General features: G+C 46.1%; 24 protein-coding genes, 4 long non-coding RNA genes and 1 other non-coding gene across 66 annotated transcripts in view; 13 read left to right on the top strand and 16 right to left on the bottom strand.

The window, feature by feature from the left end:
- Nucleotides 1-8068, bottom strand: part of gmeb1 (glucocorticoid modulatory element binding protein 1) — an 11217-nt gene extending 3149 nt beyond the window's left edge. The window contains exons 1-6 of one of the 3 annotated variants that reach the window (XM_064348825.1): nt 7943-8068; nt 4662-4808; nt 3701-3759; nt 2923-3041; nt 1819-1922; nt 309-457 (exon numbers count right to left, since the gene is read on the bottom strand). In XM_064348825.1, the coding sequence (XP_064204895.1) occupies nt 309-457; nt 1819-1922; nt 2923-3041; nt 3701-3759; nt 4662-4789 (559 nt within the window). In that variant the 5' untranslated portion in view covers nt 4790-4808; nt 7943-8068. Of the gene's footprint in view, nt 1-308; nt 458-1818; nt 1923-2922; nt 3042-3700; nt 3760-4661; nt 4809-7664; nt 7919-7942 lie in introns of those variants that run through there. The other 2 variants (XM_064348826.1, XM_064348827.1) reach the window with 2 other exon arrangements.
- Nucleotides 8069-9286: 1218 nt separating this feature from the next.
- LOC135262298 (U11 spliceosomal RNA) lies at nt 9287-9423 on the bottom strand. The gene has a single exon (XR_010332178.1). It is a non-coding gene; the product is annotated as a U11 spliceosomal RNA (small nuclear RNA).
- A 3215-nt stretch (nt 9424-12638) lies between these two features.
- rab42a (RAB42, member RAS oncogene family a) lies at nt 12639-16624 on the bottom strand. Its single transcript, XM_064348824.1, has 2 exons — nt 16267-16624; nt 12639-14273 (listed from the first exon to the last, which is right to left on the bottom strand). Exons 1-2 carry the CDS (start codon nt 16479-16481, stop codon nt 13832-13834), a joined length of 657 nt encoding a protein of 218 aa, XP_064204894.1. The 5' UTR covers nt 16482-16624; the 3' UTR covers nt 12639-13831.
- Nucleotides 16625-30092: 13468 nt separating this feature from the next.
- LOC135262040 (cbp/p300-interacting transactivator 3-like) lies at nt 30093-35605 on the top strand. 2 transcript variants are annotated; one of them, XM_064348822.1, is made up of 3 exons: nt 30093-31080; nt 32699-33089; nt 33153-35605. In XM_064348822.1, exons 2-3 carry the CDS (start codon nt 32718-32720, stop codon nt 33531-33533), a joined length of 753 nt encoding a protein of 250 aa, XP_064204892.1. In that variant the 5' UTR covers nt 30093-31080; nt 32699-32717; the 3' UTR covers nt 33534-35605. The 2 variants fall into 2 exon arrangements, with proteins under 2 accessions (XP_064204892.1, XP_064204891.1); XM_064348821.1 differs by having other exon boundaries at nt 30102-31080; nt 32699-35605.
- A 3088-nt stretch (nt 35606-38693) lies between these two features.
- Nucleotides 38694-45172, bottom strand: stpg1 (sperm-tail PG-rich repeat containing 1). The gene is made up of 9 exons (XM_064348820.1): nt 44812-45172; nt 44347-44414; nt 44090-44211; nt 43656-43754; nt 42803-42982; nt 42224-42335; nt 40705-40873; nt 40198-40388; nt 38694-40097 (listed from the first exon to the last, which is right to left on the bottom strand). Exons 1-9 carry the CDS (start codon nt 44838-44840, stop codon nt 40024-40026), a joined length of 1044 nt encoding a protein of 347 aa, XP_064204890.1. The 5' UTR covers nt 44841-45172; the 3' UTR covers nt 38694-40023.
- Nucleotides 45173-46914: 1742 nt separating this feature from the next.
- LOC135262038 (four and a half LIM domains protein 3-like) lies at nt 46915-56577 on the bottom strand. 4 transcript variants are annotated; one of them, XM_064348818.1, is made up of 6 exons: nt 56446-56577; nt 51618-51788; nt 49749-49923; nt 48958-49127; nt 47804-47990; nt 46915-47383 (listed from the first exon to the last, which is right to left on the bottom strand). In XM_064348818.1, exons 2-6 carry the CDS (start codon nt 51774-51776, stop codon nt 47232-47234), a joined length of 843 nt encoding a protein of 280 aa, XP_064204888.1. In that variant the 5' UTR covers nt 51777-51788; nt 56446-56577; the 3' UTR covers nt 46915-47231. The 4 variants fall into 4 exon arrangements, with proteins under 4 accessions (XP_064204888.1, XP_064204887.1, XP_064204886.1 ...); XM_064348817.1 differs by having other exon boundaries at nt 51618-51895; nt 56390-56568; XM_064348816.1 differs by having other exon boundaries at nt 56390-56566.
- A 3935-nt stretch (nt 56578-60512) lies between these two features.
- Nucleotides 60513-66864, bottom strand: LOC135262036 (ras-related GTP-binding protein C-like). Of its 8 annotated transcripts, none has more exons than XM_064348805.1 (9): nt 66189-66864; nt 65029-65232; nt 64671-64870; nt 64436-64550; nt 63531-63673; nt 62918-63066; nt 61504-62775; nt 61044-61452; nt 60513-61004 (listed from the first exon to the last, which is right to left on the bottom strand). In XM_064348805.1, the coding sequence occupies exons 1-7, from the start codon at nt 66348-66350 to the stop codon at nt 62624-62626; spliced, it is 1125 nt and encodes a 374-aa protein (XP_064204875.1). In that variant the 5' UTR covers nt 66351-66864; the 3' UTR covers nt 60513-61004; nt 61044-61452; nt 61504-62623. The 8 variants fall into 8 exon arrangements, with proteins under 8 accessions (XP_064204875.1, XP_064204876.1, XP_064204877.1 ...); XM_064348806.1 differs by having other exon boundaries at nt 60513-60957; nt 61049-61452; XM_064348807.1 differs by having other exon boundaries at nt 61072-61452.
- A 66-nt stretch (nt 66865-66930) lies between these two features.
- LOC135262037 (c-Myc-binding protein-like) lies at nt 66931-68579 on the top strand. Of its 2 annotated transcripts, none has more exons than XM_064348813.1 (5): nt 66931-67169; nt 67553-67625; nt 67743-67791; nt 68128-68263; nt 68354-68579. In XM_064348813.1, the coding sequence occupies exons 1-5, from the start codon at nt 67155-67157 to the stop codon at nt 68393-68395; spliced, it is 315 nt and encodes a 104-aa protein (XP_064204883.1). In that variant the 5' UTR covers nt 66931-67154; the 3' UTR covers nt 68396-68579. The 2 variants fall into 2 exon arrangements, with proteins under 2 accessions (XP_064204883.1, XP_064204885.1); XM_064348815.1 differs by having other exon boundaries at nt 66951-67169; nt 68134-68263.
- Nucleotides 68367-72420, bottom strand: LOC135262035 (gap junction alpha-9 protein-like). The gene is made up of 2 exons (XM_064348803.1): nt 70897-72420; nt 68367-69303 (listed from the first exon to the last, which is right to left on the bottom strand). Exon 1 carries the CDS (start codon nt 72411-72413, stop codon nt 70899-70901), a length of 1515 nt encoding a protein of 504 aa, XP_064204873.1. The 5' UTR covers nt 72414-72420; the 3' UTR covers nt 68367-69303; nt 70897-70898.
- Nucleotides 72421-76769: 4349 nt separating this feature from the next.
- On the top strand, nt 76770-80369 carry LOC135262033 (calcium-responsive transcription factor-like). 3 transcript variants are annotated; one of them, XM_064348801.1, is made up of 4 exons: nt 76770-77012; nt 77562-78585; nt 78853-78947; nt 79247-80369. In XM_064348801.1, exons 2-4 carry the CDS (start codon nt 77563-77565, stop codon nt 79368-79370), a joined length of 1242 nt encoding a protein of 413 aa, XP_064204871.1. In that variant the 5' UTR covers nt 76770-77012; nt 77562; the 3' UTR covers nt 79371-80369. The 3 variants fall into 3 exon arrangements, with proteins under 3 accessions (XP_064204871.1, XP_064204869.1, XP_064204870.1); XM_064348799.1 differs by lacking the exon at nt 78853-78947; XM_064348800.1 differs by lacking the exons at nt 76770-77012; nt 78853-78947 and adding an exon at nt 77075-77344.
- Nucleotides 80370-80806: 437 nt separating this feature from the next.
- LOC135262034 (serine/arginine-rich splicing factor 10-like) lies at nt 80807-86763 on the bottom strand. The gene is made up of 6 exons (XM_064348802.1): nt 86572-86763; nt 84927-85031; nt 83788-83891; nt 83304-83475; nt 82476-82532; nt 80807-82167 (listed from the first exon to the last, which is right to left on the bottom strand). Exons 1-6 carry the CDS (start codon nt 86634-86636, stop codon nt 81879-81881), a joined length of 792 nt encoding a protein of 263 aa, XP_064204872.1. The 5' UTR covers nt 86637-86763; the 3' UTR covers nt 80807-81878.
- An 801-nt stretch (nt 86764-87564) lies between these two features.
- Nucleotides 87565-96079, bottom strand: LOC135262031 (Na(+)/H(+) exchanger beta-like). Of its 6 annotated transcripts, none has more exons than XM_064348795.1 (12): nt 95833-96079; nt 93816-94276; nt 92933-93183; nt 92141-92358; nt 91505-91707; nt 91283-91372; nt 90890-90960; nt 90493-90669; nt 89937-90051; nt 89000-89098; nt 88499-88571; nt 87565-88119 (listed from the first exon to the last, which is right to left on the bottom strand). In XM_064348795.1, the coding sequence occupies exons 1-12, from the start codon at nt 96077-96079 to the stop codon at nt 88073-88075; spliced, it is 2052 nt and encodes a 683-aa protein (XP_064204865.1). In that variant the 3' UTR covers nt 87565-88072. The 6 variants fall into 6 exon arrangements, 2 of the variants coding, with proteins under 2 accessions (XP_064204865.1, XP_064204864.1); XM_064348794.1 differs by having other exon boundaries at nt 87565-88102; XR_010332084.1 differs by lacking the exon at nt 87565-88119 and adding an exon at nt 89553-89604.
- An 87-nt stretch (nt 96080-96166) lies between these two features.
- On the top strand, nt 96167-103704 carry tekt2 (tektin 2 (testicular)). 2 transcript variants are annotated; one of them, XM_064348797.1, is made up of 11 exons: nt 96171-96290; nt 97761-97831; nt 98771-98952; nt 99274-99399; nt 99532-99737; nt 100002-100145; nt 100540-100654; nt 100967-101074; nt 102150-102293; nt 102580-102659; nt 103006-103704. In XM_064348797.1, exons 1-11 carry the CDS (start codon nt 96262-96264, stop codon nt 103202-103204), a joined length of 1404 nt encoding a protein of 467 aa, XP_064204867.1. In that variant the 5' UTR covers nt 96171-96261; the 3' UTR covers nt 103205-103704. The 2 variants fall into 2 exon arrangements, with proteins under 2 accessions (XP_064204868.1, XP_064204867.1); XM_064348798.1 differs by lacking the exon at nt 97761-97831 and having other exon boundaries at nt 96167-96290.
- Nucleotides 103705-107773: 4069 nt separating this feature from the next.
- On the top strand, nt 107774-108694 carry si:dkey-211g8.9 (free fatty acid receptor 1). Its single transcript, XM_064345633.1, has one exon. The coding sequence runs from the start codon at nt 107774-107776 to the stop codon at nt 108692-108694; it is 921 nt and encodes a 306-aa protein (XP_064201703.1).
- A 3657-nt stretch (nt 108695-112351) lies between these two features.
- Nucleotides 112352-113329, top strand: LOC135260418 (free fatty acid receptor 2-like). The gene has a single exon (XM_064345632.1). The coding sequence runs from the start codon at nt 112352-112354 to the stop codon at nt 113327-113329; it is 978 nt and encodes a 325-aa protein (XP_064201702.1).
- Nucleotides 113330-115788: 2459 nt separating this feature from the next.
- Nucleotides 115789-117784, bottom strand: LOC135262030 (uncharacterized). Its single transcript, XR_010332082.1, has 2 exons — nt 116978-117784; nt 115789-116895 (listed from the first exon to the last, which is right to left on the bottom strand). It is a non-coding gene; the product is annotated as an uncharacterized LOC135262030 (long non-coding RNA).
- A 1093-nt stretch (nt 117785-118877) lies between these two features.
- On the bottom strand, nt 118878-126890 carry usf2 (upstream transcription factor 2, c-fos interacting). The gene is made up of 9 exons (XM_064348793.1): nt 126219-126890; nt 124386-124423; nt 123973-124091; nt 122411-122527; nt 121259-121415; nt 120896-120983; nt 120720-120778; nt 119429-119523; nt 118878-119063 (listed from the first exon to the last, which is right to left on the bottom strand). Exons 1-9 carry the CDS (start codon nt 126254-126256, stop codon nt 118893-118895), a joined length of 882 nt encoding a protein of 293 aa, XP_064204863.1. The 5' UTR covers nt 126257-126890; the 3' UTR covers nt 118878-118892.
- A 2955-nt stretch (nt 126891-129845) lies between these two features.
- lim2.4 (lens intrinsic membrane protein 2.4) lies at nt 129846-134592 on the top strand. The gene is made up of 5 exons (XM_064348792.1): nt 129846-130003; nt 131412-131623; nt 131933-132082; nt 133391-133525; nt 134197-134592. Exons 2-5 carry the CDS (start codon nt 131449-131451, stop codon nt 134256-134258), a joined length of 522 nt encoding a protein of 173 aa, XP_064204862.1. The 5' UTR covers nt 129846-130003; nt 131412-131448; the 3' UTR covers nt 134259-134592.
- Nucleotides 134593-143710: 9118 nt separating this feature from the next.
- LOC135262027 (formyl peptide receptor 2-like) lies at nt 143711-148182 on the bottom strand. Of its 2 annotated transcripts, none has more exons than XM_064348791.1 (3): nt 147708-148182; nt 146901-147103; nt 143711-145441 (listed from the first exon to the last, which is right to left on the bottom strand). In XM_064348791.1, exon 3 carries the CDS (start codon nt 145351-145353, stop codon nt 144298-144300), a length of 1056 nt encoding a protein of 351 aa, XP_064204861.1. In that variant the 5' UTR covers nt 145354-145441; nt 146901-147103; nt 147708-148182; the 3' UTR covers nt 143711-144297. The 2 variants fall into 2 exon arrangements, with proteins under 2 accessions (XP_064204861.1, XP_064204860.1); XM_064348790.1 differs by having other exon boundaries at nt 143711-145465; nt 147708-148181.
- A 671-nt stretch (nt 148183-148853) lies between these two features.
- Nucleotides 148854-200864, top strand: LOC135262026 (fibrocystin-L-like). Of its 2 annotated transcripts, none has more exons than XM_064348788.1 (78): nt 148854-148981; nt 150872-150992; nt 151528-151605; nt 151694-151838; nt 151921-152029; nt 152664-152721; nt 152944-153037; nt 153807-153860; nt 153976-154049; nt 154245-154287; nt 154385-154455; nt 154549-154659; nt 155783-155872; nt 156990-157255; nt 157816-157907; nt 158133-158292; nt 158429-158564; nt 159047-159190; nt 160331-160485; nt 160959-161069; nt 161516-161668; nt 162654-162775; nt 163087-163250; nt 163710-163882; nt 164461-164593; nt 165003-165157; nt 165792-165914; nt 166422-166527; nt 166689-166796; nt 167640-167804; nt 168285-168406; nt 168509-168641; nt 169295-169487; nt 169776-169918; nt 170169-170273; nt 170715-170903; nt 171421-171591; nt 172213-172433; nt 172749-173733; nt 174563-174811; nt 175546-175695; nt 176075-176249; nt 176620-176779; nt 177083-177239; nt 177601-177680; nt 177792-177921; nt 178559-178688; nt 179050-179291; nt 179773-179909; nt 180359-181388; nt 181962-182153; nt 182661-182812; nt 183678-183837; nt 184687-184858; nt 185713-185801; nt 185916-186079; nt 186500-186638; nt 186919-187037; nt 187573-187702; nt 188076-188249; nt 188699-188802; nt 189031-189157; nt 189356-189477; nt 189880-189970; nt 190209-190357; nt 190461-190583; nt 190703-190814; nt 190976-191092; nt 191295-191460; nt 191686-191918; nt 192600-192767; nt 193157-193314; nt 194773-194908; nt 195848-196192; nt 197140-197288; nt 198296-198442; nt 199000-199153; nt 200067-200864. In XM_064348788.1, exons 2-78 carry the CDS (start codon nt 150926-150928, stop codon nt 200330-200332), a joined length of 12720 nt encoding a protein of 4239 aa, XP_064204858.1. In that variant the 5' UTR covers nt 148854-148981; nt 150872-150925; the 3' UTR covers nt 200333-200864. The 2 variants fall into 2 exon arrangements, with proteins under 2 accessions (XP_064204858.1, XP_064204857.1); XM_064348787.1 differs by having other exon boundaries at nt 184687-184888.
- A 1311-nt stretch (nt 200865-202175) lies between these two features.
- Nucleotides 202176-211614, top strand: LOC135262024 (uncharacterized). 6 transcript variants are annotated; one of them, XR_010332080.1, is made up of 4 exons: nt 202176-202599; nt 203304-205444; nt 208432-208537; nt 210937-211614. It is a non-coding gene; the product is annotated as an uncharacterized LOC135262024 (long non-coding RNA). The 6 variants fall into 6 exon arrangements; XR_010332081.1 differs by lacking the exon at nt 210937-211614 and adding an exon at nt 208788-209205; XR_010332076.1 differs by having other exon boundaries at nt 202177-202599; nt 208435-208537.
- On the bottom strand, nt 202766-222828 carry LOC135262023 (sodium/hydrogen exchanger 3-like). Of its 3 annotated transcripts, none has more exons than XM_064348785.1 (16): nt 222294-222828; nt 211668-211970; nt 210952-211112; nt 210521-210599; nt 209985-210162; nt 209464-209684; nt 208351-208553; nt 207848-207937; nt 207633-207703; nt 206991-207120; nt 206011-206168; nt 205627-205756; nt 205268-205438; nt 204491-204545; nt 204161-204262; nt 202766-203614 (listed from the first exon to the last, which is right to left on the bottom strand). In XM_064348785.1, the coding sequence occupies exons 1-16, from the start codon at nt 222577-222579 to the stop codon at nt 203325-203327; spliced, it is 2628 nt and encodes an 875-aa protein (XP_064204855.1). In that variant the 5' UTR covers nt 222580-222828; the 3' UTR covers nt 202766-203324. The 3 variants fall into 3 exon arrangements, with proteins under 3 accessions (XP_064204855.1, XP_064204854.1, XP_064204856.1); XM_064348784.1 differs by lacking the exon at nt 222294-222828 and adding an exon at nt 216043-216358; XM_064348786.1 differs by lacking the exons at nt 204161-204262; nt 222294-222828 and adding an exon at nt 216043-216358.
- A 4979-nt stretch (nt 222829-227807) lies between these two features.
- Nucleotides 227808-233761, bottom strand: olah (oleoyl-ACP hydrolase). Of its 3 annotated transcripts, none has more exons than XM_064348782.1 (7): nt 233622-233761; nt 232746-232876; nt 231125-231263; nt 230575-230674; nt 229105-229274; nt 228498-228580; nt 227808-228168 (listed from the first exon to the last, which is right to left on the bottom strand). In XM_064348782.1, the coding sequence occupies exons 2-7, from the start codon at nt 232873-232875 to the stop codon at nt 228026-228028; spliced, it is 765 nt and encodes a 254-aa protein (XP_064204852.1). In that variant the 5' UTR covers nt 232876; nt 233622-233761; the 3' UTR covers nt 227808-228025. The 3 variants fall into 3 exon arrangements, with proteins under 3 accessions (XP_064204852.1, XP_064204853.1, XP_064204851.1); XM_064348783.1 differs by lacking the exon at nt 233622-233761 and adding an exon at nt 233425-233615; XM_064348781.1 differs by lacking the exon at nt 233622-233761 and having other exon boundaries at nt 232746-232908.
- On the top strand, nt 233624-243987 carry LOC135262021 (uncharacterized). Its single transcript, XR_010332074.1, has 4 exons — nt 233624-233760; nt 234003-234075; nt 238121-238290; nt 243850-243987. It is a non-coding gene; the product is annotated as an uncharacterized LOC135262021 (long non-coding RNA).
- LOC135262019 (cilia- and flagella-associated protein 69-like) lies at nt 234401-245036 on the bottom strand. Its single transcript, XM_064348779.1, has 18 exons — nt 244919-245036; nt 244331-244483; nt 243791-243968; nt 242135-242258; nt 241960-242008; nt 241713-241834; nt 241157-241373; nt 240378-240533; nt 240053-240168; nt 239631-239749; nt 239453-239534; nt 238632-238824; nt 238210-238335; nt 237573-237649; nt 236975-237172; nt 236350-236436; nt 235900-236004; nt 234401-234980 (listed from the first exon to the last, which is right to left on the bottom strand). The coding sequence occupies exons 1-18, from the start codon at nt 245034-245036 to the stop codon at nt 234801-234803; spliced, it is 2400 nt and encodes a 799-aa protein (XP_064204849.1). The 3' UTR covers nt 234401-234800.
- A 1719-nt stretch (nt 245037-246755) lies between these two features.
- On the bottom strand, nt 246756-248566 carry LOC135262022 (uncharacterized). Its single transcript, XR_010332075.1, has 3 exons — nt 248390-248566; nt 248184-248252; nt 246756-246821 (listed from the first exon to the last, which is right to left on the bottom strand). It is a non-coding gene; the product is annotated as an uncharacterized LOC135262022 (long non-coding RNA).
- Nucleotides 248567-252319: 3753 nt separating this feature from the next.
- LOC135262018 (protein lin-28 homolog A-like) lies at nt 252320-264975 on the top strand. Of its 2 annotated transcripts, none has more exons than XM_064348778.1 (4): nt 252320-252539; nt 253992-254167; nt 257724-257902; nt 260222-264975. In XM_064348778.1, the coding sequence occupies exons 1-4, from the start codon at nt 252530-252532 to the stop codon at nt 260427-260429; spliced, it is 573 nt and encodes a 190-aa protein (XP_064204848.1). In that variant the 5' UTR covers nt 252320-252529; the 3' UTR covers nt 260430-264975. The 2 variants fall into 2 exon arrangements, with proteins under 2 accessions (XP_064204848.1, XP_064204847.1); XM_064348777.1 differs by lacking the exon at nt 252320-252539 and adding an exon at nt 252706-252894.
- A 739-nt stretch (nt 264976-265714) lies between these two features.
- On the top strand, nt 265715-273693 carry LOC135262017 (serine/threonine-protein kinase pdik1l). Its single transcript, XM_064348776.1, has 3 exons — nt 265715-266173; nt 268967-269262; nt 270403-273693. The coding sequence occupies exons 2-3, from the start codon at nt 268978-268980 to the stop codon at nt 271156-271158; spliced, it is 1041 nt and encodes a 346-aa protein (XP_064204846.1). The 5' UTR covers nt 265715-266173; nt 268967-268977; the 3' UTR covers nt 271159-273693.
- A 2303-nt stretch (nt 273694-275996) lies between these two features.
- Nucleotides 275997-278328, top strand: part of LOC135262016 (nuclear inhibitor of protein phosphatase 1-like) — a 9751-nt gene continuing 7419 nt past the window's right edge. For 2 of the 4 annotated variants that reach the window (XM_064348773.1, XM_064348772.1), the window contains exons 1-3: nt 275997-276122; nt 276734-276794; nt 277430-277583. In XM_064348773.1, the coding sequence (XP_064204843.1) occupies nt 276073-276122; nt 276734-276794; nt 277430-277583 (265 nt within the window). In that variant the 5' untranslated portion in view covers nt 275997-276072. Of the gene's footprint in view, nt 276123-276719; nt 276795-277429; nt 277584-277777; nt 277879-278328 lie in introns of those variants that run through there. The other 2 variants (XM_064348774.1, XM_064348775.1) reach the window with 2 other exon arrangements.

The raw sequence follows: 278328 nt of genomic DNA, 5'->3' as shown, positions 1-278328 counted from the left end.
TCTCACCTTACAGGGGTGTTAGGGGGTGTGGCCTGTCTCACCTTACAGGGGTGTTAGGGGGTGTGGCCTGTCTCACCTTACAGGGGTGTTAGGGGGTGTGGCCTGTCTCACCTTACAGGGGTGTAAGGGGGTGTGGCCTGTCTCACCTTACAGGGGTGTTAGGGGTGTGGCCTGTCTCACCTTGGGGGGTGTTGCGGGTGTGGCCTGTCTCACCTCATTACGGTGTTCGGGGGCGTGGCCTGTCTCACCTTGGGGGGTGGCGGGTGGGCCTGTCTCACCTTGGGGGGTGTGGGGTGTGGCTGGCTCACCTTGGGGGGTGGCGGGTGTGGCTGGCTCGCTGCCCTGCAGGGGGAGCCGCGTGTTGCTGATCAGCAGGTCAAACTTGGTGCTGCGGCAGGTGTTGGTGCACACCGTGTCATGCTGGTAAAAGTCAATCTGCCTCGAGTCCATCATTTTCCTTCAGCAGAGAGAGAGAGGGGGGGGGAGAGAGAGGAGAGAGGGGGGGGAGAGAGACAGAGAGAGAGAGAGAAGAGAGAGGGGGGGAAGAGAGAGAGAGAGAGAGAGGGGAAGAGAGGGGGGGGGAGAGAGAGACAGAGAGAGCGAGAGATTCACCTTAAATTTCCCTCAGCCATATAAATGAATGTAAAAAGTAAAAATGCGGGGTTTGTGAGCCAGCCAAGAACTGGACCCGCGACTCCGAACTCATCCCAAGGGCTCGCCCCAGCTGGCCGGCCTTTCATTCCAGGCTAATTATAAATAAAGTTTCCGTCCAAACGTTACGCAAATGTTAAACGCAAATCACAGGGAAATGCAAATCTTTTGTCTTTCTATCCGCTATCGTTATGAGAATGTTCCGAAGGGGGGGTGGCAAGATTACGCAGCCAAAACAACGCTGGCAGAGCAGTTCCGGAGAGTTCGCGAGACGGAAGAGTGTTCGGAAGAGCGATCGTACCTTCTCTCTCTCTCCGTATCGCACGCAGCCCAGAGACGTCGAGGAGGGCACGCAGCGGTCTATTTAATGACACTTTTTGGGCTTCGAGCGGACGCGTGTGGCCAAGCGTAAACATGTCTGTGTTTTTGTGTTTTTTTATCTACTAATGTCTGTGTTTTTGACTGTTTTTAAGAGCTGCACTGAGGCAAATTCCTATCAACTGTGTTGACATGGCAATAAAGTATTGATTTGAATTGAACTGAAAAACTTTTTGTACGATATTTCGGCAATTTTATTTTCATTTTATGTTTATTTTATTATTATTTTATTCCACTCGAGTTTACATTACATTACAGGCATTTAGCAGACACTTATCCAGAGCGACTGACACAACATTATACATACAGTAGCATTTACGTTGCATCCATTTATACAGCTGGACGTACCTTGCTCAAGGGTACAACGACAGTGTCCTACCTGGGAATCGAACCTCTGACCTTTAGGTTACAAGACCAGCTCCTTACCCATTATACTACACCGCCGCCATTAAATTATGCACAAATTCAAAATTCGCACAAAAAACAGTTGGATGGAAACTACAGTGAAAATTTAAATTGTTTCTCAGTAATTCAGAGGAAAGGTAAAATAAGTCTGTTTTTCTACTTTCCTCCTCAATCATTTGAACAGCTGGACTTTGGTAAATGTATGAGGACAGATATTTTATTTGGCAACAGTAAAAAATGATGTGGGAGGTTTTGTTCCAATGGGAGGCAGGGATTTTTATGACCCCGTCTAACAAACTGTCGCTCAAACGTAACGAACCCTGTGCAGTCGCGCCCCTCGGACGAACCCTGCCCCTTTACCTGAGCATGACCCCGCCCCTTTACCTGAGCATGACCCCGCCCAGCCGGATGGCCCTCTTCCAGTCCTTCAGGGTCGCTTTCCCCGCCAGGTGGACAAACTGCTTGGGGCTGATCAGCTGGTCGTCGTACTGCAGGGGGCGACAGAGAGTCAAAACAGGTTATTTTGACAGCGCACGTGCAACACGGCAGTGAACTTCAAGGTTTGGTGCAATAGTTCATACGCTCTTTCCAACGGTGTAGATTTCACATTGGACCACAGAATTGTCACGTGGAATGCTCTTGGTATAATATACAAATATCTGCAGATAATCAAAACGTTATTTTCGGAAATAAGCTGAAGTACTGGGTTTCCATCCATCCATCCATCCATTATCTATACCTGCTTATCCTGAGCAGTGTCCATCCATCATCTATACCCGCTTATCCTGAGCAGGGTCCATCCATTATCTATACCCGCTTATCCTGAGCAGTGTCCATCCATCATCTATACCCGCTTATCCTGAGCAGGGTCCATCCATTATCTATACCCCCCCTTATCAGGAGCAGGGTCCATCCATCATCTATACCCGCTTATCCTGAGCAGGGTCCATCCATCATCTATACCCGCTTATCCTGAGCAGGGTCCATCCATTATCTATACCCGCTTATCCTGAGCAGGGTCGCAGGGGGTGTTGGAGCCTATCCCAGCGTGCATTGGGTGAGAGGCAGGAATACACCCTGGACAGGCCGCCAATCTATCGTAGGGGCACACGCACCATTCACTCACGCCTATGGGCAATTTAGAGTCTCCAACTAGCCTACCTGCATGTCTTTGAGTGTGGGAGGAAACCGGAGTACCCAGAGGAAACCCACGCGAACACAGGGAGAACATATAGACTCCACACAGAAAAGCCCCAAGCTGAGATTCGAACTCACAACCTTCCGGCTTAGGCGACAGTGCTACCCACTGCCCCACCACGCCACTGATATTTCTGTCTATTTATTATTATTGATGTTTTATGTTTCGGTCTGGGCTTCTTGGTTTCTCCACTTCTTTATGTCATTGCAGAGTGCTGTTAATGCCTCTATTTTTTATTGAACAAAAAGACAACAAAAGCAGTGGGGAAACAAAGACTAGACGTGGCTCACCTTCACACATTTCACATTGATGCCAGGGCAGACAAACTTCTTGAACAGCAGCACTGCTTTGCTCTCGCCACAAGTGATGGGATAGCCAAACTCCACCTCCTCCCCGTCGGCAATCATCTCTGTCAGGACATACACGCATGCGCACGCACGCACGCACGCACGCACGCACATACGTACAAATACACACGCACAAATACACAAGCGCACACGCACACAAATACACAATCGCACACACACACACACATATACGCATGCACGCACATACATACATATACACACACACACACACACAAACGCACACACACACACACACACACACACACACACACACACACACACACACACACACACACACACACATGTACGCACACACACACGCCCACATATACATGCACACACAAAAAACACAAACTGTTAGAAACGTTCTCTTGGTCTGACCTCTTGACACCATTGCATGCAGATGCCGAAACTTGCAACATAAAAGTATTGCACAAACTTAAGGAATCCACCAGCAAATGTGGGAAAAGTTTAAAGACAGAAAAAGGACTGTGGAAAGACAAAGTTTGCACATTAGCTCAGATTCCGCATTAGTATATGTATACGTAGTATGGTAAGCACTTTTGTACGTCGCTTTGGATAAAAGTGTTTGCTAAATAAATGTAATATAATGCAATGCAATGTAATGCAATGCAATGTCGTGTAATGCAATGCAATGCAATGCAATGCAATGCAATGCAGTGCAATGCAAATGCAATGTAATGCAATGTGGCCTACTCACCCTGGTGTGCATCCACGGCTGTAAGGGCAGCATTAGCCTCTGCACACTCCTCTCCAATCCTGCAGAGGGGAGTACAGCCGACCGTTACCATGCAAACGCGACAGAGGATGTACTGCTGGGTAACCCCGGGAGACTGGTACCACACCAGCAGTACCAGCACCGGGGCTGTATCTGGGCCCGTGTCAAAGCGGTTTGACGGTAGCCTTGTATTTGGGAAGTAACACAAACAGCTAAAGGTCACCACTGGTGCCAAACACTCAGTACAGGGGTTCCCAAATTGTGGGTCATGACCCCATGTGGGGTCACCTGAAAATTTTGGGGGGAAAAAGTATATATATATATATATATATATATATATATATATATATATAAATTTATTTTTAAAGTTTTTTTTTTCTCTGGAAAATATCTGAATGTAGGCTACCCAACGTTAATAAAGCAATGAGGCACGAGGGGTCATGGCATATCACCAATAAAGACATGGCTAAAGGGGTGTGGTTAGGCACGAGGCGTGTGGTGGGCGGGGTGTTTGGGTCGCGCAAATTTGTGAACGTTCATTTGGGGTCGCATCAGAAAAAAGTTTGGGAACCCCTGAATTAGTTAAATCGTTAAAAGACAAACATCCAAAACACAGGCAAAGTTTCAGTCAAACAGCTGCTTTAAGGTACGGATGACAGGTTGAAATGCTCTGTGTACAGTGAGCCCAAAAATAGCACTTCAGGGACAGCCGTGTATTCCACATCTTTCTCTCAATAACAGCATTGACCGTACTCGAAATCGTGTTGTAATGGTCCAAATACAAACGCAGTCAATAGTGCATTTACAGCATGTGGGAATAGAGAGTCTAGGAGAAAAAACACCCAATAATATGGATATGGAGTATCACTGGCCCTTGTCCTATGCTGCTGGACACTGTGTGTCTTACGCTGGCCCCCCTGCACGCTATCGTTGGGGCGCTTACCCCTGTGTGATTGGCTGGAGCTGCAGGATGACCTGCGTCTTCGAGACGTCGTCGGGGTCACCGTCCTCCCCGGTGGCGTTGACCACCACCACGTCCCCCATGGACATCGTGACCTCCGCGTCCGCCATCGGCTTCTAGTAGGGCATTCTGGGAGGAACCACGGATATATTGCAGTTACAGGCAGCCCAGATGGGGGATTTATAGCCTCGCAAATAACCCCATTCATTTAGGGATTCTGAAGGGGAAATATTAATATTTCAGTGCCTATATTATTGGATGATGTAGACATGACAGTAAAGGCTGGTTATTAATTCCAACATTATTTATTTATGAGCAGGTCAGAGGGGGATAACCATCGTGCTGCATCAGACCTACTCCTGATGAAGAAGCAAGAACTGCTTGCCTGCAAGAAAGTTCTGGAAACGTGTGACACTACTCCTACTTTCAAAACAAATGTTCCGGGAAAGGTTCAAGCCAAAGATTTAAGTTGTTTGAAGCACATTTTATCGCAGTAGGCTGATGACCCATTTGATAAGAATGTCCAAATGCAAATCAGTCTTATCCTGGTTTGCCTTTTTTTTCCCCAACTGGGCTGGTACCAGGGCCTGGGTCAGGACACAGTCCAACCCTGCTCGAATGTTGCGAACACAGTGTGATCTCAGTGTGATCTCTCCTAAGCAATTTGTTTCAGGCACCTAAGCTGGTCTTTAGAATGGCACAAGCAGAAGGTGTAGACGGGCCAAGGATAGAGTTTGTGCACCACTGCTAGAGAGTCTATATTAAAATGACAAAGATTATAAGACAGTGTTCTAAAACTCCACTGATTTCAATTACCAGTCCTGATCGCTACATCAGCATTAGAATGTCCAGTTATGAACATTCTATTCTCATATTTGGAATCTTAAAGGGTTAAGTAAACCATTTGATTTGTTCATGGACTGACGGTGTGTAATCATACATCTGGAAACAGGGGGCAAATTAAGTCACTCGACAAATGACTGTAATTTAACACTGTGTGCACAGCACAGCAAGGAGCGAGATCACCATGCGTATAGTAATTGTCTAAAATCGTTTAAATTAGTATTGTTGAAGCTCTCAACAATAGCTACAGAATGCTTTTTGTTCAACAAGTATTCAACAGATTAACTTAAGCAGGTGCATTTGCATAGTCTGAATTTAGGCTGAGTTTATGAGGAGTTCTTAAGAACAAATAAGCTATAAATGTTCCAGTGTCCTATGCCAAGACTAAAGATTGAAGTGCTTCCATTTTCAATCACTTTGTTTCAATAGTAAACATGCTAAATGCCAGCTAGCACCATTTTCCATGCAAGCCATTTATCAACGCTTTTCACAAGCCGTATACTAACAGCTAAATAGTTCTACCTCAAGTTATTTCTGTAGAATTGACAATCCATACTGTACCCATCTGACAACTAATTGTGAATCCAATAACGTTTCCCCAACTTTTCAGTATAAATAATGAACAGATAACTATTTGGATATATCTGAATCCATAAACATAAATCGCAACTGTAGACCATAGGCGACTGCCATACAGTGTATGGGTTCACAGAATAGCAAACCAATCACCGAGTTAATACGATTTTGGAGGTCTGAAGGTTCAATGCAAAGACGGTCTCTGACTAGTCGTTAGTCCACCGGACATTAGATAACGGAATATTCTGGCGAGGCAAACTAGCAGCTGCTTTAACTCCTTGTGAAAAAGCGTAGCCGCGGAAATGGTTCTGATCTTTGAGGTCACAAGCTAATACTAATTATGACATGTTTACTTTGTCTTAGTTCCTGCTGCGAATAAGTGAGAATGTGTTTTTGTCTTGACTTCGTTGAAATTCTGCAGACGTGTGCTCACAGAATGCCCCCTCTAACCAAGAATTGATTCAGACTCCCAGGTCTTTTTGGGAAACTGATAACCCCAAAATCTAGTTTATTGATGTGTCAATGCATGGAAAATAAAACTATTAAAACTTATTTATGACCTGTTCTACAGCATGGTTTTGTTGTGTAGCAGGCGCCAGTCAGGCACTACAGTCGGGATTGTGGTGACAGCTTATCAGGCAACGTAATGCTCCGTTGCGTGACAAGGATATTACCCTGTCGGGTTAAATTTACCGCCGGGCAGGCCTGTTGCCGTGCGCAGTCACATTTATTTCATTTATTGTATGTTCGCCGGAGTTTGCGAACATCAATACACACCATCCATTCGTTTAGGTATGATTTTAAATGTATCATATTATGCGGTAATTTATTTGGCCTGCCGGCGTCTCTAAAGTTGAACGAAGGGAGACGAGATCACGACCACGAAAGCTGAACAATTCCACGTGAATTGTAGCCTCCTGGGGTGGGAGGCAGGTAACCCATCCAAGTCACCAGTTGGCAGGATACAAACCCATGTTGCAAGTTACGTTTCAGCCAACTTCTTGTCTAAAGCCACTGACTAGCTTAATGCTAATTGTGAAGAGTAACGTAACCAAAGTATGACGCCGAGTGAAATCCTGGACGGGGTGATCAAATTCAAACTGCAGGAAAGGGCGCCTTTTTGCAACAGGCTAACTCAATGGGTCAACCCGCAGGTTACTAGCAAACTGCATCAACAGGGCAACAACAAACAATACTCATACATACTGCTTTGTAATAATGGAAGCAAGTCTGCTGGCGAAATTTTATTTGGAAAATGTCATACATGGCTGGAATTACTTTCTAACATTAGCTAGCTAGCTAGCTAACGTTATGCAAGTTGGTTAATGTCGGGCTTCTTTTCTTATTTACCCGGATATTGGACGTTGATGTTAAGCCCAGCTGAGCTCGAGCTTTCATTTCGGAGCCGTATCTTGTCAGCTAGGGAGCTAGCTATCTTAGCTGCAACCGTATAATAAACCATAACCAAGTACAAATACATCCAGATAAAGCAGTATGGTGTGTTTCCACTTGTACGGCTACTGCTCCTACAACTGAGCGTAACATCAACAAAAGTTTATAACGTACGACGCACTGCTCGTCTCAGCCGCCGACGTGCCTCCGTCTTCCCCTTTTCCCTTCCTCGCTCCCCCTCAAAATGACGTCTCCCTGTGCGGCAGCACGTACACTCACAACAGCGCGCGGCGTTGCCCCGCACAAAACGGGTGCGTACGCTACTCCGGGGTGTTTACCCCTTACAACACCCCCTGGCACTCACGAGGAAGGCCATTGCCCAGTTTTCGTCCCTACGAACAGCAACAAATCGTTACGTTAGTTAAATTCAAGGATTGGTGTTTTTTCCTTACCGTTTTACAGCGTCGCACACATTCTTGGATTCCACAGAGGTTTCGCACATGCGCAGTACAACCTCACCAAACTTCCTGCTGAAGGTTGGGCTGTTTCTGGCGCTGGATTGAACACAGACTTTTCGTGCCTCGGAATTAATTCGTGTTAATTTGCGATCTGTACCAAAAAAAAACATTGCGAACACCTAAATAAGTACTAACCAGGGTAATTTAATGGAGATTTAATGAATTAATTCTCAAGATAATATGACAATTCACTCCAGTGTGGCCCGAAGCAGGCATAGCTAGTATGGCCTAGCACGGCTCAAGGTTTTATCTAAAGGTGAAAAGGTAGCTACCATTGAAAATAATTGTTTGTTTAATGAATGCAAACATTTTGCCAACACACTTTGCAGTAACTAGGACCTGTATTAATTTGCAAAGTGAATAATTCATTTCCCTGTAATTTTTCTTAACTAGGTGCTTTTCACGTCTAGATGGATTATGTACCCTCTTAAACCACATTATGTCAGAAATAGGTATGCGTGTCATGAATTAAATTGTCATGTTCATACAGTGCTGACTGCTGTATAGCAAATGGATAGGTTTGGTTTGGATTTGGATCAAATGAAAGACAGGTTAATCAAAGGACTGTTAATTAGGTGAACACGTTTCATTTCTTTAATCATTTTTTCCCTTAAACTTATTGACACAATTCAGATTTGGCTCCTTATCATTTACTTTGTCTTTGAATTATTAATTATCTTTCAGATGGTTGGTTTTATTGATCAGGTATCCACACTTTCACCAGTTAAGAGCCTATTGCTTCACCTCAGTCTTCAATTTGATTGGTTAAAAAAAAAACCTTTTTATATAATTGTTTCCAATGTAGTACAATAAGAAAAATATTAACAATGGAATTTTATTCTTCATGCGGCTACCTTTGCATAGAGGTATAAACCTTGTAGCGTGAACAATTAGAAAATTAACACCTTAAACTCTGGATTGTTTAGAGGCATGACATGGTGTGTGTGTGGGGCTAACTTTAGTATCTCTATTTAAATTTACAACCTGATTACCTTGCATAATACACAATACGATCAATATGTGATAGTTTATTTTGCCTGTATTGACTATTGCATCGTAAAATGCTAACCCTTTTTTACAAAGATCACAAATTTGTTATTTGTCAACATATTCAATTATTATAGATACACTAATATAGACCCAACAACCACAAATCGGTAATCGTCCTGAATCACAGATTTTGAAAGCATCCTTAACAACCCGAGAGATTTTATGTTATGTATGCAAGAGCAGTGAAACCTCCCCCCACAAGTTTTTCTTTCTTAATTACCATTGAATAGGGGCGCCAAGATACACGATCATCGGCAGCCCGAGTGCACAAAAATTGTGCGCCCGAAATCTCTTGATATAGATTCCGCAGAGAGGAAGCAGTTTCCCACCCCTTCCCTGTACCAGTCACGGTACACGCCCTTTTTATCGTAGAAATGCACCCGGGAAAACGCCGTATTCCGACATACAATCTACATTCGTGGTGGCTTATTCTCATAGGTTTCTGTTTCATTCTAGTTGTAAACATACAAAATTTAATCATTATTATGAATACAAAATCCAATTTAAACTTTTTTATGTATATTATTGTAGAACAAAAAACGTAAACTACATGAAGCGCCGCTACTAGAGCATGATGGGATCTGTGAGCATTTCAAATTCTATTGGTCAAAGGAGAATCGTCTGAGCCTATACGAATTGAACGTGTTGCGTTCGCTTATAAAATGGGTAAAACATAGGAAAGAGACGCGAGAGAAACTGGAGGCGACGCATAGATTAAATAGCTGTAATTGCTGGATATAGGCTACATTTTGTGGCGATGTCGGGGTATCGATAGAGGCTATTACAGGGATGCACGGAATCACGCCAGTATGACATTTTGCATTTACCTAGCTATGTGTTTACAATCAGACGAAAGACATTGAACGCGAGGTTGGTCATAGCTTGCTAACCTTCGCCACCTCGATTAAAAATATTTTAAGCGTATTTCTTTTACTTCTGCGTGCCACCGTGCAACATTAGCCTAGTTTGGCTAAATCGAACCTGTACGTTAAAAATAGATGAGTTTGCCCTGTTTCAAGCACCAAATTGTTTTTTCTTATAACTCAGTCTGGATAAAAGTGTCTGCCAAGTTAATTTAATGTAGGCTAATGTTTGTTGATCTAAACAATACTAGGCTAAATCGGTGAAAGTTGTTGTTTCATTTTCAGATGAAACTTCACCATTTCAGTCCTAGCTGTATCATCCAGGGTAGAAACCATCCATAATGAGTGTTATACGTATGCACCGATTTTACCAAAATGTGAGTTGCCCATTTGTCTAAACCTTACAAACCACACATATGAGCATGCATGTAAAAGTCATGTGCTTCGAGTTTGTGGAAATAACATTTATTTTTGATTTACACCACAAATCAACCCACAACGCAAATATCTAGACATTTTTTTAACAAGGTCCAAAATATTAATACACCGTTGAAATGAGACTGCGTTACAAAGTGACTTCAGTAATTTCATTCCCTACTTTTAGCACAGACTGTGACCATTTATCTATCAGATGAGCTGTTATTTGTCCAGGAGCTCTAATCACTGATGGGGTGGGTCTGTGGGTACTTTAAGTGTTTGAACTTGTATTGTTAGTATTTGGTTCATGTTTTCAAGTGATAATTGTAACAAAGAGCTCTTATTAGTTTGACAGTGAATATGAAATATACACAAGCTCAAATACATAGTGTAGGCATGGTGAAGTGATAAAGCATATATCAACAGCAGTGACAGTACTGTTAGTCTTCCACTAGAGGGAGACAAACTGTAGCCACAACGAGCAACAGTAAACGCTGAGAAATCCTACAGCCATTGTAGATGGGCACGGTTGAGACACATTAATGTTCACTTACATTTTAAATATAACTGTCACGGGAAGTGTATTTTTGAAGTTCTTTCAGTGAAATGTAAATAAAATAAAATAAAATAATTTAACAACTCAAAATAATTTATTTTGTGTTGTGCTGGACACGACACTGACACCACCAATTGGGTCATTCTGGAGTTCATAACAAAAAATTGCAATTGCTTGAAAGTTTATCATAAGTGAAATTCTTCATTTCAATTAATGAAAATCATAAGTCCCATAATTTATCAATAGTAGTGTTTAAAGTATTTGTTATAAAATGCATGACAGTTCCGGTGTATTGTTGATCTCATTGCCCTAGTTTTCTGTGGGGTTTTGTTTTGCATCCTTTAAATAGTTGTCAACAGGCAATACTTCTATATTTTTGGTTTTTCAAGCATCCAACATGTCCAGAGTCAAGCTTACTTGCCCTATGAGTTTTTATTTTATTTTTTAAATGCATGACTAACCAGTACTTCAACAATATAAGCATACTCTTCCTGACAGAAACCTACTGAGGCAGAATATCTGGGGTTGTGTTCATCACTAAACACAGTCACACAAAATGTAGTACAAGGAAGGCCCCGGTTTCAATGATGCCATGCTCCACCAATCAGATACAGGTGATACAGAACATAGAGCCACTATATATTTTAAAGGGCACAAAACAAGCCTCTGTGTGTGTGTGCGTGCGTGCGTGTGTGTGTTTTTGGAAAATGTATATATAAAAAGTTTCCATTATTAATGTCCATGGCTGATGTCACCATGGTAACAGGGAATGGGGACAGATTGCATGGCCATGGTAACTGCTCAGCGGAATTCTTTGTGATTACTTCAGGACTCGGAACCTCTAGATATGTTTCACACCCAACTGCCAGAGCACTACACTCCCATTTAACATCCAGGTGAAGCACATTGCTCGGTAATGCAACACGCCTGCTCTGCCAAGCGTTTTACATTCAACCCTCCGAACACAAGTTCAGGTCCCCTAGACCTAACGGACAGCACAGATGGTAATACTAGTCCTAGCACTCTGAACCACATTCTGATTACTGCTCGTAAAATATAGCATTCTAATAAGACCGTTGAACTTTCATGCCTCCCCCTTTCATCCGATTTCAGTTTCAGTAGAGATGGTTTCACTGTTATATCAGAGGCTGTTTTTTTCACATGGCCATACATGCTTCATTGAGCTACTGGGACCCTAAGACCCAGGCTGTTATACAGCTCCAGGGAAAGAGGCATCGTTCTGCTGCTCCGACGCTCGTGAACACTAAAACCCACTCTCCTCTGGCGTGTGCACGCAGGATGGTCACACTTTCTTTATCAACAGTCTGGAAAAAAGAACCTTGAGGGACCTGAGAGCCAATCAGAATCCAGGAGAGTAAAATAACAGAGGGTGGGTCGTCGATATGCAATTGGGCATGAGGGAGAGCTCAACACTGACCCCTCTGGCAGATGGGGGGAACTGCAAGTCTGCACACACCTCCTGCCTCGGCTGCGGGTTCCAGTGCGGTAGCTGCAGCATCTGCTGGTCATGTGCAGAGCACGAGGGCGGACAGTTCCCCAAAAAAGTCTGCACCCTTCCAAACGGGCGGAGAATGCCGCGGTCACGAGACAAACCCACAGTCTGGAATTAGACGTTCCAAATATGAAAACCAAATCAACACACAAAAAAAAATAAAAAATGTGAGCCCTATGATTCCCTTAGCCAGAAACTATTCCAATTGGCCCTGCTAGACTTTTAAAACCCTGGGAAACACTGAAAACACTGCTGGCTTTGCACAATGAAGGCCTAGTTCCACAAAGAATCAGAAGATAAACCACAATTCATAATAATCATCTACTTATCCCTACCAGTCACACCTGATATTTCTGACACGTCAAATAGTCAATCAATTGTCACTCACTTCCCAGTAATTTAAGTACCCTGTCACCACCATATCTGCATATTTTAAATAGCGCTGGTCTATTATATAAATTTCACAATTTCATCACTGTTTATATAGTTATAATTGTAGTGTGACCCACAGCATTCATTGCATCTTGAGTTATTTACATATTTTTTTGTATCTTCAGTTCATCTTTTATCACTTTCAGGTTTCAGGAAGGCAGGTGTTTAAGGGAATTTTTTAGCTGCAAATTTAAGGGGAACAACAGCATGGACTGCACTGTAGGACTCCATTTTAGTGCATCATTAGAGATGACATTAATGCAAAAAGAAAAATGTATTGCAGATGATTCATTCATAAGTAAAATATGTACAGTGTAGGAATCGTCCTCAAATATACATACATACTCTACGATAGCATGAGATTTAAAGCAAACAACATTTTGGCACATATGTTGCTGGTACACCACTTTGGTAGTGGTTGTGCGGGCGGGGAGGGGGGGTGGGGGGTTAAATGAGGTGTTTATTTTACATCTTGTTTGCCAGTCCTGTCTGAGAAATGTTCCACCTCTCACGAGAGACTGATCTAATGCCTATAAGCACAGCCTTTCTCTGCTGGGGAAAAGGTACAGCAGCTCCAACTGTCCCAACGGGGGAAACTGGAAGAAACGGGGGGGGTGGGGGGGGGACCATGGCAACTAGCTCCAAAGTGCAACATCTCGAGGGAGGGGGGAAAAGAAAGGGCTGCCAGCTTGCAGTTCCGAGAAGACGGGCGGATCCTCTGAGGGGGGAGAGCCAGGCGCCTCCTGAACCTGAACCCGACGGCACTCTGCACGAGCACAGCCGCTAACCGCACGCGCGCGCAGGTCAGAGGTGCGGCAGGGCAGGCGCAGCGCTTCCTCAGCGAAAGGCCGTCCAACGCGTGAGGGGCGATGATGTCACAGGGGGAGCTAAGTCCTGCCACCTCACCGAGGGTGGACCGAAGGGGGGAAAAGAGTGGCTGGAAGGAGATTTTTGTCAGGGGGGGGCAAATGGGGTCGGAGGTCAAAGGTCAGTCAGCAGTTGCAGCTCTTCTCCCGCTGGGCCGCCGCCTCCTCCTCCTCCTGCTCGGCGGGGTAGAGCGCCTTGGCGCTCAGGCCGCTCTTGACGCCGTCCCAGCCCTCGCGGGTGCTGATCTCGCCCATCTTCATCAGCTCGTAGACGTCCCGGGTGAGCAGCTCGAAGGCCCGGTCCACGTTGCTGTTGCACTTGGCCGAGGTCTCCACGTAGCGCACGCCCAGCGCCGCCGCCAGGTCCTCCGCCTCCTCCCGCCTCACCTTGCGGTCGCGGCCCAGGTCGCTCTTGTGCCCGACCAGGATGTAGACCATGTGGTGCGGCAGCACGTGCTCGCTCACCTCCCGGTGCCACTCCCTCACGTGCTCGAACGTCTTGCGATTGGTCAGGTCGAACACCAGCAGCCCGCCCACCGAGTTGCGGTAGTAGGAGGTGGTGATTGACCTGGAGAACGGGTAGGGGAGAGAGAGAGAGAGAGAGAGGGGGGGGAGAGGGAGGGAAGATAGAGAGTGAGCGAGAAAGACAGAGAGAGAGACAGCAAGAGAGAGAGAGAGAGAGAGAGTCTACAACCACTTCATTTAGCAAGTAATGCGAACTGACCACACATTTGGCTCATGCACCCAACATATTGTCACTAACTTAGCTAATTAGCCTTTGTTTAGCTAACAAAGCATCACACAGATTGAATATGATTGCCAACCAATTATCAGTTTGGGTAACGTGACCTAACCCTTTGCTTTGTTGATACTGCATTAAATGTCCAGTGGAGTTTATACTAACGAAGCAACAATCTTTTCTCATTTGTTTATGTAGCAGTTACAGACACTGCTACAGGCCCAGGTCATAACTTGTCTCTGACACAGTGGTCCACAGCGCATTATAACGGCTAGCAAACTGGGCCGGTGGCTCCAAGGTGGTGGTTCAACTCCCAAGTCGGACACTTGAATTAGCATAACTGCTTCAGTACATGTCCCAGCATCCCAGCTGTATGAATGGATTTAATGTTAAAAATAATAATAATAATAATCTGTCAGTCACTCTGTATGCTAAATGGCTAAGTGAGTGAGCTGAAAAGAACACAGTGTCCCGCAGGGCAGCCTCTTAACGCTGGAAAAGCACAGGGCCCAACAAGACAATCACGAGTAAGGTGTCTGTAATTTGTGTTCCTGTGCAGAGAACCGCTGTATCCCTGTGCTTATTGCGGCCGCACGTGCGGCTCACGCACCTTCGTCAAGACGGCATGGAGACAGACTGAAATACAGCTTACGCTGAAAGACCGATGCGTTCGAAAAAGCGGCGCGTCCAGTTCAAATGGTAATGACCGGTGCCAGACTCCACTCAAGCAGAGGAAGACGACAATGATCTTTGACAGATTAGATTTACCCTGACAAACGCTGGAATGGCCAGTGACAGATTCATTCACACAGAGAGAGACAGAAATAGAAAGTGACAGATTCCATTCAGATCGAGACTTAAATAGCCATATGCAGATGAGTTCACTACTACATAGAGTGAAATGAAAGCATAGACTTCGACATTTAAGTGATTTTTTAAAAGTGTCCCTTCCACCTGTTTATGATAGGAACGTTACAAGTCTCGACATAATTCGCTGATGGATAAATTAAATCCAGAAGTTGTCTTTTTCACTTAATATTAGTTAGAGACTGTGCTTTCGTGGGGGGTATAATTTTTAAAGCCACATGCATTCCTCTTGCGCGTGACTGATACCTACTGACAAAATACCACGTCAGACTCGCGATAACGGTTTCCTTCAGGCTATGGAATCTAGACAAGCAACAAACTGCGTGCACGTGTAGGCTATTTCATTGTAGCCAATACAGCAGCAATGATGATTATGTGTGAGAGATGTTAAATGGGCAGGGTAATTGCTGCAACGAATTGGGCGTTTTAGGTTTTCCTGTAGCCACAAACTTCCAAAAATATTATCCTTATGTGTTTTCATTGTCACTAGCCTCAAAGCGTGTTCCCCTTTCACTATCAGGATTGTAGGCTACTGCCGTTTGCAGAACCACAAAAAGACTATGAGTCGGCGGTATCATTTTTGATTAATGTTATAAGGCAAATGGCGTATTCTGCCTTTACCCTTGTATATAGGCGTTCAACACATATTTATGTAACGCGACAACTGAATCCAAAGGGGGCGGTATTTATCAAGTAATACATTGATGTACCCAAATTTACGATGAATGCTTGTGATGAAAGGATGATTTTGAATCCTGAAGTGAACGTGACCAATGTGACCTAAATCTCCTTTGGCAGAATTATGTAATTTCTGCATTGTTCCCTGGTCGCAAAATACATTCATATCTCACCCCTTATATTTCTAGATATAATGATTTATTGATGAATGAACATGCAACAAAATATGAACGAGCTATTTGCGGAAATATCATATTAAACACGCAATATCACGCACCTAAACCGCTCCTGTCCAGCCGTATCCCAAAGCTGCAGTTTGATTTTCACCCCCGGTTCAATTTCCAGCGACCGGGCATAGAAATCGACACCGACTGTCGGATCCGCCACATCGCTGTAGATTCCGTCCGTGAAGCGCTTAAGCAAAGACGATTTCCCCACAGTTGAGTCCCCTAGCAGAATGATTCTGAATTGGTATTGCCATAAAATATCCATCGCATGGCTGGAGCGAGACGCAACCCCGGAGATGCGGTAACAAAGCGAAGCTACACTCTGTTTACATCAAGCCAGCGAAAGCCTGCTGCCCAGTCATGAAGTGTGTACGTGCGCGCGCAGAAGGGCTGCAGTCATGTGGTAGCAATTTGTGCGAAGGTAGCCAAATACTGCCCCTGTTTCAGGAACTGAAAATGCACTGCTTTCACCAAGCGGGAATCATTTCTTTGTCAAATGCACGCTTTTTATGGCACAAATATGGTCCCGGCAAGTTACGTTGGCGTGGGCAAAAAGAAACACAGTTGCTCTTGGTGCGTGTGTTTGAACGTTGTAGTTTCTGATAATTATGTACTGGTTTCATGAATTCATTGATTGATGGGAGTCGTTTAAACATATATGGACTTGAAAATGATTATTCACGTAGGCCTATTGATCCTATGATGACCTATTTCGCATCGAGTGGCAAATCTGATATCCCCAAACAATGCCGTCCTTTCCCCTCTTTCAGAGTTATGCAATTGAAATACAACTTAGTGCAGATCAATTGATATGCTTAAGCACAGGGATGAACGTTTCACGCGTCGATATTCCAATACAACCAGGGTCCCGCTTGTTTGCGCGCCAGCGCGATCAACGCTGTCCTTGGTACTGAAAGAACGCAAGCGACGTAGGTAGCTATTGACAAAGCTGTAGAAAGGGAGAGTTGCGTCAATGGAGGTTGGAAACGCTAGACGGTCACGTGGTTCGGTGTAGGCTTCAGATGGTTCCAAACGGATTCTAGCAGCAGATTTGAACGCGCAATTTCCGAACGGAGTATATAGCGCTCTCAGCGATTTATGGTAACTAGAAAACAATTGATGGACAACATTGATTTACAAATACAGTAAATAAACTGCAAGCCGACATATATTGGATGTGTGTGTAGATACATTGCTATGGTAAAGTATAATCAAAGAATTACCTCGAAGTAGAGGATTTGTACAAACTTCCATCATATCACCATTTTGCTATCTACAGTACACCCATAGCCACATATAAGCTACTGACGAAATTACTCTCATTAGTACATGATCTTGTAATTACATGTGTATTTTTGTGTCTTCTGTAGTAGCTTCACTGCACAAATCGAAGTCAAGTACTATCATTAATTACATCTAATAACTACTTAAGAATCTCACCCAGATACTGTAAGCCTACGTACCAGGGACATTTGGTTATATATGTAGAACAGCGCGGTACGAACTGTTTACTGAAAACATTACGCTCATGCTTGCAGTAGAATGGTTGTGCGAATTGAGGCAACTGACCACGATCCGCGATTGCTCTAAAAAGAATTGACCCATTGGAGTGAACGGAGTTGATGCAACTCTCTCTTTCTAGGGGCAATCCGAGTTCACGCCTCCTAGCGCCAACCAGATGAGATGTTACAACTATCTATGGAATTTAATTATTCTTAATTCTTCATCTAAACCATCGACAATTGTTCATATATGGACCAAATACTTTATTATTCATTAAAAATGAAAGTGGTCATAGGTCACTGTTTGTAACAGCTGGGGTGTTCTTTCCGTTGTTATTACCAGTGATCTGGTGATCTGTTTCTTTCATGTACTCTGATTCTGCTTAGAGCCGCACATATGTATAGCATGAAATTGATCCTTAATCTTGCATCCCTTACTCATTGTAGCATGTAGCGGTTGTGAGATGTGGCTGCCAAACGATTTGTACACGGAAACAGGATGCATCTACTCTGTTCATAATGTGTTTTGGAATTAAATCCCTTCAGGTAGAAATATTTGTGCTTTGCCTATAAGAAACGGTATGTGCAATGGAAAATTGTATATGAAGAATGTTGGCTGGACAACATATACAATTTACTTCAGTCCCAATTCTTGGATGGGTAAACAAGCGGCAGCAGTTAGTATTTTTTAAAAATTGATTCCCTCGGTATTTTAGTTGGTCCATTTCTCAATTTACACCAGCAGGGGGCATGTGAACCAAATTTTACAGATGAACAATTTAATGCATTGGACTGTTCTCGCCTGCAGATGGCGCTAATAGAGTTTCTCTTTTGACGGGGTCCTGCTCTTTGTGAGATGAGGGAAGGCAGTAGATGGTAAGTGAAAGGGCACGAAGAAGAGCACATTTCCTCATTGTAAATAGTAAAATTCCAGGAAACCAGGGATTGACAATCTCCCTGGAGTTCACAAACTTCAGGTGGTTATCGGATGTAGGTGCCAAAAAAACAAATTTCCCCATAGAAGTCCATTCAAAACTATGAATTTACCCTGGCCATATTATACTATTTTGGACTGCAATTTTAAATGTAAATGTTTTTTTTTCTTAGCCCCACAGAGGAAGATGATATTTTTTGGAATCATGGAATCAGTAAGCGGAAGCTGACTCCATTTCTTATATATCTCAATGGTAAAGTCCTATGTTAAAATCTGAGAGTAAAATTCTGTTGCCAGATTCAAACACAAAACCCAACCCAGTCAGTGGTGATCTTGGCAACCAGCACTCACGTTTTAATTGGCTGTGAATGAAGAGTAGGTGCAACGAAAGGAAATAGCACAGTGCTTAGGAAACCATTGCATTAGTGGAGATTGCTGGTTCAAATCCCAAATGGAACATAGGTAATCTTATATGTTGGAACTATACAATAATAATTTGAATCTGTTCTAATAGTCATATGCAATTTTTATCATTTTCTAATGAATTACTATATGATAATATTATACTCTTTGTTTTCATAAATAAATTACAAGTTTTAAAGATGTTTCTGTAATAATCTTTTACATTACATTCATTATTTTAATGTCACTATAATGTTGAAAAGTGCATACATACAACACACAAACTGGAATAAAAGAAAACAGAATTAGACACACACGCAAACAGATTTATTTTTATACGCTTTAATAATGCAATGAACATAGCATACATATGAGATCAGGATTTACAGCAGATAAGCAAGACTCTATCTGACGCGAGCTGGGTGTGGAGAGCTTTGTCATGAAGACGGCAATGTGTGTCATGCGTGTGCGTGTGTGATGTGTGTCGTGTGTGTGTGTGTGTGTGTGTTGTCCATGTGGGTTGGGGGTGGGTGTATGTGTGTATGTGTTTGCATGATTGTATTTGTGTTTTTGTCTGTGTGGGGTGAGTGTATGTCTGTGTGGGGTGTGTGTGCGTGTTTGTCTGTGTGGGGTGTGTGTGTGTCTGTGTGGGGTGTTTGTCTGTATGGGGTGTGTGTGTGTGTGTGTGTGCGTGTTTGTCTGTGTGCGGTGGGCGTGCTGTTTTCCTTCCTCAGTGACGTCACACTGTTCCCCGTAATGTGGAAGCACAGACTGCACCTGTGAGCTGGAGTGGAAATCCCTTAATGGAGGGAGTTGTTTGCCTCCTGGTGAATCAGCACAGCTGTCGCTGTGGGCTTAAGGTGGACTCGCCCGCGCACTGGAACTGCCGCTTACGTGTCCTATGTTCTCGGTGCAGCGTCTCTCAGACAAACAAAAAAAAACACAGTGGCCAGGGCTCGGCTCTCCAGGGACAACGCGGAGTTCGTCTTTCCGCATTGACCTCGTTCCGAACAAAAACCTTGTTCCTGTTTGCTCGCCCCAGCTGGACTGTTCGCCGTGCGAATCCAGCGGTAACGCGCGGGGGCGTGCGGCTGGCCCTGCGGCTTCGCAGAAATGACCTGTTTCAGGTGTTTGTTGTTTGCTCGTTTTCTGGAACCGGTGACTCATTCTGTTCGGTGACAAACGTGTTTGTACACATCTCTCTGCGCGTTTGTAAATGTGTATTAGGTCTGTATGTAACAGATTGTGTGTGGTGTGTGTGTGAGAGCTGTGTGTATGTGTCTGTGTGTCTGTGTGTCTGTGTGCGTGAGTGAGTGTGTGTGTGTGTGTGTGAGAGCTGTGTGTGTGCGTGTGTGTGTGTGTACGTGTGTGTGAGCTGTGTGTGCATGTGTGTAGTGTGTGTGTGTGTGTGTGTGAGTGTGAGTGTGGCCGTGTGTGTGTGTTTGTGTGAGTGTGTCCGTGTGTGTGTGTTTGTAATAAATATTGCAATATTATTTGTGTCTAAAAGCTGTTAGGAAGAGACAGGCACGTTCTGGCTGAAGCAGTTAGCTGCTCCTGCAGTTAAACAGACACAGCATTAAAAATGAATGTCGGTTCTGGACTATTAAACCTAAAACAAAATAGATGAGCAATATAACCCAGACACACAGGTGCACATTCAGCTGGTGTACCCTTGGTTTTGTCCTCGCCCTATGAACAACACTTTGAGTTTTTTTGTTATTCGTTCATTTACTTATTTATTTATTTATTCATTTATGCTTCATCAAACGCATGCCTGGGCCGCGACTAACCGGCGATGACCCCCTCACCCCCCCCCCCCCCCCCCCACCCCTTAGGCCGGGCCTGTGTACGCCCGGTCAGGCAGATGGAATTCTGGGAATGCTGCATCTCGCGAGCGGGGCGGAAGAGGCGTGGATGTGTAGTGTGAGGGGTGGGGGGGGGTTGTAGTTGGTGGGGGGGGGTGAGTGGGTGCCACAGGCTGGTTTTGTCTCATTCCAGGGAAGCACACGCTGATCGGGCGTGCGCTGCAGAATCAAGCACACAGTGTCCTGCTCTTCCATAACAGCCTGATAAGGGTTAGGCCCTCTGTGAGAGTGCTCATCTTTCACATTCTTGGCCACTGATCCTCCCCACAAACATACACACAAACACACACGCACAGAAACACAGCAACACTCCCCCACCACCAGTGCACCACAGGCATACGGCTCAGATTGCTTATATTATTAATTAAGTGCGGCTCCGACCACTTCAAAAACGCGTCTGCAGTCCAAGCGCAGCGTGTGTGTGTGTGAGTGTGTGTGTGTGTGCGTGTGCGTGTGCGTGTGCGTGTGCGTGTGAGTGTGTGTGTGTGTGTGTGTGTGTGTGTGCGTGTGCATGTGAGTGTGTGCGCAGCATGTGTGTGTGTGTGTGTGTGTGCGTGTGTGTGTGTGTGTGCGCAGCGTGTGTGTGTGTGTGTGTGTGTGCGCAGCGGGACGGGTAAGAGCTGCAGCCAGCCTAATTCCCTTTCTCCACTTTTCCTCTTTCATCCCAGATGCCTTGAATTTGGAGTGAATGAAGTACACTTACCCACAGGCTGGTGTGTGTGTGTGTGTGAGTGTGTGTGTGTGACAGAGAGACAGGCTGACACGCTGCGCTTTAAATAGAACTAATCCCCCTGATCGCCTGCACTGTCCTGTCCCCCCCTGTCCCCCCCCCTTAAGCCTCTGACTGAGCACGCTCAGGAACCACTCGGCTCAGGTCCACACCTTTTCCATCGGTGGGGCGGGGGGGGGGGGAGGGCGCAGCCCAGATACCGAGAGGTAAGCAGGAGGCAGGACGGGTGCGGGTCTGATGGAGACAGCCAGACTGGGCCCGGTACACACATACCGGGGCGTCCGAACCGCGGGGCAATTGCTGTTGTTGCCTGACGGGTTCCCAGCCGTCTGGTCCCGCCTGTCGTTTGACGATTGCTACCCCCTGACAACCGAGGTCACGATAAACATATCGTTAAATCACGTGTGTGTGATTGCTGACAATTCTGCGTATGCTGGCGCTACTGTTTCTGTGATTTTGACAAATAATAAACAAACACGCGCACATGCATACACACACACACACACATACAAACACACATGCATACACACACACACACACACACACACATACAAACACACATGCATACACACACACACATACAAACACACATGCATACACACACACACACACACGCATGCACATTGAGTGCCATGACCACAACCGATCGCCAATCTCGTTCAGGCACTGTCCGGACACCCCCCGGGGTCCTCGCGGTCTGCCTACAATCTGTTCACTTTAGTGGCAGGAGTGCTCACGTGGAGGCCTGGCAGTGATAACAGGCCATCCCGCTCGCAAACCCCCCCCCCCCGGCCCGCCCCCACCCTCCACATCTGCCCCCTCCCTCAGAATAAACGGGATCTTTGTTTTTGGGAAAATGAGATGTGATGAAACAGGCAGACTTTGTCCAGCTCCCCCATCTAGTTTCCCTCGACCCCCCTCAACCCCCCGGCAGATGGCTAATGATTTATGAACCGGAGAGGAGCCGAAAGTAAAAGCGTGGCTGTGTGAGAGACACAGCCCAGCAGGACTTCAGACTGTGCTGCAGACACAGCCACACGCAGAACAGCCCAGCAGGACTACAGACTGTGCTGCAGACACAGCCACACGCAGAACAGCCCAGCAGGACTACAGACTGTGCTGCAGACACAGCCACACGCAGAACAGCCCAGCAGGACTACAGACTGTGCTGCAGACACAGCCACACGCAGAACAGCCCAGCAGGACTACAGACTGTGCTGCAGACACAGCCACACGCAGAACAGCCCAGCAGGACTACAGACTGTGCTGCAGACACAGCCACACGCAGAACAGCCCAGCAGGACTACAGACTGTGCTGCAGACACAGCCACACGCAGAAACCCAGCAGCACTACAGACTGTGCTGCAGACACAGCCACACGCAGAACAGCCCAGCAGGACTTCAGACTGTGCTGCAGACACAGCCACCCGCAGAACGCCCAGCAGGACTACAGACTGTGCTGCAGACACAGCCACACGCAGAACCAGCCCAGCAGGACTTCAGACTGTGCTGCAGACACAGCCACACGCAGAACAGCCCAGCAGGACTACAGACTGTGCTGCAGACACAGCCACACGCAGAACAGCCCAGCAGGACTACAGACTGTGCTGCAGACACAGCCACACGCAGAACAGCCCAGCAGGACTTCAGACTGTGCTGCAGACACAGCCACACGCAGAACAGCCCAGCAGGACTACAGACTGTGCTGCAGACACAGCCACACGCAGAACAGCCCAGCAGGACTACAGACTGTGCTGCAGACACAGCCTCACGCAGAACAGCCCAGCAGGACTACAGACTGTGCTGCAGACACAGCCACACGCAGAACAGCCCAGCAGGACTACAGACTGTGCTGCAGACACAGCCACACGCAGAACAGCCCAGCAGGACTACAGACTGTGCTGCAGACACAGCCACACGCAGAACAGCCCAGCAGGACTTCAGACTGTGCTGCAGACACAGCCACACGCAGAACAGCCCAGCAGGACTACAGACTGTGCTGCAGACACAGCCAGACACATAACAGCCCAGCAGGACTATAGACCTTGCTGTAGACACAGAACAGCTCAGGAGGACTACAGACTGTGCTGCAGACACAGAACAGCCCAGCAGGACTACAAACTGTGCTGCAGACACAAACACAGCCCAACAGGACTACAGACTGTGCTGCAGCCACAGAACAGCCCAACAGGACTACAGACTGTGCTGCAGACACAGCAGAACAGGACACAGCCCAGCAGGACTACGGACTGTGTTGCAGACACAGCAGAACAGGACAGAGCAGGACTAAAGATTCCAACCCCTGCTGCCAACAAATTCAAATTCATATTTAAACTGTGCATCATTGCTGTGACTTCACAATCTAAGAATATATATAACATATATAATATATATAATATATATATACAATGTATACGGTTGTTAAGACTGTATAAGATCTAAATGATTATTTTGATTGTTTGAAATGTGTGTGCTTGTGTGTGTGTGTTCAGCTCATCATGTTACTAATCCTCTCAGTATCCCCCCCACCCCCATTAAGAGGAAGGATGTGGGGGCTGCATTTCTCAGTACATGTGGAACCACAAAACAAAGCATAGACCACAGCGTTGGAGGGGGCATGAACTTTGAATCAACCAATCAATCACTCAGTCAGCCTATCAATCAACCAAGGTTATTACACTTTCATTGCCGTCATTACAGTGCAAGAGAATGGCTGCAGATCTGTTTGTATCGACAACAAAACAAAGAACACGCCACAAAAGACAGAGAGAAGAGGGCAAGGGGTGTGTGACACAGACTAAAAGAACAACTGCGTTTCAAACGGCAGCCTCACGACCGAAAAAAACAGGCTCTGAGTCAGGGCGCGAATCATAACCAGGTGGCGCAGACGCGCTGACAGATTTTTTAAAAGGCGCCGTCTAAAAAAAACACCGCCAAGAGCCGACGAAGCAATCAGTCGCTCGACGGCGTGGAACAATTTTCCTTTCAAAAAGACCAATCAGGAGGCAAACACTGCTGTGGAAAAACACCTTTGAAATGAAAAAAAAGGGGGGAAACGATTGTAAACTCACTTATGATGTCAGGGATTCACACACAGAGCGGCGCGTCGAGGCGCCAGCCCGCCTTGCGCCCCATTGTGCCACCAGAGGCCTATAAATTATTCAGTGTCACTCAAATATTGATATGGAAATTACCACTGGGAGGACCCGGGAGGGGCCAGACAGAGGGAGAGAGAGAGCCAAGAACCCTCGCTCTCTTTCACTCTCTTTCTCTTTCTCATTCATTAACTGTCCTCTTGCAACAGAAGGTTTTCTGCAGCAAGAGATAATACTGTCAGCGCTCAAAGAGCTTCTCCTGGGCAGATCACGAGATAATTTAAAACGCATACAAGTGTGTGTGTTTTTATATTTATATATATATATATATAAATACACACAGCCCCCACAGCCCCCCTCCTTCCCACCTCTTCCAAAATTTCAGGCAAATAAATCCACAGCTGTACAAATGGGTCAAAAAAAGCAGTGTAAGGTTTCACGCCCACTGCACTTTTTCACAGGGCTGGCGCAGGTCCCGCGTCTGCAGTTTACGGACGAGGACACAAACAGCGGCCGTAAAACTTCAAACCAGCTCGCCATCAAAGCCACTCTCCTCCTCCTCCTCCTCCTCTTCCTCCTCGTGGAGCTGGAAAAGAAGACAGCGGCCCGCTGTATTAGGCACCACCTGCCCCCCCTCACCGCCTCCATCCCCCATCTACCCAAGCGCACAGTACAACTGTGCTTCCCAATAACGGCACCATAGACAACTACTATAATTCTAGTCGTATGCACGTCATATACACATTTTCCATTTAAAATATTCACACCGTGTGTTCTAGGGCGGCAGTGTAGTATAATGGGTAAGGAGCTGGTCTTGTAACCTGAAGGTCACAGGCTTGATTCCCAGGTAGGACACTGCCATTGTACCCTTGAGCAAGGCACCTAACCTGCAATGCTTCACTATATATCCAGCCGTATAAATCGATGCAATGTAAAATGCTGTGTAAAAAAAAGCTGTGTAAGTCGCTCTGGATAAGAGCGTCTGCTGAATGCCTGTGATGTAACGTAGGCATGTGTGTAAGAGAAGAGGGCTGCTTACAGCCCTTTTGGGCTAGGAAAGCCTCACTGGCCCTCCCTCCTGCCCCCCCCCTCCGTCCACCCTCCCCCCCGCCCCCTCTGCCCCCCCCCCCGCTGGACCAGCACATCCCGTCCTGCGTGTACCCGCCGGTGTGCCCATCCACGGGCACAGGATGCGCGATTCACGCTGACCCATTCCTGCCAGTCCAAAAGCACAGCGCGTCCCCGTCGGTTCCCGTGAACCGTCCTCCGTTTCCGCTCGCCGTACAACCGGCCCATCCGGACACGGGAAACCGTCCCGAGGACGACCCGCTCACGTCAGTCCCCCTCGCCCCTCACGGACGCCATCACTGTTCAGGGACGACGTCACTGCTCACTGCTCACCGTCCACACGGCTTCTCATATTAGCTTCGGCCAAACTGGTTATTGGCTGCAAAACTACGTGCCAAAATTTCACATATAAAGTGTATCCTATCCCTGTCTCCCCATGCAGGCTTTTTTAATGTTAAATTCTATATATGCCCCCCCCCCCCACTATCTCTTCTCTCTCCATCTCTCTCACTGACATCCCACAAACAACCCCCCCCCCCCCACCGCCATTCACCTCCACCCCCAACCCCCCGCATTGATTCCGTGTTCAAATGAATCGTAAAGAAAAGCATCTGTATTTTTCTCTCTTTCGTTCTCCACTTCCTGGGAGGGGGGTCGGGGGGGGAGTGACTCCTCTCCGTGGGAAAGAGAGCGGTTTTGAAAACAGGAAGCGGGGGGGGTGGGGGTGGGGGCGGGGGCAGTGGTGGGCAGAGGCACCGCCAGCACTTTTGCGCTCGCCATCCTCCTCTGGCGGGTCACCTGACCGCCGGCGAGCGGCCTCCGCCGTTCTCCCACACAGGAAGTCGTCTCCACCGCCGCGCATCACTTCCTGTTTTCCGCGGGACGGGCGGGCGGGCATTAGCCCCCTGTGACGTGTCCGGCGGGGGTCACGGGAGTAGCATGTGCCCCTGGGTCCTTTTTTTTTTTCCCCTCAAAGGGGGGCTTTGTTTCCAAAAAAACACATGATGCGTAAATAAGAAAATGTGTGTTGAGTGAATCAGCCTTCTCACGTCCCCACGACATGTGTGTTCTGTGTTACGCTTGCTTTCGAAACGACCCTGGACAACAGCTTAGCGGCGTTAGCGTCCCTCTCTTTAGCTCTCTGAGCTCGACACGTCACCCAATTAGCGAGAACCGTTTGCTGCATGTTCGCAGTTTCACACAATAATCACCCCTTTGTTGGACGAGGGCTGCATCTGGTTGACGTGGTTGTCCTCGACAACCACGTACGATGTTTAAGACTCCGTGGTGAAACAGTTCTTGTCATTGGTTTGTTTTCTGTGGAATTCCCTTCACCTTTGGACCGTGTTCTCTGCGGCGTGTGCGCGCTGTCTGTCGAGCGTCCTTCCCTACGGAGCGTTTTCTCCATACAGTGTGCTTTCCGTGGATAAGATAGGCCTTGTCGTCCTTAGAGAGCTGAATTGTTTTGAAGGACACCCCCGTAGAGCTGCACGCGGTGCACACGAACAGCGATTTAAGCGAGAATAAAACAGCATCGCGCACACAGCAGTCAAGAGTTACACACAGAGAAGCTTGCTTCCTGCGGCGATCTGATTGCTGAGTGGTCCAGTTTCTCAGCTCTACCCACCGTCTCTTTGTCATGCTCTCCCTCCCAGTCCTTTTGTGGGCTAAGCTCCGGTGAGATCTCATTCAGGGCCCTGAAATGTCTTTATTATTTTGCACAGCCTGGTTCAGGTGTAGGGCTAAGTCATGCCCAACCGCTGAGCGGTCCATGCAGGACATATAGTACTGGGGCCCTGTATTGAGTGGTGTCAGCCAGTACCTTAGAGTAGGGGGCATGTGTGCACTTAGAGTAGGGGGCATGAGTGCCCTTAGAGTAGGGGGCATGTGTGCACTTAGAGTAGGGGGCATGTGTGCCCTTTGAGTAGGGGGCATGTGTGCACTTAGAGTAGGGGGCATGTGTGCCCTTTGAGTAGGGGGCATGTGTTCTCTTAGAGTAGGGGGCATGTGTGCCCTTTGAGTAGGGGGCATGTGTGCCCTTTGAGTAGGGGGTATGTGTGCACTTAGAGTAGGGGGCATGTGTGCTCTTAGAGTAGGGGGCATGTGTGCTCTTAGAGTAGAAGGCATGAGTGCAGATTCTGCATGCATCTGTGTGTATTATATATTTGAACATAATAACATGTATCAGGTTGACATTGAGGTACATGTTTGTGTCACACATCTATGGCACCAGACACCCACCAAACGTCCAGACACACAGTAAAAGCTTGTGAGTGCCTGGTGGTGTAAAACACTAACGGGACGGTCTCCTCAACTCAAACAGATAATTTGATTGATGACACCCATTACCCAAAGACACTGCCCACTGGACAGGGGTTTCCAGGAGCTTGTGCTGCCAGGGAGTCTTGAGTTGGAATGTTTGCAGTTCCAATAAACGACAAATTCCCTGTGCCCCTCCCCCACCCTCCCCCTCCCTCTGCCAAACCATTTCGTTCTGCCATCTCATCTAGGTGTGAAATGAGGCCTTACGTTCATTTGGTTTCACTTCGGATTAAAACATATTTGTTTCATGCTACCAGGCATAGCTGCAACTGAAACCGAACTGCAGTGAAGAGGGAAGACTGCTTTCCCCAGTCTGTGTCTTTACAGACTTCATTTACGGCTGGATTTGTTTGCAAACCCACCTGAGCTATGCATGCGTCTCGCAATAACCCCAGCTGCTAATGGAATCATAAGAGTCTACTGTGTGCACTTGTCGGGTACAACATTTGAAAGCATTTTCTCTGGGAGTCAGAGAATATTAAGCCATTTCTCTCTCTCTTTGTCTCTCTCTCTCTCTCTCTCTCTCCATTGTCTTTCTTCTCTCCATTCTCTCTCCTCATTGCTTGTACTCTCACACAGTCCTCTTCCTGAAGAGATGGAAAAAATCTCTGTATGCAGCCTTGCCTTCCACCCAACACCCATCCTCTGTTTTTTGCATTCTTATTCTAATGAGACCTTTGTGCGTTTTCACAAAACAATTCCTTGACATTCGCACACTCATCGGCAAGGCAATGAATGTCAAACTGGGACACACAAGGCAAACTGAGAACAGGCAGTTTAAAAAACAAAAAACTCTTACACATGCCTCTGTGCTGATAGGATAGGCTGGAGTTCAAATGTTTTTGGTTTTTTTAACTAAAACAAAATATACAGTGCATATATTATTTATATAATCAATTAATGACACATAGCAGTGTTTTTAAGGAATGCGTGAGCACAGTATTTCAGTCGGAAAAACAATTAGATAAGATAACATAGTGCAAGGCTATACATATCAACATATAGCTGAACACAAAAATAGTTCTGAAAGGAAGATTTATCATGTAAAAAAAACTCTTTGTTTTGGCAGAAGTCTGGCTATGGTGGGAGTCTTGTACCTGGTGCCAAATGACATTTCTGCTCACCGGCTCACAGTTCTATTTAAAAATGGTTCTGGAAATGAGCAGATCGTTCATTTTGAGAGGGTAGCAATCCAGAAACGAGGAACGTTTTTATTATTGCTTTCCACGTCTCTCTTTGGCCAAGTGCACATACAAGTAGACAGTTCACAGTGCTCTGCTATCCCAGGATTCCTTTCATCTGACGTCTCGGAGTTTGTCCGTTACTGAGGCACCGGTGCAGTAAGTACACAGCAGTGAAGCGCCAGGCCAATAAGCAAAAAAAGGCTCGTAAAACGAGAAGACATTGCTTACAAGCTTCTGATAACGACCGAGCAAATTGTAAGAGAAAGGAAGGGTGGGTTTGTTTAACTACTGGCCATGCATTGTATAATATACAAGCAGCTGCAATTAAACCGTGTGAGCTTGTCAGCACAGTGCCATTTGAAAGCCTCCCGCTAACATTTAATAGAGCCTGTCAGGCTTCAACCAAATTGTCATTTTTCATAGACGTGGCACCCGGGAGAGCTTTGAACTGGTCAGGCACGGCATCGGCAGCGGTGGTTTCTCTCCTTCTTTTCTCCTCCCAAACGCCACAATCCTCAGCCGGTCCAGACCGCAAAGTGGGTTATGTTATGTGCGGGGTGACCTTCCGCTTGCTGCAGGTAACACGGAGGGTCTCGTGCGGAAAGCATATAGCCTTTGCAGCAAGAGCCAGTTAATTTGCTTAAACAGCTTTCAGACTGTAGAACAGTTGTGCTTTTATTTAACTTGCCTCCATTTCCAATTTATTATTATTATTATTATCATTATTATTATTATTTGCACACATAGAGACCATATGTTCCCATAAACTTATCTAATTTCCATAAGTGAGAATATGGTCTGTATATCCCTAGAGGAAAGCAGGGTGGACCTGTGTACTTGCGAGATTAGGTCATGTGGAACAGGCGACATTCTTTACTACAAAGGAGTCGTGGGTAAACAGAAGCGACAAAAGACGTCGATTTTCCATTGTTCTCTACAACGGGTCTGGCGGGGAGCCTGTGCCTGCCGCTGGTTAAATGTCAACAGTGACCTCTCAATCATTCCAGAGAAAATCGGTTGCCATTTGGTGTCTGCAACACGCGAAAATGCTCAGATACTTCACGTACACACGCGTCACTGTATAAGGGCGAAAAAGACAGGAAACGAACCCCAGAACTCTGTCCCCATCTCCCTTATAGCCTCCCTGTTGGAAAACAGATCTCTTGTAAATACTGTCGTATTACTTATTCAGTTTAATGTGAATGTAGAGTTAAATAGTGTCTGAACACTATTCTGGATAGTTATACAGATTAATCACGAACGGATCAGAGTTAAACCTTTTGTACAAACTAATTCCAAACGTTCAAATTTGGGTGCTGAAATGACGTGTTGCTTGTTATGGCTTGTATTTCTGTAGCGCATTATTTGGATCCGTGCATTACCTGAAGTCTAAGAAAGACAGAGTCGACTTTTTCCCAAATTACTAAAAAAAGATAGAATAAATAACGTGTGAGTAATTGGCTACTGACGTTCTCCAAAACCCATAGTTGTATTGTTTTCTTTGAGCAGTGATTAAAGTAGTAGGACCAATCAAAACAAAGGATCCGGAGAGAGTAAAAGCTCCACCTCTCCCCCTCTGCCTTTTGCACATGTATATAATCCCTCAATTGACCCAGAAAATAAGATCTGTTTCAGGAAACGAAGTGGAAGGGCATGAGGCTAGCTCCCTGGAATATTTCCGCAATCCCGTGATCATCGCATGAAGAAACAAGAGTGATACAAAACTGACTATTAACTTTGAAACAAGACCACAAAGCTACTGGTATGTATTTTTTTACTGAGGATATATTTGTGGGACTTCATATCTATGCGCGTGCATTTTTACGCCAGCAATTGGAATGTATTCTTTTCTGGCGTGGGCCCCCGATAAAATGTAAAATAGTTTGGTGAAGCTATTTGAATCCATGTCGGTGAAATCGGCTTTATATGTACATCCCTAGATTAGAAAGTATCTTTCTTTGCCTAGTGAAGTCAGCCACCAGCACACATGGATTAGGCTACGTTATTTATACTCACGGGTTTGCCTTTCAGATTGAAATAGCCTATAACAGGATCTGTGCATCGATTACATTTATTATATAGATTTTTATTTATTTATTTCTTGTCCCGCGTATTTGACTAGATGCCCATAATGACGCATTTTAAAGAGCGCAGTACTGAGCCCTTTATTGACGGAAGCACAATGAACTGAAATCGAGACGGCAGCGTGAATAGCACGAACACTGGGAGCCCCGGTTGTCTTTGTCTGCGATTGATGGAGGTGGTGAAATGCCACAAAACTTACTGACTTGTGCAGAAAAGTGCGGCGTTGAAAGGGATTAAGCCCAGCGTGTTGCCGCGCACTAACATTTGAAGTGTTTAATTAAACACGACAGGATACGAGCTTAACTGTGTTGTAATAGTGTGTGGAGAGTAAGCTATAAATGTAGTGTTGGTTTTTGGATACAGGATAGAATTCGCATTAAGCTAAGGTAACTGCCACAAGTGAATTACAAGATAAATAACCGGTGTTGGTACACAACCTGTGCGCGTAAAATAAATTCTTTCGTTTATTGAAGTATCATCATATTGTTGCTGTTAATTCCCTGGGTGCGTTTGTTTGTGAAGTGCCAGTTCAGCAAGGAGACTGGACTGGGCTCAAGAATCGAGGTTTTGTCAAACAAGCTTCAGAATACTAAAACCACACACCACCCTGCTGAAAATTCCAGCTAAGACCAGCTGGGATTCTAAACCGGTTTTAAGATGGTTTAAACTGTTTTTGGTACTGGTCATAGGTGGTCTGTGGTTGGTCAAAGCTGGTATCTAGCAGGACAAAGCTGGTCAAAGCTAGTTAAGCTGGTGGTCAAACTGGCGGACGAGCTGACTATATGGGCTGGTCAGCTGGTGAACAGCTGGTCGACCTGCTAGAAGTGTCAAAAACACAGCTTAAACCTGCTTGACCAGCATAGGCTGGTGTAAAATGGAATTTTCAGCAAGGCACCTCCTGTTACACTCTCTGCTGGGCACCTCCTGTTGCACTCTTTGTGGTGCTTTACCGTCTGAATCCACCCCAGGGGTGGGCTTTCCCCGTAAAGCTGTTGTTCACAGCTGTTTTTACCTGCTCGTGTTCCCACGCCCGGGCCTGTCCAGTCCAGTCCAGGACGCAGACGGAGAGACATGGCCGACTCGCATTTCTTTGCCAATAACTGAAAAAAAACGTTCATCAGTTAAACTTGCGCGGCACCTTTTATCCGTTGTGTATTTTTCGCACGCTGTGGGGAAACTCCCCTTGAACGCTCGTCCTTTTCCCGCGATTAGAAGAGGTGAAGATAGGCGGTGTCTGTGCTGCCCGTAGCATCTTTTCCCATGAAGTTAATCGACTTCGACGTTTTCTCCTGCAGAAAAAAACCGCGGAAGGAAATGGCCGACCAGCTGATGTTGCCCGCGGGTCACGGCCCCGCCGGCGGGGGCCTGCACAGGCTCAGGATGGGCGCGCCCCCCCCGCAGGCCGGGCTCCGCGGCCCCCCCGGTGGCCAGGCGCCGCGCTACGGCCCGGGACCCCAGAGCCATGCGGACGGGCCGATGATGAGGCAGTGCCCCGCCCCCGTCCCGGCTTTGGGCAGGCGGACTGGGCACCCTCACCAGTTGCCGGGCAACGTGATGTACGGGAGCCAGAACCCGCAGCAGCAGCAGCAGCAGCAGAACCACGCGTATCCACTCCAGCAGGCCCAGAACCACGCCCGTGTGCAGCCACAGCAGAACCTCCCGCAGCAGCAGCAGCAGCAGAACCACGTGTATCCACTCCAGCAGGCCCAGAACCACGCCCGCGTGCAGCCACAGAACCTCCCACACCAGCACCAGCACCAGCACCAGCAGCAGTACCTACCCGAGGGCCTCTCCTCCCAGCCTCTCATGGCCAGCATGCACCTCCAGAAACTGAACACCCAGTACCACGGGCACCCGCTCCTGCCCCTGGGCGCCGGTCACGTGGGCGGCGGCGCCCCCTACAGGTTGGGCTCGGCGCAGCGGGTCGGCGTGCAGCTCGCGGCCGGGCCGGCGCTGGGCCTGAGCGTCACGGACACGGACCTGGTGGACGAGGAGGTGCTGACCTCCCTGGTGAAGGAGCTGGGCCTGGACCGCGTGCAGGAGCTGCCGGAGCTCTTCCTGGGACACAACGAGTTCGACTTCGTCCCGGACTTTGCGGGGAAACAGCAGCCGGGCGCGGTGAGCTGCTGAGGGTTCGAGACAGTGTTGGGGGGGTGGGGGGGGGGACACTGCGAGCGACGTCCGCGTTCGGAGCGCAGCGACCGGCGACGGTCTTTGCGTCCCGCTTGAACGCTTGCGTCCCGCACACGTCAACCTCGGTCAAACGGTCGAATGTGTGGACCGGGAATGCCGGACCCAATGTGGCTTCACCCTGCCGGACTACGAACAGACATCGCCATTCGCTTTCTCTCCTCTCGAACTTTCCAACTCTATTTATTCCTACCGTGAGCTTGTGTGCTCGGAAAACAAAATGGCGACCATTTGGAGCCTCCGCCACCTGGAATTGCTACTGGTTTTGGTAGTGGCTGAAAAGGGGTGTGTGTGTGTGTGTGTTGTGGAGGGGGGGGGGCTGTATGTATTTTGAGTGTGTTGGTGAGTCAGGTTGGGTTTGTGTTTGCTCTTAAAAACTGGTATAGATTCATCAATCCCACGTAAGAAATCTACGGTTTGGTTTTTAGAAGGGACTCGAGCTAGAACAGCAAGTTCATTGGTTGGATCCTTGCAAAAGTGCATTTTCACCCCCTAGTGGTGAAACATATATACGCTGCTATTTTTGGGGAGCTGGACCATCCCTGGGACAGTGAGTTAATAATGGACACTGAATTAGTCATGCATAAAATTGTTTTTATTAGATTTTGTCTCATGAAATTGTCAGTTTTTTTTTTCAGAATAATGCAGTTGGTGGGAGAGACTGGTGGATGTTTAGAGTTTATTTTCATTTATTTATTTTTAGTTTCTGCCATTGTTTCCCCCCTGGATTGTTTACCTGAACTCTCCTGGGCCTTTTACCTTATCCATCTTAATCATCAGCCCTGCAATCAAGCTGGAACACAGGAGAAGCCTTCTGAAGAACGGGAATAACTGATCTCCTGTGACGCAAGTGTGTGTGTGTGTGTGTGTGTGGGGAATGTGGTGTGTAGGGTGCAGGGTGGGGGGGACACAGGAGCAGACACATTTGATAAAGGGGGAGTGTCCTGAAAAAACATTCATAAACAGAGCTTCAAAAGATTTAGAAATCCTGCTTCTAAATTTTAAGCACCCAAACTACACAGTGGGTTGCTGGTAGGGTAGTTGGGTGCATGTAGGTCAAACCTTGTTGAGTGACTTGCCTACCTACCTCCTCTTGGCATTCGGGTTGGGTTCAGAGTCCAGAAGGCTGATTGGAGTCTGGAATGGCTCCTCTGATTCTTTTGTTTGCATTTGGGCATAACGTCTTTTTCGAAGTACCAGAACTCGGTATTCTGTGAGTGCAGCTCGCTGTAGAAGTTGTAACAGACTTAAGTGCAGACCCAGTCTGGTGAAGTCAGCACTTTGTTCTACTTGGCCCAAAATGTGCCACAATGTTTCAAACTGTTTTGTGAAAACAGTTCTGCATGTGGTCTGTATATGCATTTTGGTGCTGCCCAAACTGGTTTTGTTTTTGGTCTTCATTCCAGCCTGTGTCCAAATGGCTTCGACAAACTGCCGACATTTTATGAATTTTGGCAAAAATGAAATCCATAGAACGTTGTCCTGCGGCATTGTACCCTGTAATGTGCATATTAATCTGTTTCTGTTTTCATACAAATTCTGAATGTGTTAATTTACTGAACTGGGAGTGTCTGCATGAATATACATGAAACACATTTAACAGCGCATAAAAGAATGTGTGAATGTTGCAGTAATGAGTACTACGAAATATGCTACAGTTGGCATATTGAGAAAATGGGTCTCTCTTCTTTAATGCCATGTTTCAACAAAGAGGGAATTTGTGCTATTTAATCTTACTGACTGCCCTGAGGACCAGGGGGTCTAAGAGCACTCCCTCTTCATCTGTTATGTCCTCTTAGTTTCACCCCCCCAGCTTCAAAAGAACCCGATCTGCCATGAGCACTATTGGAGCCATTATTATTTTGTTTTTGTATCCTGGAAATAGTTTGAATGTGCGATTTCACCCTCTGGCCCAGAACCCCACCTCCACACTTTTTCGACCTTATCGTTTCTGTCGAAAGAACATGTATTTATTTTGATCGATGATGTCAAATAAAATATTTATTTTTAGAGTACGGAGTCTGTGCTTCCTTCGTATGTGAACTGTGTGCGAAAATTGGGGGATTTGAAATGGTAACTGCAGAATTGGTTGCTAAACAAATACGCAATTCTAGGTATTTTCTTTGAGAGAACATTATTGGTTGGTACCTCCATGGATTCAGTAGGAACTATTTGTGTGTGTGTGTGTGTGTGTGTGTTGCCATGAATTTAAAAGCAAAGCGTAGTGCCTCATCTACAACATGAATTGAGTGTTATTTGTCCTTCTTAGACAAAATGGCAGTTCTCCATCCAGGCTCTGAGACTGCGAGTCTGCTGTGGTAGCGTGTGGAGGCCCAGGCCACAATCGCACACTGCAGACGCCCCAAACACGTCCTCCTCCACGAGACTCCAGGCTGGCGGGTAATTTGGGCGTGACCCTGGCAGGGCGGCACGGAGCAACGACATCACCCCCAACGAGAGCAGAATCCTTTTGCCCGTCCCAGCATCCTCTGTTTTAAACCCAAAAAGGGCTGGTAGGAGTCCTAAGACTTCCTGGTTCCAGGAGGCCATTGTGTTTGACTTTAGGCAGACCCTGAGACAGCCACATGTTGTGAAATTTGACTCGAGCTCAGGAGATTTGGGGTGGGGTGGGGTGGGGTGGGGCCCGTGTCTGTCCAGCCTGGTAGCTGAAGGTGGGGCGCATGGGGTGTGTGTGGGAGGGGGAGGGGCTGTCAATCTGCTTCAACGGGAGGAGAGAGTGGGCCACATGAGGTGCCTGTTGATACCTGATCACCATCCCAACTGGCGCTTCTTTAGATGGTAGTCTCCAGGGTGTTCAGTCACATGATCCCTTAGTAGTCAAATGCTCACTTTGTGTTCCTGGTACGGCCAGGTGTGGCTCGGTCGGGGGGGGGCTGGGGGTGGGGTGCGGTCTCTCCTGCACCTTTGTTTCGGAGTTCCTTTCTTTGCACTCAGGCCCAGCTGGCGCTCCCTGTGCACTTCCTGCAGTCTGTCGCCTGTCAATCAGCCCTGATAATCCGGCGATAGAGAGAGAGTAGGCTGAAAATGTGAACGGACGGGAAACCAGGGCGCTGAAAACGGATCGAAAGGGCTCGCGTAACATTTTCGCCATTTTTATTAAGTCGCTCGGCGAGAATCGGTTAACAATGGTGTTTTTCCAGAGAACGTTTTCTGCTGTTCCAAACAAACCACCTGATTATTTCTGAGACCAGAGTACAGTTTTCTAAAGTTAAAAAAAAAAAAAAAAACACTGAAAGGTGTTGTGTAACTTCACTTGGCTGTTTCATAACATGACGTAAGACGAGAACAGGCCATTCAGCCCAACACCGCTCGTCTATTCCTACCGCTAAACTGTACTTAATGCTTAGTTTACCTAAACGCTAGATAGTATCTAAAGCCGCGTTTCCACCACCACCACGGCCAGATCGCTGGGGGGTGTGGGAGAGGGAGTAGGAGGATGAGAGGGCAGCAGGAGTGGCAGAGTTGTCTGGTGTGATCCAGGTCTCTGTGAGGGCAAGGAACTGGAGGGATAGGAGGGAGGCATAGGCGGAGATGAAGTCTGCCTTGCGCGTAGCAGACTGGCAGTTCCATAGCCCCCCTGTGACCGTGAAGTTCTCACAGGGGGTCAGCGGGGGGTAGCAGAGGTTAGAGGGGTTCCGTTGTCGAGGGGGGCCACATCGCTGGAAGCACCTTCTGAGGGGGAGACCACAGACTGGAATGGGGAGCTGGCTCATAAACTAGGAGGGAGTACCTAATTAGCAACTGAAAACCTGAGTCGAATAACGCGCTGATTACACAGGTTCACAGTCTGTAATAGTGCAATAATCGCAATCTATCAATTCTAAGAATCAAAGTGGTAGATAGAAGCCTAACACAACCTAAAAACAAAGAACAGTTACCACACAGGGAAAGGTTTAAAATCTAACGCGGTATGTAATTAGCAAATGAACGCAGATACTTATCCAACTCTAGCAGGACGGATTTCGGCAGTTCTACGCACCTGGACGAATTATACACTTACTGTTCCTGCTTCCTTGCCCCGGGAGTCTTGCAGAACAGGAAGTTCCGCTGAAAAAAACCAACAGAGCATTTACTAATTGGTGTGTGACACTTCAAAAAAGACCACCATTGAAATGCGGTCTGAAAGTTAAGTTAAGAATTGAGCCAGAATATCTGTATATAATTGTGTACTGTGTGTGTGTCTGTGAGTGTAAACTCACCTGTGTATAATTACATTAACTGCAATATTATTAAATTGTCCCTTCTATGTTTTAGCATACAGCTAGAGTACAGTCTCTATGAAAGTAGTTGCTAAACCTCATTTAAATTGTCATAGTACCATGCGTCCATTGCATACCACCTCAGTTTGACCTTGCAGTTCTTCACATGATCAATATCACATAAAAGAAAGGGGAAACAGAAGACAAAAGCTGGCACATTTCGTCCTGTGAGAAAATAAATGTTTCATTTTCGCAGAAGGATTCGATATTCCGAGTTCCTCTTGCACATGCAGAGAGCACAGAGATATGACCAGGCGAGCCCTTCATGCACACACTCACATCCACGGACACGAGCGTGCACAAACACACACACGCACGCGCGTGCACCAGCACGTACAGGCACATTCATACACCCGCCTGCCTTCTGGAATAAAGTGCACCTTGTTTTTCAGTTTTATTCACAGGGTTTCCTTAGGTTTTGTGAAACATGAACTTTCTTGTCTACAGGAAACCTTAAGAGGTTCTTCAGTTTGCTGTCATTTTTTACTTTAGAGATGAGTCATAAGGTTGACCAGTAACTGGGCCCCAGGGGCTTCTGCACACACAGATCCTTCCTTTATTTTTCAAAGGTGAAAAACAGGCAAATAAAGGGACCTTTTGTGGAGGCATGACCACCAAACAGCGTCTCGTGTCCCGAGATTTTTTAAAGTCACAGAGATAAAAATCTGGCATTGACCAAATGAGCAATAAACAAAATTATAACTGAACACAAAAACAATATTAACAGCAAAAAAACAAACAAACAAAAAAAAAACCCCCACAAATTTACAAGAAGGTTAAAACAATATGGAAAACAACAAAGCAGGGCTGCACTTAATACAATTTAAAAAAAAACTTGAAACACCTTTTAATTCCAATCACAGTCCTAGAGGGCTGAGGAATTCTGGTTTTCCACCCTCCCTTTACCTGGGAGTCAGGTGTGGAGACAGTCTGGCCAATCAGAAGCACCAACTGTTCAGTCAATTACCGGGCAGAAAAGAAAACCTGGGCCGGATTTGGAATCGAGGGCCGGACTTGAGTAATAATATTATTATAATATTAATATTATTAGAGCTGTAATACAGTGCTGTTGTTAAGGGTGCAATACACAAGACACCCAGAGGGGGGCAGTAAGGCACAGGAATGGTATGATTCTCCATACGTTGCAGCCAGCTGCATTAACAGAAGTAATGAAAATAAAAAGCCACAGACCACCAATATTTTCCAGTATCACTGCATGGCTCTCCTTGGTGCAGTGACAGCAGCTTACAGTAACAGTGGTGACTGCTTTTCTTAGCATTGTGGTTAAGGCGCACATTAGCAGGCACACATGGCTCCTGCTGACTTATAGAACACTAAAGTGATGCGGTCACCTGTTCACAGAGGGCCAGCTTGAGCCAAGATGGCGGCGCCACACCTCAGAACCTCATTCTTTTCGGTTAGTGGCGGTCGCCCGCTCAAAATAGAAACGACAGTAGTCGAACAGGCGAGTTTTTTTTTTTTTTTTAACACAAATTTTGGAAAACAAAATCCGGGAGGGGGAGTGAGGGGGGAGTCGGTCTGAACGAATCTGCAGCCGTTAGGGCTTGGGTGAGGGACTTCGAGCTCAGAACAGGGAACGCCTGGATTTTCACAGAGGAAATCCTCCATCGTATTACGAAGGTGTCCAGTGTCGCGAATAAATCAAATCACGCACTCCTGATTCAGCTCAAACGGTCCGAAAGCCGGTCATTCTGTACTGAAGTCACACATTTGACGTTTCTGCACTGTGACACTTGAGGCAGCGGGTCCTGATGGAACTCCACGCCGAATTTCTCAGATCCGGGCACCAGCCACACCCCCCCACACCCCTGTGCACTCCGGCAGCTGTTGTGCAGTTGGTAACGTTCCTCAAGTAATGATTTATAACATTACGATGTAGGATACAGCAAGCACATCTTTATTACTAAACATCTATAAGAAAAAGGTCTGATGACAGGTCTGATAAAGTCATATTTGGCAGGCATATAATTTCCTACATAAACTGTAGTTAAATTAATCAGGCGTGAATGCTTTTCCTTTGTGTGTTTTCTCTCTCTCTCTCTCTCTCACGCACACACACGCACACACCACACACACACACACACACACACTCACGCACGCGGTGGGCCGCACTTCTGCTCTTCAGGACCTCACGCCGGAACCCACTTCTTGAACTGATTGTAGAGGAAGGACTGCTTCTCTGGCCTGGCCGGGTCATAGTAACCTGCAGGCAGAAGAGTTGTGATTTAGCTCTGGTGTCAGACTCTCCGGGCCTAAGGCCCGTTAATCAGAGCTCAGCTCCCAAAATCCAGGGGCCGCTCCACCTGGGCCTGGGTAACTCCCTCCTGTGGCAGCGCTGACCCATCTGCCCGTCCCGGACATGAACACGGCCCCGGGCGCGAGCTGCTTGGGAGGGGCATCGCATCTGCCGATGTCGTATTGGCCGGGGCCAGGGAGGGGCGCGGCCTTCGGGGGCGGGACAGCAGGAGCGGACAGACACAAGTAGTGCCCCCTCCTGGACATAGAGAGAGAACACAGGAAACAGTACACAAACACAACCTTAACACCATAAACAAACAAACCCTTCCCACAAATCCAAATCAGCGTACTTGCCTACTATTGAGTACACAAGTTACATCCAACTCGTGTACAACTTGTATACTCAATAGTAAGCAAGTGCGCTGATTTGGACACGACCACAGTGTCTCCCCTGTGATTTAAATCCTCAATTGGATAAGACGTTTAGGGCTTTAGTGTTGGTGTAAGCAGGGCCTTAGCGTTGGTGTAAGCAGGGTCCTCATTGGTCCACACTATATGCGAGAGCAGCTCACGGTAGGGTAGCCCCCCTGAGAATTTTGGGGGGCTCGTGGGGGCTGTAGGTCCCAGGGCCCGGCACCCGGCTGGTCTCCCGGCAGGGGATCCGGGCGGAGCTGGACTTGAAGCAGGAGAACGGCACCCTGGGATCGGGCCTGGTGAGGGTGTCGGTCACGCTGTACTCGCCTGTCGTCAAGGACACGGTCACCACGGCAATGGATGAGCAGAAACATGGCACCCGGAGGAACATCACAGATAAGGGTTTTCATATAGTGGCGGTGTAGTGTCATGGGTAGGGAACCAGGCTGGTAACTCAAAGGTTCCTGGTCCTGCCCAGGTAGGACACTGCTGTTGTACCCTTAAGCAAGCTACTTCAACTGAATTGCTTTAGTAAATATCCAGCTGTGGAAATTAGTATGTAGAAAAAACTTAAAAGTCGGTATGAATTAGAGTGTCTGCTAAATGCCTGTAATGTAATGCTATGAATGATAATAAATGACCAGTGAAAGGGTCTATATACATAATCTCACAGCGCTCCACCTGCTGTACTTAGGATAGCATAGTAGCGTGTGCGGCGTTCTTATATGGGGATGGCCAATCTGAAACGTTAGCTGTACTTAGCATAGCATAGTAGCGTGCACGGCGTTCTTATATAAGGATGGCCAATCTGAAACGTTAGCTGTACATAGCGTAGCATAGTAGCTTGTGTGGCGTTCTTATATGGGGATGGCCAATCTGAAACGTTAGCTGTACATAGCGTAGCTTAGTAGCTTGTGTGGCGTTCTTACATGGGGATGGCCAATCTGAAACGTTAGCTGTACTTAGCATAGCATAGTAGCGTGTGTGGCGCTCTTACATGGGGATGGCCAATCTGAAACGTTAGCTGTACTTAGCATAGCATAGTAGCATGTGAGGCGATCTTACATGGGGATGGCCAATCTAAAACCTTAGCTGTACTTAGCGTAGCATAGTAGCGTGTGAGGCGCTCTTATATGGGGATGGCCAATCTGAAACGTTAGCTGTACATAGCGTAGCATAGTAGCTTGTGTGGCATTCTTACATGGGGATGGCCAATCTGAAACCTTAGCTGTACTTAGCGTAGCATAGTAGCGTGTGTGGCGCTCTTACATGGGGATGGCCAATCTAAAACCTTAGCTGTACTTAGCGTAGCATAGTAGCGTGTGAGGCGCTCTTATATGGGGATGGCCAATCTGAAACGTTAGCTGCACTTAGCGTAGCATAGTAGCATGTGAGGCGCTCTTACATGGGGACGGCCAATCTGAAACGTTAGCTGTACTTAGCATAGCATAGTAGCGTGTGTGGCGCTCTTATATGGGGATGGCCAATCTGAAACCTTAGCTGTACTTAGCATAGCATAGTAGCGTGTGTGGCGCTCTTATATGGGGATGGCCAATCTGAAACGTTAGCTGTACTTAGCGTAGCATAGTAGCGTGTGCGATGCTCTTATATGGGGATGGCCAATCTGAAATGTTAGCTTCACTTAGCGTAGCATAGTAGCATGTGAGGCACTCTTACATGGGGACGGCCAATCTGAAACGTTAGAGTATGGGTTACTTCGTCCTGTTCTGGACAGAAACACAGACTTTGCGGAAACCGCAGTGTGTCTCTCGACCCCCCTGAAGGACACCTACAAAACCAACAGGAAGCGTCTAAAAATCAGCAGGAAGCGTTATAATGGCGACAGGAAGTGTCCCAGTAGCAACAGGAAGTAGCATGTGGTAACATGTGTGTCACACTGAATTACACCCACTATATATCACAAGGAAAATTTAACAATTCCATGTCTGAAAAGAAAAAGACATTATCTAAGCAAAAATTCAACACAGACTACAAAAACTACAGCCAAACTTAAAACATGGCTGATGGTTCAGCATTTGTTGACCCCAAGCATTAATGTTTTGCCATTTTACACAATTTCAAACTGTACATAAATATTCTTAATATTCATAATATGCCAGACCAAACAAATCAATGCAACCCTATGCAGTATTTAGCCAAATGATACACAATCATCATTAAGCTGGCTGCACTGGTCTGAGTAAGGGCAGGTTGACTGCTGCTGTTCACTGCTGTTCACCGTGAACCCGTCAGCACCTGATACTGGTTGGGGGCGGGGGTTGCGTTCCGGAAGCTCTCCGTCGTCACGGCGATGGGCGGCTGGAAGGCGCTGGTCCCGACCTGGCTGAAGCTGTTGTTCAGGATGAGGGAGGACCGCAGGTTGTAGGTGTTGGGCGCGGGGGTGTGCTGCCGGCGCGGGGGCGGGAGTCGAGCAGCCTGTGGGGAGGAGGTACTTATTTTAAAAAAACAATTTTCATCCATCTTTCTCCTCGTTTTGGAATGCCAGGTTATATTATGTAGGCCCGTCTGCAGCCCATAAGCTCGGCTGCGCAGTCATCAGCGGACCATAAGCCGAGCTGCGCAGTCACTCTGCATCCCAAAACGTGAGCTGCGCAGTCACTCTGCAGCCCATAAGCTCAGCTGCGCAGTCACTCTGCAGCCCATAAGCTGAGCTGCGCAGTCACTCTGCAGCCCATAAGCTCAGCTGCGCAGTCACTCTGCAGCCCATAAGCTCAGCTGCGCAGTCACTCTGCAGCCCATAAGCTCAGCTGCGCAGTCACTCTGCAGCCCATAAGCTCAGCTGCGCAGTCACTCTGCAGCCCATAAGCTGAGCTGCGCAGTCACTCTGCAGCCCATAAACTCAGCTGCGCAGTCACTCTGCAGCCCATAAGCTCAGCTGCGCAGTCACTCTGCAGCCCATAAGCTGAGCTGCGCAGTCACTCTGCAGCCCATAAGCTCAGCTGCGCAGTCACTGCTGTAGAGGACCGTTCACGCAGGCAGACAGTAGACGAGTCAGGACGCGACCTGCAGCGACTGTAATACACGGGTCCACACAGAGCGCTCGGCCTAGCGACAGGCTGTGGCAACAGGCCTAGTCTGGGCTCCTCACCTGAGAAGCCAGTCCACCTGTGCCTCTCTTCGAGTAGGAGGGGCTGATGACATCAGCAGAACAGTGAGACATATAAGCACCAGGTCCCGGGTTTCCATTCTGGAACAAAGACGCATTTTTTTCCGTCAAAGATACTATCACACACAGAATTAAAAACGTGCTTCATTTATCGGTAAGAATCAGCTTTTCTTCACATCAACAACTCTGTTTTGTCTTTTTTTCAGAGCCACCCCATACAAATGACTGCGTAGACAGAGCTTTATATTAATTTGTGTATATCACAAACACTTCCAAGTATTGTCACTAAGTACATTAGTGGTCAATAAGGGTAATTCTTTCTCCATGACTGGTAGGTGGTGCTTTAATTGAAGGGAGCAATCAAATGAAAGTGACCGACAAAAGATTCATTGACAATGTTTTCTTTTTTTTTTTACCTGACTGTTTTCAGCATTGAATCTCCTGGCCTGTACAGAGAACCCTTTTCTCCCAGCTTTCCGATTGGCTTTGGTCTGGTGCTTTGTAGGGATGGAAGAGGTATTCAAGGGAAGTCCGGAACCTGAATAAGAATACAGCAGATGCCAAAGTCTAAGGAAACTAAATTCATCAAAAAATATTTTTATTGAAAATATAGAAAAACAGCACCTCTCTCAAATCACTGAATTTCTGTTTGAGGTACAGCTGAAAAACTCACTCTTTTTCATGTAGAGTTTGCCGGATGCAACATGACGGCTTTCTGCGCGGTCTGAATATGGCTCAACACTATCGTGTGAGTGAAGGAGAAATATTTTTAATGCTTACAATTAATTGCAAGAAAATACATGAAACCTCAGCTCTAGTTACACAGGCTACACAGCCAATAGTCTTAAACTGTCAACTGTCATTAAATCTAGAGCAAAAAATGTTTTAAAAATTTGTTGGTGAGATATTTTGCTCATTCGTATTTCCATTGCTATCATTACTCTGGCCTTTGTTGCTCTGCGAAAAGCTATTTCTGAACCTACGTTTTCACACCAAACACAACAACTTAGTAAAAAATCATTTAGCAACTTGGCTGCTATCTTGTCAATATTCAATTGGATCACAAAGGATCTGTTCGCATTAATGAACAGCTGCAGAACAACACTGAAAAACAGAGACAAAATGAAAAGTTTCTCACCTCAACACTTTAGAATCTCCTTCTTCCATTATTCCCTGTATTTACACGTTACCATGACAGGCGGGGGACGGCACTGGAGGCCTGCAATCATGCCGTCACTGCAAGCGCGTCGCTGGTGCTCAAGTCACACAGCACCCCCTGTAGGATCGTTCATGTCCTGCAAATGACTCTGTGCAGTTTTCAGCATTTTAAACAATATCGAGTGCAATACTAAAGCCAATCGCTAGAGGGCGCCACGTGACGATAATCCTCGAAGAGCACGCGAGTTGAGCGTCTCTCAGCGTTCAGGCCAATTCAGACCAGCAATGCACCCTGTTCAGTGAGTCACGAGGTTCTCTCTTTAAGTGAACAGACTCCTGTATCATTGTTAAAATGCCTGCTTCCTTATCTCCTAAATCATCATCAAGAACGTAATCATATGCAAAGCAAAGCCCGGACAAAGCCCATAATTAAAAATTGAATTTAACTGGCCCTCCACAAGTCTTAAAACAGACAATGCAGTTTTCAGTATTATTCATCCTGAACCAAGCTTCTTTCGGGAATATTCCAGAACATTCCAGTTTCCAGACTGCTAGGGGAAGGCTCCTGTAGCCGAAATGCCAAACCTGATTTGTCAGAGGACACGTACTGGCATCCTGCCAGCATGTCATCATGTGTCACTGTGTATTCAGACATGCATCAAAACGAAAACATTCGTTATGGATTGCGTAAGAACGGAATTGTTTTACGAGTTCTTGGCGGCAGTACGTGTTTTCTTTTTTCCGTTTTTCTTTTTTGTCGGCAGGAGGTATTTGCTGACTCAGACAGTCACATTACCCATTCCAATTACCCACGTCTGTCGGACGGGTGACGACTCAACGCTAGGAAATGTGGGATTGGAAACAAAAAAAAAATGCCTCATATGACTATCCGCTAAAACAAGGCCTTCACTCTAAAAGTGGAAAGTCAGCATCTTCGCTTGGGGGTTGGAAAAAGGAAGAAACGTCTCAGGGGGATGTGAACTTTGACCTCAGAGGACTGCTGCGTTCTCTTTGTGCTGTTCTGAGTATAGCGCTCCCTGCGCCTTCTCACTGGCTTTCTGGTGTATTCTGTCATGGGACAACAGGTCAATATTTTTCCTCGCGGGGCTGTGTTATTGACAGTGCGATGCTAAATTGAAATGTCCCTTCGAAGCAACGAGCACTGCACGTGGAACTGTCAGCTGCATCCGCGTGGGCTGACCGTGCTGCATCTGGGAATGGGAGAATCAGCGTGGGACTGCACAGTCCACACTGTCGCTGATGCGTGTTACTGGGTTGAACTGTTGCCCGGGGGGAAACTCAGGCCGCGTCAAAATTCTGACAGGAGCCTCCTCCGGAATTTTGAGCGAAGCCTTGGGACGCATTCCGCGGCCGAACGCTGCTCTCCGCCATACCATTTTACTGCCACGTTCCGACTCGGAACGTTCCTGATAAAGAGGCTCTCTCTTCTCCTTCTTTCATACCGCCCTCTGCGTTTTCCCCATCCTTCGTTTTCCGTTGTCTAAAGCACGTGACACTGTGATTTTCTCCAAACAGCCTTTTTTTCCCCTTGTTAACAATGTGACATGTACATATTTCACAAAGGGATCATTTTGCTGAGCGACTGCACACGGACGACCGGCTTGATAAAACCCTCCATCGCCGTTGCCTGAATGAGTCCTGCGCAGAAGCTGTTCACGGCATTTCGTTTGACTTTTTAGCGACAGAGAGAAAATGAATGAGCGTGCGAAACTCACCGGCCATTAATGTCTGCGTGCCGGACATCTGTGTGTGCGCGCGCGTGTGTGTGAATCTGTGTTTGCCCTCCGATGAGATGTGTCAACATCTCTCTGCGACATTCCTCCTGTGCAATGCTACTGAGCAGGCTGGTGCTGGTCATCTGGGGAATCCTACCGCGTCCTTCCCCTCCCCCCATTTTTCTGTCGCTCTACCTCTTCATCCCTCTCTTTTGCCACCCCCACCGCCGTTCCAGCGCAGCGAGAGCTGTTATTTACCGCTATTAAGTCCCATTTCCCCCTTCCTTGCCTGCCTGCTTGACTGCTTACATGCGGAATGCGCACAGAAGGCACGTGACAAAAACCGATGTCTTTTCTCTATACATTTATTTGTATCTTTCAAAAACATCATTTAAGGAAACATTTGAAACAGGTTGTTTATTTTTTTTTACATAATTTAGTCCTGCGCCAATGTGGAGAGCTCTGACGTCAGCTCAGATCTGTGCACTGCCTGCACACATAGCGTTAGGACAGAAACCGTGATCAGAAACATGAACGACAAGTCTGGGTGAAGTTACACACACAACACAGCCAAGGAGATGAGGGCAGTTTAAATGAAGGGAGACAGGGTGAACGAGACTGCCGGTGCCCGATTGGCCGGTTTGAGGCAGGGGGTGGGCGTGGCCTAAGACAGGGTGCTGCAATCACGGCACAGAATCCGGTCGTCCTCCGGGAAGAAGCCGACGCCCAACAGGGACGCTGAGCAGCGGGAACAGGCGAAACAGGTCTGGTGCCAGTGGCGCTCCTCGAAGGAGACGAACTTCCCCTCCCCAAAACCTGCAGCGGGAGAGGAGAGGAGAGGAGAGGAGAGGGAGAGGAGAAGAGGGGTGAGGAGAGGGAGACAGAGGAGAGAATGGAAGAAAATGGAATGGAATGAAAACTGGCACCATACGAACCATTATAGATATATCAGAAACTGAATTCGGTAAACCAGAGGCCACTTCATTGGCTATTTCAGGTCAAATCTACACTCCCGTTTTTCTCCCTGGCAGGCTGCACACAGAAGCATTGATACTGGAGCCAGAGTCACACCAGGGCCTGGAACAGGCCAACTGTGACATCACAGTTGAATCCCGAGCAGGTGACCGCGATGCTGACCTGTGATTGGCTCACTGCAGCCAGAATCACATCAGGGCCTGGAACAGGCCAACTGTGACGTCACTGTAGAATCCCTGAGCAGGTGACCGCGATGCTGACCTGTGACTGGCTCGCTGCACCCCTCGCACTTGCGGGCATAGGTGTTGGTGAAGCACTGAACGCAGTAGGGACTGTCCTCCTCGGTGGTGAACTGCTTCCCGGCCAGCTCGACCCCGCAGCCCGCGCACACGAAACAGTGCCTGTGCCACGCCTCGTCGCGATAGGTCACGCCCCCTGTCACCAACACCTGAGAGGGAGAGAGGGAGAGAGGGAGGGACGGAGGGAGGGAGGGGGGAACTTGAAGTCAGAAGACACAGCATTTTGTTTTGTTTTTCCTCTACACGTATTAAAATGAGTTGTATAAAGCAGTGGTTCCCAAACCTCTTCTTGGGTACCCCAATCCAGATCCAGGTTTTTGAGGTGTTCCGTTTCAAGCACACCTGATAACAACTAATTAAGGGCTTCATTAGGCATCAGGTGTGTTTGAGGCAAAGACATCAAATACCTGGATCTGGCTCAAAGTGCTATAAAACTATCAAAATAATAAAAACTTAAATTATAAAGAACCAATAAAGTATATGTTAAAAAAATAATTAATAACACTGACTGTTTTAAATAGTGTTTTCTGACATGGACGCTTTGGATTGTGTTCAAAGTATTGACTTATTTCTCCAGATTGTTATTATTTTGTACTAAGTGATAATTAAATAAATTAATGCTATTACAGTACATAGCCATAAATAACCCTAACACCACAAAGAGTGGATGGGCTTGTGAGACTCGTGATCCACACTTTTCCTAAACTTTAACGGACACCACATACAAATGTTTACCTTTTTTTCCACAAATGTAGTCTGGCAAATTCATCGGTCACAAAAGTGTGTGTATGCAGCAAACCTGGGTCAAATACGCATTTGTTTTGGATTCAAATACTTTCCTGTGCTCTGTTGATCTTGCCTGGTGTAATTGAGCCTGCCAATATGACCAGAAGGTGGGGTTTTGCACTTTTTGAGAGTAGTTCATTAGTTCCAATGCACCAGACAAGATCGGTAAAGCGTAGAAAAGTATTTGAATCCAAAACAAATACGCATTTGACCCAGGTCTGGTATGAAGGAAAAAACTGTATTTGTCTGTTGGTCGGTTCGGTTCCATGGAGGACTACAGCTGACTGAGCGCCCGCGGACGCCAGTAAGGGGGCGGGCCTTGCAGGTCACCTGTTTGCAGCGGGTGCAGCGCGGGGCGAACTTGTTCTCGTAGCAGGGGCCGCAGTAGTGCCCGTCGTCGTCCGGCACGAAGGCCTTGCCGCCGATCGGCTGCTGGCAGCCGAGGCAGACGAAGCAGGCCTCGTGCCAGGTCCTGCCCTGGTACTCCAGCTTCCTGGAGCCTGGAGGAAAGGGGCGGGGCCAGAGGCAGGGGTTAGAGAAAGGGGCGGGGCCAGAGGCGGAGTTAGAGAAAGAGGAGGGGGGGGGGGGGTGGGTGGAGAAGCAGGGTGTCAACATGACCCTGCAGGCACCATCGGCAGTGGGGACACCGTGTACACACAGGAACTAGAAAGGCCTGCGGGCATGCTCATAACGTGTGATTATCAGCATAAACATAACCAGCAGACTCAAGTTCACATCAGTCACTGTGTTGTGCATAATGTGTAGAACAGAAATGAGCAGGAGGCTTTTATGCCAGTTATACTCCCCCCCTGGGCACAACAGTACCCTAATGAGAAACCAGCTGGCTTCATCTTTAATTCTGAACCTCTGGGGCCGATTGCTCAACCACACAGATCCCAGATCAGTTCTGCCCTGTTCCTCATACCTACTGACCCCAGCTCAGTTCTGCCCTGTTCCTCATACCTACTGACCCCAGGTCAGTTCTGCCCTGTTCCTCATACCTACTGACCCCAGGTCAGTTCTGCCCTGTTCCTCATACCTACTGACCCCAGATCAGTTCCTCCCCACTGACCCACAGAAGGGTGTGTCCTGGCGTGTGCACGGTGGGGGGGGGGGGTTACCTGGCTGGATGGTCTTGCTGCAGGCCACGCAGGTGGAGGAGAACTCGCTGCAGAAGCAGGCGTTGCAGAGCAGCGCCGTCCCGTGGCGGGTGAAGCGCTCGTCCGCCAGCGAGCGGCCGCAGCGGGAGCAGCGCAGGCACTGCTCGTGGTAGTGCCGGTCGTCATAACACAGCTCCTGCAGGGGGGCGGGGCCAGGACAGTCGCTCATCAGATTACAAACACCCCCAGATTATCAACATTTTGGGTCAATAGCAGTGTGTTACCTGGATGCCACATTATACTGATTAAGCTTTACACACTGTTATCTATTGAGTGCCACAGGATTTGTAGATAGAAACCATCTACATCAGTATAAAGAGGTATTGGTATCGTGAACATAGTGAGGGGCAGAGAGAGAGACAGAGAGAGAGAGAGACAGACAGACAGAGTGAGTTTAAACCTCCAGAGCACAGGACTACATATTAATTGGAGCGGCTGTCCAAAGCGGTGGAATAAGGATGAGCTGTTCCAGTTTAAATGCAGTCCTGTGGTCTAGAGGTTTAAAGTTCAGCTAAGTACACTGCAATTGACCCTTTGACCCTATGTTCTGTCTCCCTGGAAGCATTCAAAACATTCCATTTTGATGCATCATAAGAATATTCATTAAGGGGGCGTGGCCAGGGATAATATAGTAATGGCGGGTGTTCTGTGCTGACAAACAGCACCGGAAACCCCTATTACCCTAAAAACCTTGCGTTGTTCGAAGAGAAAACGAACGTAACGAATGCAGCAGTTGACAATCTAGTCAGGCCTATTGGCATATATGCTTTAATTAAATTTAAACCAACAATATTCTTACCGATATTCTTTGAACAAAGAGGACTATTGGCAGTGCTTCTGTGAGTTCACCGCGATCAGTAAGCGGATGAGATGTTTGGTTTTGTAGTGACTGAGCCTGTGTCCATGGTTACGTCACTACGCCGGAAATGCTTGTTCACGAACGGCCAGAAAAAAGTTCATTACTTTTACCTGAAGGCTTCACGGTTAGGCGTCTTTCCTGAGTCATGTGACACACACCCTGCTCCACCGTAATAAAAGCAGACATTGTCTGGCCGGTGGAAGCAGTTGTTGCCTCTTGTTACAGACGAGTTCAGAGTGCAGAAGGACACACATCTGGGTTCAAGGGCTTCCACGTTAAACAGCGAAATGGGGTTTAATGAGTTTGAGTGTTTTTTTTGGGGGGGGGAGGGGTTAGTGCTTCAGACAGTGTTGTGTTCATTTCCTGGGGGGGGGGCAAGCGAGACTTATTTACAGGCCGTGCCTGTGGGGGAAGCTCACTGACACACCAGTCACAAGTGTGACAGAGGGACGCCAGGGCAGGGGGCGTGGCCTGCCTGCATTCCACGAAGGGCAGCCCAGCTTCGCTCGCTTCAGACGTCTGAAGGAAATTACAGTCGGCACGGCGACCAGCGAGAGAGAGAAGGACGGATCCACACAAACAATATCCGCCGAGTCCCAATGGGCATTTCATAAGTTTAACAGACTTCCTGTGGTTAGAGCTCTGGTATGAGAAACCAGAGATGTTCACACACACACACACACCTACACACACACATACTTATGCACACACAGACACACACTTACATACATACACACGCACATGCACATTCACACACACACACACACACACACACACACACATACACTCTTACGCACACACAGACACACATATACATATACACGCACACACACTTACATACACACACACATTCACATATAGACACACACACACACACACACACACATTCTCAAACATAGTTTTCTCTCTCTCTCTCTCTCTCTCTTCCTCTCTCTCTCTCTCTCTCTTCCTCTCTCTCTCTCTCGACTCACCCGGGCGTTGTGCTGGATGAGCTCCTTGCACTCTGCGCAGGCGTGGGTGAACGCCTTGTTGTAGCAGGGGATGCAGTGGGGGGCGCCGTCCTCTGCCTGGATGAACTTGCGCCCGTACAGGGACTCCTTGCACCCCGCGCAGTCAAACCGCTCGCTCATACCGACCCGGTCCTGCGACACACACAACACAGCCGCTCTCACAAACTCTCCTCGGGTCCTCAGGTCCACCCCAGGAGCCCGTGCGTGGCTCCACACCGGTCTTACACGTGCTTGTGACTCTGGAGGAGAACAAGTCACGGATATATATATACACTAACCCAGACCTGGGTCAGATACGTATCTGTTCTGGATTCACATCCTTTTCTGTGCTCTGTTGATCTTGCCTGGCGTAATCGAGCCTGCCAATATGGCCTGAAGGCAGGGTTTGCACTTTTTCGAGAGTAATTAATTGGTTCCAATACACCAGACAATATCAGTAAAGTGTAGAAAAGTATTTGACCCAGGTCTGACACTATCTATGATCACCGTGGATACAGTTACCAGAATAAATGTAAAAATACAACATAGCCTGGATTCAATCAACATTTGTCCTTATCTTCGCCTTCCATATTGTTGCCACAGGAACAAGTGCTTTGCTCTCGGGAATTCCAAACTCACCGGTGTTTGTGAAGAAAAAAAGTGAAAACCCTGGACAAAACATCCCACAATACCGCTCGCTGCTGCTCGCTGTTGTATTGCATAATCTCACAGAGATTATTTATGTAGCTGTTTTTTGTGGAAAAGTGCTGTTTTATCTCAAGTTAAGGCAAGGCAAGTTTATTTGTACAGCACCTTTCATACACAAAGGCAATTCAAAGTGCTTCTCATAGATACAGAATAAGACACAGAATAAGAACACAATAGAGTAAAATAGAAATAGGGTTTAGTAAATTCCCTATTAAGAAGAGCCACTAATAAAGTGTCAGAGCAAACATAAGTGTGGGATTAACTCTGTGCACTCTGAAGCAGAAAAGAGAGGCATTACAGTGATCTGTTTCTCTCTCTTTATCTATCTCTCCTTTTCTTACCATGCCCCTTCTCTCACCAACATCTGCCTCGAGCGGAGATGTAGGTAAACTGGACAACAGTGTCTGCTCTGACAGCAGCACGCCGGCGCTACAGGTGGAACAACCGGGGGTCAAGGGTCAAACACCGCCCGAGGGTCACTGACGTCGCAGAGAAAGAAAAGGCTTCAAGCGGAGAGTCATTTCCTGTGCCGTGTCAGGTTCCCGTGCGGCGGCGGAGGCCCGGTGCGAGCCGTTCGGCAGGTTTATCGCGAACGTGAGAAGTCAACCCCGCTTCCACCCGACACCCAGCGCGTCAAAGAACCCGAATATCGTGCTCACAGCAACCGCACGGAGGACAATGGCTTGCCTCCCAAACCACCGTCCTCTCCAGATCCTGCCAGCTATTGTGTCCCTTTTTTAGCCCACAGGAGGGCCTATTAATAGCAGCCCGGCGACGGCCTCTACTGCGGTCTGCCGCGCCAGATGTTTTTTTCCAAAGAGGCAAGAAAACGCCGCTCGCGAAAACAGCCGCGGAGAACCGCGGTAACCCGACCCGGCGCAGGCGCCCGCGAGGATTCGGACGGGACGGGACGGCGAGGGGGAAGCGAGCGGTCCGAGCCTGAACCCGGCGGGGCCGATGACGTCACCGCGAGCGTCGGAGTTCCCGGTCACATGAGCCCGCGGCAGGCAGCCGTGTAATTACAGCCGTCTAGACAACGAACCCCTTCAGCGCTCACGGTCACAGAAGCCGGCCCGAAAGGGCTCTCTGTCACGCTCTTTCTGCGCAGGACTCAAACCCAAAACCTACTGGATGTAGCTCCGCACGACTGGTGAAGGACAGAATCTGACCCATGTCTGACCAAAAGCAGGCTGAAGAAATCACCAGCAGGTTCAAAAGACTATGTTATTATTATTGGCTACAGACTACAGTCTTAGCGTACAGTGAGCTTGGTGCACCCTATCAGGTCTTAAGTCGTAAGCTCAGCAAACATCGTACACAATCCACCCTTAAAGTCAAGCACATGACGGCCGTGGTCGTTACACCCCCGCACGTGTTCCCACGGTAACTATTCAAATCATTCGGATTCATCTTATCAGATGAGATCGATGTTCACAGAAAAGTGATTAGGCTGCTACCGGGGAAGCCGGTCCGACCGCGGGGAGACACCTGCCCACACACAAAGTGAGGACATTCTAGTGGCAAGCAAAGACTCAGGTATGTTTACATTCCTGTCACGCAAAGCAGTCAGAGGGACTACAAAAATAGGGACTGCACTTTTACCGAGGGAGAAGAACTAGAAAGGATCGTCCGACAGTCAGCCATCTCGTGGCTCCCAGACACAAAGCTTGCCGCACGTTTCACACACGTTTGCTCCGTTTACTCCGTCTCTTGCCCTGCTGCTCTGTAAAGTGTCTTTGCGACAGTTCTCTGGAAAAAGTGCCATACAAATAAAATTGAATTGAATTTCGTCTGAAAATATGAACCTCGTCTTCCCCATTTCCTTCCTGTACACAGAGAGTGAACTACTGGGAGGAAGACTGCAATGAGACACACACACATACAGACAAGTACACACAAATCAGTATAATTTGGATGCCATTTGTATTTAAAGCTTTATACACTGTTATCTATTGAGTGCCACAGGATTTGCAGATGGAAACCTTCTTCATCAGTATAAAGAGGTATTGGTATCTTGAACATAGTGAGGGGCAGAGAGAGAGACAGAGAGAGAGAGAGAGAGACAGACAGAGTGAGACATAGCGACAGAGAGAGAGATAGACAGAAGAGAGAGAGAGAGAGACAGACAGAGAGACAGAGCGAGACAGAACCCTCACAAACAGAAACTGAGGAGTACAATGAACCACACCGGGGGCGAAGACAGGAAATGTGATCCCATTGCCCACAATGCAGCATTGCAAACAGACAGGCAGCCCATTCGGAGAGCTGGGGGAGAAGGTGTGCTCCTCACAGTGACTGGCACTGACGTGCTGTCAGATAACGAGTCTTCCTGATACCACAGGACCCCACGACCTGGTTGAGCCCGCCCACCAACCCACACTGCACATGAATGAAGTAATGAATTAATGCTAGGCGGAACTGTAGTATAATGCTAAGGAGTTGGTCTTGCAACCTAAAGGTCACAGGTTCGATTCCCCGGTAGGACACTGCCGTTGTACCCTTGAGCAAGTTACTTAACCTGCATTGCTCCAGTATATATCCAGCTGTATAATTGGATACAATGTAAGTCGCTCTGGATAAGAGCGTCTGCTAAATGCCTGTAAATTAAACTAAACTAATGCAATGCCAAATAACCTTGCTCAGTAACACAGGGAAAACCAGCAGCTGTAGTCTCCCTCACCTTACATAAAAATGGAGCAACAAATATCCCTTTCTCATGCTTGTGCCATACACAGGGTCAAGACTTTGCCGTGTTTAAGTGAAAACAACTTTTACGTGAACAGAGCTGTAAGTCAGGCAGACAGAGGCAGATTTTCTGTGGTTCGGTGAAGAATGATAATGACCCGTGACATCATTCATAAGACTTTCAACAAGTCTACTACGAGGAACAAGCACAATTACAAGAAAAAGAGAGAGAGAGAGAGAGAGAGAGGGAGGGAGGGGGGAAGAGAGAGAGAGGGAGGGGGAAAGAGAGATGCAGGGAAGAAGGAGTCTGCACATTCCTTGCGTCTAGAATTGTACTATCCAGAGAAAAAGCGCATGACTACCGTTCATTAAATGGTGGTTAGAAAAGCTTCGCGCGATCAGAACGGTGTGGGGGACCTCTCCGCTCCCCGTGTGTCCTGCTGAAAGGCCTGCTCAAAATCGCTCTGTTTGCGAGGGTGATTACAATGTGTTTTATAAATAGAGACAGAGGACAGTGGGGGGGGGGGGGTACTGTGGGGGTCCCTGGCATACATTGATTATATACAGACTGGGTAAAATATTTATAAATATAAAACTTATTTTTATATAGCCCGTTTTTACTTTTTATTGTGGTCCCTGGATGCCTTTTAAACAGGGTACCTGGATTAATTGATAACATTTAGGGTTTCTGACCTGAAAAATAATTGACTTCTGATGAAAAGTGTATCGCAACTAGAATCATAAACATTTCCTGTACGCAAATTCAACACGTTCTAAAATTTTACAATCATAAATTTTTACAATCTTAATTTTACATTTTTATCAAACTTTACAAAAAAAAAACATTCAAAACAGTGTGAGAAATGACACCGTGTGGAAAACACAGCTTTTGAAATGGCATTACATGGTCTCGACAGGTCCGTCCATTATGTTAAAAAAAAAAAGAAAAAAGAAAACATACATTCCAGCAGACTTGTATTATTCTACACAGAAATCATTTACACAGACAAGTCGAGTTCGATGGCTAGCTCTAAAGTCCAACCTAAGTACCCCCAGCACTGCAGGGCATCTAGCCTATAACCTCGAAGTTACAAACTAAGTTCCCTGACCATCATGCACGGATATGCGCGTAGTATAATTTTAAACACCTCCGAGGAACTAAGAAAATTCATATTACCTTTCCTAGCAAATCTGTACCTCTTGAAGCGTCGGTTATGGACAACACAGCGCTTCCGCAGTCTAAAAGCTGTCTTTCAACAGTTTTCGGAGTGTTCAAGAGTCGTCAATTCACCGAAGAGCTGCTAGATTCTAAATCGTTATCACCCCAAAAACACAATCAGAAACACTGAATACGTTCTCACCAAGAGGAACGTCTGGCAGCTCAACCTTCTACTCCGTCGCCAATCCAGATACGCACCCTTTCTCTCGTTCACCGTATCAGCTGTGCGCGTCTCAAACACAAATCGTTAGTCAAGATATTATGCAGCCTGTATGCAGACGCGAACGCGCCTGCCCCTTTCTCTAAGCCACAATGACGAATAGTAATACTCGACCCCGTGTGTGACACAACCAAGTAAAGGCTGAAGTTATTAGATCCCGCCCTGTTCTCTCGCCCCCTCTCTCGACGCGTAAATGATAAGTTCCAGCACCAAGTTTCAACATTCCATTCATCTTTCCGAGTTGAAGATGACTTTGAGTCAGGTAAGGCGTGGAACGAGGATCACATCTACACTGACAGCACTCTGCAATACCTGGGAAAGTTACGTGACAAAAATTATCCAATGGTTTTGTGCTGAAAACACGGTGCAATATCACTGCTCTGCAAAGTTGCAGTAAGTTGGACATTGGCTTCATTGCCTTCTGCATGTTTTATGGTCATACCAAATTGTTATAGAATGATCATAAGAACATCACTTTGGTCTGTGCGTTATGGAGTGGAATGAAAATTACCTAAAAGTCTGAAGGAAATGCACAGGAACCCCCAGATGATTTCTCATTTGGCCCTTGCAGGTGAAACTGTGTCTTGGACTGCATTTTTATATGGCGCTTTTATCCAAAGCGCTTTACAATTGATGCCTCTCATTCACCCATTCACACAGACACTCACACACGGACTGTGAAAGGCTGCCATGCAAGGTACCAGTCAGCTCATTGGGAGCAGTTAGAGGTTAGGTGTCTTGCTCAGGGACACTTCGACATGCCCAGGGCGGTTGATCGAACTGGCAACCCTCTGACTGCCAGACAACCGTTCTTACATCCTGAGCTGTGTCGCACCTATGTCTTATACATTTGTGTGCACGGGAGAGAGCAAATGCTCCCATTCTCAAAAAGCATTGCCTCTTTCGTCTAATTTCTCATTCCCTTCTTCATCTTCGACACCTGTGTCCAGTGCTGCTGCTTTATTGCTGATGCAGTTTCATAATTTAGATATTTCAAGTTTCAAAGCTGCAAAGCCAAGACTCTTCACCCAGCTGAGCATCTCCAGGTCAGACCTGCTCTAGGTGTGCTGCTCCAGGTCAGACCTGCTCTAGCTGTGCTGCTCCAGGTCAGACCAGCTCTAGGTGTGCTGCTCCAGGTCAGACCTGCTCTAGGTGTGCTGCTCCAGGTCAGACCTGCTCTAGGTGTGCTGCTCCAGGTCAGACCTGCTCTAGGTGTGCTGCTCCAGGTCAGACTGCTTAGTGTGCTGCTCCAGGTCAGACCTGCTCTAGTGTGCTGCCCAGGTCAGACCTGCTCTAGGTGTGCTGCTCTCAGGTGTGTGCTGCTCCAGGTCAGACCTGCTCTAGGTGTGCTGCTCCAGGTCAGACCTGCTCTAGGTGTGCTGCTCCAGGTCAGACCAGCTCTAGGTGTGCTGCTCCAGGTCAGACCGCCTAGCTGGCTGCTCCAGGTCAGGTCACGTCTCGTCGACGTCATGGCTGCCAGCACCAGCCTGCGCGAACACTGCAAGAGGAGCACAAAGAGTCGGCAGGGGAACAGGGGACGCTCAGAGGAAGGCACGAGAACCAAAACCGGGTGTGGGAAAGAGAGGGGTCGGTGGACGCGTTTTGTTTATTATTCTTAGGGAGGACACAATGTGCTCTTTATCCAGCCCCGCAACAGAGGCAGTGCTGTAATGCAGTCGCTGTAAAAAGAACAGAACGCATATGTGCTTGTGCGGAGTGGGGGGATGGGGGATGGGGGGTGGGGGGGGGGGGTGATGGGGGGGATTGGTTCCTGTGCATTTTTGTCAAACAAAGACTCTTTTATGTCCTCATCCTGTTGCACTGATTTAGGGAAACCTGGGGAACGTTGCTGTTTCTCTCCCATAATGCTTCTGTTCTGTTTCCCATAAGGCCATTCTGTGCCCTGTATTCCGCAGTGCCAGCACAGGGGAATCGCTGCATTTGTTAACACTGCACAGCTGGGATGGTGTGGTCCCTGCTGCGAACCACTGCGGCCTGCATATATAATTCATGTGGCACGACTTTATCATTTCGCTTTTAATTATTTAAATAGCTGGGTTACTTTAGTGCCCGGCGTTTCCCTGGGACTCCCTGATTGGACACAGCTGCAGCACAGAATAACATTTTTAGAAAATAAAAGCTTCATATGTTTGAAAATTAATTACTGGTTGTCGCGCTGTCTCCCTGCATTTCTAAGCCAACACAGAATCTTTCCAGTGTCTCTATGACAACTCGTACCCTTCCTTATGTCTCTAAAATGGCAACAGTTCTTCCCTGTGTCTCTGTCACAATGCATAACCTTTTCAGTCTCCATGCCAACCGATTCTTCCCTGTGTCTCTGTAACAACACGTCCTTTCTTATGTCTCCAAGAAGACAACAGTTCTCTGTGTTCCAATGCAACACATAACCGTCAATATATTCTGTAACAAAACTCATTTTACACTTAACTCTGCAGAAGATCGTAAGAAGCATCTTCAGTCGTTACTGTGTTTTGCAGAACTCAGAATGACGTGGGAGATTCAAGACCAGTCAACCAGTCCCCTCCCTAGAGACCAATACTGTGTAAATCTTCCAAAACCGATAACGCTACCTTCACTTTATGTGTTGGTATTGTAGTGGTTTAACATATGTAATTGTTCAGGTAGGTTTTATCTCTAATTGCCTGAATGTATACAGGTAATTGTTCGGGTTAGTTTAGTCTATAATTACCTTTTATGATGACTACTTTCCTAAATGTTTGATTCGCTACCAAGAGAACCAGTGTATTTCACAATGTGCAGTGCCAACTCATTTTTGCATAGAAGTTTTTTGGTGTCTAAATACCTTTAGGAGTCTTAATGTGTTGCCAGACCATTGCCATTTGCAGCACAAGGTCGTCCACTTTATTTATAACATCAATATGTTATTTGTAATTATTTGTAATTTTGTACAAGCGCTATACCTATAAACATGTACACTCGCTGGTCTGGGAATGTTGTTATCCAGAACGGACACTTAGGCACATTATTCAGGTGAATGCGCTTATGTTATGGTTAAGTTGCCCTGGATACGCATATCCTCTAAACCAATGTAATTCAAAATGATCTTGCCTGCAAGCAAACCAAGACAATGCAGTTTGCTAGCAAGTTAAAACGGTCCCATAGCCAGTTGCACACTGTAGGCTACAGAAGTTTGTTTTATGTTCCCCGCCATTGATGCAGTTGCATAACTAACTTGCTGGTTGTACAGCCATCTGAATGGAAAACTAACTACAGCAAACACATGACAGGCTACAATGCTATTGGTTTACTTCGCAAGCTAGCACAGAAACCCCCATCGTATCATGTGCACATGCAGTGTAAATGATAAATGGTAAATGGACTGCATTTATATAGCTCTTTTATCCAAAGCGCTTTACAATTGATTCCTCTCATTCGCCAGAGCAGTTAGGGGTTAGGTGTCTTGCTCAAGGACACTTCGACACAGCCAGGGCGGGGTTTGAACCGGCAACCCTCCAACTGCCAGACAATCGGTCTTACCTCCTGAGCTATGTCGCCCCCAGTGTCTGGGTCACGAGAGAGCACGGTTCTAAAAATAATGCTGTATTACAGTGTGGGCAATTAGCATATCCGCAGCGACGTACAATGAGTGCAAATGAAGAAAAGGCCCAGATTCAAAAATCACCAACATCCTGCTAGCGATTCATGAGAGCACTGGTCGGACCATGACACCCCGGTGACAGGTGATCAATCTGTTTTCCCTCGAATGAACAGGAAAAAGGGAAGGTAGAGAGAGGATCTTTTTGGGACAGGGGAATATAAGGTAGACGGGGAAAATGTGGAAGATGGGAAGTGGAATCAGGGTGGAGAAAAAGAAGGGGGGGAGGGGTTGCCATGATCACAGTCATACCCTTCCTGTCTGGATGAGTTTCCACCATATAAATAACAACCCTTCACTCAGGAGCAGCACGGGCGTCTCTCTGAAAATGTCCCGTCGCCTGATTCTGCGCCGCTGATGTGTGTATCGTGCGAAACGGACAGAAAATGACAAACGGCAAACGAAATGAACACTTAAATGCAAAAATAACTTTTAATAACTCAGCACAGTTTTCCAACAAAATAAGTGAAAGAGGCAGTGTTTGGTTATCTCCGCTGAAACTGATATCTTCCCTTTCGCTGACTTGCGCCGTGTGACCTGCGGGATACCGGTAAGGCAGAATTGTTGAGGTTTTGTGGACGGGCTGAAGACCGCGTGGACAGCGACCCCGCCTTCAGCCCTGAGCCCGTTAGCTGTGCGCTAGCAGGCCATGACAGCTTCTCTCTACCTCAGACGAAAAAGGTTATTAGATTGGTTTAGTCGGAAGAATAATGTTAATGTTAATCATCGTCCAAAAAAAAACAGCACAGGTGAGAAGACCCTGAATGGACAGGTAAGAAGGAAACAAGACTATCCACAAAATTCAGGAAAAGGTTCCTCAGGACACACACAAGCACACACACACACACACAACCTCACGCTGACTCTCCCTCCTGTACACAGACAGACACACACACATACCTCACACTGACTTTCCCTCCCGTACACACACACACACACACAACCTCACACTGACTCCCTCCTGTACACAGACAGACACACACACACACAACCTCACACTGACTTTCCCTCCCGTACACAGACACACGCACACACACAACCTCACACTGACTTTCCCTCCCGTACACAGACACACGCACACACACAACCTCACACTGACTTTGCCTCCCATACACAGACACACGCGCACACACAACCTCACACTGACTTTGCCTCCCGTACACAGACAGACACACACACACAACCTCACACTGACTTTCCCTCCCGTACAGACAGACACACACACACACACACACAACCTCACACTGACTCTCCCTCCCGTACACAGACAGACACACACACACAACCTCACACTGACTCTCCCTCCTGTACACACAGACACACACACACACACACACACACACACAACCTCACACCGACTCTCCCTCCTGTACACAGACAGACACACACACACACACACAACCTCACACTGAGGCTCTCCCTCCGTACACACACACACACACACACACACACACACAAACACACACACGCACGCACACACACGCACGCACACACACACACACACAGGTATTAAGACCCGTGAACGGGGTCGTCCTCGCTCAGTCGAGTCACAGTGCCACACTTTTGTAAACAGTTCACCGGGATGCCCTTAGACCGAGCGTCACCTCATCACCCAAGCCCCTCGAAGAGATACGCTGCAGCGAATCCCCATCAGGATGCCCCGTTACTCATTTCAACCCACATGCACACTCAACCATGCAGAAAATCGACCGGCTTTGGACCCAGTTACTCCCAAAGTTGTGCTTCCTCGGGGGTCTGTCCCGCCTACCCGCGCGCTTTGGGGTACACGTGCCTAGGTGTGTCAGAGAACGGTAAACGACGGTAGACTGTATGTACAGATGGGGGGGGGGGTGTCTGTTGTGTACATCTTTCAATATCCCCAATATGAGGGGGGTAGGAGTGGAAAAAAGGATAAATCTACAAAAAAACCCACAGTCCTGCCAGGACTAAGCAAACCGATCTCCCCCCCCACCCCACCCCCACCCCCACCCAAGTTGAAGGTACACCCCCCCCCCCTCCCCTCCCAGTGAGATATAGGGAGTGGTTTTACATTAATGCAAAGCATTTCACAACTTTTCTGGCTAACCAACTCAAGAATGGGTTTAAAATCAGTGTGCAGGGATCCCACCCCCGGCAATATGCAAACAAACAGGGTGGATCCTGAGGAGATTTGGGAAGGGGGGGGGAGAGGGAGGTGGAGGCGGAGGGGGAGGGGGACGGTGGGGGCTGTTCTTTACAGTGCTGTAGCTCCCCCTACTGGCTGACGGGGTCCCTTTTACTTGTATTTAGTGATTTGTAAAATGATTCTTTTTTTTTTTTTTTTTTTGCTCCAGGTTTTCCCGTCTGTGTCCCACACAGGTCCCGGGACAGGGCAGGCTGCTTCCCCCAGGTCCCCCCGTCCCGCTCACAGACAGTGCCTATGGCTTCTTTTTTCGTCGCATGCAAAAGGGACCGAGGGTACAGCCCCCTTCTCTCTCTCTCTCTCTCTCTCTCGCTCGCTCGATCTCCGGTTTCCGCGGCTACATGGCGCTCCTCGGGGCCCCGTTCTGGGCGATGGCCTTGGGGCTGGGGGTCCCGAGCTGCGGCAGGCCCGTCCTCTGGGCGGACATCCCCACCTCAAACACCTCCTGTATGGCCTTGCGAAAGCAGTGGAAGTTGTAGTCTATAAGACCTGCGGCCAAAGACAGCGGAGAAACGGCGTGAGCACCGCGGCGTCGTTCACCCTTTCAGACTCTTAACATAATCCCCATCAGCCAATCAGAACTGAGCACCCCCTCCGGCCCGGCCAATCCCGTGCTTGCTCGCTCGCTCACCCTTCCGCTCGAAGCTCTCCTCTCGGAGGATGCACACCAGGGCCAGGAACTTGGTCACCTCCTTCAGGTAGAGCACCGTGGTGTTGTTGAGTTTGATGATGGCCAGCGATTCCTTATCGTAGGCACTGCCGCTGCCATCTTCCCTCAAGCTGGAACACATGACCACACGGGGACGGCCAATCACAACACAGAAATACCCACCACAGCCAAGAATGTTCTTAACCGCAGTAAAACTGGAGCATGTTGGGGAACTTTGCTGGTTGTGTAACACACACACACAAAAGGTGCAATGTTTTAAACCTGGTAAGGGACAAAAAATACCCAGCAATAACAGCACAATGACCATTCTTCACATCTCACCGTGTCACTGGACCGGAGATGCTTATAAAATTTCCGAAGTGTTTTCATAACTCATCCGAAAAATGCGCTGCTGAACACAAAGCAAATTGGGCTTCCTCGTGCAGGACCGGGGAAGGGCCCGGGAAGGAACAAGGGAAGGAACCGGGAAGGAACAGGGAAGGAACCGGGAAGGACCTGGGAGCTGAGGGCGTGTCCAGCGTACGTCGCAGGAAGTACATCACAGGAAGTGCACGCAAAGCGCCCCGCTGCTCACCCGTAGATGCAGGACACGTCGATGACCACGTCGATCATGTCACAGCACAGCTCGTAGGACTGCATGTCCACCGGCAGGCTGTCAGTGGCGATGTAGATCTTGCTCACCACGTCGAACAGGAAGGCCTTCTCTATCCCCGAATTCTGCCGGAGACAGAGACAGAGACGGGTATTACACTGTACCTGTGGCCGGGTTGGCTGATGCAGTTCATTTATTAAATCAAAACGTCCTGCTTGACCTGACCTACTCACTATGTGCACACCTGTGATACATTCCACACAGAGAGCAGTTATATTAAGCGTCCTAAAGTAACAACAGCGCAAAACAAAAAGATCAGGCTCTAAAATACCACCTAGTTTGGCAGAAAGAGCCTTTGAGCCACTTCAACAAGTAAGAGCGAACAGATCCAGGGAAATCTAAATGCTGCATGAAGTTCCCAACTGCTAATACATCTGAAAAGCTACCTATCAGTTCTAGAAACAATTTTAATTGTAATACAATTTAACTGTCATAATATGAGGCTGCCAATGGGAAGTCCTGTCACGGTTTCCATGTGCAGTTTTATGACTGTCTAAGTGGGGAGGTTCTTTTCAGTTGGAATCACTTCCAAGATGGCGGACATATAAGGCCAATTGCAGAGGGGGGGGGGAGATATGATATCACAAAGAGTGGCCAAATCAAAACACTTCACCCTGTTAACTGTGCAAATCCCCATAGCCCCAAGGACTTCCGGCACAGGAGCAGACAAACAGTGACATTGGGTGGGGGGGCGGGGGGGGTGGCAGGGCCCTGAAATCTGTGCTTCCTGACACAGATTCCACCACTAGGGGGCAGACAGTGCATGCTCACTCCAGTGGGCGGGAACTGCCAGGACACGGGTCACCTGATTGACGGGCGGGACTCACAGATATGAAGATGTTCAGGAGGTTTTCCAGAGTTGGGAGCTGAGGGAGGAGCTTCTGGACGACTTTACTGAAAGCCTCAAATATCGAATGGTCGTAGATGCTCGTCAGGTACAGGCTGAAACACACAAAGTTAGACAGGACATTTATCCCTCTGAAGAGTAGGTTTTGTGTGTAAATATATGTAGGCAAGATACAGGGTAAGGTAAGGGCGCTGGATTCAGCCTACGAAACTGACCTGAGGTGCAGCTTGTCCAGGCTGGCATCCGCTAGGTCATCGTTGGCCCTCTGGTGGATGTCTCTCTGGGTCTCGATCTTGTGGTCGTCAGACAAGCCGTCCACTTTGTGGATGAAGACCTCAAAGTTAATCTCAGGATTGACCCGGTAGGCTCTGGACACTGTGAGGTGGAGTCTTCCCAGCGCCTCCACGTAATCGTCCTGTGCACACACACACACACGACCACACACGCACAAACACACACAAATTTATGCTGCAAATTGTACTCTCAACCCAGAATGCAATGGCTCCCCCAGTGGGATGAATAAAGGCATACTGTTACAATACTATGTCGTCCCAACCCAACAGATGAGCTCACCTGGGCATCGATAACAAAGATCAAAGCACCGGTCCCTCTGAAGATCATCTCATAGTCGAAGGCAGGGTCAAAGAAGTCCACCTGACCAGGAAAGTCCCAGATCTGGAAGTTGACGAAGGAGGTGCTGGAGACATCGTCCTTGTAGATCTTGTTGGTGCTCTCCAAGAAGAGCGTCTCATTGGGGGACATCTTGTGGAACACCACCTGCCAGAGAGAGTCAGTTCAGCCAGCCCACCTCAAGCATCCCCGTGCCCTCAATCTGACAGGGGTGGAGGGTGGGAGAGAAGCTAGCCGCAGTCATAGCTGTGAGCTCCCTATCTCTCTTCAGGCAGGTGCTGAAGTTCTGCCTCTGCAGACATTTCTCTCCACCTAGACCCCCTTAAAGCCCTGAAACAAGTTTTGAATTACAGCCACAGTTGGAGCACTTTCTCCTCTGGCAAGCACCCATTTCGTTAAAGCTCATTCTGTTCTATTGTAAGTACGGTATTTGTGCGTGTAATATCTCGTTTCTTTTCACTCTTGTTGTGGCCGAGACTTATCAGCTTAAATGGCATTCAATATGTACAGTGTTGCTGTCCTTTGGTGCTTGTAGTTAGCCTTGATGTTATTTATACCTCAGGTCGTTTGCCTAATAATGGTGTTAAATAACTTTGAACAAAACGAGCCTGCCAAATGAGGAAATATATTCGTACAGGCTTATGCAGGCAGCTTACGTACGCAGTGTGCATATTCACGCAATCTACGGGATCTCATCGACAGCACGACAAAAACGTTTAGTAAAATTTGGCAACCCCTTCTCCGAAGAACACAGAATAACTAGGGCTATATTTTTTACTGAACATCACGGGTACTTTTGTGTTTAAATGAGATATATTTATTATTAATAAAGGTCTATAATCACTGGCCTGTTGACTCCACAGACAGTCTCGCAAGCTGAAGAATAATTTCGCCGAAGTTCAGTGAAGCATGCAGAGATTCTGAACACAGAAGTATCCAACAGCTAACCGGACTAGCCCGATGACAAATGTCAGCACATGCTGGCATACAGTTAACTAACCCCCATGGGACAAAGCAGGTGCCTAAAACAAGATACCAGGGCACACGCTATTATAATGACGTGTAAGGTTATTCTAGTTAACTCGTGTTTCTATCCAGGCTACCTTCTGTATTGACGATTTGCCGCTTCGTCGTAATCCCATCAACAGTATCCTTGGTTTGCTGTCGGAAGATGTCGAACCCTCCTCGATATCGGTCTCCTCCACTCCATACCCAAAGTCTTTAGGGAATGAGTCCACCCTGAAACTATCGGACTCATTCGACATTTTGACCCGACGCAAAGCTTGTTTCCCCGATCCTCGGACCTCGATCCCACTTTCGATTAGTTGTACTCCTGAATTCCCCCCAAACCAGAAACCATAACCCTATTAACTACTACCATAACAAGCATTAGAAATGGCCAATAGCCATAATAAAAATGAAAGCGAGAGCGATAATAAACAATGAAAAAACTCCCTATCTTCTTGAAATATTTAGTGTTCCTGTTTCTTGCCCAGCAATTTTGCGCTTACTTCCACCTCCTCTTCTCCGATTGGTCACTTTTCTGAAAGTTTGATAAGTTGATTGGCTTGTGACCACGTCAATCCGGAAAACCATATCATGGGGTCGTTCATCCCGTGTCATATGTTTGCAGTCACATGACTGAACCACCTAGCCGTGTAGTGGGGCGTGTTTCTGAGGCAAATGATAATGAACTGAAGTTCTCCCTTCATCGTAAAGCGCGACTGGTCCGAGTAGTTTTCACAGCTAGTGGCTTTTACCACAAACAGCAGGTGATTCCACTAATTTGGCAAGCGGGTAGTTCTTATAACAATGTTAATAATGTAGCTTCGCGCCTTTATCGCATGCCTGCCTGATTTACAGTCGAAATATATGCTATTGTGAGGGGAACCATCAAATCAGTTAACACATTTTATTTCCATTTGTCCATTTCCCGTAGTTACCGCTTGTTAATTTTGCACAGCCGAGCGATGAGTCGTTAAAAAGCGGCGCGTGCTCACTTGTAGACTTATCTTCAGCTGATTATGTCGATAGTTAGCACCGGTGCTGAAACTGCCTGATTTATCGACATGGCGCATTATAGAGTAAGTGCAGTACTTTGTTTATAAATATTTTGAGGAACTATTTCGCATTTACTCGCTATAATTCCCGTCTGTTCGCAATGCCCACGCTTGCGGACAAACTCAGTTTCCTGAGTTTGAAATTTATTTGTTCTACTAATTGGAGTGATAAGTTGGCTTGTTAGGCTATGCAAGCATACGTCTTACGTTATTTGCATTTGTGTGCCTTGCATTTCGTTGTAGTTGTTCTCCAGGTTATAAGGCTAACGTGTAAAATTGAAGGCATAATCGACATTCTATTCAATAGGCGTAGCCTAATATATCAGTCTATAAATATGAAATGCATTCTCTCTGCGGCTCGTGTCCACTGAACAATTTTATCTTAAGGAAATGGCCGTTTCTTGCAGGCTTCTGAATCCAGACGGGAACAGTTCCGAAGGTACCTGGAAAAGGCTGGTGTCCTTGACAGCCTGACCAGTGGTAGGATCCATTGGAAAATTCCATAATAATGCAACATTGGCAATGATGTTCGTTGTCGTGCTACAATTTGCTATGGCCTTGAAAAAAGCAGTGTTTTCACTTATCCGTTACTTGCAGTGTTGGTAGCGCTGTACGAAGAAAATGATAAACCCATCAACGCTTCGGAGTATCCTTTGATAAACTCGTAAAAACTGAGTGACAGGTTTTTATACTTTTTTTTTTTTTTTTTTTAAAGAAAGCTTGCCTCCCGAACATCGCCCTTGATTTGCATTCAATTCATTGAGTTATCGATTAGAAAGGGCCACAGAATTAAACAGACTTTTTGTCAGCCACAGGATGCGGCTGCTTGTGACCTTTCATTAAACAGTTTTTTTCCACTAACCTCTCAGAATTGAATAGAAACCTCATGTAGGACTCTCACACACAGTTTGACAAGTTTTTTTTATTATTAGCAAAAACAAGTGAAAATGAGTTTTCGGGTGAACCCTATCCTTAACACGAGTGCTAGTTTCTTGAAGCGGCACCTCGGGTTGTCCGGCCCCGCGCCAGCAGAGGCGGAGAAGCTTCGCTCGGAGATGATGGAGGTCCAGCAGCAATACGAGCGTCTCCTGGAGGAGAACAGAGGACTGAAAAATAGGGTGTGCTTCTGTTTTAGAAGGCTTGATGGCTCGCGCATATTGTTCTGATGAACACCGTTAACCTGTTCTTTCCTCTGTCCTTCTCTTTAGCTTTTGCAGTATGAACCAGCACAAGAAGGAGCGACTCTGTAGTGCCGATTAGCTCCGAGAACGCTCACTGTTAACATGGGACACCACTGGAAATAAAGGATACACTTTTTTTTATTTGTGTTAAGTGTTCATTTGAGGATTTTGGGTTCTGTCTGGAATGTCCTTTGGAGTGTACAAGTACTTTTTTCAAGTAATGTTTATCTGAATTAAACACATTTGCACAAAATGGTTGTCAAACCCTCAAATCATTTGCTAAAGATCTTTAGCAGTGCAGTTCCTTTTGGATGGTAATTTCTCAGTTTAGAAGCACATAAAAATTGTGGTCACCTGCTTTCTGACTGTTTGCAACAAGGCATGCCTACTGCTGTTGTCAACATCTCGTATGTTAATTTAGGTTATATCGACTTAGTGGCATACCCCACTGCAAATGTGTTCTCAGTATGGAGGCACATGGGCCTACTTGCACATCAGTATGAGTTCGCTATCGATGCAAATCAATCTCCTGCTGCATACCGCTCCTGATGCAGCGTACAGCTGGCTTTTCGGTGCGTCTCGTGTTTGCCCATGTGACCGATTATGTAATGTTCGATCGATGAATGCGATTTAATCAGATCCCTGTCAATCACTGAGTTTGCTATCTGATTCTCCAAGAGGAACTGCATAGACGAGTGAAATGTACAGATGGGGAGAATGTTATTTAACATTAGTTATATGCTGGCTTCATTCATGTTTTTTAAAAAAAAATGATTATAAAGAAAATGAGTATTTAATAGCAGGTGAGTACTTGTTTCCCAGCCCCACAAATTTATACTGTGTATAATGCACAGTACCGTAGTATTCAGTGTATAAAACCCCCCAGCCCTCTCGTTTACAGCATATAATAAAACTCAGTTTTCAGTTCTGCTACTTCAGTGCTTTTTCAGGATGGAAGACATCTGCAGCACAGTGACCTGAAAGAGAACAGAACAAGTTGAATGTATTTATGTTGCGGTCTGGCACTATGCCTTGGAGAGAGAGGGGGGAAAAAAAAGTTAGGTTAAAGCCAGACCTGGGTCAAATGCGTATTTGTTTTGGATTCAAATACTTTTCTACACTTCTTACTGATCTTGTCTGGTGTATTTGAACCAATGAAATGCTCTCAAAAAGCGCAAACCCCGCCTTCTGGTCATATTGGCAGGCTCAGTTTACGCCAGGCAAGACCAATAGAGCACAGAAAAGTATTTGACTCCAAAACAAATGCGTATTTGACCCAGGTCTGGTTAAAGAGCTTGTATAAGAGTGTATATAAAGTGTGTGGGGGCTTAGCTTTTGTGTGCTGTTTTTTTTTCTCTACTGTTTAGGTTTATGCCTCTACTAAATTTATAAATTCTAAACCTCAGTGTATTGTACTGAGAAGTGTGTATACATGGGAAAAAACCTGAATTGCTATAACTTATTGTTTTGTTAATGTAATCAGTTGATCCCAAATGCTTCAATGCACTGAAAATGCAACACTGTATCCCATGGATCGAAGTGTTCTTTCTTAAAGGTCCTAAAAGGATAATAAAGCAGACCAGATCTACAGCAAAAAAATAAATAAAAATCAATGGTAGGACCATTTTTTAGGACCACATTTTCATTTTTCGTTTGTATTTAGCAGTTGGACAGAATCTTATTTCTTCCACCACCCTTTTTGTTTTAACAGACAGGTCCGCAGCAATCACTGCATTACTTAGCGCGTCATTACGAGCAGCAGGCGAAAGCATTTTCAAATTCATGGAGCCAAACTACTTGAGCGTTGTCGGAGTGAGACTGACATGTCGTGCTCGCTGCCGGAAATTCCCCCACCGTGACGATGTCAGAACCATGATGTCACATTTCAGGGACGTGCCCAAATCCAAGGGTGTGTCCCGTTACTTTTCCCTCCTCACCTCCTTTCCTCCACGCCCCCCTCTACCACGCGTCTCCAACCGGGATGTATGTGGAGGAAGGGAGGGGAGGAGACGGGTTTCGAGGCTGCTTTGCCAACACAGTTCTCTTTGCCCATCTCTGCCAATTATTGGGACAGAGGAGGGAGGAAGGGACACCGAGATCAGTTTCTGGGGCACGGAGGAGACAAGGTGGTAGTAGAGGAAAGGAGGATACCTTTTTTGAGTATTAGGACGCACCCAATTTGTCCATAAAGACACCGATGGATTTTGTGACCCCCCTACTATCCCTACTCTTAGGCCAGGGGTGCACAACACCACTCCTGCAGGGTCTGTGGGTACGCTGCTTTTTTTCCAGCCCGATTTTCAAAATGGCTGAACGCGTCAGTGCCAGGTTCACTCCAATATTGTACCAAAGTCAAAGGCTTTCACCAAGAACATTTCTGCAGCCTACTGCCGCAGTTCGTCATGACTGCATCAAAAACATTTCAGATCAAATAAACCAGCCGATTAAATAAGAGCAGTAGTCGACGTCACATCCCCGAAAACAGAACGAGTCTGGTTGTGCACCCCTGACCAGCCCCCCCACCCCCCCCCTCGTGAGCTGTGGATGATGAGATGAGGTGTGGCACTAACGCTCAGATCTGCAGGTCGCTGGGGGCTCGCCTGCTGCTGCCGCTACTTGCCAATGACATTCGGCGGTTTGGAGGGAAGGGCTGCGGGCTGCTGTCGCCGTCGTGACTGGGCCTAGACTCGGAGCTGAGGCCCCCGATCGAGTCCGGGCTCTGGGGCCGGCTCAGCCGCTTGAGGTCGGGCTTCGAGGCGGCCCGCGCCCGCCCCGCGGCGAAGCCGCAGCGGGTCGCCAGGGCGCCGGCGCCGCCGAAGCCCTCGCCGTCGGAGCTGTTGCTCTCCTCCACCGTGGAGCAGTTCCAGGGGGCGCTGACCCGCCGCGGCCTCCGGCCCACGCTGAGGAGGAGCGTGGGGCAGGAGGAGGAGGAGGAGTCCGCCGGGAGGGCGGAGCGCCCCGGGACGCCCCCGGGCTCCTCCCGCGGCTCGCTGCCGGGGTGCTCCTCCGAGTCGCCCTGCTTGTCGGTGGGCGGCGACCGCGTCTCGCTGCTGCTGGTGTTGGTTTTGGAGGCGCCGTTGGGCTCGGCGGGGCCGGGCGACGCCTCCTTGAGGAGGACGACGTCCAGGCCCGTCTTGCAGGCGGCGGGGTCGCCCGGGATGGGGACGAAGGTGGAGGAGGTCTCCAGGACGGGGTAGGTGGGTCCGTTGCCCTGCCTCTCCAGCAGGAGGGTGTAGCCGCTGGGCGCGGTGGGGATGGTGGCCTTTCGGCCCGCGCACACCTGGTGCACCACCGAGTTCTTCTTGGACCGGCTGACGCAGTAGTCGTCCAGGTCGTCCCGCAGGTGCGGGTAGTAGTCCAGCAGGCCCTTCTTCAGCCTCTTGTAGCCCAGGTGCAGGATCTCCAGGATGTTGAGGAAGAGGGAGACGGCGGCGATGCACTGCATGAACACCATGAAGACGCTCTTCTCCGTGGGGCGGGACACGAAGCAGTCGACGGCGTTGGGGCAGGGCTCGCGCTCGCACTTGTAGAGCGGCTCCAGGCGGAAGCCGTAGAGCAGGTACTGGCCCAGCATGAAGCCCACCTCCACGGCGGAGCGGGTCAGGATGTGCGCCACGTAGGTGCGCAGGAGCGAGCCGCGCAGCGGCGCCTTGTTCAGCCGGCCCTGCTCCAGCTGCCGCAGCTCCCTCTCCAGCCGCCGCCGCGCCTCCGCGGGCTCCGCCTCCGCCGCCTCCAGCTCCCGCCGGAGCTGCGCCTTCCGCCGCTGCCGCTCCTTCTCCAGGGCGCGCAGCTGGTACAGGGCGTGGCCCATGTAGACCAGCGAGGGCGAGGACACGAAGATGACCTGCAGCACCCAGTAGCGGATGAGCGAGACGGGGAAGGCGCGGTCGTAGCACACGTTGCGGCAGCCCGGCTGCTCCGTGTTGCAGACGAAGTGCGACTGCTCGTCGTTCCACACGTCCTCCGCCGCCACGCCCAGCACCAGCATGCGGAAGACGAAGAGGATGGTCAGCCAGATCTTGCCCACCATGGTGGAGTGGATGTGCACCTCCTCCAAGATCCCGCCCAGGAAGTTCCAGTCCCCCATCGTCACACCGCTGGGGCTGCTGGGGAAAACGGAGGGAACAACGACGAAAGGAAAGAATTGAGGACACTGAAAGTAGGACGGAACAAAAACGATAGTAGGGTCGACAATATAAAACTTCTGAAAAATTCCTTCACCAGGGACTGCAGATTCCCTCATAAAACATTAATTTCAGACCTCTTTCAGAGTACTGGAATTGAGGTAATATTCCTAGACAGAATTTAAGGCCACGATGTTTAACTACAAATTCATTGTCCTCTCCAAACTGGGGATCGTGGGTCCATATACCACAGTAGTATACATTTAAATAAGTCAAAGCATTTAACTCAATTTCCAGAGCAGATAGCTTGTAATAATAAATTAGGTTTGAATCCAGATGCCTTGCCTACTGTTATCCTGGGAACACAACAGTAAGAATCGCCTATTTGCATATTTATAGATTCTGCCATTCTCAATGAGGGTAAAGGTGTAGAAATACTACTAAGCCATTTTCAGTAGTTCATTGAACTTTTTTTGGTGAAAAACAACATATTAAACAGATGATTATTCAGTATAGAATATTTTTAAAGGTTTTTAAATATATCTGGATGGTTACTTTAATAAATAAAGTTGTAAACAGTTACTTGTGCATGAACACAAACTGTTTTCTATATTGTATTAGATGTGAATTGTTTGTGCGCCTATGTGTTACAGTAAGAGGATAATGTCATTGGCTAAATTCAAGTACAAATGGAAACGCTGCAAATCTTAACAGCAAAATCAACAATGAACTCAACTGTTTCAGTATAACAGAACAACCAGTTCCAAGTCGTTCAACTGAATGGTGGCAGAATTCACTCCAGATTTTAATTCTGCTAAATATATAAATGCTTTAAATAGTAAATTACAGATCACAAAAGAGATAAAAAACCATCTTTCTCTGAAAATACGAAAACGCGTGTAGGCTATTGATTTATAAACCATACGCAGATAGACCTACTATACATTTAAATAGTTACCTTTTCAAATACTGAGAGACATTTTTATTTCTAATAAATATATGCTGCCTTTCATGGCCTGAGATGTCAGTTTAATGGTCGATTAAAGTGTGAAAATAACATCTTCCCTCGAATTAAAATTCTTGCATATTTTGTTTTTACAAACTTTCAATTGACAGTTATTTCAGATTCACAGCACATTCGTGCACATTTCCACTCTTAAAATACAGACTTAGCACATGCTTAGATTGAAACAGCTGCATGACAGCAAAAACGTACCTTTCATTTGTGAAATAGAATGTATATATACAGACATTTCGTATCTGGACACCTCTTGAGGTAATTTAATCCAAGGCACGCCATCCTAAAATTGTTACGAAGAAAAGTGGCCAGAAATAACACCTCCTTACGGAAGGATGACTCCCGGGGAATGTGATTTGAGGATTCCATCAAAATGAAGAGGTCTGTCACGTTGCGTGAGAACTTATAAACAACCAGCAGAAATCAATGTGCAAATCGTTGCCACTTAACTTGCAGCGGTATGAACCGAGAGCGGGGTGCTACAAACCCCCGCGGGCTATGTAGGCGAAACCGGGCCGCCAAAATATTCAAAATCGTTGTTTCCCATCTGTAGTTCGGTACTGGGATTTCGTTAGATCAGCCGAACTGCGGTGCCCCCCCATCTCTGTCCAGAGGCATAGAAGGGGGGGGGGGGTGCTGGACTGAGGGGCGAGCGACCAAAATTCCTAACCACCCTTGCAGTTATTTCACATAAGTAGTGGTACACCAGTAATTATGAATCTTTTTTTTTTTTTCGGAGACAGTATAAATAAATCCAACTCAAAGCTGATAGGCACATTTGAATGAAAAGGAGTCTATAGAAATAACGCGAGGGACGCTATTTACGTTATTTCCTGACAAATGACAAATGGCCTGAAGTCTGCCAGCTAGACCTGTTGTAGCTGAACTCTCTGAGGTAAGAAACAGTCATCAAACACCATCTCAGCTGTTACACAGGATGGGAGCCACTGGCATAATCTGCTTATTCCGTTATTTAGTCATTCTAAAGTTAAAATTTAGGCTGAACCACACCCCCCACACCTACAGCTCGGTGTACTGTAGGATGCTATAGTACTTTCTGCATCCCGAAGTGGTTTTGGACCTAAAGCAAGAGCCTACACAGCTGATGTGGGAAGTCCCATCGTGGAGAGGAAGAGGCTCACGGTTAACTTACCCAGAAGCCCCTCCTCAGGAGAAGTCAGCTGCCGATGTCCATCACTTCTTGTCCAGTCAGCACAGGCCTCTCCTCCGGCCTCTGTGACCCGGGGTTTTCTGAAACCGTTCAGCAGTTTCGTGCTGCATTTGAAAGACTGAGTTTAGACGCAGGGGTGCACAACAAGGGCCAATCCATTTCAGGATTTTGTGCCAACGTTTCCCAACATTTATTGAATTGGCCCAATCATATCTTTGTCTGACATGTGTATAGGCAACAGCTAGAGTCACAGTCTGCAAGTGCATCCTAGAGATTTCACTGTGCTCAAGCACAGGAGTGAAGCAGCGTAGTTTATAGAGCTGTAAGAAATGGTAATCGGTTGGAACAAAAACCAGCACGCAGATCAGCCCTCCAGGACCGGAGTTGCACACCCCTGGTTTAGAGGTTGGAGATTTTGAGTACAATAAGTGGTGTTTACATGTTTGCACACACACACATGCACACACATGCACACGTTTGCACACGTGAAGCCCCTGAATTTTCCACAACCGCACTGTTCTTTTAGATCAATGAATTGCCCCTGCCGGCCAATCAATCGGTCACGTCCCATTTCACACTTGGATGGGTCCCTCCGAAAGTAATTAAATTAAAAGTTCTTCCCAGCAGCGGCGATCTGTTTTTTTTTTTTTTTTGTTGCTCCACTTAGAGGAAATCGATGTCCCAGCCTTGTTCAAATTGCTAATTGTACTGGTCCTCCTGGACCGAGCGCCCAACCCAGTCTCTGCATCTGTTCTATTGCTGGGGCCCCATAGTCCCGGACACGCCATTTTGTTCTTTTGAAAAGGGACGAGCCAACCTCTTACATAACATGTCGGCTCAATGTATTATACAGTGAGCGCCATAACGTTTAGGACACAAAGACATACTTTTTTCTTGCTTTGGCTCTGTACTCCACCATTTTAGATTTGCAATTACAGAATTCACATGTGGTTAATGTGCAGATTCTTGGCTTTTATTAAAGGCTATATTTGTACATTTTGGTTCCATCATTTAGAAATGGTTCACTATGTACAGAACTTTTTTTACATAGTACTCCTATTTCAGGGTACCATAATATTTGGGACAAATGGCTGCACAGGTGTTTCTGATAAGTCAGGTGTCTTCAATTGCTCCTTAGTGCAGGTATAAGACAGTTTTTAGTATCTAGACTTAATTGTAGGTTTTTGATTGCCTTTGGAGTCTGTTGCAGGCATTTGTCAACACGAGGACCAGAGTTGTGCCAATAAAAGTCAAGGAAGCCATTATGAGGCTGAGCAATAAGAAAATAATACAGTCAGTGACATTGGCCAAAATCAACTGTTTGGAACATCAGTAAAAAGAAAGAGGGCACTGATGAGCTCTGTAATTGCAAGTGGTCTTATGTAAAAATATAAAAAGTGTGCTAATTTCTACATGGTGAAATACCCTTAAATGAAAGCTGAGAATGCACTTTAATCACATGTGAAGTATTACTGATATCCCTCATGTATAATGCTGACTGGGGTCTTCCACACCGTCTCCCATATGTGAGATGTATTCTCTGCCACAAGAATAGGCAGGGTGCTGCAGTATTACTGATATACCTGGTGTTATTATAATGGTGTGGGAGTATTACTGATATCCCTGGTGTTTAGTTACTAATGTTGTGTGTGGCGAAGTTTAAGGGCTGATTTTCCCTGAGTGTGTATTAGTATTGGTGTTGGGAGTTTCGATATCCTGTATAGATGTGTTGCGATTCGCATCCTGGTTTATGGTTATTATGGATTGGTGTTGCAGTATTAACTGGAACTGATTCCCTGGAGTGTTTCATTATAACTGGGTTTTAAGGGTGTGCAGTATTACTGACATCCCTGGTGATATTACAAAGTTTTTATGGATCCCTATGATTTAACATCTTAGATGTAACATTTAACCTGCAAGATTTAAAATTCAATTCAAGATTCAAGATAAATAAATTACAACAAATAATTTTTTTTACTTCCTCTGCCATTTATTGGCTCTTTAGATTGCACTTAACTTGCATGTTTCCTCTTACAATATTTGCCAATTACAACAGAAACCGCAGAAATCTTAGAGTTAAGGAGATAATCTGGCCCAGAGCCTGGCCCAGAGACTGTAAAAAATAGCCTGGCCTATGAAGTATTTATCTGTTCAATTACAGCCGCTAGAGGACGATACACAGCTATAGTTGGTTTTCGCCCATTCAATAAATGAACCGAAGAAAAAAAAGGAGGACGCGAGAGCTTCCGCGTTGTTTCGCGATGCTTTCACTGCTTCCAGTCTCCGGCAAGGTGGTAATGGTAGAAGCCTTATCAGTACTGAATTAATTTACCCTATATACAACGAACGGGTTTTAATCGCAGACAAGAGCCGGTAAGACTTTAAACATCCGTAACGTGTATTACGGTACATTCGAAGGGGTTGTTAAGGCTGATGTTACACCATGTTAAGGTTTCCTTTTATGTTATGACGGGGTACTACGAATTAGCTTGTCAGGTACTCAAAGTCATGTTTAACTGGCCAGCATGCTCCTAACTAAATGACGAAATGCATACACATCATACACGACGCAACACTCCCGAAACAATTCACCTCTTTGGAGACTAGTCAATCGGTCAGTCAGATGTAGCGGCGTACGGCCCTTTGGAGTTGGCTGGCTTACTCCTGTCTACAGGTTTCAGCGGAACAAGTTGCCACTTTGCGAAGTTAGTTAACAGATTGGTCACTGAAGTTGCGATTGGTTGACGGAGGATGTTAAACGCACTCTTTTAAGATACAGATTAAGACTTCATTTTTGCGTAATGCCTTATGTAATTAATACATAGTATGAGTTAGTAATATATAGAAAATGTATCATGGTCAGAAGTGCAGTGATATCAAATGATGGCAAAAGCGAAGAATAACTGTATTTTTTTTCTCCAGAATGGACGAGTCCACTGATAATCTTGTTAAATTGGAAACCTTGCTGGAAGGATTTTACAGTGATGGCAACTACATGCACGGCTATGTGACAGACGAGACAAGTGTCCACCAAGCAGTAGAAATCTTCCGACGCATCACTGCCACAACGTTCAGTGTCAGGACGTCAACTCCTCTTAATTTTGAACCCAGCAAAGTGGAAAAGGGGAAGTTTACAACTCGTTCAATCAAGTTCACCAAGTCCAGCTGCCCAAACCTTAACGAAGACGGGGTGCCCTTCATGCACGGTGGAAGGAAAATTCTGGAATGTCAGTTCGGGCCTAAAAGGGAACACGAAAAAAAGATGGAGAAGGACGGCGGCGCCGCCGCGATGCCCGGGCTGCAGACCTTGGAAGAGATGGAGCACGACTACACTCCGGCCTGCGGACCCGCGGCCAAAAGGAGGCGGCCGAACACGCGGGGCACGAGGAAGAAGGGGTGCCAGGCGAGGATCTCCATCGTGCAGGTGTGCCGGTTCCCCGAGTACGCGGTGATCGGCAAGAAGTGCGTCAGCATTCAGCAGATCCAGCTGAAGGAGAGGCTGCTGCAGGACCTGCAGGACGAGAGAGACGTGAAGGTCGAGAACAGGTTCTACATCGACCTGCCGCTCGACAGCGCCCATTCCAAACACCCTCCGACGGCTCTGTCCGGCATGGTGCAGACCGTGCACCCGCAGATCATACAGTGGATCGACCAGCTGGTCGGGGAGGGCGTGACAAAGGCCACGGAGATGCAGGGTAAACTGAGGCACCTGGTGAACACCAGGATGTCGGACACGGCCGCCCCCAATTCGCAAGACCGGGGATATTACCCGAAACTGCAAGACATTAAGAACCACATCTACAGGGCAAAAGTAAGGCGGCGCATGACAAATCCGGGTAGCGAGGGCATTGCAGAGCTGGACCAAGACGACGATATCAAGGAACCTCAGTGTGAGCCAGACGACTGTGACGATATCTACGCGGAGGTATTAGTACTAAGACAGCAGGTAAGCGGTCCTTTTTTCAGCTAGGGCATGCAAGAGTGCATGAGCACAGGACGCCATTTAAAGTTCACTGTGCTTCAGTGGGTTGGCACGGTGGTGCAGTGGGTAGCACTGTCGCCTCAGCAAGAAGGTCGTATGGCTTGCAGCATTTCTATGTGGAGTTTGCTCCCACAGTCCAAAGTCCAAAGACATGCAGGTAGGCTAATTGGAGACTCTAGATTGCCCATAGGTATGAGTGTGTGAGTGAATGGTGTGTGGGCCCCGTGATAGATTGGCGACCTGTCCAGGGTGTATTCCTGCCTCTCGCCCAATGCTTGCTGGGATAGGCTCCAGCACCCCCCAGTGACCCTGACCAGGACAAACAGGTATAGACAATGGATGGATGTTTCAGTGGGAGTAATAATGAACACAATGCTCCTACATGACTTGTAATAATCAGTGCAATTGTGAAAATACAACATACAATTTGGTTTCATGCAGTGAGTCGATTTGAAAACTTACTGTCAAGAAGCAAACAGCCTATATGGGCATACATAAGATAACGGATGCATACACGTTGGTCAGCACAGAAACATGCAGGCAGTGCCTGCCAGCGGCGCATGGCATGGCAGCGTGGAAACTGCTCTCCGGCAAACTGTGGAAAATGCGGTCCTGTCGCCTGCAGAGCGCGGGTCGTCCCGACGACGATGGGGCCCTCGGGAGGCAGAGGGAGGAGCTGCTCCTGGAGCTGGAGGTTCTCCGGGACATGGTGCACCAGTGCACCAGCCTGCCCGTGCTGCAGAGGCTGACGGAGGACGCGAGGGCCATGCAGGAGAGAGCCCAGCACTTCCTGGACGTGCCACCGGGGGGCGCTGCTGCTGCCGCCCCCACCTTCGGACTGACCTGAGCTATCAGGCTGTGAACCGCAGGCCCGTCTGCAGCCTCGGGGGACGGGGTGCGCTGAACAAGCGGACTGGCGTTGGGAGAGGGGCAGACTGGCGTTGGGAGAGGGACGGACTGGCAGGTGGGCACAAGGTCGTTGGCCCCAGGGAGGAACTACGTCAGGGGTCCTCAATCTTATCCAAAAAGGGCCGGTGTGGGTGCCGGCTTTTGTTCCAACTGAGCAGTTACACACCTGATTCTACTAATCAACCACTAGCGTAGTCTTTGCGAAGGACCTTGATTAGTAGAATCAGGTGTCTCACTGCTTGGCTGGAACAAAAGCCTGCACCCACACCGGCCCTTTCTGGATGAGATTGAGGACCTCTGAACTACGTGGACCTCTGAACACACAACCTATTCCAGTGGTTCCCACACCTGTTCCACCGGATCTGCCATCCTGTAGGCTTTTGTTTCAACCCTAATTTGGCACACCTGATTCTACTAATTAGCAGCACAATGCAATCTCTAGCTGTTGAATGAGATGTGCTAGGGTTGGAGTGAAAACCTGTAATACGGTAAATCTCCAGGAACAGGGTTGGGGACCATGGACCAACCCTGCTGGGACACTAAAATGCATGGGTGCAAAACAGGAGCTGATCCGTTTCAGGATCTTCTGCTCTTAATTAAATTAGCTCAATCATAACTTGATTTTACATTTGTACATGCACCAGCCAGACTGCAAGTGTTTTTACTGTGTTCAAGTACAGGAGTGAACCAGAATAGTTTATACTGCTATTTGAAAACGCAGATCATTGTGTCAGTTCATTTGATGGAAGATTTGAATGTTTTACACGTGTATAGTCAAGATTGTGACTCAGTTTTTTATGTAAAAAAAAAAATGTATATATATTTATATATAAAATGCATCTTCGGATTTAAGTTCTGATTCCTTCTTAAGCTGCAAAGCCAAACTTTAAACTGTGCCTTTTTTGGCAAAGACATGGTGCTACATGCAAAATCTGTTGATCATGAGGTTCATGGCACACGAGTTCATAACGAAATGCTGAGATTTAGGACTAACTGGATCTACACGTGTAGTCTGGTGAATTGTGGTGATAACTACTGCAGCTTCATTGTCAAAGACACATTGGAGTTTTCCTGGCTTAGAGCAGCAAACTTACCTACATTTTCGCAATTTGAATCTTCAAACTTGCCTTTGACATGACTGTTGACTTTGCGGGTGACTGCTTACCATTATATTTGAACCTTGGTGCCAAAAGTCCTGCAGTGTTATTTAGCTGTATTTGTTAAACCCAGCTGTGTGCAGACTTGTTTCGGCAGACAATCATACATCCACAAAGCATTTTTACTAACCCATACCCACTTTAATGAAAGGTTTTAGAGGGAGGGGGTGCATTTATGAACCATACAAACTCTTCCATCTGGTCATATACAAGGGAATATGGAATATGGGGGTGTAATGTAAAAACAGAGTCATCCAATAAACAAAATGAGCAATACCACAATGACACTACATCCACATGTTAAAACCTACAGTAGTCCTACAAGGGGAAGCTTTGAATCAGTAATGACTTTTGTTTTTGCACAACTTCCCTTTCCACTGTCAATGCTATTGCCAAACTATCCCAAATATTGCTTTCGATGAGATTATATATACACACAGAAACAACTTGAACTGAATTAAAAGCACACCAGAATATTTGCTTCAAACTGCCACATTTTACAAAAAACAAACAAGCGGAAGACCATGAGTTTGAAAATTCATGTGAAAACCTTACTTCCTTTAGAAACAAAAATACCACTGTAGGCTTCTTCCCCACAGGAGATGCAAGTTTACAAATGGTTTACATTCACACACCAGGAACAGATGCCAGTATATTTGAGATTATATTCTGATATTCCTAAAGTGATTTGGAAATCCATTCCTGGGGGAGGATGGGAGTGGGGGTAATGTTATTTCAACTGACAAATCCTCCGGCTTCTGTAGAAAATTATGCAACTGAAATGTTGAGCATTAACACTTGCGCAGAGTCGCATTTGCCACATAGCAAACCTTGAGCACAATGGCAAAACACTGAACACATTTTTACAAAAGGAAGGGGGGGTGAAAAAAAAAGCTGCCATGTTGGGTCTGCAAAGGGGACCGATCCATTTGCGTCAGAACCGCCACGCTCACATCTTTAAATAACAAGAAAGAAAAAATAAAAAATCAAGAAAAAAAGGCAAACTAGAACTGTTCCTGAATTTAAACCCAGAGCAGCTGTTGCCTTTACCTAAACCAACAACCCAGGAGTGTGCGTTAACTGACCGAACACACTGCATACCAACGCGTTCCCCTTTGCCAAACAGGCGTGTTGAGCACAGAGGAGAGGAGAGGAGCGAGCGTCTGGGGGGGGAACGGAGGGGGGCTGAGTTTAATGTCCCCCAGACTTGCGCCCTGCCCAGGACCGGGACCGGGAGCGGGAGCGGGACCGGGACGGGGAGCGCGAGCGGGAGGGGGAGCGCGCGTGGGAGCCGTGCGACTCTCGCGAGTCGGGGGGCGGGTGGAAGTCCTCGGGGGGCGGGGTCAGGGACTTGGAGCGGGAGCGGGACGCGCCCCGGGGCTCCTTTCTGGGCCCGGGCCGGGACCTGGGGCGGGGCGACGGGGAGTTGGATCGGCTGTGGGGGTGCGGCTGGTGGTGCTCCCGCTGCGGCGGCCTGTGCCTACGGGAAAGAACGGGGAGACATTAACCAGTGACATCACTGTTCACTACATCACAGGCATTTAGCAGACGCTCTTATCCAGTGATTTGCACAACATTTACACTGTATCCATTTATACAGCTGGATATATACTGAAGCAATGCAAGGGTACAACGGCAGTGCCTTACACAAGTTCTCCTACACAAACACTCAACAGCTCCAACACTGTTCAGACAATAAGAGTGTGCCTGCAGCTGCACAGACCATATTTGGAAAAGGGGAGGGGGTGGGGTGTAGAGGAACGTTCCAGAAGAACGGCGTGGCCTTACCGGTCACTCTCCCGGCTCCGGCTGTGCCCCTGCCGCGCGTACGGCCGTCCCCGGGACCTGCGGGACCCAAAGGGCTCCGTCACCAAACCGAAACGCACGTTCCTCCCAACGCCAGTCATACAGGTACCCTACAACCCAAACCTCCAACCCAACCCTGCAGTGCTCCCCGTCTCCCACGGCTAGGAAATCTTGGCCATTCATATCACAACCAGTGTTCCCACTCGTTTTTAGGAAATCATTTTCCAGGACTTTAAGGACAATTTCCATGACTTAGACTTACAGACATGAAACATGGACAATGGTAGCCCAAAGCCGGTGGTGGACAGGGGGCAATGTGCAAGTACCATAACCATTCAAAACTTTGTGCTGCCGTGTAATCTCAGCAGCTAATAAAAATGAGAAAAGCGGAGAAAAATACAGAAAAATATGCAATCTCAGCTCTAAATATACTGTTTAATAGCTTGACTTATAGCCTACCCTACAATTTTCCAGGACCTCACAAATATTTCCAGGACATTTTGTAAATGTTCTCATTTTCCAGGTGTTTTCCATGACATGGAAAACTAGTCAAGTAAATTTCCAGGTTTTCAAGGTTTTCCAGGACGAGTGAGAACCCTGACAACATTTCATCGTTTTACCACCAAGTTAGCTTTGCTCACAGGACATATCAGGTGTTTAATCCATTGCAGAGTAAAAGGGGTCCAACCTATATTTTAACAGTAAGTCCTCTAACTAGGTTCTGGAGATACTGGTCAGTTTAAACAGTTAAACGGTAGAGAGTGTGTTTTTTGGGGGGGGGGGGGCGCTGTCGGCGGGCGTGGCCCTTACTCTCGGGGGCTGTCGGAGCGGCGCGGGCGGCGCTCGTAGGAGGGGCTCCGGGACCGGCGGCGCTCGTAGCTCCGGCTGCGGGACCGCCGGCGACGCCCGTCCCGCTCGCAGTCGTCGTACCGCGAGAAGCTCCGTGGCGAGTGCCTCTCCTTCACCTTCATCTGATTGGGCGCTGGAGGGGGAGGAGAGAGAGAGAATGTTCCGGAAGGAACGCAACCGCACTGCCATGGATCGCCTCTGCCCAACACGGCTCGGGCCAATTCGGTTCCAATTCAGAAAACTCAGGTACGGAAATCTCCCCCCCTACTCAAAACATTAACTGGATATCAATCCACTTCTTGAACTGAAAATAAATTTACCCGAACCAGATCGAACACCAAAAGGCCAGGCGAGTTAGCAAGAAAATTATCCTTAAATTAATAAAAAGCAGACTCCAGTTACTCGTATGCCACACTTGGAAAGGAAAGATGAGGAAACGTCTTACTCTTTCTGTCCCCCTGGGCAAACTGGATCTCGATCTGTCGTCCGCACACCCACTTCCTGTCCAGGTTGTGAAGGGCGTCCTCCGCGTCACGCACGTCCTCGAACGTGGACCGGCGGGTCAAGGATTTAACGGCGTTTCCACAGCAACACAGACACAGTCCCCCCCCCCCCATCCCCCCATCCCCCCGCCCAATTACAAGTACAGACGCGACGTGGCCGCAGCAGCCAAACGTGGGGTGTCGGAAATTTACGATACGGCAAAAAAAAAAAAAAGAAGTGCTTTCACTTCTACATTGCAATCATTCAAGAGATTAAATATGGCTATTAAATCACGTCGCAATTACAATTTTGTACATCTTAGGATTGTGATCCGTTATCAAACAGTTCACGCCTCGGGGCACAACAGGCACGGGCCGAGGCGGACTCTTAAAAAAAAAAAAGAAGTGCATGTCAACTGCAGACACCTGTGGTAGGATACGGACTCAGATTGGTTACCTTTAAAAATGCTTGACTTTGACCTTGGTCTTGACCTTGACCTTTAAAGCTCTTTAAGGGCTCTGCAGAGGAACGTGGTTGTCTCGACCGTCTGGCCCCCATAATCTTTATCCTCTCCCTTTTTTCGGAGACATATCCAAGCCTCGATGCCCAACTTGACGCCTTTCTTTTCCTCTTTGTTTCTTCAAGCTTTACATTTCTTTATTTCCACCCTTTCCCTCTCTTTCTTGCGGCCTGACATCCTTTAGGGTCTGTGTCGTCACATAATCTTGAATCTACTCTATATGGCACTGAATAACTCTGAAGGGCTCCGCAATTGTGCACCTTTATATTCTCTGGGGCAACAACAGAAGAAATTTAGGTTAGGAGACAGAATTTGTCTATTAATAACATTTTTTTTTTCTTTCTTTTTTTTAAACCACTAAATAATTATCCATAGTATAAATGTTTGTTTTGCACTATGGACCACCCACATACCCAATTACCAATCTAATACCACTATCAAATTATTAAGCAAATTCAAACATGGGTGACCACAAACCCACACTGAAAAACAGAGCATTTCATATTTGCATTACAAAATGTCAGTTACACAAACAAAAGTACAGGAATTAAGACATTGCCCATCTTGTGAAGAAAGGATATTGAATGTATGCAAATCCTCTTGATCGTCGAGTATAGAAGTCAACTGGAATGTAGACATCTACTATTGGTCCATAACGACCAAACTCACGACGCAAATCCTCCGGCCTGAAGTATCGTAAAATGATACAAGTTTCACTGGACTGAGTAGAGAAACCCTCCAAACTCACACGTGCCCAATACAGAGAGCGCAAGAGAGCAATTTAAACCAAATAAACTGCATGTGTAATAACAGAACATTTCTTCATTAAGTAGCTACCTATGTTCTGCTAAAACAGGTCTGGATATGACGACTGAGATCTGATCATGTGACTTAATGAGTAGTCAGGTTTCGCATAAATTTCTATTTTGGAAAATGGCCAGTGTTAACAATGGACAAATTAAATGCAAGTACCACCTTCTCAGGAGTACTCAGTTCATAACTTTAGACTAGTTAGGTCTTGCGGACAGTCGTTCAATGCCCACTGTAACTTACCTGCATCAGGAACGACCACATAAATATTTGATTTCAACTGTAAAGACGTTTTTAAATCATACAAAATACTTAGTTTACATGATGTTAAACAACCCTAATACTGTAACTTCACTTTCACCAACGTGTGAAACGTATTAAACCGTTGTGCGCTTCAAACATGTTTAAGCAGTTGACTTAACTAACTTACACATTTAAAAATGACAAAAAATCCAACTAGACTAATTTAGCTCGGTCACCAGCTTCAGTCAGGAAATAACGTTTCGTATGGCGCCTCATTTAGTTACCATTAGACAGCGTTAAGTTACTAACTATACCTGCCTAACTAACTTTAACTTTGATTCGACTAAATAAACGGTGTGAATGAATGATTCCTATGTAGGGGAATGTTAACAAATGTAGCTGATGTAGCAAGCTAGATGTATCAAAATATAGACAATTATTTTCACGTGTAAACTTGTGTCCCGCTCTAAAGCAGCTAGGTCTAGTCAACTTAAGCTAAATTTAGCCCGGACACTACAGCGAAAACCATGACCAAATAAAGCCGAACTCCGCGTTAGAGACACTCCCCCAGTACAATTGCCTACGGTAGGATAACTAGCAGCAGATAACCTTAGCTATCTTAACGCAAAACATTTACAGGCAGTTGTTACGCTAGCTAGGTAGCTGGCTAAGAAAGACGAAACCAGTAAACCACTTGCAAGGTAGCTATACTAATTTAGCTAGTTAGTCAGTTAACTAGAGTATATTTTGGAAATACAAATTAAGGCATAACTTTCTACAAATTACAAATGCCAACAAACCGAGCGTTATTATATATATATATAGTCTTCAAGAATAGGTCGTCTCAGCTCGTCTGCCACGCATGCACGCTCGCGGGTTACGGCGTGCTTACACCTAGCTGAAACGAGCAACATGCAGCCAATTTTGCATGCTACAGAAGGCATTCTACCCTATTTAGGCACCTACCTGCTCATAAATACACAAACCATCTAAAAATTGCCAACTTAGTTTAACTATCTATAAGCATGTTGAAGGTCTGGGCCACAGCGATGTAGCTAGCTACAGCAAACGTTTAGCTCGCTAGCAACAAGAGGCCCGATTTCAGTTTCAATTACAGGCCAACAACGTATTTGCGGGGATGATACGATTTTATAGCACAACACGGCTTCTTACCTAGACTCGTCAGATATATTCCTGATGAACAGGGAAGTGTTCGGAGGTCGCAAATATCTGGCCATGATTTACTGTTATATTTAATCCCTTTAAAACTAACAACCGTGAACGACGCTAGCTGTACCCCGACAGAATCCAGCAACTCTTCAGGTAGCGCGAACCTCTTGCGCAGCCTCAGTTCGTTTTTACATAGTGCGCGTGCCCGTATTTTTCCACTTCCGGTTGTTTTCTTAGCTATTTAAAACGAAATATCGCCACCTACTGTACAGGAGTATGTGACACATAAGCTCAGCCGCAAGATGGTAGACAGCCACAACAGACTGCATTACCCAGACCTCATTCATTCTACATCAGTGGTGTCAAACTCGTTGCCATGGAGGGCCGTGTGTATGCAGGTTTTCATTCCAGCCTCAGATCTTGATTATATAATTAGTTAAATTATTTGCTGAATTAGGGATGCAGGTTTGTGCACAATGGTGACCCGATGTCTATGGTGACCCGCATTGTCTAAATAAAAATTTTCTTATATTCTGTGCTTCAATGCAGTTAAATGCATATGGCTGAATGAGTAATTGGACTCAATTAATGCAGCATTAATTGGTTGGAATGAAAACCTGCATACACACGGCCCTCCATGGCAACAAGTTTGACACCACTGTTCTACATGATACTTGTTGATACAGCTGCAAAATATTCGGAAGTAAACCAGGTTAAAGACACTGCTCAGTAGAACAAAGCACTCCTCTTCCCTTATACAAAACAAGGACCACAACCGGGAGACAAACTGGTTGAACACGCCCGGTTCCTTCACCACAGCACAACACTGCTCTCAGTGTGAATGTTGATGCGTTGCCAGGGACCTCTTTCCATGTTCCTTGCATATAACAGGAAGCTGAGAGTGAATGCATTTTTCAGTCCACTGTTTCTACTGTATAACAAAAACTCTTTTAAAAAAACATTGTATCATGAGACAATGAGACAGCAATGGCAAAATAAGCTGCCTGGTATTTTCTTTAAGGAAAAAATCATACAGAACACCAAATTACATTTAACATAAGATGTAGGTTTGATTAAAAACATACAAAAAAATGCACATGCTTAACACAAAAAAAGTTTAACACTCAATATGTTTAAATAAAAACATGATATTTTGAAAGAACTTTTTCTTTACATTTTTCATCATAACATAACATAACAACAAGAACAGGCCATTCAGCCGAACGATGCTCGCCATTTTCTTGACGTGTCCCTTGCATGATTTTATAGAACATCTGAGTCTTGAAGGTACTTGGGCAGCTCCTCTGTTCTGCTACCTGAAGCCCAGCAGGTGACTGACTTCCCACGTCATATACTTTTCGGACACAGCACACTGTGTTTGTCTGCAGACTTATGTGGTCTTTTGTCCTTTGCTTCTCCTAGTTGGGGGGGAGACTTAGGGGAGACCGGACTGAAGGAAGACCATGGGGCTAAGGAATCACCAGGTCTTCCCGGATGGCCGAGCTCATGGGTCTGGACCTGTTGGCCTGGGGGGCTGAGAGAAGAAAGAAGCTGTGGAAGTTATAACATGCTATTCAGGATTTGAATCCATTTTCAGGATGAGGCAAGTAACTGAGATCCTCGCTCACTGTCACCATTGAAGATCTAATGGCACCTATTGGTAAGAGCTGAGGGTTTAATATTCCCTGACTCAACCTAACCATTTGTATACCCCCAGGTGAACTGATATACACCCCTCCATCTCAGGTGATCGCTATGGTATAAAATGTCTGCCATAAATCACACAAGTGGGTGCTACACGTTTGGTTGAGCTGAGTTTCCCTCCCTTGACTGTAAAGAGCTTTCAGAATCCGAGGTGAAAGATTCCACATAAATGCAATCCACTATTAGTGAAAACCAGGCACCACCAATGACACGCAGCTGTGCTCACCTTCCTGTTGTCTGCTGCGGGTTCTGGAGGGAGAGTCCTGCTGACTCGGCAATTCCAACAGGAAGGCACTCATCTACAGACATAGTGTAGTATAATGGGTAAGGAGTTGGTCTTGTAACCTGAAGGTCATAGGTTAGATTCCCTGGTAGGAAACCTGCCGTTGTACCCTTGAGCAAGGTACTTAACCTGAATTGCTCCAGTATATATCCAGCTGTATAAATGGACGTAGTGTAAATGCTATGTTAAAAGTTGTGTAAGTTGCTCTGGATAAGACCGTCTGCTAAATGCCTGTAATGACAATAATTTATTATTTCTGCGATGTAATGGTGTTCTGGGGTACTCAGGTCGGGTCTACACGTGTCACACAGCACTACGGCTATGTCCACATGCCGTGGAGAAACCAGTGCGATGCTTCTTGGGAGGCAGTTCTGGAAGTTGGCAGTTCTGGTGGTTGGCAGTTCTGGTGGTGGGCACAGTTGGCACTCACTAGGTCACACTCACCCGCCTGCCCAGCTTTGCCCTCCGCCTCTCACGGAGCTGCTCCTGGAAGTCGTCCTCGAAGGGGTTGCCCACCAGCGTGGGCCTTCTATTGGAATAAAACTGCAACATCGGAAAGACGAATATCAAATTATTCAGCATTCAGAAATATTTTAGACACTGACAGTGCCGTGAAAAAGTATTTGACCCCTTCCTGATTTCCTCTATAATTAAGGTTCAGGTTCAGGTTACTTTATTTGTACCCGTAGGTAGATTTGGCTTGCAGTAGACGAGTTCTGAATTGAACATTTGTCACACTGAATGTTTTCAAATCTTTAGACAAAATGTAATATTAGACAAAGGGAACCTGAGTAAACGGAAAACTTTTTTTTTTCTTCTTCTTCTTTCGGCTGTTCCCGTTCAGGGTCGGCACAGCGGATCATCCTGATCCGCATATTTAATTTGGCATATGTTTTATGCCGGATGCCCTTCCTGACGCAACCCTCCCATTTATCTGGGCTTGGGACCGGCACTACGAATGCACTGACTTGCACATGGCATTGGCTGAGATACGAACCCGGCCCACCGGCATGGCAGGAAGGAGCTCTACGACTGGGCCACCAATGCCCCTTGAGTGAACAGAAAACACATTTTAATAATTATTATTTAATTTAATGTAAAAAGTTAACAAACACCCGTATCACCCTTGCAAAAAAGTAATTTCCTCTTTAAATTTAGTTACTGGTTGCACCTCCTTTAGCAACTGCAATGAAATGCTTGCCTACAATTTGATATCAGCAATATAAGCCCACTCTTCTTTGCAGAACTACTTTAGTTCAGACAAAATTGGTAGGTTTCTGAGCCTGAACCTCTCGTTTCAGGTCCTGCCACAGCATCATCAACGCAGCCTGTTCCCCTCACACTACCACCAGGCCAACCCTGCCCCCTCCAACTTCCCAACCTTCTGTTCGGCCTTCTGCAGTTTCCTCCTCAGAATTGTCAAGATCTCGGCTTGCTGATCCACGGAGACCTTGGGCAGTCTCCGGTCCCTTGCTGGCTCCTGGGACTGGACGCTCCTTGAGGGAAGAGGAAAAGATAAGAGGAATTCCGAATTTCAACATCTGATTACAACCACACCTCCAGAATCACATCAGGATTACAGTATCTGATACAATCACTGTCAAAGTCACAGTATCAGATATATTCAGTGTCAGTGACTGACACCGGTGTCATAGCAACACATGGTATCACACTGTCAGAGTCACTCACAGTCAGACATCACTTGGAGACATTTATACAACTCCAATGCTGCTAGGAAACATGCTACATCCAATCAAATAAACGTACACCACAGGGACTCTACAGCAGGACTGTTTCTAGTGCAGGTGTGCAAGGGAACAAAAGAGGAACTGAAATGACAGGTATTGGGTATAGGGCATAGGGTACACACTACAGAGGTTGGAGGGAAAGAGTGAGTGTTGGGATGTCCCGGGACAGATGGAGAGTGGGATACGCACTGAATGGATGCGGAGGAGTCCACAGTTCTAAGGGGCCTGGCCTCGCCCCCACTCTGCACCAGCTCAATAGCCTGCTTCATCTCCATCTTGTTGTAGAAGGCCAGGAGCTGCGGCTCCCTGGAGCCTTCCTCCGCTACCAGACAGGGCTGTATGTAGCGCCTGTTAAAGCGGCTCAGTCTGTGGAGAGAGAGAGAGAGAAAGAGACAAAGAGAGAGAGAGAAAGAGAGAGAGACAGAGCGAGAGAGTAAGAGGGAGAGAGAGAGCTTTTTCAGGTTGTTTTGCATTCCAGTTACCTACTGAGTTTCTGAATGAATACATGCATTCATATCTATGTTTGTATATGAAAACTGTGTATTTGAATCATGTTCTGCTCTCTTTATGGGGTCCAGTCACATACTTGTCTTTCCAAAGATGATGCCCATAATATCCACAGACGCTGTCAATACCAGCCAGGAGATGGTCCATGAACTGAGGAAAAAGAATGACTATGTTTCAGACAGGAGATGGTTCCGGAACATCCATGTCCTCTTGGCCTCAGCATATGTAAGAGTGGGGAAAAAAAACCATTAGCCTCGCATGTCAGACTCATAACCTTTATGTACTACAATCCTGGCCAGGTTGATGCTTTGATGTGAGATACGTCTCCTCAACTAAGCCAGCTAGTGTGCCCGTGCACAAGTGAGTGTGAGTGAGGTGTACGGTGATCTGTGGATTTCCACAGTGAGCGTACACAATTATCTTGCGTGTGCGAGAGAGTGTAAACTAGTGTGCGGTGACCTGTGTGTGGTACCATTGTGTGGATCTCCTCATTGATGGACCCTTTTCCCTCTCGCTTCCTCTTCACGGCCAGTAGCTCCACCAGCGGCTGGATTGTCATGCCCTAAAACCACAACCAATCGAAAAACACTCACATCAGACGGTCACATGAGAACAACTGTCTCACACGTGTCAGAGGAATCGTGGGTATTCTTTTTGGGAAATCTTTGTAAACCTGATAGCGGCTCACACTCACCTGCACGAATACGGTGAAGAAGACGATGGTGATGATGGAGGTGAGGAACATATTCCTCATGGGAAAGTGCTGTGGTTTCAGCAGGAAACCCAGTGAGAAGGCGATTGCCCCTCTCAGGCCACCGTAGGCCAAAATGAATTGATCCGTTGGGGTGAGCTTGGCCATGCGAAACTTATTGACGATGTAAGTCAGACCAACCACTCCTGAAATTAACATGTGGACCATGTTTTGTCACAGACTTTTGATTTTGAAATCACTATTCACTTTACCAACCAGTTAAAGTAATAGTAATAAACAACTTAAGTTCATTAGGTGAAATTCAGTTTGAAAAAAATCCTTGACAGAAAGACGACTCTTTAGTTGACCTACTGGCACTATCGCACACCATGGCTTCACGCCATCCTTTCTCTCTGGCTACTCTGGGGAAGGGAATATGCTTTGTGTGTTTACCGAGTACTGAGTGTGAATGTGTTTAGTGTATTATGTGTTTAGTGCATTCCCTGATGAGTGCATGAGTGTATTTCCCATAATCTCTCCCTTTTATGTAGGTACATTTTGTTGTTAATACCCTCTGGCGTGTGAGTTCCTCTGGCACTTTGCTGGAGTTACTGATTAACAGATGATTGAACAGCTCACCCAGCACACGGGAGACGAGGCTCAGGATGACAGAGACCGTGACGAAGGTCCAGTTCCAGTCGTGGGGTCCAGCGACGGTGGAGACTCCGAGGAAGATGAAGATGAGCGTCTCGCTCACGCTGCTCCACATCTTCAGGAAGTACTTGATTGTGGTGTAGGACTTGTGGGACATGTTGGCCTCCACGTATGGGCGCATGACCACGCCGCAGGCGATGAGGCTGTGTGCAGAGACACGCGTTAGGCCACCGATGTGAATGATCCCCTACAGTCCTGGACAGCTGGCATGTTCTCCTGCCTTTATTGACAGGGCTGGGGCTCGATATCCTTTTAAGAGAACAATGAGTTATGAGGACAGTGGCCTGTCAGGCTAGACTGCTATACAGCCCAAGGTCAACAGCAGAGACAGCTGTGAGTACTGTACTCATCCAGGTAATCCTAGAGGTTGGGAATATGCAGCCAAATACTACTAATTTTTGACTGATTAGCCTTTTATTACGGCTAAGGTGAAATTGGAACACGGTCAGGGTTGGGCTATCAGGGAGGCCATGAAGAAGTTGCAAAAAGTTGTGGTGAGGCAATGGTTCAAAGTGGAGGTTACAGAGTTCAAAGTTAAACAGGGAGTGGTTATATTGAGGTGAGGGTGAGGCTGGCTTGAGAGAGGGAGAGTTTTGGGTGAGACTGGCAGGAGGTTGTGATAAGGCTAGGGTGAGTTCAGGGTGAGGTCATGGGGAGTTTGTGATGATGGTGTTGGTTGGGTGAGTGGGCATGCAGCAGGCAGATGCCGGTTCTCACCTCATGATGCCGGACAGGTGGAAGACCTCGGCAGACAGGTACGCCATGTAGCTGTAGACGAAGACGAGAAGCGGCTCAATGACGCGGAGGTTGGTGGTGAAGCGGGAGGTCAGAGCCACCAGGATGCCATAGGTGGCTCCAACGAGGACCCCGCCCAGCGAAACCACGAGGAAGCAGAGCACTGCCAGGACCACGTCCAGCGCGCTGAATGAGGTCACACCCACATACTCCTCAAACAGGTGGTACAGCACCTGCATGCATCGGGTTTGGATCGAGTACACGGATCAGGTCCAAGTAGCACAACATTACCATGTCTCGTTCAGAACAATAATGTGCCCTTCTCTAAACTGAAGATAACAACACGGTGAAAATTATGGTCAAAAAGCTGAACTCTGCCATTTGGTATGGTATACTTTTGGTATACTTTTCACATTCACAGTTCACATGCTTTTGTACTTGCAAAAAGAAGCAGTTTTCGATATAGTAATTTCGCTGCTAACTAGTTCAGTTCACTGTGGCTTTCTCAAGGATCAGCCCAGTTTGCTCCACTCAAACCACAGACAGTTGCAGAAGAAAATCTTTCACATTCCTCCTGATTACAAATAACATAATTGAAACTATACCTGATTGCATCCAGATGCATCCGGATTGTAAACCCTGGACAACCATAACACTGCACATAACCGGTAAACACTCAACACATCTTAACCATAAACTGCAACTAATATCCTGCATCCAAACCGCAAATTAATTATGCTCCAGATCCTGACCACAAACTCTAACCACAAACCACACCCTGACCATAGACTGCTACCATGCACCACGTCCTAAATGCCGAACATGGCCACTGTTGCCCCCCCGGGGAGCAATTCCCGCCCCTCACCACGGTGACGGCGTCGTTGAGCAGCGACTCCCCGAACACCAGCACGTGCAGCAGCTCGTTGATGTTGATCTCCTCGAAGACGGCCAGCACGGCCACGGGGTCGACGGCGGAGACGATGGCGCTGAAGATCATGCAGGCCAGCAGGTCCACGCCCCCCAGGCGAGAGGCCTCCAGCTGGGCCACCGCGTACAGCGTGCCCCCCAGGAACAGCACGTTCCAGAGGGTCCCCGCCACGGCGAAGGTCAGGATGGTGCCGATGTTCTCGGCGAACGGGCGGATGGGCAGGAAGTAGCCGGCGTCCAGGATGATTGGCGGCAGCAGGCACAGGAAGAAGAGCTCGGAGTCTAGCACGGGCAGTTCCTCCCCGCTGGCCTTGATGAGACCCCCCACCAGGAGCCCCATCACGATCAGCAGGCAGGACTCTGGGACCACACTGGACAGCCCAGGGAGCAGGTGGAACCCTGGAGGGGAGGGGGGATGGGGGGGGGAATGGGGGACACAAGAGACGGCCTTAGCTCTCGGGTGACATAACATGGCCATCCTCTACGTCTTAGCACTGCAGCACACATCTCAGCCAACCTCTGGGCCTACAATAGGAAGAGCCAACCAACTGTGTCAGCATGCTTCCACGCAGAAGAATGTAGGGGGCACCATGGGATGAACTATGACAGACATATATATTTTGCTGTAATTTCAAGATTTGACAAGACTGGGAGTTCATCAGGATCTGAAATATAGCTCCATAGCCCATAGCAGGGGTCCCCAGCCCTGGTCCTGGAGAGCATCAAGGTGTGCTGGTTGAGGTTAGCTAGAGCTTAAAGCAGCTGATTACACAGTTCAACTCACCTCACCTGGTTTCTTTGGTCAGATTTTAAGGTGAAAACCAGTGGTCATCCAGGACCGGGGTTTGGTGACCCCCTACTGTGAAGGGTGTGTGAAGTACTTTGTGTCCAAAATGTATTCACTGCAAAACTTTTCCACCATTTTCTATTTCCAGCAGGGTGAGAGCACTCATATGATTGGCTGGGGTTTTGCCTCAGCCCCAGTGACACTGCTCTGAGTGCAAACGGAGGGGACGTTGGAATGGCGTTGGTGTGAATGCCTGCAACAGGTCTCTTATCCTCCAGCACAGCAGGGCCGGGCTCCGGCACCAGGGGCGGGACTTTGCAGCTGCCCCAGCTGATAATGCCAAGATGGAGTTCTCCACTGGCTGTTGTGGGACCCCGCCAAGAAACCGTGTTTTGGCAGATCCTGCATTTTTTCAGATTGTTCTGAAAGCTAATACATATTGTACATTTATACAGTTCAGGCAAATATCTATCGTATATCACCCATCATTTTGAGATTAAATAGTTAAAAAGAAAAAATAGCACTTATATTTTCAGAATTTTGTACCTTCTTAGGCCTCCTCTAGCATCACAATGTTACTCACATGACACAGACAGTTCTGTTGTTTACTCAAACTTTCACTGACATACATAAGAAACACAGAGAACGGTCACGTCGGCCCCCACTCCCAGGCCTGTAGCATCTATATCCGAATGCATCAACTGCCACTCTTACTCACTGCTATAAAAGCCTGTCTCATTAATCATGAAGGGCAACAATTTTGAAAAAAAATCCATGTTTTTTGTTGAAAAGCTGAAATTGTACAGTCCCTCCCAAACACACATTTTTATAAGATCGGCTAATCTTCCTTTATAATTAATAGGAATCATATAGCAACAGTGAAAGGGGTAAAGTTCCGAGGTGAAAGAAACAACAACGAGCTAACAGTCTAACAGTACAGCACTGAGGTGAATTTCGGACTTTTCACCTTCATTCAAATCTTATTGTGTCTACAGGAGCGTGTGCGCGTTAAGAAAGGCGAGACTGATTAGGATGTAACCGTGACAACGTTCAGTTCTAGGTCTATTGGGCAGTGTGAAGGGGAGGGAAGTGAACCATTCCTGAAAGGGTATATCAATCGATGATAACAATAAGTTTCAATAAATTAAACTAAATATAGCCAATTTACCCAGTTTCATCAAAGATGCCAGTAGAATCCAGAGCGAGATCTCAAACGGTATTCGCACATGTTCATAGTTGAAGCGGAGAACTGGGAAGGATCTCTTGGTATGATTGTTGACACCGGCTGGTTCCTCTGTGTCTGAACTGTTCGTGGCGTTGCGAGAACTTTTCTCAACGAGGGTCAATGCGGTCTCCATAAGAAAAATTAACATTAACAGCAACGAAATCCATCGGCCTCGGACGCAACTTCTCATGACTCCGGTGACTAGTGTAAACTCAGGATACGTTGTTTTCTCAGCCTGATGAATGGAATTTGACAGTGTCGGGCTAGCGCGTGTGTTCCAGCCAACGGAGTCTTTAGCGGGTATTAGATGCGTAACGTAAACCCCGCCCCCCATTAAAAAAAACTTTCTAACTGGCTTTGTAGATATTCGGAATGACCAAACCACTCGAAGAATACAAAAAGTAAGTCTAGGTTTTGCATGCAATAACTGTCCGTGCTGCATCTTATGATGCTCCAGATGGGTCATCGCATAATGCTTTACAATAGATATGTTAACTTCCAACACTGCAAGATAAAATCAGTAAAAAACTAGAGTTGTTCCAAATCTCATACTGACCTTACTTAAAAATATTTTTAAAAAGGTGGCGTGGATGTATAGTGGCCTGAGCATGCTGTTAACCCCTAATTTTATCATTTGACCAAATCTCATTTCATCATTTGCCCGTATCCCTGATGACAAAACTTCAAATTCACTTTGCAGTGGATGAGAGTCATTAATACTTTCACTTCTTCTCTATATTCAAATTCTTAAATCACACAACAATGTTAAAGAATGCTTTCAGTAAGACTTTTATACACCAAGATTTGGATCACTTCAAAATTATTGAGCTTACAGGGAAGATGGAGATGTTGTGAACATTTCAAATGAAGCCAGTATTTGCCGTTAAAGAGAGAACAGATGTGTGCTCAGATAGGCTACTTAAAAACATCAACTGTCTCAACAATTTGGTCATTGATCATTAGTGGCTGCATCAGATCATTACTATCCTGAATGACAAGCTCTTGTTTGGGGCTGGCTGCATAGGGGTCTCGTTACCAAGTATAGGGCCTACACATCAGTTTTCAAACATATCCGTACCATGACATTTGCCAGGCATTTTTGTCTTGAGTGAATGGCCAAAATCTGAAATTTATTTTTGACTATATACAATGTTATATTTTCAAACATGGCTTCCATGTGATTCACTAATATCATCAGCTAGAAGTATCCACTGGTCATGAAAAAGGGTTAAATTAAAAAAAAAAAAAAAATCCTACAGACCTCTACCCCGCTAATAATAAATGCTGCAGCTAAGAATAAATTTGTACCCCTAGCCATGGGTTTAATCTTTCATTTGTAACTTTTTTTGTGCATAAAAATGATTTCATTGTACACTCTCAGGGTACATTTTGGAGATTTTACATTACATTACAGGCATAACAGATGTGCTTATCCAGAGTGGACTTACACAACTTGTTACACATCATTTACATGTAAAGTGTAAAGTGCAGGTTAAGTACCTTCCTCCAGGGTACAAGGTGCCTCAAGGGTACTTTTATTTGTGAGAGTGAAGGCTAATGCAATGAGAGAGGCACTTGCTTTATGATGTAATGGTTTTGAGTTGAATTCTTCATAACTGTACATTTTGAAGAAAAAGTTTAATACACACAACTTTCCAAATTAGTGAAATAGCTTCTGAACATCTACAAGGAAGCCTTTTAAACTGAATTTAGAGTGCAATCACATTTCACAAATCATTAGCTTAGCGAAATTTAATTGGGGAACTGGCCTTAGCAAAGAAGCAATACGATGCCATAGACTGTATGTGCGATACACTAGCCAACTAACTATGTGTTTAATGTTGCCATGGTGTTTTTGACTGTGTCCATAGCGTTACCTGGCAACGGACCGCTTGGTTAGTTGATCAGACAAGAGCAGACGTACTGAGTCAGTTCCGACAAGGTAGGCATTCGACAACTTTACTATAACACCGAAATTTCATTTTTTGGAGCTGAAGTTATTAGGACATATAACTTTAGCAAGTCGTCTAACGACTTACCAAGTTGGTTATATTGTGCATTTAAAACATTCGCTTGGCATTCTAGCTAACTTAGCTAACGTGAAACAAATTGGTGAGATGCAACGTTATTTGGAACTAGCTAACGTTAAGTTAATGGAGTGTTAAAAAGCCAGAAAATGATATTAGCTACCTTGCATTTGCAATGCACTTCGTCTGCATTTGTTGCACGAAGTATAGTTACAACGAATGTTGTTGCTGCTGTTCATTGCAAGGGATTCTATGGACTCTGACCAAAACCCTGGATGTTTCCGGCTGGTTCCTATTTAGTCCAAGTTCTTGAAGTGCAGCTTGTTGTTATGTTAGAGCACAGTCTGGGCTGGTGTTAGCTATCTTTTTTACTGTGTTCTCAACAGTGGAAAGGAAAGAAAAGGTAGCCAGTAGGACAGTTAGTGGTCGATGTAGTTTTGGAAACACAGTAGTAAAAAGTCTCATATTTAAGACTTGATTTATTTTACAGAGGAAGCATTTCTGTTGTGACCATGGCAGTAGTGAGACAGAGGCAATTGTGCTGATTAAAATGACAGTCACAATGAAAACTATTCATGGGGTGCTCAGCTGTTCGTCCTGCTTAAACTTTGGGTTTCAGACAGTGTAGTAGTGAGCCATCTGCAGTCCTACCTATGCTAGCACAGCCATCAGCTCCATACGGTGGCACACAACAGGCTGCTACTTCACCCCAAGAGGGTGAGGTCTGAGTCAGAAAGATTGTCTTTCTCTTAATGTCTCGTGAGTGTCTTTCTGATGATGCCATAGCCGGCCTGCTCCAGGAGGTGTCGGGATTCCAATCGATCTCATTGGTCTGGTTTCATGTTTCGGCCCAGGCGATAGCCCGTCAGTCACAGTTAAGATGGCCACCCTTAGCATCAAGCCGGGGCACCGCTACAGCGTGCCCGACTGGGAGACCAGCAACAGGCAAATAGCGGACACCGCAGGCGACAAGCGGAACGTATCGCACGAGGTCCGCCAGGAGGCCCGGACTCTACGCAATGAGACCTCCAATAAGGTGTGAATGGAGGGGGGGGGGGGATACTCTGGGCAGAAGACCAAAAATCTCCCCCTCTCTCCTTGTCTCTGTTCCCCCTTTCTATTTACACACTCCTTTCTTCTCTTCCTCTCTTTCACCCCCCTTTTAAAATGATTGTGATAAACGGGTAAGAAATGTAATTTGATGTTCTCTTTCTACGTGCATTAATGTCCCACATTCTATCTCGCCATTTCGTTTTATGTGTCTTGGCACTTGACTTATTTCTGCTTAGTTTGTGAGGTCATTACATATGATGTGAAAGTGTTCTCTCTCCCTCACTCACTCCTGCGCCTTTCTCAGACTTTCTGGGACAAGAGCGACAACTCTCGCAGGCTGAGGGACCGAATCACGGACCTATCGCGCTGGAAGGAGAACTTGGCGGCCTGCGCGCGGGAGGTGGACGCCGAGATGGAAGCCCTCACGCTGGTGATGCTGCCCGTTCTGTCCGCTGCAGCTTCCTCTCGAACCTTTGCCCTCTGTAGACTCGCTGTCCTATGGGGTCTTGCGATGTTGGGTGTATTGGGAGTCGGCGTCCAATCACACGCGCCCTTCTTTCAGACCAAGGAGGAGTTGGAGAGGACGCTGGCTGCCACGGCTCTCCCCCTCGAGGTGGCGGTCGAGTGCCTCACCCTGAGGGAGCGTCGCCGCGGGACCGAGCTGGTCAACGATCCCGTGGAGGCGGAGCTTAAAAAAGAGGTGGAGGTGATCGGCGGGATCCAGAGGACGCTGCAGCACCGAATCAGCAAAGCTTTCGAGCAGATCTGGTGAGCGTTTCACAGAGAAAGAAGAGAAAACGGAGGCGGAGTGGTGGAGATAGAGAGATGTTGTTTTTAATACTGTTGTTGATAATCATATTCCTGTGGCCTCAGTTTCACAATGTAGAATGCATTCTCTTGTATATAGGCAAGGTATGTCTCCAGAACATTGATCTTTTTGTGTCTGTAATATTTTTTGCATTGCCTCTGTGAATTGGACAGACAGAGTGCAATGCACAGATTTTTAATGATGTGTCTGATGGGTATTTCGAGTTTGCTGCAGGAGGCGAGACACCAGCTGACCTGTGACATCCAAAACAAGATGGACGCCCTAGACGTGGACGGCACCTCTCTGCTGCTCACTGAGACCTCTCGAGATATCTCTCTGAAGCCCAACCCCATGCGCATGCTCCCGGGGTAGGAAACATCTCCGGTCTGTTTTGGTGAATCATCCGGTCTGTACTGATGAACCATCCGGTCTGTACTGGTGAACCATCCGGTCTGTTCTGGTGGGCCATCCGGTCTGTTCTGGTGAACCGTCTGGTCTGTTCTGGTGAACCATCCGGTCTGTGCTGGTGAACCATCTGGTCTGTTCTGGTGAACCATCCGGTCTGTACTGGTGAACCATCCTCTCTGGCTTAGTGATGCAGTAATGCAAATCATCATTTTAGGCAAGATAACTATTTTCAAGATTAAGAGCTGCACTGCACTTAAATGCCCTCGCAGCTGTGGTGCATTAGCGTCAGTGCTGTCACAGTCTGCACACAGAACGCCGTGTGGATGACCCTGTCTGTGTGTGTGCGTGCTGCAGTTTCACTAGTCCCCAGCAGTGGGAGCTGTTCAGCCGGTCCAATGTGAGCCGGGCCCGGGAGGAGATGCAGGCTTCACAGCAGCTGAGGGGAGACATGAAGCTGACCAAGGCTCAGGTGTGTCTGGGGAGGCGGGGTCAGGCTTGGCTGGGAAGGCGGGGTCATGTGTGTCTAGGAAGGCGGGGTCAGGTGTGTCTGGGAAGGCAGGGTCGGGTGTGTCTGGGGAGGCGGGGTCGGGTGTGTCTGGGGAGGCGGGGTCAGCTTGACTGGGGCGGGTGTGTCTGGGGAGGCGGGGTCAGGCTTGACTGGAGGGGACAGGGGTTCAGGGGTGGAGGGGACAGACCCAGGCGTGACGGAGCCAGCTTTGAAAAGTTGATTAAATCTGATTAAAGACGAGACCCCCCCCCCCCCCACCCCCACCCCTCCCAGGTCCTGATTGAGCTGCAGGCCCAGCACATGGCCACGGACTTCGCCCTCCGAAAACGTGCCCACCAGCTGGAGCGGGCATGCGACGAGATGGCCTGGCAGCTGAAGCAAGTGAGTGCGCTAGGGCCTCTTCCTCCTCCTCCTCCTCCTCCTCCTCCTCCTTCTGCACTTCCACTTTAGAAATCCTCCTTTTTATTCGCTTTCACTGTGGCGTTCCAACACCTCGCCCTCTTTCTTTCACTCCCTACCCTCATACTTCACTCCATTTCCAGAGCAGAAAGCACACTGGACACTGAGAGCTGAACTGTGTGAATGAGTATGAGTGGTGTAGCATTACCATGTGTGGTGTGTGGCTTTGACCATGAGAGAGTACTTGAGTCCTTTTCGGTTTTCGAAAACTAGAAATCGTTTTGAAGTTCTCCGCTCCCCTACCTCACCGTCGCTCGCCTCCATGGCCTCATCGTCTTCTATACCGCCGTCTCTGACGAACACGGTAGTAACGGCAGATTCCGTCGTTCGCTGCCTAAATGCTGCTCGTGGTTTTAAGGATTTTAATTTGCACTGCTTTCCTGCTGCGAGAGTAGGTGACATAAAACATGACGCTCTTGCAATCATTAGAAAACACTCCAGCAAAGCTGTAATCATTCACACAAATGAACACCAGGTTGAGAGAATCGGATGCTTTATAGAAAGATTTAATTTAATTTTATAACAGTTTCACATCCACTTATGAGCTTGCGATCTCAGGCCCACTTCCTGTTTGAAACCGTGGCTGTGAGAAATTCAGCTGTCTAAATGTCTGGCTGAAGAAAGAGTGCACGTTAAATAACATGTAATTCGTTGATAACTGGGAATCTTTCTGGGAAAGACATGTTCTTTTCTAATGTAATTGTAATGCCTTGTTTACTTGTCTGAATCTTGAAATGTTGGCCCAAGTTCAAGTTCTAGAAAATTCAGCTGCAAGACTGCTGATCAGGACAAAATGGAGATCCCATATCACTCCAATTTTAGAATTTTATTTAGAAGGATTTTTTGTCAGATTCTTTTAACCTTTTCCATTTTTATTCTTTAATGTTTTTATTACATTTCTTTTTTAAATCTGTGTGTAAAGCACTTAATGCTGTATTGCTTGAAAGGTGCTATATGAAGAAAGTTGACTCTGTGCTCGTCTGCCCGTGTCTGTCAGACTAAAGATGAGATGACAGAGCTGGAGCAGGACATCCGTGGGCTGGAGGAGGACCTTGTGGCCAAAACCGCTCCCCTGAAGCTGGTCCACACCCGCCTGGAGAACAGAACCATGAGGCCGGGGGCGGACCTGTGCCGAGATGAGGTACCGACGGGTTTTGGGTCTGTTCTGAGGGCCGTTTCCCACTGGAGAGCCCTTAGTTTACCCTCGCGACATATGATCCTTGCTGCTTTCATTAAGACATTGTCGCATTATTCTGCCACGATGACGCGCCACTGGTGCTCCTCAGAGCGGCTCGTCTCTGATTGGTGCAGAGCGACTGCGGAGGAGTCTCTGATTAGCCGCGTGCGTCAGCTGGGCTGTCCGTGTTGTTTCTGATTGGCTCTGTCGTCCGTGACTTGGCCTGTGATTGGGCGCCTGTGTTGCTCAGGTGCATTTTGGCCTGGTGGAGGAGGCGCAGCAGCTGGAGGCCACCATTAGGGCCCTGAAGGAGAAACTGGCCCAAGCACAGTGAGTATCTCTTCCTCTTCCAGAAGCGTCTTTCTGTACCCCTATCCCACTCTACCTTTGACCCCTAACCCCTATCCCACACTACCATTGACCCCTAACCCCTATCCTACTCTACCTTTGACCCCTAATCCCTATCCCACACTACCATTGACCCCTAACCCCTATCTCACAATACCTTTTATTCCTTCTCCCCTACCCCATATTTCCTTTCCACTGTCCCTCTCACAGCTGGAAAGTCAGAGGTCAGAAAGTTAAAAGTTCTGGCGTGTGTTTCTTCCATCCATTAGCTCAGCCAGCTGATTGCACTAATTAGTTCTACCTCCTACACCCCCCGCCTCCCTCTCAGGCATTCGCTCCAGGCCCTGCAGCAGCACCAGGCCTGCATGGGGGAGGACCTGTCCCGCAAGCAGGACGCCCTCACCCTGGAGCAGCGCAGCCTGGAGACCCGCCAGCGCCTCGTGGCCACCGCCCAAACCGAGCTGACCCCCAGCGCCGTCGTCCCGCTCGCCAACTCCAGCGGGAGGCACGCCCTGGACCTGCTTTAACCCTGCCCGAAGTTATAACCCCGCCCCCAACGCACTGCACCCTGGTCTCTACACACCCCTCCCATCCTGTTAAATCGCTGCACTGTTTTTTTGAGAGTTTGTGTTCTTTGAGTCCGCATGTGTTCTTGTGCTCTTGTACTTGGTTCAATTTAGTTAGGATGTGTGTTTCTTCTGTAGGAAAACTGACATTTCTCACTGTGTTGTATTGCTGCTGTATATCCAATTATATACATTCAATTGTAATATGTTATATAATGTCTTATAGTCTATATTACATTGCATATGTATTATTAGGATTTAATGATTTTGAGTGTCTGCAAGTGTATGCCACAGTGCACTTATTGTATTAACAGAAAGACCAGTAAAGCAGTGACATTGCATGCATTTCTGTGCTTTCCCTTTGGTATGAATCTTGGAAAGACTAGAGTTAGAAATCAGCTCTCTTTGTCTCTAGTCAGTAGCTCCAGAGGAGATCAGATTGAGGTCAAAGGTCGGTCATGGGGAGTGTATGGGTGTGCACTCATAATTAAATTTCTCAGTAACGCAGATGGATTGATACTCTTCTGTTCCTCTGGCGTTTGTATCGGTGTATCAGATTGACTAATTGAGTTATTTTTCCTCTGGGTATTCTGTGAGAAGGATCTTTCAGATCAGCGTTGATCTGATTGGTGGACAGAAGTGGGAGGAGCGGTTTTGTTCATGACATCACATCAGGCCACCGGTGTAAACAGGCTGGGTGTGGACCAGCTCTCCAGCTTCACAGGGGACTCACGTGAACTTGCTTCTTGACACCTGACCCAGCTCATCACTCCACCTTTATTTGACAAAGCGGCGCATGCAACATACAGTTAGCATAAGGAAGCAAGAGCCGCCACAGTGCAATGCTGCAGACAGTCGAACCCGTGTGAACATGCGTGTATTATATATACAGGTTCTTTCACTGTTCAATTACCATTATTTGCATTGTTTTTTTGCCACACTGCCAGTTTAATGTGGGCTATTAAGCAGAGGGAAAATATTTTTCTGCACAATAGACAGATTTACGAGGACATGCACTTTGTCGTGTAATGTGGAAAGAGATAAGGAACTGTAAACACTCCGGGGAGGGTTTTTTATCCATAATAAAAGCGTTAAGCCGCCCAACTGATGGCTTTAATGTCTTTATAATGCATCCTTGCGGGAGAAAAAAAATAGCCTTTCTCAGAAATGTTTTTGGATTTGCTCATGTTTTGTGTTGCTCATCTGTTGACTCCATCAGTGGCTGCTTAATCCTGTAATGGCCGAGCTGAAGCAACAACGATGTCACAGATGCTCAAGAAGTTTGGCATGTAACAAAAGTTTATCTTGTGGCTAATGCAGTAAATAATTTTGGAAAGCTTTTTAGAAAGAAACCACTGTACATAAATATGAACATTCTTTCTTGTAGCATTATTGTAACATGTAGCAATGTAATATTCTTAGTCATATTCAGTGTAACAGTCTTACTGTTTGGGTCCATCATGAAGGGTTATGCAAGCTAATGTTCCAAATTTCCTAGCGGATTTAGCCCTTACTGAAGTCTCTTCTTACGGTGAGCAAAATTGTCAGGACCATACAGTGCCACGAAAAAGTATTTGCTACCTTCCTGCTTGCCTCTATTATTTGTCACGTCACACTGAATGTTTCAGAACGTTAGAGAAAAAGTTATATTAATTAAAGGGAAACTGAGTAAACAAAAAATACATTTTTTTAAAAACTATTTCATTTATTCAGTGAAAAAAGTTATCATTATATTCAGATGATTGAATACAGCCCTGTTGAATCTTAACCTCACTCATATAGAACCTTACCATCAGAGAGAAGTAGTCACCACAAAGATTCTACAAACACACTATACCACTATATCAAAGGAAATTCCAAAAGGGGTGTAAAAAAAAGAGTTGTTGACATACATCAGTCTGGAAAGGGTCACAAAGCCATTTCTAAGGCTCTGGGATTACACTGAACCACAGTGAGAACCAATATCTCCAAACAGAGAACTCTTGGAACAGTGGTGAATCTTCTGTCCTGCCAAAATTTCTCCAAAAGTGCAGCAACAATTGATCCAGGAAGTCGCAAAAGGTCCCTGAACTGCAGGAGTATCTAGCCTCAGGTGAGGCCGGTGTCCATAACTCCACAATAAGAATAATAAAGAAACTGGGCAAAAGTGGGATTCATGGGAGAGGAGCAAGGCGGAAACCACTGCTAACCAAGAGAAACATTAATGCTCGTCTCACATCTGCAAAAAAAGCACCTGGCTGAGCCCCAAGCCTGTTGAAATAATGTTCTATGGGCAGATGAGTCATAAGTGGAACTTCTTGGAACACATGGGTCCCATTATGTCTGATGTAAAGCAAGTACTGTACAAGTACTATTTCACAGTAAGAACATCATACCAATGCACCATGGTGGTGGTAGTAGGATGGTGTGGGGAAGCTTTGCTGCCTTGAGTTCTGGATGACTTGCCATTATTGAAGGAAGCATTAATTCTGCTCTGTACCAGAAGATCTTTAAGGAGAATGTCCAGCCGTCAGTCCATGAGCTTGGATTGACAGTGATGTTACAATTTCAAAGCATTATTTGTTGAGATCTTAGGGGGATAAAAAGGAATGGGATAAAAAAATACCTGTGCCTCAGCTCTCCTCTTTTCCCAAATTCAGTGTTCTGTTTCTGAATCTTTCAGCATGACAGATAAGACTAAAATAATCAGATCACGTTGTTTGACAAACATTTATTGCATTAAGTGGGGAATTGCGTTTTTTTTTTTTTTGGATCAATGCTGAGTAGGCTGATCAATGCTGAGCAGGCTGGTAGATTCCCTGATCTTTAAAACACATGGATAGCTACACTTCTACTCACCATCATCATGTCTGCCAATCCACATGCTGTTAAGGTCCACAAAGTTACACAGCATCGATCGGAAACTGAATTAAAGTGCTTTTCCTGTTGACCACATAATTGACTAAAACAGTTTATCCACAATGAGGTCTCAGCACTAAGATTTAGGTAAAAGACAATGTCAGGTTGCTGAAGAGTGATTTAGGTTTGGAATAAATAACATACTCCCCTACCCTCTGTTTTTACGGCTAAACCCAAGCATGGGGGCAGAACTCTGAAGCAAACAAATTGCACAGGCAAAAAACAACAGTAGTTAAAGGCACTGCTTGTTGGTGGGGAAGTCTCGTTTGTCCTTATCTCCCTCTGAGTAGGCCTCCTCCACCAGGAGCCATTATGGTTTTATTGACCCCGGCCCCTTCATCCAGACAAGCCGGGCCTGGATTCAATGGGCATCGTTTCCTGAAAAGGCACAATTACTCATGAATCATTTCACTAAACGGGCGCAGATGCCGCTGCCAGGCGCCGCGCACGCGGGCGGCCATTAAGGCACTGCCTGCACCTCATCCCTCACTGCCAGGTGTGCCCTAAATGCCATCCCGGCTCGATTACTTCTGCCTGAGCAATTCCTCAACGTCAGGCCACCGGCGCTCCATCCCCCCTCTCCTCTCTCCCCTCTCCCCTCGCTCTCAGTCCATCTCCAGGGCACTGAGGGAGCACCTGATGTGTGTGTGTGTGTGTGAGAGAGAGAGACTGAGAGAGAGAGAGAGTGACAGACTGAGAGAGAGAGACAGAGAGAGAGACTGAGAGAGAGAGAGGAGACAGAAGAGAGAGACTGAGAGAGACTGAGAGAGAGAGAGAGAGAGAAGAGAGGAGAGAGAGACTGAGAGAGAGAGGGACAGAGAGAGAAGAGAGAGAGAGAACGTTATATTGATCACAGCTGAAGGAGCTTCTATCAGAGCATGTGCCAGAGAGAGACCTTTTACACGAGGGACAGCTAAAGGAACGTGTCACACAGTGTGCGAGAAATTCAGAGCAAGTGTGGAAGCGAGGTCTTTTTGACTTCTGAAGCCACGTTTATCGAACGGCGTCGGAAACCCATTGGCTGGTTGTGAGGGGTAAAGGAGCTCTCGCCCTCTCACGCAACCTCAGAGAGAGACTGCTGTCCTGACTGCTGGAAGACCAACGCGACATCCACCATGAGAGAGATGGACTAGTCACGGACCGTGAGAGCAAGCGCTGGACTAACATACCGACTGCTACAGACTAACCTCACGCACCACGAGAGACCGATGGACTAACAAACCAACTGCCGCAGACCAAATCCACACACCACGAGAGACTGATGGACTAACAAACCAACTGCCGCAGACCGAATCCGCACACCACGAGAGACTGATGGACTAACAAACCAACTGCCGCAGACCGAATCCGCACACCGCGAGAGACTGATGGACTGTCACATCAATGACTGGTGAAGAGATGGTCGATGGAAACAGTCACCGGAGGTAAGACCGAGTGTTCTTTGCGGCGTGCGATCTTTTCCCGGAGGAGTCAGCGTCAGCGGTAACCGGGACGATATTCACTCGCGTTTGTTTGTGCGATGTTTGCCGAAGCCGTCGTCTCCGGACCCGTATCCGAGCTAGAGGCGGAGCCGGGCGCTCCGCAGCGCCGGCGGACCTGAGCAGACTCGCCCACCCGCGGCGGGGCGGGGGCATGGAGAGCGAGCAGGGGAGGGCCGCGGTGGACATCATCTCCCTGGCCGTCTACTCCTTCACCTTCCTGCTGGGCCTGCCCTCCAACCTGCTGGTGCTGGCCGTGTACCTGCGCAAGGCCCGGAAGCGGGGGGCCACGCCCTGCGTGGTCTACGCCCTCAACCTGTGCGTCGCCAACCTGGCGCTGGTGGCCTGGCTGCCCGTCATGGCCCTGGAGACGGCGGCGCGGGGCTGGGCCCTCCCCCTGCCCGTCTGCCTGGCCTACAGCTTCTTCCTGGTGGCCTCGCTCTACGGCAGCTGCCTGTTCCTGGCGGTGACGGCGGTGGGGCGCTACCTGGGCGCCGCCTACCCCATCAGCTACAAGCTGTACCGCAGCGGCCGGCTCTCCTGCGGCGTCAGCGCGGGCCTGTGGGCTCTGGTGCTGCTCCACCTGGGGCCCGGCCTGGCGGCGGAGGGCGGGGCCTACTTCACCCACCCGGCGCCGCTGGGCAACGGCTCCACCTGCTTCCAGGACTTCACCGCGGAGCAGCACCGCGTGCTGCTGCCGCTGCGCCTGGAGATGGCGCTGCTGCTCTTCCTGCTGCCGCTGGCGGCCACCGCCTTCTGCACGCTGCGCTGCGTGGCGCTGGTCCGCCGCTCCTGCCTGCCCGCGGGCCGCAAGCGGAGGGCGGCGGCGGTGGCGTGCGCCACGCTGGCCGTGTTCGTGGTCTGCTACGGGCCCTACAACGCCTCGCACGTGGTTGGGTTCGTGGCGGGAGGCACGGTCGGCTGGAGGAAGGAGGCCATGCTGACCAGCGCCTGCAACGTCTTCCTGGAGCCCGCCGTGATGCTGCTGCTCTCGCCCCCCAATCGCCTGCCGGGATTGGCTGGGAGGCTGTGCGGGAGGGCGGGGCATGGGAAGACTGTCACAAACAGACACTGAACCGCGCAGGATACGCTCGGCTTACACTGACCTCTTACTGCACGCAGACTGACTTTGACTGTTTCTGAATAAGAACTACACATCTGATCTGGGACAGGAAGCTGGAGATACGTGTTTCCTGTGATGAACTTCAATTTCTGCCAAAAATATTCTCTTGGCTGGCTGAGGAGGGAGGACTCTTGAATGCCGTTCATCTTTGGTCCCCATATATGATGTGAATTTATCGTACTGGATCTAAAGCCTGAATGTCATTGTGATGCCATCTGTGATGATGTCGTCCACCATGTCGTCGATGATGTCGTCTCTGCTAGATAAGAGCTGAACAACAGACAGGGAAACTAGAGATACACGTGTGGATGGATCGCACGACGTTCTCTGTAGAACATGAAATGGCTGATCAAAAATGTTTACTGCAAGAAAGAACACAGAAAATGTACTACTGTTGTGTACTGACAGAAAATAGCAAGATACCAAAATGACTTTGGAAGAGCAGCACCTCCTTCTTCACGGTGGTCAGTGTGAAGCGCTACCTGGGTGTGGCCTTCCCCATCATGCCTTACTACAACCCGGCCAACACCGGCATCCACAGCGCCCCCTATTGGCTATTACCGGGTATTCTCTCCAGAGCAGCTGTGGGCAGGAGTTCTCAATGTTTGAATTTTAGAAATGATCACTGAACTGTAATTCATAACAATATATTTGATTTTGTGTCTCAGTGCCCATATAATTGCCGTACCATTTGTTTTCATTTTTAACTGGAATTTTATTTCAAACTTATGGAAGGCAGCTCAGGCTAGCCTCTATATAAAGGTGATGGTACCAGCGATCTAATCCGTTATTGTCAAATTTCAAAATGTCCCCGTTCGACCAGAGTCTTAGAACCTTTAGCCAACTCTCAGCTTTGGGCCTTTTTAGAGATGAAAGCATTTTACAACCACAATAATCAGGTTTTAGGCCAGGTCATAGCACGATAATGGCAGAAAATCTTGTTTTAAATTATATTGTCAACCCTCTGGATAATAAACAGCTCTGTGCTGCACTTATCATTGACATATCAAAGGCTTTTGACACCAGTGACCATAATATATTATTGAAAAAGTTATCCGCCATTGGATTGTATGAACCTTTTCATGAACTGGTTTTATGCATAACTCTTGTGAAGAAGTCAAACTATTGTTGCTGATCGTATTAAATCAAGCTTGAATCTCTTGCAATTAGTAAACGTTTTCCACAAGGGTCTATTCTTGGTCCACGTTTATTCACATTCTCTATAAATAGCATAGCATTCTCAACACCGCATTGTAATGTCCATTTTTATGCTAATGATACAATCTTGTGTGCCACTGGCTCCACACTTAACCTGGTCGTTACTAACTTACAGTCTGCATTGATTAAACAAAATGTATTGATTTTCAAGAAATAAATTGGGGAATGCGTCTAATATCTGCATTCATACAATTCAGGGTACCTAAATTGAAACTGTAGAATCTTATAAATATTTAGGAATTTGGCTGGATGGTAGATTGTCCTTTAAGACTTGCAGGGAACATTGGCCTCAGAAGCTAAAAGCTAAGATTGGATTCTTATACAGAAACAAAGCATGTTTATCTTTTGTGAATAGGAAAAATACATGAACCCTTCAGTATTTGATTATGGAGACATTTGTATATCAGATCAGTATTTGAATTATGGACACTTTTGACAGCTTCCTGTATTATATACCTGCTGCCTGTTCTGCTTTAAAGTCTTTTGATTCAGTGTATTACAGGTGATGCATTTCTGCCCCATCATTGTGTCTTTTGTGGAAAAGCAGGGTGGTACTCGTTTAGTGAACTGCACTGCATTTTGTTTAAGTACAAGGCTCGACTTCCAAGACACTTCCCCACAGTCTCCAGTCCAGTAACTATGATACCAGGTGTCAGGACTTTTTAACCTTACGCACACCCCATGTAAACACTGAGCCAGGCAAAACATGTTTTCAGTACTGTGCTCCTCACAGGTGGAATGAATTGCATGATCTCTTGTTCCCTTAAAAAAATTTGAAAGTATTATACATGGATTTTCTTAATGCTGAGTGTACTTGCTTCCGTTGTAATATTCTTGTATGACGTTTGACTGCTGAATGTTAACATGTGACTGAATTGTAACTGCCTGTTTAAAATTTTTATGTTTGTTTTATTTGTTCGTAGGTCTCAAGAGATCGTGATCTCACTGAGACTAACTGTAGAAAAACAAGGATTAATAAAAATATGTTTTAAAAAAGGGAAACAAATGGCCAGTACCAGCTGTTATTGGCAATTAATTTCATTTAAACTGTAAATTAAACGGAAATGCAGCTAGCTCCCTTTGTCATGGGACTTGCTCATAAACACTACAAATCACCCTGCCCCCCCCCTGCAGCCATTTTATAGGTGACCATTAGATAACTGCAGACAGGAAATTTCAGTCGTTGAGGATTTCCCTAATTATCTCCTTCGTGCCCCGCCCACAGATGGGTCGGAAACAGCCAACGTGGTGTGTCCTCTGCATGTAACCATCCATGACCGGCACAATATCCTCATATATCCACCTGAATGCACACGATTAACAGGAAATCCTTTATTTGAAAAGCTGGGATGACAGATAACTGCCTTATTAATTTTCTTTATCTACGCCGCATGTTGTATAAGCTGTGATATAACTGGCTGCCCGATGAGAGTGCTCAGCTTAGCGATTGGCTGAGAGCTCGAGCGAGCAGGGTCAGTAATGTGATTGGCCGCATATTGAGTGTGGTGGTCAGCAGCGTGATTGGCGGTATGACCAGAGCAATCAGAGGTTTGATTGGCTGTGTGTTTTCCCTCGTGATGTGACTGGATGATGCCTGTTGAGAGTGGCTACTGTTGATTAGTGCAGTTTGGAATTCAGTCAGAAAGGCGGAAAGCAGTCAGGGGGAACTTTATTCATCTAATGAGCTGAGGTGAGTCATTCCTGAAAGATGAACGTTATGTTTCTGACCACTGCAAACAACGTAAATAGCAATGTGAATTATTTTATGTGAATAACTGCAGAATAAAAACATTTAAGAATAACTGATGACTATTCTGTCGTTAAAACTCAGAGCTCTTGGGGTAATTAACATTTAACAATTTAGCAAAATTCACTGAGAGGATGATCACACGGCACGTGAAATGGTAATGTTTTATCCTATTAAAACGCAACACTTCAGCACCTTTTGGATCCAGCTGTGCAACACTTGTGTGGGGAATGGTAGTAGCTGTGATTGGCAGGTCCAGACAGTGATTGATAAACAGCTGAATGCTAATGCAGGGGGAACCATAGCGAAATAAAGCAGGAGAGACTCACACGTTAAACCAGTGCAGTGAGCTGCATGTACGGACCTACGGCACAAACATTGGGGCTGGGCAAGAGTATCCTAAACAATAATATGGGACAGAGCTGCCCAACCCTTTCCCATTTCACTTCCTGGACCTTTAATGTATTTTGCCAAAAAATATTCAAATTTTTTAGACTTTGTTTCTGCTGGGTTTCAGGGGGGCACAGGTAGGCTATATAATATCGCTCATGCTTATCGTCATTTTACCTGCTCTGTGCCGTGAGGTTCCGGAGCTCTGTACCTCCTTTCTCAGACTCGGGTTCCCATGATCCACAGCCGCCACCATGCTGTCAAGCCACGCCCAGCTGGGCCTGTCTGTTTCCGTCATTACCTTCCTGATTGGCCTGCCGGCCAATGCTCTGGCGTTCTACACCTTCAGCCGGAAGCTCCGGCAGAAGCCCGCGCCCATCGACGTCCTGCTGCTCAACCTCACCGTCTCCGACCTCGTCTTCCTCGTCTTCCTCCCCTTCAAGATGAAGGAGGCGGCGGACGACATGATGTGGAACATGCCCCACTTCCTGTGCCCGCTGACGGTGTTCGTCTTCTACTCCACCATCTACAACAGCACCTTCATCCTGACGGCGGTGAGCGTGGAGCGCTACCTGGGCGTGGCCTTCCCCATCCGGTACAAGCTGAACCGCCGGCCCCTGTACGCCGTGGCGGTGAGCGTCTTCTTCTGGGTCCTGTCCTCCTTCAACCTGAGCTTCGTGTACAGCATACTATACTACAACCCGGCCAACGCCAGCGACCACAGCGCCCCCTCTGGCTGCTACCGGGACTTCTCGTCGGAGCAGCTGCGGGTGCTCCTGCCCGTCCGGCTGGAGCTCTGCCTCCTGCTGTTCGGCGTCCCCTTCCTGGTCTCCTGCTTCTGCTACGTCAACTTCATCCGCATCCTGTCCCGGCGGCCCCGCATCGGCCGGCGGCGGCGCCTGCGGGCCATCGGCCTGGCGCTGGGCACGCTGCTGGTCTTCGCCCTCTGCTTCGGGCCCTACAACGCCTCGCACCTGGCGGGCTTCGCGGCGGGTGCTAGCCCGCCCTGGCGCCACATCGCCCTGCAGTTCAGCACCTTCAACGCCTGCCTGGACCCCCTCATCTTCTACTTCTCCTCCTCCGCCGTTAGGAGCCTGTTCAACCGCTGCCTGACCGGGCTGCTGGGGAGGCTCCGCCTCCCGCCCTGTGGCAGGCCTCGCTGCTGCTGCCCCCTGCTGGAGCCCTCCGGTACTGACATATGCAAAGACCCAAGCCCCAATGAGGGGGAATGAGCCGTGTGTGGGAGATGCTAATGCGAGCGCTACCCCCCTACGTGCGCACTGTGCTCTCTGTCTGATGTCACGTAGCGCATCACAACTGTGTTGTCAGAAAGTGGAACCATGGGACAGTTCTGTTAGCACCAGGTCCATGTTTTGGCAGCATTGCAGATACAACTTTGTGATGATTATAGATGTGGTAGCAGTGGGTGAATTTGTGATACAGCTCTTTAGGTGTGTGTATTTAATATATTTTTTTATGGGTTTTTTTTGGGGGGGGATTATTTGCTTCAAATTGTGCTTTTCAAAAAACATTTATTGGATACATCTTCTCCTTGGGGGCATTGTGCGCTTTCTATAAGCATTACCATATTGCTGCGGACCAGCTATATTTCCTGTTTGTCCAGTGCAAATCACAATGTTTAACATACAGTATATTATGCTAACATAATCTTTACAAATGCTTTATTAATAATGACATGAAATTAAATAATTTTATGCTCTTTACTTACTTTACTTCAATCCAAATATGGAAATGCCATGTTTAGGAAACTTATATACATAAATATAAACTATCAAAAAACATAAATGAACATAAAGAACAAAAATTTTAAAAATCAAATGACAGCCCTCATGATTTCCCAACAACTGCAACAGAGGGAATGTCGTTAATTCAAACACCGTTTCCAGCAAGACTTTGACATTGTATTGAAAATGTTTCATTGGATTCAGTTGCTCAACCACGATTCGATTACTGAAACGGTTCATCGAGTCGAATCGTTGCGTTCTCCAGCTCCAGAGAGGTGTGAGCCGTGCTGAAAACCCGGGTTCCCCGAGCAGCAGGCGGGTCAGCAGAACAGCGGTGTTCACTGATCCGCAGTGACACTGGCGACGTCCGGCATTTCAGCGATGATCAGCGACGTTCGGTTCCGCTCGCCGACAGTTAGTGACGTTCAGCGATTCATAGTGACGTTCGGTGATTCATAGTGACGTTCGGTGATTCATAGTGACGTTCGGTGATTCATAGTGACGTTCGGTGATTCATAGTGATGTTCAGCGATTCATAGCGACGTTTGGTGAAGCTCGGTGACTTTCAGTGATTCATAGTGACGCTTAGTGATGTTCAGCGATGCCGCTGATGCTTAAAGTTGATGTAATGAATCTCAGAAGCACCAGGGAGGTTGAATCGCTCCCAAAAGCATCCCTGAATGGCAAAGATGACGACCTCCGCCCTAACACACACTTCCATGCCGTTCTGTAGCGTAGCGTTAGCATCGTGACCCTCCAGCCTGTTCCAATCAACCGCATGATGTCAAAAGCAAACAAGGTGCTGTCAGTCATTTACTTGCCAAATATGTACACAAGGAAATTGGCACAGGATGGATGACCATGGTGTTCGAGCTCAGCCAATCACAGGGCAGCGTTGTGGTGGAAGGGGAAACTGTATTAATCACTACCTGCCCAGTAGGTATAAGCTTTTTATATACCAGACATGCATAACAATAAATAAGCTCTAAAAAATAATGGGGATTATGAAACTGCAGGAATAGGATCTGTTGTGAATCAGTTGTTTTAATGAAATTGCTAGTTCAGTGAAGCAGACTAAATGGGTAAGAAGCTTTTTATGATGGTTATGTTTCTATTATAACACGTATAATGTGTATAGATTTTATACATTGATCCAGAAACTGTAGAAAATTGGCTTTATTGCTTTTTAAATAAAATACTGGCACAGAAGTTGGCCAAAGCTCACTAGTGGTCATTGATGCACCAGACCTCTTACTCCAAACAGGAAGAATTAGATCTTACTGCAAACTCACAGGTAGGAGGAGGGATTAGATCTCACCCCAAACTCACAGGTAGGAGGGATTAGATCTGACTCCAAACTCACAGTGAGGAGGAGGTATCAGATATCATGCCAAACTCACAGGTAGGAGGAGGGATTAGATCTCACCCCAAACTTACAGTGAGGGGGGATCAGATCTTGCTCCAAACTCACAGGGAGACGGGACATCAGATCTCACCCCAAACTCACAGTGAGGAAGAGGGATCAGATCTCACCCCAAACTCACAGTGAGGAGGAGGGATCAGATCTCACCCCAAACTCACAGTGAGGAGGAGGGATTAGATCTCACCCCAAACTCACAGTGAGGAGGAGGGATCAGATCTCACCCCAAACTCACATTGAGGAGGAGGGATCAGATCTCACCCCAAACTCACAGTGAGGAGGAGGAATCAGATATGCCAAACTCACAGGTAGAAGGAGAGATTAGATCTCACCCCAAACTCACAGGCAGACAAACACATGCTGAGGGAGGGAGGGACATTACTCTGAGCATGTCTACAGAGGGAAGTGGATGTGAAACAGGGAACTCCCTACAGACAAATGGCCAGAAGCCCTTACGGCTCTTACAAAGGGGGAGGGCAAATAATAATCAGGTCAAGACGCAAAGGACAGACCACATTCAGACAAATCATTCAGCAAGTCTTTATTTTTTTTTTCCTTGTTATTTATAAAAGTCCCATCTTTGCCAGTCTATAAACATGCTACAGGTGAGATTAGTTCACAGAAAGGGACCTCCCATTGGTCCATTGCTGTTGCTTATCTGGTGGCTGTATTTATTCAACATTAAAAAAGATACAAATAAATATCTTTGTTTTCTTGTTTTTTTTTTTTTTTTTTAAAACAAAAAATTGTCTTTTTTTATGGTTTCCTCCAGCCTACACTAACTGGTAAATAAAACAAATTAACGCTAATTAGATTTAGAAAATCTACCAAAATTCTAAATCTAGAAATTCAGACTGTGGTACACCAAAATATGGATTTACATTAAAAGACCAGAATTTAGCGGCTAGGTTATCAAATCTTTCATTTTTTTTCTGGAACTGTCACACAAATCACTTCTTTCCCAATAAAGCAGTCAATATTGCAGAACTTGGGACAGGCTGTTTGTAGACAGTGCAGTGAAGTCTCTCGGGCCAGGAGGTGAAAGATCGGAAACGCACGCAGAAGAACGTCAATTATTGGCCACTCAGTTGAGCCTCTTCTGGCCTCAAACAACGAATCATTCAGAAACCTCATAACCTCATGAAGGTCACTCGAAGGGGGAAAAAATAAAAAAATAAAAAAGCTAAAACCAAAATAATGTGTACATTTAACAGTTAATCAAATCCCTAAATGAAATACCCTTCTATGTACATTTTTTCGCAGGTACAGGCAAAAGCGTTTGCATCTTAATTAGGCCGAAAAAAGGCTCAGTGCTGTGATTCCTCTTCTCCGAACACGATGCGCGGTGCGCGGAACGACGAACTAGCATAATGATCAACTAGCAGATAAACACACGCCCACCACAGAAACACACCAGACACGCGTGCGCGGACACGTGAACGCTAACACACACACACACACCTACATACACACACACGTCCCCGAGGCAGAAACACACCAGACACGCGTGCGCGGACACGTGAACGCTAACACACACACACACACCTACATATACACACACACACACACCCCCGCCACAGAACCACACCAGACACGCGTGCGCGGACACGTGAACGCTAACACACACACACACCTACATACACACACACATCCCCGAGGCAGAAACACACCAGACACGCGTGCGTGAACATGTGAACGCGAACACACACACGCACATTTATTAACTGAAAAATTATTCATGCACCAGTGACTCTCAAATATACTCCTATCAACTAATATAGATTCAGACTCACGCAACAGACACACATGCATATGTGCTTGCGCGCACACACACACACACACACACAGACACACACTCACTCACTAGACACAGATATTGGCAAACTCCCATACACACATCCACAGGCTACAGTCGCAACGATCCCCGCACACAAGAACGAACAAGGTGCAGAACTTTTGTCCGTCATCCTGAAGCTTCTTACATCCTCACCTCACCTCTGCCACCGCACGCCGTCCGCACAGCGTCAGGGGGATAACACGCACGCTGTCATATAAAAAAAAAAAAAAGCACGGCAATTATTCAATCGTCTACAAAAATCGGTGATCCGAACAGCGGGCTGTACTGTCAACTGTGAGAAAGCGGTGTGCTGTGACGAGGGGGGCCAAACAGAGCCGAGCCGAGCCGAGCCGAGCCGAGCCGAGTCGAGCCGAGCCGGGCCGAGCCAGGCCGAGCCGAGCCAGGCCGAGCCAGGCCGAGCCAGGCCGAGCCAGGCCGGGCCGGGCCGAGACAGGCCATCCTGTCTGATCCTGTACAGCCCTGCAAAACCAACCGCAACCTCGCGTTTCCCTCAGCTCACCTCCGCAACTCGCATCGCACAACGCAGACGTATCAGAACTGCCAACAAGCTACAATGAAGGACAAAAATGTTTTTAAAACTTAAAACAAAAAAATTTAACAACTAAAAACAACCGGAAATATGCTGAGAATAGACCAAAAAGGTGATAATGCGTATGGAAGATTGACCTTGTTAAATGTGGACAGGAGGAAAAGCATCATGTGCGTGGGCACAACAGGTCAGACGTGGCAGAGGGAAGAAGAATCACAGAGGGCACTTCGGGGTGGTCCCTTGCCGCTCACGTGTCCGCGTGACGCAGGAGAAGCATCACAGGGACACTCTCCTCGGTTCATTCCGTGCTCCAGCTGCCCGCAGGAGCGTCACCCACAGCTCCTCGTCTGTAGCTGGGACAACCCTTTCCCCCGTCGTACCTCCGTATCACGGCCCTGTCTCAGCTGGAGCCCCCGCAGCAGGGCCTTTCACCCTCAGCTTCCTCCTGTAGCAGAGAGAGCCCTTTACCCACAGCTAGCGTTAGCCTCCCTGTAGCACAGAGAGTCCCTTTACCCACAGCTAGCGTTAGCCTCCCTGTAGCACAGAGAGCCCTTTACCCACAGCTAGCGTTAGCCTCCCTGTAGCACAGAGAGCCCTTTACCCACAGCTAGCGTTAGCCTCCCTGTAGCACAGAGAGCCCTTTACCCACAGCTAGCGTTAGCCTCCCTGTAGCACAGAGAGCCCTTTACCCACAGCTAGCGTTAGCCTCCTGTAGCACAGAGAGCCCTTTACCCACAGCTAGCGTTAGCCTCCTTGTAGCACAGAGAGCCCTTTACCCACAGCTAGCGTTAGCCTCCCTGCAGCACAGAGAGCCCTTTACCCACAGCTAGCGTTAGCCTCCCTTAGCACAGAGAGCCCTTTACCCACAGCTAGCGTTAGCCTCCTTGTAGCACAGAGAGCCCTTTACCCACAGCTAGCGTTAGCCTCCCTGCAGCACAGAGAGCCCTTTACCCACAGCTAGCGTTAGCCTCCCTGTAGCACAGAGAGCCCTTTACCCACAGCTAGCGTTAGCCTCCCTGTAGCACAGAGAGCCCTTTACCCACAGCTAGCGTTAGCCTCCCTGTAGCACAGAGAGCCCTTTACCCACAGCTAGCGTTAGCCTCCCTGTAGCACAGAGCCTTACCACAGAGCCTAGCCTCCCTGTAGCACGAAGAGCTTTACCACAGCCTCGTTAGCCTCCCTGTAGCACAGAGAGCCCTTTACCCACAGCTAGCGTTAGCCTCCCTGTAGCACAGAGAGCACTTTACCCACAGCCAGCGCTAGCTCCCCGTAGCAGTACGCGTACCTGCTGTCGAAGCAGCTCGTTGTCCACCTGCACTCTCTCCACATCCTTGAAGCTGTCCTGCAGCCGCTGGTTGTTCTGCCGGAGCTCCTGGATGTAGTCGCAGGCCTTGGACAGAATCCCGCCTTTGCTCTGAGCGAATAGGGAGAGAGTGAAAAATATGCAAACACACACACACACACACACACACAGTACCACACACACACAATACCACACACACAGTACCACACACACACACACACACAATACCACACACACACACACACACACACACAGTGCCACACACACACACACACACACACACAGTGCCACACGCACACACACAGTGCCACAAACACACACACATCCGGCCACAGAGCACAAAGGCTGCAGGTCCCCTTCTATAGCCCAGTTTGAGCCGTTCATCTGAACACACAGATGTGCACATGCCACACACACACACACACACACAGGCATGCAGACACAGACAAACACACACACACACAGGGGTAACTTACTGCGCCAGTCTTGGTGCTGTCAATGGTGCAGTCGGGGATCATCTTGGACAGGGTGACGATCCAGTTGTTGATCTTGTCCCTTCTCCGTCTCTCCACTGCAATAATACACGAGAGCTTTACAGCCAAATTTATCGCTCGCACCCGCTGTGTCCGTCCAGCGCGGTGGTTCCCAACCCTGTTCCAGGAGATCGACTGTCCCGTAGGTTTTCACTCCAACCCGAGAAAAGCACACCTCATTCAACAGCTAGAGATCTCCTTGAGCTGCCAATTAGTAGAGTCAGGTGTGCCAAATCAGGGTTGAAAAGAAAACCTACAGGACGGTAGAGCTCCAGGAACAGGGTTGAGGACCAGCATAACGTACAGGAAGTACACAGATATAATGTATACTGCAATCATTTAGTAAAAGTTATTTAGAAATATTTTGCTTTTAAAATTTGCTGCATATATTATAATTCACACATTAGTAATACTATGTTTGGTTTTTATATTAATTATGCTTGTTAGTTTAAAAAAAGCTACCATAAGGTATATATAACACCTTAATTACCAGGGCATAATATCCTTATAAATTTCCGATAACAAACTGAGGAATTTTACTCATGAGAAGTGACTTTTAGTCAAGTAACGTTCGCTTTTGAGAATATCCAGGTGTAAGTTTTAATTCAGGAGTACACCAGTGTTTGACCCAGGTACTTTAGATTTATTAATGCGCTGAGGACGAAAATAATAACGTAGAGACATATAACGTTTAGCATTGACCTGGTATAAATACCTCCTCACCTTTTCTGTCCTACAACAATGTGAAATTCTGGAATTCGTTCAAAGGGGGGAATTTTGTCTATAAGAAAGGCCAACACATTTGACAATGTCTACGGGAAGCGCTACACCCAAACTGAATTTTTGTGTTCATATGTGAAAGTACAGCTTAGCAATGCCCTCTGGTGGAGGAAGTCGCTGCAAATTTTTTCCTCAGTCAAACGAACCTAAAGATTTTCAACTGAGAAGCAAATTTAAGCAGAAATTGTAGGTTTTTCCAATGAAACATCTTTCTCAGCGGACATACCAATAGAAAAAGCAGACAGCGCCACCATCAGGAGAGAATCGTTGTGCATCTGAACGAGTTATAAGCGCCTTTTTTGGGTGACTGTGCTGGTCTTATGAGCCACATAAGAAGCACAATCCATTAGCGAATCGGCCTCATCTCTGAATTAGCCACAGCCTGAATGTGTCTATACACGAGAGTGTTCTAGGGCACTGATCCATCCGTGGGATCGTGGGAAATGTAGTTCACCTTCATTGTGCTGTGCCCTCCTCCTATCGTCTCTTGGCACCCGAGGCCCATCCAGCTTCCTGCAGAGAGAGACAAGAGAGCGGGTTGCACACATGCACACGCGCGCTTATCCCGGTACAGGACGTCCCGTCAGGGTGAGCGGGGTGGGACGGGCAGCGGGGAGAGGGGGCGCTCACGTGGTGTACGGGTGCGTGCGGGGGGCGATGGTCCGAGGCGCTACGGTCTGCAGCACGTCAGGGGTGTTCATCATCACGTACAGCTGGCCTGAGGGCAGGGAGGGAGGGACAGAGACGTCATTCGCTCGCTATTCTGCAAACCTGAGGAACGTGTTAATCGAAACACGCTCTGTGATACACACGGGAATTCATTACTGCTCCCTCTGGTACCCAATTTAAAATGGGGGTGTGTATGCATGTGTGTGTGTGAGTGTGTGTGTGACTGTGTGTGTGTATAAGTGTGTGAGTGTGAGCTTGTGTGTGTGTGTGTGAGTGTGTGAGTGCATGTGCGTGCGCGTGTGTGTGTTCTCAGGGTGCTCTCACCTCCGGCCTGAGTCAGGCTGGGATCAGCGGTCGCCTGTACGGACACAGCGCCAGTCCCATCGCTAACGGCGGTAGCGGGGAAGTAGAACCGCGTCTCCCCCGACACAGAGTCCCCGGCGGGGCTCCCGCCGTTACTGAAGGGGTTCTGGATCACGGCCTACGGACAACGGGCCACAGAAAAGCAGCACACACACAGTCACAAATTTTCATTCAGTATGAGCGAGGTTAAGATTCAACAGGGCTGGCTGCAATCAAGCCTGGCTGTCTTCAATCAGCTGAATCTAATTATCATTTGAATTTGTTTAATTTGTTGATTGAGTAACAAGGGGGGGTAAATCTTGTTTCAAATGGGTGATACGGATCTTTGATGTTTCACTAAATAAATGAAATAATATTTTTTAAATTGTGTTTTGTTTAGACTCAGTTTCACTTTGACTAATAGTACATTGTGTATAAAGATCTGAAACCATTCATTGTGAAAATGAAATTATAATCAGGAAGGGGGCAAATACTTTTTCATGGCACTGTACATGTGTATTCACACATAAAAGCTTGTACACACACGCAGACACACACGCAGACACGCACACACACACACACACACGCACATGTACCCACACACACTCAAACACACACACGCGCACACACAGCCACATACACACACGCGTACACACAGACACACACACACACGCACACACACACACACACGCACACACTCACACGCACACGCACACACAGGCACACACACACACACTCACACACACACAGGCACACACACACACACACACACTCACACACTCACACACACTCACACACACACGCACACACACACACGCACGTACATCACACACACACACACCACACACGCACGCACACACGCACACACACACGCACACACTCACACGCACACACACACAGGCACACACACACAGGCACACACACACACACTCACACACAGGCACACACTCACACACAGACACATACACACACGCGTACACACAGACACACACGCACACGCACACACACACGCACACACACACACGCACACACACACAGGCACACACACACAGGCACACACAGGCACACTCACACACAGGCACACACACACACACTCACACACACGCACACACACACACTCACACACACGCGTACCTGTGCGACCGCTTGCGCCCCTGAGAAGGCGGCAGCAGAGACCACGCTGACGGCCCCGCCCCCATCGCCTCCCGCCTCTATCTGGTCGTCCGTCAGCTGGACCACGCGGTACGTCACCTGGAGGAGGACAGACGGTCGTTCACTCCGGGCCACGCTGAGCGCGGCCGCCCGCGGAGACAGGGCCTCTGTTCACGAGGACGTGAGCCGGCCTGCCCCTGACCCCTGACCCCCATTAATCACATGATAAAGGTGCGTCTGTACATAAGTGACCTCTGACCCCCTCATCAATCACCGGATGAAGGCGTGACTGCATGTCCACGACCTCGGAGGTCTGTGCACCAGCTAGCACACATGCCTCAGGGCTGTGCTGGGCGATTCACCTTCATTCCAACCCAAATTTTTATTCCCATTTTCTTTATTCCCCTGTTTCCCAGCTGTACACTAAACTGCCACCATTCCTGATGAACCGGCGATTGTGGTAAGAACTGCTGAGGCAGGGAACGCCCGACAAACTGCAGCCTTCCCTGGGTGACAACATGGCCACAGTGTGCACTGCCCCACAGGCCTCTGAGCCACAGTGAGCACCGCCCCACAGGCCTCTGAGCCACAGTGAGCACTGCCCCACAGGCCTCTGAGCCACAGTACTGCCCCACAGGCCTCTGAGCCACAGTGAGCACCGCCCCACAGGCCTCTGAGCCACAGTGTGCACTGCCCCACAGGCCTCTGAGCCACAGTACCGCCCCACAGGCTTCTGAGCCACAGTACTGCCACACAGGCCTCTGAGCCACAGAGAGCACCGCCCCACAGGCCTCTGAGCCACAGTGAGCACCGCCCCACAGGCCTCTGAGCCACAGTACTGCCACACAGGCCTCTGAGCCACAGTGAGCACCGCCCCACAGGCCTCTGAGCCACAGTACTACCCCACAGGCCTCTGAGCCACAGAGAGCACCGCCCCACAGGCCTCTGAGCCACAGTACTGCCACACAGGCCTCTGAGCCACAGTGAGCACCGCCCCACAGGCCTCTGAGCCACAGTGTGCACTGCCCCACAGGCCTCTGAGCCACAGTGAGCACCGCCCCACAGGCCTCTGAGCCACAGTGAGCACCGCCCCACAGGTCTCTGAGCCACAGTACTGCCCCACAGGCCTCTGAGCCACAGTACTGCCCCACAGGCCTCTGAGCCACAGTACTGCCCCACAGGCCTCTGAGCCACAGAGAGCACCGCCCACAGGCCTCTGAGCCACAGAGAGCACCGCCCCACAGGCCTCTGAGCCACAGTGTGCACTGCCCCACAGGCCTCTGAGCCACAGCACTGCCCCACAGGCCTCTGAGCCACAGTACTGCCCCACAGGCCTCTGACCATTACAATACACTGCCGCCCCAGCCGATGCAGACACACTGGAGAGACAATGTTTGAGTTTCCATTTCCATCTGCTCAGAAACGGTCTATTAGGAATTCAGCGTCGGAAGTACGACCAATAGCCCGTACACAGTTTACACAGTCAGCACCATGCGTTCAATGCGTGACCGAATCAGGGCCGTCTCGTCTCAGGCAGGGCTCACCTGTCCACCACTGTTCTCTGTGCGGAACTGGTACTGGACATTGTGATCGGTGAAGGTGCCCGTTTCCTGAATGTTCGCTATGGCGATCGTGGAGTGCTTCTCCCTGCCGTGAACGTCCTCTGAGAATTTACAAAAAATCAGGTGAGGGTACTCAACAAGGCTAATCATCACTGCATGACAACTCACTGCCGAATCGGAGCTATGGTACGGTATATAGCAGGGGTCTGCAACACTGGTCCTGGAGAGTATTTAGGTAAAAGCTAAATCAAACAATATAACTGTGGTGTGACAAAAAGTGGTCTTGCAATCAATGCTTTCTCTATTCTAATTTGCATTTATGTACATATGTGCAAAATTCGATTCCTTCCCTCTTAATTTGGAACATTGCATATCCGGGACATTGCGAGACCTACCTTCCTGCAGAGCTTCCCCCGTTTCCTGTTTCTCGTGACTGTGAGAAATGGAGAGATCGTTCGGTCAATGCTGCATTTGCAAATGTTAATTCAATTGCACATTTCCGTCATCAATTATAAGGGGATGGAAGACAACATATGTTCTGAGCACGCGACGTCAGCTAGCTGCAAATTATGTAGGCCTACGCCTAAACCCGAAGCACGTCTTTATCATTGTTTTCCAGCCCTACTAGTCAGAAGATTTAGAGGGAGCACTAAATAAAAATATAACGACAAAAACGTAATCGTTCTATTGTCCTAAAAATGTCAAGCATCATTCTTTGTTTTGAAATCTGAAAAGCAGGCCCTTTCTGCAGTTATCTTCCACTGAAGAAATGTAAGAGTCTCTCCCTGTAGTGTACTGCCCGCCTTCAAAGAGGGAAGACACAATTAAAACGTCGGCATAAAACAAGATGCACAACACTGACTGGAGAACAGTGATTTATTTCCTTGGCAGCTTGCCTATCAACTGTTTCTGAAAGGCATTTATGTTCTTGTCTGTAATTTTAAATGTTAAAAATAATAATTAGTCTTCCATTTAATTTAATTTACACCCATCGGCTCTTTTTAACGATTTGATTTTGATTGTAAAAGGCTCTCCCGAAAACGAGAGCCTGGGAGCCTGATTTTCCCACATATGTGTGTGTGTGTGTGTGTGTGTGTAAATAAATAAATAAACATTTGATACTTCAGATGAAAAAATAATATCTTCAAAAGTGCTTGCCCTTATTACTTGAATACATCTATCACGTAAGGCAGAAGCTTCACAGAAAAATGAATAAACACAAATAAAACAAACACAAATGTAGTGTCAGTGACATTAACACATCACAAGATAGGCCAAGATACAATTGTTTTTTTCTTTCTAAAAATACAACTTCCTATTCTGATTGTATCGTTGCAGAAACTGTCAAACAAAGATCACGGAGAGAACCCAATTGAGAACCATAAAGTAACTACAAAGAAAACAATATCAACTTTATTAGAATATGAATATCGATATAAAAAGACCTCCCACCAGTCATGGAGGGATTCTGTGCACCCCCTGCTCTACAGGCACGCAGAGCGAACACAAAGGCGTGTGTTTGACCGGTTCTCGACTGAATAATTGACAGCTAACCATCTACTACATATGCTAATAAGCTAGCTCCAAATTACAACGTTATCCATATGTGATCGTATAGTAAAACGGAACATTGTACAACAAAATATTAATCTTGTTAACTGGCTGACTGCTGCGTGCTTAATTAACTATGTAGCCAGATAACTCACAAAGAATCTAGCTTCCACTATCCCTGTAAATTCTGAGAATTAGCTAGCTATTGCTACGGGCACAACTAGCACTAACTAGCCAAGTCACATAGCCCCAACTAATTATGTCACCTGTCTAATTCATAATAGAGAAGTTGGTTACAGTATATGATAGTTTGCAGCTAAGTGGCGAACTTCATCGCTAACGTTACAGTAAGCTATCAAACTGCAAGCATATTTAATGTTAGTCTAATCATGTTTACATGTTGCTAGCCTTACGGTAGTTAGCCAATGCAATGTCCGCAATAGTGCCAGTCGATAAATGCGTAAAGTTTATGCTACGGTTACAAGAGGAATCTTGCTACCCAGCTATCTTGCTAGCCGCTAAAAAACTTCTTGATAACGTTAACATTGTATCAGTTCGGTAACTGACAAGCTAGCTAGCTAACTTAATTTATATTTTAACGGGGCTAGTAAGCTACCAAGGCTAGAAAAGGACAGTGGGCCGCGGAAGCCATGCGATTAGAAAAGACGACTTCTTACCTCGTAGTGGTGTCCAAACCCTGTTCTAGCATATCCATGGGGGTTAAAAATTAAAACGTGATATTCAGGGACACAGACAGATGGAGATGGAAGTGTTGATCACGGGGACAAACACACCGGTCATGTGAGAAAGACAGTCCAGAACACGTGAGGTACAAACGGGCTTGGAATTAAAATGGAGACGGCTGCTGGGTTCGAGTTTCGTGTCGCTGTGCTGTGTTTTTTCCTGCGTTAAAGCGGAAAGGCCGTATGCGTACGTGGATAGCCCGATAGTTTAAGCAGGGGTGCGACCAAGACTATGTTTTCAGATTTGTGGGTTTTTAAATGGTTCCTTTCATTTTAATTCCAGTTTTAATAATTCTTTCCGTTTTTACTCGAACCAGATTAACGTTACTTGCTATGGTACAATTGCGCTGAATTGTCTGTTTCAGTCCGTAAATTTGAGGCTGGTGTTGCTGGTAATAAAATATGAAGTGGATTCTAACTGGGTTCTCCCGTGTTGTTTCTCCAAATCTTGTTTTTGTATTTTGATCTCTCATTAGCTAAGGAGTAGTCATCTGGAAGGCACTCTCACTTGCATTTTGCTTTTTTGTGAAAGGAAAATGTTTCAGCCATATTGCTTGAGATTGTGATAATATACATTTGTAAGTGATAGCTTTGCTGCTTTGGGTAGGCTACCTAACGAGGCTGGATTAATTACTACGTAGAACATCACTCGGTACGTCTTTAAAAAGAGATGATATTTTTCCCTTTTGAAAAACCAAAGTAATTCCATTAATTTGGTTTACAAAGAAATGGACACACCATGGTTGTTATTAAACCTACTCTACTAGTTTCTTTGCGCAAAATTCCAATTTATCACCAATGATTAACCACAGTTTTATCATTATAGCGGCGAAGACAGCGCAATCAGGATTAAAGGTCACATTTGGCTCCAGTTTGTTGACGTTACAATCCGACCCATGTTTTCGGTCAAACCAGTGACGTGGCTGAGACTTGGTGGGGGTTGGTTGGGCGGATAACATTGTGGTATATTCATTTTATATCCATTATACTTTCATTCTTGAGGCCGCTGCCTTTGCCACAGATAGTGATAGGCCGTGATTATTTACGTTATCCAGTGGGGCGGCGGGTGTTGTTATGTAGCTATATCTCGTATCGCGCTTTAAATCTGGTTATTGCAGGGCCGTATTTATACCCAGGTTAATCTAGACACCCCAATACAGTGTTTGAAATAGCAAATCACTTACCCCTTATCAGATAGGCTACCAACCAGAAATAAATTAGTTACCTGATACAGTTTATTCGGTATTTAAAATTTTTTTCTCACAGTCCCATTGGTTGCCTTTGTTTTATTCTTCTTTCACACAACAGCCATTGAAGTCGCGTAGCTATGTCACATCAGAGTGTCAAAAGGCAATCGTTTATAGTGGGAATAATCTCCCTGTATAATTTTAGCTGTGTTACACCATTCATTTATTTGTTATTTTTTAAATGACTACAGAATGTTTGAGCGATTTCCTGCACCCAGTGCTTTGGGTGTATGAAAAACACATCTTGAATAAAATGCATGAATAAAATAGTTTTGTCAATAACATTCTGTTCAGAAATACAATATTTTATTATTTTACATTGTAGGAGAAATTATACTATTGTACTTATTTGGTGAAACTTTATGTGACCATCAAGCCTATAGTACATTATTGGGCAAATGTATCTCTGGATAGGTTTGTAATATTCAATATTTATTTCATAACCCTAAATAGTGCAAATTCTTATATATATTTATTTACCCCCCGCCCTTCTGTCGTGTGAATGATTGAATGTTTGTTGGTATAAATGTCTGTTTGTAAATCTGAATATTATGCTGTATGCTGCTAGAAGAATGTAGTCATGGGTATAATAAAGTATTCTATGTATGTATGTGCAGAAGCAGTGAAACAATAGAAATGCCACAGCGGTCAGCTTTTTAAAGTTAAAAAAAAAATCTGTATATCTGATGTCATATGCATTTAACATCCTGATATAATTTGAATGTCAGTATTGCATAAGGGAATGAAGTTATAAACACCTAATTAGTTAAATGGCTGTGAATGGCTTTGCAATAAGAAGATGTTATTTAATGGTGTCATTTGCTTGTGCTTTTACACAAGGCAGGCCAGTAAGCACATTTCAGCTCCAGTTTTATTCTATATGGCCTGGCTAGAAAACTTTCACATTGCAACCAAATCTAGCCAGTTAACCGTGCGTGTAGATTGTAGGCTATGTCATAATAGTCTATGTCATAGTCTGTATTTGACTAGATTTGGTTATTAAGACTGGCTAGATTTGGTCCAGGAGAATTATACAGTTGCAAAGCAATAGTTTAAAAGTTATTATTATTAATAACGACCATTATTCGTTAGCATAAGAAATTAAAGCTTTGGCTGAGCCTTATGTGGGATTCGATCCTTTACCTCAACGGTCCGAAAGCAAGGACATTACCAGTGAGCCACCAACGAAGTAGCCACAATGTGTGTATGTGAGGTTTTGATTGGCTAGTGTAGCTGAATGTCCGATGGGGAGACATTGTTTGTGAGCTTGGAGCATTTGTAATGATGTAATCAGGCAGGAAAAAGATGAAGGAAAAAAACGCAAAATCTCCTAAATTTGGGCCTTTATTGTGCGGACCTGTGAAGTTGTTAGTGAATTCTGTCAGTTGACATGACCAAACAATTTGACTCTAAACTAAAATTCATTAAAATGCATTGTACAGTAGGCTGGCATTCTTTGTTGCTTATAACTGTTTTTTAATTTCCATAGGTCAATGCACTAACAGTTTTTAAACCTTCTAACTATTTTTGTTTCATACTACTTGCCCCCGAATTGGAGACTTTGACCTGTTATATATACAGATTTCAGGATTATGATTTTCCATGCAAATGGTAAAGGAATAGAAAAAAATAAAATGTATTATTATTATTATTATTATTGTTATGTGTGATTGTGTTCTGCCATCAGTGAGTGTTCCTGTTTTTCTTACATAACATGATATGTGTGTCTGACACAGATTAATGTGGGATGTGTGTTACAGAGAGATGATCCAGTGAGCCTTGAGATTGGTTAATTACCTTTTTGAGTTTTTGGCCTCATGTGTATGTGTGAGAGAAACACAATGTGCGTTTGTGTCAGAGTGTGTGCGTTTGTGCTAGAGCAGAGGAGAGAGAGAGGAGTCATGGGTGGGGTTGGGTTGGTGGGGGGGCGGGGGGGTTTGGGGGGGATGGTGGGGGCAATGTGATGTCTGTGCATGACTCTGTATGTAGAGCTCCTGACAGCTGGACTCCCGTGAAAGAAAGTGTGGCTTCAGCATGTTGCTTTGACCATCACATCAGTACTGCAGACCTCTGCACATCCCTGCTTCCAGAACACGCCAAACAAAAAAAAAACAAAAAAACAGTGGTCAGTCCCCTATCCCGTGCCCTATCCCCCTGCCTACCGCCACCCTAACCTGCCCTCCCCCCCCACGCCCCCACACCCCCACACCCCCACGCCCCGTGAGGCTGAATGGAACACAGTCACGTGCATACCGCACTGCTACGGTCAAGTGCATTTGTTCTGGGGCGATTGTGTTCGTGCATTTTTGCCTCCATCGACAGAAAAGCGGAGGGGATAACTTTTTGGAATTCGGCGCCCGAGGGTTCTCTCCGACTCTCTCCCAGTCCAGGCTCGTAGGGGTCCTCCTGCTCTCCTCCTCTCCCGAAAAGCAGACCTTTAAGAGGGTGTTTTCTCCCCCCCCAAATACTCAGGTAAGAGGCCTCTTTGGGTCAGCTACAGTCGCCGTCATCTCTGGTCTCCCATTGGACGACAGACTGTTGTAATACGGCTATCAGTCTTCTAATTATATAATTATAGTTGTGCTATAATTGGCATAAAATTAAAATAGATTCAGTGTTGAGGACTGCCTTAAAGCCTGAAAATAGTTAATAATTTTAAAAAATGGAACGTGCAAAAAATATCACAATAGTAATAATAAAGACAAGCGCGTAAATCGTACTTCAGGGTTTAATGTGGTCATCGTTTTATGTTTACTGTGGATCAGGGAAGGAAACAAACAATATTGACTGCTATAATGGTGATTACAACACAACACACACAATATAAATCACACGCAAATATTGTCCACTGATATCACCTCAATTGTATGACCTGTGGATAAGAGAAATTGTATTTTTGCATTAATTGAAAAAAATGTGACCTAAATATGGCATATCATTATTTCTGGTAAGAAACAATGTGTGGCAAAAATGTGTTTCAGATGAAGTTATTTAGTACTTCAGAATAACTGATCGCAGCATTGCAAGTGTACAACAAACAGATTATAATTTGTGTTGCAAAATTACACATAGCTTTGGTCGCTATCTTGGGATGAGAAGTGATGTATTGTGTGTTCGTATATTTGTGTATGAGAATGAGAGTCTAGCCAAAGGCTGATGCTATGTTGCATTATGATAGCAGGTGCACAACTTGAGCCTTGGTTATTTAAAGTGAGAGTTGCTGCCTACGTCTATGAAATCAGTAACACTGTCACATATGCTATGCTATGTTATGAAAATGGATGCACACTGTACAGTATGCCAGTGATAGCGATTGCATGTGAAGATAGTGGTTCTGATGGCACTGAGCTCGGCGATTTGCGTTAGACTGCTTTGCATTCATCACATGTGCCATCTACAGTACCTCAACCTTGCGTGATTGTTTTAGGGATCAGCGTTGCACACTGATTCACTGATCTTTATCGGACGTGCATTACCGCTATTCACAAAGTCTGACGTGTGAACTCGTGTAGAGATGCTGAATGCAAGGAACGGTGAATCTGCAGAATCTGGCACAACGGCACAAAAAAAGGTCTGCCGGTTGCTGACTGCGTCGCCTGCGTGTCCGCAGTGTTAGGGTTAGGGTTAGGGTTAGGGTTAGGTCTGCCGGTTGCTGACTGCGTCGCCTGCGTGTCCGCAGTGTTAGGGTTAGGGTTAGGGTTAGGTCTGCCGGTTGCTGACTGCGTCGCCTGCGTGTCCGCAGTGTTAGGGTTAGGGTTAGGGTTAGGGTTAGGTCTGCCGGTTGCTGACTGCGTCGCCTGCGTGTCCGCAGTGTTAGGGTTAGGGTTAGGGTTAGGGTTAGGTCTGCCGGTTGCTGACTGCGTCGCCTGCGTGTCCGCAGTGTTCCGCGTCGTGCAGCCGCCGCGGTGTCGCTCAGGATGTACAGCTTCATGGGCGGGGGCCTCTTCTGCGCCATCGTGGGGAACATCCTGCTGGTCGTCTCCACGGCCACGGACTACTGGATGCAGTACCGCCTCTCCGGCAGCTTCGCCCACCAGGGGCTGTGGAGGTACTGCATGTCCGGCAAGTGCTACATGCAGACGGACAGCATCGGTGAGTGACGCGCGGCCTGCACGCGACATCGCGGACGCCACTGTGACATCACAGTGACACCGTAGTGACGTCACCGGGGTGACAGTAACGGTACAACACAGACACTTACTGTGACCTCACAGAAGCATTTACTACACGGTGCTGTGACATCACAGTAACAGAGCCACGCTAACGTAGATGGGACGTCAAGGTAAAAAAAAAAGAAAGAAAATCAGACATTTTTACAGACTGAATTTTCCCGACTGCTTTGTTTAAGTGATGGATTCCCTTCCACAAGCGGTCCCATCATTCCCCGGTTTCTCTCCGCAGCCTATTGGAACGCGACGCGCGCGTTCATGATCCTCTCAGCGATGTCCTGCTTTGCCGGCATCATCGCCGGGATCCTCTCCTTCGCCCACTTCTCTGCGTTCGAGAGATTCAACCGCTCCTTCGCTGCAGGGGTCATGTTTTTCATCTCCAGTAAGACACGGCGGACACGCACGCTCATTCTAACATGTCTCCAACATACAATGGGTGTACACGCATATCGTACAACAAGCATACAGCACCTATACCACTGGTGCCCAGTCGTGTGCAGTGAAGGACAGAGAATATGCAGGCTTTCCTTCCAACCTGCTGATTTCTGTAATTAACACACCTTCGACCAGAGAGCAGGGAACTAATTAGTGAGATCAGCAGGTGCAGCAATTGTTTGGAATTGTTTGGGCGCTACTGATCTGTATCATTAACCTACTGCTGATATACAACACGTAAACATGTACCTTAGTACCGCCAAGTACCACATGCACACGTTATGGATGCGTAGCTATGTTCATGCACAGATGTCATGTTACCTGCATGTAACACACAGGTATGGCTGATGTAACACACAGGTATGGCTCGTGTAACACACAGGTATGGCTGATGTAACACACAGGTATGGCTCGTGTAACACACAGGTATGGCTGATGTAACACACAGGTAGGGCTTGTGTAACACACAGGTATGGCTGATGTAACACACAGGTATGGCTGATGTAACACACAGGTATGGCTCGTGTAACACACAGGTATGGCTGATGTAACACACAGGTAGGGCTCGTGTAACACACAGGTAGGGCTTGTGTAACACACAGGTATGGCTGATGTAACACACAGGTATGGCTCGTGTAACACACAGGTATGGCTGATGTAACACACAGGTAGGGCTTGTGTAACACACAGGTATGGCTGATGTAACACACAGGTATGGCTCGTGTAACACACAGGTATGGCTGATGTAACACACAGGTAGGGCTTGTGTAACACACAGGTATGGCGATGTAACACACAGGTATGGCTCGTGTAACACACAGGTATGGCTGATGTAACACACAGGTAGGGCTTGTGTAACACACAGGTATGGCTGATGTAACACACAGGTATGGTTCGTGTAACACACAGGTATGGCTGATGTAACACACAGGTAGGGCTCGTGTAACACACAGGTAGGGCTTGTGTAACACACAGGTAGGGCTTGTGTAACACACAGGTATGGCTGATGTAACACACAGGTATGGCTTGTGTAACACACAGGTAGGGCTTGTGTAACACACAGGTAGGGTTCGTGTAACACACAGGTAAGGCTGATGTAACACACAGGTATGGCTCGTGTAACACACAGGTATGGCTGATGTAACGCACAGGTGTGGCTCGTGTAACACACAGGTATGGCTGATGTAACACACAGGTGTGGCTCATGGTACACGTGTAGCATACCTCTCGCTCCTCCTCTCCCCTCCCGCTGCAGCTCTCTTCGTTCTGCTGGCGATGGCCATCTACACTGGGGTGACGGTCAATTTCCTGGGGAAGCGTTTCGGCGACTGGCGCTTCTCCTGGTCCTACATCCTGGGATGGGTGGCCCTGCTCATGACCTTCTTTGCAGGTGAGAGGTCACGACCTTGACAGGTGCACAGCGAGTTTTCAAAGGGCGCACACACACCGCCTGTTCGATTGAACCGTCCATTCCCAGTCGCACTGTCTGTCTGTCTATCCACTGTAGACTTGTGGTGACTTTTGGGGAAAAGCCTGTACATTGTCTCTACAAGTCAGTTCCAAGCCAAGGCAAAGGTTCAGCCTGGCTCTTGTAATCGGTTCTTTCAAATGAAGAAATCAAGACTTGGCTGTTCTTTTGTGCCAGTTCTTCTGTGTTCTGCTTCTGATTCAGATCTTGGTTTGAATCACCCCAAAAAGCACCCTGGGATGCTTACTGTACACGGGGAAGATTGCAGAAGGGCTTTTTATATTTATTGTATTGTGCAATTACTGCAAATGCTTACATGATCTATCAGTTTTCTATTTAACCCAACATGGACACTTCAATAAGCTTGATAAACCTAACCTGGACCTTCAATAAGCTTGATAACAAGCACGGAACCGTCCAGACCCCTGCACGCCGTGGGAAAAAGGCTTGTGAATTCGGCTAAACGTGAACAAAACAATGCTCAATAAATCTTTTAATTTTTATCGGAGTGACTGCACGATGCCGTGCTGCGGTGTGAAATCTAAGAGCGCGTGTGTGTTTTTGTGTTTTTGTGTTTTTTTTGCGTCTCGCAGGGATATTTTACATGTGCGCCTACAGAATGCACGAGTGCAGAAGAGTGGCGGGCCCTCGTTAAGCGAAGAAGAGCGAAGAAGAGGAAAGAAGACGCGGGACGATTCAGTCCTTCGGGGAGAACCCCATGGCGCAAGGAGAAAGAAAGAAAGGGGGGAAAAAAGGATAGATGTGATCTTCGTTCTGGTTGCCTTTCTCAAACCTCTTCCAATAAAAATGAAATAAAGAAAAAAAAAACCCGGAGGAAAGAGGCAGATTTCACACACACAAGTGTCAATGCATTTGCACACACAGCGAAAGGAAAGCGGATGTATGCGGATTGTTTTTTTGTTTTTTTTTTGTTTTTTTCTCACACTGCCCCCCCCCAGCTTTTTCAATAAAGTTCCTCATCAAATAGATCTTGCTTACTGCAACTTGAGTGGATAAGCCAGCGCTGTTTGTCTATATTAACTTTCTGCTAGTAACAGCTGATTTGCATGTACACATATCTGTATATTATTATTATTATTATTATTATTATTATTATTATTGCATGTTACATATATATATCGGGGTACTTAAGCATTTTTTTTTTACTGGAGAAAACAGTGCCATTGGAAGTGTGTTTATTGAAGTATTGGGGGTACAGACTGATTCCGTGCCGCTCCTGTGGTCTCCCATAAAGAGCGGAGAACGGGGCCCGGGTTCGAGCCGCATGCGCGCGCTCAGAAGCGCGATGGCTCGCGGCTCAAAGGCGGACGCGGGAAAATAAACTCTCAGAGCGTTACCAGAAACCCTGGACTGACTTCATTTTGCTCTTTGATTGAACTGTCCCTTCTGTATGTTTCCGTCGTCCTTTCCCCTTACAGGGTTAACACACACGTTCCACATTATGCTGCATTTGGTGGACCCGGCTGTGTCTAATATGTAATACCGTCTTGCTCAGCTTTCTGATTGCGTCTGTCGTGTGGGATGAATGGAGCACATCGGCGAGAAAGCTCCAAGGGGAGCTCCAAGGTGAGGAGCACTCAAACCTGCAGGACCTCCACGGTGGAGGAGGTGGGGGGAGGGGAGAGAGAACAGGTTTTGTACAGCTGTGGGCTCTCTGTGATGAGACAGACACAGAGAACACATTGACAAAATGGTGCAAGAGAGCAGAAGTACATGCAATAAGTACTGACAAGCAGGGGCTTGTGGAAGGTGAGTTGTGAGTCGTGAGCGTGGGATTGTCCAGCTTCAAAAAGCAGCCTATCGTAGGCGCCTCATTATGTTCATCTGACACAGCTTCACAAAAGGAATTCTGGGAAATCTTGGACCAGTGGGGGGGAAAAAAACTGTATAATCATCAAACCACTGCTGAAAACAAAACCATGTGATCTATATTGAAATATAACAGCATGTAAATGTAAATATAATTCTGAAAACAAATTGTTATTATTCTGTCACCACTGGATGGAGCCAAGATAAAAGGGAATGAAACTGTTGAGCTTATTCAGTGCGCTCACATTATGCGGTTGCCCTAGCGATACTGACCACAGAAGTTTGAAAAGTGGAGCTCAGAGAACCAGAGAATCCAGCTGAGGAACTGACTCGTGGTTTTGATGATCTCACGGGCACTAGCCCTGACTCGTGGTTGACATCATTGCTCAAGTGGGCACAGTGTCACCAGGGAGGGGTGCTCGCCATGACCGCTGGTTCGTTGGAATTGCAGAACTGATTTGATGTCCTTGGTGGTGCCATGGTGGAAAAAACAAGGGGAGAAAAGAAAAGGGTAAAAAAAAAAACCCACAATTAAACAGTAACGTTGACAAACAAATACATATACTGCGATCTTACATAAAGTTATCATTTTTTGTGAGGCTTACTAGTGGTTTGTATCTTGCGGTGAGCCCTCTGAGGTTATGCTGGAGTAGTCTTCTTTGTACGGCTGTCTTTGAAACATCTATGCCCACATCATGCAGAGTGTTCTTGATATTTTGATGGTTGAAAAAGGGTTTTTCTTCACAACTGAAAGACTGCTGTGGCCACCCACTACAGTGGCCTTCCAAGGTCTTCCAGGTTGTTTGCTATTACTGAGGTAACCAATATTCTTGCCTCTTAACAATATACCAAACAGTTGATTTTGACAGACCAAATATTTTGGCCAATTTATCCAGATTTCTCAGCCTCGTGATGGTTTTCTTTACTGGGATTGGCATTTCTTTAGTCCTCATGTAGAGAGGCAACAGCCTGTAAATGCAAATGTCAAACATAGAATCAACAAAAGACTTTTGTCACTTAGTGCCATAAAAAAAAAAATAGTTTGCCCCCTTCCTGATTTCCCCTGTTATTGCATATTTGTGGTATTTCATGGTTTCAGATCTTTTGACCAATTGTAATACAAGACAAAGGGGAAACCGGAAGAAAACATAAAAAAACATTGGTAAAATTATTATTTAATTTATTTACCAAAAAGTTATCAGACACATGAAAAAGTAATTGGTCCCTTAAACTCAATAATTGGTTGCACTACCTTTAGCAGTAATAACTGCAACCAATCGCTTCCTATAATTTGATATCAGTCATTCACATTGCTGTGGGGGAATTTTAGCTCACTCTTCTCAGCAGAACTGCTACTTCAGACAAATTGGTAGTTTTTTTATTTTTATTTTTATTTTTTTATAGCATAAATTGCTCATTTCAAGTCCTGCCGCAGCACCCCTATTAGGTTAAACTCAGGATTTTGACTAGGCCACTTCCAAACATTCATTTAGTTTCTTTTCAGCCATTCCAGCAAAGCATCCCCGTACCATCACGCTGCCACCACCACGTTTGGCTGTTGGCATGATGTTCCTCCTGTAAAATGCTGTATTTGCATTATGCTATCATGGGACTCATGTCGTCCAAAAAATTCCACTTTTGACTCCTCTGACCGTAATAAACGATCTCACAGCTATTTGTGTGTGGATCAGATTGCGTGGGAGAAGTCTCAAAATAAAATGAAATAAATAAATAAAGAAACAGAAAAGAACCAGACACTTACGTCACTGAATGCACGCGTCTCTTGATTCAGCAATTCACAAGCCAATTTTACATTTGAGAATTTTTTGTTACAAAAAAATACACACGGAAATTGGAAACATATTTTTGGTTTTCATATACGAAGTAGGATGAATTTGTGCGAAAGGGGAAATATATGCATTCACAAATATGAATGCGTCTATACAAATAAGTGGAAGTTATTGTGTGGATTGTGTGGATAGTAAAACACGTTTGGGACTTGTCTCTTAGTTATGGATTATGATACATACATTTTTCCATTAATATTGAGACTAACCTCTCTCCATGTTCTACTATTAAAGAAGGCTATTTGCTGTCCGATTGTAGGGGAGGGCGCGGTCGGCCGCACCAAATTTCGTCTTTTACGTGATTGCTAAGACGCCGCCTGCTCACTAATGACAGCATTTTCAAATTAACAACATTTAATTAACAACACATTTTGACTTCAAACAGATGTTCAAAGGAACAACAGCTCCTCATGGTCACTTGTACCGTTAGGTGGTGTCAGTTTTGCCCCTTGCCTTAAAGTACTAAACAGAGAGACTCAATAAGTGATTTAGTACCATTTTAAAATCATTGCACACGTTAATAGAGGTATTCTTCGTCCATTTGCCAGTAAAAACCGTTGAATATAAAATCTTTCCTGTCTTTCGCTTGTTACTGGCGTCTGTCTCTTGTCTGCACACATCTTTGTAGGTCTCTCCCTTGAAAAAAAAACAAATTTCTACACATACATTTATTAAAAAAACAAAACAACAATTGTTTATTTAAATAATTGTTCATTTCCACTAATTGATAAACGAATAACTAGATGCTGACAAGAGGGACACGACAACGGGCAATTTATTTATAATAAATATTTTAAATAAATAAAAAACAACCTTACGGTATACTTTTTGCAGTGCGGAGATAGGTGAGATTCAGTATAAATGTAGGCTAACAGATTTTGGATTTTGCTCATTTACTCTGGAAATATTTAGCCTAGTACTGTGAAATGTTACAGGTCAGTCGCCATTATCCGTTTCAATTACGTACATGACTTAATTGAGTCGGATACGTTATACTGAAAATTTACTAAATTTGGCCACTGTAAATTACAGTAGGCTACATCAAAACTTCCACTTAGCCTACTGCTGGAAAGTCTGCAAAATGACATGAGGACAATGTTGTGACCTGTGAATTAAGTTATGCTTATTATTCTACAGTATTGCAAATGAGGCATTTATCGCAGACCATTGCATTTCGAACAATATAAGGCCATCTTACATGAAATAAATAAAAAGTTCAATTAATTTGGCCATAACATATTTATACATTAAATACAAACACAAAACTGGATGGATGGATGAATGGATGGATGGAAATAGCCTATACTGATCAATCTGGTGCGTGCTTATTATAAATGCATTTGACCAAGTGGCTGTTTCTTTTCCATTAATCATTTGGTAGCAGACTGAATTGCGTGTGTAAAATCCTGAAATAGATACTGTAGTATGGAGGTATTTTTTAGCAAAAGTCACAACACATGCGTGTTCGAAAACTTTATTTTCGTAAAATAAATGAAATAACAATTTTAAAAAGGTATTTTATGTCTATTCAGTCTCCCTTTGCCTATTATTGCACATTTTCTAAAGATCTGAAATCTGATCATTCAGCGCATCAAATATGCAGTAATAGAGGAAATCAGGAAGACGCCGGGCACTGTGGCGCTCCTTCGTCACGAGATACCCCTGTTGTCCACTAGAGGCCGACTGTTTTCCTTTTTTCCTTGTGTTTCGTGTCACATTTTAGTTAATTGTTATTATGAGATTATTATCATGGTTGTTTCAGCAACTCACTGCCTGTTCTCTTGCATATTTATCATCTTATTAATCTTCCATCCATCCATCTGTTATCTATACCCGCTTATCCTGAGCAGGGTCGCTGGAGCCTATCCCAGCGTGCATTGGGTGAGAGGCAAGAATACACCCAGGACAGGCCGCCAATCTATTGCAGGGCACACACACCATTCGCACAAATTCATGCCTATGGAGGAAACCAGAGTACCCGAAGGAAACCCAAGTGGACACGGGGAGAACATGCGAACTTCACACAGAAAAGCCCCAAGCCGAGATTCAAACCCACGACCTTCTTGCTGTGAGGCGACAGTGCTACCCACTGCACCACCGTGCCGTCCCTTACTCATTTTATTGATCTTATTTTCTTTCCATTTACTTATCTTTCTGCATACTTATGAAAAGTATCGGAATGCCATACTGGTGTTTTATTTTTTATCTAAACCTCTATGCAATGAGTGCAACTTTGAAACTCCCTTACATGCTGTACACAATGGGACTGGGTCTACTGTCACCTGCAGTTTGTGCAACAGCGGCATTGTTCCAACTGCTTGGCATCTTGTCTTTTCTGCATTAAATTAAAAAATTTCCGTGTGGAGTTTGCATGTTCTCCCCGTGTCTCCCTGGGTTTCCTCTGGGTACTCCGGTTTCTTCCCACAGTCCAAAGACATGCACGTAGGCTAATTGGAGACTCTAAATTGCGCATGGGTATATGCGTGTGAGTGAAAGATGTGTGTGCCCTGCAATAGATTGGCAGTCTGTCCAGGATGTATTCCTGTATTCCTCTCGCCCATTGCATGCTGGGATAGGCTCCAGCACCCCCCACGACCCTGACCAGGACAAGCGGGTGTAGATAATGGATGGATGGATGGATGGACTTACTGGACTGAATTATGCAGCAGACAAGCATGGCTCCTAATTGTTAAGACAAAACAATTTATTGACACAGCATAAATATTGAGAGGGGTTCTATTGCTATGCTCGATTCATTCATAGGCTCCATTTGGTGCTTTCAAAGACCATCCCGGAATAATTATTTTTAGTTATTTTCCTTTCGTTAGTTTCTTTCCAGGAAACTGCAGTCCACTTGAAACTCTGAGTGGGTGGAACTAACCCAGTTCATCTTTTTCCATGTCTGGCAGATGACATCATAACACAGTACCTTCCCCCCAAATTTGTTTTCACCAGCTGACGTACCCTCGCCAGTGGCCCTGAAATGGGTTTTGTGCAACACTGCAGAACAGAACATTTGAGCTTGAGCCTTAAAAAAAAAAAAAAAAATCCATCCCCCCCTCTTCTGTCACCACGGTGGGGAGAAATGTCTGCTTTTCAGTTCCTCTTCTTAGTCGAGCACTCCTCGAGAGGAAGCAGAAGAGGCTGCTTGGATCTTTGTGTTCTCCTTTTTAATTTTCAGTCTTACATTTCTCAGGATACTCAGAAATGCATTTCTGCCCCCCCCACCCCCCCCGGTTTGTTGATATGCTGTCCTAATTTTGTCGCTAGGACAAGTCTTGGAGTCATAAAGATAAATTAAATTAAGACACCTTAGATACATTTTTGTCTGACATGTTTTCTGGCAAACTATTTCAGGACATTATGAGTCAGAGTTATGTAATCAAGTCAACATTGAAAAATCGAGCTAAATGCATGCATATGCAAAAACGCATTAGAGGGGCGATAGAGAAGGGAAAAAAGGAAGCGTATTTCCTAGCTGGCTAAACTCCACCAAAATATGTGACTGCGTGAACAACAGACTTGCAGGAGTGCCACTGTTCAAACATATTCCTGAACAATGGTAATAATTAGAACAGTGGTTGCCTAACCCTGTTCCTGGCGATCTTCTGTCCGGTTGGTTTTCAGTTCAACTCTAATTTGGCGCACCAGAATTCACTAAATGGAGGCTCAACAAGATCTCCAGCTGTTGAATGAGACGTGCTTTGTTAGGGTTGGAGTGAAAGCGTACAGGATGGCCGGGCTCCAGGAACAGGTGTTGGTAAACAACCGCATTACAATAAATGATCGATGACTAATGAAACAGCATTTTCAGGCAGAGGGTAGCATCGCTAGGGCACACGTGGTCAGTCGCAACATTGTCTGCGTCATTCTTGTCTTCACCCAAAGGAGCCCACTGCAGATAAGCATGCAGATAAGCTAGCGCCAGATGTCATTTGAACCGCTTAGCTGCTGCAAGGTTGTGAAAGTCTGTGGTGAATAGCAGTAGGTAGCACTTTCCACTCACAGCAAGAAGGTCCTGGCCTGACATCCGGCCCGGGCCTTTTTGTGGGCAGGCGTAGGTTTCCTCTGGAGTGCACCCTGCGATAGATTGGCGGCCTGCTCAGGGCATGTTCCTGCCCAGCATAAGCGGGTATAGACAATGGATGGATGGATGGAGATGAACCATTTGAAGATACAAGCAACATCTGATCTAGGCCTGTGTACATGCACAGCTTTCTGTAATTATACAGTCCTGGTGAATAAAACTAAACATGGAGGAATCGTTAGGAGTCATTATCAGTTGCACAAGGCACACACACACACAAACCCACGCACACACACACACACACACACACACACGCACACACACACACACACACACACACACACACACACACAAACCCACGCACACACACACACACACACACACACACACAAACCCACGCACACGCACACACACGCACACACACACGCACACACACACACACACACACACAAACCCACGCACACACACACACACACACACACACACACACAAACCCAGGCACACACACACACACGCACACACACACGCACACACACACACACACACACACACACACAAACCCACGCACACACACACACACACACACACACACACAAACCCACGCACACACACACACACACACACATGCAAGCACATATATACACACACACATGCATGCATAGTACTGGGAATTGGGTGTCTTTTAACAGTCGAGAATATGTCGTCAAAAGCGTAATGTTGATTCAGCATTTTCACACACTTCCACACACAATCATCATCATTCATTTTATTTTCATTTTTTCAACACAACAAAGGAGAAGATATCTGGTTCAAATGCAGTCATATTTTCATGTCATATTTTCATGACAGCTAAGATTACTAAGGAACAGTCGTTTGATTGAACACCTTCATGTTTCACTGGAACTACAACCACAGATTTCTTAGAACATCAGAAGCAGTAGAATAGCATCACAAGCTCAAAATTCTTACTCTTACCATGGAAAGACATTACAATGACCATCATGAAACGATGCTGTGGCCTTCTGGAGCAAGCAACATCTGATCTAGGCCTGTGTACATGCACAGCTTTCTGTAATTATACAGTCCTGGTGAATAAAACTAAACATGGAGGAATCGTTAGGAGTCATTATCAGTTGCACGAGGCACACACACACACACACACGCAAGCACATACACACACACACGCAAGCACATATATACACACACACATGCATGCATAGTATTGGGAAGTAGGCATCTTTTCACACACACAAAGACCACAGTTCCCCTGAAAAGTGTATGCTGTTGTGGGTTGCAGGTAGTGAGCTGGTTTTCTTGTTTTTAGGTGGTTAGGCCAGAGCAGGAAGATGTTCTCTGACTCACATTCTTTACTTTGCGTTGGTAGTGAGGTGTAAAACTGTGCTTCCTTTTGGAAGAAGAGTAGCCTGGTCTATTTTCTGCCTGAACCATAACCTACACATGGTAATGTGTTCTGTTTTGTCTTGCTGGTTTGTAATAAATCTTATATTTTTGTTATTGTCTGTATATTTGGACTTCCTTTGTTTTGTTTGTGACATTTGTTGTGTTACTGTCCATTGTTGTCCTCGGTTATTGGAACTTGGGTTGACGTTTTGGGACGTAGCAGACAAAATAAATGGAAGATAATAATGCAATGACTAAAAATGGCCCCTTCTCTGACTAAACCAATGTAGACGCAAACTTCACACTTCCCCATCCAGACATGCTGCTCACCACCTTATGACTGTCTCCCCGATTATTTTTTTGCTTTCTTTTGCTAAGTGCTTTTTCGGGAAGCACTCCCAGTCAGAGGTCAACTTGCAAAACTTGCTAGCCTTCTTGCAAAACAATAACAAAAGTTAGTTGACAACAATGAAGATTTTGTTTACAACCTTGGTATTAACTGCATTGTTTAAATAACGTGATATCGGTACTGGCAAAGAAGGGGAGAAACCCCAGGAGTGCTGTGAATGGACGTGTTGTAATTAAGCAGTTTGTTGAGCGGGAACCGACACATGACAACCACGCATGTTTGCACTTCCAGTCACTGTTAAGCCAATCAAATCCCCATGTATAATAAACAACAAGACTAAAGCTACCATGGGAACAAGGTGCCGATGATGATGAGGATGAGGAAGAACGAGGAGCAGGTGCAACTGGAAGACTAACAGCCCCGAAAAGAAAAAAAATATCCATACACAATGTCTCTCCTAATGCACATAAACTACTTTTGCTCGCACTTGAGATCCAGTTATTATGTAAAAACAGATCCAGTCTGCAATTGTTCATCTAATTTCTCCTGATTTAATTATTTAATTATAATTAATTATTTAATAATTTCTCCAGATTTATTGAATTAGTCAAAATATCGTGGGACAAAAACAAAAATGAAAGTGCCCTTAGAGGTCAAATAAATCAATCAATCATTTTATTTTCATTTTTTCAACACAACAAAAGAGAAGATATCTGGTTCAAATGCAGTCATATTTTCATGTCATATTTTCATGACAGCTAAGATTACTAAGGAACTGTCGTTTGATTGAACACCTTCATGTTTCACTGGAACTACAACCACAGATTTCTTAGAACATCAGAAGCAGTAGAATAGCATCACGAGCTCAAAATTCTTACTCTTACCATGGAAAGACATTACAATGACCATCATGAAATGATGCTGTGGCCTTCTGGAGTTGATTGAATAAAATAAACATACATACTAGGCCGTGCCTCCTGTGCCTCCGATATCACTTTCAACATACCCAAATAACACTGTATACGGCAGTATAAAACAATATTACGTACGGCACAGTTTAACGGTTCACGAAAAAAGTTAATAAAAATATATATCAATACAATTGTTACAGAAGGTTGCATCGGTTCTGGACATGTAGGCATTTGCCAGGGACTTGTGATAGGAAGACAATATTTTCCAGCTACACCGTCACGCACTTAACGGTACACGACTACGTGACATTTTCGTCCATTTTAAGCTATCATAAAACGGCCACGCTTGCCTTGGAGATGTCTCCCACCGCCCTGGCCTGCGTGGCGGGGGCGGAGCTCTCCGCGGGCCCCTCGTCTGATTGGCCGGTGGGGCCCTCCCCCTCGGCCAGGGCTCTCCTGTACACCTCGGCCAGGCTCTGCCGGAAGCGCTTGCGCAGGTCCAGGCCCATGAAGAAGTAGAGCAGCGGGTTGACGCTGCTGTTGAAGTAGGCCAGCCCCTTGGCCAGCGGGAGGCCTATCTTCACCACCCGGTTCTTGCTGTTCACCATCTTGGCCAGCAGGAGGCAGTGGTAGGGCGCCCAGCACAGGAAGAAGGCGATGACGAGGCAGGCCAGGATCTTGAGGGGCTTGGACTTCCGGGACAGCCTGGTGCGCCGTATGCCCAGGGCGGCTAGCGTGTAGCAGCACAGGATCACCAGGAAGGGGAGGAGGAAGCCGCACAGGAAACGCAGGACGTACAAGGCCGTCATGGCCGACGCTTCGCCTCCCCTCTCCTTCCCTTCCATGGAGCACTTGGGGAGGTTGTCCTTGTTGGGGTAGGTGGTTCGGTAGTAGAAGTAGGGGGCGCTGAGAGTCACGGACAGCACCCAGACCGCCACGCTGACCAGGCGGGCGACGTGCAGGGTGCGGCGCTTTTTGATGAGCACGGGCCGCCACACGCACAGCGCCCGGTCCACGCTGATGGTGCTGAGGAGGAAGACGCTGCAGAACATGTTGGCGTACTTGAAGAAGCCGTTGAACTTGCAGAGGAAGACGCCGAAGGGCCAGTAGTCAAAGAAGAGCTTCTTGACCAGCGAGATGATGCGGGTCAGGCAGAAGATCAGGTCGGCCACCGCCAGGTTGACCAGCCACACGTTGGTGACCGTCTGCGGCAGGCGGAAGCCGCCCATCCAGACGACCACCGCGTTGCCCGTGACGCCCAGGATGATGGTGAACGTGTACAGCACGATCGACACTTTGTCCATGGCGTCATCGACCGTGTCCAAGGAAGACTTTACCAGCTGGGCTTCCGGGAGGGGCGAGGGAAGGGAGCTGCTGGTAGCCATCTGTGGGTGTGTGTGTGTGTGAGAGAGTGTGTGTGTGTGTGTGTCTGTGTGTGTGTGTGTGTGAGAGAGAGAGAGTGTGTGTGAGTGTCTGTGTGTTTGTGTGAGAGTGTGTCTGTATGTGTGCATGTGTGAGAGTGTGTGTGTGTGTGTGTGTGTGTGTGTGTGTGTGTGTGAGAGAGAGAGAGTTTATGTGTATGTGTGATGTGTGTGTGAGAGAGTGTGTGTGTGCGCGCATGCGTGTGTGTGTGTGTGTATATGTGTGTATGTGTGTGTATGTGTGTGTGAGAGAGATAGAGCAAGAGAGAGAGAGAGAAAGAGAAGTGGGAGATTTGTAATTCATCTAAATCTTTTCTCTCTTCACGGTAATTCTTTTCATTTGGCAACACTTGATAACTAAGGTTTGTCATAACATCATGTCAAACACCACGGAATACTGCAAATACAGTTGTCATGGTGGGGGAAAATGTATGATAATTATGGTATTGTGGCATATATTACCATTAAACTTATGGGGTGCCGTATTGGCTATTACAATTTTTTGCACCAATTTCTCTCCACACTTGGCTATGCTAAATATGTATAAATTGAACAAGGTTTCAGAGTTTGCAACTTTTTTTATTTTTATTTTTTTACAAACGGCACCCCACATAAACTTGTATACTGTGTCACAATTTACACTCAAAGTATCTTACAACTTTGCAAATCTTAAAAAAAAAAATTATTTTCAAATCAGTCTTACATGTGCAAAGAATGTTGTATTCATTCTGTTCAAATCAATTATGCTTTAGCAAATTGGTCTTTGCAGCCTAAGGCATCATACATAGCTGCAAAGCTTGTTTCTGCATGCATATGCAACTTTGATAGCAAAGCTCCTTTTGACAGGGAATCCAAATCCGAGGTTCTTCAACGTGATCGGGTCTCGTCCAGGAAATACTTTCGACATACAGCGACCCTCTCCCAAAGAGTGTCCCAGAAGGCATTGCAGGCTGAACGTTTTCGAGGGAAAGCAAACCAGCTGAACAAAGGTTTTCTCCCCATCTCAGCTTAGGGGCTCCGATCAAAACCAATCAAGCCTTTTTTCTTCTTAAAACAGGAATAAAACCAACAGATTTCGGTCCAAAAATCCCTTTCCCTGCCTAATTTTCTTGTGGTCATCTGTGCTTTTATTTTATATTGCATAATTTTATTCCCCTTAGCAAGAAGTAACATTTATTTTTTTTTAAATCATGATATTTGGCATCATTAAATCATATCTCATTGTGCACAATAACCAACAATATTTCTGAAGAATTGGTTATCCATAGCTATTGTAGTAGTCCACATTTTGCATTCTGTATATATCAAATCTGTACTGTTATTTTGTAGTATATACTGCACATATGTAGTGCCTTCTCCAGAAACTATAGCTACACAAAACACTTCGCAATTAATTCCTTCCATTCACCCATTAACGCATATGCACACCAGTTGCAAGGTTCCTACCAGCTCTAGTGTCTAATTATCAAGGTCTATGGGATTAAAAATACAGTGAAATTTTGCATGCTTACCTTTCCTATATCAGTTTGAAGCCAATGAAACCTGGATCCACATAGCCTCTTCAAAGATATATTCAAATTTTAGCGTGGCTAGACGTATGCTTGCGCTCCTGTGAAGTGTGCCGCTGTTCGCTGGTCTTCGTGTTGTTGAGTTAGCCTGAGCGCGTGCAGTCTAAAAGAGCGAGTGTTCCCATAATGTCACTCGCTGTTTGCAGCTTAAAAAAAAAAAAAAAAAAAAAAAAGAAGAAAAACCGCCGTGTTCACACCACAGGAAACCACAGGACTGTTCACTGCGTCAATGGGCAAAACAAAGAAAATAAATAAATAAGTGAAACACAAATAATTTGAAGCGGAAAGGCCTCAGATAGAAGTTCGGTTCTGCGGAAACTGCAGCTCATACTATGCTACGTATAACACTGACACTCAGCGGTGTGGTGTGTGTTAAACTGTTATTTTATTGGGTCCACGTGCTCGTGTTCGCATTTGAGCGTCTGCGGATAAATAAAGCTCCCCGCCATTTTGTATATTAAATTCAGACAGTGCGGGCTGGGTCAAAAACCATTTTTGCCACTTTTGTAAAAAACAGCTGAATTAAACTCCATCGTGCAACTGAGGTCCCAGGGCTCAAAACAACATACAATCGGAAGCCACAATCAATTTGTACAGTAGGCCAGAAGAATCTAGCCACCGGTAGTCAACCTAGTTTGGTCAGGCATGTGGTTCATACAAAAAAGGCCATCTTTCTCAACCACACCTCATTAGTATTTTGCAAAAGAAAGGTATACACTGTGCTTACACAATGACCACAGTTAGAAATACCTTTTTTGGCTTCAATGACAGTCCACAGTAATGCTGCAAGAACTGAACTGAGGTGATTTACCCGATGACGTCGGATGTTAGGATCAACGAGTGTGTTTACGGTGTTCTTAAGCAACGATCGTTCTCCCGCAAAATGGGTTTCCCAAACACAATCGTTAGATAGACTGTTAAGAGGAACTTATAGTACTTCTTTGCAAAGGGCGTTCTCCCTACAGAAGGAGTAGTTGACAAACCAATATACAGATACTTCCCACACTTCTGACTGCCGACACATTTGAATGTGGACTGAAACCGTGTTTCTGGTAGAGTGAAATAAGACACACTGAGGAGATTTATACACCTAGTTCGTTTGCTAAAGTCCGCCCACAGTTCGGCTAATAGTTACATTGTATATTTTGTTTATTTAATCTGGTTTGTTTCACATCGCAACGATTCAAGCACACCAATTTGTAAATAAGGCGATTCGTGCGTCCAACTTTATCCAACTCCAATAAGAACACACGCGCTATGACGCAGTCTGCGTTCAGCATCGCGACTAGATTTGTTCCAAATACGATCAGTCCGGTAAATGCCATCTGTTTATCGCATGATAGGAAGCCAGGAAGGGGTGGGGCACCACTGAAATCCAGATGAGCTAATCTGTTCAATTAAATTAAGTTTTAATGTGGCATTGTTCGTAGGTTTTATCGAATCCCCTCGCGCTCAACTTCTGACTAAATATCATAAATGTATCCTATCTGTATTTTTATGGGTTTTCCCCCATCTGCTCCCTTGTGTAGGCTAATTGTCAGCCCATATTTTTGAAGACACTTGGTCTTGTCCCCGCTCCAAACATGCGAGCGCGACTCGTTGCTCCAGTTTGGCACAGATAAACCTGAGCTCAGTATGTTTTTCTTCCGTACTTTCTTAAGTTTAAAATAGGGGACATCTGTTAACACTGAATGACGAGTGGGTGCCTGTCCCGAACATCCACATCCTTTGATGATAAGACACTGATTGAGAGAAAAATCTTTGTCTTACGTTTGATGCCTTTTTGGTTGTTGTCTGATAGCCTATCAGATATTTTGTTCGCCATCAGATATCACATGTAATGCTGTCAGACAAAAGATGAATTTTTTTTTTTTTTTTACAATGCATGCAATGCATCTTATTACAGTAACCTACCCACACACGCACATGGTTACAATGCAAAACATCCGTGTTCCGTTCCTCCCACATGATATACGAGAGAGAGCCCGATGGTTTCTGGACAGACAGACTTGACCTTCTAACAGGTAAGTACCATTTTAGAAATATTGTGCTTGTGTGATCCTAATGTGTGCTTGAGTGTTAGGTTTGTACAATTGATCGTAACACATTGCACACGATCTGTAACAGAACGGTCCGGCAGTAGGCATTCTCATCACTGACTTCAGTATTTTAGGGATGAAACGTTCATAAACACTCAGAACGATTCAAGGTAATTAAAATAAAAAGTAGACTAACAAAAATAGGCTATATGCAAAATTAGAATGAAAAATCACGACTATTTGTCATTTCACGACTACGTAATTGGTTTTTGATTGTATTTTAAGGCAGCAATAATCTTTTAAAACTTAAATTTCTTTGCGTTCTCTCATGGAGTTTAGAACTGTTTTTAATGAATTTATATGTTGTGTAAATAACATATACATTTTACACACGCCAAAAAAAAAAACAAATAAATTAAAAACAGTTCTAAACTCCATGAGAGAAAGTAAAGAAGTTTTAAAAGATTATTGCTACATTAAAATATAATTAAACACCAATTTGGTGTTACGTAGTCGTGAAATGACGGTGATAATGGACCTGAAGGTTCATGGTAACAGATTTTTATTTATTTTGTGATTTTTCTGTAGCCTAGCTATATTTTCAGTTTTCAGGTAAAAATGGAAACTAGGCTATTGCATTTATTTGTCACTGCAATTATAAAAGGCAAAAGGCAATTTCATTTTTATAGATATCATGGGATATTCATACCTCAGCGATTTCACAAATTTTAAATCACTGTCTAGTCTAGCATGTAAAAAAGCACCATCCATTCTAGCATCATTTACACACGTTTTAAAAATGTAAAGGCTGTTTTTCAGTCATAAATGGAACAAGGATTGTTTGCTGCGGCCAAAATATTATATTTGCATGAGCTATCATGCATTTGCATATGAAGCCTACGTATGTCTGCAAGAAGGTTACTATATTTATGAAATAAATAAATAAATAAATAAATAAATAAATAAATAAATAAATAAATGTTATCCCGTTCACCGGGCATGTAAGTAACCATCTAATATATTCTTTAAAATTTAAGCCTACGCAGTAAATTATCCAATGTTAATTCCACTGTAATAGTGTTAATTCAATTCTTAATAGATAACGTTTGGTCCCATTCCGGATTGTGGAATGTGCATTTGCTTATTGATGATTTAGGAAAGACAATTCAATGACTGTCAGTGATTACGCATCAAAGTGACCGAATTAGGCGGGACTGGCGTCTTGCTGCTGACTGTTTCATGGTCATAATGATGATTAAGCAAGTAATAAAACCTGACATCCGAAAACGCAGTTATTATGAAATGATTTTAACACGTTAACGTCACCACCAAGCGAATTGCATAATCCGACACTTCGCGGCCCGCGTCTCAAGGCTCTTCAGTGCAATTGTTTAATTGTTTTCTCTTTGCTTCTGTTTCACGGCCCACAAGTAATTGCAACAAATACAGTGTTACCGCAGTATTAGGCATTCGGCGAGTGCGAACATGCGTGTCTACTCTGGCGGGCCAGACAATTCATCACAGAAAAGTTTTCAGCTAGAGTTACCATGACAATGTAGGAGGCTAAACGGAGTATTATGCCCACCGCTGTTTTTCCCATTCAGGTGCTACTTGACTTGGGACGTAATTAACGGGTAGGTCGATATGTACTCCGTACTACGAGCTAGAAATGCAAACAGTCCCTTTGTTTACGTCTGTGTGGCTATTTAATGCATACGCGTTGAAAAGTGGATTTCATAATACTGTTGTTTCATAGATTGTTTGACCTCTTTTTCCAAACATTACAACAAGCTTTAGATTCCCGTGGAGTATTCAGAATTAGTTATTCGTACTTTTACCGTTTTATTAATGAGTTTTGTTGTGTGTTGCATTTAGATTGAACCATATTGTCGTCTAATGTTCGGCCAACATTGAAGCGCGTAGTAGCGGATGATGGATTGGCTGCGAAAGCCTGAGTTCTTGTCGCTGGCAATCCTTTGCCTTTGCAGCCTGTCAGGTAAGAGCCCCATTTTATACCTCCTTACTTCTTAACATAATATTTCATTCGATCAAATTCATTTTTATGTTGTATTTCACAATCTTAACACTTTATTGTACATTATTAAAAAAACTACTAATTCAAAGGCTGCATTGGGGACACAGGATTTGATGGACTTAATTACCACGTAACTTAACCTGATTAACTATGTATAATAATGTTTCTAATAACTATTTATTTGACAGCTTTCAAACTTACCTGTGACACAAAAAATTAAATGTTAATAAAACAGGCATTTATCATATACAAATAACTTAATATACCCCCTCCTTAAATTAATATGTGAGTTTCTTTCTTTACAAAGAAAAGAAAAAAATATACGGGTGCTTTCTGAGCCCATGAAAATCTGTTTGTGCAAACAAGCCATGTACTGTAGGTCCGAGTTTGGGCATATTGAGTCCAGCCATTCAGGAACAGTAGCCAGGAATCTTAAAACAGTCATTGCACCGTATTCTAATCTGCATTCGCACTTCATGGACTTTGTGCGCCTCAGGTGCCCAACGAGTCGACAGACTGCTCCCGAAAACGGGAAGTTTGAATGGAGCAACGAGACTGACCATCGGAGGGGAAGGTATGATCTGAGATCCGCGGTTCACTGGCCCCGGGGTACAGAACCAGGACTCTGCCCGTCTAACCACTTTTGTGTGATTCGTGAATAGGCTTCGCCCAGGAGAACCAGTTCACCCTCAACGCCCAGGACAAGGACTTCGGGAACAAGGTATACCTGGTGTCAGACACACTGTCTATCCCCTGTGACGTGGAGAGGGACTCCACCCACGGCAACCAGATAATGTGCTACACCAGGTAAGTCCCTCGCGGTGTTTCATGTGCGCGTACGCGTCTCCTGCGCCGTTTCGTACTTACGAGTGCGATGTGACGTCCCCAGGCCCATGCCCTACGGCACCTACGAGGTGCGGGTGAGCGTGGACGGGGTCCCCATCCCCAAAAGCCAGATCTGTGGTGGAGCTGAGAGCCCCTACTGGTGCAGCTACTATGTGAGTAAATGTCCTTTTCCTCAACCCTTCACTGTGCTAAGTCACGAGTATAGCATTTGAATGTCCTGAACATTCTAATGCTGATGTCACAATCACTGCTGGTAATCGAAAGGGATGGAGTTCTAGAACACAGACTTTTGAATTTTGAATTTTGAAAAAAAAAAAAAACGTTTCAAAAAACCTTCTCTTTAAAGCGTTAATACTAACCCTTCACCCTTAGCTCCAAAATTCAAAATGTCCTCCTACAGTATGTATAGCGCCACTCATTGCTTAAACCTCAGCTGTTGAATTCAGAGCGCAAGCAAGCGCGCTCTTTGAAGCATGCGAAGTCGCGGCTGCTTCTGGTCGCACCGTAGTTGGCAGATTAGGACGGCGGTCCGTGGGGCCTGTCCGCGCCCTAGAACGGTGCTCGTCAGGATGAGCCTCCCAGAAGCCCTGTGAGCCAGCATCACGGTTTCACGCAAATCCGCGCCCGTGTGTACATTGCCTCTCTTCGGCTTCGTTTCTAAACGGGCACTTTCCTTTACAAAGATCTCCTGATGTTTTATTGACTAATTGATTGAAAAGTATTGTCCCAAATATCAAAATATACAGGTATATATCTTCTGAGTTTTCTTCGTCAATTTCTTTTCAGCCACGAAACTACCGCTCTCCCACAATCAGCAGCATTACACCTACCACTGGTTTGCCAGGTATGGTCTTCAAAACACACACATACACACACACACACACACACACACACACACACACACACACACACACACACACCAGTGTCTTTATGCTACGCTTTAAAGGCTGAAGAATTTTGTTTATGCTTTTCTGCTTTGTCTTTTTTTCTTTTGGACAAATCTTCTTCACGCATTCTTGGCATCGGCGAAACCCGTAAAGTGTGACCGTTTTCTTCAAATGCGCAGGATCCCTGGTGACAGTCTGGGGGCGGATCTTCACCGACGTCTACGGCAGCAACACCGACAAGAGCACCAACGGGCTAAACGTCAGGGTGCTGAGGTAGAGTCGCGATGCCAGCGGTGAACGAGTCCCTGTCCATAATGCCTGAAAGCTTTAGATGGGGTAACCCACCGTTTTGGGGTCCCCTTTGGGGGTCAACATTGACAAACACCACTGCATCACAGGGGGTTTTGACAATCGATGACCAGAAATCTGAAATCACATGTGAAAATCAGTCCTGTATACTTCACGTGTCAATATTTAGAAATTCTCTTTGAATTATTTGTGTTGATATGATTATGTTATTTTCATAATAATGTTATCGTATGATATATTATCACGTGCAATATGCTGATGAAGTGTGATTATTATATGTCCAGGTTTTACACCAAATGCACTGCATAACAAAACTATTGTGAATGTTGAGAGCTGGGGATTGTGCTCCAATCACAGTGAAGGAAGCCCTTGTGTTCTCTGGATAAGAGCGTCTGCTCAGTGGATGTAATGTAATGCTCAGTGAATGTAACATAATGCTTTTCAATGTCCCACGCATTACAGTCTGCTGAGTGGATGTAACATAATGCTTTTCAATGCCCTGTGCGTTACAGTCTGCTGAGTGGATGTAATGTAATGCTTTTCAATGTCCTGTTCATTACAGTATGCTGAGTGGATGTAATGTAACACTTTTCAATGCCCTGTGCGTTACAGTCTGCTGAGTGGATGTAATCTAATGCTTTTGAATGTTCTGCACATTACAGTCTGCTCAGTGGATGTAACGTAATGCTCAGTGGATGTAACTTAATGCTTTTCAATGTCCCGCGCGTTACAGGACCTACATGGGCGGGATGCCGTGTGAGCTTCTGAAGCCGAACTCTGATGTCCTGTAAGCGCCCCCCCCCCCAGCCCCCAACCCCCATTTCATTTCTCCAGCGCAGTCATTACAAATGGCGTCACAGCACTAACTCTTAAATTAATTTCTGTGCTTCCACTTTTTTCAGCTACGGTCTCACGTTAGAACACGAGAGTAGTTACTTTGGAACAATGACTTGCAAAATGACCGGGACATATATTGGTAAGAATCTGTATTCTGTATACCGTATCTAACTGTCAAAGTTATCACATAAGTTATCTGTCCCATATATAAAAATAAATTAAAAAAGTATTTTTGACCCTACATCCTTTTTGACTACAACAATGTTTTTGACCATCTGGTGTGGTAGATATTTATGCTTGATTAAAGTATAATGAATATTGGTTTTTTTTTCAGGGCATCACAATCTGAGTTACATCCTGGACGACCAGTACGGAAGGTGGGTGTGACCGGGTCGTTTACCCTTTGGTAGCTGTAAGTTTGCGCGGACGTTTATTGATCGCGACGTTTAACCGAGCGGATGCTTTCTGTTACAGGAGTCTACCGGACGCTGCCGTGTTGACCGTGTCATCTCTGGACAAGCTGGCCATGTTCCAGACCTACGCCGGTACAGGAAAAAAAAAGCGTTAATTAACGCGCGGTCACTGCATGAACCTTTTGGGGCGATAAATCCTTACTTCATCTTTTTGTCTTTTTTTAGAGGTGAACAGAGTTTCTCCCCCAGCGGGGAGCTTAGAAGGTGGAACGATCCTCACCATCGAGGGGCGCTACTTCGACGAAACCGATCGCCCAGCAACCGTTCTAGTCGGAGGTAATATTTTAACGTGAATATAGATTAATGATTTTAAAAGTCTACATTTACTTTTCACCCATTGCCAATTTAACAATTCAGCCGTGTGACAGACACATTCAGTGCAGTCCCACCAGCTGCTTTTCCTTATTGCAGTTATTTACAGTACATTACAGGCATTTAACAGATGACCAGAGCAACTTACGCAACCTTTACATAGTATTTACACTGCATCCATTTATACAGCTGGATATATACTGAAGCAATGCGGGTTAAGTACCTTGCTCAAGGGTACAACAACAGCGACCTCCCCGGGAATCAAACCTGTGACCTTTCGGTTACAAGGCCAGTTCCTTACCCACTATACTACGCTGCCACCACAATTATTCGTAGCAAAGCTTTGTTGAGCAACAACACGCATCGCACCGGCAAACAGGATGTTCAGGGAATGTTCTCACTGCCTCCAGAGAGAATCAGAGACGGTAATCAGGTATCAGCATGTGACGGAAACTCCTCAGATTGCGGCAGCTGGTCTTTGATGTTTGAGAAGGCCCAACTATTCAAGACATGTTTGCGAGTGAACAACACAGTTTAACACCGAAGCATTTCTACCTGCATAGTCTGTCTGTTGGACAGGAAGTGTCTGCTTTAAGGATTTTGAGGATGTATGTTTTTTTTCATTGTCACAATATTAGAAAACCTGCCAATGTCTTTCTATGTGAATGGCTGGTTTCAACACCTGATTTTTGGTTACGTAAAAATAAGGTAAAAACTATCGATAAAACTTACTGTAATTATAACATGTAATATTTTTACATCTCAATACCAATTAAGTAAAGTCATTGTTTTACGGGGCTTATGTTGATAAATTAGTGCAAGCAAAAAATAACATCAAAATAAATGATCCATGAAGGTGCTGTATGTTTTTGAGTCTGGACTTTGCTTCACATGAAATCATCAGAATAAGCCTGAATTTAGCTGTCAGTTTGGTTAAAACGCAAATAAATAGTTTGGGGGGGATGTCAACAACAACTCTGTACATTTTCTTTGATTCGATAAAAACCTTGGCGGAGCAAAACTGATAATTCCGGGCGCAAGTCACCTGACAGTGGCCATCGCGGTGCGGCGTTTGCTTCTATTTTAGGCCAAGATTGCCTGATCCTGAGCTTATCTGATGAGAGACTCACGTGCGTCACCCCCAAGCACCAGATAAACAACATGACAGTTTTCCCAGGTGAGATTCATTTCGATCAGTCAGGTCACGGTTTTATGTAACTCCTTTGTTTTTTTGTTGTTTTTTTTTTTTTGGCTTTTGCGTCACTCAGAATTTCACGTCACAGAAGGAGTGGAATTTTAGGCATCCAAGGGCGTTTAGGGACGTGAGCGTGTACGTTTGAGATGTTGTCGCCGATGTTATCTTTTCAACAAACCATGAATCCTTTGTGAGAGCTGATAGCCGATAGTATTATCAGGATGAAAATATGTACAGATGTGAATCTGCACCAAAGATCATAGGGTGTCAGAGCAGGCTTTATTCTCAAAGGAGCATGTTGTGATTTAATGGAGATCCTGATACTGTCCTGTATGTGCTGAATGATGAACTGTAGTAGCTGTCTGTTTTTAGTCATTAGCTCTATAGGTAGCTAATTACTTTCTGTTCTGCTTAAATTCAGAGAGACAGGGATAGTAACATGTAATGTGAAATTAGATAATGTACTTATATCTCTGTGCATCTGAACATTTAAAGTGTCCAGTTAGCTTGTTTCATTACTCAATGAACAAATAATATATAAGGGCCTCTCCATGTGGTTACCATGGTCACAAATGTGAAGCACAACATGTGCCTTTCAGTGCAGCTTCCAGTTACACTTTATCAAGCCTTAAAAAAGTGTCTATTTCATGATGCACTTGGGACAGCTCCAGCAGGAAGTTATTGTGAGCGAGCAGTGCTGCATTGCATTGTGGTATTGCGGTGAGCTGCCCAACAGAACATTTGTTTTGCATTGTGCAGGACGGGGAACGCTGCCACATTGTAGAGTTGCGCTTCTTGGACCGGAGAACCCTGGAGCGTTGCGGCTTCAAATTCACGCTGTGTGCTGATAACATGCAATTCAAGGCTGTGATTTGGACATTAGCAGATGCAAATCTGGGGCGACTTACAGAACATTTTAAATAGCGTTTTTACATTGTATCCTATTAAACAGCTGAAGTGGATATGTATACTAAAGCAATTAAGTGCCTTGCTCAAGGGCGCAACGACAGTGTCCTGGCAGGGAATCGAACCTGCGACCTTTAGGTTACAAGCCCAACTCCTTATCCGTTACGCTACACTAACCCCCCCCCCCACGCAGGTGGCCGGGGTCTGAAGATGGAGGTGTGGAACAACAGCAGGCCCGGGAGCCTGGACGAAGCTCTGGGCTACAATGAGACCAGGTCGGGCTACTCCGTGCGCTGGGTGGACTCGCTGTCCTACACCTGGCCTCAGGAGCTGGACAACTTCGTGGCTCGGCTGAGCGGTTTCTTCGTTCCCACGGAAACGGACAACTACACCTTCTACATCAAAGGCGACGATCGCTGCGCCCTCTACTTCAGCCTCACCGGCCTCCCGCGAGACAAGGTGCGGAACTGCACCGTTTTATAAAATCGTTTTACGAGCGACAAACCATCGTTTCCCCACTGTGGGGATCAGGGATGCAGATTTCATTCTGTTTTTGTACAGTAACCCGAAGGCAGTTTCCTTTCTCCAATCCCTAAAACTCAGAAATAATCGCAGAACTGGTCACTGGTAATGGAGTTTCTGGATGTACAAGACATAACGCGGATGTCTTCTGAGGCACTTATAGCTATATACGAACAAGAAATTGAAAAAAAAAGAATATTTGATTGGATCTACACTTTAATTAAACCATTCAGAATCGTTTAAGAATTATACATGCAAGTTTTATAGAAAAGGAAAACACTTTAGACACTTTATATGACAGGCTTTATTATGTTAGCATGTTTTTTTGTTAACATGAGCAAACAAAAAAAATATATATATATATACAGTGAGATGTTTATACAGGACATACTATTTCTTGATTTGGCTCTGTACTCAGTTTTTAAAGATTTGTAATCAAACAATTCACATGTGGTTAAAGTGCAGTGTTTTGCCGGTTTGTCTCACACCCATTTTAGGTTAAGATTGCCTACCAGAATGGGTTAACTTCTGACTACTTCAGAACCAGAGAACAGCGGTCTACAACGATGCTTCTGGAGAAAGGGAAACCGTAAGCAACCGTACTAATTGCCGTGACGATGAACACATTTTATTATTACAATCTTTTCTCGTTGCGTACATTATTCAATGCGTTATTGTATTTATGTTTTAGCCAGCAGAAAGTCTCATCTAGACTGACTTCCAAAGTGCAAACGCAAGTGTTGACGTTAGAAATATAAATAGCCGAAATGTGACGCCTAAATTAATGATATTTTTTTGTCGTCGTTGTGACCAGGTACTACATAGAGGTTTTGGTGCAGGACTATCAAATAGTTGGCTATGTAGACGTTGGCTTTTTCAAAGAAAAGAGCCCGTTCACCGCGCAGCAGTCTGCAGAGAGCACCAATGAAATACAGACGATCAGGTCCGCCTATGACGTACTCCCGGAGAAACAGGTGGGTGGCACTTTGCTTTGGTGGGGGCGTTCGCTTCCGAGCGAGCAGATGGCCGAGATCCATTTGACTCGCTGCCGCCGGTGTTTATTTTTTTGTTTTCCCTCTCTGCCAATCCGAATATTCCCTCTCGCCCAAGGTGCTGAGCTTCGGGAACTGGACTCCCGTGGAGCCGGTCAAAGAGGTGCAGGTGGTGACGGTCAACAGCAGCTGCCTCGCCCTGGACACCTGTGACTACACCTTCTACAGCCTGAAATACAACTCCCACAGCACCGGTACTGCTCTGCACTGCTCACTAAGGGCTGCTGTGTATGATCAAAGCTGTAAAAGAAAGACTTAAGAGAGTCTTTACTTCCTGTTTCTGCTTCCCTACCACCTGGAGCTAGAATTCAATCTTTTTAAAGATTCTGGTGACAGGTCCTAGTGCTACAAGTTTTAAGGCATCGCATCTTGGTAATTGTCGATAAGCAGGTTGGGTCCTTCGCACTGCTCTGAATAATAATGATTGCCAACGGTTATACAGGAAGTCATTAGTATTTTATGAATTGAATTCTAATGTTGGGCTCCAGAAATGGTCACTCGCAGCCAGGGGGCGCTGTAGTGGGGTTGAACAGTGGGACTGACTACCCGGGGCCCTAGAGTGGGGTGCGAAAAAGGCGGGACGGAAAGTTTTGCTGTGGGACAAGGGCCCAGAATTTCGTGCCACGCCCCCTACCCCCACTCCACCCCCCCTGCTCATAACGTCTCCTTCCCCCAGGCCCCATCCCCGTGAGCGCCTCTGCAGAGGACGTGCAGAACGCCCTCAACTCCCTCTGGTCCATAAAACCGGACACGGTCCAAGTGACCAGAGCGGACCTCAGCACGGGAGCTGAGTACACCGTGGTGTTTGACTCCAGAAGAGGTAAAACTGACCGACTAAACTAACCTGAGCGAATGGTAAATGGACTGCATTTATGTAGCGCTTTTATCCAAAGCGCTTTACAACCGATGCCTCTCATTCACCCATTCACACACACACACTCACACACCAACGGTGAAAGGCTGCCATGCAAGGTACCAGTCAGCTCGTTGGGAGCAATTAGGGGTTAGGTGTCTTGCTCAGGGACACTTCGACACGCCCAGGGCGGGGGGATCGAACTGGCAGCCCTCCGACTGCCAGACAACCTCCCTTACCTCCTGAGCTATGTCGTCCCCAATAGGTAAACTAACCTGAGTGCATAGGTATGTGCCTGTGCATAGGCACCTGTCTTCAGATCAAGTAGAGTGGCAAAGAAATATTAGTTATAAATAAATATGAACATACATGAATACATTTAATTAACTAGGAGTGCTGCACTATGTGGCACAATGCTTTTCAACTTGAATACACAAAGCGTAAAAAAATGTAATTATTTATTTTTTATTAGTTTTCTTTAATGCAGATTCATGCACAAGCGTTTCGGCACGTTGCCTTCTTCAGTGTGCAGGCAATTTTCTTTTCAATTGACGATATTTCTTTGGTTTCTACGCACCAAACAAATTAAAATGGGTGAGCGCGGTGATTTCTCTTGTTAGGAACTTGAATACACAGCAACATTCTCTTTGCTAAATTTGTTTTATGAGTCTAATAGGGGCTGTGTGTACTTAAAGTACTCTATCAGAGTTGTTTTGAATAGTCAATGATGACTCTGTTTTTTTATTAATTTAGTTTTGTTTTTCATTCATTAGTAATTATGAAGGGCTTTGCTCTTGATTCTAGGTGACTATCAGACTGTGTGTACTCTATCAAGTGCTCTATCTGAGTTGATTTTGAATTAAAGATTTTGTGTATGATTACTTCATTAATTTTTGAATATAATAGTTAAGAGAAGATAAGATAATAGTCAATGATGATTATGTTTTTCACTGATTTAGTTTTGTTTTTCATTCATTAGTAATTATGCTAGCGGTTTATAGTTATTAGCTTTAGCTATTAGCTTTACAGATATCTAATTACTTTCCCCTCTGCTTAAATCCAGAGAGATGGGGATGGTAACATGAAGGGCTTCACTCTCTATTCTAGGTGACTATCAGGCTCTCCAGTACGAGACCGCGGCGGACGACGCGAACATCACGGTCACGGAGCTCACCAAGGGGAAGCCCAGCTTGGAGACGTTCACCCTGGAGTGGGGCGGCACTTACTCCAAGCCCATGCGATTCGACGCCAATGAGTCGGAGGTGCGAGACGCCGTTCCTCTCTCGCTTAGAGCTCGGCCGAGCTTCGCACACCTGGAGAACTCACGCCTGGAGCAGGCCTGGGTCAAATACGTGCTTGTTTTGGACGCAAATACTTTTCTGTGCTCTGTTGATCTTGCCTGGTGTAATTGAGCCTGCCAATATGACAAGAAGGCGGGGTTTTGCACTTTTTGAGAGTATTTAATTGGTTCCAGTACACCAGACAAGATCAGTAAAGCGTAGAAAAGTACTTGAATCCAAAACAAACACGTATTTGACCCAGGCCTGACCTGGAGCCACAGGTGCTTTGATATCGATATTGAAGCGGAAATCAAAAGAACCTCGTTCAGAGCTGAAGAGGCTGCATCAGCTTTTTATTTGTTTCTGCGCTAACTGTGTGTTTTTTGGGCCGTTAGGGTTAGCAGCAGCAGAAAGAAATGGAAATCATCTAAACCCCCCCCCACCCCCCCAAACAGGTGCAGTCAGCGCTGAAGCTCATGCTTAGCGCGGAGTGTCCCGGCGAGGTCGTCGTCACGGAAACCAGGGACGTGAAGTACTTCCAGGACTACGAGGACGGCCAGCCTTTCGTAAGTGCGGAACGATCACAGTGCGATGCAGAGTCAACCCGGCTGGGCTGGATAGGCAAAGTGGACACACCATAGTTTGGTAAAATGAATGTCTGTTGGCTGAACAGAGTGAAAAGGTGAACGGGAGGGTCTTTAGTTACCGACTACAGTGCTCTACCTATAGCATTGTAGCATTTTTAGCCGTTCCTTAGATGTTGGGCATAGTGATCTGTCAGCTGGGGAAGAGCTTCACCGCTGTGCTCATTTCTCATTTGGAATTGTGTAGACTGCTGGGTCAAAGACCGAAGGAATGGAAAAATAATTTTCATCATTATTCTGTTTGCGTTGTTTCCCAGGGGGTGTATAAGGGAAAAGACAAATAAGATACGATCGCGACAAAATAAAAAGCCGATGATTTTTAAATTTTTTTGCAAAAAGAACCGTCCCGTCCGTTTCTCTTCCCGTAGGTTACCGGCGGCTACCGCGGGACGCGGGTTTCGGACGCGGAGGCGTTCTGCGGCCGGGGGTCCCTCCTGAACCCAGAGGTCCTCTACCAGATCACGGACCCGCGGAGCTCCGGGACCGCCTACGGGCCCGTGCCACTGCAGCAGTACGGCACGGTGAGCCGGCCCGCGAAACCGAAACCGCGGACCCTCGCCCCGTCTCTCGCCCGTCCCGCCCATCACATCACTGGCATTCAGCAGACGCTCTTATCCAGAGAGACTTACACAGCTTTTTACGCTGCACCCTTTTATACAGCTGGATATATACTGAAGCACTGCAGGTTAAGTGTCTTTGCTCAAGGGTACAACGGCAGTGTCCTACTGGGGAATCGAACCTGCGACCTTTCGGTTGCGAGCCCAGTTCCTTACCCACTGCGCTACACTGCCGCCAACCCCTAGCCCCTGCTTAGCCACGCAGTGGACACGTTCAGTTTATTCAGTCTATTCAGTCAGCTGCTCTGTTCATCTAGGAGCTAGGAAGCAGAATGATTGGTCAGAGTGACAGTAGCTTGGAACGTGTAGCTTCTTTACATTACGTTAACAGGCATTTAGCAGACGCGCTTATCCAGAGCGACTTACATTGTATCCATTTATACAGCTGGATACATACTGATGCAATGCAGGTTAAGTACCTTGCTCAAGGGTACAACGGCAGTGTCCTACTGGGGAATCGAACCTGCGACGTTTAGGTTACAAGACCAGCTCCTTAGCCGTTATACTACCCTGCCGCAGCTTCTGTACGTGCTGTGAGTAGAGAAGTCTGACACTGTGGTGTTATTCTTCTAATAAGAGGCCCAACACTCAGCTGTACTCTCTCAAGCTTTATTAACAGTCACTTAACAGGCTCCGACAGTTCGTGCTCTCAAATCTCTCTAGCTCAACTGCCCCCATGTGCTTATCCCCCCCACATACCTTAACTACGTCATTCACCCAAGACGCACCCGCAGGCTATATCAATCGATCACAGAGACGTTAACCATTGCACTGAAAGCTAGGGACACATATACACCACAGGCACGTCGGTCGTTATTCGGGTCAGTAATACGAGCGTCGACAGCCCTCTGATGTAAATTAACATCCTCTCCTGAACTCTGTTTAACAGCTCTGCTTCGCCTACAAAGGATATCTGCGGAATGAGATAGGGGTTGTATTTTCATACCAAAGCAGAGCAGTGGTCAGGACTGCAGAATTCAGAATCCCGGTGATATTAAACCGGGGATACAAGTAAGTTTCCTCACTCCAACAGCAGTGAACAGTAAAGGAATCAAGCCTTTGATTCAATCAACATTTTTTCCATTTTCAATTTGATCACAATAAAATGTAAAAAAACAAAAAAAACTGTTTGGGAAGAAAAGAACTAGCACTTTTATTTGTGAGTGAAAGTTAAGGATAGGGAATTATTGAATCCATACCTAAAAGTACATCATCATTTCAGTTTGAAGTTAAAGTTAATGTTTATGCTTACCTAATTTATAATGTGTGCGTGTGTGTATAAGTAGCAAAACAGCAACTGATTTTAATCATTTTCATTACAGTTGGAATTACGTTTGTGTGGACCTGTTGACTCCACTACAGACAGAATATTCTGGGTGTTGCTACAATCTGTTGCAATTCAACCTGTACAGAGAGACATCCACTCTAGATTTCTACGTGGATGCTGTTTATCTGGGGAAAAGGCCTACCACGATCAATGTCAATGGTATACTGATGTTTTTTTTTTTTTTTTTTTGTGAGTTCTGATTGGTTACAGCCAGTTCTCAAACCTTTCTGTGTCACCTGGGGAACTAGTTCACATGAGGCCGTAAGGTAAAAAATGTTTAATTATGAAAATGGTAAAACAGCTAGGTTCTATTCCCGATTTAGTGATTGTTTGTCTTTAACTTTTTCTTATATGATTATGTGCAGGGGTGTAACCAGGACCTAAAATATACAGAGGTCAAGGGGGTGAGGTAGGGGGGGTTAGGCCAGGGTGTGCTATTTTTGCCCTTCCATTTTGACATTTCATTGAGGATGCGTTTTAGGGTGTAAATACAATACCTACACCTCTAGATTACTTATAAATAGCAGTAGCTGGCCTTTCTCTACACATTGTAATTTCATGGTAACACTGTTTTTGTGTCCGTTTTTTTTATTTTATTTTATTTTTTTTTAAACACAGCTGTTGTCCAGGCACGGAAGCCCCCGGCCCTCGTCCGCTGGGGCCTTTACGTTCAGGACGTCGCGGTGCGGAAGATCGCGCAGAAAGACGCCGCGCGCGCGAGTTACGAGATCACCGCCAGCCCCTACAACTGCGGCCACGACTTCCCCCTCCTGTCCGTCGCCTTCCTCCAGGTGAACAAAATGGAGGAAAACCGTCATGGTGCCTGGAATTAATGAAACAGCAGGATATATATCGTTGAATATAGATACTATATATATATATATATATATATATACCAAGCCTGGGTCACAAATGTATTTGTTTTGGATTCAAATACTTTTCTGTGCTCTATTGATCTTGCCTGGTGTAATTGAGCCTGCCAATATCGCCACAGGGCGGGGCTTGCACTTTTTGAGAGTATTTCATTGGTTCCAATACACCAGACAAGATCAACAGAGCAGAGAGAAGTATTTGAATCCGAAACAAACACGTATTTGACCCAGGTCTGATATATAATATATACCGTATGCATGTAATGTATTTATTTTATGTTGTGTGTGTGTGTGTGTGTGTTTATGGGTAATCCATCAGAGGCCAATACTGCAGAGTAGTGCATTGTGGCGCTGTGCAGTCTTGCTTTGCGTTGCTCTCCTGCGTATTTGCATTATGGCTCATGGTGTGCCGCAGAATGGCAGTTGACACTAGGTCTCTCTCTCTCCCTCTCTCTCTCTCTCCCTCTCTCTCTCTCTCTCTCTCGTTGTCCTCCCAGGTTTCCAACCGCAGTCAGGACACAGCGCTGTTCCGTGAGGGTGGGGCGGACGTCACGGTAACCAGAGCCCAGAGGGCCAGCCCCCCCCTGTCCGGAACGTTTGACGCTGAGATTTATGGCGAACGCGTCGAGGGTAAATATGTTCAGAAGGACTACTGAGGAACAATAGCAGGAATGCTAAATTCTGTAGCTTTCAGTATTACCATACTCATGCAGCAAGAAATTTTTCTTTGGAACTGGTATTTTCTTGAATGTCTGTCTTGAAATGGATGTCATATTGAATTTTGGATGTCTTTTTTTTAAGCGATTTTAAATGACAACATGCCCTCTTTTTGCTGCTTTTGAAAAACATGGAGTCACAGTTCTAGATGGCCCTGCTCTGTAGTATTACTCACTGGATTTCAGACCCAGTGTTTTGCATCCCATTTTGGGTGAACCAGTGTTGTCATAGAGCTGTCTGTAAGTATCTGCTGTGTTGACAGGTTTGCTGTCCTTACAGTGTGTGTGTGCGTGCGCGTGTGTGTGTGTGTGTTACCCTGCAGGCCTGTCTGTGGACATCAGTCCTGAGGACCTCCAGTACGCCCTGCAGGGGATCCCAGAGATGGGGCTGGTCCAGGTGACCCGGTCCGGGGGCTGCACGGGGTACAGCTGGAGGGTGCAGTGGCTCTCGAACCCAGGGGCTCAGCCCCTCATCCAGGTAGCGTTCCTGCACTTCATCAGAAGCTGCACGCAGGCTACGGCCAGAAGTCAATGCACAGCACAGCACAGCACAGCAGCTGTGCAATGAGTATCCATTGAAAAATTCCTTTTTGCCTTAAAGCGTGCTTAAGGTGCTTACCTTTTTTCACAGTAAAGATAATGATTCAGTCGGCATGAACTTGCCCTTACCTTTGGTACATGTAAATGTTGTTTTGCTGAACTGGGAACTATCTGTGAAAAAAATAAATAAATAAAAGTATGCATTAATACATGCATTGCATTAAAATTAACGGCAAGTTCAATGGTTCAGTCGTTAGCACTAAAGTCAAAATTGGTAGACATCTTAAGCAGTGCTGCCAAACCCTGTTCCTGCAGATCTACCATCCTATAGGTTTACTCTTCAACCCTAATACAGCACACCTCATTCAACAGCTGAAGTTCTCACTGAGCCGCTAATTAGCAGAATCCGGTGTGCCGCATTAGGGTTTAACTGAAAACCTACAGAACTGTGGAACAGGAATAGGCAGCCCTGATCTTATGCATTCGCCGATTGGCCCTGGTTGTCCGAATGGAAGCTGGCGCGTCGTCCGACGCGCTGGTGCTTAACCTTCGCCGCGTTCCTCCTCCGTCAGATCAACAGCTCGTCTGTTTTGGGAGTGAACCCCCGAGTGTGGACCAGTCTGTCGAGGCGGGGAGGGCTGTTCAAAAGCTCAATTTTGGGGGATTTCCTTCGCGTGCCTGAAAGCCGACCTCAGGTAGGCTGAGTCACCTCTACCTCTTACGACTACCTCTGCCTTGCTGATGATCGTGCTGATTACGAACAAGGTGTACTGAACAGTCCAGCTGTTTGAGCGGTCTAGCAAAATCCAGACTGAATGCATGGCAGGCCGTAAACGGATTGCGACGTTAACAGATATGTACCGGAATGTACCGGGACGATGAAACACAGTGTGATGATGTTTAATGAATCATGGGAGATTAGGTGGATCCGTTTGATGATTGAGTACGATTGCGTGAAAGGCAACCAATGTATTTTTCTTCTTTTTTTGTATTTGTCAATAACAGTGATCTACTCTGATAAATGCACACCTCTCTTGGCCGGAGAGACAGTGCTGCGTGTTTGTGAGATAGAATAAAGCTCACTACGTGTGTCCCGTGTTCCTCACTAACATTTGCTTCATGCGGTGGATTCAAAAAGTCTCTACTGTGCATTTGAATGTTTTTTTTTTTTTTTTGGTTTGCGACCCGTTTCTTGTTTCAAGGTGGAGGTCTTGATCAATGGCATCCCGTCAAAGTGCTCTGGCGACTGTGGATTCGAGTGGAGCGCGGCGAAAACGCCGGTGGTCACGGGAGTCAGCCCCGCGCAAGGTCAGCCACGCGCCCCCGCGGCCGTCCGGCTGCTCGTTCGCTTCAGAACGCTCTGGGCAGCGACATTCAACGTTCTGAAAACTTTATTGAGGCTTAACAGTGCACAAGTTTGCGTTTGGAAAAAAAAAAGGTTTTTTTTGTTGGTTGCTGGTGTCTTTCAGGATCGTACGCTCTGGATACTGTCCTGACTATTACGGGGTCCGGTTTCAACAGTGAAAATGCCACCATTTTGATTGGAGACGTAAAATGCTCTGTTCTACAGATAAACAGTAAGTTTAGCCAGTGGTTAATTGTGTATGTTAATTTTCCATTTGTAAAAAAGGGAAGAGGAAAGACGTACTGTGTTATCATAATTGTAATCAATCAATTTAATTAATTATTGTCAACTAAAGCCCAGAGTGGGTCTGGAGAATGAGAACAAAAGGAGTGTGAGATTTGGCAAGTGCTACGATTGGATGACAGCTAAATATTTTAAGAACTCAGACCTGGATTTGTTCTCCTAGTATCCTTTTCAAACACAGCTTGACATGTTTAGCAATCACCGAACTAACCTGCGAAACTTGTTAGCTGTGAGGAGACACAAAAGTTTTGCCTTTGTGCGTGAGTTTATATTCAGGACAAAGGCTGTTTGAGTCTTTCAGCCTAAAGCCTGAGTTATACTTCATCGCACGACCATTTCGACAAGTGCGACAAAAATGAAAGCGTCGCACAAAGTTGTGCATTTATACTTCAGCAAAGGGCTGTGGAGAGGGTTAGTTGTTTCTATGGTAACGAGACGCCAAACTGCTGATGTTGATGTCTGTGAAAACATAATGGCGCCCGGTGAAATTACTGAGAAATAGGGGAGGAATAAATTTAACATCCACTTTGTTTTAAAAAATGATGCAAAAAGAAAACACTCAAATAAACCGAAAATAATGATGTAACCATGACAATGAATTTCGGGGTTCCATTTGTTGTGTGACCCTTTTTCTTCTGTTGACAATATGTCATTTTTGTCGCACGACACTTGTCGAAAGGGTCGTGCGACAAAGTATAAATCAGGCTTTAGTGTTACCGGAGAATAAGATGGTTTATGGCCGGGGAGCTAATGGCGAATGTTTTTTTCCCAGACTCCTCGCTGACCTGCAGGGTTGGAGGTGCGAGCGCCGGCACCGTCCCGGTCTCCGTCAGCCTCGCTGGGCTTGGCCACGCCCACTACAGCCGGGAGGCGGGGTTTAACTTCACCAACCAATTGGGAGTCGTCTCCATCTCGCCATCTTCTGGGAGCACGGCAGGTACTTCCACAAGAGACTCATTTTCTCCCCAGGGAAAGATACTTTAACCCACTGTGATGACAGGAAGTAGTCCGCACCCTGCTATTAAAGTTCCTGTGTAGGTTTTTGGGCTTTTTTGGTGAAATTCTGTGTCTGGAATAAAATCGCTAGGGGGCCGAAATGTCTGTGCAGGAATACTATAAATAAAACTGCCATTGAGCATTAGAGTGTTTGGACCCAGAAGTATTTGGGACTTCCTGTTTTCATCTTTTTGTTCATTTCCTATAATGCCTCCTTGTGAAAGTGTTTCTGTAAAAAAAGTAGCATTTGGATAAAATTGAATTGAATTAAATCCCTTTCGTTCTGGGCCGACTGCAAAGTCAAGGAAGCATGTAAGGCTATCTGTTTTGAACTCAGAGTGATGGAGCCTTTCAGACCCATGATCTGTGGCCATGACCTCTGTGGCCTAACTGTGCGGTTTTTCGTCTTTTTGGGTAAAAGGGGGCGCTCTTCTGACCGTGACCGGGTACGGCTTCAGCGGTCAAACCACGGTCCTGATCGGGGGGCAGAGGTGCGCCGTCCTCTCCGCGAATTTGGACAGACTCCAGTGCAGGACCCCCCCGGTGAGTGGCCCCGTCCCAAAACGGGAACCGTGACCCGCAGCGCCGTCTCAAATGAAAGAAACGAATTTAACGTTGTCGTCCCCCCTTACTGCCGACGTCCAGGGAACTGCGGGGGCCCGCGCGGTGACTGTGGAAGTGGGGGAGATGAGCGCGTCGGCGGGGGACCCCTTCGTTTACGACGCGGATCTGACGCCCGTGATCACCAGCACGAGCCCGCTGAGGACAAGCGTGTTGGGTGAGTGCGGCGTCTTCACGCCTCGGCACAAATACGTGCAGTAAAGGTCACTAGGGGATTATTACTAGATCTTTAAAAAAAAAAATGTCCGCCTTTCAAATACCAGGTTCTGATGTAAACGGTGCAATTAAGACATGTCCTCGCTGTCAGATGCCAATCAGCTTTCCACTGGCGACTGACTTTAATGCTCAGAAATTCGCACGTCAGTAGCCTTACGGGACGGTCCCGCGAGAAGCTCAGTGCTGTGTTCTCAAATCCGCTTAAGCGTGTCCCCCCCCCTCCTTTGTTCTGCCTCTGTGAGCCCGTGAGGTTTCCATGAAAACCATTGACATTGGAGTCCTATTGTTTGTGTGTCGTGCGGGGAGCAGGTGAAATGCCGGAGAACGGGTTTTCTGTCCCCCCCCCCCCCCCTAATAATCTCGCCATTGTAAGCCCAGACAATCTGGGCCCGTTTTTTTTTTTTTTTCCTAATTCATCATCTGCGGCCCGGGCCTTGCCTCACCAAAGCGCCGTCTATCCATCCATCTATGTCGAAAGACAGGGTTTCCACGGCGATTGCGAAACGCGTGAGAGCTTTTTCCGTGTGCCTCGGGTTCGAGGCGCGCGGGAATGATCGGAACTCGCCGTTGCGTCACTCTTCTGTTCACTTCCAGGACGCGCGAGCCTCACCATCGAGGGGATGAACTTTCAGAACCGAACCCAAGGCAGCTCGGTCCTGATCGGCGAGAGGGAATGCAGGATACAGCTGTGGCTCCCCAACAACATCACCTGCTTCCTGCCACAGCTTCCGCCGGCCCTGTACAACGTGAATGTGCGAGCTGGAAACTGGGGCTATGCCAAAACCAAGTAAGACATCCACCAGATATCTACACGTAGAGTTGGTCAGCTGTACAGCAATAGTTCTTTAAAAAGCATACGCTTTTACACATGGATAAGTATTGATGAGCCACCCCATATTGTACTCTTAGGAAAAAAAAGAATATGATTCATCATGGAACACAGTTATGTTGCTTTTAAGGTGTATCTGATGAAGCGGCTAATAAATGAATATTCTTGACATGGTCTGTGACTTGAAGGGAGACGTTCAGCTTGTTTATTTACGGCGGCGTCGCTCTCCTCTCGTGCTTTGTTTAGCGATGGCGGGAACGCCACCATAGAGTACGTCCTGGAGGTGGCGAGCGTCTCTCCGACGCGGGGCTCCCTCTACGGGGGCACCAGGGTGACGGTGACGGGATCGGGGTTCAGCTCCGGCGTCCCCGACAACAGAGTCTCCATCGGTAACGTCCCGTCCCGCCGGACCCCAGGGCTTGTGTTTGCCTCTCTCTCTCTCTCCCTCTCTTTCTCTCTCTCTCTCTCTCTCTCTCCCTCTAACTCTCGGTCCGAGTGTTAGCGTTTGCGTGCCGGGTCTTCTAATCTCGTCAGACGCCCCCTCCTCCTCTCTCCCTGTCTCTCTCTCTTTCTCCCTCTCGTGGTCCGAGTGGTTGCCGTTTGTGTAACTGGGGTGTGTTTTTTTTAAATTTTTTTTAGGAGGTACCCCGTGCGAAGTCACCGCCGCGTCGGAGCACCGGCTGGAGTGCGTCACGCGCCCGGAGGAGAGGACCCACGCGGTCACCAACCAGGGCTCCCACCCGAGTAGGTTTAACTGGAGGCCCCTCTCTCTCTGCCCTGCGGCCATGCCAATCACGGGACACACGCGGGGCGGGAAACAGGAGAGGGACAAAAAAAAACCAGCCTACGGGGACACGGTGGCCTTTCGGCGTTGTCAAGGGCTCTTGTGTTCTTATGTTCTTAATTCTTAACAATGGACCGAATCATTTCACACCTTCGAAAAAGGATTTGTTTGTTTCTTCCATTAGCCCGGAGGTGCTAGGGCTTAGACAGGCTGGTATGAGGAAGATGAAGGAACCTGATGATTATCAGCGTGAATAAGTGGCTCTTAGTCGCTGCTACTCTTCAGATCAGACATGAGCCTTGTGTGTCCTGAATTGTCAACGGCACGCACGGAGATGTTTCCGGGACATTCCGTCCACCGACTCTGACCCCCCCCCCCCCACCCCCCCACCTGGTTTTCAGGTTACGGGGAGGGTTACGCGTGGAGCCCGTCGTCCCTGACGGTGTCGGTGGGGGACACGGTGGCGTGGCGATGGGACGCCCCGCCCTTTGTCGCGGGACTGGGGTACGGGGTCTACAGCGTCGCCAGTCCCAGCAGCACCGCCTACGACGGGGTGTCCTTCACCAGCGGAGACGCCAAGACTGAGTCCGGTACGGCAAAGACGCGTCCCGCACACTCCATCACTGATCTGCGCCTAAACAAAGTCTTTAACACAGCTAAATGCGCAATGCTAAATCAGCCCAGCTGTTTATATACAATATGGCTAGAGTCTAATTGGGATTAAATCAGAGTTTGTTTAACACACTGATGTTTTTTCCTGTGTGTTTTACATTAAATGTTTGCTTGATATAGATGGGTAACATAGATAACATTGCACAGTTTTACAGCTGTCATGTTTACTTATTTTAAAAAAATACTCACTGATGCTACATTTGGTATTATGATACCTTCAGCTGGTCTGTCCCTGACTGAAACTAATTCAGTTACAGCCAAATAAGTAGTCACTATTACAGTAAAATAAGAAAAGTTTATGAAGGTTAAAGAGTGTCTGTATCTGGAGTAGTGGTCCTAGTAACGTCTTCCAGAATTCACAAATTCAAATAAACTTTGAATGTAAAACGTGTTGTATTTGTTAAAATTTTTTGTTCATTTTTCGATGGGTTGCAGGGTTTTTTAGCCACCGGTTCACAGCCCCGGGCGTGTACTACTACAGCAGCGGGTTCGTGGACGCCAGCAGCCAGAAGTTCCTGCAAGGGGTGGTGAAAGTGCTAGCCCTGGAGGACAGACGCGGGCGGCTGAACCTCACCGTCGGAGGGATCGAGGCCCAATACCGGCCAGGTAGCTGCGCCACTTCTCCGCTCTGAAAAACATTACCAGAGCTTTCGGTTTTTGGCTGGACCGCAACAGCGGGGCCAGCCCTACAAACGCGAATGTCTGTGACTGACTGAGTGACTGAGTGATGAAGTTACACCATTGGTCAGCCGAGTTATGAAGTTACACCATTGGTCGGCCGAGTTATGAAGTTACACCATTGGTCGGCCGAGTTATGAAGTTACGCCATTGGTCGGCCGGTCCAGCCATATACTAAGTTTTGACCTGGTCTTGTTTTCTGTTGTGCTGGTTCAGATCACCTGCTTTTTCCTCCAGCTATTCGCGCTGCTGTTTTTCAGTCCGGCACATTTGAGTAGTGTAGCTGCAGTGTGGCATAGTGGGTAAAGAACTGGTCTTGTAACCGAAAGGTCACAGGTTCAATTCTCAGGTAGGACACACAGGCTGTTGTACCCTTGAGCAAGGCACTTAACCTGCATTGCTTCAGTATATATCCAGCTGTATAAATGGATGCCTGGAATGGAGGGTCTGCTAAATGCCTGTAATGTGACGCGTAGCTGTCTTCGCGGTGGAGTTTGGACTCTCACCGCTGTTGCCGTTGTTGTTGTGCGTTTGAATGTTTAAATTCAGGCGCCCCGCTCCGCGACGCGAGGTCGGCGGCGGAGTGCGTCTCTTCGGTTCCGGACTGCTCCGGGTTCGCGGAGGCGCCCGCGCCCGCGGACGGGTTCTACTTCAGCTTTCTGGGCTGCCTCTCCCCCGTGGTGCACCGCATCCGGCCCGGCAGCGGCAGCTTCCACGACGTCATCCACATCGAGGGCACGGGCTTCGGCAACGCCAGCTGTGCCAACGAGGTGCGGCACCTGCAGTCACCGGAGCTGATGAATATTAATATGAATATTAATATTAATTTAAATAATTTTTAAAAAATTCAATTGAAATTTTTTTTTTTCCTGTTCATTATTGGATTTTTGAAGTCATTTAATTCAAGAATTTACTGAATTCAGATGGAAGTGACTCTACTACACATTACATTATATGAAAGTGAAAATTTTATAAAATGTACTTTTGCATATTTACTTTTATGTTTTACATGTAGTCATTGTTAGCGGTACGTTTTGTCAGGACGCGTTTGGCGCTGTGACGAAACCCCGTTCCGTTTTAAACAGGTGACAGTCGGGGGGAGCCCTTGTCAGGTGACCAACAGCACCACGGGCCAGATGAGCTGTCGTCTCTCGCCGGACAGCGGCTTGGGAGTGGGCGTGGCCCACCCCGTCGCCGTCCTGGTCGCCGGCGTGGGCGCGGCCGTGAACGCGGCGCCCAGCGTGTTCGGGCGGAGCTTCGTGGTTCTGCCCGTCGTCGACTCGGCGAGCCCCGACGCCGGCGGCACCGCCGGGAGCACCCGGCTCACCGTCCGAGGCTCCGGGTTCGCGGCGGACGGGCGGACGGCGGTGACCGCGGCCGGTATGCCGTGCCGCGTCCTGTCCGCCAACTACACCTCCGTCACGTGCCGGACCTCGCCCGCCTCGGCGCGAGCGGGGGAGGTGGCGGTCCGCGTGGGCGGAGTCGCGGCCTCCTGCCGGTCCGGCTGTGCCTTCCGGTACTCCCCCGACCTGGACCCCCGGGTCACGGGCGTCTCCCCGGACACCGTGAGCGGCGGCTCCACCGCGGTGAACGTCTCCGGCTCCGGGTTCGGGAGCAGCCCGGCCGACGTGGAGGTCTACGCGGGCGGCGTGCGCCTGGAGGTCACGGCCGTGACGGACGACACCATCGCCCTCGCCGTCGGCCACGTGCCCGCGGGCGACCACGCCCTGACGGTGGTGGTCTCGAGCCGGGGCCTGGCGACGGGTTCCGCCACGCTGCACAGCCGGGCCCTCGCCTCCCTCGCCCCGAGCGCCGGGAGCCTCAGGGGCGGGACGGCCCTGCTCCTGGCGGGAAACGGCTTCGTGCCGGGGAACACCTCGGTGACTGTCGACGGCGCCCCCTGCTGGCTGCAGCGGGTGCTGCCGGGGGAGGTGTCCTGCCTGACGGCGGCTCACGCCGCGGGCACCGTGCCGGTGAACATCCGCGTCCTCTCGGTGGAGTACCCGCCGCTCAACTTCACCTACTCCCTGTCAGAGACGCCAACGATCACAGCAGTAGACCCAGCGGCAGGTATGACCCCCCGGGCCTCCTGAAGCACGACAGGACCGTTACAGTGATTACGTATTTTGGTAGGCCAACTCGGGAGTTACTTCCGCCATGGGTTCCCTCGGTCAAATTTCCCATTAATTTTTCCCACTGGGATTTCGTTTTTCTGTCGAAAATAAGGTCTGTGGCTAACGCACGTCGAAGAGAGTTTCATGTTTTGTTCTACGAGATAAATTACACCCATTGATATCGCAACCGTGGATTTCAAAGCCTTTGTGTGCCTTAAAAAAGTAAGTTGCTAAGAAGTTGCTGTGTTGAAACTACAACGGTTGTCACGTGCAGGCGGGCTAGTATGGAAGCTTCTGTGGCGGTTGCCAGAAAGCGACCATTGTTGTAGTTTCGATATAGCAACTTGTAGCAACTTAATTTTTAAAAGCACCTAACAGCTTGGAAATCCATGGTGATGATATTAACGGGTGTAATTTATCTCTTAGGCTTACGTTCACCACAGACCTTACTTTTGGCAAAAAAACTAAAACCAATGATGGGAAAAAATCTTTGGAAATCTGACGAGGGAGCCCGTGGCTCAAAAAAGCGAACTTACTTCTGGGTTTTAGGGCTACAAACTGTAAACACTCTACAGGAGTGCTGATCTAGGATCAGCTGGGCCTTCTTCGCTCATGATAGATAAGTCTGGGGCACAGACAGTGGTGGCCTGATCCTGGATCAGCACTCTGAGAAGCTTTATAAAAAAACAGGCCCAGTGCTCACATACCCTTTGACAGACAAGACAAGATGGCCGCCGCACGGTGTAAATTTCTGTTTCTGATTATTTACTCTCCGAATGTCGCAGGATCCACCGGGACAGAGATCACCATTTCCGGGTCGGGATTCGGCGCGGACCTCCAGCACGTCTCCGTGACCGTCGGCGGCGCGCGGTGCAACGTGTCCTCCCTCTCAGACGCGCAGATTCGGTGCGCGGTCGGGGAGCGGGCCGGGGGAACGTTCCCGGTCGTGCTCCACCACGCCGTCAAGGGGAACGCGGATTCGCGGGCTTCCTTCCAGTACCACTGGTCCCTCGCCAGCGTCCTGCCGAGCCAAGGTACTGTAGCACGCGCACTGCACGCTCGCCCTCCCGCACACTGAAGGGTGAAGAGTGTGAGCGTTTGCACACTGAAAGGGGTGTGAGCGTTTGCACACTGAAGGGCGTGAATGTTTTGCACACTGAAGTGTGTGAGTTTTCATTTGAAGGGTTGTTGCACACTGAAAGGGGTGTGAGCGTTTGCACACTGAAGGGTGTGAGCGTTTGCACACTGAAGGATGTGAGTGTCAGTGTGAGCGTTTACGCACTAAAGGGTGTGAGCGTTTGCACACTGAAGGGTGTGAGCGTTTACACACTGAAGGGTGTGAGCGTTTGCACACTGAAGGGTGTGAGCGTTTACACACTGAAGGGGGTGAGCGTTTACACACTGAAGGCCGTGAGTGTTTGCACACTGAAGGGTGAAGAGTGTGAGCGTTTACGAACTGAAGGGTGTGAGGTTTCACACTGTAGGTAAGGTGTAAGCGTTTGCACATGAAGGGTGTGTGTAGTGTGAGCATGACATAAGGGTGTGAGCGTTTGCACTGAAGGGGATTGCACACTGTAGGTGTAGCTTTGCACACTGAAGGGTGAAGAGTGTGAGCGTTTACGCACTGAAGGGTGTGAGTGTCAGTGTGAGCGTTTACTCACTATAGGGTGTGAGTGTCAGTGTGAGCGTTTGCACACTGGATGACACAGCGGCGCTCGATCGGGCCGTCGGCCCTGCGCGACTGATCTGCGCGGTTTTGCCTGCGCAGGGGGCTACGGCGGCGGCTCCGTTCTGAGCGTGCTCGGCTCCGGGTTCGACCCTCGCTCGGCGCAGGTGCTGGTCTGCGGGAAGGAGTGTCCCGTGCGGAGGGAGGCGTCGCGGTCCACCCTGCTGTCCTGCGAGGTCCCACCGAACAACGGTAAGGGAGAAATGCGCTCGTCCGCCCTCAGCGGGAAGCGCAAAGCTACTTGCGCATTCACAGGCTAGCGTCAGCTGCATGACGTGAAACGGGGTTGTCCAACCCCAGTCCTGGAGGGCCGCAGTTATTTGTGGTTCCTGTCCAGCGGCCAATTAAGGGCTTGAGAACGAGGTGTGTGTGATTGTTCAGCCAATCGGCTGCTTAATCGTGTCGCTTGAGCTGAAACACCACCCAAAAGCAGAAAACTCTGCGACCTTCCAGGACTAGACTCTGACAACGGTGACAATCAAGATCCACAATTCTTGTTGGTGTGAGCAACGCGAGGTGAATGGGGGAAGAAAAAGGAATTTTTTAAAAAATGCGTTTCTGTCGATTTCAGGCACTGCGGCGCGGCTGGTCTGCGCAGTGGAGGTTCTGCAGTCCAACGCTTCATCGTCGCTGTCCGACGCCTTCGCCTACGAGTCCGCGCTGACGCCCGCCATCGCGGCGGTGTCGCCCCGCAGAGGGGGGACCGCCGGAGGCACCAGGCTCACAATAACGGGCTCCAATTTCAGGTACCTCCCGATCCCGCCCCTGCCACGCCCCGCCCGCACAATGGGGGGAGGGAGGCGACGGGCGCGGCTCCTCACGGGCAACCAGTGCAGCTCAAACGCCGTTTGCGGAAACCTCCCCGCGTCTTTCTCAGGTTACGGGTTTTTGTTTGTCTTTTTAATTTTTTTAAAAAGGCCCTGCAGAATCTCGCTGAGCCGGTAACTGTACGCCGGCGATGCCTTCCGGGGACGTTTTTAAGACCTGTTAGATCATCCTGTGCTCCTCAATGCCTCGAATTAACAAAGCGCGATGGCGAATATAAACCCAGGGGAGCGGCCGTCAGACGCTAAGGCCGACGCCTTCTGTTCCCCCCCCCCCCCCCCCCCCCCGCAGCTCAAACGGCAGCGCGATCGCCGTGACGATAGCCGGCTCCGCGTGCGACGTCGAGTCCGCCAACGACACCCACATCGTCTGCGTCACCAACGCCCAGCCCAGGTCGCAGGAGGCCGAAGTGCGGGTCCACGTCAAGGAGAGGGGCTTCGCAAAAAACGCGGTCAGTGCACCCAACGCCGGCCATCTCCGGTGTCTGCCACTTTCTGGCGCGTTTCGGCACTTGTGGTTCATTTAAATCACAGACTAAACACACACACGCACACACACTGTTTCCAAGGCCGAGATTGGCCGTCGAAAGAAAACCAGAAACGCCGGCATACACCAGCGGCCATCTTAGCCCTTCGGTTTGACGCCCCTGATGTGACCTAATGCCAGACGCGGTGTTAACTAACCGCCTGCACTTTGCAATTGAGCGTTTCGTACAGCCCGCTGACTCGCCTGTGTTGCGCGCTCTCGTCTGCAGAAAAACGCTGACTTCTTCTACATCGACGTCTGGTCCTCCAAGTACACCTGGGGGGGCCTGTCGCCCCCCGAGGCCGGGATGTTCGTTGTCGTCACCAAGGGTCAAACCATCCTGCTGGACACCAGCACGCCAGTGCTTAAGATGCTTCTCATTCAAGGTGTGTTGAAATCTATTCTAGTTAGTATGTATTAGCGATACTTACTGTATAAGTTAATGGTAAAATGGACTGCATTTATATAGCGCTTTTATCCAAAGCGCTTTACAATTGATGCCTCTCATTCACCCATTCACACACACACTCACACACCAATGGTGAAAGGCTGCCATGCAAGGTACCAATCAGCTTGTTGGGAGCAATTAGGGGTTAGGTAGGCTCAGGGACACTTAGACACGCCCTGGGCGGGGGATCAAACCGGCAGCCCTCCGACTGCCAGACAACCGCCCTTACCCCCCCATGTATAGAAAGAAAACGCTGATATTCCTCACTAATGATGTTTGTTTTGTTGTTGCATGTGCAGGTGGGACGTTGGTGTTCGACGAGGCCGATATCGAACTGCAGGCGGAGAACATTCTAATCACCGACGGGGGCGTCCTCCAGGTGCCGTATAGATCGATCAGTCGCCGCCGATTTCGGGGAAAAGGGTTTCCGTTCCCGGTTCCGCCGCGCGCGGCGTCCTGACAGCGCTCTCCCGGTCTCTCCCCGCCTCAGGTCGGCACGGAGACGGCGCCCTTTCGGCACAAGGCCATCATCACGCTTCACGGGCACCTGCGCTCCCAGGAGCTGCCCATCTACGGCACCAAGACCCTGGGCATCAGGGAGGGCACTCTGGACCTGCACGGTACCGCGCCCGCATCCACCCCCTAAACCGCCATTTTTACACTCTCACACAAATACAAGGGTGCCGTGGAGAAACCAAAACCAAATTTCCCAAATGTACCCTGGAAGTACTATTATGTTCTATCTGGGAATTGATCAGCACCTTTAACAAGCCAAAAAAAAGGCACAAATTCATAATGCATCACTGGCCAGGGGTACAATTTTATGTATCTAAAGGATGCCCCCCAGTGACAAGCATTTTTAGCTTATTTTAGGCACGTTTCCATTCCTTTTTTCCCTGAGAGTGTAAGGATAAGGATGCTAAAGTGCACTCTCCACTGATCAAGACACTCAGTTAGGCCCCCCAGCTGAGCACCCAGCTTTAGCATAGCGCTAAAGCCATGCTTAATGCTAAATCTGTGCGCTCACCTCCGTAAGGAGCACAGGGTGAAAGCATTGCTTATCCCTGTGTGCCAGGGCTGTTTCTCCGGGTTGTTACTGACACAGACGTCCTGGCCCAGTGTTACGAAAGTGGGGGGAGCTCTTGTCTAGGAAGCTGCTTTCCTACTCCAGAGAAAAAGTGTCCGTCCAGTCAACGGTGGAAAGGTTCTGAGGTGCTCTTTTGAGACGGGTGCCCTAAATCTCCCGCGGTCCCCCAGGCATACCTGTCCCGGTTCCCTGGACGCACTTGGCCGAGACGGCCCCTGCCGGAGCCACCGCGGTGACCCTGAGGCAGTCCGTCACGTGGAACGTCGGGGACGAAATCGTCATCGCTTCCACGGGTCACAGGTACGTCTTTAGGACATCTTTAGGTTAATTTATGGCGAAAATACTTACGATGCTCTGTAGTATTGTTATTTTTGTTGTTACATTCATTAAGGTGTGAGATCACAAATAGGTGATTAGAATGTTCTTAACTGAACATCCTGATGCTGGTGTAACAATCACTATGGATAATTAAAAACAATGCTCTGGAACACTGACTTGGAATTTTGAAAATACATTCCAGAAAACCTATGCTTCAAAGGCTTATTTGAGTTTCAGTCCATTTCCTGAATTGTCTGAACTGATATGGAAATGATGTACTTTGGTTGGTTGGTTCATTTAAAAAATGTATTTATTATTTTTTTTACAAATTCACGTCTCTCAGACACAGCCAACGAGAGAACGAGGTGAGGAGGATACGCGCGGTGTCGGCGGACGGAAGGACCCTCAACCTGACGGAGCCCCTGAGGTACACCCACCTGGGGGTGTCCGTCACGCTGCCCGACGGGACGGTGTTCGAGGGGCGAGCCGAGGTCGGCCTCCTCACCCGGAACGTCGTGGTCCGGGGCTCCGACAACGTCGAGTGGAACGACAGGATCAAGGCTTGCCCCGAAGGGTTCGACACAGGTGCGGCCTGCCGAGTGATATGCCGAAGGGCTCAGCAGCATTGAAAGGATACTTCTCCTTGGCAGAACACGAGTCGTTCTGTGGAGACTACCCCGTTGTATTTGTGCAGCGTGAACACTAGCGACATCAGCTGGTCCCTTGCCGCTGTCCCTTAACGGCATCGCCCTTCCCTCCGGGTTCTCACGGTCCCAGTGCACTCCCATTCGTTTTTCGGGAGCTCTCTGAAACGAATCGTTGTAAAGCGCAAACTTGCTAGCGTCCGCGCTATGCAACTACCGCGGGGGTCGGCTCCACAAAAGAAGACTCGCGTTACCCCCAAAGCGAAATGTCCCTTTAACACTAAGTTTGCTCTTGGTGTCTCGCTGTCGCACGCTGTTTTAATTCAATAAGTCGATTTGTTTTATCACATTTCAAAACGTTTATACAAATGAAAAAAAAAAAACTGTTTATTCGGAGGGTTTGATTCATTTTCCGCTTCCAGGCGAGTTTGCCACCCAGACGTGCTTCCAGGGCCGGTTCGGCGAGGAGATCGGAAGCGATCAGTTCGGAGGCTGCATTATGTTCCACGCCCCCAGACCCAGCGAGAATCTGGCGATAGGAAGAATCGAACACGTGGAGGTAAACCATTCGTATTCATACCTTTTCAAATATTACAAGATTAAAGCCATCCTCCATTAGCATTTATCTTTAACGGTGCCCTACGGTGCAGTAGCACAGTCTCAGAGCGCAATTTGGAGGTGTCTCCTCCGTAGGCAGCTGTTCCCTGGTGAGGATCTCTCTCTGTCTTCTTTGTCTGCGATTATTCACCCAGGTGGTTGTTAACATAATTACAGTAAGAGGAACCCAACCGCTACCTGTTCAAATAACTCCAGAACATTCTCATCTTGCTTTAGCGCTCACACTGGGCTCGTGCTCGCAACAGGCTTGAGTTACGTATAAGCTGGGTTGCAGTTGGAGATGGCGGCAGGTCTGGTTTTTAAATGTCATTCAGAACTTCACCTTGATGGATGCAGCGGACGGCTCGGTAAGCCATCGAGTCACGACCCGTTCGTCTCTCCTTCCTCCAGGTCTTTCATGCCGGCCAGGCCTTCCGGCTAGGCCGCTACCCCATCCACTGGCACCTGATGGGAGACCTGCATTACAAGTCCTACGTGCGAGGGTGCGCCATCCACCAGACCTACAACCGAGCGGTGACCATCCACAACACCCACAACCTGCTGGTGGAGAGGAACGTCATCTACGACATCATGGGCGGCGCCTTCTTCATCGAGGACGGCATCGAGACGGGTAACATCCTGCAGTACAACCTGGCCGTGTTCGTCAAGCAGAGCACCAGCCTGCTGAACGACGACGTCACGCCCGCCGCCTACTGGGTCACCAACCCCAACAACATCATCCGGCACAACGCCGCCGCCGGCGGGACGCACTTCGGGTTCTGGTACCGCATGCACGACAACCCCGACGGCCCGTCCTTCGACCCCAGCGTCTGCCAGAAGAAGGTCCCGCTCGGGGAGTTCTACAACAACACGGTGCACTCGCAGGGCTGGTTCGGCCTGTGGATCTTCCAGGAGTACTTCCCCGTCCGCGGCGGCAGCTGCGGCTCCAGCAGGCCGGAGCCGGCCGTCTTCCGCGGCCTGACCGCCTGGAACTGCGAGAAGGGGGCGGAGTGGGTCAACGTGGGGGCGGTGCAGTTCGCCGACTTCCTGGTGGTCAACAACGAGAAGGCGGGCATCGAGGCCAAGCGGATCTTCCCCAACTTCGTGGGGGGGTTCGGGGAGGATGTGGGGGCGGTGATGAAGAACTGCACCGTCGTGGGGCACGTGGACGAGCTGGGCCTGGGCGACGGGTACTGCACCGCGCGCGGGGTCATCCTGCCGCTGGACGACGGCTTGAGCGTCCTCTCCACCACCTTCGTCAACTTCGACAGGCCCTCCTGCGCCGCCGTCGGGGTGGCGCGGATAGACGGGACGTGCGAGTACCTCTGCGGGGGCTGGAGCGGCAGGTTCGGTGGGGTCCGGTACTTCAACGCCCCCAACAAGGCCGGGTTCCGGTGGGAGCACGAGGTGGTGCTGATCGACCTGGACGGCTCCCTCACAGGTAATCACCATTACGGCTCGCTGCGGCGCTCTTACCTGGGCTGGCTTTAAAAACGCAAGAGAACGTAAGTCCACCCACCTGAGTTGTATGAGCAGTCGGTAGCCTGTGTCTTATTCAGATCTGGTTCATAAGCCTCTATCTCCGAGCTCTGCTGTACGTGTGTAACATCATGGGCTGTAGAGCCAAACAATTCCTGGGCTTGCTTTCCAAATTCCTGAAATTTTGTTTCTTAAGCTCATATCCAATTCCCAATAAACGTTCCGAAAAACGTATTTTTGGCCACATTTCTACTTTTGCTGAAGGATTGTGTAGACACATCAACAATATTTCAGAGCCAATCAGTTTCTGCTTTTCTCACACAAATTCTCTTCTCACGATTTTGAATTCATGCCTCCTCTTTCCAAAATCTCAACATCACAACTGCCACTACGGAAAGCATCGCAGTCTTGCGATCGATAGCTTCGCTCCCACCGCGTGGTTACCGAGCCGAGTTTGGGCTTACGCCACGGTGCTCCTGAGAGTGAGCACCCGCGATCCCGCCGTGTTCCGAGTCGCTGGGTTTGCGTCCCGCAGGTCACGCCGACCACAAGGTGGTGCCACAGAGCCGCCTGCTGGACCCCGCCCACTGCACGCAGGGGGCGGCATGGAGTGTGGGCTATCCGGGCTTCGTCTGCGATCACACGGTCAACTTCCACCGCCTGGCCTTCAACGAACCCTCGCCCTCCTCCCTGCAAGCCAAGGACGTCATCCTGACCAACTCACACGGTATGGCACCGTCTGTGCACCCCAGACCCATGGCTAGCTCCATGCTTCTGTTACCCCCTTTTCATAGTCTCTTACCCCATTTCCTCATAGTCTGTTACCCACTTCTCATAGTCTGTTACCCCATTTCTCATAGTCTGTTACCCCTTTCTCATAGTTTGTATTAGTGTTGGAATAATGCTTCTTCGAGGTGCCCTCTCTCTGTTGCCAGTTGTGAAACTGACAGTAAAAAAACTTCCTCAATTTTGATATTTTTAGGTTTCTGAAGAAGTAAGTATTTTCCTGAATTAGCTGATTTATTGCATGTGTACGTTTCTAGTGCCGATGCTACTGTTTGTACTCTTCGTGAAATTTGACACAGACTTGGACTCAAACAGCACTTTTCCAAACTTTGACCTGGAAGCAAATGCAAGTGTTAGTTGTTTTCTACAGCACATTATTGTCACTGATGGAGCAGTGACCTGTTGCCCTGAATGATGGTGTGTTTTTTTTTTCTTATTTTCTCTATAGGCTCCAGTGCAGTTCCATATTTAAAGAAAAGAATGACCCACAAGTATGGCTGGATGGCACTGATTCCTTCTAAAAAAACCTACAACTGGTATTTTGACCATGTGGATCTCATCACAAACATTTCCTACACTGCCAAGTTTTATGGATTCAAGGTAGGTGAATCTCCTGTTTCAAAGGGTTCATGTGATAACCCATTCACACCAGAACCAAGAATTCTAAAGCAATGTGTGTACCGTGTGATTTTTCATATTTATTTACACTAAAATATGACAGGTAGTGACTGTGCAAAGTCACCCCCCCCCCCGTATTGGCTGTGTAAATTTTTTTTCATATTTATATATTGGTCCAATAACTTGGAGTATCTGCAGTATTAATAGTTAATGTGGGAATCAATTCAAATTTAAGGGAATTTATGAAGCGCATATCAAATATTACAATATTAATTATCATTACATTACAGGCATTTAGTAGATGCTCTTATCCAGAGCAACTTACACATAGCATTTACATTGGATCCATTTATACAGCTGGATGTATGCTGAAGCAATGCCCTGAGTTAAGTACCTTGCTCAAGGGTACAACAGTAGTGGCCTACTGGTGAATTGAACCTGCGACCTTTGGGTTACAAGACCAACTCCTTGCCCATTACAATTCACTTAGACAAGTTAAAATTGATCCACATTCTGCTGTAATAATTTCACACATGGCCATGAATGAATGATTATAAAAGCAGTTCAATCAGCAATACCCCAGCCAAGCTCGGCCACGAAGACGGCCAATGACAATGAAGCAGCTCTTCTGGGCTAGAACATCCCTGGTAGACACTTAGTCTATCGAGCTGATTTTGCAAAACTGTTTTCCGGTTAGTAGACACCGGCATTCGCGTTACACCGTGAGTCTAGTTGTTCTCAATGTAGTCATATATTATCATGTAAAAAATTTATCCACAAATGACCCATAGCCAAAAGTGTTGTATGCCGATAGTTTAATTTTGACTATTATCCCCCTACCTCTCAGCAACAAGACTACGTCATTGTGAACCACAACCTGACCCAGAGTCCAGACAAGTTCCGCATAGTGGATTACAGAAATGCCTCCAAGCAACCCCTGGATTTCAGTACGAACGTGAACGGGGACTGGTTCTTCAACAAAACCTCCAACACTGTTTATTACATGGGTGAGTCCTACTCTTCGACTTGTTTTTATATGTGTGTTTATACAATTGTGTGTTTTAACTTTTTTTTGTTGCTTTTATCCCTGTGTCCTTCCATCAGGATCTTTTATGATTATTTTAATGTTCTGATCCAGTAGATGTGTCATTTCTATTCTGGGCGAGTCAGGCATGTCACAGAATTCATCCATCGATCCATCCATCCAAATTCAAATTAATTATGTGCCTTGTACTGTGCACTGTAACATCAGTCTTTGTTTGAAAAACCGCACATGCAAATAAGGCATAGTCAGGGAAGAGTATCCCTTACAAAAAAAAACATATAAGCATATGAAAATCATCATATCATGTACATCCGACAAGTGAAGTGTACTCTTGAAGTATATAATTAATGCCATTCATAAGAAGCAGAAAAAGTTAACCTATGCTATTTATTTAAAGTGCCATTTTTTTATATTCACATGTGTAAATTGTAGTTCACATGTGAAAAAAGCCTGGCACATGTGAATAAATGTGAAGAAGCTAATTTCACATGACGTCATGTGACCAATTTTCTTTTCATATGTGGAAAAATCTGACCACGTGAAAATGCATAATTCACATATGAAAAGGTACAAATGTATTTACATTTTTGTTAACATATTTTAATTCAAGGCGGATTGGGAAGATAAAAAGTTTAAGTTCACATGCGAAAGGGTAAAAATGTATTTACATTTTTGTTAACATGTGAAAATGTTAAAAATCTCATGTGAAAAGGCTGTGCGCGCTCTTCGTGTGAGGGATGTGTGTCAGTGGCAGCGCGGCGCTCTTAATGCTGCCGTCTCATTGGCTGCGGACTCCCCCTCCGTCCGACAGTGTCCGGGAAGCAGACCCAGAGGAGGAGGCGTTCCAGCGTGGACCCTGCCCAGGTGGACGTGGGCGTGGACTTCCAGGTGTACCGCTGCTTCTACGAGGGCTGCATCCCGCCACCCCCGCCCCCGCCAGCCACCCTGCCGCCCGTCCCGTCCCGAAGACCGGCGGACCACTCGTGGGTTACATTTTTGGGGTTCACACTCAGGTCAATTTCCCACTGTCCATCAGGGCCAGTGGTTTTTACAGTGGTGTTAGTGGCCTGCATGCTGAAACTGCCGTCCCGTTCAAAATCACCAGGCTTCGATGCTGCCAATCCAGTGTTCCCATTCAGGCGTGTCTAAATTATAAGTCAGACACAAATAGCTGGTAATACGCAATTTCGTTTCATTTAACTTTTTGTATTCAAATTTTTTCAACTGCTTATGAACAAAACCAATTTGCTGAACAAATTGCCAGCATTCCGCATGCTTAATCACAAAGAAAGCAGTTGTAGTTTAGCATAGTTATACTGATGGTTAGATAGTTATACTGTCATATCATTTCACAGTAAAAAAAAAAAAAAAAAAAAGTATTCTGGGTTTTTCTTTACGCACTGGGAAAGCGGGCCACTAAAATCCTAAAATGACCGGCCCAGAGCTCTGAGAAAAACTGCCTGGGCGGGTGGCAAGTGCAAATGCCAAGTCCCTCCTTTTCTGACTGTTAAATATGAATTAATGCCACTGCACTACAGCATGCCAGTGCACACAATCACCGGGCCTGTTGAGATCATACCTGACAGAAAACAGAAGAAGAATCATCTCATCTACGAGATGACGAACAGGGTTCCACTTTTCATTCAGATATGAGATAAAATTATATAAAATATAAAATTACAATAATAAAATAAAAGTATATTAAATTATTATAAAGTAATTAACCCATTTGTGAACAATTAGTGCAATTAAACGACCTTTTCATCCAGTGGTTTCAACTATATGTTTGTAGAAAAAGGTGAAGACTGATTTTGTTTCCCCTTCATTTTGCTTCTAGGTATTGGTCCAATGAGACTTTCTGGAAGTCGTCCCCCGAAAATAACTTTAAAGTACCAGTAGAAGGATCGGACGTGGTGGTTCCTATAGGTAACAAGGAGTGTTCTGTTCTGTTCTGTTCACTCTGTAAGCCATGTTTGTAAATGTAAGTGCAGTTGGCCATTGTAACTGACGTCAGTGAACCTGCTTTGTTGATTTCGGTAGGGGTTTGGCTTGTTATGGATATCGCCATTCCCTCCCTGGGAAGGGTTACGGTCCTTGGAGTCCTGGAAATCCCAGACACCATGAATAAGACGTCCGCATCGACTGCCGGAAGCGCTCTCCAATACAGAAGAATCACTGTGAACGCAACGTACATCTCCGTTCAGGTCAATCACGCGCGTCCATTTACCTGTTGATAAACAGGGCATTCTTCAGCTAAACTAACCACATTGTGCTGATGGGACCTGTAGCTTTGAGGTTTTGCCTCAGCCCCTATGTTACTACTATACATCTCTCTACTTGGGCAGCCATTTTACCAGCATTTACACCAGGCCTGCCAGTGGGGGATGGGCTCTCCCTCTATAGTCCTGTTCCTCCCAATATTTCTTCCCATCGGGGAATTTGTTCCTTCCCACTGGCGGTTTATTTGACCTCAATTTCTCTCTTTTCGGTGGTTCAGACCTGTTTTTTTTTGCCCGATTTTCTTTTGTGTGCTTCCGTTGTAACTCGTCTTTGTGACAGCGTCTCTGTAAAAAGCACTATATAAATGAAACTGAGTTGTGTGTGAATCAAATATGTCCTAACAGGGAGGAAGGCTAACCCGCCAGTGCTGGGATGGCCGAGACCTTCAAGATGGCTGCCAATCGAGCATTGTTTCCGTGGGAAACCACTTCACGCCAGACTGGCCTTTGCCGTCCGGGCCCAACCAGGGAGCAAAGGTGCTCGGTAAGCCATGTTAGCCCGTTAGCCACATTCAGGGAGCGAAGGTGCTCGGTAAGCCATGTTAGCCCGTTAGCCACATTCAGGGAGCGAAGGCGCTCGGTAAGCCATGTTAGCCCGTTAGCCACATTCAGGGAGCGAAGGCGCTCGGTAAGCCATGTTAGCCCGTTAGCCACATTCAGGGAGCGAAGGCGCTCGGTAAGCCATGTTAGCCCGTTAGCCACATTCAGCTCCTGCTGCGGTGATAGACGTTTGTGCTGAAAGCTCGCTGTGCGCTGTATTGCAGGTGTGTTCGGTTTGCTGGATCTCTACGGGATGCCTCACAGTATATACCGCACCAAACTGCGCAGCACGGCTGCAGCTGGATCCACCACTCTGTCCCTGCAGGAGACCGTGGACTGGCAGGTCATTACCGAGATATCAACCGTGTACACTACCACAGGAACTACATCACATTACTGTGTGATGTCACCCACAGCACTGCTCTCTGTTAATCATGACTGTGCTGCCAAATACATCTGTATTATCTCACAAGCAGTGATAAGTCACAAGCAGTAAGTGGTAATGTAACTATAACTATGTACTGTTAGTAAAGATGTGTTGTAGGCAGACCTGGGTCAGATACATATTTGTTTTGGATTCAAATTCTTTTCTGTGTTCTATTGATCTTGCCTGGTGTAATTGAGCGAGCCAATATGACCAGAAGGCGGGGTTTGCACTTTTTGAGAGTATTTCATTGGTTCCAATACACCAGACAAGATCAGTAAAGCATAGAAAAGTATTGAAAAGTAAAGGTTGCTGGTTCTGTAGATGTCATACTGTGAAACACAAACCATGACGATTTGACGCAAGGAATCGAATCTTTAAAAGCGCGAGCGTTCCTTGAACCCGTGAACGCTAACGCTCGATTTCTCTCTTGCGCGCGCACACTCCGCTGTAGGTGGGGGATGACGTCGTGATATCGACCACCAGCTACGACCCCTGGGAGACGGAAACCCGGAAGATCGCGGCCGTGTCGACGGACAGGCGTACCCTGACCCTCAACCAGTCTCTGACCCACACCCACATCGGTCAGTCCCTCGGAACGTCGCCGCGACGACCAGCTCTGGGCCAATGGCATTGGAAACCGAGAAGGCCCCATGACCTTGAATGACCTTGAGACCTCTCTCTCTCTCTCTCTACATTTTTCTTTCTCTCTCTCTCTCTCACTTTCTCTCCCGCCCTTTCACTCAGTTTCAATTTAAGTTACTTTATTGTCATGAAATACAAATGCAATTATTGCCAAAGCATACATATACAGTATAATATGTAAAATAATAATAATATTTAAAAAATAATAATTATAAATGTAACAATATATAACAATTACAGCATCAACAGCAACAGAAGTAAATCACTCTCTCACTCTCTCTCTCTCTCTCACTCTCTCTGTCCTGCCCTCAGGGGAGACCCACAGTGTCCAGGGCACTGCGAGGACCTACACGCTGTCGGCGGACGTTGGGCTGCTGAGCAGGAACATCAAGATCATTGGGGAGGACTACCCGGACCTGTACAGGGAGTCCTTTGGAGCCAGGGTGCTAGTGGGCACATTCTCATCTGGAGGAGCAACATACAGAGGTACAGTTGAGTTATAATGAATTATAATCATTGTTATTGATTCATATAATTATTATGTATGATTCATAATCAAGCTACTGTTTTTCTTCCTACTTTAAAATATGTATCTGCATCTGGTGGAAAAGTGAAAAAGTGAATTTCCCCAGAGTGGATCAAAAAGGATATTATATTGTATTCTTCTGTTCTGTTTGGTCATAAGTGGATTATTTGTGCCAGGGACCATTGAGGGGAAAAAGTTGAAGGTCATCATTTATTTATTTGCTTGTTTAAAAAAACTCACTTTCTCTTTCACTCTATTGGCAAATAAAATGCCGGTGTCCTGCAAATATATCCCTCCCAGTGGTGTTGCCCAGCATGTGACAATTTAGATTAAAGATTAAATTCCTGTTAATAATGTATTTCTTTATTAAGATAAGATCTTCTTCTTGCGTTTTCTGTGTTGACCTCAGGAAGTGCGCAGATCAGAAATGTTGAGTTCTATCACACGGGCCAGGAAGGCTACCGGGATTTTTATGATCCGCGCTACTCCCTGGCTTTCCTGGATCTGGGTGACGTGAGTACTGTATACACTGCCCTCTACTGGTGATGTGAAAACGTGCATGTGACCATGTGTTTGAATGCTTAATTTTAAAAAATCACTGTTGAATCAATGCTGTTGGCTCAATGCCAATATCTCAAACTGTTTGTATTTTAAAAATGCTTTAATGGTGAGGAAGTGCGGTTCAACAGACAGATTGTGTGCTCTAGAGAACGAATAGTTTATATCCTTCTTCCTCTTAAGATTTCCAACAACGAGTCCTACGTCCAAGGCTGCGCTTTCCACCACGGTTTCTCTCCCGCCATTGGCGTCTTCGGGACAAACGGCCTGAGCGTGGATGACAACGTCATCTACTTCACCGTCGGCGAAGGTAGCTTAACGTTTCCTTCACGGCGCGAAAAAAAGGGGAAGTTATTTTCCCGTTAACATTTAAACGAATGTTGACAAAACGGTGAAAATTCTCAGGTGCTTAGGGAAGATTCTGTGAACTTAAAGAGGTTCAAGCAAAGTCGGCAGCTGTTTTGTACTCTTATGATGCGAGAATCTTGGCATTTCGCTCCGTTCGCAGGGATCAGAGTTTGGGGCATGAACAACAAAGTGCGGAGAAACCTAGTGACCATGTCCCTGTGGCCGGGATCCTACCAGGGCAGAGAGGAGACCTTCAACTTCGACTGGAACGCCGCCATTGAAGTCAGTGGCTACCAGAATGTTCTGTAGCAGCCCTCTGTTTGCCCTCTTTTGTACCACGTGTAAATTCCCTCTAAAACATTGCTTGACCGTGTAACAATGGAGCATTATGAGACAGTACTAAGACTGTGCCCAGGGTAGCAGTGTTATCATTTGTACACCTTTTGTAATCACGACGTGCTTCGGAGCAGAGGGCTGAGGGGAGACTGCTTAACCCTTTAAGGTGTGAGGTCACAAATATGCGTTCAGAATGTCCTCAACATTCTAATGCTGATGTAAGAACAGCTGCTGGTAATTGAAAGCAGTGGAGTTCACTGACTGGGGGAAAAAAAATGTTGCAAGAAACCTACTCAGCCGTCGTGCAGTTAAAACTCTAAAATGCCGTCGTCGTCGACATCGCCGCAGGTGAACGAGGGACAGAACGCAGTGCTGCAGGACAACATCGTGGCAGGGTTCGAGAGGGCGGCGTACCGCATCAACGGAGAGCCTTGCCCAGGTGAGACGCTCACGCGACACGCCGCTCTGCTGCTTAACGTTCTGAAAGCGCCGTGACTCCTCCCGCTAAAATAGCCCTGAGGGCTTCGTCCTTAACGTGAAAAAATGGAAGCGGTCAAGTTTGGCGCACTTCGGTGGAACACCTGCTACCGAGGTTGACCTTTGTTTGACCTCCACCATAGAGTTTTTTTAGTTTATTTTTTTAAGATGTCCGTTGTTCACGAGGCTTGTGATTGCAGGAACGTGGAATCCGGCGGACCCGTGGTACCAGAACGAAGCGCACGGGGGTCTGTACGGCATATTCATGAACAAAGACGGGCTGCCCCGGTGCACCCTCATCCAGGGCTTCACCATCTGGAGGTGCTTCGACTACGGAATCTACTTCCAGGTAACGGCGTTCGGTGATCTCGCCGCGTTCGGGGAAGGCCCTGTCTCCCAGTGGGTTGTTTTTTTCCGAATCCGCAGCTCCTAAAGTTCAGTGTTTCCCGCAGGTGACCATGAGCGTCCAGGTCCGCAACGTCAGCCTGATCGACAACGGAATGGGCGTCCTGTCCATCGTCTTCACGCCCCCGGCCCTGTCGCACCAGTACTCCAACAAAACGGTCCTCGTCAAGGTGGGTGAGCCGGCCGAGGCGCGTCCGTCCCCTCCGTCCGCTCCGCTCTGCTCTCTCTCTCTCTCTCTCTCTCTCTGGTGCGTCTCACACAATCGCTCTCGCCTCTCCGTCTCTTTCAGGACGCTCTGCTAGTGGGCAGCAGCCCCGAATTCAACTGCTCCCAGGGCCTCTCGTCCAGCAACGCCAACGTCCGCCTCAGCAGCTGGCACAGAGCCACCAGGCCTCCCAACGGTAACCGGTCTCTGATACGTTCGCAGTGCTAGCAGAGTGACTGGGTTTTGGGGGGGGATGTGCTGGCCAGAGACATCGCGCTCTTCCGGGTTTCGGATCCTGTGACGGGAGTGTAACGGATGTTGTTGTGTGTTTTTTTTTTCTGTGCGCGCGTGCGACAGGGGGACGGAGCGGGATTTGCTGGCCGACCTTCGCGTCGGGCCACAATCACGCGCCGACCAAACCCAACGCCGAACTGATGAGCTACACCGCCATCAGCGGACTCATGACCGTGACTGGTGAGGGCCGTCGTTATTTCGGTCGATTTCCGTGGAGGATTTAGTCATTCTGCGCAAGCAAAAAAAATTTTATTTACCGAGCACCGAAAGGTCCGAGACGTTTGATTTATGCAGGGTCCTTTCATTTAACGACATTGAAGCCGTTTGCAAATCTCTGGAAGTGAAGAGGGGTTCTGTGCGCGTTTCACGTCTTCTTTTCTAGACACCACGTTCGTGGGGTTCAAGAGCGTGTGCTCGGGGCAGACGAACGTGATGTTCATGACCAATCCCCAAAACGAGGACCTGCAGCACCCCGTTCACGTGGAGCGCCTGACGCTGGTGGACAGCACCGAGAGCGCCAAGGTGCACATCCACAGGGCGGACGTGAGGTGAGGAATTCGTTATTTCTGATTTTGTCTAATGTATTCAATTTATTTATTTATTTATTTTTCAGAGCAGACACTGCTAAATCATTGGGGCCAATCACAGGTCTTTCTCTGCAGGCCGTGGTCTGTCCCAGAGTAGGTCGCGTTTGTCTACTCACGTGTCGTGAGTGAGGCGGTGGAATGAAAATGGCGGTGGCCCGTGTGTGTGTGTGTGTGTTCCTCTCGCAGTAAGGCCAACCCCTCGGACTGCGTGGACATGGACTGCGACGCCAAGAAGAAGTCCCTGCTCAAGGACCTGGACGGCTCCTTCCTGGGCTCCGTGGGTGCGGTGCTGCCCCAGTCAGAGTTCGAGTGGGACGGGGACAGCCGGAGGGGCGTGGGAGACTACAGGATCCCCAAAGTCATGCTCACCTACCTCAACGGCAGCCGCATCCCGGTCAACAAGATCGCCCCCAAAAAAGGTGCGCTCCATTTTAACTGTTTCGGCACTTGTTAATCCAGCAGATGTTGTTTTTACACTAATTTCTGGAAGCAGTTCAACATCGTAGTGTTATCCAGAACAGTTTAACAGGTCCCAGTTTCCTCAATACAGGAGACACTCAGCACAACCAGTCTGCCAAGTTCTGTTCATACGTCAATTGCCATTCATATTTCCTAAACAGACCTACGGCTGAACTGTTGCTTATTACTTTAAATTTTATTGGCCAGTTAAAAAACGAAAGGGTAGCAAATACAGTAACTGTTGCCTGACTCCAGTAGTGAGAGGTGTGTAAGCAGCTGGTCAGCAGTTCTAATATATTGTCAGTAAAATTCAGATACACCTTCATATGGTAGCTATGAAAGTTCAAGAAGCCTTGAATTTGAATTATATAAAGATTGTTCCAGTCACAATTTGGAATTAGTGTTCAATCCTCATACATTTCTGTTTTACATTTGTCATGCAGGTATAATAATAGCATTCAATCCTTTGAAGAGTAGGTTTTTTTGGGGACGTTATTTTAAAATTGAAAGTCAGCGTTCTGGAACTCCATTGCTTTCAATTACCAGTAGCGACTATTCAGTTAAGAACATTCTAATCTCGTATGTGTGACCTCACACCTCAAAGGGTTAATGTATTTGTTTTTTCTTTTGTCTTTTTTTAGGGATAATCCGGGACTCCAGATGCACATATATGGCCCCATGGCAGAGCTACAAGTGCTTTGGCCTGAACTACGAGATGCTGGTCATGGAGAGCCTGGACGCGGACACCGAGACCAGGCGACTGTCCCCGGTGGCGGTGCTGGGAGACGGCTACGTTGACCTGCTGAACGGTATGGCCTTCATGCCTCGCGGCTTCGTTTAAAATTAAACACCAACGTAGCATTTTTATCAGGAAAGCTTGTCTCATTTTTTAATCGCTTGCTCCCTTTTAAACATCTTTTAAGTGTTTCTCTTTGGTAAATATATACATAACTGTATGGTCACTACAAGATACAGATATTTCACTGTGGTCATGTTATTGCATTTTCACTACAGTAGTAGTTGCAAGCAGTTGCTTGATGTAATGGCCCAGTTTATAAATGTTGTTGCAACACTTTGTGGATAAGAAGCAAATATCTTCATTTTCAAATGAAGATGCTTATCTGTGGAGAATAAAGATTTTGTTTTTCCAGCATGTTGGATTAAACCAGACGTGCTTCCTTGTGTTAATTTGACGCAGGTCCCCAGGACCACGGCTGGTGCGCTGGGTACACGTGCCAGAAGAGGGTGTCTCTCTTCCACAGCATCGTCGCCACCAACAAGTCCTTCGACATCTACTTCAGCAGCGTGACCCCTCAGAAGCTACGGCTAATGCTGCTCAATGCCAACAGCTCAAGGGTAGGCCTTTTAGCACGTTAGCATGGTGCTATCTCATGATGGCGCAGGGGGCATGTGCTATAATGTTACAGCCGCTACTTTCAAAGCAAGTCACAGTACTGTCAGAAGCTACGGCTAATGCTGCTCAATGCCAACAGCTCAAAGGTCAGCCCTTTAGCACGTTAGCATGACGCTATCTAATCATAGCACCGGGGGTGTGTGCTACAGTGTTACAGGCTAATGCTGCTCAATGCTGACAGCTCAAAGGTTGGCCCTACAGAAGCACGTTAGCATGACGCTATCTAATCATGGCACCTGTGTCACAGCCGCTGTTTTCAAAGCAAGTCACAGTGCAGTCAGAAGATACACCATTGCTGTTCATTTCAGGGACTGCTAAAGGTGTAAAGGTGTGGGGGTGTTGGAGAACCAGAAGCGACGAATATAGGGGAACGAAAAGCTAACGCTACCGGAAGCGTTAGCCACAAAGTCCCGAAGGACAAAGGAAGGGGGGGAACACCCGAAAGTAAAACACAAAACAAATAAGATCCTTGGGAGAGCAACTCCCGCACACAAAGGATCCTAAACAACAACAAAAAAACACGGAGTAAAAAACCACTCCGAAGGACCCCCTTGTCCAGCCATAAAACTGGCTCGCGAAACCAAAAGCGACCCGTGAAAACCAGGGCGAAAAAAGAAAAGGACCAGTGGTACAGAGGCGAAGCTCTGGTACCAAACCCAAAACTGGTCTCAAAAGAAAAGACAACTGAGTAGCAAAACTTACTCAGCGAAAAGAAAACCCTGAGACGCAGCTCAGAAAAACACAAACAAAATACATTACCCGGGACAACGTCCCGATAACCACCGGCTCACACGAGCTCAAAATAAAAGTATAAATGCTCTTAAGGTGTCAGAATGCGCTCACTGCGCTAAGAGACTGACTCGCCTTAAGAGGACCCAGAACCAACCACAACACAGTTCAGTAAACCGTCCACCGAGCACCTATACCTCTACCGTACCAGCTTTGTGTTTAATAGGATTTTACACAGAAGCGCAGATGGCTGTTCTGTGAGTGCTTATAAAGGCACCTCCCCAGGTGAAAATAATTGGGAAATCAGACACCTGGAACAAATTAAGAACTTCTCAAAGGCCAGGTGCCTTCTAGTGGCAGCACAAGGCCACTACACCCCAGAACCATGACAAAAGGAAGGTTATTCAGTGGTCTTCCGCACCAAAAATGCTCAGTGATAATTCAAGTGTACTAGTGTTATTTTAAGTCAAAGTGTTATGCAATTTGCACTTTTAGAGTAAATTCTACTAGTAGATTTAACAGTTAACTGAGCATTTAACTGTGTAAACCACAGCAGAAGAATAAATACAGGGAATAAATATAACGTAGGCCATAAAAGAGGGGTTCCAGACTGTGTCTAATAAAATACAGCTGAGGCTGTTTTGGACTAAAGAGGTCATGTTTATTTGCAGGCCGTCAGGGTCGCCATATTCTACTCCAAACCTCAGCGTCTAGACGTCTACGTTGGCAACCGGCTGGTGGCCCCGACGAACGCACAGTGGAACAGCGCCCATTCGGACTACACCCTCCAGGAGCCTTCTTTTGACGGTGCGGCATTTCAAATTATTTACTAAAAACATTAAGCATTTAAAACTATTTATTACATAACACATTAAGCGTTTCATACTATTTCCAAAAAACTGTAAGTATTTAAAACTATTTACAGAAACTTTAAGAATTTCAAACTATTTACAAAAACTTTAAGCATTTCAAACTATTTACAAAAAACTTTAAACATTTCAAACTTTCCCCAACTTTTTTGATCATTACTTTTTAGTATGGCTCTCACTTGTAATGTAATGTATAACACATTTTATGGGTAAATTTTGAAACAAGAATGATATCGATAAATAAGGTGCAGGATTTCTCTTGATTTTCCCAGCCTTGTGGCAGGGCTTTCTGATTGCTTGATTGCTTGATTGATTGATTGATCCCAGAGAATGACACATGAAAGTGTCACTAGTAAACTTATTTCCAAAGTGGTCCTTGATGGGGGAAAAAAAAACAAATAACATAAACAGACAAATTTGAAATTACAAACTGAAAACATAAATTAACAAAGAAACTACACGAAGAAGCAATATAGCACGTGTAAGCATTGGACCAATACAATACACAGCAAATAGCATATTTGCAGGCGTAAGAAAGCACGTTGATAGGCTAAGCAAAGACAACATAAACAACTCGGCGCATGCAAAGCAAACGAGCGAGTAGCGGCATTTTAAAACTAAAGCCAGCGATTAAGTGCGTCCAAAGCAAATCGTCCAGTGTGTCACCTCCTTGCGACATATCTCAGGAGGTAAGACTGATTGTCTGGCAGTCGGAGGGTTGCCGGTTCAAACCCTACCCTGGGGTGTCGAAGTGTCCTTGAGCAAGATACCTAACCCCTAACTGCTCTGGCGAATGAGAGGCATCAATTGTAAAGCGCTTTGGATAAAAGCGCTATATAAATGCAGTCCATTTACCATTTACCATTTTTCGTCGCAGGGCAATACGTTCCCCAGCCGGACTCCGGAGCCCACGGGTCGAACTTCTACGAGAGCACCTACAAGATGCAGAACGTCCTCCTGCGCGGCTCCGCCCCCGTGGAGATACGCACCTCCCCCCTCCTCTTCATCTCCTTCCAGCTGCCCGCCATGACCGAGGAAGAGTTCTACGGAGACAACCTGGTGAGGAACCTGGCGCTCTTCCTGAAGATCCCGCCCAGCATGATCCGCGTCACCAAGGTGATCCGCGAGGGCGGCGCCCGCCGGCGGAGGGCCACGGGCCTGACGGTGGAGGTGCAGATCAGCCAGCCCCCTCAGCAGAACACCACCGACAACAGCACCAGCGGTGAGAGGAAGGGCCTACTCATACGGTCCAATCATACGCCCCTCATGCACCTTTCCATAATGCACCCACTCATACACCCACTCATACGGTCCAATCATACACCCTTCATGCACCTTTCCATAATGCACCCACTCATACACCCACTCATACAGTGCAGTCATACACCACTCATACACCCACTCATACAGTGCAGTCATACACCACTCATACACCCACTCATACAGTCCACTTATTTGCCCACTCATATGCCCAGATTACTAACAGCAGTGTCTCCTAACTGACGTCTGATGTCACTGACAGCAGCCTGAATTTAACATTTAACATTTGGCCTTAACACCAACTCAAAATTAAGTGTGTCAGGTTTTTTTAGATGCAAAGCACCTCATGGACCTGGCCTTTAACCAACCCACTCACTCACACACCCACTCACTCACTCACTCACTCACTCACGTCTAGCAGGCTGCAGATTCTCCACCAGGGGGGGCGAATAGCACTCAGGTAGATAAATGGTGCTTTGCATCAATGGCACCTTGTCTTCGTTTGGCTCACAAGCACACTTTCGTTGAATTTGAGTTCAGCAATGACAAAAATCCCGATTATCCTATGAAAATGGCAAATATCCTATGTAAAGACCATGTTGATATACCGATACAGAAAAAAAGGAAATTACTGGCGTTATCCTTTAAGATTGATTCGATCCAAGCCAGTGGGGCCAAAGTGATTCATTTGATTTAAAGACATTGGACCCATAAGAATTTTCATGGGACGTTTGTTGGCCTATTAGATCCTACCCTCCTCTGCTCAGGTCTGTTAACAGCAGGGCTTCTACATGTCCTTACATAATATTTTTTTACTTTTGTTTTAGCTCATGTGCTTGTGACATTACTATTTATGATCAAGTTGTGACATCTTTTGGTTAATAACGAAGGCCGTTCCTGTTTTTTCAGACGCGGAGTTCGGCGCCTTGCGGAAAATAGCGGACGACCTGGGGCAGGCGGCAGTGTCTGGCAACCTGAGCCAGTCCATTGGGTTCAACGTGTCCTCCATGGGCATCGTGCCCCCGACGCCCCCGCCCACCGATCCAGCGTGGAGCCAGGTGAGACCCCAGCAAAGGACGTCCCTTGGCCTTTTACCTGGGGATGCGGGTAAATCTCTACAGGTGGAAGGCTGCCATTGTCTGTAGAGGTCCGTATGGCAGCTGTGAGGTCTTGTACTTTTGACATTCGCCTGACTGAAATAAGTGTTCTACTGTTAAGGCAATGCTAGACTAAAGTGGGGTGGTACGGTGGCACAGTGGGTAGCACTGTCGCCTCACAGCAAGACGTTCGTGGGTTCGAATCCGGACTGGGCCTTTCTGTGTGGAGTTCGCATGTTCTCCGCGTGGGTTTCCTCTGGGTACTCCGGTTTCCTCCCACAGTCCCAAAAACATGCAGGTAGGCTAATTGGAGACTCTAAATTGCCCATGAGTGAATGGTGTGTGTGCCCCTACAATAGATTGGCGGCCTGTCCAGGGTGTATTCCTGCCTCTCGCCCAATGCACGCTGGGACAGGCAGGTGTAGATAAAGGATGGATAGACTAAAGTGTAAGGTTTGATGATGAAACGGGCTACTCAGCCTATCTAGGAGGATCTATCACTGTGCCTACTAAACCTGGTCTTACACCACCCAGCTCTTCTTCTATGGTAGAACTTCCTGATATCACTGCAGAATGTGTCTCTTTCCACCTTTGCCACCTTGTTCTGTAGACAGAACTAAACCAGAAATCCACTTTGCATTGCATTACATTACATTTATTTAGCAGACGCTTTCATCCAAAGCGACGTACAGAAGTGCGTATCAAGGTCATTGGAACAACTACAAAGCACAGGTTCGATAAGGTACCATACTCATTTCATAGCCAAGAGCACAAAGTCCAGTTCACACAGTGAACATTACCCTGACCTAACCTATGCTGAATCAAACTAGGGGGCAGTACAAGCCACAACATCAGGACGATAACACAAAGTACAATAAGTACTTTACGGGGGGGGGGATGGGGGTAAGTAAAGGGGGCAGGTTTGGGGTAACGACGCGGCGTGTTGGGTTTTTGTGTGTGGTCTCCAGGTGGCCAACGCGGAGGAGACCAGGCAAGAGCCGACGCCCAGCTTCGTGTCCAGCGTGGCCAGGCTGCAGGTGGTGGTGCAGCCCATGTCCAGTGGCCTCGCGGGCCCCCTCCTCCAGCAGCCCAGCCTCATCGCCCTGGACCAAGGGGTGAGGACGAGGATGGGCCGTGTCGCCGCGGACGCGCGGACTAGCATGTCCGCTGCGCAGTGTTATTAATGCTCCTGTGTTTGTATGGCAGACACCGCATTTCTGTCACACGTTCATAATATTGCATTCGATGTAGGGGAAGCTAATGTGACAAACTGCAGACTGTAGGCCCAGTGTGTATAAACCTTTAGCTAATCGCCGCTTACAAATGTAGCATGCATAGCTGTTATCATTCACAAAGATCAAATGACCCCATGTAAATGTATGCCTCACAAAAGCTTTAGTTCAAACAAATGTTCACTAACTTCCTCTTTTAGTGAAGAAAAAGTGCTTAGGCATAAGTTTATTTCAGTGTAAATTAACATCTTTTGTTTCACTGCCTAAAGAAATGGCTGTAAAGCTTAAAATAGATTAACAATATGAGGTGTTGCCTGCCTTTAAGAGGTGTCTGCAGGGTCAGTGTGTGGGTTGAGTGTGTGTCTCTGCTGGGTAATTGTGTGTGTGTGTGTGTCCCCGCAGGGTAACTGTGTGTCGGTTGTGTGTGTGTGTCCCCGCAGGGTAACTGCGTGGCGGTTGGGGTCACCTCTCTCACGCTCACGGCCGGGCTGAAAGGCTGGGACAGCAGCAGCTTGGAGGGCCTGCAGGGGAACACCACCGTGCACTTCCAGAGCTGCTGGGCCAACTACACCGACCTGTCAATCAGCACCGCCGGTGTGTGCACGGCCGCCAGCGCCGACCGCCCTGCCTTCAGCCTGCCACTGAGCCGCCATTTTAATTCACTCATTCATTCATTCATTCATTCACTCATTCACTCATTCATTCATTCATTCCTTCAATTATTATTATTCATTGAATTTATTTCATCTTTATTTGATATGGACGAATACAGTTTACGTGGAGAATTGCAAAACAGTTATCCAATGTGATGCATCACCGCATTTATAGCTTCTGCAAATTTCCATTTCCTGTCCTGAGATACACTTTTCTAAATGGAAGACAGTTTTGAAAAAAACAATCCATAGACCCCCCCCACACACACACACACACTTCCTGCAAAACCAGTTGATTTACACATGCACTTACAAATACGTACATTTACAAATACGTTTGTCTGACTTCGAAAAAATGACCATGCACTCCGTGTTGAATTAATGTAAAATATTTGTAAATGCTGTTATATTTTTTATCTCAGTTGAAATCAGAATGCTGGGCTACTCTCTAGAATGATATCTATTAGTCTTAGTCTTCATTTCACATACATATGCTACTCGTTTTAAGCTTGCAACTAATTAAAATTCACTGGAAACAAGTGACTTGGTACTTGATGTGAGCCTATACATTAAAAGCCTTGCACACTCCAAGTAAATGATCATAATACTATAGTTTGTTTACCCCCAGAAAAAACTTTCATTGGTACGCTGGTACCTTTTAGTTTCATTCACAATTCGCAGAACTCCAGTGAATTTTTACAATTTCCCTCTGTAATTTCCTTTGATCATTAATTCCATAGCAGTGAAACTGTGGTCTATTTGTCTGTACCTCCCTGGTGATTCTGCAGAGCTGTACAGTACAGTACGTGTCAGTAATCCTGCATGCTCTTGTGTGTTTTTTGTTCTATTTGTAGGTGAGAACATGACGATGGTCTTCACTTTGAATTCGGTGAAAGTTCAGTCCAGAAGCATCACCATTAAGGCTGCCACTACTGGTCCTACTGCTGCTCCTACTGCTGCTCCTACCGCTGCTCCTACCGCTGCTCCTACTGCAAAGCCCACTGTGAAGCCAGACCCAGAGCTTCCCAGCATCTTTGACTCTGTGGCCCCGGTCAAGTCCAGCACGCTGCACTTGTTTGCGCTCGTTCTCTCTCTGAGCCTCGTGCTTTTAGGATTTTAGGGAACGGCTCGAGTGAAAGGTGTGGGTGCTGTACCCGGAAAAATTATGACGTAACCACACGGAAGGGTAAAATCATGTTATTTTTTTTTGGAATGTTTACCTTTTGCTGCTATGGAGAATGGGGAATGTGTTTTGTGTCAAATGAGGTATCTATTGTGTTATTCTTCGGTTCTGTACTCTTTTGTGAATGTAATCAGAGTGATTGGGATTTAATTTGGGGAAGGGAAAAGCTGATTCTGAACAATGACCTTTCATGAAGAAAATATTGTCCTTCTGAACTACAGTAAATGCGCACAAATTATTTTTGGCTGTAGAGCGCACTGAATTAGAATGTTTTGTGAAAAGTGTGCATTCACCTCTGTTAAGGTAACCCTCATATATAACATATAACCTGTGATATATAATCTGTATCTAAAACTACCTATTGGCACTTACTGTGATTTAAAAAAAAACTTTAGTCAGGTCTTGATTACTGGTGGACTGTTTAATTTGCTTTGGCAGTTTTTAGCTGAATAAATGACCTATGAACGTACTTTTTTCATCTCTTTTGTTTCTTTTTTTTTGCCTGCCCAGAAACAATGCATATACAGTATTCAGACACCTTCACTTTTCCCCACATTTTATCACGTTACAGCCCGATTTTTCCGTTTTTTTATTTTTAATAAATGTGCTAAAATGTCTAGAAACCTGTTTTTTTTCCACTTTGTCATTATGGGGTATTGTGTGTAGATTGATGAGAACAAAAAAAAATTTAGTCAATTTTGACAATAAGGCCGTAACGTGACAAAATGTGGAAAAAGTGAAGGGGTCTGAACACTTTCCAAAGGCACTGTGTGCGCCTTGGTTTTGTGCGTGGAATTAGGCCTCGAGCGAAACGCCCTGAAACGGGACACTTAGCCTCGTCCCTAAAACACGACGGGTTCCCAGACTGGGACTCAGGGACCCTGGAGTGCAAGGCAGTGTTCCGGGCGACATGGCTCAGGAGGTAAGAGCGGTTGTCTGGCAGTCGGAGGGTTGCCAGTTCGAGCCCCACCCTGGGCGTTGAAGTGTCCCTGAGGAAGACACCTAACCCCTAAATGCTCTGGTGAATGAGAGGCATCAATTGTAAAGCGCTTTGGATAAAAGCGCTATATAAATGCAGTCCATTTACCATCCTCGAGACATATAAAAACCGAAGCAGCGTGTACAGCAGTATTATGTGTCCAGAGGCTTTGCGTGTGAACAGATTAACTTTATAGCGTTTATCCACAACTACGAACATAAATACCAGTTTTTATATTGTGCCAGAATGTCTTTACTTCAGTACGACGGTCTCGGATTACCTGCTGTAGGAAATCATTCTAAACGAGAATAACAGTCGATGTGAAATGTTTCATTTTCGGAACAATTGGGTAAAATACACGCACACGACCTCTGCAGGATATGACATCACAGCACAAGCTGGTTTAGAGGTGCGTGGAAGTGCATTATCTTGCTTCAGACCAGGAACGCCCCAAATGCCCTATACCTGCCATTGTAGGACCGATGGTCGTCAGAATCTTCTATAAATGCCGAATATATCCTTTATCACACACAAAAATTGTCTGGCCCAATTGAAAACATGCACTATAACTGAAATAAGACCCAGAAAGTCTATTTAAACGAGACAGAAAAGTACCTCCTTTCTGTCATTTAATTAATTTTTTTGCAATGGTTAGGTTTCAACACTAGGGGGCGCAGGAATTACATTATGCAACTCAGCAACATGTGGTCCAGGGGTCCTCAATTTTATCCAGGAAGGGCCGGTGTGGGTGCAGGCTTTCGTTCCAACCAAGCAGTAATACACCTGATTCTACTAATCAGCCACTAGAGTCTTTGCTAAGGACCTTGATTAGTAGAATCGGGTGTGTAATTGCTTGGCTGGAGCGAAAGCCTGCACCCACCCCGGCCCTTTCTGGATGAGATTGAGGACCCCTGATGTGGTCCATGGACTAGAGCAGTGGTGCCCAGCCCTGCTCCTGGAGATCTACCATCCTGCAGGTTTTCATTTCAACCCTAATTTGACACCTGATTCCACTAATTAGCAGCTCGATGTAGAAGCAGCTTTAGCTGTTGAATGAGGTGTGGCTTTGTTATGTTTGGAGGGGAAACCTACAGCACAGTCAGATCTCCCAAGAACAGGGTTGGTTAGCACTGGACAACAGGAAATACCCACAAGTTCTTTTTTGGCTGCAGAGCACCCTCTGAATTCGATGTTTTGTGAAAAGTGTGCATTCACCTCTGTTAAGGTAAATCGCTATCTGATATGTAATCTGCATCTACAACTACCTACTGGCACCTACTCTGATTTGCTGGAATTTTAGTCAGGTCTTGATATGGTGGACTTTGTGACTGCTGTTATAGCCCTTTTACCTTTTGGCAGTTTTATTAATCATAAAAAATCCATTGTTGAATAAATAACATAAATTTATTACATAAGAAACACAAAACAAATGTACATTCATAAGTTCTTTGTCTTGGCCTAGGGCTTTAAAAAGCATTTCACACATTTAATTTGTTCAATAAAAACTTGTATATGTAACAATCGGATAGGAATAAAACATGTATAATCTCTGGTAAAGATGCTCTCGACAGTGCAGAGCCTCGAGCAGATTAAGAGGCTAGAAGCTCAAAATCATTGGTACAGATCTGTCTAAAATACAACAAAACAACACTCAAACAATTACACCAGTGAACAATTAGCAAAATAAATCTATTTGTATATATTTCTTTCATTTGGATAGGTAATATATATTTATTTACTTAATATCAGAATACCCGTTCACTCTCCACAGGTTTAGGGATAAGATGCAGGCCACGCATTTCTGCGTCAGAAATAAACTACGTCAGAAAGAAAGTTCTGGAACTGTGTGGAGAGCAGTTTGCTTTGCATTTTGGTTGCAGACGTGTGGATTATCTTGCATGAGTTTTTTTTTTTTTTTTAATCTTTGAGGGAGGATTGTAACAGTCGGGCCTAGAGCTGGCTCCCGTCGGGTGGTGGTGGTGGTGGTGGAGGAAAGTGCTCTTCCCTGGAAGGGGCGTCCGCCAGGAGGAAGGAGTCCGTGGAGCGTGTGCTGATGCGGAGGGGCGCCAGGCGACGGAGGTTGCTAGGCGACCAGGGCAGCCGCACCTGGGCCCTCTGGGAGGGGGCCACCACGTTCTCCGTCTGCGCTGCGGCCTGCCAGGGGGGGGCCTCCCACGGGGGGGTCTCGCCCGGGCCGACGAGGTCGGCGTCTGGCATGAAGGCGGGGTTCTCAATTCCCCCTGGGAAGGCGAGAGGAGGACAGTTATATCCAACTGAGAAAAAAATTTTACTTCAAATTTCTTTAAATTGTTAACAAACAGTACTTATAGTAACTGGCTTAGGAGCTTAATAAACAGCTTTTTTTCATTGTCACCTCAAAGGTATTTTACCCAATCCTAAACTAAACATGTTAATCATGCTGTCTTTTGTGGGTTTAAAAAAAAATAAAAAATCATTGCTGTCACTTATTTCCCAGAATTCATTGCTACTGTTAAATTCCTTAATTCAGCACAAACCGTCTTTGCAAATTATATTTGCGAAAACTTAAAGTGCTGGCTATCGTCGCTTCGGTATTGTGTGTAAAATGAATATAAAACAAAATCAAAATGTGAAATAGTGCAACCGGTAGAAACAGTATAAAACCATGTATAACCATCTGTACCATCAGTATAAACCTGTATTACGTTTATTAAGCTTTCGTGATTTCTTTTTCTGGGGAGTCATTTTTTAAACGATTCTAAAATATTTCTTTAGTTTTTTAAATTTATTTATGTATTTCGTTTCACCTCCAGCCGTGTATGCTACAGTCATGGGCATTCCCCTGGCTGATGCTGGGTAATTCGCTGTGTTGTCCACGTGGGCACCGTCTGTGTCCGAGAACTCAAAATCTGGAGACAAACGGGTCAATACCTACAGCGTCACCCATACTAGTCCGGCAACCGAAGGCCTTAGTATCAGAGGAGATCATTATGAGGCAAATGTAGAGCTTGTCCTTATAACTACTACCTAAAAGCACCCGGAACTCTAAAGGCAGAGTACATTAAACAATGTATAATCTTCCAGTAATTAAACACACAATCAAAATGTTTGTGACTACGCATGAGAAATGAACGTACCTTCGTCTATGAAGGGATGTCCTTTACTTTTATTGATTGATTTTCCATTTGGCATCTAGAAAAAGCAGAGAACAAGTCGATAAAACATGCATTGCCAAAATAAAAGCTCTGTTGTGTGAATTCAGATGATCCAACAGCTTTTATTTAGCTTTAGATTCTGTTTACTGAAAACATCCCTCAGTGTGGTAATAGATGTTTTCAGTAAACGACTGCATTTGCTGAGGCAGTGCAGTGCAGGTTTGGGGTTATTTTTCGGTGAAATGCAGCATAGGACAATGGATGCAATGCAGTGTGGAGGATACATTCCGGTGCAGTACAGTATATGATCATGGATACAATGCAGTGTAGGGGATACATTCTGATGCAGTGTAGTATAGGACAATGGATGCAATGCAGTGTGGAGGATACATTCCGGTGCAGTACAGTATATGATCATGGATACAATGCAGTGTAGGGGATACATTCTGATGCAGTGTAGTATAGGACAATGGATGTAATGCAGTGTAGGGGATACATTCCGGTCCAGTACAGTATATGATAATGGATACAAGGCAGTGTAGGGGATACATTCTGATGCAGTGTAGTATAGGACAATGGATGCAATGCAGTGTAGGGGATACATTCTGATGCAGTGCAGTATAGGACAATGGATGCGGTGCATTGTAGGGTAGGGGATGTTTCCCAGTGAAATTCAGTATAGGTAAATGGATGCAGTGCAGTGTACTGTACTATAACGTTTGATGTGTGCTCAGGATATTTTGGTAATGGATGCCTGACCTTTTGTGTTTGATCCCTCTTGGGGGGCTTGATCATCTTATTGTGGGTGACGCCCATTTTGGCAGATTTGAAGGACTCCAGTCGGCTCCTCATAGTCCTCTGGAAGATCTCCTGGACCTCGTTCTCATCCTTGTTGACACTGATGTGGCTCCTGCTGTACCTGTGCCTATGCTGAAGGTGAGCAGGTGAGCAGGTTAGTTGGTGAGCAGGAATGGGGGGTGGGTCAGAGGCCTGTCAGTCATTTTACTCATACGCAAAAAAAGGCAAAGTAGTCTGTCAATTATAGGCATGTTTTTTTATCATGTCGTTGTCTATGTGCGCCAGTTCAGCAGACGTAGGCAGGCCTGTGCTGCCGGTACCTGTTTGCGGGCCTTGTAGAGGTGCTGCTGCAGCAGGCGGTGCGTGTTGATGTCCTCCGGCACCCTCCCGCTCTGCCCCCGCATGTCCATCTCGTGCACGTCCAGGCACACGGACGGTACGCTGTCCCGCCTGCGAACGCACCGTCGCAGAAGGTCACCAACCAACACGTCACCAGCTTTCTTTTCACTTGACAGTTACACTTAACGCTGTTCTCTCTCCGACCACCGTTTTTCAAATCGAAATGAAATTTAGGACGGCCGTACAAACCATTTTACTGCACCTCAGAAACCGGTCTTTCATATGAATTCATATGAATCTGCAGTTTAAACCTGGCGTTGCAAACTGAAACGAAAAAATGACGAAAGAGAGAGACGGGTCCTTACAGAACGGAAGACGCCAGCGTCTGATCTGAATCTGAGTCCGAGATGTGACACATTCCTTCGGGCATGTCCGACATATTGGCGCCGAAGATCTTCTTGAAGTCCACGTTGGTGTCGCTGTCCGACTGGCGCACAAAGGCCAGGGATCCCCTACGCTCGGCCTTCATGAAGAGATAAGGAACTGGGTTATTACTTCTATTCATATTCCCAGGTCCGGTTCACTCCATGAAATAAAGCAATATTCATTTGAAAGTACACTTGCGACAAGTGAGTGTGTTGTGTATTTTTGGCTGGACCGCAACGGCGGGGCCAGCCCTACAAACGCGAATGTCTGTGTCTGAGTGGCTGAGTGATGAAGTTACACCATTGGTCGGCCGAGTTATGAAGTTACGCCATTGGTCGGCCGGTCTGGCCATATACTAGGTTCTGACCTGGTCTTGTTGTCTGTTCTACACCCGCTTTTTAAGCCTGTCTTCATGAACTGTTCCATAGATTGCGAGTGTGTGAGTCTCGACAAAGTCTATTCTCTTTGTAGCAGGACCTGGTGTCTGCTTTGGTTTTTTTTTAGCAGCACACAGACAGGCTGAGGTAATATTCCTGCGACAGCCTCTCACAGTGTTTGAATTACGGCAGGGATGGGGGGGGGGGGGGGTCTGTTATTATATATTGTAATATCGTAAATATTACAATATATTTCCCATCGGTGACACCAACCCTAGTGACGCCACTGATGGGAAATATATTGTAATATTTACGATTACAGGTAAGAAGGATGTATAAATGTTTCGACCCCCCGACCTGTTGTTTTTATCACTTTTGGGGGGGTCCAAGTCTTAATTAGGGGGGTCAGACCCCCCCCAATCCCCGCGAACACTGGCCTCACACCCACGCCCATGTCTTGCCACCTCTCGTTTTCGGAGCGGGCGATGAGCAGTAAACGTGCGGTCTGAGCCGCGCGAAGCGGCCGTCGCCGTTCCCCTCACCTCGTTGACATAGCTGACGGCATCTTTGAGGTTCAGCTGGTGGAACACGCTGAAGAGGTAATCCCGCGACTTGCGAATCTTCGGCTTCATTAGGAATGAACACAGCCACCTCTCCTCAAACTGGTTCCACCTATTTCAGGGTAGAGTTACAGTACACGATAAACACTACAGCGTTACAACAACAACAACAACAACAAAAAAACTTCAAATCACTGCAAAAAGGGTGATTCTTCTAAACAGGTGAAGCAAGGATAGCTACAAAAACTTGCCATACAACCAGTATATACAGGAAATTATGTTACCGTTAACTTTTCACATAAATATGAGAGTCTTATGAGCAATATGAGTATTTTTCCTATTGTCCCTTCCAAAAGAAAGAATTCTTGCAAAGAATTCCAAAAATGTGCGCTTCAGCCAATCAAGTTGAAACATTTAAGCTTTTTCCAACCTCAGTATCCATCCCTTGAAAGAATGGCAATTCTTACCAGCATGCTGCTCTGAAAGGTTGCAATGCCAACCACGGGCGCATGCACAAAACTGGCCTTTTTGATACAATATAAAAGCAGAAAATCACAAGGAATTCCAGAATGACGGGACAATTCCTGGAATTCCGTAAAAAATAAAAGCGCAGTGCTCACTCACTTGTCCCTCATGTAGTTGTGTCCGATTTGTCCTGAAATATCCTCGATCGCGATGAGGATGTGATCAAAAGCCTGAACGAAAGAAACAAAAAGCAGCACAAAAAAAAGAAAAAGAAAAGTAAGATGTATTTATTAAAAAATTTGAATTTGAATTAAGACAAACAATGTTAAGAGGGGCGGTTAAGAGGTTAAAAGTGGATTTAATGTCGCCGGTACCCTGTTCTGAAGCTTCACGATCAGGTAGGGCTCTTTCACAGCAGCCCGTTTCACCTTCAACCACTTGACCAAAGGTTTCATGGTCACGCCCTACGGAGAAGAAGAAGGAGCGTTAAAAATCGCTCGCGTCCCTCAGTCATGCAGGGGTATTCGGCTCGACATGGGGGGAGGAGCGTAGCACAGTGGGTAGGGATCTGGGCTTGTAACCGAGAGGTCACAGGTTCGATTCCCGGGAAGGACACTGCTGTTGTACCCTTGAGCAAAGGTACTTAACCTGCATTGCTTCAGTATATATCCAGCTGTATAAAATGGATGCAATGTGTAAGTCTCTCTGGATAAGAGCGTCTGCTAGATGCCGGTAATGTAATGTAACCTGAACTGCTTTCAGCCAGAACGTCCCCGCAGAACAGCTGCAGTTGGAGTGTGTTTTTCTAAATCGACCAGCCCTCAAATATACCGCTCGAAAAATGTGGCGTTCATGGACGACGCAGAACAGCCGTTACCTGGAGAATGACGGTGAAGTACACCACTATTAGAGTTGTGCAGACCATGAGGTTCTTCTCCTTGAACTTGTTCTCATCCAGCAGCGCAACCAGCCCGTACGCCACCGCCCCCCGCAGGCCACCGTAGCTCATGACCACCTGGTCGATGACCTCCAAAGGAACGAGTCGGTACCGGTTCAGAACCCAGGTGAGGGCGAAGGTGCCTGTGATGCAAAGACGATTCTCTTTGTATTTTTGCATTGGATGTTCAGATTGTCCATCCAGCTCACCCCCAAATCGAACGGGTCAAGGTGCAAATGGACTAGCCCACTGCAGACATTGATCCAGGAATGGGTTAACATGACACTATACGGTGCTGGTAGATGCTGTTATAGCTATACTGTATGCATAGTTATTGTTTGCATGCGTTCTGTTTTCTCTACTGCTGCTTGGATCAGTCTCCGTGTGACGGAAACCTCTCCCTGCGCTACACGACGCCCCCCGCTATTCTGCCACTGCGGTATTTGCTGTGCCAACTCCGTGCCTGTTCATTACAGCGGGCAGCGGCGAAGGTCTGCCCACAAAACACACAGCGTTCGCGGGGGAACTGAAAGCACAATAGGCATCTTCGACTTTCTCTGCACGATGTCTGCACCAGACAAATAAATACACATTCATGAAATGCCTCTATAGCTAAAATAACAAGGTAGCTAATGAGCAAATTTGAATAACAAGTTTCAAGCACATGGAGTGATTTCATGCAAAGTTTTGTGCCGTACAGCTATACGGCTTCCTATGATTTAGCTAGCTTGCTAGAAAGTAAGCTGTACTGATACATTCCTCAAGTTTTTATCAGACCTGGGTAAAATACGTATTTGCTTTGGATTCAAATACTTTTCTGCGCTCTCTTGATCTTGCCTGGTGCAACTGAGTCTGCCGATATGACCAGAAGGCAGGGTTTTCACTTTTTGAGAGTAATTTCATTGGTTCCAATACACCAGACAAGATCAGTAGAGCGTAGAAAAAGTGTTTGAATCCAAAACAAACACGTATTTGACCCAGGTCTGGTCTGCACGCGAGCCGTACTGAAGGCTGCGGAGCAGGACTGAAGTGCGGAGCAGGAGGTGACCCTACCTATGAACCTGTACACGAAGATGAAAAGCAGGGTCAGGAGGATGAAGGCGGTGTTCCAGACCCATATGTTGGGATCTATGGCGGAGATCCCGAGGAAGACGAAGATGATGGTCTCCGACCCGTTGGCCAGCAGCTTCATGGCGTACCTGACCGTGGTCACCGATCTCTCGTCCATGTTGGCACTGACGTACTTCTGACAGCAGATGCCGCAGAAGGTGATCCTAAAACGCAGGCAATCGGATTTTTCATCTTTCATTAGTCGGTCTGATTTTGCGAAATTAAAATGCGTGTCTGAAACAATTTCAACAATTACGTCCACCGTGAAGGAATCATGCTATAAATACCAAATAAAAATCTAGGCCTGCCATCGAAAGCACTGATATCAAAATCATTCCAAGTTATGAGAAATAATATTGCCTATTTTAGCTCACACAGATTACACAAGCTGTATTCCAAAGCATTTTAGATTAGTGCAGCTACTAAAAATAATGACGTTGGCTTAAAGTTTGGGCGGCACTCACGACAGGATGGAAGACAAAGACAGCATCTCGGCAGTGAGGTAGGCGAGATAGGAGAACACGAAGATGAACCCGGGTTCGATGATTTGCACGTTCTTCGTGAAGCGGGTCAGGAGGGAGAGCAGAATGGCGAAGATCACCCCAACGAGGGCCCCGCCGAAGGCGACCACAAAGAACGACACTGACGGAGGAAGAACAAACAGGAAGTGAATGGAACGACACCATTAAAAGAAGCGTTATTTAACCTGACATGTAAAGGATGGGGGCAACCCTTGCATTTTACTAGGGAGGCCTTTGAACTGACACACTCATTAATCCTGTTAGTTGGCTATTCCATTTCACTGACGGACACGGTCAGGCCATTGTCATTGTGAATGAGTTCTATTGTAGGCCTTAAGAACCAAGTTACACTGAATTTACAAAGGTTACATGAACCACAATGCCTCGTTGATGTCATAATGTTTGCGTTGTGAGTTACTTTGGCCCAGTGAATCAAACGAAGAGCAGGCGTACTGCGTCACTCAGCGCTGGTCCCTTACCTATGCCTTTGATTATTTCCGCGGCATTAATCCGCTCCCCTCCTAAACTTACAAAAGCGTCAAAGACATTGTACAGCACCTGAAAGGAATTGGCAAAAAAAAGACACATAACCAAAAATACACACAACCAAGGGTGTGTAGATCAGGGTTGTATTAAATTATTTCAGACAGCTCTATGCCCTTGTACTCTTATTGAAGTGTAACAACTGATTTAAAGAACTTGGTACACGTGTATAAATGAAATTTCACTGCCGGGTATTCTTTGTGTTTATGAATCATGATGAATTTCTGAGCAGCATAAACAGTTAAACTTGAAGTACAGAAAGAAGTTTATAATGAAGATTAAAATGAAGAGAACAGTACTGATAGATCTGCACAATCTCATGAAATGTTAACTGGATATGTATGGTTTGTAGGGACATGTGACCAACCACTGTCACGCCATCATTCAGCAGGGATTCCCCGAAAACCAGGATGAAGAGGACTTCATTCACGTGAACTTCTTCGAAAACAGCAAGCACTGCCACAGGATCCACTGCAGCAATCAGACTCCCGAAGAGCAGGTACTGCAGCAGGCCAATGTCCAGATCTCCTGCAAGAGGAGCAGAAGGGTCAGGAGCTCTGAAGGAGAACACAAAGAACTCTGAACACTCGTGAACTTTGACCTCTGAAGGAGAGTGCAAAGAACATGGACTCTCCTCTGCGTAGCCCTCTGATAGATTATTTAGCTTCCCGAACCCTGAGATATTCAGGTAATCAGTGGAAAGTAGTTTTTTTTTACAATCACCAGTGGACACTCTTGAGTCCTGGTTGTGTCAACCAAACCCATTTTATTTGTGACAACTGATAACCGGGAGTATCTGATGCACCACTGGGAGGAACTAATAATAATCAAATATTGTGTCCTACCATAGCTGACATCCAAGACTCATAGCTACAACAACAGGGCCTGGAAATGTGCCTGAGGTGGGCCCATTGCCTTGGAGGACTCTAACTGGATGGCAGTGAACAAAATGCAATACACCGCCACATTTAGCTCAGAAATGAAACCCTTTTAAACTTCTCAGTCTGGAATCCTAAAAGCAAAAATTGTGTATCGTGAGAGAGAAAGAAGGGAGAAAAAGTGGCCGAACCCCGGCAGCCTTACCCATGGCTCCAGCCATGTGCACGCCCCAAAGCGACAGGCCGAGGGCGGCAGCGTTCCAGCAGGTGCCGATGATGGCGAACGTCAGGATGGCGCCCATGTTGCCGAAGAACAGCTTGTTGGGCATGAAGTAGCCGGCGTCGAGGATGATCTGGGGCAGCAGGTAGAAGAAGAAGACCATGGGGCTCAGGGCGAAGGTCTGGGCGTGGTCCGCTGCCCAGATTATCCCGCCGAGGACGAAGCCGATGAGGATGAGGAGGCCGCTCTCGGGGATGACGCTGGTCAGCTTGTGGTTCAGCTCGAACACTGGGGACGGAGGAGAGAAAAGGGCGTGAGTGGGGAGGAGAGGGTGGCAGTGTAGCATAGCGGGTAAGGAACTGGGCTTGTAACGGAAAGGTCATAGGTTCAATTCCTGGGTAGGACACTGCCATTGTACCCTTGAGCAAGGTACTTAACCTGCACTGCTTCAGTATATATCTAGCTGTACAAAATGGATGCAATGTAAATGGCATGTAAAGGTTGTGTAAGTTGGACAACATTTGCCTGTAATGTAATGTTAAGCTATTGCATTACATATATAGATGATCACTTGTGGTTGCCGTTCAGGTTATGTGGTTCACACAACAGCAGCCAACCAGCCAGTCAACACTTCTTTAGTTCACAAAAAAATATGCATTGACCCATTCACTGAAGATCACCGCTTTCTTATGGGAGAGATCTGCGGCGAGCACACACAATCAACATATGGTTTGTTCAGGAAGCATCCGCCACAAAAGACTCTTTCAATGTCTGCTTTCAAAATCTTCCATTCACTGGACGTTGTTCGGGTTGTCCACTTGTCATTGCACAGTTCACTCGTTTCAATCTTTTTTCTTTTCTTCTTCTGTTACGTTATTTCAGTTATATTCACGAGTCACATCCCTCCGCTGTGCCTTTGAGGCATTGAGAAGTGTGTTCTGAGTCCCTCCGTAGAGATTCTATTGAACACTGAGAATCATATGCCATAGGTTCTCCTGAAAGAGTGTTTGGCCCGAGAAGCTATTTGTCCATGACAAGCTTATATTGCAGACTGGGCAGATTATCTGGCACACCAAATTATGCGTATCGTTGCTAAATCAGTGTTGAAAGATGTTTTGGATTTGCCTTTGACTTCACTGAAATGAAATGTTGCCGAAGCATTGCAATTTCTTGACAAAATAAACCCAAGCCTGTTTGTCTTTTATTATAAAGCACACCATATCTTTCACTCTATGAATATTGTGCATGATGCCGAACGTTCAACAGTCACAAGATGTATTTTCTATGCAGTAACAGCACCACTTTTAATGGCAGCTATCGTGTTCGTGACACTAGATCTTTGGCCTGGCCATCGAATGAGAGCCTACATTCGTGTAACAAGTTTCTATCGCTGTAGTTACTCTCCACTGTGGTGTCACCTGTTTGTGTTATCATTATGAGGGGAGGTTACCACACTCCAGAACAGATTCCAGGCACTTACGCAGGTGTCCCGCACCGACGCAGGACAACCGCCCAACATCAACAGGCGGGCTGTTGACATGGTAAGCAGCCTGATTGCTGCCTGCATCTCTGGGCACTGTAGTCCTTCCCATAAAGAAGCTGGGACTATAAATCACCGTGACGCATGCTAAGGTGACCTACCTACCTATTGCCAATGGCAGGTGATGTTGGGGAGAGGACAAGGGGGGGGGGGGGTATTTCTTGTAAAATTTCTGGCCAGGGATGGGCAGGGACTGTTGCATTTCATTTCAATGCCGTTAATACTCAATATTAAGGAAAGGAACTTCATTTGTACTGCATGGTAACTGTACAACAACCTACATTTTGGTAAGTTATCGGAAAAACCACTACTGTATATGCGGGACAAAGCGTTGCCCCACGTATACAAACGGGATGAGCCATTTTTGCCCGAAATACAAGATGAACTGGTCAGAGAGAGTCTACAAATAGCAATAGCAGCAGCAATAATTCCTCGGGCCCTACCTGTGGATATCAGGTATTAAAAAGAAATAGTAACTCAGAACCAAGCTACCAGAAATTAGCAGTGGACTTAGGCCAGTTCTCAAGTCAAGAAGTTTCACTGGCACAGTGATATAGATGGATAAGTATTCTTCCTCAGCTGCGAATTGTACTGTATGAATTTATGAAACAGCTCCACCTGTGACCAAAAAGATCTATCTTGTGTATGCATTAAATTTTTGGGGGGTTTTTGTCCAGTTGTTTGTTTATATGCACAATTTATGTGGACTATTAGAAAGCCAACCTCACTGATTCTCTTCTGGCTGAATGGAAGCAAATCCCTGCAGCAACACTCCAACGTCTAACATAAAGTCTTCCCAGAAGAGTGGAGATTGTTATAGCAGCAAAGGGTGGACCAACTCCATATTAATGCCCATAATTTTGCATGAATAGTTGGATGTCATGTGTGCACATACCTTTGGCCACGTAGCACATAATTAGTTCCCAGTTAGTTACTCAATCACCACACAAATTTGAATTTGAGAACAGCAAAAGTATTAGTGTGAGTTTATGTAATCTGTTACTGCTATGATGCAATCCCTTCGCCTGTTTGATGTCAGAGATGACGTCCTCTTACAGCGCAGGCGAAGTTCGGTCAAGCGTGAAAAACCGAGAGGCTCAGCACAGCCGAAAATTCACGTGATGAACTAAAGACTGCAGACTGCAGGATCTGAGTCTGAAACACCGGTTTAACAAATAGTCAGAAACTCATATGACAGTCAAAACCCAGGAAACACCAACAGAGCTTGCATCATTTTTGGCTCATTACAAAATTATGGTGCATTTAAAGAGCTAAGAGAGACTGTTGGTTGCTGGTTTTAAACTTATCAAACTATGGTGGGGCTATTGTTGAAAAAAAAAAAAAAAACATGTTAATGATCTACTCTTTAGAGTCCAACGCGCAACGCGACTTGATCATTTACTTTTCCATGCGAAAAGAGACACCGCGTTCAGTATTTTACGACCCGCCCCATAGCTGGTAATGAATGCACCGGTCATTTATAGTCAAGATGTGCTACACTGAAACAAGTATTCATGCTCCTATTCGTAAAACGTCCTCATATTTCTCATTTTATGACAAATGGCATAACCTCACTTTTTTTATTTTGTGGCATCGTTAGTGTCCACAACAATGTGGAAAAAATGTCAGTAGGTAATCAGTCAGCCACAAAATAAACAAATAAGTGAGTGACAAGGCTGTGGCCTGGGGCGCCATGTACGGGGTGGGGTCAAGGCGATTCCATGGGGCGCTGACTGACAGGGGCCATCACAAAACGATGCTTGTGACTGTGCAGAGATGGAGCGGCCCAACTTTTCAGGGGCCCCAAAACTTTTGGGCCGCTCTTCTTCCAGCCTCTCACAGTTACTCTAAAATAACTGTCAATCATCAACACTGCAGGGAGGAGTTCGGTTGGTGTGATGTCAGTGGCTTCTTTCCAGGGTAGAACTCAACTGATATGGATATAAATACCCTGAAATGAAAGCTGACAGTCTGCACTTATATGTTATATTCGTTGTCTTATTTCAAATCTAATATACAGGAGTGCAGTGCCAAAAACAACAAAAAATTGTGTCACTGTCCCAATACTTCTGCATTTAACTATCCCTGCAATGCGTCTGCCACAGTTGGCACTGGCACATATAGGATTCTATCACACGTTTTGTGTGTCGGGTTCTTTAGCAGAACACATTTTCCCATGATGCTCTCTGTTGACCAATTAAACAATTACATTTCCTGAACATATTTGGTTCTGTAGTGATCCTGGTTTGCACAGATACAGTAAGCTAGGGTACTGTAAGTCCGGCTAACAGGATTTAAGATAATGTTTTATGTCTGTTGCAGAGAAATCACGGGCAACCAATGGAGAAGAGTACATTTTGAAAAAAAAGAGAAAAACTGCACTTGGCACAGGGCCATTTTTAAAAGCAAAAACTGTTATGACAGGCTAAGAGAGCATATTGGCTCCTTTATCAAATATTTTTTGATAATTGTATATAATATTATTTAAAATATTTTTTTCTGTCCTTAATTTATAATATATATAGTCATTTTGTATTATAATCGCATCTCACAATCATACGGACACCTGTTGATAACACCTGACTGTGGCATCCCCAAAGAACTGTTCCACCTCGTGTGGACTTGTGGCATCTGACTGCTCAACTCAACCAGCAGCTGCCTGCATTCCCCCGCATTTCGTCTGAATTTCATTTGTATTTCATCTGCATTTTTGCCCGCATTTCGCCTGCATTTTGACCTGCATTTCGCTTGCATTTCATCTGCATTTCATCTGCATTTTTGCCCGCATTTCGCCTGCATTTCGTCTGCCGCGTTACATACCCATTTTGCAAATCCAAGACACAAATATCCACAAGGCGACGATGTAGGGAGCTGTCACATGGTGCCACTTGAAGGTCACGATCTGGATCCCCGACTGACCGGACCCGTTTCCCCCCTCCGGTCCGCTGTGCACGGACGGTAGTTCCCCGTCTGGGGCAGACTGCCCCGCGGCCGCGCCCTCTGCCGCCGACGCAGACGCGCAGCAGAGCAGCGCCGCGGAGACGAGCCAGAGCCCGCCGTCGACCCCGCGGCCGGGCGCAGCCGCTAACGGCGAGAGCCGCCGCGAAAACGGGCCGCGCATCGCTCCTCTGCGTCGCTCGAACCCTCGACGTCGCCTCGCCGCAGTCGCGCCGCTCTCTTGTGTCAGAGGAGGGGGGGGAGGGGGAGGCGTGGGGGGGGGAGGCACGCTCGAAACGACGCAGTTCTCGGTCGTTCGAATGAAAAGCGCGGAGGCGATCGGCGGACAAGCGCGGGTAGCGGGGGCGCCGGTGACAGCCGTGGGCGTCTCTGCGCTCGAATGCGCTAGCAGGTCCTCTCCGGCGTACGGCGCAGCTGGAGCGTTTGCGATCAGTCGTGCAGAGAGACCAGAAGGACACAGGAACCAGCTTAACCTCCCCCTCCATCTCCCCCTTAACCTCCCTCCCTCCCCCCCCTCCCCCCCAGTAACTTGTGGGAGGGCCCAACTCCTGACAGAAAAGTTAGGATTTTACTCAAAGGTGACTTTTTTCCCATTATTTTCCTACGCGCAAAAAGAGCAATGTTCTGTAGCCACCGATGAGACAGTTCAGGAGTTCCCAAGAATTGCGACATTGTGGCCAGTATTACTGATGGCACACTACCTGAGAAATTACACTGACTTCCGTCTTGTAACAGGACAAGCCGATCCGTTTTATTATTCAGAAAAATAAATTATGGATTACAAATGTGTTGTATCTTGGTAGCTTATACTGCGAGGAAAGCACTACATGAAATTTGTTGTTGTCAGTAGTACCTGCTACCTCTCACCTGGTGTTCTCAGAAATAAGGGTACAGTGGAGAGACATCCTTGTTCTTTAAGGAACAAATTTCCCACATGAACCCTGCAAGCACTATAATATTCCATTTGGGCACTAACAAGCACCTTTTTACAAGCAAAAAGGGTACAAATGAATTGCGTATTGCTGGCCAGGGGTACAATTTTATGTACTGTATCTATAAGGTACCACCCCAGTGACAATCATTTGAACTTTTATAGGCACTTTATCATACCTTTCACTGTGAGAGTGTAAGTGGTTTAATTATTCTGCCTTGTTCAAATCAAATCAAAAACCCTCGTTTATTCAGGTGAAGACCTGGCATCATTAGGATGAAAATTGAAATGGCTAGGCTAGGCTACATCTGTATAAAACCTGAACTGTGTTGGGGTTAACCCAGTCTGGCTAACCCGGACTCCGCCCCTCTAAGCGCCTAGATTCTGGCTTTAGCTCACGAACGCCCTGGCACACCCGTCTGCCAGCGTCGGAGGAGTCGGCAGGCTGCCCCTTCCAGCTCGACCACTGCAGTAAGGGCACCGGAGGGTTAGACGGGCTCGTGGTGTCCTGCCGACAGTTGGCATCACCTCCCGGGATTGCCAGTTACAGGACTGGCACTGGAAATCTAGAAGTTGTCTGCATGTTAAATTGTCTTTGTGTTACCATACTCTATTATTAGTTAATGCAGTATGCCATAGTGTAGTAAAGTCCTTCACTAAAATGTCATTATCAAACAGCAGGTAAGTATTGAAAACCCGTGCTCCCTACAATTCAAAACAGTCCCCGCTCTACTCCTTTCTGTTGTACTTAATAGTGAAAGTATAATTAACTTCGAATGTAGCGCAGAAGTCAAGCGAGATTAATATTATTTGACTTAATTAACAGGGCTGTGCTTTTGCGCACGTTCCCTTGTAGTTTCGACTGAATGTCCAGCGAGCGTACTTAATCATTGACACGTTTCTTTCACAAGCTCGGTTAAATCTTTCTTGTGCAGAGGTCAAAGCTCATCTCCTGTCATCGGAAGTGTTTTGTTTATTTTGGGACGTATGTGTCCTCCTCCCGCTGTTAAAATTGCACCCGTGGTCAGAATCCCATGTTTAATTTAGTTAGCGTGTAGACAATAGGAGACTTTAAGTATTTAAGCATTAAGGAGTATGTTGCAAAAGGTTTTAACACAGTTGTCTTCTCTTCTGCATTATTCTCACAGATCGATGGATTCGGGCTGCCGCTGCCAGACGGAGAAAATGCGCCCTGTCGCCCTTTGTCTTTCTCGTTGCCTTTCTAATTCTTGTCGCCGCATTAAAAAATCAATTAAATAAACTCCGCCGGTTCCTTCAGGTAGCGCAGCCGCCTGAAGGACGCCACGTTGAGTAAATATTCGTCCGAGACAATCGCGCGGCGCGAGGCTCTCGCTCTGCCCGAGGCTCTCGCTCTGCCCGTTGGAGTGCCGGCGGTTTTAAGTGGCACAGTTCCAGACCGCGTTAGAAATCGCACAATGGCCCGAGTGATCCGGAACCGCGCGGAAAACAGAGAGTCTTCTCTTCGTTAGCGTCGTTCCTGAAACGTCTGTACACCTTTATGAGACACAGGTGTTTGACAAGGCACTGTGACTGACAAGAAAAACCAAATGCAGTCGGGTTTTCACCTGAATGCCGAGATGGCCTTTCACCAACTTTTCACCACAAAAATGTTCACTTGGAGGTCTTTCCGAAATCTGACACTAGTATATAGCATTGATGCAATAGCAAAACAGCCTGCCAGTTTTGTATGCTAATCTAGTTTTGATTACTGAAGTCATTGCATCTGCTAAATTGAATTGTGCTTAAACGGTTGAACATAAGTGATGTTAAGACTTGTGTTAAAGCCAAATATTTGTGCTGCATTTCATGACAGTGCATTACATTACATTTATTTGGCAGACGCTTTTATCCAAAGCGACGTACAATAAATGCATGTCGAAGGTCACTGGAACAACTACAGAACACAGGTCTGATAATGTACAATACTCATTATGTAACAGTTATACATAGCCATGAACATCATGTCCAGTCCACACAGTAAGCATATGGCTAGGTAAGAGAGTTACGCTAAGTGAAAACCCAGAATGAGGCATGGTGAGGTGCTATATCAAAATAATGATGCAAGTGCAATATAAGTGCTGACCAAAGTTTAACATAAAGGTCCTAGAGGATCAAGATAGAAGGATATTCTAGTGAAATCCCATTATTAATATTTTTTTTAAATTTAATTTCCCAAAAAAAGTTTTTCCAAGTTAGAATGAAGATAAAAAAGATGTTTTAAAAAGCACATAATGCAACACTGAAACAGGTGAATTTGGAGTGTTATTCGGGAAATTAAATCTGGTGAAAGTGAAAGTTGGCAGCTACAGTTTAAAAACATTTAACAGTCACACAATACACACATATTTTAATTTGCTCACGTCAGTCGTAATTTCAAGGACACCTTTGGGTTTTAAACGAACATTTTCTGTCGTCTGGGACTTCGTGTGAAGGAAGCATGGTGCGTCAGTACAAAGTGTCTGCAGTCTTACAAACGGCCCGAATTTAAATTCCGGGCATTTTAAGGCGGATGCGGAGCAGCAGCCCGTGCTGGAGCGTTAAACATTACTGCTGCCTCCAGCTTGAGCGCGTGAACCATTTGCGCTTTTATCGTTCCGTTATGGAGTCACTGACACCTCAGGAGTGAAAAGGGCTGAAGGTGACCCAGAGGGGCCCCGCGTTAACGGACCCGACTGCCACTTCTGAGGTTTAACGGTTTGATGGGCAAACGACAGCCGCCGACACTCGGTGTCAAATAAGTGAGGTATTTGGCGAAGTGTGCGACAGGGCCAGGTTTAGAGAATGATTGAGTGCGTGTTTGTTTACATTTTCAATAAAATTTAGAAGACCTACTCCGTTTATTGTTACATAATATCGATTTTCCACCCATTCAGTCATAACGGTAGACAAGTAGCAGATCCTACATTAACATTTTCTTTCCAAATAATTCACTCCCCCCTCCAGTAGTTTCATCACATCAAAGTGGTGAAGAACGTGTTTTGCGTTTTCCTCAAATGAACTCACTTAGCCTACCTTATTTAACATTTTGCCACTATATTTTTTCCTCACTTGACAGCACGTGGGACACAGTGAAAGCCAGAAAAGAAAGAAACATTGCCCCTGGCATCCGATTCAGCTCCCATCTTAAAAAGCCTGCAGCCATTTTTAATTTACAATAGAGCTGGATCATGAAACCCATGTTAAGTTCTGTTGGAAAATTAATGTGGCACATGTGTAAATTTGTTCAAGGTAAAGTCCACTCATTCTGTCACTATAATTTATTTTCCCACCGATAAAGTTAATTTATGAAATAGTCTGCCATTAATTTGGGTGGAGTCCGTGGCCCTGGGACCTTTCAAGAACAAACTAAACACAGTGTCAACGTCAGCGAAAGTGTGACGTCGTCGCAACCTGCTACAGGCAAAGTTTTATCGAATACAAACCTTAATGTCTGGTTACGTACCACTTATATGTTGATTTTTATCTTTTTATCGTGTCTCTTCGGATCATGCCTCGCCTCCATCTTAAGACTTAGCCGTAGCTTAAGTGATTTAGCCTTAGAACTTTGGCATGCACTTATTATACGTCGCTTTGGATAAACGCATCTGCTAAATGAACGAAATGTCACATTATGGCCAATTAAGGTTTATATGAAATGGACTGGACACCTTAAATTATTGAAACCTTGCCTCGTCAGTTACAGTAAACCCATCAGCCCAGTTTTCTCCCCATTGTCCTCTATATAAGGTTCAACCAATTAAATTAATGGGAAAGCAAAGAGAGAGGGTGGGTTGATGAAAGAGCACATTGTATGCTTTAAAAAAAAAACCCTTTTATTTTTTTTTTTGGGCCGAGTCACTTTTGTTTGTGACGTCACGACTGCGGTGATCAGCCAAAGGCTAATCCGTGCTTACACTGCATGCATGCAAATGCTGGCGCAGTGTACACAAGGATTTATGATCGCAGGCAATTTAATAATTAATCAAGTGCGTCTTAATGCCATTGATCATCATTGGGTTGTGTGTACAACATGCTTTCATTGCTCCCTTAAACCTTTAAGCTGTATGATCAGGAACATGCGACTGGAATGTTCTTAACTGAACATTCTAATGCTGATGTAAGGATCACAACTGGTCATTGAAAGCAATGGAGTTCTAGAATAGCGACTCGGAATTTTGAACAAAAACATTCCAAAAGCCTATTCTTCAAAGGGTTTAAGTAGTGAAAAGAAAATGAACACCTGTGGAAGTGACTGTCCTGTCTAAGAGGAGATGTGGCTCACCACCTCCATTTGTAGCTCTTTTCTAAATGCAAAAAATATGTACATATTTTGTCATGCAATCACTTTCTCCAGTTTTGGTCCAAGGTTCATTCTGGTCTGTTTGGGAAGTCACCTGTCACAGACTGGCCCTTGATCCAGCACTGGCCAGTCTCAATGAGATTTTATGTACATCAGTATATCCAGCAGGATACTATACTAGTTTGAAAATGGTTTCTTGTGTAGTTTGTAGTGTACACAACAACAGGGCACAGTTGCACCCTCTCTGAATGAAAGGTCAAGTCTCAGTTAAAGATGTGTGAGACACTTCACCAAAAACTATTTCTCTATGAAAAAAGAATTGCATTTGTTCAAACTGTGCAATGTCTTTCTCGAGATACATTCCAAAGTTTTTAGGACTGTTGTTTGAGCTTATTGCAGTTCTGAAATGCGTCATTAAACCTGAGCAATATCCTGACACAAGCTCCTTTCAAACGATAAAAGTAATCAACATTAGTACTATGTGTCCTGCTTTTATCAGCATTCTGTTCACTGGTATGCGCAAAATGGAACTTAAAATGGACACAAAAAAATGGGAAAATACAGCGGTGAAAATTGCTTTAGTCAAAATAGCAATCTGAGAGTGAGCTGGACTGCTGACTGAAAAAGCCATTGTGGTGTTCATCACCATAATGCCTCAAATTTTATGATTATATTTGAATGATACAAATAATGACATAAAAAACCTAAATGATAAAAATGTCCATGTGAGCTCTCATCTACCTCAAATTGCTTTAAAACATAAACACACATTCTCCAGAAAATAATTACGGATGAATTCCTCAAATGCAAACGCAAGCCCCTGAACAAACAGGGCCCAGCGATACGATCACTATTTTCAGTGGAGCAGAGACGGTCGCTCACCCAGTTTGCAGAGCCAACAGACGAAGACCCAGAGGGCCACGATGTAGGGCACCTCGACGTGGTGCCACTTCCAGATGACGATGGGCAGGGTGGTGATGACGGCTCCGTGCGCGCCGCCGGCAGTGGCGTTCGCGTGGGGGTCGACGGCGCCGTGCGCGCCGGCCTCCCCGGGCGCGTCGGTCGCGTTCTCCTGCGCGGTCGCGTCGACCGCCGGTCCCGCGCCCCAAGCTCGGCCCGCCAGCAGCACGACCAGCAGGGCGAGCGCGGCGCTCCGCGGAAGCCTCATCGCCGGACCCGGAGCTGCTCGCTTCCTCGCGGAATGAAAACGCAGAGCGACAACAATGATAGCGGCGCTAGCCGCTTTGCTTTCTTTGCCTTTTGTCAGGCGCAATAATGCTCTGGCCCTGCACCCTCGCTGCTCCTGCCTCTCTGTAGCTGGCTTTGTTGACACCTGTGGGGTAGACACCTGTGGGTCAGAATGCCTGCTGTGCTCTGCCAGTCCTCGTTCCCATGAAGACCTTTTCAGGAAGAGGGAGGCTCAGCCCAGCTCATTCCAGGAGGTAAAGGGATGCACCGGCTTGCCACTCCCACCCCAATAGAAACCGGCCAGTCCCTCGCAGTGGCTGTGTAAACACAAGGCCCCCTAGGAACCTGTGGGCCCGTCTTCACAAGAAGGCCAATGTCCTCTCACAGCTACATTTGCGCTGGCTTCCTGGATGCCAGGAGAAGTTAGTTTGTGTCATACTGAGCCAGCAGGGACAAAGGGGGCAAAACCAGATTACAACCCAGTGTCTCTGCTCTGAAGGAAACCGTAGGACTTGGCTTGTAATAATAATAATAATATTATTATTATTATTATTAGTAGTAGTAGTAGTATTACATTTTAAGATTTAGATTTATTTTATTTATTTACAAAATTTTGTATAGATTGAATGAACCCACTGTGGTGGAAATTTAAGGCTTGAGTGTTGAGTGCATGAGAGAATTTCATTTAAGAAAACTGTTGAGATCCCCCCCCCCCCCACACACACACACACACACACATACAGACACAAACAGAACATTACAGCCTAAGAATAGGACGTACAGTATCATGAACTTCATTTTTCCCCATAAGTATCTTTTTGGTGACATAGTGGACAGCATGCATAAGCTTCAATCTACAGTAAAAAAAATGTGTTTAAAAGTTACAAGTTCAGATTTTGTGATTAAATTTCTCAGCTGATAATCTATGATGAATACCAAGAACCGAACTCCGAAGTAGGAAAGAAAACCGATCTTTATCCTTTTTGACAGTATGCTGCAACCAGACTGCAAAAAATGTTTAAAAAATAATAATAAATCAGAAAAGGTAAAAAAAAAAAAAAAAAACATTGCTCAACAAGGAAGAACATATTTTACCAAATTTCCTCTGTCAGATTCATGTCCGGGTGTGGTGGCTTCTTTTGTTTTTGGGCGGGGGCGGGTTGACAGTGTCAATGGCATTACTGAGAAAACAGGAAATTTTCTTGAAGATTGTGGACAGTACCGTGGAAGAGGTGAGGCGTGTGACTGTGGCTCCAGAACAAACAAAAACAGTCGCTGTTGATGGTTCGGGGAAACAAATCTCAGGAAGTCTCTGTGTTTTGGGGTCAGTGATGAAACGTCTACCAGGCGATTCAAAAGCATCGAGCAGGTCTTTAAGGGAGTGACCCGTGGACTTGACCTGTGAACCGAAACTGCGGTGCAGACCCGTGGCTGGAACCAACCTTAACCTACGAAAATTGGCCTCAGCTGCAGCATATTATTCCACGGAGAGTCAAGGACCACTTTAGGACAGTTAAAGTTTAAGGGACTTTAATTGTTTTAATAAAGAACACCTTCTTCTTTGTCTTTATTTTATGGCTTCTTTGATGTCTTTATTGTTGACTAAATGACCCTATAGGTTGTGTTTGGGCTCAAGCCAAAGCTATGTCAGGCTCAAGCCAAAGCTGATACTAACGCTATGGCATTCACTCCACTCCAGCAGGGCATGGCAGGGGTCAACCCGCCAGGGGAGGGCGGATGGAAGTTCGTCAGGGTCAGTCAAGGTGCCATCTCATTAGAATCTTCCGCTGATGGACCCAAACAGTGCCAGTAGTCCACAGTACCGGAAGATGCAGTACACCTCTTCTTAGAATGGACTGAGAAGGGCATGAAGTGCAGACAGCACCTAAGAAATGTATACACCTACATTAAATTTCTTAAGGATTGGGCAAATGGTTTCTGAACACCGTTCAAATTATGAATGCAATATTAATACAGAAAATAGTCTTGCAAAGACGTATGAATAGAGTCCGAAGAAAAAGTCGTACAAAGTGAACGCTGACGTGACAAAGGATCTTGGCACAGATCTTAAGAGTTTTAACATCCATCCATCATCTCACCCGCTTATTCCTGGTCAGGGCCCCAGGAAGCGTTTGAACAAAAAGAAAAACGAAAAATCGTTAAACCCAATATTACAGAACAAAGTCAGCATGACACCTTTACACATCTTCCTCATTCCTCTCCACATGATCAATAACAAGTGCTTTGAGGGATGTTGCACTTAAACTCTCTTTACCTTGAGAATGACATGACATTTCTGCAGGTGCTGAATCACCCATGCATACATAACTTTTTTTGCTGCAAATATTTAACATTTGTGTGCTTGTACTGAAATTAGAAACTGAAGACAGTTATTATTGGTTATCGCCTTTATTAATGTGATCTGTTTATTTAGTATACTTAGTGGCAGTGTAGTGTAAAAGGTAAGGAGCTTAGCTTGTAACCTAAAGCTTGCAGGTTCGATACCCTTGAGCAAGGTACTTAACCTGCATTGCTTCAGTATATATCCAGCTGTATAAATGGATGCAATGTAAAAGTTATGTAAGTCGCTCTGGATAAGTGCGTCTGCTAAATGGCAGTAATGTAATATATTTAACTATTCTTCAGACACTGCTCCGTATTAATCATGAATCAGTCTACATGATAGTATCTATATTTGTATGTCTTTTTCTATTTAAACAACCATTAACCACAAATAATCACAGATAGTAGGTTTAAACTTTCATGTTTGTTTATTTATTTTTGGTTTGTGATTCATCGGCATATCGTGTTCCTTTCCACGGGGCCACAAAGTGCCAATGTTTTGACCACAGAAATGCATCTGACCTGTTTGTGTCACCCTTGTTTATGAAATGCCGTTTCAAATGGATGAAAAAAAAAGAGGTGCTGCTGGTTTGCGCTGGGGACAGTCAACACAAACGCCAGCAGCGGCAACGGCGATTCACCGTGAAGGGTCAGACAGAGTGCAAGTCAAAGCACTGAGCCTCAAACACTTACTCTACCTGTACTCTACCTGTAAAGGAAGTGCACCCTAAAAGGCAGGAACACAAGCTGGAGATGGCCTAACTGCACATAGAGATTAAATATATATATTTTAATATCCTCCTGCTCTGCCAGGTGGAATAGACCTACTCTCAGTATTGGTAGATGATAACAGCACATAGACAAACAACCTTCCTTTCCAGATTCATAAATATACAGAATTACACGGACCCCGACACACACAGTGACTGTAATTAAGTCCACTGGTCACTGCCCTGCACTCAAATCAATCGAACCCTCAACCCTCGCCTTTGTTAAGAGCATTTTTAAGAAAATGACCCTGTGCCCTCAGCGAAAGCACCGAGATAACTTTTCTGGGGAGTAGCTTGAAAACGCAAAACCACCAAGAGAAAAGAAAAAAAAACAGGAAAATTATCAGCTGGAAACGGAAGTAAATGACACATGCAGAGTAGAACGTTAGCTTTAAAATCGAATATTAGCATTAGAATAATCACACCGTATCAGTTCAGAGATCGGAAACAAGGCTAAAACAAAAGCTAGTCGGGAATAAAACGACCCAGTCACGTCCGATTGATGATTTTATTTTTCCATTGCATTTGCATTGTCCGAATTCGAAAGCCAGATAATGATTATCATTACGAGCTGGCCAGAAAGTCTCTCGCCATGCGCTAGTTAGTTTCTGCGGTCCAGTCTCTGTCCTGTTGTGTCCACAGAGCCTCTGCATTTACGGTAAACACAGCCAGCATCCTCCACCTGACCTGAGCAGTCAAACAGAAACCACCAGACGCGTTCCCTCCAAAAGCAACCGAATCGTAAATGTGAAAAAAAAAAAAAAAAATGCCGATTCATTCTCACTGAGACACTGTTTTTGCTCACTGAAGGAAGTTTTCATAATCTGTAGAGCTAATGGTTATGTATATTCAGACAGAGGTGTAAACACTTAGGCCCGATATATCATAATCATTGGAATAATACAACCAATGATTGGTGCAAAACAAACACCGTGACCAATCAATGCAAATGTCATTGGTTCTGTGTGCACTAAACGATTTTGCATATGCTGGAGGTCTTAGTGAATCAGGTCCTTAGTGTATATGCAACACTGGTATACCAGACAGTACTCAAAGCATTAGATACTCCTCAATGCTCTGATGACTTTTTCTAAATGAAAAGTTTTTTTTTGTTTATTTGTCACTGAACAGTTCAAACTGAAATATTTTTCTTTATTTTCCAGGCCTATATATATATGTCTCCCAGGCACAACTTCCACAATACATTTACAAAATACAACTCCTACAAGGCACCCTCTAAATGTGCAAAATTCCACTATCAGTAAGGAAAGTTGAGACAGCGTTTGTGCAAAAGCCACACAAACATTTACTCTCACGGACGTTTAGTCAAAAAGGTAGAGGCCCTTTAGTGAGTCCACAAAGACTTGTTTGTCCTCATCAATCTTTAGTAAATAACCCGACTCTTGTGATGACACTAAACCTGTGCACACACTGATTTGAGTGACAGCTAGGCGCAAGTGACCCAAAGTCAACCCAAAACATTTCTACTCCATGCAAGATGCACCTCTGTAAAAGAAAAAAAAAAGCACTTTGATCAAAGGCCTAAGTCCTGCAACAAGCAGGACTGCCGGAAGACTGAAGAGGACATCTCCAGTGGTGTGAGAGAGGAGGCACCAACAGGCAGCGATGGGCGGGTCGCCGTGCCGACGGACACCCGCGCCATCCTTCGGTGACCCTGACCGCTAATTACGCGTCGCCGCGGCGACGTTTCCGCCGCCGGCACCAGCATGTTCAGTCACTGTGTGTGTGTGTGTGTGTGTGTAGACAAGCGTGCTGGCTGCACGCACGCCAGCCGGCTACGAAAACCGACTCCTCGACAGTCCGCCTGCAACACACCGTTCAGTTTAACAATGAGTTCAAAATGGAGCGGCAGGAGAATGAATCTTAAATGTACAAGCAAAGCAGGCTCAATATCAGCAAAAGCGGAGATTCACGCGCAAGATCACAAAATAACCGAAAGCATTCCAATGTCACGTGACCCATAGTCGGCCCATCCAGAGGTTCCAGCTGATGCAGGTCATGGCCAGTAAGTATTGCAGTTGGTAAACCTGTATTTTTGTTTCCTCCCGCTAATGGCACAAGCTCACCAGAGAAAAACATTGTAATTCGCTTTATTGTTACTCGGTGGAAAACTGGTGACTTACAATATTTACGTTTTTACCCTCGGCAATCAAAATTCCTCAACATCCGGTGCATTTTACGATTCTGGAGAACTTCGTGAGTCACAGTCGCCTCCCCACTATGAGTCATACACCACAGGAGCCCTGCTCTGCCCGTCATCACCGTGGCCTTGGAGCCACCGTCACTGCGCCACTACAAGTAGTCAATCTCGGCCGTCTCAAGGTGCCTTGTGACAATGTCCAGGATGACCTTCTCGTTAGATGGGTCCTTCAAGTAGAAGTGAGGACCTGGAAGCATTTTCACCGTGAATTCTCCTCTTGTCACGTGTCTCCACGCTGGAGGAAAAAAAAAAAGAAGAGAGATCAGTGAGACACGCGAAGCCAGGCTCCTGCTTCACAATCTTCAGTGATCCCCACAGCAGGGAAAACAGGGAAACGAAAGAGAATTTTAAACACGTGCGCAAAGACTCATCAAGGTTGAGTAGATTATTGATTTATGGCTTTTTACCAGTGAAGAGTGAAGTTCATTAACAGGCTTTCTGAGCTTCCTCACATTATAATGCACAAACAAATGATAAGAAGCACTGTAAAATCCCTATAAATTTACAACAGAATGCACTGTGAAGTCATGAGGAAGTGACCTTATTTTTTTTTTTTGTTTGTACCTTGCAAATCGTGGGGAATGTCTTCCTTTCCATCAAAACAGGTAACGTGACAGGACAAGAACGGGCTGTCAGGCTTGGAGCACCTTGGTACCAAACAGATCGATTACTTACACTTTGGTGTAATTTTAGATGCTGACCTAAATTTTAAAAAGCACACACTGACAAGGTAACCAAGACTGCATTTTTCACCTGAGAAACACAGCCAAAGTAAGTAACTTAAAAAAAAAAAGATACATCCTTTTATTGCAAGCTAGTTGGATTACTGTCATGTGCTTTTTAACCGGCTGGCCCAAGAAGTCAATGGCCAAACTCCAATATATTCTGAATGCTGCTGCTAGAATTTTATTGCAAAGCAAGAAAATGGAACATATTACACCTGTTCTTGCTGTTCTGCACTGGCTCCCTGTCTCTTTTAAAATTCTATTTTCACCACATGCAAAACTAATAACACAACCAATGATTGGAGCAAAACAAAAGCCATGACCAATCATTGATCGCGTTACTGGATTTGCGCGAGCTAAAAGAATTTGCGCACACTAAAGGTCGTAGCAGTATCACAAACAGGTCAATATTATCGCCGTGGCGATAAGACAGTCTCTACACTCACTGGTAGTTCTCCACCACGTGGAGGTCGGCCTTCAGGACGGGCAAGAAGAGCTTCAAGATTTCGGGGTTGGCGAGTATTTCGGGGGGAGTTCCCCCCATGGTGGTGATCCAGTGGAGGAAATCCTCATCCGACAGCCCGCTTCTGTTCGGGGCGTTCTTCCGAGTCTCGGACTGAGGGGAGAGAGGGGGAGAGAATCAAAAAAAAAAATGGATTTAAAATGCCAGCAACATCTTTCATCATAATCTGCACCAAGTCAACAGTCTATCTGTGTACTTGCATTTATATTAATGAAACATATCCATTAGCTTCCATCCATCCATCCACCCATTCTCTAACCGCTTAGTCCAGGTCAGGCTCGCGGTGGCTTACTATTAGCTAACCACTCTGAATTAATGAATTAATAACATTTGGAACAGTCTTTCGTTTTTATTTTTACAAACTACTAAACTTGACCTACGGGCCAAAATCACCTAGATTCTGCAGAGTAGGCAGCAGACAGCTGTTGCGAAAGCAAATAGCCTGGGCTGCAGTGTTGGGCCTGGTCATGTTGCCTCATCTCCGGAAACCACACTCTAACCTCACAGTAGGTTCCATTTCAAAAGATGAACCAAGACTTTCTTCTCAACCAGAAACTTCCCCCTTCTGCACGACATGTTTCATTCTCCTAGGTGAGGCAAGAAAATGTCGCTCTACCACGTTTTTTTCAGAGGTTTAACAATGGCAAATATTTTTCTTACACACCAAACACCATTACACAAGGTAAAAAAAAAAAAGAAAATTTCCACATTGGTATGAATTTGCATGGAGCCCCCTCACTCAAAGAAGTCTCAAAATCATAATGATTTAATGTCATGAGATTTTTCATCAAAGATGATAGTCTTAGGTTAGGTCAGAGTAATGTTCACTGCGTGAACTGGACTTTGTGTTCATGGCTATGAATAACTGTACAAAATGAGTAGTGTACCATATCGGACCTGTGTTTTGTAGTTGATCCAATGACCTTTGCTATGCACTTTTGTACGTCGCTTTGGATGAAAGCGTCTGCCAAATAAATGTAACGTAATGCACCGTAACATCTGTGGGTCTCAGATAAGCGGAAGTAAGGAGTAAGGAGCTGGTCTACCTAAAGGTAACCGGTTTGAATCCCAGGTAGGACACTGCTGTTGTATTGCTTCAGTACATATCCAGCTGTATGAATAGATGCAATGCAAATGGCAATGGATAAGAGCGTCTGCTAAACGCCCATATAAGGAATATCCGGTTATGGCAGCGGAACCGCGCAAATTCGCAGTCTTCCATAGAGGAGTTCAGAGACGTCAGTGAACGCACGAACATCCAGTACGAAACGGGATGCCATTCCCCCGGAGTCTGAGCGAGGGTGTGGTCAGCGGCCTCAGCTGGAGGCCTTTCTCCTTCCCCTGTGACGGGCTAGTCGTTCGTCCCGCATGGCGGCGGCGCCCTCTCACTCACGTAAGGGGCCGAGGCGCCGGAGAGGAAGAGGTGCGCCGGCTCCAGGTTGTGCACCCTTTTCAGGCGCTCGGCCGTGGCGTAACAGGCCAAGGATCCAAAGCTGCAGGGAGAGACCAATCAACGGCCGGCAGTCAGGATGAGCGGTGGCAGAGTGAAGCTTCACAGACCGCCTCATAGGTGGAACGAGCTGTCAATCATTCGCCTCATCCAATCAAATTTTGGTCTATAGAGCAGGGCTCTCTGGCTGCATCCTGAGTGCATCTAAAACCAGCAGACACAGCGGCCCTCCAGCAGTTCAGTTTGAGATCCCTGCTCTAGATCAAAATGCAATGACTGGCTCAAATCATACAAGCGACCGATTGCTCTGCCCGTTGTCAAGTTTCGTGATGGCACCTCACGATTCTTTCATTTGCAGTCAGGAGTGAGAACACGCAAAACGAGGACCCGGGCCGGATTTACAAAACACAGCCGTTAATGATCAAGATACAAATTACTGCAGGAACATTCCGTATAAACCCCGCCTCCTCCGCAGCCGTCGCCCCTCCCGTACCTGTGACCGAACAGGGCGAAGGGCTTCTCCCGAAGCTCGGGCAGCAGCGCGCCGATGACCTCATCCACGATCTGCTCCATGCTCTTGCAGAAAGGCTCCTTCGCCCTGCTCTCTCTCCCAGCCAGCTTGACCGCATAAACTGGGAACAGCAGAGGGGCGGTACACATGAAAGCTACAAATGTCCATTTGAACAACGACAACCTTCTGGCCCAAAACTCTTCAAAATAGCTGCTTCAAAATATTTTGTGATTGAGGGCTTAAACTCTGCGCAGGCACAGCGTACCTGATGCATCTAAGCACCAGCCGAACCAGGAAGCGTGAAACTCTCCAAGCAAAGAAAGCTAGGGATGGTCTCAACGTCACAGCTAACACAGAATACACTTTTAAAAAGGCCATGCAGCGTTTCTCTCCTTGAGAACGTTGTACGGTTTTGCTCTGAGGAGGGACATTTTAGAGCTGGTATACAAAAGCCTCATCGAAAGTGTTCTGACCTTTGACCTATCACCTTGGGACGGTAACCACGAGGCCAAGAACAGAAGAAGACCGGCGAGGATTGTAAGCACGGGCAGCAAAATGATAGGGAAGCCACGGAGACAAGATCCATGTCCGAGATCTATATGCTCCAGAACAGGGGCAGGGCTGAAAACATTATAAACAGCCGCCGTACATCTCATCTCTTTCAATCCAGAATGCTAACAGTCACGGTATGCGTTTCCAAAATAAGCTTGCCCAACATGCACCACCAGTGGGAATCAACCCTGGAAAAATTGTCAGTTGTTATTCCTGTTACTCTTACATTTGGAATAAAATACAGAGAACTTTAAATCTAAAATTGCTTCTGTCATTTCATCAGGTCAGACTCTAATATCTGAGTTTTTTAAATCTGAGTGTAACTGTTTTTCTTTTTTAATTCAATTTTTTTATTTTAAAGGTTTATTATTTCCTATTTTTAATTTTGAATTAGTTACTAATTCAGTTACTTTTCAATTTTTTTATAGACAATATTTTACGTTTTTAAAGTCTAATTTATCACACTGTTTTAATATTTGTTTTACTGATTGTCTGTAATACAACGGCATTGTAAATGAGGATTCTTCCTCAATGGTTTCTTCAGAAATAATAGGTTTGGCATGTTCTCCTCTGGGAGGCGCTGTAGAGCCGCAAAAAAACATATTTTCGAAGTATTTAATTCCGCATGCCATCGCTTTGATGAATCCTTAATGTTTTGAAATATTATTCTCTCTGTTGAGGCTCTGTTGTGTCATGTTATCGGTGTGGGTTGTTTGTGGCCAGTGTTTTCTGAACATAGGCCGATATTGTCTCCAGTGTTATTGTGTGAGATGGCCTGTATTGTGTGACAGCTTGTTTTTACTGCAACTATGGCGAAGCCAAAGGCAAATTTCCACAAAAGTGGACAATACAATATTTATATATCTACCTATCAGGTACATAAATACTACTTCACCCTCTGTTGCCTCTGTCTCAGTCCCTGGCTGGTCTAGGCTACTTTTTACTAGGCACAGATAATTGGGCCTCGGGACTTATCTCTGGCCCCAAAGACGTAACAATTAGGTAACGGGACACACAACACCAGTGGTTTCCGATATGAAATGCGTCAAACCTTCGATGGAGCTGGGGACGAGCTTTCCCCAGCGCGCGTAATGAATAGAACCTCCGCCGGCCCACGGGAAGCACAACAGCCTCACGCTCGCGTCGGGGTTCCGCTGGAAACAATTTATCACTTTTTCCATTCTAGAAAAGAAAGTCATCCATTAAAAAATGTATCTGAAACTCACAAGGGCTACTCGGTACACTAGGAAGTTGCTTGACTATTTTGATAAATGCCAGATAATACAAAGAACTGTATTCTTTGGACTATATTTCTGTTATGCATTTTCAAAGCGGCACAATGCATAGTTTCTGTATATTCTATATATGGAATTCACCACCACGAGTTTGCAGCTGAAAATGACCCTAGTCATAAATATACATTTCTTTTTTGATTTCATGTGAATAGACAGGGGTATTACAGAGCTTCTGGATAATGGTACACGAAACTCGCACAGCTTCAAAATATACAGCACTTGCATGGCAACTAGCTGTGTTCAAGGGAGAGCTTGCAACAAGTTATTTGTTTTGAAACGGCAAAGCTAATTATAATCCCTTCAGAAAGACAAAACTATAAACAATTTATCCTTCAAGGGGCAACACAGCTAACTGCAATCTGTTTACTTATTGGACTTTGGGCTGAACATATAAAAATGTGTATTTCTGCAAAAGCCTTCCTACACATAGCCTACCTCTCAACTCAACAGGAATGTATTTTCTAGCATTACGCAGGGCAGCCTCAGTGCAATAAACCGTCTCTGTCATGTCCAGATTTCAAAAGGCGCATAAAGAGCATGAAAACCACGCTAAGCTGTTCAGTGCAGTTCTCTGCGCAGGTTAACATTCATTACAAAATGAACACCCTCATTGTTCTTCAGTTCTTGTTCACCTGGAAATTTTGATCACGTTCGGTTTCCCTGCAGCTTCCTCGTTGCCATTCTTTGCCCGCTCTCTTCCGGTTGTGGGCGTATACTGAACACAAGCAGTGTGCTACGTAACCACACGCACATGTCCTACGCCTTCTCGCGGTGAGTTACTTCAAATAATTTCAGAAACATTGGGCAACATTGCTTTATAATACGTATTATTTAAGTTGTGTGAACTAAGACGGCCAATATTGTTTATTGTAAATTGGCCTGATTTTGATGTCAATACTTTTAATGGCAGGCCTAGATTTTGCGAGTTAAAATAAATTACTTACAGGCAGTGCGTGTGAGTAACTTGACAGTTTTGCTCATTGAAAACGTGTTTTTCTTCTGATATCATTCAGAACACAAGATTCCCGCTACCCCTTCTTAAATTACGCGGGTGTGGATCCCAGGTGGTACGCTCTAAAATCAAGTGTGAGTGTTTTTTTCTCAGCGTCAGCGACTCCGAATCACGATTATACGGACTCCCCCTAGGCGCTCTGTGATAGGAGATAAAAATAATTTCAACGGGGAAATTCGGATTGAGGGTACAGCTTTTTAAAACCGAGCATACGGAGTGCACGACTGAGGGTACGAATTTTTAAAGGTCATAGAAATATTTTTTTTTCACCTGGGATGCCTCGGTGGGATGCGTACCATATCGCGCAGTTACAATGCGCCACATTTAAGGTATTGCGTCTTTATGCTAACAGTAATTACTTGACATGTTCAACAATAACACCCATTACAATTTGCCCGGTAAATATTGAATTCCTTTATTTATAACTTCTTATAATATTTGTTTCAGTTAGACTGCATTATTTTTATGTATAGAACAATACATACAAGCTTGGCATGTAATTTCATAATTTTGCCAAAGCGAACAAAAAAATGTACAAATATGACACACGTTGTAAACTTAAAATATTTACGTACAATCAATCATTGGCAAAAAGAACCAGACTTTCAAATAGAACCGGAATACAGACTTTCCTTATATGTAAATATGATTTTCAATGGTCTACAACTGATGAATAAATCCTGGGTGCCCGACTGATGAGTTTTATATTTTATACTTAATGACAGAAACAAATCAGCGTACTGTACAACTGTACGGAAATTCAGGAAGGGGAAGAATGAACGTAAGTGCTGGCAGGCCTTCATTTGGCCTGCACCGAGCTCCGATGGAAGAGCTCCAGGTCTGGGGGTCTGGCTGGGTGTGCCTGCAGGGCTCCCCCCCGTATGGGGGCCGTCTCTAGGGCCAGGTCCGTGTTCGCCAGGGGCCCCCCCACCAGGTGCACGGGGGTGCTCTCCACGGACAGCACACGGCCGCAGAAATGCTGCAACACACACACACGCGCGCACGCACAAGCGCACACACACAACACATACACACACACACAACACACACAGACACACACAGACAAACACCCCACACAGGCACACATACACACAACACACATGCACACACACACACACACACACACACACACACACACAGTCCTCTGCTCATGGGTGTGTCTTTATGGGAAACACTTCATGACCAGTATACATTAGTGTGGAAGAGCTGTGGGGATGCTGTGTCCCATCTTCTGCACCTGGCTACCTGGCATCTTCAGGTACTCTTACCTCCTGCTTTACAGGTATCAGGTCACAGCAGGCAATGCACAGATCCACTCATTTACATACCAAAAATATTGATGTTTCCAACATAATAATATAAAGATGGACTCATCCATATTCTATAAACATAAATGAATCCATGTAGGCTCTGTGTTACACTGATGCCCATCAACATACAGCGTTTACTTAAAGAAGGAATATGGCACAGACTTGGAAATAATTGACCATTATAAATAATTGACTGTTACCACCATCTTGTGTCCAATTAACACCAAGTAGTGTGTGTAGCTTATTGCCAGAGCCCTCTCCAGCAATACGTTATCACACTTAATTGGCAGTTATTATGCCACCTTATTTCCAGTTAACACTGCAATGTGCGTGGCACGCTCCCATTGTCCCAGCATGCCCACTAATTCCATTGGCAGGAAGAGTCAGAACTGTAAAAAGTAGAAAAATACTACCAAACACAAAAATGTGTGCCTTTGCACCTTAAAATGAACCACTTGGTTCTAAGACAGCATACATTGTATACACTGGAAATGAATATATACTACATACACATGTATAAGCAGTATTTCAACACCTGGTATGCAAGCATGGTTTCAGTATATTATGATTAAATGCTACATGACTTACTGTTGTGTGTAAACCAGGTATCTGGGTAGAGTGAAAAAGTGAGTCCTCGTGCTTAACCTTTGACCTGGAAGACTGAATGGACTTTTCCTGAAGTTCTCTGGATTCCTGAAATGTGAATGGAAACAGTCGAAGACAAGTACTGTAAAACAAACAAACACCCTCAACAACCTTGGTTTCACTTCATGCCCGAAAATGCACGGAAATATTTTAAAAATATGCTGTTGATGTAAGGCCATTTCTTCTTGCTTTCATGCTTAAAGTACAGCTCACCACAGACTTCCAACAGTGTCCCACAGCACTTCTCAAATGCACATGACCACAGTTTAACGGGAACTGACATGTTATTTGCATTTACCAAAGAACTATTAAGAAAAATATACTAACAAAAATAAAAAATGTAATAAGTGATTACAATTCAGTTCACAACTACGGGGAAAAGCACGCACTCACCATTAACACCTTGTAGTCAGATGTCTTTGCCACATGATGTTCCCACGACTTTGCTACGAGCTCCTGCTGTCTGTGGTTGGAGCGTATCTGTGAGACACATGCAGGCATGCTCTGAAAATCTGTCATTCTGCAGGGGTTACCACAGTGAGAATCACAGCCTTTAGCCATGGGGCGTATGGCGATGCTAAGTCGTTTTAAACACGAGCATCCACAATTTAAAAACCATAATTTGGAATCTCGTGTAAAAAAAACTGCAGTCCCTTCTCACTGCTGCAACACCCTCTGTAAATTTGGGAAGGCTACACGGTGCCTGCATGCACAGCCTGACTGCTGCTCCCCCAGTCTGCAGCCCAGCAGCTCAGTATCTCAGATACGCAGGCGCTGGGCCGGGAGCTCTAGTTTGATTCAGCCGCAAGGCACCACTGCAGTGACTCAACCTGGAGCGCCACAAGGGGGCGCCGCCCAAAATCACATTATTAAGAGAACTGAAAAGGCACTTAAAAGTCACACTAAGGTCAGAAAAGACACGATGCCCTGCCCTGCTCTGACCCAGCTGCAGAGTTAATGGAAGCTCTACAGGTGAGCAGTACCGGTTCCTCAGTACCGCTCCCCGTTGGGCAGTCACCTCCATGTACATGCGCTGCTCCTCGTGGATGTCCTGCCGCTTCTGGCTCTCCCTCAGTTCGGCCTGCTGCAGGGCCACCGTCCTGGCTGCCTCCTCTGCCATCTGCGCGATGGACTCCAGGGCCTCCCCGTCCGGAGTGACAGGTCTCACTCCCTCGGCCCTGAGCTCCCTGGCGATCTCGCCCCACACCTCCATAACCTGCCGACACAGGAGTTTCCTTAAAGCCCTGCTGTCAGATCCCCTAAGCGACGCCAGTGTACCTGAACAATAATATTATAGACCCAGGTTGTGAAATATTTATTACAAAAGGCTATTGTGACGTATTTCTTACAACTGCTACATACAGTATTTTGTTTGTCTGAGCACAAGAAGAAAACACAGATGAAAAGCTGAGAAGCTCCCAGCCAATCGCAGCGAGCTGAAAAGCTGTAGCTCTGATTTGCTTTCTTTCTGTTTTGTCTTTGTTGTTTTAGTTTGTTGGTGTTAGTTTATTGCTTTTCCCTGGAACCCGTGAGGGGGAAGGGTGAAGGTGTTTTTTTAAATCTGTTTTCATGTTGGTGTGGGTGCGCTCTATCCATGCGGCAGATTATTAATTTACCTTAAAATCCAAATATCTGCTCACGATAGAAAGAGTGACATAATCTTCAGTTTTTAATCCAGGCAAGTCCTCGAAACCTGAAGATAGTCATTCCGTCTCATTAATGACCAAAACATACAGTATCATTAATCACACTGGTAAAACACAGATAAATTCACAAAGCATACATCATAGCTTCACTTGCTGGAATAATGTCACATTAAGTGCCCCTGATATGCAAGCAATAATGAAATAATCCAACTCAACACATGTAAACAGATTTGGTAAGCAAAGTAATTTCCCAAAACAACTAAACTGGAGGTTAATCTTATTTAATAATTTCATTCAAATTTCTTATATTTAATCTTTATTCAAATTTGGACTGAACTGCATTGAATAAGAGACTGTAAACTCATCCTGGTATGCACTGTATAGATACAGCCTTCGATGACTGGAACAGCAAAATAATTATAATAAATGGTACTCTCACTGTGACCTGACTTTTTAGCTTTTTATTTTTATTTCCAGCACTTTTTCTACTTTTCCTCAGTTGAGTTTGTTTTTTCCAGTGCCCTCCTTCAGGAGAGCAGGTTCAACAGGGATGCTGGACCTCCTCTTATGAAGAGACCCTCGCCAAAGAAGTCACTTTTACACTCACCCATCTTGGAGAAAAGGGAAAAGATCTTTGACTGCAGGCTGTCTGATACGTCCATCACCACTGCAGTGGGCCTATCTGCAGGTAAGGGTTCCACCTGATCTGCACCCTGGTGACAACTGGTGGAATCTGTCATTGAAAAGCCAAATAAACAGAGTTTAAATGTTAGGTTAGGAGCAAGCACCGCTGACTATGTTTGCTAAAGTCATGCAAAACTGCAGAGCTCCTGCTTGTACACATTCTTATAGAGAAGTTTGTGGTTACATTGTATACAAACAAAGAGAGCTATTGCATAGCTCTAGGTTAGGCTGACCAGAATCTCCCCTTGTTTAGCCTGAATCTCCCCTTGGTTAGCCAGAATCTCCCCTCGGTTAGCCAGAATCTCCCATTGGTGATGGCAGAGACCAGTTTTGCGCTGGACCCACCTGCAGTGGGCTCATCCCGGTCGTGCCCTGCCCAAAGTTCCCCCTCCTCCTGCCTCCATAAGAGCAGCAGGAGGGCAGCTGCGGTCAGGCCCTTTGGGCTCCTCCAGGTGTGGACATGGGACAGGGTTTTGGGGTTGTCACACAGCTCCAGCAAGGTCCCCAGCACCACGCCCTGCATGTTTCCTGGACCCGACTGCGTCAAAACAAAAAAGAATATAATGTGAATCGGGATATACAAATAAAAAACAAATGCCCAGTGATGAAAAAGCCGAATATGCAGCATTATTGTACAGGACCTATTTAATAAAGTATGTGAATTTGCTATATGACCAAAAGTATCAGGACACCCCTTGGTCTGGGGCTGTTTCTCATGGTTTGGGCTAGGCCTTTTAGTTCCAGTGAAGGCAAATCTTAATGCTACATCATACAGTGACATTCAAGACAATTCTGTGCTTCCCCAACAGATCGGGGAAGGCCCTTTGTCGAGAACGGTGTGAAATACCTTGACTGGCTTCCACAGAGCCCTGACCTCAACCCCATCTTACACCTTTGGGATCAGTTGGAAAGCCAACAGCAAGCCAGGCCTAATCACCTAATCAGTGCCCAACCTCACATGTTCTTCTGGCTGAATGGAAGCAAATCCCTGCAGAAATGCTCCAACATCTACCATAAAACCTTCCCAGAAGAGTGGAGGTTGTTATAGCTGCAAAAGATGGACCAACTCCATATTAATGCCCATCATTTTGGATGAGATGTCAGGTGTTCACATACTTTTGGCCGTGTAGTGAATCTACGTTTGCACATTTTTAAATTGTACTTACGTGAAGCAAATCGAGCAGAAGAAAAACCCCCTCCTTTTCCAAGAATATGTCCTCTGTCGTGTCGCATCCAACAACGCAAGACCTTAAAATTGCAGCATCTCAACGTAAGAGGACATATTTAACAAATGTGCAAATCCAACACAGTCCTCATGCCACATGCTTTGTGAAGCCAACTAACCAGACACAGTCCACAGTGGAGAGGATGAGCTTGTTGTGTCCCAGGCCACTGTAGAACTTTCCAGAGCTGGTCTTCAGGAAATGGGCCAGCATATCCACTCCACTTGAACCAAACAGCTCCTGTTGCAAGCAGCATTTATTTAGCGCCGCAGTTTTACTCATATTTTTTAATGCTCCACGTAACAGTATGCCATCATTGAGCCTCAAAATAATGTGGTTTAGCAGTTGCGAGCAGTGAATATCAGGGACATTGGTTCATTGGTCACTGCTATATGAAGGTACCTCAGCTCAGACACTTCTAAGTGGCCAATGGCCTTGGAGACAAAATCATTAGCACAAAATAACGTAACGTCACCGGCTTCTCACAACTGGCTACCCGTTATCCTGACGCGTTTTATTTGTGTCACATTCAAGGACTCTTACCTTCCTGTGAAGATCGTTCTCGCAAAGCACCGCCAGAGTTTGCTGAACGTCGGTCATGATCTCCACGGTGATCGCATCCTCGTCTTCCTCGCTTAATTCCAACTGCATTACAGTATCTACGAAAAAAGACACAAGTACGCGTCTGAAAATCAGTTATGCAGAAGTACGCTTCACACCGATGAGGGAAGAGGGGGTTCCTCCGTCACTGCGGCTGTAATTAAAGCAATGCCGTTGGTCTGAACACAGGTTGAAAAACAAAAAGATACTTCCCAGGCACATACGGGACAGTGTTTTTAAAAAACGCGTTCGCTTCCGGCTGTTTTACCCAGAAGCTGGCCGATGGCCCCTTGGTCACAGAGGTCCTGGTTGATGGTTTCACTTCCCAGAGACGCCATGGCTCGCAAAACTCTCACGCAGCCGAGCATCTGCGCCTTTCCGTCGCCTGTCACTCCGTTTCCATGGCAACCGTCATCCGTCTGGACTGAAATTAAACATGGAACATGCAAATACCTTTTTCGACCCAGGGTATCAAACTTCTGAATTACTTATAGGTTAGTTGTAAATTTTCCAGTGGCTCCGGGATTATAGTTGGTTATTTACTGGGAACATGTCAGGTTTAGCCACAAATTCCGATTATCTGGCGTGAATTCCTTAAGGAAATAGTCGTTTCTTTACCATCGGTCTCTTTCCGCAGTGTCGGAACTTCCAACATTCTGCTGGGCTATTTTGATATACCTCTCAGATACCAATCCCTGACTCTGGTGGAAAATTCTATGAAATTAAATAGGCTTTTCTCTCAGTGTGGACTGTGCTGGTCAGGTCAAACTTCATTGTCCCATTAAGGGAAATTCGGTTGCAGACAGGTTTAAAAACAGCATCATGTGACACAAGCACAAAAAGTATAAGTACGAGAATCACTAAAAAAATTAAAATGATAGAAAAGGAATGTAAATGAGTTATGGAACACAGTCGTAAACATTTTAATGGAGCTTTTCACGCGCTAGAATTGTGACACTGCAGGCAGAGCCTCGATATTAAAGGAGACCAGAGGACAGCCTAAATAAAACCGTAGTCCAGGAGGGCTCCAGGAGGGTGCATCCTAACCTTGCTTTGTGCACCAGTCCAGGAGCAGCAGGAGCAGAGTGTTCCCCTGGCAGGTCATGTAGTCCTCCGGCAGCAAGGGGGCGACAGAGAGCAGGGTGGCCAGGGCATGCAGCTGCAGCTCCCCCTGCTGGACAGGGCTCCAGCTGGGCAGGCCTGATCTCTCGCTAGGCTTCAAGTGGAGCAGCAGGGCCAGCAGAACCTGACCCTCTTTGAACAGCTATTGGACAGAGACCCACGTGACACAGAGAGTATGAGAACTAATAATAGCATTAATTTGAGTACAAATTTTAAATCGTATGCGTATAAAGACAGAGATGATCTCTTATTCTCATTAAGAGTTTAATTTTACTTCAGACAGTGAGCTGAAAGTAGATGTTAACTACTGATACAGTGACATATATAGAGGACTCAAACACACATATATAACTGACAGACATGCTGCTGTTTATATCAGAGCATATATATTCGAAAAATCCGTATCTGTCGGTGAGGAACAGCCTATATCTGTAAAGTTATGTTAAATAGCAAACAGGGAAAAAACTGAAACTGCACATACCTGCAAAGAGGATATGTCCTTTGACATGACAACGATGACATTCAACAGCAACCTCTTCATCTCAAAGTCTTCATAGTTAAAGGACAGCTTGAGATTGCGAACAAGTGGGTTGTGGCTCTTTACTAAGATAAAGGAATGTCTTGCTTTCAATCGCAGGAAAAATATTTTGTCGTTACAAAATCAACTACGTCATTATTGACACACAATATCTGGTTAATAGAAATGAAATATTAACGCAATAACTCACTTTCAGGGAATGTAGCAAATAGGATGAGCTGCTTTGCCAAACCGCTCTCCTGATAAAGATGAGAAATACTGATGAATTGATTTGCTTGTGTCCTTCAGCCTTCGCACACAGCGGCAGTATACATTTTTTGTATAACAGACATAAGCAAACCAAAAATTGGACTTCCTTTACTTACAATCAATGGGGCGCTCGGATTGTCCGCAATCAGGGTTATTATCACGAGCAAGTCGTTCCGAAGCTGCTGGTCAAACTGCTGAAACCCATTCAGAATCTGGTGCAGCAGAGCGTCCTTCAACGACCTAGAGAAGAATATCAATGAAGTCACACGTCTGACAGGTGGGGCAGTGTGGCGTAGTGGGTAAGGAACTGGGCTTGTAACCGAAAGGTCATAGGTTCGATTCCTGGGTAGGACACTGCCGTTGTACTCCTGAGCAAGGTACTTAACCCGAATTGCTTCAGTATATATCCAGCTGTATAAATGGATACAATGTAAAAAATCCTGTACGTGTCACTCTGGATAAGAGCGTCTGCTAAACGCCTGTAATGTAATGTACTGACAGCAAGAGAAGAGATCTATTCAAAACCAAACCGAAACCATCGTTCCACGTTCTGCTCGTTTGCATAGCTACCCATTTTTGACGAAGAAATAAATAACACGCCTTATCATGGTGTATTTCAAAGTTAAGGACAAACGTTGAATAAACGCAGGTCATAATCTTGGGAGGCTGTCACGTTAATGTAGGGATAAACCGCAATCAAGCTCACGTACTTATTTAATTTCCTTTTTTTTTTTACCAACAAAGTTAAGAAGAGGAAGCAAGTCCGTACCCTCGGAGACGCCGCGGGGCTCGGAAAAAGCCGATCCCTGGTGTGCAATCAACGGTGAAATGCTCACAAATGATTAGCACGAGCGGCTCTGAGCGTGTGTGTTTATACGCGGCTGTGCATGACCAGGCATGCAGGGAAGCGTGAATCACCGCAGCCTCTCGTCACAGGAACGGGGACAGGCACATTAAGCTAAGGGTGCTGTCACAGGGAAACCCCTCGCTGCAGAGAAACAAGGCCAGGATTCGATCAACTGACTTATTCGCTTGCCTGGTTTTCATTTGATCGCCAAAGCGGTTAAGCTGTGTTTGTGAAGAAAGCTGATCGTCACTGGAAGTTATTTGTAAGTCTCAGATAAACTCTGTGTTTATGAACCAGCGTTTCGGCAAGAGATGCCTTTGTCGGTTGCGGCGTCACGATGCAAATCTTGGGTCTGAAGTAGCTTTTGACTTCAGTGAAAAAGAATCCATCCATCCATTCATCCAGCTTAATTTAAGACAACATGTTCAGCCCTCCACCGCAGTCCTGTGAACACCATAACCAGACGTGACATCCAAGCTCTCACCAGCGACGTCAATCTCCTGGATGGATTTATTATGATGTAAAGGCGCATTTCGTGGACAAAACAACAATCCGTGAGCGACAGGTTATTCACTTGATAACCTATAATTTTACGCTTCAGTATAGTGAACTTTAGGTGCACATGTGCATTTTCATTTACTGAGTTACTTACAGGATACAGTCCCTGTAACAGAGTTACTTACAGGATGTAACAGGGTTACTCACAGGATGTAACAGGGCTACTTACAGGATGTAACAGGGCTACTTACAGGATGTAACAGGGCTACTTACAGGATGTAACATAGTTACTTACAGGATGTAACAGGGTTACTCACAGGATGTAACAGGGCTACTTACAGGATGTAACAGGGCTACTTACAGGATGTAACAGTGCTACTTGCAGGATGTAACATAGTTACTTACAGGATGTAACGGGGTTACTCACAGGACGCAGTCCATGTTGCTGAGCTGAGCGGTGGCCTCCTCTTTCCCGTCTTTCTCCAGCAGGTTCCAGAGGATCTCGGCGGAGCGGAAGAGCACCTGTCCCCCGGGGCCGGGCTCGTTCATGTGGCAGCAGATCCTGCTGGCGGCCTGGGCCTTCAGCATTTTACTGCAGCTCACCTCTGCAGCCGTATCAACGCAAAGCGCGGACGCTGTAACTTTACACCTGTAATACTGGCACATCAATCACCCCCTGACCACAAACCAAATACACCTACCATAAACACCTGCTTTTATTTTAAGCTGAAAAGTTCTGTCTTAGCATGGAAAATGAGAGAAAGTTCCGTGGACCACACAAGTAAAAAGTGATAAAGCTACATTCTGAGGTTACATTCTGACTGATGTGCATTATCACAGTACTGTGGCTTTGCGAGCATGAGGAGGAGAAGGATCTTTTATGCTAGGCTTTAGCCTATTAGCGCCGTTAGCGTCAAAGCTCCGGAAAGTTCCGGCGCATCTCTGAGCGTGAGTGCGAGGCAGATACCGGAGGAGCTGGAGAGGGTCTGGAGGGTCCTGAGGACTTGCAGCCGGACCCCCAGCTGGTTCTCCAGCAGGGCCATGGACAGCACCAGAATCTCCGCCACCCCGCTCTGCTCCACCATCTGAGCCCTGAACCCAGCACTGATGGGGCAGAACCCTACCGAACGAAAAGAAAGAGGGCATTCGCAAGAGATTGTGGGTATTGAAGTTCTACAATATACAACACGGTGCACGGTGGCAGACATTGCTCATTTTCTGAATAGCTCATACTGCTGTCGACACTTCCATGTATACCTCAGCGATGCCTAAGAGGCTGGTGGAAACCAGGCCAGGGTACAGGGTTAGAAGCAGAGGTGAACATTCCAGGGGTCAGAAAGTAAAAGTCCTGCCATGTATTGCATCCACCCCTGAACTCAGCCAGCTGATTTAGGTCTACCTCCTGGCTGAAGAATGGTGCTCATCAGCAAATCCAGGTGACTGGAACAAAATCCTGGGATGAACTTTTACTTTCTGAACCTGGACTGTCCACCTCTGGTTAGAAGACATTTAAAAAAATGACAAAGTAATTCAAAATTCGAGGATTGACGTATACCTTCCGCATTTGCCTTGGATTTCTGGACCCCGAAGAAGGACGCAACGGAGGCACAAATCTGCAGTCGGACGTCGGTGCTGGGCACTCTCATCAGGTAACCTGAAACAGTCAGAGGCATTGGCTTCCCTGCTCGCCGTCGCCAGCGAATCAGAGAACAGACGCTCGTCACGTGACTGCATACGTCACGTGACACTCGGCACTCTCATCAGATACCTGAACGTCCGAGGCATGCTTCCTGCTCGCGGCCAGGATCAGAGAACAGATCCGTCACACTGCATACGTCACGTGACTCGGCACTCTCACAGGTAATGAAAGTCAGAGATGGCTCCTGTTCGTCGTTCCAGGAACTCAAGAACACAGCGATGTCACTGGCTATACCCAGCTGAAGAGGATGCACCACCTTGGCTAATCTGTCTCGTCGGAGGACTTTATATTCAAGAGGGAGCCTGCAGCACAGATGCACACATATAGTTATACTGAGAGCACACATCAGAGACAAGGATTAATGCTCTCATTAGCCAGAACCACAGACATCCTTATGCGATGTTCAACCTGGCTAACACAGTACACAAATGCCTCCCTTTTGCTTTCTGTCATGCTGATCGCACTTTATAAATTACAAAAAATTGGCTTGCAAATATTTAAAATAAATAAATAAATAAATAAAATGAAATGAAAACAGTATTTGTCTGCAGAGGTGGAAAATCCAGGTTCAGAAAGTAAAAGTCCTCCCCAGTATTTTGTTCCAGTCACCAGGATTTGCTAGTTAGCACAATTCTTCAGCCAGTGGGTAGAGCTAATTACAAAAATCAGCAGGCTGAGTTTGTGGGTGGAAAAAAACACATGGCAGGACTTTTACTTTCTGACCCCTGGACTTTCCATCTCTGTTTGTCTGATAACAAAAGGAGATGATTTGAAATAAGTCACGCACAATGTGTGTGGATTATTGACATGAACTTATTTAGCCTCTAGCGGGCAGGCCAATTATAGGCCACACCCGAGTTAAAATATGACTGAGAAAGATAAACTGGCTTACCCGCATATCTTCAGTATGTCGCACATTACCACGGCGTACTGTGAGTGATCTTCAGCCTTCTCTACGCACAGGTTTAGAATCTTGAAAACATCAGCTATTTCTTTGAGAAGCTTCAGAATAACCAGGTTAAGGGAAGAAAAGGCTGTTTTCTTCAACAGGGCACATAATAAATACGGTATCCTTCGTGCTGGACATTAAGGCTTCTGTACGGACCGTTTCACTGCTATTAATCCGTCTCAGAGCTACAATGCTGAAATATTACGCACTTTTTTCATTCTTAATTATTTTTATTGGTCAGTTTACAAATTAGCACTACTTAACTGTGAATAATCTCCTCCTAAACCAACTGGCAATGGTGTCATTTCAGTTTCCCAAAATGAATGACTATTTTTCTATGAAAATGAAACAGTGAATTTGTGATTTGCAAGAAACACTAAAATAAACAAAGGCGCTTGACAGGATAATTCAATCTTTGCAACAAGCTTTAAAGTTTCTCAGTAAAATAAATCACAGATAAAGCTAAGTCTCCATAGGCATATTGTGATTTTCTCGACAGAGAATGCTGACAGAATTGCTGAACACAAACCTCACTAGTAATGAGAGCCCAGGGAACTTCCGTAGTTCATACACAAGGGAACAGGCACTCACTAGACCCCTAACAACAAGCCTATTTTCAAAACACAACAAGGTACTTTGAAATAGTTGAGCAAACTGCCAATAAACTGTCCACGACTGACACGCATGTGTGTGGGGGGTACAAATGCATAACAAAATGAATATTAACAAATAATTTATGGATACAAAGCCATTCTGGTATCTTTTCACCATTTTCTTCAGGACAAAAAGATGTCTCTCTTCCAGAGTGCTCTGAAGAAAAGAAAAAACAAAACAAGGATTTATATCTTGTCGAAAATCGAATCCATTTTTAATCTATTCTGCTCTCCGTGTGCGACAAGCAAAGTCCACAACTCACTTGGAATCTCCATGTTTTATACAAAGGCTTCTGGGGCATTAGTATATCAGGCATGTTGGAATGCCTTAAAGGTGTCAGAACTGCACCCTAACAACACCCCTAGTGAATGTGTGGACAAATTAAAACATTACTGTGTTATGTCTCATGACTCCCAACCAGATGGGGAAATCCGACAGACTTGTCATTTCCATGTGAACAGGGACAAATACGATATAAATATAAATTTGTCAACAGCCTTATGCATACAGACATATTCAAAGACAAAGTCCATCTGTTGTCCTTGGGCCAGTAACACTAAAATCAGAATTCATGCAGACAACAGAACAGTAATTAAGCATCTCGAGCAGATTATACATCGTTATACATCAAGGTTAAAACATAAACAACCATAACCCCATTATTAGACACGTTGCTTTAACGTTTTCAGAGCGCCAGTTCCTCGTTTGTTACCACTTTCAAACCAGAACTTCCCAGATTGAAATACGTTGAAAATACGTCCGTGAAAAAACTGAAATTGTTTTCACAGGTAACCGTGTGCGTCGCGACTAAATTACGAGATGACAGCGTTTTTACAACTTCCGCGCAATCCATGAAGCACGTTTGAAATTGCATTTGAACGGCTGAATACAACACAAAATAGAAACGCAATTTTAACTAGAAGATATTATATTTAAGTCGCAGGTGTTCCCCCCCTTCTATTCCAGGCATGGTGAACAGAGGCAGGGCTAAAAATATTTAAATGACGTGCATATGAAACTACGGCTTTTCCTGTCTTCGTGTATAATGATAATAATAATAACAACAACAACAACAACAACAATAATAATAATAATAATAATAAACATTTATAAACGGATTTACATAAATATTACTAACATTCTGCTTTAATCTACGAATTTACGCAAACATTCCCACTGCTCAATTGAAACAGTGCTTATACCATGCAGTTACATATATACTAGACCATGTGAAAATGCAGAGCAAAAAAAATATCAAAATTCGTTTTAAGATATTTTATCAGACTAAAATAACATATATTAAAGATATCAGTGTCAAGTAGCCTAATTTTGTAACTGACTTAGCAATAAGAATTTCAGGATGCCTTTAGGTAATAAGATTGAATTTACATGAGAGTTGGCATACATTTGTCTGTAGTAGAAACTTGAACGTCACATTTTCACAGAAAACTGTCTGTCTTTGAAACCTAATAAGATACTTAGCCTGAAAATTATATAATTTGGCTGTTGATCACTTACTGAAAATGGATCCTCCAAAATCTGTATCACACGGCTGAGATCCACGGGTCCAGCCATTGGAGCAACCCCCTGATGAAAACAAGAAATTGACAGAACGTGACAGGTAATTTTTAGAGCCAATATTTAGTAACATAAACTAGCTGATAACATGGAGTCTTGCTACTAGATAATAATATCCATTATTATCTAGTATACTATAAAGTTACCGTGCGGATTTTTACATCTTTGGTGGTGTATTTGACCGCGGGAATCACTGGTCTAACAATTTTCCCTTTTGACCCTTTGGCACATAACTTTAAACCCTTTGCTTCCAAAGCAAGCATTTATTAAACAACTTGAATATCTACTTGTCTAATAATAAGTATCGATCAAATCGTATTAACCCCAGATAGTTTTCATTACCGCTACAACAGAAGTGAAATTCTCCACAAAATCAACAATCCGGGAAAAGCATTTCGTCTTCACGCGTTGCGGTTGCTGTGGTTACCCAAAGACAGGTACGGAAAGAGGAAGGAGACAAACAATGCAAAGTTAAAAGCAAACGAAAACACACCAGGGACGTAATTACTCCTCCACCTCCTCCCCACCTCTTAACGTCCCACTTTACAAAATTATTGGATAGACTTCCAATAATTTGTTTAAATGTAATTAAAGCCAAAGGAAGCTATGCTGAGGAGTCGTGTCTAATTAAAATAAATCTTTTTGTGTTATTGTAGGTGAAGAAAAAGGTTTTTCTGTGGTTTTTTATTCAATAAATTCACATAATTAACCGAATTCATCTCTACCTAAAGGTTTATTTATTTATTTATTTATTTATTTATTTATTTATTTTTAACCAGAGGTGGCCTATTACATTTGGCCTATACAAAATGTGGATGGATGAGACCAAGATTTACTTGTATCAGAGCGATGGCAAGAGCAAAATGAGGAGGCCAAAATTAATTGTCCAAGGTCGGAAGAAACAGTACAGAGGCAAATCAAGAAAAAAAATAAAGTCTTTGTCCCAAACATTGTGGAGCTCCTTCGAGCATTTCCAGTGTAATTGTATAAAAGTGTCGCAATGGTGTTTCAATAACCTGGAAACAGACATGGGGGTACAGTATAGAATTTGACTGCAAGCATCTGGAGTGCATGGACTGCCTGACTTTACAAATGATATAGACAGCTGCTTTGAAAGCGGACCTTAAACTCAACTGAAAAGTTAAATCTAACAAAGTAAGTGTTGTGATACTTTTATGGGAATTTTGTGAGAGTAGACAGGTGAGGTAGACCCCACCTCCAGACATAGCAGATGCATATTGGTGGCCATTATCTGGCTCTCTTTGGTCTGGTGAAAGTCTTTCCGTCCCTCTCCAGCGTCAGTGGAAATAGTGCGCTGTCCAAGGTTCTGAAGTTAATGCTGCCAAATTCCAAACTACGACTGATCCTTTGACACTATTTCTCTCTCTATCTCCCCCCCTCTCTCTCTCTCTCTCTCCCCATTCTCTTTCTGTCTCTGTCTCTCGTTGACATAATCACCATGACAGACGGAGCAGTTCCGGCGAATGTATGTATGTAGGTATTACAAACATCATCAGTTTTTCATAGCTCCCCCTTCACATGAAAAATATGACGTAAATCTTTAAAAGTGTTTCGAAGGGAAAAAGTAAGCTATGGAAGGGCAATCATAACTCAGAAAGACGCCTCATGATTCAGTCTTATAAGAAGAACCATACAAAACCTGGGATTGCTAATGCAAGAGGAAATCAGTTGAACGTAAACAACTAGCGGGGATTAAATAATTCAGTGTAACTGCAGTCACCATATGCAATTGTTCACAGAACAACTGGGCCTGAATTGCACCGTATTATTCCACGTCACCGTATTCCAGATGCCGTGTCTACTGAAATGTCATCATATCTGAGCAGATGTTGTTTAGCTCTGTGAGACACCGGGGCATTGGGGAAAAAACTACAGATAACTGGAAAGTGTATAAAATGGCCCTCACAGGTTATAAGAAAAAATATTCTTAAATTAACTGGAACATTCATTCGCAAAGAGATACTTCCTAATTTTCATTTTGCGATCATAGTCCGTTCAAATGCTAACTATAGGTCGGCTACGTAAGTAGGACGTTTCAAAGGTAAAACAATGGACACTTGTTACATAAATTATAAAAAGCAATGGGCAATTTACAGATTTGGTTAATTCGTTCATGTTAATTCATTGCCACACTTCGGTAGTAAAATTCTTTGACGCAGTCGGTGGCGGTGAATGCTGCTCGTGCACGTGATTTCGGATGCCCACTAGAGGGGGCACGGTCTCACGCCGGAGTTCTGATTTGTGTGTTCGTAGCCAGTGTTTGAAGCATGCCAACAAACTTTCTCAAACCTCTGGCATTCGATCAGTCAGCTAGCAGTCTAGCTTACGTAAACTTCTGATTAATAATAATTATACAATAACATATGGTATGATAAAAATAATTATTTTTGTCAATACCATATATTGCCTATTTATTACCAATACAATGTTTTGTTTTCTTTTTATAGTGACCACCTTTTAAAGGAATATGTTCTTTCACCTGCAGTAGCTACACGTGCGTGGAAAAGGGATATAAACGTAACTGGCTAATGGAGCTTTCACAGTGTATTTACTGAGTGTCACTGTTTTGACACCACTATTCAGCATTTAAAGACTTTGCTAGTTATCCTTACGTCGACGAACCTTTGTCGGAACATGTTCTTAAAATAAATTAAAAAAATAAAATATATTATGACAATCCGACAAAATAAGTTTATTATCGTCGCCATGGCGTTATTTAATTCTAGCTGCTCTGAATGTAACAACGTGTGAGTCGTTGACTGTTAAACGCTAATATCAAGTGAATTTATTTAATCTCATGGTTAAAAATTGTACAAGATTGCTACTCAATAATAATAATAATAATAATAATAATAATAATAATAATAATATGTATTATCTTCCACTCGTTTCATTCAGCAGATTTATGCATTTCATTGTTTTTCAGTGAGAACACCGAAATTAGCATTTTCACCACAAAAATGCTTCCATCATAAGCTGAAATAAACGTGTTTTGACTATGGTCTGACGAAATCATACGAGTTTCGCTAAGCCGTTTATATTTATCACAATTTCCTCATCATGGAGTTGTTCTCGAAACTGTTTTTCTTATTCCTGCATCATTATCATATAGCTCATCATTCAAACATTATCGTTTTAATTTTCCTGCGTTTCATCCCTGGATTCAGAAGAATTGTTTTTGCTTTTTCATCACAGCTGCTATTGTTTATAATAATAATGACATATTTAAATAATAAATTGTAATATCGACATGTTGGAGTTAATTGAATTGTAACTGACACACGTCCTTTTGATGTAGTGTAGACAAGTCCTAATCGGACATGGCTCTTCCGCGGGATGGATGTCATTTGACGAGTTATCCCGGCCCTCCCCCCTTAACTATAATGTTTGAACACAATTTCTTGCTTCCGCTCACAAACGGATCCGCTCAATTAAATAAATGCAATCAGTTTGAATCGTGCCAAGATAAGGTGATCTGCAGTACTATAAATGATGTGACTGAAAAGTTCATAAACAATCCATCATTGGTAAGCCTACTTGTAGCAATCTGTTGTGATGCTGAAACTAAACGTTTAAATCCAACGTGTGCTTCATGCATAATTGTAATATGAATTAACTGGCCGCAGTGCACACTTAGATTCATTGCATTATTTAAATACTGTTAACCAATTTCACAGTGCATGTGTTCTAAACGTCTTATGCCTGATGACAAATTGAAAGAGGTTGATTACTCCATGGTGGTAAAACTAAATATTAGCTATTAGGTTTTTAAAAAAAAAATACCCCTCCTTTCTTAAAAGTCGTGATCTGGAATGTGGAAGGGCAAGGTTTATGGTCAACTACCAGAATGACCACCTTTCAAATGGTTAAGGGCAGTGTGGGGGTTGTAGGTCATTTAATACTGTCCGAGGGAAGTGGGGTGGGGGGGCATCCCCCATAACCCAGCTAGGTGGTCTCTGTTTGTGATTGGTCACTTCCAGAATTCGGGCCCTATCACTGTGGAATGTGTAATTTATCAGTGAGGCGGTTGTAATTGAGAATCACGTGGACTTGACCGAAAAGGTGGGGGGTTGCAAAGCTCTGGAGAAAGATGTGGTGAGGGGAAGAGGGGGATCGTTTTGAGTAAACTAGATGACAAAAATACACATATCGGTGAAGGGCAAAAAAAAAAACGTTCTCTTTGACACAATCGGGTCCAGTGAGGAAACGAGGAGGGCGCACGCGCTGGGTAACTCCGAACTCCGAGGACGCCCGGGAGAGCAGCCATGGCTAAAGGTATACTCAAGTGAAAGGTTTGATGTTTGGGTCTGCTTTTGGGGGTAGAAACAACAAGGGCATTGGGGGTTGGGTATCCCCGCATTGTCTTTCAGATTTTGGGATTCTTCTGAACTCCCTCCTCCCTCCCCGCGGCCCTCCCACCTCACATAGTTGGGCCGAAGATGTTAACAGACCCTGTGATTTGTTTGTTTTCTCTCGTTTTCTCCCTCCAAAATCAGTCCTTTTTGATTTGTAAAAGCCCCTGAGAGAGTGGCGCAAACTGGAACGGCTGTGTTTGTCGGGTGGTGTCTGGACTTAAATTGTACTGGAGGAAAACGTGAGATGGGCTCGGTTTCCAACCAGCAGTTTACAGGTTAAGTAGCCTATGTAGTAATACGATAAAATGGGCTGTTTTTAAAATATCTTGATGTGTTTTTAAACATGGCAAACATATTTTAGGGCATGGCTATGGTGAATAAACGGCATTGAAATATCAACATTGACAGGTTTGCAAGAAATTAAACTTAAAAATTTAACTTAAATTTGCAAATTCTCTCTATATGTGTTTTAACGTAATATATACGAATGGCCTAACATGATTTTACACTGATAGCTAAATATGCAGGGCAGGATGGCTTTGAATGCACTACCTCAATTTATGGCCGAGTTTGAGAGTGTTATGTCGGATGTCTTAGGGTATAGGCTACAAACAGCATATGTAGCCTATATAACATTTACCTTCAACTTGTTTTTATTCCAGATTTTATTTTTGCAGTTTCATTTGAATGCGATGAATACAAGATGCTGTTATGTCATTTATATTTTGCATTTTTGAATAAATGATTCTGACAGTACAGCCTACATATAAGGAATGGATCTTATTTTAATATTGGCTTCTATTTCAGTCCTTCGTGTAACTTTTCAGGTCCTATCGTTATACTAAATTCAACAGTTACAGTTGAATTTACAGTCGAGTAGGTTACCTGTCGTAATTTGTGTAATTCAAAAGTAAAAAGTGGATGTATTTTTATACTGTAATTGTTTATGATCGGAAGTGTTGTGCAAAAATACCCCATGCACGCATTCAGTGAATGCTAAGTAAGCAAATACATAAATAAACGTTGGTTGGGTGAGATGCACATGCCCCCTGGAAACATGAATACGAATAAAATAGCTTTTGATCTGATGGTTTAAAAAGTCCGGATATAGGCTACAGAATGCCATTTTTTTTCTCCAGCGGCAGACAGATTCAAGTCCAAAAAGACTTCAAAGCGGCCCACTGGACGTCCGCATGTCGCGGCACAGTGGTGCGAAAATCTTTCCTAGAATCGGGTTGTAAGAATTCTTCGGATGTTTTTTTCTCTCTCAATAGATTACTAACATTACGCACGGGGATATCCGCATTTTAGCACGTTTTCTCGTTTCGTTCCCAATTAAAGCCTAATAGTTGACCTTTATCCGTTTTAAAAGGGGGGTGTTCAAAAGCAGAAGAAGAGGAATCGACGAGCGCCGAGGAGGAGTCGGGCCCGTTCCACGGCAGCGGCGTGTGCAAATGGTTCAACGTGCGCATGGGGTTCGGGTTTCTGTCCATGACGAACAGAGAGGGGATCCCCCTCGAGACGCCAGTAGACGTGTTCGTTCATCAGGTGGGTGCGGGGTACCAAAACATAACTTTCAACCGTAGTGAATATTGTATTTCTTACAATATTCTATAGGTTAATGTCTAAATACGTGTCTAAATGTGACCTCCACTGAAAGCACTTAAATCAGGTTCTGCACGAGATTAATTTCCTGAGAATGCGCAGAAAGTCATCGAGGAAGACAAACATCAATTCAAACCAAGAAGCTACGACTTACTTTTTTATCCAACGTACCAGAGGAATTCTCCCAAATATTGACGCTACAGGGGATGTCCTCTTCCTACATCGTCTGTGGGCAATACTCATCTTATGTCTACCTAACTTGCAGGCTGGCTTCTTGGATGTGACACTGCCATTGTGCCCTTGTTTCAGGTAGCCCTAAGTAGCCCTAACTATCAGTAGCACTCCTGAATGGATGATAGGTGTATGCAAGGTGTACTGGTACATCTTAAGGGAATCTATCAAGCAAAAATAACAAATTAAACATGAATACTGGAAAGGGGGAATAATTGCTTGACTTATTTTATCTCAAATAAATGACAGACTGGTGAATAAGCTTCAGAAAGTTTGTCAGAATTTCCACATGGCATCAGATCACTCAGTTGCTAGCATGGACAGTTTTGAAAGTGTAGTAGTCATCCCACTACCTGGCTGTCCTGTGTGAGTGGCCATTTAACAATGTTCAGGCCTCCTGTATGAAAACAAAAGGGATTTTTTTTTTAACAGAGACAATTTATGAGCTGGTCTTTTTGAAAAAGAATCATGGGCAAATGATGAATCTCAGAGACAAATATCAGATGCACTGTGATGGGTCTTATACCAAGCTGATAACTATTACAGTAGATTAAAAATTCAGATGCTCTTATCCAGAGTGGGCTACAATGTTGGTGTTGAACAAGAGTGGCTGATCTGACTCACAGCCCCCCTCCCCACTCAGTAAAATGTTCAGTGGTAGACCAACTCCTACAGAGTTTATATGAGTCCACTATGGCCAAAGTGGACTCATATAAACTCTGTTAGAGTTGAAATAACGCTGAATGTTTCACTGTGCATTAGGGCATCTTCCACTTGGCATCGGGGCAATTCCAAATGAACAAGTGAGAGATTAGCATTTTTACTGACAGGAGTCATCCTCCCGTCCCTCCTCTCTGGGGGGGGGTTATTGATTATTTTCTCTGAGGAGGGCCTGTGAGGACCTGGGGGACAATGGCTGCCTTTGTCATGTGACCAGAGGAAGTTCCGCAGACTGAGATCTGCTGCTGGCCAGTAACCCTGAGAATGAAGAAAGGCTGCGTGTGTGTGTGTGTGTTTGTGTGTCTGTGTGTGTGAGTTGTGTTGGTGATGTGTGTGAGCGAGCGAGAGTGAGTGTGTGATTAAACGTGTCTCGTGCAGGTGATGTGTGTGCGTGTGTGTGTGTGTTGTGTGCCTGCGCGCGTGTGTGTGTGTGTGTGGGAGCGACAGAGTCAGAGAGAGAGAGAGAGAGAGAGAGAGGCAGACATGTGTGGGATTTCTTTTTTAGTGTGGGAGTTCATTCATAAAAAAAAGCACCAGGTTAAAAGGTCTGGAGGGGGTGGCTCTTAATGGATTGGAATTCGGTGTTTTGAAGCGATCGAGACTTGGCTTTCCCTCGGCTCTTTAAAGACCTCTTCAGAAGTCCCCCTGTACCGAGTGGAATGCCTGAGTTTAGTCAGAAGGCATGCTGGGGCAATAAACGGACCCACAGAATGTCCGTAACCCCCCACCCCTGATTAGGAGTGATCGTTCACTGATTCAAGATGTGCAAAATCATATAAAAGATATTCAACTTTTTATTAAGTCTAACCAATGGCAGGAGGAATTACATGAAAAAAAATGGCGTTAATAATTTCTTTTTCCGAATGTTATAGAAGCACGTCTTCTCTTCGTATCAGTGAGACCCATCTGCCTTCGTGAACCGAGAGTTAATGTAATAAAGCGGAATAAAGTATAACAGATGTAGTGGGGTGGGGGGGGGGTGGTGTCGAGTGTTTTCGGTTTAAGGAGAGCACCGTTTTTATTGGAGCGCGCCGGGCCTTTGTGGCATCTGTGACTGCGGAGGTGCGCTGTCGGGGGGGTGGGGGCGCGTCTTCACCTTGTTGCCGGGAGAGGGGCTGGTGGAAGGAGCCGCCCTGATGCCGGAGCCGCGGCTGGGCCCTGCGTCCCCGAGCCTTTGACCCTGACATAGACGTTCGCTCCGTTTGGCGCTTGTTGTTCTTTCCCACTGCCCTGCAGGGATCTGGCGAGCAGTTATCCCAAGAATGCCCCCCACCCACCCCCCCGGTCCCCACCACCGTTCCCCGCCCCCACCCGCTTTCCTCTTCCAGTAGCCTTAGCACTGGTCACTACCCCCGCCCCCCACCCCGTACCCACCCCCACCCGCTTTCCTCTTCCAGTAGCCTTTAGCACTGGTCACTTTGCGGCTTGACCAGATGGAGTCATTTTTGAGGGTCGGTTGGTTGGTGGTGGTGTTGTGGTGTTGTGGTGTTGATGGTGGGGGGAGGGTTGGAAGGGTTTTTGGAATGTTGGGAAGAGATTGGCGGGCGGGAGGGGTGCGGGTGGCTCCGTGGATGGGGGTGGGGAAGGGGTCGTTACAGCCCCTTGAGGTTTTTTAAAAGGGCATTTGCATTTGCATTTGCATCTGTCTCTTTGAGGAGCCGGATGAATGGAGCTGTATGGAGCTGGGGGGGATGGGAGGAGGGTTCTGGAGGTCCCGCCATGGTGGTCGCCCTCAGGGCTCTCTTACCCCTATCCCACTAGGCCTGATGCTGGGCTGAGCGCTCGGTGTAACAGGGGGGTTGGAAGCAGAGAACCAGACTAATCTGGGCAAGATTCTGCACGTAAAACACGGAACAGTCTTAGGACGCCCCTTAGCTGGTCACAGCTGCACCAGTGATGTGTACATTCAGAGGGCAGTGTCACTGTTTTCACTTTTGCACTGGAAAGCAAGCAGACGTGAAACAAAAAAACTGGCATCCAAATGTGTGAGCGTGTGTGAGTTTAGGTGTTTGTGTGTGTGTGTGCATATGTGTGTGCGTGTGTTTGTGTGTGTGTGTGTGTACGTGTATATGTGTTTGTGTGTGTATATGTGTGTATGCGTGTGTGTCTGTGTATATGTGTGTGTGTTTGCGTGTGTGTATTCAGGTGTGCGTGTATGTGAGCGTGTGTGTGTGTGTATTTAGGTGTGTGTGAGTGTGTATATGTGTGAACGTGTTTGTGTGCATGTGTATGACAGCATGTGTATGTGTGTGTGTGAGAGTTTAGGTGTGTGAGTGTGTGCATGTATGCGTGTGTGTGCGTGAGTATGTGCGTGCGTGTGTGTGTGTGTATATGTCTATGCGTGTGTGTGTGTATATGTGTGTGTGTGTGTGCGTGTGGGTGAGAGTGTGCGTGTGTGCGTGTGTATATGTGTATGCGTGTGTGTGTGTGTATGTGTGAGTGTGTTTGTGCATATATGTTTGTGAGTGTGTGTGTGCATGTGTATGCATGTGTGTGTGTGTGTGTTGTTTGAAGGGAAAGGGAGTGACTGGCTCTCCTCTCCTCACAGAGCAAGCTGCACATGGAGGGCTTCCGCAGCCTGAAGGAGGGCGAGGCTGTGGACTTCACCTTCAAGAAGTCGGCCAAGGGCCTGGAGTCCGTGAGAGTGACAGGGCCAGGGGGCGGGCCCTGTGCTGGGAGTGACAGGAGACCCAAGAGCGCCCAGAAACGCCGCTCTAAAGGAGACCGGTGAGTGTACACACACACTCACAAACATACACACCTAAACACACACGCTCACACACGCACACTCACACTACTAAACACACACACGCATGCACTCACACACACCTAAACACACACACACACGCTCACACACGCACACTCACACTCACTCACACACATGCACACACTCACGTACACTTACACCAATAAATAATAAAACGGTAGCGTGCGAAATGAAAAGGCGCGCGCTTCGAGAGCGGCGTCCGCAAAGACGTAGCAGCGCGGCGGGGTAACGAGTGAGGAGAAGGTGAGCAGGAAGTCGCTCTGGAGAAGTGCACCTGCTTAGCGAACGTAGCGTGCCGCCAGCTGCTGCAAGGACGGGGGAGAGCACGTGAAGCGCGAGTCATGGAGCAGATCCACGCTGGCCCTCCTTTGTTTGAAGGTTTGAGGAGGTTTTTGACGTGCGACACAGATCAATATCCTTGTTAAAACAAAAAAAAAAAAAAAAAACACAGGCTCCCTGCTTCCCTGTTTCGCCCAGTTTTGCGGCCACTGTCGGCGAAAGAGCGGCGTCTTTCACAGATCCGTCCCTCCACCCGACGACTGGTGAAGGGCCTGGTGTTGGGCGGTGCCTGACCGACCAAGAGCTGTCACGGCGTGCGACACTGACCACCACATGGCTGATCTTCAGGCGTCCTGGAGTTGAGCTTGACTTATCAAGCCGTGTCGTATTTATTTTAACTACAGATGAAATATAAAATATCAGTGTTCTTATACTTTTATGCTGGACAAAGAGAATGATAACCCAAAGGCGTATGCTTAATACGACTACATTTAAAAGTGTCTTTCCACATATTGCTGGAAAAAAAGATAAAAGAGTATCAATGTTGAAACTAGTTTAAGCGCAGAACTTTTTTCATTCCTTTTATAATAATTTTTAGGAATATGACCAGGAATACTTGGGCACAAAATGAGAAGTGTCTGATTTTGAGTTTTTCCCTGAGACTTTTGGGATATTGAGTTCTCATGAATCCTTGTCGAATTGGGCAATATGGAGCCACACATGTCCTGCTTTTCTCTCTCGGTCCTTCCTCCGTCCACATGGTGGATCCCACCTCTGAGAGCTTTGGACGCAATATGGGGGGAAGAGATCCTGTCTGTTTAATTAATGACAGATGTAGGTGCCTATGAAAGGTCAAAGGTGACCACTGCCATGGCAACTGCTGAGTACCGTGTGTTCGGGTGTGTGTGTGCGTGTGCGCGTAATACGCGTGCGCGTGTGTGTGAGCATGTGCAAGTGCGTGTGTGTGTATGCGCGAGTGCGTGTGTGTGTATGCGCGTGCGTGTGTGCATGTGCAAGTGCGTGTGTGTGTGTGCGCGAGTGCGTGTGTGTGTATGCGCATGCGTGCGTGTGTGTGTGTGTGTTTGTGCGTGTGTGTGCGCGTGTGCGTGCGTGTGCGCGCATGTGTGTGCACGCTTGCATGTGTGTGTGTGTGCAGTAGGAAGCGGGAGAGGAGCAGGGGTTAGAGTTCAAAGGTCAGCATTGAAACAAAGAGCTGTCCCCCCTTCCGCGCACAATCTGATCAATAACAAGCGCAGAGCTTCCCTGAGTGAGGGGGGCTTTGGGGCGGTTTGGGAGTGACCCATCAGCCTGTGTTAGTGTTCTCCAAAACTCCAGAGCATGACCCCTGGCTTGACCTGTTTGCTGTCAGTACAACAAGGACTCTAAACAGGTTGCACACGCTTCCATACACACACATGCATTTATGTACATACACACATGCATACATCAGTGTGAGTTCATGTGCCCACACACACACACACACACACGCACACCCAGTCCCTTTGGTGGAAGGAAGCAAATCTCTCAGATATATTTGTCAAAAATTCTGACCAAGTATTCTGAAGTGAGCTTTAGGTTACCATTTATTTCAAACCATGTCGTGGCCGGGTATATGCTGCCCTCTAATGGCGTATAATTAATACTACATATCTTAATGGCTGCTGTGGGCAGTTGTGTGATTTCTGTAAGTAATCTTTAAATTTGTTGTGTTGCCTGCAGAAGTCTTGAAGTATACTGTAACAGAACCAGTTCATTAAAAACAAATGTATTGAAATCCATGAGCAACTCAGCAATATTTTTATATCCTTATCCAGTGACCATGTACAAGGCATACATTTGTTGTATTTTATCCATATATACTGCTGCATACACACTGAAAATATTCACATTAATCCGCATATTTGAGTAGATCGTAAGTACAAAGTTAATTTCAAAATTGCCTTCACCCTATAATCTTAGTTTTGATGATACGAATAATATTTTTTCGGATTATGTTTCAGGTGTTACAACTGTGGAGGGCCAGACCACCACGCCAAGGAGTGCAAGCTGCCCCCTCAACCAAAGAAGTGCCACTTTTGCCAGAGCGTCTCTCACATGGTCGCCAACTGTCCAATCAGGGCGCAGCAATCATCCCCCACCACTCAGGGAAAGCCCTCGTCCTCTGGGGGCGAGGAGGAGGGGGAGCAGAGCCACGCCCCCTTGCCCTAAGAGCGCTCTGACTGGAGTGGGTCGCACCCAGGAGGCGGAGTCAGGGTTAAACAAGTGCCAATCAATCCTCCTCGTCGGATCTGGGAGTTAGAGTTCGTCACAATCCGGCTCAGCTGCTTTCTGGAGCTGCCCTAAGTTCAATGTTCAACCCGAAGAATGGAAGTTTCTTTCATCTTTCGGAGGTGGAATGGTCTGTATTCTTTCTGTATTGCAATCAGAACCTTTAAAGACAGAACCTTCTTAAAAAAATTTTTTTACCATTTAACATTCAAGATGATATTATGCTCCTAATCATAGCGACCCGCATCCATTTGAATCAGTCTAAGCCACATTCAGTAGATAACATTCCGCATTCAGCTGTGCTGAAGCAGTTGATATGCAATGCATCTACAATACAGCAAAGTACAATGCTGTTACACCTGGGTTTATTACCATCGTCCTACTCCTTTATATCCTTCCTCCTTTCCTGAGAGCAAGTTGTGTTTTCTTCTAGCACAGTGACATAAGTTGTAAAAAGGAATCAGATCGTTTTCACACCTCTCAGATTGTTCAGAATTCCCACGTTCAGCGGTGTTTGCTGGCACTTTGCGATACATATTTTTCCTCACGATTTCCTCATCGGCAGTATTTATGAAAAGGGACACAGGTCCCTGTCTGTTATCTGGTCACAGATAACAGAGAGCTCTCAGGGTCCGTGTCTCTGAAACAGCGAGCTGTGTGTGTGTGTGTGTGCGTGTGTGTGTGTGTGTGTGTGCGCGCGAAAGGTGGAGGGATATTTGGCCGTCTGTGTGGGTGTTGTGAGACTCTACCCCCCTAGGTTTGTCTGCTTGTATTGCAATTGATAGTCTGGCTTGTCTTCTTGGGGCCAAATGAATGTTTTACCTGCTGTGTCTTTTCCAACTCCTGATTATTGATTGTAGGCGCGTCAGGTTTTTCAAGAGCGCCGTGCGGAATAGCGTGCATGCTTTAGCTTCTCTCTTTTACCATAAAAAAAATCAGAAGCTTGAAACCAACCTCGAAAAGTCCAAAGGTTCTGCTGTGACCTGTGTGTGTCTGAAAACTCTAGGTGGGTGTCCCCCAAACTACGTCCTGTGTGTCTAAATCCGGGCTTCGGTGATATCTCAGGGATGATGCCCTGAGCAATCACAGAGATTTTTTGCAAATGTCTCGTTTTATACTTGAAAAGAGCTGGGATTCTGGTCACAGCTGAAGCAGCTGAATTTCAGAAGGGCTGAAGGAGGTGCTTTGTGGTGGGTTAGGCAGGTGGACGTGCCCAGCGTTTCAGTAGCCAGAGCCAAAGAACAGTCCAAAAAGAGGTGTGTGTAAATAAGCAAGTCAATCAGACTTTGTGCCAATTCTGCCAGTTACGCCAGTTAAAACATGACATTTTTTAGCTTGCCAACTGTATCATTGTATATAATTTTTTTTTTAATAAGATAAGCCTTTAAAATAATTATTTATTTATGCCACACCTCTGCAACTTCCGCCCAATGAAATTCACTCTGTACCTGAGTGGACTATTGTCTGGCCTTTGATATCAAATACCTCTTTCAGAGCTGCCTTGATTTTATTCTTTTTGAGTTTGTGATTTTTTTATCAGTGAATTTGATTGTTGTTTCCTCGTTGAGTTCCCAGGATTTGGGAATGTTGTGAATCCTCTCTTGGTGTCTACGCTAAAAATCAATGCAATGTCAATCTGCACTAATCGTGTGTAAAGACGCATTTTTGTTCAGTTATTATTTTTTTTCTAATTCATATTTGTTCTGTATTTTTTTTTTGTTTAGATCAGCTTGTGACTCCAGCCAGAATTTTTAGTTTCTCAGGAATCATGACCTTTGAACTCAGGGAATTGCTTTTATAGAAAATGGGTGTGGGGTACAGGTTCGAGGAGCGGGTGGGGTCACAGCATTAACATGCATACAGTTGTAAGGGGGAGCAGTGATAACACCTATGTGAAACCCGGGTATTTCTCTTCATCAGGGACAATACCTTCAGACAGTAGAGCCAGTGGAGTCCTCTCTTTTTTGTGGTTTGTTTACTTCATTTTTACTTTTGACAATTTCAAGCACATTCCATTTTTATTTGATATTTACTAATTTTGTATACGTGTCTACGATCACCCAACTCAGTGCTGTATAAGGAAGTAAGAACACACCTGCTTTAATTAAACTCATTAGCTAGTAAATTAATGACAATCTGAGAAGCAGGAGTGTTGAATAATCCTGTAAATTATTAGATTGTGATCGGGAATTTAATTTTATCGGCATTATTATAATTATTTTTTTTGTCATTTTATAATCATTGTATCCATAAAAGCTTTACAAGGTCCATTCAAAATAGATTATTTAATCCTTTTCGAAATGTTGAGTAATTTTTTGTTCATTTATGAAACATCAATCTGTATAGATCATGTCTGTAATTTGAATCAGGCGATGAGTGGCCACCTGGGGTCTTTATTGCACACAAATTCAGGAAGAGGGTCCTGTTATCATCCTGGGATGCAGGAATCACGAGCAGAAGCGTTTCAGTCAGACCTATCTTTCCTCGCATACATTCAGTTCAGTCGAATAAATGTTTATTATTTCTGTTGTCATGTCATATAAAGTTACCATGGTAACCAAGTAATTTTTCCGCATAACTTGGTGAACTCTGTTCCTTAAGGGATGTGAAAAAAATGTTAGTGAAAAAAAAATGTTTTTGCATTTTTTTCCCCAGAATCATGTCTTTCTTGTTTTCTTTTGTGTGCAAGTTCTAAGAGAAAGTACAACAGTCAGCAGATTCAAAATCAGGGGACTCAGTGGGCTGTTAAACCCCAGGCCATACTCCCGGTGTCGGTGGGAGTGGCTAAGCCTCGTCACCTTGGCGACAGTTGTTCACTGAAATGAGTCTGTGTGTGTGTGACACGAGTAACCTGACTACCGAGAAAAGGATTATAGGGTGTAGCAGGGTTATAGACAAAACTTTATTGGGGCTTAACTCCCCTGTTGTTCATCATTCCAAATAACAATTGTTTGGCTCTTGTTAGACATTGGGACAGTTTTGGCACAAGTACTCCAGCTTCTTTGTTGAGGAGTCTTTGTTTTGTGTTGGGACTCGTGGGTTGTATTATTTTTATGATGAAAAACAAGGGCAAAAATCATATTTACAATGTATGCACATCTACCTCAGGATGTTTTCATTCATGAACGATTAAATGACAGCAAGTGTCCTCCTATAATACCTGACTGATTTTACATATGCAGAGCTTTGTATCGTTTTTAGATACAGTTTCATTTTGCTTGTTTTAGATAAGAATTATTTTCTGTATCTCCAGGGAAGCCCCATATGAATTAGGTTTTGTTTTAGAATATAATGTTTTCCAACCACTTAAGTTTATTTTGGTGAATGGGGCCAAACAAAAAAGGAAGTTCATAGCTCCCTCATGTTGCCACTTTGGTTGTCTGGATGTCGACTTTTGACATATTTTACATATGATCACCAAACTGAAAAATGCTTGGGGCAACACTTAATATATTCATAAAGTCATTACTTAAATCAAAATGCTAAAAATGCTTGTCACATTCAGTTTAGGCATCGATTTTACTATTTGTTGTTATCCAAACCAGGAACATTACTGAAGGCATTATGGGGCACCCAGACACCAAACTGCCAAACCGACATTATTGTATACTGAGATGAAGTTTCATGTCTGTTTACAGAGCTAAAATTTGAACTGTTTTCCTTTGAGACGTGAAAAAAGTAATATATGTTCAGATAAGATAAAAAATGTTTAATAATATGTTTAGTTACTTGAAAAATCATAATAAACATAAGAAGCATATTAGAGAACCATAAAAGTATATTGTGCATCAGGTAATGTATGTTGCAAACTGATATCACATTTTGGAACTCCACACAGTAAATGTCTAGTGTTAATTCAACTCTAAAAGTGTTAATTCAACTCTTAACAGAAAACATTTGTTGAGTATTATCTGTTGAATAGTGTCCGTTAAGGGTTGAATTAACACTGGGCATTTTACTGTGCAGTACTTTTTCATGAGTGAATATTTTAGATGGGGTAATGCGGTTGGTCAGTTTGAATAAAAAAAGGGATGGGGTGTGTATTGAATTGCCAGATATGGAGTTTCTGTTATGTAGTGAATGTGCATCATCTTGCAATAGTATTTATTGCCACAACATTATTTTGGTCACTCAATCAAGGTAACACACCCTTAGCTATTCTTTCAGCACCAAAATCCAACAATGTGCATTGTGTTGGAGTGAAAATGGCTAATCTAAATCAAATATTGAGTATATAAACGACTGAAGAATGTAGCTATATTGACTGCTGTAAACCAAAGTGTAATTTGTGAAATGCCCATTTTAGGGTGTTGCCCCAGTAATTGGCCACGTGATAATCTGAATGGGATAGATTTCGCGTGAGTTGTTGTATTTCTTTCGAATTGCTTTTTTTCAGTCTGTGAAGCATGCTAAAACAATGACAAATAGTTTATTGTATTAAAACATTCATTGACTTTCTAGTTAATAAACAACCGTCAATAGTGAATGATGACTATGCCTTCGTTTGTTTGCCTGACATTTTCCCTTTCCAAAGAGACTTCCGTGTTCATATCTCGGTGTAACTACCTATTCATGATCAAATCCAAACCTTTTTAAAGATAACACAAAATTCATTTTTCACGAAAGGTAAAAGTTTCATACAGAAGCGAAGTATATTAGAAAGGGAACAAAATCTCAAATGTGTCACCGGCGTTACTCTAACGACGGGAATGCGCTCGTGTCGCTTTAAGGGAATGTTCCACATGTAAAACAACGAGGAGAGTTGTAAAATATCACGGTGACAGATGTTGCTGTGTTGTTTGATCTGATTGTCCATTATGGGAGTAAAAAAATATTTGTTTTCAAATATATTTTCAAGATAGTGGACAAACCCATGATTGTATTATTCCGCGTGACACCCAAAGTATTTGATTAATAACTTCACCTGATATGAAATGATATGTTGTATATTTCAGTGTCATTTGGAACAATCTAAATGGGTCATATTTTAGCGGGTATGTACAGAATATGCATACCTTCTCGTTGATGATTATTTCGTTATTTTTGAATGAGCACGTATCAGTTATCTCGTACAATCCGTGTAGTGTATGATTTGGGGTGCAATGGTACCATCTGAGCACATACTCGGGATATGCCCATTTATGTAATCAGTGCATCCCCCTTTCATGTAGGTCCGAGTAAGTGGCACCCAGCGCGTGCACCGAATTTGAAAATGAATTCGTGTACTAGCTTCTGGTTTGGCTGCAGGGTAAAGCGTCGTTGCACCTCCAGTTTATGCGTTGCAAATTCAGTGACGGCAGAATGGGTGGGAACCTGCTTGTGAACTCCACATGGGCGTTCAATCGAGATGCAGCGGAACCCATTTTTCTATTCTATATTGAAAGCTTGCGGAAAGAACGCCCCACGAAAGTGAATAGGGAGGGGGCAGTATTTCCCCACTTTCGTGGCTAATGACTATCCAATCCGGTTGTTAGTGTTGGTTTTTAGAACCAGTTATGTGCGCGCTATAGGGTAAGGGAATCTCCGTGAAAGTCCGCGAGCTTGTCACGCTCTCACATTTTGACACACGCACACTGTGACAAGGAGCAGCACGAGAGCGAGCAGCCGCCGCGTATAATGGCTGCCACGGAATGTGACAAAAGGCGGCAAATAAAACGGTGAAACGGAAGAAAATATCACGGAAGGTAGCGTTTTTTCTTTGTTCCCCTTACAACTAGCTTGGTTTAGCATCTGTCTCGTCGTGTGACAGCATTTTGCAGGTGGATCCCTTACGAGAGATTGCCCGACGTTACGGCGATGCTAGGCTAACTAACGTTAACAAGCGCAACGTGCAGGCCAGTTGTGTGAAGAACAATAAAACAGTGGATCAGGTTTTATTTCCTTCTCGTTGTATTAGTTTGGTATTTAGGGTTATGGCTTAGGGGACTCGACAAACATGTCAGTTTATTCAAGTTTAGAATTTGACTTGCGAGTCATCTAGGTTAGCTAGCTAACGTCAGCGCTGTTTCAGTGTTGACTTTCGAGGTTGGAAACCGTTCGGTAGTCATGGCATCGTTTTCGTATAACTAACGCTTTTGTTAGCTTGTATCTCAGGGAGTGACAGAATGAAACTAACGTGCCCTTCACCGACGTTCGGCTGATCGGCCTGCCGTCAGCTTTCTGGACAGCTCACCCGCATGGCTTCTGTTTTGTCTTGTTGACATCCGTTTTTTACAATCATGTCCGTTTCTTACAATTATGATGGTGTCCATGATATTTATCAGTACCCGGCCCGTTGTACGGCTAGATCACTTAACTTGTTACAGTAGCTATCGTTAAAGCTAACTGGCTAGTTTTTCAAGTTATGTTAATGAACGCTCTCTAACTGGGCAACCTGACTATCGAATAACTGTCAACGGGGTGGGTCAGCTGGCTCACTTATGTTAGCTGCGCAGCTAACTCGCTAGCCAACGATAATGACAGTTGACAGCAGCATTTAACGTTGGAGTCTACTCTACTCTGGACGTTAATAGCAGTGACTGAAATTAGTCAGATAGCACCTGACAGCTGCTACTTCTGACTTCAATCCACGTTGTTACCTAACGTTAGCTTGTTACCTGACTGTTACACGGGATTGACCAAATTCGCGTGGATATGGGCTTACTATTTTGGTCTTCGAATTACCGTAGATTTGAATAATTAACATTAGCCAGAGAAGTAGCATTAACCTAGCTATAACGTTATGAGGATGAGTTATCTGACCTGATCGAAAGCTAAACAGATAGTTTGCGTCTTCATCTAAGTTAGTGCTGTACGGCGGAGTTAAGGTTAGCTCATTTCTATCCTAGTATTTTGTTTTTTTTAATTTTTGTAACATACAACAAAAGGCATTGCAAAGTGACACCTAAAGAACAAATCCATCACTGCACCCCATAGTAACATGACAGTTTGCATAGCAAGCTCATAGTTCTTTAGAAAGTCATTATTCTTTTTGATATCTATTTTCCCCCCCGTCACATTTAGGAGAAGGATCAACTCTATTTTAAAAACATGCAGTTTTTGTGGTATAGCACAGGTACTTTTTATGAATACAATATTTAGCAATAATAATGAAAAAGTTCACCACAAGTTCCTTAGTTTTTATCACTGTTAACAAAGGAAAGGTTGATATCCCTTATTTTTAAGCATTATATCACATTTCAAGGAGCTTGATAAATAAAAACTTAAATCTTTCCGAAAGGATATTACAGCACAGCAATTGTAAAACAAATGTGCAAGAGTTTCTTCTTTTTGTCAAAATCCACACGCCTTGTTTACATTAGTAAATGTAGATACCACAGAATTACATGGGCATATCATGTGCAGTATTTTAAAATGAACATATTTAACTTTATTTGGTACAAAATATCTGTACGTTGTCAAGCTCTTTTCCAAATAGCATCAGGGAAGTAACAGATCAAAATAAGCGCGAATCCGCAATAGCTGCGACCGCACACGCACATGCATCCATGCGTGCATGCATCCACGCACACACCCTCACGCAAACACGTGACCTCTTCTTTGGCTCATGACCAACCTTTCCACAAAATCTTGTGCAAGTCTGTGAATCCATTCGGGAGTCTTTTGCGCCTTTTTGTGATAGGCCACGCCCATCGCCACGCCCCCTCTTGGTCAATCGGCCTTGAAAGCTACTCAGCTCTACCTTCGGTCATGACCAACCTCCATGCCAAATTTAAGCCTCCTGCGGCGAAAACTGGCCGCTACGGGGTGGGACACTTTTTGTGGACCGACCGACAGACTGCGGTCACAGATAAAAATGCCTCTAGGAGAGGTTGTAATGTTATCATGCAGAAAATCTCTGATGGATTTGTTGTTACATTTTTTATCCAGAAACTGAAGTCCCCCTAATGAAAACTCAGGTGTTTTCCTGATATCTTCTCCAGAGCTTGCGTGAGTTTTCATTAACTGGACTAAACCTGTTGGGAGAGCCTTCTGAGAACAGAATTGAACTCTCCAAAAGGCAGTAGAAAGCCGTGTGATATCATAAACTGTCCACAAGTCAGCAAATTAGCATTTTTGTCAAAACAAGTCAAAAACAAAATTTATATTTCTGCAGTACCATTTGTGAAGAAACAAAGGTTTACTAACAGTTGTATCTAAATTGTTCCACAGTAGCACCTTATGAGGAAAAGAGTTGTGCACAAAACACAATTTCTGAGCAAGAGGAACTTCTTGGTGAAATATAATTTTGAAGGCAGAAAATTACATTTTAATAAAAACTCAAGACATCCCAGTTAAAAAAAAAATATATTATTGGGTATAGCATACCAAACGGAGTCTATGTTAGTCAAACACCTCTTTAATTAATTTATTAATGTTTTTGTGTGTGTGTGCGTGCTTATATGCATGTATGTGTGTGTGCGTGCGTGTGTGTGTGTGCGTCCGTACGCGTGCGTGTGTGTATGTTTGTGTGTGCGTGCGTGCGCTCCGCTCCGCAGCGAGGCAGAGGATGGTGAGCAGCCAGCCCAAGTACGAGCTGATCCAGGAGGTGGGGCGGGGCACGTACGGCGTGGTGTACGAGGCGGCGGTGCGGCGCACGGGCGCCCGCGTGGCCGTCAAGAAGATCCGCTGCCACTCGCCGGAGAACGTGGAGCTGGCGCTGCGCGAGTTCTGGGCCCTCAGCAGCATCCAGAGCCAGCACCCCAACGTCATCCACCTGGAGGAGTGCGTCCTGCAGCGGGACACCCTGGCCCAGAGCATGAGCCACGGCTCCACCTCCTCGCTCTACCGGGAGGTACGGCCCAGAGCCCCTCTGTCTCTCTGTCTCTCTCTATCTCTCTCCCTCTCTCTATCTATCACTCTATCTCTCTCCCTCTCTCTATCGCTCTCTCACTCTCTATCACTCTCCCTCTCTCTATCTCTCTATCGCTCTCTATCTCTCTCCCTCTCTCTATCTATCACTCTTTCTCTCTCTCTCTATCTCACACTCTCTTTCTCTCTAACTCTCTCCCTGTCCCTTTCTGTTCTCTCTCTCACTCTCTGTTCTCTCTCGCTCTCTCACTCTCACTCTTTCTCTCACTCTTTGTCTCTAACTCACTGATCTGTGAGTCATCTGGATAAGTCATATTCTATAAGCCCAATATATCAGTTGATCCATGTATTAAACAGAATTTTCGTGGCCAAAAAGGTCAGCAGACCTTACATTCCCCACCGCAGCCCTTAAAGCCCGACAGGAAATGCATCAGCAGTGCACGGTCACAGGATCTGCACTGCGCTGGCTTGCAGAGTGCAGTCAGTTGTTTTAACGTGTTGAAATGTCTGGACAAATGTTCCCTAATCACTGTGGTGCACCCCGCCCTGCTGATGCAGTCAGTTAATGGATTAGCTGGTCGTCGTTTCAACATTATCAGCGTTTTGCAAGGAGAGCGTTCGTCCTGAGCTCGAGCAAACCGGCCTGTGGAGAACAGGCAAGGACGGAAGCAGTTTCCTGTTTCGAGCTCAGAAACCCTCGTTTTTCTCCTGGAGTATTTATGGACCGCCGGCCGTCCTGTGGACGTATCTGTGAAGTTCACTCAGGCAGAGCGAATATTCAGTCTCTGTGTAAAAATCCCTTCAGCGGCAGTGTAGCATAATGGGTAAGGAGCTGGTCTGGTAACCTAAAGGTCGCAGGTTCGATTCCCCGGTAGGACTTCCCTGGTAGCAAGGTACGTAACCTGCATTGCTTCAGTATATATCCAGCTGTATAAATGTGAATGTAAACGCTCTGTAAAAAGTTGTGTAAGTCGCTCTGGATAAGAGCGTCTGCTAAATGCCAGTAATGTAATGTAATGGTCTGGTCGTTTGATTGGATAATTAAAAAATGGAGTGTAAACGTTAGGACCCTGGATGGGTTAAACACTGGATGATTGACACCTGTCACCTGTCCCGTTTGCAGCTGGTGGAGACGTCGCTGAAGGGCGAGATCGCCTTCAACCCGCGCCTGGCCTACTACCTGTGGTTCGTGATGGACTTCTGCGACGGCGGCGACATGAACGCCTACCTGCTCTCGCGCAAGCCCAGCCGGCGCACCAACACCAGCTTCATGCTGCAGCTGAGCAGCGCGCTGGCCTTCCTGCACCGCAACCAGATCATCCACCGCGACCTCAAGCCCGACAACATCCTCATCTCGCAGGGCCCGGCGGCGGCGGCGGCGGCCGGCCGCGGGCCCGAGCCCACGCTCAAGGTGGCCGACTTCGGGCTCAGCCGCGTCTGCTCGGCCTCGGGCCTCAGCCCCGAGGACCCGGCCAGCGTCAACAAGTGCTTCCTGTCCACGGCGTGCGGCACCGACTTCTACATGGCGCCCGAGGTGTGGGAGGGCCACTACACGGCCAAGGCGGACATCTTCGCGCTGGGCGTGATCATCTGGGCCATGGTGGAGCGCATCACCTTCGTGGACGCGGAGACGCAGAAGGAGCTGCTGGGGAGCTACGTGCTGCAGGGCTCGGAGATGGTGCCCCTGGGCGAGGCGCTGCTGGAGAACCCGCGCCTGGAGCTGCTCATCCCCGCCCGCAGGAAGAAGAGCATGAGCGCCGCCATGCGGCAGCTGATCCGCGACGCGCTCTCGGCCAATCCGCAGGAGCGGCCCGACGCCGTGGAGCTGGAGCTCCGCCTGGTCAGGATCGCCTGCAGGGAGCTGGACTGGGACACATGACAGGGAGGAGGGGACTGTGTACGCAAATACACACGCACAACACACGCACGCACATAACATACGCACACACATGACTCAGACACACACACATAACACTCTCATATATATAACGCTCTCATATACGCACACATAACACGTACACATATACATAATACACACATAACACATAACATACACATACATAACACATATACATAATACACATACATATCACACATACACACACCCACATACATAACACACACACACACGCACACACACATAACATACACACACACATTACATACACATAACACACATACACACGCTCGCACACACACATAACACACAAACACACATAACATGCACACTCACACACACTCTCACGCACGCACACACACACACACATAACGTACACATACACACATAACGTACACACATACACATAACACACACACTCACACACACACACACACACATAAGATGCACACAATACACATAACACACACACACACACATGTACACACACTCTCTCTCTCTCTCTGGCTCGATACTCACATGTACACATAAACACGTGCGCACACTGTAAAACTAGGACACAATAAGGTTGTGTAAAACTGTGTCTTCTTCCAGAATCTGCTGCATCAGGTGTTTCCAGGGAACAGCAACACCACTAACTCCGCGGTTCCTCTACGAGCCCAGACAAACAGGGCTGGAACCCTTCCTTTTCACTAAGACTGTTTTAAAGCCTTTTTTAAAAAATGTTTTAAACAACCCTTACTTCTGTTCTGAGTCCACAGGCGGACAGGGCGCTTTGCTTTGTGAGACTATTTGACTCGATTGTATCTGTTGAAGCCCACGCAACCCCACAGATCCCAAAGTTTACAGTCCTGTCCTCGCTCCCCAGTCAGTTGCTCAACGCTGACAAGCGGCTTGTCATCACAGACCGCGAACCCCCCCCCCCCCCCTTCCCCGGCCGGTGCTGCTCGTAGTCCCCCGCGGTTGTTGGTGCGAGCGACGCGCTTGTCAGTCTTCACTGTGACCTTCAGCCGTACTATATCAGGAAAAGCCCTCGCCTGCTCGCGCGTGCCACCAGCAGATCCCTCTGACTGCGTCCTTAAGGTGGTCCGTTTTAACCCTTCCTGAGCTGTGGGGACCCCGGAGCCCGGACTGGGAAAGACCACCTTAAGCCACCGGAGCTTCGGTAGATCAGCACGGCGGCCTGCCGTCCTCAGGAAGCTAGCTGCCTTCCGGGGGCTGAGCCGCCATTTTCTGCAGGGTTCACTGTTTCCCAGGGAGTTAGAGAGGTGGGGGCACGTCCATAATAACAAACATTCACAATAATAACGACTGACAATGAGAATGCGTTCCTTGAAATGTCTCAGTTTCGTTATGAACCCGTTTACGAGAACTTGGAACTCGAATCTGTCTTTGTGTTCAGTCTTTGGAATGGAAGTAGGTTCCCCTCAAGCTTTGAAGAGTGCGGCAGTTGTTGTTTTCTGAAAGGGCGAGGCAGATGCTTGTTCCCTCGTCCTGCAGATCGTACGTTTGTGTAACGGAAGCTCCCGCCGCTGGGTACCGGGGTGCTGCGCTGGTTCAGCTGAGGGGCTTTGAGAGCTGGAGTTGGTATCAAACGTGTGGAGGCGCTCTTTTCCATCGGTGCCTCTTCACGCACTGGGTGCACTGGCCTTGTTCATTTGAAATGGCGGGGGTTTTTTTTACATTTCGTTTTATCGCCACGTTTAATTGCTTGAGGTGTCGATTTCAGACGTGATTTTCAGGGTTGCTCGGCTCAGAGATTCACTGCAGAGTTTTCGCCATTTTTGCAGTCCCGGTTTTTAAGTGACTCTTACGAAAAGGCACGGGGAAGACGTGCTCCTTTTTTTCTTAAACCAGCGGCCCGCTGCATTGGAGGTGTCTTGCGTCTGTTCCCACGCTCGCTGACAAACAGGGTGCTGTGGGCGGTGCCCTTTTCAACCTGTCCGTCAGGCACGGGTCAGAGACCTGGTTGGTCCATGTGTGCGGTGTCGAAGACAACCCCAGAACTGGAGTGTATCCATGGTCAATAATTTCAGTTTTTTTAGGTACTGCTAGCAGTCTGTCAGGCATTTTTTTGAAGTTGCCATTCCTTCAGTGTTAAAGCAGTTGCTCTGGTCTGTTGACAGTTAAACCAAACTTGTATTTTCAGTGTCGTTTTTACTTCTGAGCAAAGTCAAAATCCATCTTCAGATATTTTAACTTTAGGTCTGAGAATGTTTTTAATCTTAACAGCCTTTTAAGCAGTGGCCAGTATTAAGCTATTAGCTGCATTGCTGTAGAAGGACAGCCCAGGACAGCTGTGAACCTGTGTCATTAAGGAGGTGTCTGTTCCAAGTCGGCCTCGTTTGAAATTCAGTTCTCGTACCGCATCACTCCAGGTCCTCAGTGAACTGCTTGAGCTCGAGCTGAGAAGCATTTAGCGGTCGAAGCAGGCCCCTGTCCCTGACGGATGGCTTTATCTTTAAACCGATATAAATGCGAAGCAGACCGTAATAAAGCATGGCGAACATCGGTGGGTATGAAGTGCTAATGGCCTGGCGTTCCCTGAGCTTCGCAGACTTTAAGGAGACGCCGAGGGAACGTTGTGTGTGCAGTAGGCGGAGACAGTCGAAGGCCTCGAACCCGTCCACTAATGCGGAAGATCATCTGAGGGTAGTGTAGCATCAGTCACCGTCTACTCATTTAAAAGCAATTCACCAACATGTTTTATGCACCATATGAGATTAAAGAAGACCTTCACGTATATTTCTTTTCATCCAGATTCTTCTTTTTCTGTTTTGCACAGTGTTGTACATATAACTGTATATTGTCGCGGTACATTCTGGAAAATCTGGAATGGCCTTTTGGGTGGGAAGTGGGCCATGTCTATTTGAGGGCGTGGCCAGTGCAAGTGACGTGCTCGTGTCCCCGTGTTTATTCTTAAGCCCCCTTGTGGCTTGTCATTGTTTACATCAAGAGTGGATTGTTACAGTGGCTAATGCTATCCGTTTGCTGATGGGAGGTGTTTACGTTTCCACTCGTCTAATTTTGTGAATTTTATTTGTCGTTTTTTTTTTCCCTCTTTGCCTGAGGAGTTTGCTGCGCTAGTCGATTAGACCATGTGACGCTGCCCATTCTCAGCACTATGGCCCCCTGGGCTGTGGGATTAGACGACGTCCGCGAAACCGTTCGGTTACGGCAAAAAGAGGTAGAAAGAGTTGCGCTTGACTTGCAGTTTTCCCATATAACGGAATGCTGGCACCGCTACCTCCAACAAAACCCCAAATACAAAAGTGCACTTTCTAAGAGGTGCCACCTGTGTGATGTCCGGAGATGGAGTAATTAGCTGTTGTCGTGTTCAGTGGGTTGCTAATCCAGAAAAAGAAGCGTTTCGCAGTGTGCAGCGGCCTTTGGGATGGTTCATACGAGCTGACCGCACGTGGTAGCTACCCCTCGTGACCGCTAATGGACCCTCTTTTCTGCACTGTTACCAGAAGGCGTCAGCTGATGCTGTGGTCCTGCTTGCTATCCCAGGTAAAAGCCGTACTCACATGGCTGTGACTACTGTGGTCTGAAACCAGCACTCTGGGCTTTGGATTTTTTAAATTATTTTTTTCTAGCCATTGTAAGCTATTTTGAAGATGGTAAAAAAAATGCAGTTTGTTAAAAATGAGTAAATGGCTGTAATTTATTGAAAATGCAAGACTTTATGAATACTGAGGTTATGAAATGTGTCGACTGGATTTATTTGACTTTGTACTGTGTTCTTATTGCTTATTTTGCATCCCTACCAAATGGTCACGGGGAAAGTTTCTTTTACCTAAGATGGCAGGGATGCTTCCAGAAAAAAAATAAATTGCATAAGAAAAAAAAAATAAGACTCTGTTACTCATTGTTATTCCAGATTTACAGCTTCAGAGAATGAAATCTCATCAAATTGTCCTATCAAGGGTAATCTTATGACGTTATTCAACGATAGACAGTAGTAGTAGTAGCGCCACCATGCAGGTATGATGCGCACCTCTACCAACGCAGAAGAACTGGTGTCCCCTCAGTAGCACTGGACCTTGTAATCTGCACATATCATTCGTGTTTAGTGCCACTGTTACAGCCTGGCTGCTCACCAGACAGTGGGCTGTTCACCGCAGCTGTCCCTGGCGGGACGGGACACGACTGGGACGAACGGGCCCGCCGGTCACCTACTGAGGGCCACGGTGCGGTCTGGTTTAGAGGAACGGGGAACAGGAAGTAAGGTGGCTAACGGGCTGCGTTAGCGAGGAGCTGGCCTCTGCTGGGCGGACGTCTTCACATACCGTAGCATAGGCATTCAGTCTCCATTCAGTGTCTCAGTGCGGATGCCTCGTTAGTACAATAAGATGGGAGTTGCAGGTAAAGCAGCCTGTTCTATCGGCAGTGTTTTCCCTGCCATGATGCAAATGAAGAGCCTGAATGGTGGAGCATGTCATGAAATGTGGTTGGAAAAATTATCATAAATTATAGCATAAGCCTACTTATATGCTTTTGTAGGCTAAGTATTAATTTCCATATTTAATTTGGTCAGGAAATTATTAAATCCCTTCACAGTTTTATAGGTTGTAAAATGTTTCAGGTACATGGCTAGTTATTTTAATTAATTGTTATACAACCAATAATGTATTAGAAGGTATTTATTGTTATAATGTTTCATATATTACCGCATATAAAGATCTGGGCATTCGTTTGTTTTTCAGACGGTCTGTTTTTATAAATGTTATGTTTCCATGGAAAGAACTACTCTCGGCTAGGTGAGTGTAAGTGATGTCTTTTGTTTCTGTCTTTCTGGTTGGGATTACTTTCTTGGAACTACAATTCCCACATATTTGGCAACCGAAGCCTGCCACTTACCCGGCATTCAATGCGCGACTAGAATGAGGCAAGATGGCAGCGAACCCTGTCACAAACACACCTCTTTTTGACTGTCCAACATGGTAAGACACATAGAAATAAAATTTTACACTATGCAAGTATGAAAGTGTAGAGCAAAAACATTTCTAGAGCTTCTTTAATAATCGTCGAAAAGGAAAGTTTATTTCATCCCTGGAAATGTGTTCACCGCAGCGACCTGCCTCAATTTCTGCTTTGGGCTGGCAGTGGAGTGTAGAGGCTAGCAAGCTATTTCAAGCTTGTTTGCCGATTGTCTTAGTAACAGGACTTGTAACAACATTAAAGTGAATTTGCGTAGTGTTTTTTACATGTCTGTCTTTCGTATTCGGCAAATGTCTTCATTTTCCATCCGTATTTAAACAGAAAGGGGTGTGCGGAGAAAACAGGCGATCTGACACACCCTTGCTGTTTGTAAATAACAACAGTAAATATGAGATGACAAAAAAACGATCGTCGGGCCTGTAGTTTCAATGGCCTACTAATGAGACGTCGTAGCGGACACATTTGGTCAAAAATGTCTATGCTTGTGAACCCACAGACTGAACAAGACGACTCTGGAAAAGATGGTTAGGATGTCCTTTGTGGCTGCAATATTTAGCGTGCTGTGCACCTTTTTAGTCGCCCACTTTTTTGTCACTAAGCTGTGTTCTTTCAGGGCAGGCAAGCCGCCCCCAGGCCTGCATTTGGACGTAGTGAAAGGAGACAAGCTGGTGGAGGTAAGGGCCCCTGTGGAAGAATTCTGCCGCACGCATTTGCTTGCTTCTCCAAACAGTTCTTGAAGTGCCTCTTGAAATCAGAAGCTCATCTTCACGTCCGATTGACTGTGCTTCTTGTGCTGTTCACCTGTCCGTCAGCATGTTGGACGTGTGCAGGGGACCGATCAGGTACCCCTTTTCCTCTGCGGCCAATCAGAATCACAGCTTATTCCCAGGTTTTCCGGCAAATTTTCGTTGTTTTGCATATTTTCATTGCCCAGTCATTTCCCTCCTTACCTGGTGTTGTAATGTTAAAAGAATGAGAGCAGGTTTGGCTAAGAACAACTCAGCAATGCTGCTCTGACTGTTTAAACAAATTGTAGCAATTATATTCACATTTAACGCTTTATTAATTTTAAAAAAGTGTAATTGCCTGTCTGTGTCAGCAGATTAGCACTGAAGTTGGAATCCCTGAATAAAGAAGTATAGTCTCCCAATAATGTCACAACTGATGCCCTAAAGAAACAAATAAACAGTAAAGATGGGTTTTTCCCCCCCTTCTCATCTTAAAAGTCAGCGTAATGTTAAAAGACATTCTGATGTCTGTTTTTTCTTAACTTTTAAAAAAGGTGTATTTTCATTTTATTTTTTTGTAGAAGCTGATCATAGACGAGAAGAAGTACTACCTGTTCGGGAGGAACCCGGACGCCTGCGACTTCACGATAGACCACCAGTCCTGCTCGCGTGTCCATGCTGCCCTGGTCTACCACCGGCACCTGAAGAGGGTTTTCCTCATCGACCTGAACAGCAGTGAGTGCAGCCTTGGCTCGGGGACCTCGGTACCGCCTCCCCACCGATGGGAGTGCACGGGGTGTACCGGGATGCCTGCTCATTTCTAGTGGCACTGCTAATGCGCTAAATGCTAAATGCTTGTGTTGTTGGTGCAGAAGCTGCTTGGCACACACCCCCCACACCCCTCGTCTTTCCTCCCCTGATTTTTTCAGTTAAAACAGTGGTCTCCAACCCCGGTCCTAGAGAGCTACAGGGTCTGCTGGCTTTTGTTTTCACCTTAAAATCAGCACCCGATTGAGACCCAAGACACCAGGTGAGTTGAGTTAACTGTGTAATCACCTGCTCTAATTGATTCATGAAGTGCAGAGTCACTATGAAAACCAGCAGACCCTGTAGCTCTCCAGGACCAGGGTTGGAGACCACTGTGTTAATATTCTACTGTGTAAATCGGGGCTGCCCAACTCTTTTCCTTGGGATCTACCGTCCTGTAGGTTTTCATTTCAACCCTAACAAGGCGCACCATATTTAGCAAATTAGCAGCTTATCCTGAACTCCAGCTGTTAAATCAGGAGTGCTTTGTTAGGGTTGAAATGAAAGCCTACAGGATGGTAGATCTCCAGGAACAGGGCTGGGCAGCCCTGCCCTAGCTGTTGAATGAGATGAGGTGCGGTTTGTTAGGGTTGAAGTGTAAGCCTACAGGACGGCTGCTGGGCAGCCCTGGTGTAAATGGACCGTGCAATGTTTAAAACGTTGAGCCCTGAGA

This window comes from Anguilla rostrata, chromosome 8 (genome assembly GCF_018555375.3).
Source record: "Anguilla rostrata isolate EN2019 chromosome 8, ASM1855537v3, whole genome shotgun sequence".
Taxonomy (NCBI): domain Eukaryota; kingdom Metazoa; phylum Chordata; class Actinopteri; order Anguilliformes; family Anguillidae; genus Anguilla; species Anguilla rostrata.
Note: the sequence above shows the minus strand (reverse complement) of the source record. Positions and strands in the feature narration are given on the sequence as shown.

Coding starts and splice junctions, on each gene's coding strand:
- rab42a (XM_064348824.1), bottom strand. CDS start 16,481: ATGGATATTTTATGGCAATACCAATTCAGAATCATTCTGCTAGGGGAC. Junction 14,274..16,266: donor GCTGGACAGGAGCGGTTTAG/GTGCGTGATATT, acceptor CCCGTTCTCCAG/GTCAATCACCACCTCCTACT.
- LOC135262040 (XM_064348821.1), top strand. CDS start 32,718: ATGGCCGACCAGCTGATGTTGCCCGCGGGTCACGGCCCCGCCGGCGGG.
- stpg1 (XM_064348820.1), bottom strand. CDS start 44,840: ATGGAAGAAGGAGATTCTAAAGTGTTGAG. Junction 44,212..44,346: donor CAAACTCTACATGAAAAAGA/GTGAGTTTTTCA, acceptor ATTCTTATTCAG/GTTCCGGACTTCCCTTGAAT. Junction 40,874..42,223: donor TTCAGATTGGCCGTCCCCAT/GTAAGAGTGCCT, acceptor CCTTGACGACAG/GCGAGTACAGCGTGACCGAC.
- LOC135262038 (XM_064348818.1), bottom strand. CDS start 51,776: ATGAGCGAGCGGTTTGACTGCGCGGGGTGCAAGGAGTCCCTGTACGGG. Junction 49,924..51,617: donor TCATCCAGCACAACGCCCGG/GTGAGTCGAGAG, acceptor GCCCCCCTGCAG/GAGCTGTGTTATGACGACCG. Junction 47,991..48,957: donor GCTGCACCCGCTGCAAACAG/GTGACCTGCAAG, acceptor TCTCCCTCTCAG/GTGTTGGTGACAGGGGGCGT.
- LOC135262036 (XM_064348805.1), bottom strand. CDS start 66,350: ATGTCGAATGAGTCCGATAGTTTCAGGGTGGACTCATTCCCTAAAGAC. Junction 64,551..64,670: donor CTGGACAAGCTGCACCTCAG/GTCAGTTTCGTA, acceptor TGTGTGTTTCAG/CCTGTACCTGACGAGCATCT. Junction 62,776..62,917: donor GGAGAGCTTCGAGCGGAAGG/GTGAGCGAGCGA, acceptor CTTTGGCCGCAG/GTCTTATAGACTACAACTTC.
- LOC135262037 (XM_064348813.1), top strand. Junction 67,626..67,742: donor CCTTGACAGCCTGACCAGTG/GTAGGATCCATT, acceptor CGTTACTTGCAG/TGTTGGTAGCGCTGTACGAA. Junction 68,264..68,353: donor ACAGAGGACTGAAAAATAGG/GTGTGCTTCTGT, acceptor CCTTCTCTTTAG/CTTTTGCAGTATGAACCAGC.
- LOC135262035 (XM_064348803.1), bottom strand. CDS start 72,413: ATGGGGGACTGGAACTTCCTGGGCGGGATCTTGGAGGAGGTGCACATC.
- LOC135262033 (XM_064348799.1), top strand. CDS start 77,563: ATGGACGAGTCCACTGATAATCTTGTTAAATTGGAAACCTTGCTGGAA. Junction 78,586..79,246: donor TATTAGTACTAAGACAGCAG/GTAAGCGGTCCT, acceptor TGTCGCCTGCAG/AGCGCGGGTCGTCCCGACGA.
- LOC135262034 (XM_064348802.1), bottom strand. CDS start 86,636: ATGGCCAGATATTTGCGACCTCCGAACACTTCCCTGTTCATCAGGAAT. Junction 83,892..84,926: donor AGAGGATTTGCATACATTCA/ATATCCTTTCTT, acceptor CCGCCGGTCCAC/GTTCGAGGACGTGCGTGACG. Junction 82,168..82,475: donor CGGAGCCGGGAGAGTGACCG/GTAAGGCCACGC, acceptor TCTTTCCCGTAG/GCACAGGCCGCCGCAGCGGG.
- LOC135262031 (XM_064348794.1), bottom strand. CDS start 96,079: ATGAGAAGTTGCGTCCGAGGCCGATGGATTTCGTTGCTGTTAATGTTA. Junction 94,277..95,832: donor GGCATCTTTGATGAAACTGG/GTAAATTGGCTA, acceptor CCTCCCCTCCAG/GGTTCCACCTGCTCCCTGGG. Junction 90,961..91,282: donor ATGAGGAGATCCACACAATG/GTACCACACACA, acceptor CTTTTTCCTCAG/TTCATGGACCATCTCCTGGC.
- tekt2 (XM_064348797.1), top strand. CDS start 96,262: ATGACCAAACCACTCGAAGAATACAAAAA. Junction 101,075..102,149: donor TGGCCTGGCAGCTGAAGCAA/GTGAGTGCGCTA, acceptor CGTGTCTGTCAG/ACTAAAGATGAGATGACAGA. Junction 102,294..102,579: donor CGGACCTGTGCCGAGATGAG/GTACCGACGGGT, acceptor TGTGTTGCTCAG/GTGCATTTTGGCCTGGTGGA.
- si:dkey-211g8.9 (XM_064345633.1), top strand. CDS start 107,774: ATGGAGAGCGAGCAGGGGAGGGCCGCGGTGGACATCATCTCCCTGGCC.
- LOC135260418 (XM_064345632.1), top strand. CDS start 112,352: ATGCTGTCAAGCCACGCCCAGCTGGGCCTGTCTGTTTCCGTCATTACC.
- usf2 (XM_064348793.1), bottom strand. CDS start 126,256: ATGGATATGCTAGAACAGGGTTTGGACACCACTACGAG. Junction 120,984..121,258: donor CAGCCTGACTCAGGCCGGAG/GTGAGAGCACCC, acceptor CCCTGCCCTCAG/GCCAGCTGTACGTGATGATG. Junction 119,064..119,428: donor ACAGCACCAAGACTGGCGCA/GTAAGTTACCCC, acceptor CTATTCGCTCAG/AGCAAAGGCGGGATTCTGTC.
- lim2.4 (XM_064348792.1), top strand. CDS start 131,449: ATGTACAGCTTCATGGGCGGGGGCCTCTTCTGCGCCATCGTGGGGAAC. Junction 132,083..133,390: donor GGTCATGTTTTTCATCTCCA/GTAAGACACGGC, acceptor CTCCCGCTGCAG/CTCTCTTCGTTCTGCTGGCG. Junction 133,526..134,196: donor GCTCATGACCTTCTTTGCAG/GTGAGAGGTCAC, acceptor TGCGTCTCGCAG/GGATATTTTACATGTGCGCC.
- LOC135262027 (XM_064348791.1), bottom strand. CDS start 145,353: ATGGCTACCAGCAGCTCCCTTCCCTCGCCCCTCCCGGAAGCCCAGCTG.
- LOC135262026 (XM_064348787.1), top strand. CDS start 150,926: ATGATGGATTGGCTGCGAAAGCCTGAGTTCTTGTCGCTGGCAATCCTT. Junction 155,873..156,989: donor CAACATGACAGTTTTCCCAG/GTGAGATTCATT, acceptor CCCCCCACGCAG/GTGGCCGGGGTCTGAAGATG. Junction 169,919..170,168: donor CGACAACAGAGTCTCCATCG/GTAACGTCCCGT, acceptor AATTTTTTTTAG/GAGGTACCCCGTGCGAAGTC.
- LOC135262023 (XM_064348784.1), bottom strand. CDS start 216,343: ATGCGCGGCCCGTTTTCGCGGCGGCTCTCGCCGTTAGCGGCTGCGCCC. Junction 211,113..211,667: donor GCACATGGCTGGAGCCATGG/GTAAGGCTGCCG, acceptor CTCCTCTTGCAG/GAGATCTGGACATTGGCCTG. Junction 205,439..205,626: donor TCTACAAGGCCCGCAAACAG/GTACCGGCAGCA, acceptor GCTCACCTTCAG/CATAGGCACAGGTACAGCAG.
- olah (XM_064348781.1), bottom strand. CDS start 232,893: ATGACTTTCTTTTCTAGAATGGAAAAAGTGATAAATTGTTTCCAGCGG. Junction 230,675..231,124: donor TTCGCCCTGTTCGGTCACAG/GTACGGGAGGGG, acceptor CTCTCCCTGCAG/CTTTGGATCCTTGGCCTGTT. Junction 228,169..228,497: donor CATTCCCCACGATTTGCAAG/GTACAAACAAAA, acceptor TTTTTCCTCCAG/CGTGGAGACACGTGACAAGA.
- LOC135262019 (XM_064348779.1), bottom strand. CDS start 245,036: ATGCCTCTGACTGTTTCAGGTTACCTGATGAGAGTGCCCAGCACCGAC. Junction 237,650..238,209: donor TTCCCTTTTCTCCAAGATGG/GTGAGTGTAAAA, acceptor GACTATCTTCAG/GTTTCGAGGACTTGCCTGGA. Junction 234,981..235,899: donor TACCTGGTTTACACACAACA/GTAAGTCATGTA, acceptor TGTGTGTTGCAG/CATTTCTGCGGCCGTGTGCT.
- LOC135262018 (XM_064348777.1), top strand. CDS start 252,864: ATGGGCTCGGTTTCCAACCAGCAGTTTACAG. Junction 252,895..253,991: donor TTCCAACCAGCAGTTTACAG/GTTAAGTAGCCT, acceptor CCGTTTTAAAAG/GGGGGTGTTCAAAAGCAGAA. Junction 257,903..260,221: donor CGCCGCTCTAAAGGAGACCG/GTGAGTGTACAC, acceptor ATTATGTTTCAG/GTGTTACAACTGTGGAGGGC.
- LOC135262017 (XM_064348776.1), top strand. CDS start 268,978: ATGGTGAGCAGCCAGCCCAAGTACGAGCTGATCCAGGAGGTGGGGCGG. Junction 269,263..270,402: donor CCTCCTCGCTCTACCGGGAG/GTACGGCCCAGA, acceptor TCCCGTTTGCAG/CTGGTGGAGACGTCGCTGAA.